This window comes from Pygocentrus nattereri, chromosome 8 (genome assembly GCF_015220715.1).
Source record: "Pygocentrus nattereri isolate fPygNat1 chromosome 8, fPygNat1.pri, whole genome shotgun sequence".
NCBI lineage: Eukaryota > Metazoa > Chordata > Actinopteri > Characiformes > Serrasalmidae > Pygocentrus > Pygocentrus nattereri.
This window is the reverse complement of record NC_051218.1, coordinates 39,439,840-39,728,197: the sequence shown is the minus strand read 5'-3', so window position 1 is coordinate 39,728,197 and position 288,358 is coordinate 39,439,840. Positions and strand designations below refer to the sequence as shown.

The 288,358-nt window shown below is 39.1% G+C and overlaps 15 protein-coding genes across 33 annotated transcripts; 5 read left to right on the top strand and 10 right to left on the bottom strand.

Moving 5' to 3' along the window:
• Positions 1-4,341: 4,341 nt before the first annotated feature.
• On the bottom strand, positions 4,342-7,700 carry mif (macrophage migration inhibitory factor). The gene is made up of 3 exons (XM_017691968.2): positions 7,458-7,700; positions 5,941-6,113; positions 4,342-4,948 (listed from the first exon to the last, which is right to left on the bottom strand). Exons 1-3 carry the CDS (start codon positions 7,563-7,565, stop codon positions 4,882-4,884), a joined length of 348 nt encoding a protein of 115 aa, XP_017547457.1. The 5' UTR covers positions 7,566-7,700; the 3' UTR covers positions 4,342-4,881.
• A 3,119-nt stretch (positions 7,701-10,819) lies between these two features.
• si:dkeyp-121d2.7 (zinc finger and SCAN domain-containing protein 22) lies at positions 10,820-16,881 on the top strand. Its single transcript, XM_017692073.2, has 4 exons — positions 10,820-11,767; positions 12,026-12,216; positions 12,812-12,893; positions 13,825-16,881. The coding sequence occupies exons 1-4, from the start codon at positions 11,476-11,478 to the stop codon at positions 14,688-14,690; spliced, it is 1,431 nt and encodes a 476-aa protein (XP_017547562.1). The 5' UTR covers positions 10,820-11,475; the 3' UTR covers positions 14,691-16,881.
• Positions 16,882-20,562: 3,681 nt separating this feature from the next.
• LOC108424126 (von Willebrand factor A domain-containing protein 7-like) lies at positions 20,563-35,561 on the bottom strand. The gene is made up of 17 exons (XM_037540783.1): positions 35,489-35,561; positions 33,110-33,291; positions 32,675-32,959; positions 32,005-32,098; positions 31,814-31,930; positions 31,549-31,723; positions 28,874-29,043; positions 28,370-28,482; positions 28,151-28,267; positions 25,723-25,911; positions 25,194-25,320; positions 24,276-24,428; positions 24,080-24,172; positions 23,664-23,920; positions 23,436-23,569; positions 22,818-22,977; positions 20,563-21,351 (listed from the first exon to the last, which is right to left on the bottom strand). The coding sequence occupies exons 2-17, from the start codon at positions 33,284-33,286 to the stop codon at positions 20,920-20,922; spliced, it is 2,793 nt and encodes a 930-aa protein (XP_037396680.1). The 5' UTR covers positions 33,287-33,291; positions 35,489-35,561; the 3' UTR covers positions 20,563-20,919.
• Positions 35,562-49,889: 14,328 nt separating this feature from the next.
• On the top strand, positions 49,890-68,905 carry cabp2b (calcium binding protein 2b). Its single transcript, XM_017691967.2, has 7 exons — positions 49,890-49,976; positions 53,571-53,813; positions 63,403-63,433; positions 64,449-64,580; positions 66,199-66,308; positions 67,485-67,632; positions 68,688-68,905. Exons 1-7 carry the CDS (start codon positions 49,890-49,892, stop codon positions 68,711-68,713), a joined length of 777 nt encoding a protein of 258 aa, XP_017547456.2. The 3' UTR covers positions 68,714-68,905.
• A 3,264-nt stretch (positions 68,906-72,169) lies between these two features.
• On the bottom strand, positions 72,170-78,272 carry LOC108424203 (zinc finger and SCAN domain-containing protein 10-like). Of its 3 annotated transcripts, none has more exons than XM_017692069.2 (4): positions 78,156-78,272; positions 76,984-77,082; positions 75,907-76,073; positions 72,170-74,757 (listed from the first exon to the last, which is right to left on the bottom strand). In XM_017692069.2, exon 4 carries the CDS (start codon positions 74,755-74,757, stop codon positions 73,756-73,758), a length of 1,002 nt encoding a protein of 333 aa, XP_017547558.1. In that variant the 5' UTR covers positions 75,907-76,073; positions 76,984-77,082; positions 78,156-78,272; the 3' UTR covers positions 72,170-73,755. The 3 variants fall into 3 exon arrangements, with proteins under 3 accessions (XP_017547558.1, XP_017547559.1, XP_017547561.1); XM_017692070.2 differs by having other exon boundaries at positions 75,907-76,070; XM_017692072.2 differs by having other exon boundaries at positions 75,907-75,970.
• Positions 78,273-84,475: 6,203 nt separating this feature from the next.
• On the bottom strand, positions 84,476-87,274 carry crybb1l1 (crystallin, beta B1, like 1). The gene is made up of 6 exons (XM_017691966.1): positions 87,236-87,274; positions 86,889-86,991; positions 86,130-86,248; positions 85,811-85,943; positions 85,488-85,630; positions 84,476-85,200 (listed from the first exon to the last, which is right to left on the bottom strand). Exons 2-6 carry the CDS (start codon positions 86,985-86,987, stop codon positions 85,029-85,031), a joined length of 666 nt encoding a protein of 221 aa, XP_017547455.1. The 5' UTR covers positions 86,988-86,991; positions 87,236-87,274; the 3' UTR covers positions 84,476-85,028.
• A 3,551-nt stretch (positions 87,275-90,825) lies between these two features.
• Positions 90,826-95,714, top strand: cryba1l1 (crystallin, beta A1, like 1). The gene is made up of 6 exons (XM_017691965.2): positions 90,826-90,908; positions 91,321-91,403; positions 91,650-91,768; positions 93,534-93,675; positions 94,332-94,474; positions 95,213-95,714. The coding sequence occupies exons 2-6, from the start codon at positions 91,329-91,331 to the stop codon at positions 95,358-95,360; spliced, it is 627 nt and encodes a 208-aa protein (XP_017547454.1). The 5' UTR covers positions 90,826-90,908; positions 91,321-91,328; the 3' UTR covers positions 95,361-95,714.
• Positions 95,715-97,563: 1,849 nt separating this feature from the next.
• On the bottom strand, positions 97,564-107,141 carry LOC108424149. 2 transcript variants are annotated; one of them, XM_037540781.1, is made up of 4 exons: positions 107,045-107,141; positions 101,195-102,770; positions 99,593-99,967; positions 97,564-98,037 (listed from the first exon to the last, which is right to left on the bottom strand). In XM_037540781.1, exons 1-3 carry the CDS (start codon positions 107,114-107,116, stop codon positions 99,618-99,620), a joined length of 1,998 nt encoding a protein of 665 aa, XP_037396678.1. In that variant the 5' UTR covers positions 107,117-107,141; the 3' UTR covers positions 97,564-98,037; positions 99,593-99,617. The 2 variants fall into 2 exon arrangements, with proteins under 2 accessions (XP_037396678.1, XP_017547453.2); XM_017691964.2 differs by having other exon boundaries at positions 107,031-107,102.
• Positions 107,142-112,621: 5,480 nt separating this feature from the next.
• Positions 112,622-116,556, top strand: tmem33 (transmembrane protein 33). Its single transcript, XM_017691963.2, has 8 exons — positions 112,622-112,756; positions 113,805-113,877; positions 114,057-114,151; positions 114,328-114,515; positions 114,626-114,693; positions 114,858-114,991; positions 115,334-115,417; positions 115,566-116,556. Exons 2-8 carry the CDS (start codon positions 113,833-113,835, stop codon positions 115,693-115,695), a joined length of 744 nt encoding a protein of 247 aa, XP_017547452.1. The 5' UTR covers positions 112,622-112,756; positions 113,805-113,832; the 3' UTR covers positions 115,696-116,556.
• Positions 116,557-117,112: 556 nt separating this feature from the next.
• On the bottom strand, positions 117,113-120,339 carry ccna2 (cyclin A2). 2 transcript variants are annotated; one of them, XM_017691962.2, is made up of 9 exons: positions 120,285-120,339; positions 119,755-119,985; positions 118,766-119,009; positions 118,582-118,688; positions 118,285-118,508; positions 117,997-118,201; positions 117,810-117,923; positions 117,587-117,720; positions 117,113-117,506 (listed from the first exon to the last, which is right to left on the bottom strand). In XM_017691962.2, exons 2-9 carry the CDS (start codon positions 119,953-119,955, stop codon positions 117,455-117,457), a joined length of 1,281 nt encoding a protein of 426 aa, XP_017547451.1. In that variant the 5' UTR covers positions 119,956-119,985; positions 120,285-120,339; the 3' UTR covers positions 117,113-117,454. The 2 variants fall into 2 exon arrangements, with proteins under 2 accessions (XP_017547451.1, XP_017547449.1); XM_017691960.2 differs by having other exon boundaries at positions 120,123-120,335.
• Positions 120,340-123,630: 3,291 nt separating this feature from the next.
• Positions 123,631-132,321, bottom strand: bbs7 (Bardet-Biedl syndrome 7). The gene is made up of 19 exons (XM_017691959.2): positions 131,829-132,321; positions 131,218-131,283; positions 130,645-130,707; positions 130,332-130,507; positions 130,063-130,249; positions 129,804-129,876; positions 129,557-129,673; positions 129,262-129,392; positions 129,061-129,145; positions 128,713-128,815; positions 128,194-128,386; positions 128,008-128,082; positions 127,810-127,875; positions 126,280-126,419; positions 126,032-126,196; positions 125,151-125,260; positions 124,427-124,530; positions 124,196-124,319; positions 123,631-124,011 (listed from the first exon to the last, which is right to left on the bottom strand). Exons 1-19 carry the CDS (start codon positions 131,862-131,864, stop codon positions 123,878-123,880), a joined length of 2,148 nt encoding a protein of 715 aa, XP_017547448.1. The 5' UTR covers positions 131,865-132,321; the 3' UTR covers positions 123,631-123,877.
• An 11,186-nt stretch (positions 132,322-143,507) lies between these two features.
• On the top strand, positions 143,508-156,611 carry anxa5a (annexin A5a). The gene is made up of 13 exons (XM_017691958.2): positions 143,508-143,548; positions 143,671-143,714; positions 147,226-147,310; positions 148,245-148,339; positions 149,074-149,187; positions 150,773-150,863; positions 151,320-151,396; positions 152,574-152,624; positions 153,360-153,453; positions 154,638-154,733; positions 154,927-154,985; positions 155,129-155,251; positions 155,831-156,611. The coding sequence occupies exons 2-13, from the start codon at positions 143,712-143,714 to the stop codon at positions 155,888-155,890; spliced, it is 948 nt and encodes a 315-aa protein (XP_017547447.1). The 5' UTR covers positions 143,508-143,548; positions 143,671-143,711; the 3' UTR covers positions 155,891-156,611.
• Positions 156,612-166,539: 9,928 nt separating this feature from the next.
• On the bottom strand, positions 166,540-167,855 carry fgfbp1a (fibroblast growth factor binding protein 1a). Its single transcript, XM_017691957.2, has one exon. The coding sequence runs from the start codon at positions 167,646-167,648 to the stop codon at positions 167,016-167,018; it is 633 nt and encodes a 210-aa protein (XP_017547446.1). The 5' UTR covers positions 167,649-167,855; the 3' UTR covers positions 166,540-167,015.
• A 1,337-nt stretch (positions 167,856-169,192) lies between these two features.
• Positions 169,193-170,017, bottom strand: fgfbp2a (fibroblast growth factor binding protein 2a). The gene has a single exon (XM_017691956.2). It carries the CDS (start codon positions 170,015-170,017, stop codon positions 169,199-169,201), a length of 819 nt encoding a protein of 272 aa, XP_017547445.2. The 3' UTR covers positions 169,193-169,198.
• Positions 170,018-173,960: 3,943 nt separating this feature from the next.
• Positions 173,961-283,800, bottom strand: prom1a (prominin 1a). 15 transcript variants are annotated; one of them, XM_017692057.2, is made up of 30 exons: positions 283,662-283,800; positions 283,312-283,559; positions 231,498-231,556; positions 229,080-229,106; positions 222,157-222,362; positions 206,765-206,885; positions 206,070-206,133; positions 205,036-205,125; positions 204,173-204,196; positions 203,399-203,622; positions 202,046-202,120; positions 201,838-201,901; positions 201,563-201,722; positions 200,825-200,977; positions 200,589-200,712; positions 200,258-200,361; positions 198,874-198,958; positions 192,875-193,021; positions 190,764-190,835; positions 189,840-189,932; positions 189,704-189,721; positions 189,082-189,135; positions 188,892-188,972; positions 188,735-188,803; positions 188,487-188,576; positions 184,088-184,203; positions 183,509-183,532; positions 178,214-178,326; positions 176,972-177,006; positions 173,961-176,026 (listed from the first exon to the last, which is right to left on the bottom strand). In XM_017692057.2, the coding sequence occupies exons 2-28, from the start codon at positions 283,505-283,507 to the stop codon at positions 178,257-178,259; spliced, it is 2,610 nt and encodes an 869-aa protein (XP_017547546.1). In that variant the 5' UTR covers positions 283,508-283,559; positions 283,662-283,800; the 3' UTR covers positions 173,961-176,026; positions 176,972-177,006; positions 178,214-178,256. The 15 variants fall into 15 exon arrangements, with proteins under 15 accessions (XP_017547546.1, XP_037396499.1, XP_017547549.1 ...); XM_037540602.1 differs by having other exon boundaries at positions 283,312-283,800; XM_017692060.2 differs by lacking the exon at positions 183,509-183,532 and having other exon boundaries at positions 283,312-283,800.
• Positions 283,801-288,358: the final 4,558 nt, after the last annotated feature.

Here is a 288,358-nt window from a genome sequence, read left to right as displayed (position 1 = left end):
AACAGCTGTCATTAACAACAAAATGCAGATGCCTTGTTCTGTCACTCTGACATCACATACACCATGCAAAATAATGCACATTTCCTCTTTTGAAGAAATTAATAAAGTAAAATAAAAGCTTGTGCTTTAATCACAATGCACAATTGTGATGCACAATTTTAATGCACAATAATCTCACAATAATAATAGACTCACAATAATCCCCAGACTCACCTTTGTAGATTTTTTCTCTCCTCTCAAAGAGGACCTTGACTTAAGTGACCTTTAAAATTGTATTTAAACATGTAGTCAAAGAAACGGGTTATTTATCTTTTGTCAAAACCTTGACTATATAATCAAGTTTAGAATGTACAGTCATCACCGTCATTGTGGTTAATTAGTTCAAAATGTAAGAGAAATCTAACATTTAATTGAAGTAAACGTGATCTACAACCCCAATTCCAATGAAGTTGGGACGTTGTGTAAAACATAAATAAAAACAGAATACGATGATTTGCAAATCCTTTTCAATCTATATTCAATTGAATACACTACAAAAACAAGATATTATAAACATGAATATTGTAAATATTCACTCATTTTGAATTTGATGCCTGCAACACGTTCCAAAGAAGTTGGGACAGGGGCAACAAAAGACTGGGAAAGTTGAGGAATGCTCAAAAAACACCTGTTTGGAACGTTCCACAGGTGAACAGGTTAATTAGAAACAGGTGAGTGTCATGACTGGGTATAAAGGGAGCATCCCTGAAAGGCTCAGTCGTTCACAAGCAAGGATGAAAACAATGTCTCTCAACGTGCAATTGCAAGGAATTTAGGGATTTCATCATCTACAGTTTATAATATCATCAAAAGATTCAGAGAATCTGGAGAAATCTCTGCAAGTAAGCGGCAAGGCAGAAAACCATCATTGAATGCCCGTGACCCTCGATCCCTTAGGCGTCACTGCATTAAAAAGTGACATCATTCTGTAATGGATGTTACCACATGGGCTCAGGAACACTTCAGAAAACCATTGTCAGTGAACACAGTTCATCATTCCATCTACAAGTGCAAGTTAAAACTCTGCCAAGCAAAACGAAAGCCATATATCAACAAGACCCAGAAACGCCGTCGGCCTCTCTGGGCCCGAGCTCATCTGAGATGGACTGACGTCCTGTGGTCTGACAAGTCCAGATTGTTTTTGGAAATCATGGACGTTGTGTCCTCTGGGCCAAAGAGGAAAAGGCCTGTCCGGATTGTTTTCAGCGCAAAGTTCAAAAGCCAGCTGATGGTATGGGGGTGTATTAGTGCCCATGGCATGGGTAACTACATATCTGTGACCATACCAATAAACACCATTAATGCTGAAAGGTACAGGTTTTGGAGCAACACATACTGCCATCCAAGCAACGTCTTTTTCAGGGACGTCACTGCTTATTTCAGCAAGACAATGCCAAGCCACATTCTGCATGTGTCACAACAGCATGGCTTCGTAGTAAAAGAGTGCGGGCACTAGACTGGCCTGCCTGCAGTCCAGACCTGTCTCCCATTGAAAATGTGTGGCGCATTGTGACGCGCAAAATACGACAACAGAGACCCCGGACTGTTGAACAACTGAAGTTGAACATCAAGCAAGAATGGGAAAGAATTCCACCTTCAAAGCTTCAACAATTAGTGTCCTCAGTTGCCAAACGCTCATTGAGTGTTGTTAAAAGGAAAGGTGATGTAACACAGTGGTAAAAATGCCCCTGTCCCAACTTCTTTGGAACGTGTTGCAGACATCAAATTCAAAATTAGTGAATATTTGCAAAAAACAATGAAGTTTATCCGTTTGAACATTAAATATCTTGTCTTTGTAGTATATTCAATTGAATATAGATTGAAAAGGATTTGCAAATCATCGTATTCTGTTTTTATTTATGTTTTACACAACGTCCCAACTTCATTGGAATTGGGCTTGTAAAAAAACAAAAACTTTCAGCATTTTTTTAACAAATCACATTTCACAATTACTGGCACCCCTTCATTTAGCACTTTGAGCTGCCTCTATTTGCCAATATAATAGCCAGCCTTGACCCAATTTTAGCTTTTTGGAAGAGGCAGCAGGGTTTTGTTTAAACACTCCTGGTACTTCATGTGGTTGATGATGTCATTTATCATAACAAGGTTCCCACAGACTTCCAGTCCCAAAATATCAAAGATACTCCACCTCATTGATCAGTGTGTACAAGTTTCCTGTCCGTGTACACATTACTCTCTTTATACCAAACAATTTGAATATTTGCTGCCAGAAAGTTGTTTTTGTCTCATCTGAATCTGGTTCCAGTCAAAGTTCCTGTAGTGTCTCCTGAATTTCAGGTGCGTATATTTGAGGTTACATAAAAAAGAAAAGGCTTCTTCTGGCACACATCCTGAAAAGTTTCCTGGCATGTAGGTGGTGTCTAATTGTAGCTTATGGAGACTTGGTGACCTGAAAATGCTGCTGTTGTATCCAAAAGTCCAACTGTGAAATTTCTGTCACTCTAACCATCTTCCTACTGTCCGTGAGGGCTACATGCATGTAAATCCTCTTCTAGGCAGGTTCACTACAGCTCTGGTAGTTTAAACTTCCTACTTATTGGCCTATTCGTGTATATATGCATTTATAGGCATGTAGCCAGATTTATAACAATAATAATAAATATAATACATTTTATTTCAAGAACCTTTCAGAGCGGCCAAGGACACTTTAAATGTTTACAAATATTACTTGTGTTGTGTACTAATATAAATTGACAGCAAATGTACAAATTAATTATCAGTCTGCATGAAAACAATCTTAGTTTTAAAAAAAAGATTTTAGTTTTAGATTTAAAAACACTGTGAGAGCCTATGGTGGATCAACACCACACCCTGGCTGCTGAATTTTATATTTACTGCAGTCTATAAAATTATCTGAAAGTCTAAACAGGATCCCACTGCAGGCGAAAAAAAAAAACATTCATGTAAAAGCATTTCAGCTGCTGATACAGTGAGTTTAAGACAGAGGCAGACTGTGTTCTTAAGGTGGGAAAGTACTATTTGTGTGTGGTTGAAAGAGAAAGCAGATTCATATAAAACCTCAAAGTTTGAAACCAAAATAGCTGCATGTTGAGTGGACCCTACACTGATGTTCTCATAGACTCCTAGCTATTCCTAATATCAATATTACTGCTATTAATATTAGTAGTATAATCACTTGTAGGTAGTTTGATCAGAGGCGGATGGGTCCCCCCTGGTGAGCCTGGTTCCTCCCAAGGTTTCTTCCTCAGTTCTGAGGGAGTTTTTCCTTGCCACTGTTGCCCCTGGCTTGCCCACCAGGGGGGGTTTGTACATTCTTACAGTCCTGTTAAAACTTTGTCTTTTCCGAAATTCTGTAAAGCTGCTTTGTGACAACATCCGTTGTAAAAAGCGCTATACAAATAAATTTGATTTGGATCCATTTTGAAAGGGAAGCAGGAAAAGCCAGAAGCATAACCTGTCTTTCTGCTATAACAAAACTGCAAAAAGTCTGTATTCATGGAACAGTTGTCCATGTGATGATGAATAAACAGAAAAAAGTACATGTCCTAATCAAAGTCAACATTGTTATCTCATTTAATTTGTGTATTCTCCAATTTTCTTCATGTTGATAAATAACTAAGGGAATTTGGCCTTGGTTTCACCTCATATGACACCATCATGGGTGACCGCTTAAGTGTGCTCGAACTATAGTACTTAAATGAAAAATAAACATGCTACAACTACATTTTGTTTATAAGGTTAGTTGTCACATGAGTTGGTTTAAATACTTGGATTCAATTTCTCATATTTTCAGTGCAAGACTGAGCTAATTAACAACAGACATTTGTTAATGACCTTTCTACTCCGTTACCAGGGATGCTAGTAATTATAGGGCTAACTGTGAGCCATACATATTCACAATACCCAATACTTTCGTCCGTTTATTCCTTCTGATTATTTACAACCTCATGAGGAATTTCTTTTCTTACACTGGTAGTTGTTTATTCCTCATATCTGACAGCACCTGTATAAACAAAGCCTCCAGTTAAGACTTGCTGTTTGCAGGCGCCTGAAAAGAACTACTGTCCAGATATTTTTGCTTAACCTACATACTTTCAAAAGAATACCTAGAATACCTAGTATGCTTACTCATGCACCGTATGTTCTCTACCATCTTAATTTTTGAGTAAACATGCAATCCTGTCATATATGCTTATTTGTCATGACTAATTAATTTTTTACTACTGTAATTCTCAACAGAAGAAAATGCTTCATACTTTTGTTGTGTTCCAACAAAAAAGGCTCTGTATGTTCATACTGAAAACTAACTGAACACAAAAACACGAACAAATCGTTTTATTGCCTTATCAAAGCATGTACAATTTGTTGCATGTAACATATAACATAGTGGCTACAAACAGCATTGTTTATTTTCCTGCTATGACTTAACTGGCTACACACAACCGATAACAAATGTTTCTGATATCCTTTTGATCTAGTCTTAAAGGTGCAAGTTTTATCCATATTTGCTTCAAGTCATAGACGTTTGGTATATTACTTTTCAAGGACGTAGTTAAAACCCTGTAAAGCAGCTTAGTCTCCATTATTATACACAGTTTGTAAATATGAATCTCATGGCGTCCAAACATTTGATTTACATTAAACATTTATTTAGTTTCAAGATTTGTGACGTCCACTGCCAGCAGATAAATCGTCATAGGAAAACACGCTTATCTGCTTATAGCCACTATGAAAGAAGTTTTAAAGCAAATCTACATTAAGTGCTGTGTAGGAACCATTGTTTAGTGCTCTACTGCCTATTAGTTCTGCAGCTGAAGGAATGAGTGCTTGAGCAATAGATGGGAAAAAAATCGATTCTCTTTAGCCAAAGGTGGAGTTGTTCCAGGCAACGTTCGCCGCCTCCATGTCAAAAAAGTTAATGTAGATCCTGAAACACAACCACAGAGAAGAGTTTGTAAAAAACATGTGGCATAAAGGCATTGTTTAAAAAGATAAATGAACAGTATAAGACAAGTATAAGCTAGGCATTTACCTAGTTAACAAGACACTGGCTTAACAAATGCTCAAAATGCAAAACAAACATTTACATAGTTTATAATTAATTCAGTCCTTAATGAGACCAGCTCTGAGGGTTTTTAGTATTAAAGACAGGATGCATGGATATGAGAAATGTGGGCGATGCACATATTTTTCTAGGTTTTTTTTTTGTATAATCTCTAGTAGCAACAAAACATTTATTACTATAGGGTTACTAATGTAACAAAAAAGTTTCATATTTTAGCCCAGGATCGCTTTCCTTGGGTACAATTAATAAGTCATCAAAAATCTCAGTCAGGGGCTCCTGAGTGGAGCAAGTGTTGGCCATGTCATCAGGAGATCGTGAGTTCGATCCCCGGTGACGCTACATCCGTAGCCGGGAGTCCAAGAGAGCACAATTGGCCTCGCTCTCTCTGGGTGGGTTGAATGGCCCCTTTCTCCTCCCATCACTCAACACGATGCTAGTCAGTGCAAGCATCTGTTTTCCAACATAACAGATCTGGCGGTTGGCGCTTTCCTCCGAGCGTGTTTGGCTGTCCCGTGACATTGCATGAGCAGCAGTTCGAAAAGAAGCGGTGGCTGGTTTCACAGGTCTCGGAGAAAGCCTGTGCTAGCCTTCGCCCTCCTAGCGTTGGTAATATCGTGTGATTGGGGGAGTCCTGACTAGTGGGTGGAATTGGAGAAAACCAAATCGGGGAGAAAATTGGATAAAAATTGAGGAGAAAAAAAATCTCAGTCAAATCCTAACATCTGTGTGATGCTGATATTTGCTCAGAACATCTCCTGATAGCGATTTGATTCCAATATCATTGTGCATCCCTATTAACAACGGTCTAACTAAGATTGATGAATTTAAAAAAGGAATGTGTAAGAGGCAAATACCTGTCTGGTGAAATGCCAAGGTGTTTCTTGAGGATGCCCATCAGTAGTTTGGAATACTGCTTGTTTTGTGATCCTCCGATCTTTCCGATGCTGTGGAGCGAGCAGAGAGCGCAGGGATCTGATTTGCCTCCAAACATCATCATCTGATCTGGGATGATGTGCACAGCGATGTACTAATGTGTGCACACACAAACAGATAATATACACTTCGATTAATACAGGACAACATTCATAAGTTGACCGAGAACATAACTACTATCGGTGGGCAATAGGACTACATTTCTGATATATATTTCAGAATTATAACACAATGTACTTTTCTGAGCCTATTGTGGATGTTGTCGGTACACTGACTACATGTTTTATTATAAAGAGAGATGCTTAGCTCGGTTTATGTGAATTTAATGCAACATTATTTCTGCACCAAATACAATTTGGGGTTGATTATGAACATGTAGTTACACACATTTAAATTGTGTGTGTGTGTGTGTGTGTGTGTGTGTGTATGTATATATATATATATATATATATATATATATATATATAATATTATACACACACACACACACACACTTTAAAAGATGGTTCTTCGTGGGTTCCTCAGTAAATACAGTGGTGCTTAAACAATTCTTTGCATGGTAAAATGGTTCTTCAGATTAACTGATAATGTGTTTTATATAGAACCTTTTTTTAAAAAGGTATACAGCACCAAACAGGGATACACAACACATTCTCCATCAATCTGAAGAACCATATCACCATGCAAAGAACCATTTAAGCATGAAATGGAGCTCATGGTTCTAAACATAATCACTGACTTTACTAAAGAACCTTTGCAGAACCATCTTTTTAAAAAGTGTGTATTGTGTTGGGATGTATTTTTTTCCCACCCTTAATTACCACTGACTGCAAAAGAAAAAAACTGGGAATGAGGCTAAAAACATCATCTGTACCATCTGTATCATCCTACACTGCTCTCAGCTAGAACGTGACAGAGATGAGTAGGTCAATGGTGGAGATGCCTCGTAATTCTGTCCCATTCAAATGATTTCAGTCCCAGCACCAATCCTGCTCCTCGGCTGCATATTTTAGATATTTTAGTGTCCATCACCCACATCTTAACTCCATGGAGGGCTTGGAAACGAGCGGATTAATCTCAGGTCTGCTACAGCAGGGATTAGACATTACAGTCTCAGAGATGAATAGCGAGGTGTGTTCAAGATTATATAACAATCCAGTTTGTCTGGAAACACCGCTAACGTTACAGTCACTGCTCACTCACCAGGCCTACATACGACCAGGCTGAAGTTGGCTGGCTATTCACCGGCTTCTTGTTCGAATTTTCTCGGTCCGCCTTAAATGGTGCAGCAGCTGCACTCTGGAGCCTCTGTAATTATTCTCAACGTAGCTGCTGCACCATTTAAGGTGGAACGGGAAAATTCGAACAAGAAGCTGGCGAATAAGAACCTAACTTAAGCTTCGTCTGCAGGCATGTACATCCGCTCATCCATACTCACGTTGGCGGGTTTCCCCGTCGCCTTGGCGAGCTCCTCGGTGAGCTGAGACAGCAGATCTGCAGGAACCGCATCTTTCGACACGTTTGTGTTCACCACGAACATCGGCATGGCGGCGAATTCAGTGTTAAAACCGTACAAGGTTAAAAGGGGTTTTAAATAAAGTGCAGAACCGTCGACTTCACTCTCCTCCTCTGGTGGACTTCTGACAGAACGCTTGAACCCTACTTCTGTCCTCAAAGTCACGTGAGAAAATGCGAGAACGCTAGAAAAGTAGCGCTCGCCCCCTTGCGCCCCGAGAGCAAACTGCACACCTGAGGGTGCAGGTGAAAGGGGAATTCCACTCACTTAACAAAATTTCCGCACAGTTAAATGGTGAAGATGTAGTCATCTAGAGAAATCCGATGTAAAATGCTTCATTCTAGAGAAGCATACTGGGTCACAGTTGTTCACAGTGGTGGTGGTAGGAACCAGACGTCTGACATATTTAGAGGGGGTTTACACTGTTTTTTTTTTCAAAATTGTCTATATACTTCAGTGGTTGAGATGTAATCAGAGTCATTCAGAGTGGGTTGGTGTAAAGTTCTTCATGTGTAGAGAAACATTACGACTCTGATTTCTATACAGTGGTGGTGATAGGAACCAGGGGTCCTGATGTCTATAACATAAATACACACATTTTACTTACTATGCAAACACAACAGTGAACCCAGATATGTCTTCTTTTTATAGCCTATTTAATGTTGATGATAGTATAATAGAGTTAAATCAAAAAAAGGGGGGGGACTATTTGCCTTAGAACGCCCTTCATATATCTTTCCACAAGGAAAGAATGAAAAGAAATGGATTTAATGTTCTAAAAAACAGAAAAACTACTGTATATACTTTCTCAACATCAGGCTGAGTATTTATAACCTTTACATCTAAAAACTATGAGGGAGATTTTAGAGGAGGACTTTAGTGGTTCCTATCACCACCACTGTAAACAATTCTGACACCAAACTGCTCTTAAACAACTTTGTTTACCATTTAATTATGCAGAAATTTGGATAATCAGTGGAGTTTCCCTTTAAAACTTGTCCCTCACAGAAAGTTATTACATGAAATGGTTACAAATACACTGTCTGATATCTGGAGGGACATGCAGGGCGCTTGGAGACAAAACAATTCCCAAATCCTCTTTTTTCAGCTTTACCACTGTTTTACCATCAATAATATTACATATAAGTCTCAGAAGACATGTGTAGGTTCACTAGAGGTTTTGGAAAGTATATAAATATCATATTTTTTGCTGTAGACATCAGATCCTTTGGTTCCTGTCTCTACCAATGTAAACAAATTTGAATTGGTGAGTTTCTTTGTAATGAAGTATTTCAAAACACGCTTCAACAACATAATTATACATGGGTATAAATTTGGTGGAAGTGGTTCCTCTTCAAACCCAATTCTAGGACTACACAGCATTCTGTGAGGAAATTCCGTGTTGAAAGGAAAATGAAGGTGTCCAGGACTGTAGGCTTAATCCCTGTCTGGGAATGTGACCCTATGTGTCCAAAGGTTTGCAGACAACTGTTCAACCCCTTGGCTGCATCCTCTACTCTTCTGGAAAGGCTTCACACTAGATGTTGGAATACTGGAATATTGTTGTATTCATTCATTCAAATTTTATTTAGACTTTAAAATATACTGAGAAAGAAATCTTGTTTTTAATATCTCTGTGTGAATAAATAAATAAGCAAATAAATAAAACCAAAAAAGTCACATGAATAAACTGAGCTAAAATTAATTATGGCAAATGATACGTGCAATGACTATGATGAAAATATTAAAGTAAGAAAACTTTAAAATAACAATAATAAAAAATTTAAATGAAAATAATTTGAAATTCTACATTTAAAGTAACGTGAGCTTTAGATAGTTCTGAATGGCATTCCAAGTTGTTGGTGCACAATAAATCTTGGATTTTCCAAGCTTAGAAAAAAAAAAAGCATTCAACTACAAAGCAGGTCCAGATGGTGCATGATTAGTTGTGGACCACAAACACCTCTCCATTTTATCTCAATGGTTTTGGAAGGAGCACTACAGGGGTCTTATTTTATTGGCAATGCTTTTCCATTGAGATACAATGTGCACGAGCATGGCAGCAAAGAGTGCACTTTAAGGGAGCAAAGGGAACAACCATGTCAGCAAAGGGAGCTTCCCTCAAGCTTCAGCCAGATGAGGTTCAGGACATCCAGGCTACAAAGGAGCTTCTTCCCACCAGCCATCACTCTGTTGAACAGTTAAAATATTAAACAACAATATTCCAGCTTCAATCTGCACTTCTACATATACTGGTATATAGTATCAAGTTCAACTCCATCCTCTGGAACCGCCGTCTCAAACCCGTGCTTGTTTGTTCTAGCATCTTACTTACCAGCTGTATTACCCCACCTATCTGACTGTCACCTCACTGATCCCTTTCTCTGCCACTGTACACCCTCTAACTGCTGCTGCACTCAGCACTTTAACTTTAGACCCATACTTTGCACATTGTAAGGTTTACAGTTATGACTGTGAGTGAGTGAGGGAGTGAGTGATGGTAGGAATGCATGTTCTATTTTTTATTTTATTTTATTTTGTTATATTTTATATTTATTTGATCTTATTCCCTATATGTGAATGTCTGTCTGATACTGTGCACTGTGAGCTCCTGTAACCAAAACCAAATTCCTTGTGTGCGTAGCATACCTGGCCAATAAAGCTTGATTCTCATCTGATTCTGATTCTTTAAAGCTTAATCCACTAATTAGAGGGGATTTCTGTTCACTTTTAGACATATTTCTGATATTTTTCTTTTCAATATCTGACATGCCAAACAGTTTAAGTGTAGCAAACCGACTAACATGTTACAAATATAGCTGAAGTGTAGTATAGAACAGCATAGTATAGTATGGAACCCTGTTTCCTGCACCGGAGAAAAGTATATAGCCATTTAATAAGTCACAATAATTTTCATAATAGCATCTCATAATATCTTATTGTCGCATAATTATGATTCAGTGTTTCATAATAATGACAACATTTCTAATAATTACAACTTAATATCTCTTAATTACAATACTCTTAAATACTCATCTGGCTGAAGATATATATATATATATATATATATATATATATATATATATATATATATATATATATATATATATATATATTTTTTTTTTTTTTTTTTTCAGTGGCGGAAATTTAAATAGTATAGCATAGATTATTATAGACCTCTTCTCTGTTCTTTACGGTAAATAAATAAATAAATAAACAAATATAAATAAATAAATACATAAGTAAAGACCGCGCATGCGCACAAGCTGACGTCCGGAAACAATATTGTAGGCGAGAATGAAGAGCGCTTGAGTTGAGGAGGTGAACCCGACGCGTAGCGGTGTGGCACATTATTTTTTTCTACATTTGTGCTTCAACCAAGAGCTTTAAGCGTTTGTGTTTTTAAGCGGTAGGTCGTTTGGTAGCCGCCGAGAGAAGCGGAGCCGCCGTGTGTTGGGTTTTTGTCTTGTTTTTGTGCTGAAAGCTGAGGAGCAGCTGTTTGTGTGTGTGTGTTTTATGCTCAGGGCTGGGAGGCTAAGTTACTTTACTTGCTCATTTGGAGTGACAGCGCTTTGTAAACGTCTAGCAGTGAGGTTAGGAGGCTAAATTACACCCGCAGACTGGACTGAAGTGCTGTAGCCTGTGCTCGGAGCAGATAGCCTTCCGCACAGTAATGCTAAAATGGACTTATCGCGTAAATATGAGAAATGTGAGTGACAGATTGAGAGATAAGGGTGATGGATTGAGAGATTGGGAGTGACTGAGTGTCACTTTGTGTGAGGAAGCTTCAACTTTCAGGCTCCCGCTTCACTCAGGCTCTGACATTGAAGGGTGTTTTTTGGGGGGGGGAATTTGTGTTTTTCCCTCGTTAAGCTAATGTAGGTTAGGTTATATGTGCAAACAGTGAGTTAGTCTGACCGAGAGACTTGAGTGTGGAACGATGGCGGATTCTGTGAAAACCTTTCAAGCCCACCTCACCGCAGTCATGGACAGCTTGGTCCGCGCGTCGGTGTGCGAGATCACCAAACTCTTCCAGGACACGGTCAACGACTACTTGGTGGAGATCTCGCTGAACAGGAAAGAGAACGAGGCCCTCAAGTTGCGTCTGCGGCTGACCGAGAACAAACTGAGGAACGAGAGGAAATATGGCATGGCCTGGGCTACGAACCGCCGAGCCGCTGGGCTGCTGGCCTCGGAGGACCCGGGGGCCAAAAAACGCAAAGTGGACACGAGTAAGGCCAACTCAGCTCAGTGGCATGGCTTTAAGCTTACTGTCCCGTTCACTTCTGCCTCCTGCCTTTGCTCTTCTAGCTTTCTGACAGCCAACATGGAGTGAGAAGCTGTAATGGCGACCCACTCCTCACTCAGTTCTCAGCTTTTCTTTTCTCTCTCCTCCCTCTCCTCCTTTGCTCTCACTGTCTCCCTCCCCCTCCTGATCTCCTCTCGTTTCTCTCTTCCCCTTTTCTTCCCCTCCCCTCTCTCCCTCTCAGGAGCCAAGCAGGGGAAGGAGTGGAGCGGTGGCGGTGCTGCTGCGTGGGAGGAGGGGGCCGGAGGAGCGAGGGAGGAGAGGAGGGACGTGTTCCGAGTCCATCTGCCAACTGCGAGAGAGGGAGAGGAGGAGGAGGAGGAGAGGAGACGTGTCTCCGGGGAGAGGAAGGAGGTGGCTGGCATTAAAGAGGAGGTGAGCAGCCAATCGGAGGAGAGGAAGCAGCTCACGAGGAGAGATAAGAGGGAGAGACAGAAGGAAGGAAGGAGGGAGGGGAGGGAGCATGAGAGTGCAAGACATCCAGAAAGAGGGAGATGGAGTAAGGATTGAGAGGTGCGAAACAAAGCAGGAGCAGCCGAAAAGACAGATCAAGAGTTTACACCATGCAACCAAGTGCAACTTTAAAAAAAATAAATAAAAAAAAGACTCACCTACTCCAGTGTTTTTCAGGTGCATTTGCAACATATGTTTAATTATCATGGGAAATGATTTCAACATGTCTTTCGGGACTTGATAATTATAATATACTTATAATGGAAGGCAATGGGCAAGTGCTTCAGCATGTGTATTGTAACTTGGTGGGTATTCTTTTTCCCTCATTTGCTTCTTATTTGCTGTGGTAATCAGCCATATACAGATACAAGAGAAAGCTTTGGTTGAAAAATGCTGAAGTATATCTTTTAAGACTGCGATTCATGGTGCATAACAAAAACTAGGCTGAAACGTTATTGCCTCATATGTATTGTCATGCGCTCTGTTGCTCTCTCTCTCTGCTGGTCGGTGTGAGCAGGAGGAGGGCTACAGGTCAGATTCTCTGAGGCTGCTGCAGGAGGCGCTCCAGATGAGCCAGACTGAGACCAGCTCTACCCACGGTGAGCACCACGAGGCTGTGTGTGGGAGAGAAGGCAGGCAAGGCATTATGAAGCTGTATGAGTGGTTTGTGCACAGTGGGGGAAGCAGGCTCTTGCAGCTTTGTGCTGAACAGTGGAAATGGTGTGCTATAGGACTCCTTCTGGGGTATTTTATTCCCAACCAGACATGGAACTTTAGATCTGATTTCACACTGTCAATTATACAATGTCTGTATGTCAGATTTTTAAGGAGAAAAATGAAATATTTGTATGGCAGATTTGAACAACATTATGACATGTTTTTGTATTCCTGCCAGATCCTTGTTCAGATTGGAAAATTTTGATTTTATGCACTATACCTGTGGTGTCTATTTTCACTTGTAGACGGATGGAGTCCAGCACAGTTTTCTGATTAAACTTTTCCAAACACACACTAAAACACTAATGCTGGTTCGTAGCTGCTGTATTTTTGACAAGGTGTGTTTTGGCTCAAGACACACCAAGCCATCTATTGGATGCTTTTAGGCTGTTGGTGGGCATCCTTGGTCAATCATGCCTGTAGTTGTGTATGACATTGTTAATTCTAGCTGGTCCTTATCAGTGCTTTTATTGACCAGTTGAGCTTGTTGAACAGGTTGAAAACCACATGCACAGATAATAACCTCATTTTCATCACTAGTGTAATTAGCAAAGTTTTAGCAATATGAATAGGAATTTTAACTACTTCTGCTATTCAGCTGTTTACCTCCTACTGTAGAGAGCTGTCTTAATGGTGAACTGACGGAAAGTGATCATCATTCACACATAGTTGGCCTGAGTTTTTAAGTTGGCTTGGTGTGTCCCGGTCCTTTGACCAGGAAAATCGGCAAACTGTGCTGGGCTAATCTAGGTCCAGAGCTGAACTCTTCTTGGTTGTGCAATGTAACATGCATGTTTTTGTTGGATTGTTCAGGGGAGCTGGATCCTGCCTCTGTTGGTTCTGGATCAGTTGCGGGCGAAGCGTGGGAGGAGCCGCCTGCTCTGTCAGCAGAACCTATGAACAGTGAGGATGAGCTCAGTGGACTCGAGACTGCTCTGAAGGCAGAGCGTGAGCGGGAGAAGACAGGTTCTCCTGTAGACAGTCCCGCGCAAGTCAGGGGCGGAGCTGAAGGTGTGGAATTTATCGGCCTGGACGGTTTGTGCAGCTCTCAACAGGACGTTCCCCCATCAACACACAAAGCAGAACCCCCTGAAATCCCGTCAGCCACTGGGAGCCAGAACGACGATGATGAGGCAGAGGAGTCAGGTCAAGAAGGCGCCGACCCTTTGCATTTTTGTCCACAGTGCGGTGGAGGCTTTAACTCTGCTGCAGACCTCGCAGACCACACATGCCCACTGGCTGATGAGCGGCCCTTTCAGTGTTCGGTCTGTGGCCGGGCATTCAGTCACGCCTGGAGCTTGAAAAGCCATGAGTGCGTGCAGGTGGGTGAACAGCCACACCGCTGCGAACTCTGCGGCAAGCGCTTCACGCACTCGCGCTCTCTGGAGCGCCACCAGCTGGTGCACACGGGCGAACGCCCCCACAGGTGCCCCCAGTGTGGACGCAGCTTCAGCCGCCTAGGCAACCTGGAGCGCCATCAGCGCATCCACACAGGCGAGAGGCCGTATGAGTGCGGCGCCTGCGGCAAGCGCTTCAGCCGCGTGGAGTACCTGAAGCGGCACCAGCAGATTCACAGCGGAGAGAGGGGCGAGAGGAACCCACTGCAGTGTGGCCACTGCAGCCAGACGTTCAGTGACACGGAGCACCTCAAACGGCATCAGTGCTTCTCCAGTGCCTGACGACAACAGCATGTGACCATAGCCCTAATGCTCCATTCAGTCTTTAACCTCTTAACCTTTATTTGTGAGTGCTTCCACGCTTCCTTTCCTCACTCCTTTTAACTTGATGATACCTTATTCATTTTGCATTGTTTTTCATATAGTTACTGAATAATAAGTCTTAGGAGAAGCTTAAGGGGTTAACCATAAGGGGCTAGTTTCTCAGACATGTATCAGCCTTTAATATTTGACATTTGGTAGATGCTCTTATTCAGTGATTTATTTTCCTAATATAAACTATTTAGACAGGATTAATTCTCATGGGGAGGTGGTATGATGGCACTTTACCACAGGTCGCCTGTTTACGACCAATTCATATGGGATAAAAATTTGCAGTATAAATGAGAGATGTGAGTAACTACTTAATTTATAAGCTGCCTTTACTCCTGGAACAAGTAGAAATGTCAAAAGGTTTAGCTGTCATTCAGTTTACCCTTACCATCTGTCTTACTGTCTTAAGTAAATGCGCTCATTAGCATTGTTAATAGCTTGGAAATTCATGGCCAGCAGTCAACATAACAGCATAAAAACAAAAAATGTTTTTTTTTGGAATTTGTATATGTTTTAATGTTCTGAGTTGTTCATTTGAGGTAGGACAGTACAGATTGGCTTGATTTTATTCGCAGAGTCAACAATTCATAGACCCTCCATACTTAAAAACTCCTATTCCACAGAATATTGTAGCATTTTTACCAACATGTTTATTGGCTAAAGATTAATATAACCTATTTATACGATTGGTTTTAGAATAGATAAAAGGTGCTGGAATCTTTACTGGCACAGGAGCATAGTGTCTGTAAGAATGACTGACATGGCACATTTGGTTAGGAGTAAAATCACTGAAAAACATGTAAAATTTTTTCTGTAAAAATGGCAATTTCTCTCCATCCTCATGTAAATCTAGCCCCATGTTGATCGTGCTATAGAGAAGCAGGTGAATGGGGTCTTGGCCAAAAATTTTTATTAATGTACCATACTGTTTTTGCCCAGGTGGGGAATGGAAACCCTGGTCTGCCATGTGGCAGGTTTAAGACTTACTCACTGTGCTTTACTGACTGCTACATTAAATCTGGTCCACATTGCAGTGCCAGCAGTGTATCACTGTTGGAAATTCTTTTATGATCAGACTTGCTAATCTAGACTTGGGAGACTGACCCTAGGTTTATTAGTGGTGAACCTTAATCAATCTCGCTTCACCTTAAGGCTTATTATCCGTTACCTATTATGAATTACTAAGTAACTACTAAAAAATTACTATGTAATTGATGTAGTTGCAAAAGTGAGGAGTGGAAGTCTGGACCCACTAAAGGATTCCTACAGTTCAAGAGGTCAAAGAATATGTTAAACATCTCAATTAAAACATCACGCAGGAGCCAATGAAGAACAGTATTTGACTTGGCACAGCCACCATTTGTCATCGACAGACTGCACTGTCTTATGCATTATGATTCATAAAGGGATCTTAAGTACATCAGTGCCATTTCTCATTCAGTCTGTTTCTCATTTTCTTTCTTCAGCAGAACTCGCCAGTTAGAGCATTTGCAGCCTACACTTTTCATACCTATGGACATAATACAAATTGCAGGTGATCTTCAACCATGAATGATCTAAGTTTTTTTTTGTAGTAGAAATATTTCAAAAATAACTGAAACTCATGCTCATTCCATAAAACAAAACTAGGGCCTCATCTGTGCTTCCATCATCATATCAATGTAGAACTACCAACATGCATCTATGTTAAATATTTTATCCATGTAAAGCATTTCATTAGATTGTGTTTCAAACAAGATCCTGCAGGTTTTCAAGAAAGGACAATTGCATGTATACAAAGTTCTCAGATTTTTTTTATTTTGAACCAAACTGTGACCTGAGTTTTGCATACAGAACCTAAACGTGTCTGGTTGTGTTTTTTTTTTTTTGTCATTTGTCATTCTTTGAACAGTGACAAATTGTCTTCTGCTTTAGAAATTTACATCAAGCTTAACAGTTGTCTGGGCTCTTTCCGTAGTACTGTGTCCATATTTCATATTTTTTTCTGGTTTCTGAAAAACAGAAGTGGTTCTGTAGGCCAGGTTTATGGAAGTATCAGTTTTTTCTTTTTGTCTCATTTTTCCTTTCATTGTATTGAAAATAAATGATTTATTGCAGAACATTTTTTGCATACAACATTTGATTTTAGCTTGCATAAAAGTATAACTTTTTAAAAATTATTTCACACACAAGTCAGTCTAAGGTCATACTTAACCCCTTAAATGTCCATGGCTTACGGGGGGGTGGGGCAGTCATATTCTGCAACAAAATTTTTTAATGCATATTTCTGCACCAATGTTAGTGGTTAGAAACCAGCACTAAACATATAATAGAGCATTAGAGCTGTGAGGGCTAGCAGTGGTACAGCAGTCCATAGTGATGCACTTATTCTAGGGCTGTTGGAGGGGTTGTTTGAGGGCCTGCTGGTGGTTTGAGGAGCCCCTATGGTGCTGGACCATCTGATACTGAAGTCGCTCCGGCCCACATTGCCCTCGTTGTCCACAGCAGAAATCTCATTGGTCTCACAGCAGGACGCTCTGTAGGTCAGCAAAATCGCAATGCAACCATTTTCATCCTCAAACAGCAAGACCTTAGAGTAGAATGTCTAGTTGTTGGGCTTGTCTGCGGTGACTAATACATGGGGATACTTTCTTCCAGTTCCATGAGTGTCCATCATGAGAACTGTCACCTCCCACTTAGCACCCCAACACTGGACAGAGCAGTCCAAACTTTCGTTCAGCACACAGCACAGTGGCAGAGTGACATCCATGACCTGCAGAATTTGCACACACATTATAACTTTTTCAAGCTTTTCAACTGGATAAATAATGAAAATGTCCAAGCTGGATTTCTCATCATCTGCTAGTGAATGAAAACAGGAGAGAAAGAAAAAATAGTTATCACTAATGTGAGATACCAGGAGAATGGACAGTTTAACATTTTTGGGATTCTTGCAAGTCATAGTATTTTCAACTGCTCTGGCTCAGCTAGAAATCAGAAGGAATGTTTTATAATTATGAATTTGCATTTGTGAGTGATGTTTTGCTAGAAAAGCAAAGCAATAGTATTATACAGTAAAGGACTTTATTTGACAGGCAAAAATCAGGACAAATGTTAAGAGCCATTCAAGTACATTATATCAATAAAATAGCTCAACCTTGAACAGAATCACCTGTTATACTTATTCAGAAAAAAAATTAGACACCACAGTGTTTTTTAAAATAGTATACTTTATTATTATATACTTTATTATAATGTAATTAGTGCAATAATCCAGTGGAAAATGCCATTATTAAACAATACAGTTTACTCATAATCACAGTATGAGGGATGGGAAAATAAATTGTACTTCACAAATCAGAAAGTTTTCAATTATTTTCCAAAATGTTGTAATCAGATTTTTATACAGGCCCTGTGTTTCCCTTACTGTAGACTTTCCCTACATCCAGAGACTTTCTAAATTAAGACACATAGACTGTTTTTGTCTATTTTATCAGTACCCAACATTTCTGATGCAAAAGAAACCTGAGATCAACTGGCACAATGAACAGAAAGATCAAATCAAAAGATAAAACTTTCTTTTCTTTTTTTCTTTTTAGGTTGTAATTTAAAACAGTTAAATGCTGATACAAGCCTATAGAACTCAGAGTGTAGGCTACATTCTAATTCACCGTTCAGGACCCCCACAGAACCACCACAGTGCAGGTATTATTTGGGTGGTGCATCATTCTCAGCACTGCAGTGACACTGTGTTGTGTTAGTGTGTGTTGTGCTGGTCCGAGTGGATCAGACACAGCAGTGCTGCTGGAGTTTTAAACACTGTGTCCACTCACTATCCACTCTATTAGCCACTCCTACCTTGTCAATCCACCTTGGAGATGTAAAGTCAGAGACGACAGCTCATCTGCTGCTGCATAGTTTGTGTTGGTCAACCTCTAGTCCTTCATCAGTGGTCACAGGACGCTGCCCACAGGACGATATTGGCTGGATATTTTTGGTCAGTGGACTATTCCCAGTCCAGCAGTGACACTGATGTGTTTAAAAACTCCAGCAGCGCTGCTGTGTCTGATCCACTCAGACCAGTGCAACACACAGTAACACACCACCACCACGTCAGTGTCACTGCAGTGCTGAGAAAGATGCACCATCATCCCTGTGGGGGCCCATTGATGAACAGGGTAAAAGGGGGGTAACAAGGTATGCAGAGAAACAGATTTTGAACAGCCTCTAATATCATTCACAGTAAAAATGTATTAAAAATTGCATAAATCTAGAAGGGAGATGTTAATGTTAATGTTAATTAAAAACAAACTGAATGAAGCCTGTGACAGAAGTTTTCGGTTTCCTGTTAGAATTCACATCAGTAAACCACATTACTTGCCTTAAAAGAGGATTTCATAAATTTTTCAAAATGTTTACATAATTCATGTTCAAAGCATTATAAAGCTTATAAAGGTACCTCACAGAAGGTTTTTACATGAAGTTGTTAAAAATATGCTGCCTGATGCCTAAAACACTGTGTTATGATAGTTTTGAGAGAAATCTTTGCGTATTTCTTTAATTTATTCTTGGTGTTATTCTTGAAGGTACCTGCAGAGTATTGTGAGGCAAAATAGCTCCCAGATAAAACCTTTTTTTTTAAGTGTACCACTGTTTTATAAGCATTATCATCATGACATAAAACTGTAGGTTTGTGTAGGTTTAACTCATTAGATAGTAAAAAATGGCTATATTTTTGTGACTCCTGTCACTAAGAAGTTCATGAGAAGTTCATTTCTTAAACGCAGTTAAAAAAAAAAAAGAGTTCTCAAACATTCTCTTCAGAGGTTCGTAACTATTTCCTTATGATTAAAGAAAATTCTCATTTTCTTATGTAGCCCATAAATTACCATAAATTACCATTACCATAAATAAGACAAGATGCATTTTGAATTAGTAGTGTTATTTTTGTTATGTAGTGTAATTAATATAGTTAATAGGAGGAAAAAAGCTTTAAACCAAGCTTTTAAAAAAATAGCAAACAAGACTTGCAGATGATTGCGGAAGAAATAGCTAGCAGGAAAAAAATTCTCCTTGAAAAACTTGATATTTGTGGGTGTCGGTAGATAGCAATAGATGAGGAAGGGCAGGAGTAGCAGTGGCAATGTCTGTGTTTAATAAATTTAGATGCTCACCTTGCCAACTCTTTATATTGTAAGGTATTTTAGAAGTATTCTTAAGAAAACAGTTTATATATATATATATATATATATATATATATATATATATATATATATATATATTTTCATAACTTTTAAAGAAGAAAACACGTAAGATTTTATTTCTTAAGACACTTCCGTGAATATGGTTTCTATCACCACCCCAAAAAAGCTGAGCCAGTAAATTTCTCTGCAAGGAACCGTTAAGAACGGGTCTGTTTACATCCCAGTGATTGAATCATACAAAATTTGTTAAAAAAAAAAAGATCTGTAAAATTGTTGTAAGTGACTCTTACAGGGAAACTTGGAGCGGCCAGCAGAGGTCACTGTGGGTCTACAAAAAGGGAAATACCCACCACTGGTGACCAAACATGCCAGAGACATAAAGGTTTTTCAAACATGCTTCTTTGCATGCTTTAATGTGTGCACAAGTTAAGAATAGCACATCGTTATTTATCATAATTATTTCAATAATAGACAAATAATATATTTTTTTCCTTTTATCAGCAAATAATATGTTGGGCACTGACATATATTGTGCATACCTAATTATTACTGATTTGAAGTACACAATTACAGCTGCATTCTATTAGATTTTGGGGATTAGATTTTAATTGCCCACAAAGTGCAGAAGAATATTGGTTGTGCAAAACATTTGCTGTATATAGGTAGTATAAATTCCAAATTGGACTCAGTTAATGTAAGAACAAAAATAATAACCTGACCTTAATTACAATTAGGTGTTCTACCTCTTCGGAAAAACAAAACACACAGAATGTTATGAACATACAGTAAAAGTACTACATTATACTCCAGTTTTAGCAGGAAAGTGCATTGAATGAGTATATAAGCTGACATGGCTTAAATAGCATTGGAGGGTTCAGTTTGTATGTGTAATTCTCTTGTATGTAATGAAACAAGTGTATAAAGTGCTGGTATCTGTATAGAACACTAAATGTATACTAGTGCATTAGAGATGTGAGGCCTAGCAGTAGTAACATAGTCCAGAGTGATACAGTTATTTTAAGGCTGCTTGAGGGGCTGCTGGTGGTCTGGGGAGGCCCTGTAGTGCTGGGCCGTCTGATGCTGAAGTCGCACCGGCCCACATTGCCCTTGTCGTCCACAGCAGAAATCTCCACTTTGGTCACACAGCACGACGCTCTGTAGGTAAGTAAAGTTGCGTTGTAGCCGTTTTCATCCTTAACCTGATCGATGATCGCAGTGGGCGGTCCGGGTGAGTCCGGGATGATGATGGATATGTGAGGATACCGGAGTCCAGTGCCGTTACCATCCGTCATGAGTAACGTCACCTCCCATGTAGCGTTCCCACACAGGACAGGACAGTCCAAACTTTCATTCACCACACGACACACTGGTGGAGTGACATCCATGTCCTGCAGAACATACACACATTAATGCATTCATAAAGCAGCAGAATAAGCATTTGCATGCAGACTTGTATGGAAAATTATGGAATTAATGTTATAAATTCAGAAACTGTAGCACTTGTTACAAAACAAATCTTTTTAATCTCACTTTTTGTCTTTATGAATATTATTGTTCCTTCATTTTATTCAGATATTGATTATCTTTTATTCAATCTTAGTTCTTTTATTATTTATTTATTTATTATTATTTAAACCTTAAACATTTAAACCTTAAGTTTCATACATTTGTGTTCAGAGGCTTGAAATCACAGTTTAAAGTTTTGGACTCAGATTTTCAACAATATAATACCAAAAGGGTTGCAGACAGATGTAGGTATTGATTGTAATATGTCTTGCACAACTTCAAGGGCTTCAAAAATAATTAGCAGGTCATAAGAAAGGGTGCTTATTTTCACTTAGAAAGTCAACAAAACATGGAACAGGGGTGTTCGAACATTTGCATATGACTGTATTTCAAAAATGGATTTGAAAAACTTGAAAATGTTATTGAAAATTACAGTGTTTTATTATTTTTTAATAAATAAAACTCACCTCATGTTCACAGAATTCTTGAATTATAGAATAAAACATCTAATTTATACAATTTGTTTAATTGTTTGCCATATTTAAATCCATACTGAAAAAGCTATTGTATATAAAAAAATTAGTAGAGTGAATCATCATGGCCATGTCGAAACATACTGTATCTTTTTTTGTTGTATTTATTTTTTCAGTTGGAAATGCCATCTGCCCTTTATTATGTGAATGATGAGTGGACAAATGGAATTGCCTTGGAATGGCATCTCATTATATTAACATTAACAAGTTAAGAATGTGTTTTTCCTCCCATATGAACAATGCCAGAGATATAAGGTTTTCGTCACAGTGTATTTTTCATTTTATTGTACTCTTTCCTCTATTGACTGTATTTTGTTTATTTACTATATTATACTGTGTAAAGCTGCTGTTTGTGACAAATGAGCTGTTTATTGATTAAGGCTACACTATGTAAGTTATGGGGATTTGGAGACCTCGCTGGTGGAAATGTGTAAATACACACAAACATCGGTTATGCTTCAGACCCCTTTCCCGAGCGGAAGAATCTGTTGACTGCGTGTTGAGGGAGTATTCAAAGAGAACTCAGTCAAAACATAGTCTTCCGTGGATGTGAGTTTGACCTAAACATCGAGCCAGATCTTCTTTTTGACCCTGTGCGTTTTGTATACCTAAAGATGTGTGACATGGTCCAAAAAATCCCCTCCGAAATCCAACCCTTGAAATTTTTTGGAAATTATTATTTTAGGCTTTACAGTGTGACCCGCAGCAGGGCATGCTGACTCAGTAATGCTGGTTTGTTCAATTGTAACTTAAAAAAAATTCCTCTCTTTTATTATAAGTAGTATTTTATATAGAGAGTTTGTCATATTATTTACCTTTTGCGTGACCAATACACGGAGGAGGGCGAAGTTTGATTGACGAGTTGCAGTTGATTCAGCTTCTATGGTCACGACTGAGGTGATCCCTGATAGAGTTCCAGTGGGAATGAAAAGACTCACTACGCCAGTAGTGTTACCTGCTGCACTTACATTTAAACTGTAATAAAAAGATACACAGTTAGCTCTAAACATATGCATATTTATCCTAGGACTTTCAATTAAAAAACAACAACTAGTAAAATCATATTTATAATTTGTATTTACATGTGTGTATATGTTTACTCTAGTTCCTCCATACTCTAGAGCTTTTCAGTCTAATGTGTATATGTTGCGTATGTAAGATACAGTTGATTATAACAGACAACAATTTTAATGCAACCCCCTTTACTTAGAAAAAAACAGAAAACATGTTCACACAAAACACATACAACAGAAGCAAATGGGCAGGTGCCAATATGCTTTCACATTGGCTTCTATTATACATGTTATAAAAAGTGGGGCAAAGTTTTGTCTATGGTTATCATATGCTACAGATGCAGAACACAAAGACTAGTTGAAAAACATTCCTTTAAGAGACAAAATAATGGTCTGTTTTGTTTTAGCTAAACTATTTACCTGTTATTAACCGTGGCCACAAATCTTTGATCATCCCGGGCACTTATAGCAATGATGCCTTCGATTTCACGAGTTTCCACAGTGAAAGGGACAGATATGGACTCACCTGGTGCCAAGATAACCATCCTCTGGATCTGTCAGATTCAAACAAGACAGGAACATAAGTAAATAATATATGATGATTTACACCATGTATGCTTTTTCCTTTACACTGCTGTAGCTCCAGACCTGCACTGTGATCTGTGATGCCTGGATCTGAGTGCTCGACTGCCTTTGGAAGCGCCGTCCATCTGCCTCCTGTCCCATCAGCACAAGAGTGAAAGGAACATCAGGGAGGTGAGGCGCTCTGACAAGATATCTCCCATCTCTCAGTCTTGTTACACCAGTGTTCCTCAGAAGCTCTCCGTCTGCGCTGACCAGGCCGACTTCCAGTCCAAAGAGCATATCAACACCTGATACTGTTATCAGGAGAGTTGCATTCTGACCTGAAACACAAGCACAGAAAGTCTTAAGAGAATGATATAATCATTTTCTTCACTAAAGAACCCTTGAAGAACCTTCTTTTAAAGAGCATAGTATAGAGTCCACAGAGTTATCAGAATGATGACCACAGGGCGTTTCATATGGAGTGTAGGCAGGCTTACCTGCAGGGGGCCTGGTTGATATTGGAGCAAATCCAGGATGTGGTCCACCAAACTCTTCAATAAACTGGGACATAAAATTCAGAGCACTGCGTCCTGCAGATGAACATGTTTGACCATTATCCCACAATGCTGCATAATAACATACCCATAATACCAAAATCAATCACAGTCTTCAGGAACTTATTTCAGTATATACCTGTGACTCTGAGAGAGTAAGCCTGAGGAGATCTTATAGTGATCTGCCATCTGCCTGTTAGGTTCCCTTCATTCAGAGACACCCTATATAGATTCCCCACTAGAGACACTGAAGCCAGAGGGCCTGATCCAGCTGTATTATCCTGAGACACACCTGAAACACAGCACATATTGAAGCAGAGTTTGGTAAGAATGCATTTTTGTGAATATAAGGTACTGTGCAAGAGACCACCTTCATTTGGCCATTTCTGAGACAAAGAAAGAAGAAAGTTTGCAAATAAAACAAGGAAGCTTCTGGTGTTCTCAGAACAATGGACTGACCACCTCTAAGTACAGACCTCAGTATCACTGAGTGTGTTTGGGATTACATGGAGAAGCACAAAGTGCAACCAATGTCTAAAACTGAACTTTGGAGGTGTGGAAAAATATCCCTGCAGTTTTCTTTGAAAAGTTGAAAACAAGTGCCCTGAAATTAATGAAACCCACAATAAACGTAAACAGTGAACACAGTAAATACTGAATAGATTTCATATTATATTTGGTTGTTGGGGCTTCTGTGTAATATTCTGTTAAATGTATGTTTTCTGCTTTTTCTAGATGCTGAATGAGAGAGTCTTTTGCACAGAACTCAAGTACACTTGACACATCAGTCAATTGTTTGATTAAATGTATGTTTAGAATAATCTTAAAGACACTTTAATCTATAGGCTTATGATAGAATGGTTAGAAATAGTTTCTAAGACAAACATACACAGTGAAGCTGATATCTATATATGAATTTTTCCTGAAACAAGCATTTTAAATAAAAATAAGCCATTTTAAATTAGAACTAGTAGATCAAATTACTATGTGAGCCTCATTAAAAGGTAATCTTCTGGCTATAGCTGTGTAGCTGTGTCTGTGTAAATGTGTGTGTTACCTGCAGGGTTCTGCAGTGTGAAGTTGGTCGACAGCCCTGTGATATATAAGGTTACATTCTGAAGCCTTCGATCCATCAAGAAGATAAAAGTATCAGGCTGTGTGGATTCAACCTGGAGCAGAGTCACCTGAAGAAAACAGAGCCAGGAGGAAAAAATTGACGATGCAGTGATGATGCAACTGAAAAATATGTACCGTATCACTGCTGTCCGAAGAAAATCAAAATTTTTTATGTTTTTCAGTTTTTGACATAATGTGAAAATGCCTGTTGCCCTTTACATTGTTAAAAAATTTCATGAAGATTGGACCAAAGAAATGGCCCAAAATGACTTGGAATAAATTCTGGTTCCATTGACTTACATTAAAGTAAAGTAGGTTTTTTCCTTTTCCTGTAAAGTTATTATTTTGTAAATACAAGGTTTTCTTTCGTCAGCAGTGATATACTCTTGCATACATATATATGCAGAGAGAGAGAGAGAGAGAAAGAGAGATTAATAGAAGGGGTACATGAAAGATTACAAGTTCCTCACCATTAAAGATGTAATTGAGTCTTCAATGACCGTAGTGGCCAGTGGAAATGTATCTTTGGTGACCTCGATGGCCTGTCCACCTGAGAGTTGAGCCAGCTGCTGGTAAATAGAGTTGGTTGGGTTTGTCAGTGCACTCCTCCTCCTCCTCATCCTTCTTCTGCTTAGACCATTAGTCAGCAAGAGCATTACCTGTCCCACACAGACAGACAGACACACAGTCAGACAAACAAACCATCACATGCAAACACACAACATGCTGTTAGCTCAAGTTCAGTTATTATAATAAACTACTTATAATAAACTAAAAAAATGATCAATTAGTAATTCATTTCTTACACTGAAAGAAGTGTTCAAAATGCTTTGAAGTTACTGGATTCAAATATTTAAATTGACTGATCAATGGATTCATCGCTTGTTCTACCTATGTACCAATCTATCTAGAGTGATGAGAAAAAGAAAGCACACCTTCCTTCAATTACCTGTTTTTATTTATTACGACTTAAATAACAATTGCATGGTCCTCTTTGAACTTAAGATCTGGACTTTGACTTGGCGTATCCAAAACCTTGAGTTCTTTCTTCTTTAGACACTCAGATGCCAATTTGCTGCCATTCTTGAAATCATTGTCCTGTTGCCATACTTGTTCAGTCTTTTTCTAATTGTGCTACCATGAACATAAACATAGCATGACAAAGATTAATGTGCTTACAGAGGCCTGTAGATCATGTGATGCAGCTCTTTTTATCTTTAGCATTAAATGTTCTGACCTTGGACTGAATTTGCTGGAAGGTTCACTCCTGGGAAGACTGGTAACCCTCTTCAAGACTTTCCCTTTGCAAACAGTCTTTCCCATTGTAGAATGGTGAATTTCAAATTGTTTGGAGATGATCTTATAATCCTTGCCAGATTGAGCAGCAACAGTGGCTTCATGTCATGAGGTCATGGCTGATGTCCTTTCTTATTGGCCAGATGTGGACACACACTTGAAGAAGACCAAACTGCCAAAAGTTCTGCTTTTATAGAGAGAGTCACACTTCCTGATGATTAACTGATCTCATGCATTTGATAGGTAACACCTAGCAGCTAATAAGTCTCATTGTGGAAGTATGCTTATTTTTTCTCATCTGGTTTCTGAGTCAGTTTCCTTTTTGGAAAAAAGAGTAAATATTGAGATCTGCTGTTGTTTTGTAACCTGAGTTAATTTATTTATTTATAGAAGTTGGTGACGACTGCATAATTGTTATTTAGGCCCTGTTAAATAAAAAACATAGAATTGAAGGAGTGTGTGCTTTCTTTTTTCCATGACTTTGTGTTAGCTAACTGGCGAAAAGCTGGAGGACTAAATTAACTAAAGATTACACAGTTGCTCCTCAAGGCAGATCTGTCAGCCCTATTACTGTGGTAGTTCTGCTTAAGAGAAGTGGTGGGCCTCAACCATACAAACAAGACAAACATATGCAAAGTTAATAATACTATCTCAGCTCATTAGGCTGTGTTTGATGAGAGTCTTCCAGTGATGGCAGTTACTTTTTCTGCCTAGCACATTTACAGCCTGTTTATATGCATGGGAAATGAATCTGAATTCTTTGGTAAAAGCAATGAGTCTCATTTACTAATCATTGTTAAGAAGAAATTTCGGTAACACTTTACTTGGATGGTTCACTGTGGATGCTTTATTAATGCTCAGTATATCTTTAAGTAACATTCAACTAAATATCTATTAACTGTGACTTGATGTTTTGTAAATGCTCAGTCAGTCTTAAACAAACATTCAACTAAATATCTATCAAATGTAACTGAACTTCAAGTTCAGCATGAAACATTTTATCAAATCTGTACCTAGCCCTAAACCTAACTCTAACCTTAACCTCAAGGCAAAACCTACACCTACTCCTAACTCTGACCATAACCATACTACTGTTGATAATCTACTGAATATCACCAGAAAGTTTGTTAGTGATTTAGGTGTCTGTAGAGCATCTATAGGGGACCCACCAAATAAAGTGTGACTGAAATTCTTCATAAAAACCCACTTACAAAGTTTTTATGAAGATTCTGATATTCACTAATGTTTTCTTATATGGAATTTGATCTTAGGTAAGAACAGAATCTACACTCACTTAAGAACGCAAAGGTGTCAACAGGTCTGTGGTTTAAGAACACATCATGAATCTGACAGACTTTTTACCTTAAGACCTTTCTCAAGGCCCATTGTTTCTATTTAAGTTCTAAATACAACCATTTGCATGCTTAAGTGGTTCTTTGCATGGTGAAATGATTCTTCACATTGGTAGAGAATGTGTTGTACATGGTCCTATATAAAACCTTTTTTGAAAATGGTTTTATATAGCACCAAAAATGTTTTTTTCTGTTGTTACAAACTTGACATTGTAGCAAAAGCAGATGTCAGAGTGGTTGATAGACTCACCGTAGATCTGGTGCTTTCGATGAGTGAGATCAAAGTGTCTTGTAGTTCTGTGTCTTTAGGAAAGGCACTTGTGAACACAAAGATGTCTGATGAAGGAGGGGCAGTTATGAGGGCCAGCTGGTTGGGGGTAAATAAAAAACATTCATGAAATTAATAAAATTTGCAATTACAGACCGATAAAATTAACACATCATCATGCACACGGCTCCACTCTCTTACACGCATTGCAGAAAAAAATAAAGTTGGAATGTTTCTGCTTCTATCAACTGTAAGAATGTTGACAGTCCGCTTCATTTCCTCTGGATCTTTGGTACCGGTCACTGGTCCCACCTCTACAAACACACACACACACACACACACACACACACACACACACACACACACACACACACACACACACTATTTTAAATGCTGTATGTGTAACACATACTTTAAGTTGAAACAAGTATTGAGATTTTTTGTTATTTAATATACTTCCAGCACATATAGCCTCTTCAAATTTACACACAGTCTCTTTTGGCTTTATACTTACTGTATAAAAAGGTATGTATTCATGAGAACAAACAAAGACAAAACTGATAGGAAAAAATTTTCAGATATCACATATGAATAACTTCAGCAAAGGCCATCGTTGACTGTTACAGCTATGAAATGTCTCCATTTTTGATGTTTTTCTGTTTTTGACATAATTTGAAAGTATCTGTTACAAATATTCCCACTAACCAAGGTCATTGAATTCAATTAAGATGTACAGGAAAGGCTCGTTTGGAGTTCCTCTGGTATCATCTATGATTTTCACGATGAGTCTCTGTACCTCTGCGAAGTCATCAGACGAACTGCTAGTAGTATCAATGACGAAGCAGAGTGCTTTTGAACGAGTAATACCCAACATACTGTAAAAGACGTAAAGAGACAGAAAGGGAGAGAGAGAGAGAGAGAGAGAGAGAGAGTTATTGCCAGAATCATTGGTTTAGTGATTAACTGCAATGTTCTTTTGAATTGTTTAGATTACCAGTTTAGACTATGTAGATCAACAGACCTTTCAACCAGTCTTGTCTGGTTCAGCCCTTAACCCATCTTATCTCTTATCCCCATCTTAGCCCTTATCTCACACTGTCTTTTTTCACTGGCCACCAGTTGCATGATCACTTTATTCTAAGATGCTGGAACAACGTTTTTGGCAGAAGGAATTTATAAAATTAAAAACATATATTTGAAACAATATTCATAGCCTCTTTACTGTTTTCTTTACTTTGCAGAACTGTTCTATTAAAACCAACAGAATGTTCAAGGTCATATGTTACTATGAATAACATCATAACTGGGATAGTCGGCACCTGTGATAGTGTCTGTGATAACACACTCTGTCTAATGCTATGTCGCTTAAGTAAATAAGCAGACATATGCAGATACCATGCTTCCAAGATTAAGTAAAACAAAACAAACTGTGTTTTCCATTTCCTCAATATTAAACCTTACAATTTCAACATACATATTCACATGCATATGCACTTGAGTGACATCCCATTCTTGATCCATAAGGTTTAATATGATGTCAGTCAACCCTTTGCTGCTATAACAGCTTCATCTCTTCTGGGAAGGCTTTCCACAAGGTTTAGGAGGATGTTTATGGGAATTTTTCACCATTCTTCCAGAAGCACATTTGTGAGATCAGACACTGATGTTTGACCTGGCTTGCAGTCTCCACTCTAATTCATCCCAAAGGTGTTCTATCAGGTTGAGGTCAGGACTCTGTGCAGGCCAGTCAAGTTCTTCCACACCAAACTCATTCATCCATATCTTTATGGACCTTGCTTTATCATGTTGGAACAGGAAGGGGTTATCCCCAAACTCTTCCCACACAGCTGGGAGCATGAAATTGTTCAAAATCTCTTGGTCTGCTGAAGCATTAACAGCCTCTTTCACTGGAACTAAGGGGCCGAGCCCAACTCCTGAAAAACAACCCCACACCATAATCCCCCCTCCACCAAACTTTACACTTGGCACAAAGCAGTCAGACAAGTACTGTTCTCCTGGCAACCGCCAAACCCAGACTGGACCATTGAATTGGCAGATGGAGAAGCGCGATTCGTCACTCCAGAGGACACGTCTCCACTACTCTAGAGTCCAGTGGCGGTGCTTTACACACTTTGCTCTTGGTGATGTAAGGCTTGGATACAGCTGCTTGGCTATGGAAACCCATTCCATGAAGCTCTCTACGCTGCTCTTGAGCTAACCTGAAGGCCACATGAAGTTTGGAGGTCTGTAGTGATTGACTCTGCAAAAAGTTGGTGACCTCTGCACACTATGTGTCTCAGCATCCGCTGACCCTGCTCTGTCATTTTACGTGGCCTACGCCAGATGACAACTCCCTCCAGCTCATTCCCAGAGACCCCAAGCTACACCCATGCCATCTTGGAGATGTAATCCCTTCAGCAGGTCCTAGGACGACCCCAGGGCCTTATTCCGGCAGGCCGTGCCTGGTACACCCCTACCGGGAGGCGTCCAGGGGGCATCCAAATCAGATGCCTGAACCACCTCAGCTGGCTCCTCTCAATACGGAGGAGTAGCAGCCCTACTCCGGGCTCCTCCCAGATGGCCGAGCTAATCACCCTATCAAATAGAGCGTAGTCCGCCACCCTGCGAAGAAAGCTAATTTCTACCACTTGTATTCGCAATCTCATTCTTTCGATCATTACCCACAGCTCATGACCATAGGTGAGGGTCGGGATGTAGACCGACCGGTAAACAGAGAGCTTTGCCTTATGGCTCAGCTCCCTCTTCACTACTACAGTCCAATACAGTGACCACATTACTGCTACTGCCTGTCCCAGCCTGCGGCCGATCTCACAATCCCTCTTCCCATCACTCGTGAACAAGACCCTGAAATACTTAAACTCCTCCACCTGGGGCAAGTCCTTTCCCTTTACCTGGAGTGGGCTTTTCCGGGCTACGATCATGGATTTGGAGGTGCTGATCTGCATACCAACCGCTTCACACTCAGCTGCAAACTGCTCCAGTGAGCGCTGGAGGCATCCATGTGATTCCATGTGAATATTTAGTAGTGAGGAAATTTCATGACTGGAATTCACTGAGCTCCTTAGATCGACCCGTTCTTTCACAAATGTTTGTAGAAGCAGTCTGTATGCCTTGATTTTATACACCTGTGGCCATGGAATTGATTGTAACACCTGAATTCAACGAGTTGGATGGGTGAGTGAATTCTTTTGGCAATATACTGTACATTTTACATTTGTACACTTGTACATTTGTATATTTGTATTTTTTTGTAAAAAAAAGTTTTTTTTCTTCACTATCTGTATGTGTGAGCATGTGATTGTATGTTGTTGTATGTTTTGTAAGTTTTTAATGTATCTACAGGACAGAGAAGTGTATACCGTAAGAACACTATGTTTCCGAATGCGATACGGATGTCCTGCAGAATGTCTGTAGTGGCTTGAATTGCAGTGCTAGAAGCAGCCAGGTGAGGGTCAGTCCCATCTGGGGTCAGATCATCACCGAAAAAGTCCTTGCTGATCCCACCCCTGGTCCTGTCACCATGGTTACATTTACCTAAACAGAGAGAGAGAATACAAAATAACTCCAAACTTGCTCCACCAGTGAAGCTGTAAACAGTGTTTGTGTGTGTTTTGTGGGTCGTACCTTGTGGTGTAGAGATCAGGTATCCTGAGGTCAGTGTGTTTTTACTGAGTATCTCTGGTAGAATAACATTAGGACACACCCTCTCCTGACAGTCATTACAGGTTGGGGTATTTGCATCTAAACAGAAATAGAACTTTCTCAGACTATGTGGTAACATACACATATATTCACATATGGTCTCATACACACACCTGCAAGGTTCTGGAGTGGAAGGTCAGGGCGCAGTAAGTTTGGGTAAGGGTCCAGATTTCCCAGCTCAAACCAGTTACTGTGACTGTAGAAATCCTGCAGACAACAAAACATGAAGCCAGAGAGTGTTCAGCACACTGAGAAACAGAAGGAGCAAAAATATAATAAATACACTACAATTATGTGGACATACAAACATTGTATCTACATTTGTTTGCAGAACATCTTTTCCCAAACCATGGCCATTAATACTGTCCTTCTCCTTTAGCTGTTACAGCCCCCTCTCTTTTGGGAAGTCTGAGTTCTTCAGTATGCCTTATTGTACTGCCAGTGTTTGTCTATGGAGATTGCATAGTTGTATGTGTGGTTTTACATACTTATTAGCAGTGGCTGTGGCTAAAATAGCCAAGACCACTAATTTGAAGGGGTGTTGACGAACATTTGGCCATACACTTGGGGCAGTCATAGGCTGGAGGTTAGGGAACCATAAGGTTGCCATGGATAGGCCTGGAAGTGTGCTTACTGCCCCCTAGTGTGTGTTCACTCGGTCTTGCGTTGTTTATCTCTAGGTTGTGTGTGGAACATCTGAGAATGAAGAAATCAGTTACAGCTACTCACAAATTCTTCTTGATACAGTTTCTTCAATCATGAAGACCAGACATTACTTCTCACCTGGAGAGTATGGGTGACTGCCCCAAGTGCCCGTCTAGCTGCCTCCAGGTTGCCTTGCTGTAGGTTGGCTTTGACGACGGAAACGCCCTGAGTAATGATATCCCGCCCTTTTTCAATTGCTTCATCATTGAAGTGGTGGACAGAACTGAAGGCCTGGTCTCTGTCAATTAAAATGTTCTCAGTAATGATCTCATTTAGCAGCTCCTGGAACTTTGAGGATGACAGATCTGCATCTTCCGACACACCTAAACAGGCATGCAGCAGGCTGTCCGGGTTCAGGAGGGCCTACCACACACACACACACACACACACACACACACACACACACACACACACACACACACACACACACACACACCAAAGAAATCAAATACACATTAGCCTTTTTCACAACTGCTATAGGCTGTCATATATAAATGAACTATATGATCTCACTGGTGGATTAAAGGTCTGTCCGTCTTTCTGTGCTTCCTCTCTACAAGCATCCATTGCTACTTCGAGCAGTGCCTGCTTTGTGATGTCCTCATGAGTTAGGCTTTCAATGTCCAGCGAGGGCAGAAATGCCTGGGACCAGCCAATCAGGGCACAAAGGAAGAGCAATGAGTATGCCATCTGTCCTGTTAGTAAAAACAAGAACATAGAATCAAAAATAGAATCATGCAGTCCTGATTTTGCTGGGTGTGACATAATGGAGCTCAGCAAAGCAAGACACAATGCCTAAATGCAAATGCTAAAATCTTTGGAACATGGACAGGATAATCATTCTCGCAGCAGTTAAGAGGTAAACCCAAAAATAAACCAGCACACAATATCACAAAACTACTACAAAAACCAAAAGTGAATACAGGATAATAGCTGTAGGCTATGGGCCATGATGATCTGTCTTTCTGTACACACACAAAAATGTATGTATTAAAAAAATATCAAGTTCATATTTATTGAACTGACCCTAAACCTTTTAAAATCTACTCGAAGCATTAGCATTGAAAAAATGCAACCATATCAAACGTTAAATTAGCCAGTCTACCAAGTCAAATAAAAGAGAATGAATTGTGTTTTTCTAGGCTTCATGGGATTTTCACCTGAAGGTATATTAAGTCTGCTGTACTTAAAATATCTCACATTACTCAGCTATTTTGAGTTATGGGAAATCTTCTTGATAATTTTATGTAATCAAATGCAATCTTTGAGGTGAATCATCATACTGACCTTTAGATTAGTCTGTTGTCATTATGAGTTGGAGAGATTGGCGCAGGAGTCAAGATTTTATTGGCTACTCGCTCCATCATTTGCATATTGGGCATGGCTGTCCCTTTCTCATTCTATCTGTCTTCCCTTGCTTACATTCTTTATTTTGCTTAATGCACTTAACAGACCACTTTTAAATCAAATCAAGTAAGATATGTTGGACTATAATATATTAAATTAACACTAGTTAATCAAGGTGACTGAACTTCAGTGAGTTGTGCTGTGAATGTGGTAGCAGATTTAAGTTTGGCCAATTTTAATTTTATATCAACAGAAGTGCTTTTTTTTGCTATTTATCTTTAGTGTTATTTTTCTTAATGTTTCTGAGTTTTATTCAACACTATTGTTTATATTGTTCAACAGTTGAATAAAACAGTTGGGAAAACAGCACTAAAGATAAATAGTAGTGATTAAATATTCAATGTTCTCAAAGCTAAGCATTTCCTGTAAGCATCCTTCAGTTCCTGCTTCGTGTCTTTTAGTCAGAGTTTCCTTGTTTGCTAATGGTAAGTCTGTGGCCTTGAAGCTCAGCCTATTTCTAAACACAGTGCTTCCTCAATTAGGCACTCAACCTAATCAAATGAACAGCCCCTTTACAATAATATGAGATGACACTGATCTGATACAGGTATCGGTATCCGGTCTGTATCCACAGAAACATCTGATATCAGATGAGAAAAATAATAAATCTGATCCAATAGCACTCTCTCATGCCGTTTGCTGTGATGTTGTTAGCTGTGTAATTCTTACTGTATGGTAGTAGACTGTTTGAATAGTTTGAACATGATAGCCAACTTTTTAATGGTCATCTTAAGTGAATTGTTTCAATACAGGCAGTACTTTAAATATAGCCAGTATTCAAGGTTTCAGTATCAGTATCAATACTGGAGAAGAAAAACTGGCATCCCTAATACTAACAAATGATCAGATAAGAAAACGATTAGACATAAATGAAAATAATCCTTTTTTACACAGTGCCATTGGCAGGTCTTTCATTTAAATGAGTGAAGATATGTTTGTACACGTAAATGAATACATATCTTCAGGAAAAGGCATCTTTGCTTTATTAGTAAAGACAGTCTCATCTCAATTAAGAGTTAATTAAGTAACAATTACTTTCACTATCTCTCTGTATCTCCATAAGATAATGGTGACAGAACCAAAACATAACTTCAGAATCTGATGACAATTACTGTAATTCTAATATAGATGTACTAAAATCTATTAGGTTATAACAGTTATAATCAATTAACCTATGACTATAACAGTGTTACTATACTGTATTACCTCATAACATATTGTACTATAATCTACTACACTATAAAAGTTTTGTTGTGATGTTTTAGTCTATAGCAGTTTTACTATAATCTATTAGCCTAAAACAGTTCTACTGCAATATTTTAGTCTATAACTGTTTTTAGTTCAATTTAGAGGAACAAAATACACAATACATCCGTTTTAATATACATTTAACATATTCACAGGTATAATGATATATGCTCATATTCATGTGTGACCGCACACCACTAACTATAACACATCACTGTTGCCTTTATGCAGTCCTACCTTTAGGAAGATGAAGATGAAGGTCTGACGATCAGGGGCTTTGAAGTTGTCGTGATGATGCTCAGAAGTTCTTTCAGACTATGAAGTGGCACATGATGCAGTCCTGCACACAGGGGCATAATTGAGCGTGCACTGTTAGCAATAAAAAAGTCAATGCACATGTCCAGTTAATGAGTAGCTGTGATCCATGTCACACACACACACACATTTAAGCAGGAAACAAATGCTGAAAAATGAAATAGCATGGGATTATGTGGGACTATGACCTCTTTATACACATTTACACAAAATACATACTTTACATACAGGCATACAGTAAATCTATGTCAGATATATTACTGGCCTTTCTTTTTTCTCCTTTTAATTAGATTAATATCTTTCTGTATTAATTATCATCCATATTTATTTACTGTCTCGCTGTGATTGTAGTTAATTTGTCATTGTTGGTGTTGCTTTGTTTGATAACACCAACAATGACAAATTAACTTCAACTTACTAGTTTGTGATTTGTTTGAGGGTCTAAACGTGTAAATGTTGCTACATTTGTTTCAGCATAGGTTTATGTGATTGAACAGGAAATAATATAATCTCTTTGGCCCACTGAATTATATTGCTTAATTGTACTTACTGACATCGGTCGTCCAGATATGGTGACAAACCTCAGGCATGCAGGCGTGTTCCATTTTGAGGCAGAATGATGTATCATCATACCCGTGATTTCTAGGAATCCACACATAAAGAGTGTTTTCTTTTGAGCTGCACAATTGCTTTCTGTTCAATTTACAACAAAGCTCAAAAACACTTAAAATAATTATATTATTTTTATACCATCACACTTCTTTTGATTATATCCCCATTTCATATTACAAAGATGACTGGTTTGGATCTCTTAAAGGATAATATTGCTGCTCTCTGAACAAAACCTTGCATCTGCATTTTTGTCGTGTTTCAGGTGTTGACATAATTTAAAAATGTTCTTGTTTAATGTTCCTGTTGTTCTTTACATTGCACGTAAATGTCATGATGGATGGACCAAAAGAAACGACCCAAAATGACTTGGAAAAAAGTCTGGTTCCATTGACTTACATTAAAAGTAAAGTAGGTTTTCTCCTCATCCTGTAAAGTTACCATTTTGAAGATATGAGATTTCAAAAACAGTGATATATTTATTTAATATATACTGCATTCTTATGTAATGTAATTACAGTAATGTGCAAATGTTAGACCACACCTTCTTGTTTTTAAATTAATGCACTTAATTAAGAAAATGAAAATTAAAGTGTCTCCAAGTTTCCAAATCTAGAGTTCATAACATTATTCAAACATACAGAGAAAAACCTCCTAACAACAATGCTAGACCTAGTAGACCATCAAATCGGTCCCCATCAGATAAACAGTACTTCAAAGCTTTCATCTTTTGCGAGAAAAAAGCTCTTCAGACCTGAAAACATCCACAGGTGTTTCTGTCCATTCTTCATCTGTGAGATGACAGCTCAGTGCTATGGGTCTGAAAGGATATGTTGCTGCTGGTTAACTCAGAACAATGGACTGACCTGTCGAGAGTGCAGACCTCAAAAACCATTGAGCGTGTTTGGGATTACTTTTATCATGAGAAGCAGAACATGCAACCAAGGATGAACTTTGGAGGTGTGGAAAAATATTCCGACAGATTTCTTTGAAAGCAAGTATCCTGAAAAGAATGGAAGCTGTAATAAAGATAAAGAGTGGACTAACTAAATACTGAAAAATCTGGTATGTTTAGTTTTCCTGACACTGAAAGATGAATAACTTGTCCTGAATGACCCTTTGACTGTTAATTTAATTAACTGAAGGGTGGTTTCAGACTTTTACACAGTGCTCTATATTACAGGGATGCTGGGAATCATAACATTGATAGCAGCCGGCATATGATTGACTAATGATTCCAGCTATGCCACACATCTTCCAAACATTCAGTGTGTCACTGAGTAAGAGCCTACATTTATTGCCGTAGATTTATTGTAATAGTTCCTACTTCCTAGTTCTTCATCGTTAAAATCTCCAAAAGCACCTGGATAAAGTTTATTAGTCCAAAAGGCAATTGGCCAACAATGTAAATGTTTAACCCTTTAAAATATGAGGTTTATTACGTACTAATCTTATTACTCAGTAACTACAAGGACTTTAATGCAAACTGGTTGGGCTATTCTAAGGTTACAAAAGTGTATAATAAAACTTTGGCCTGGCCATTTAAGAGGTTAAATACAAATGCTTTTGCAGTCCATATGTTTAATTATTCTTACATGTTCTGAATTACCTTTTATCACAAGGTCTTACATTTTTTTAATTCTATACTTTCCTATATTTGAAAGAGAGCAAGAGAGAGTGAGAGTAAACCACACCTGGATGAACCACAATAAGAACTTAGGTTGATCATTTCAAGAAAACAAAGATTTGCTCTGCATAGCAATGCTGTAAATGTGTGTGTGTTAAAGTGGAGTCAGGTACAACTCCACAATACCACAAATATGACTGAGATGACCAGACAAATACCATTTATTAATGGAAAAAAAAATTTGGGACAATGTGAAATGGCAATAAAGAGCTAACCGATAGACCACAATGTTTCACCTCTTGTTTTAGTAGGAAAGTTCATTGAATGAGCATTAAAACTGAAGGGGATTAAAACTGAAAGAAGCAGCATTACTGGGTCAATACAGAAGTAATTAGGTTTTGTAGCATTGCGGTTCAGTTATGGCCAATTCCTCTTGGCAAACAGTGTTCAGTTCCCCATGGTTTCAAATATCTCTTCTGATAGACTCACAATTTCAAAATCTTCCAAATCTTCTTTAAATGGGAGTCAAGTCATATGCATGCATACATATATACAGCTTCTTTTAAAAACACTCTATAAGTGTTTGGGATCTAAGGAGACCAATTGCTGTATGTTTGAAAGTGAAATGTTTTCTCATTTTTTCTTGATCTAGGATTTCAGCTGCTCAACATTTCAGATTCTGCAGGCATGCCAGTTTAGCTCCAATCTTTTACTATAGAACCATGCTGCTGTAATACATGCAGATTGTGATTTGACATTGTCTTGCTGAAATAAAAAAGGCCTTCCCTGAAAAAGACGTTTGAATGACAGCATGTGTTGCCAAAACCTGGATATATCATTCACCATTAATGTATATAATTTACCATTGATTCACACATGTGCAAGTCACCCATGCCATGTGCATTAAATACACCTCTATTCTGTCCTGGATGCTGGCTTTTGAACTATGCACTGATAACAAGCTGGAGTGTCCATGATTTTCAAAAAGAATTTAAAATTCTAATTTGTACGAACAGGATACTTTTCCACTTCAACTCGGTCCATCTTAGGTGAGCTTGGGCCCAGGGAAGATGGCAGCATTTCTGGATTGTTCTTATATATGTTTTTTCTTTGCATGGCAAGGTTTTAACATGCATTTGTGATGAACTATGTTCACAGTCGTTTTCAGACATGTTCCTGAGCCCATGCAATGATTTCCATTGTCTTCCATGATGGCTAGCCAATTTTTGGTTTTTGGCCTTGTCTCTTACATACAGAGATTTCTCTGGATTCTCTGAATCTTTTAATGATATAATGTACCACGGACGATGAAATCCCCAACTGCTATTTCGAGAAATGTTATTCTTGAATTGGTGCACCGTGCCGTCTTTCACAGAGTGGTAAACCCCTCCCCACTCAGCCTCTCTGGGATGCTCTTTATATAGCCAATCTTGTACTGACCTGTTCTCAATTGACCACCATTTTTTTTAACATTATATATTTTTTGCAAAAAGCAATAACAGTTTGATATGTTGTCTTTACACTATTTTCAATTAAATAAAAGGTTTTAATGAGCACATCATTGGATTCAATTGAATAGATGTACAAGGAAGGCCAAGTTCCTCTGGTCTCGTCAATGATTTTAATGGTGAGTCTTCGCACTTCTGCAACATCAGTCATACTAGCAGTGGTGTCAATGACAAAACACAACACTGTAGAACGAGTAATACTCAACATACTGTAAGAGAGAGACAGAGACAGGGAGAGAGAGAGAGAGTTATTGCCAGGATCATTGTTTTGCTGATGCATTGGTTATTTTGAGTCAGTTTAGATAATGTAGATTAGCAGATCTTCCAACCAATCTCGTTTAATTCAGCACTCTACCCATGTTATTATATCTGATACTGTCTCATTTTTCACCTAACTGCAACAATGATCTGATTCATGGCTTCTTTACTTTGCAAAACTGTTCTAAAAAAATATAGAACATTCAAGGTGAAATGTTATCATAAAGAACGTCCCAGCTGTGATAATCACACACTTTCAGCAGCTATGACAGTAACTGCAAAAAGAAACCCCCTGTCATTTTGTTTATAGTTTATAAAGTTCATAGGCAGACATAATTTGTATACACTCATTGAAAATCATTTAAGAGCTGCTATATTTAGTTTTACTGGCAATAAACCAGATAAATTAGCTGTATACACTATTTCCAGATATTTCACTTCATGGTCAGGCATAAAACTACCTCCACCATGCTTCCAAAATAAAGGAAAGCACAGACTGAACTGTTTTTCCCTGTGCTATTAAACCTTAACATTACCACATATACCTTTTAAACCCGAACCTTTACTGACTAGTGCACTTTATATCAACCTGTAAACTGTCATTTTGTTTTGTAGTGATTTGCAGGGTCAGTCCCATCTGGGGTCAGAGCATCACCACCAAAGTCCTTATTGATCCCACCTCTGATGCTGTCACCATGGTTACATTTACCTAAACAGAGAGAGAGAGAGAATACAAAATAAGTCTAAACTTGCTCCATCAGTGAAGCTGTAAGCAGTGTTTGTGTGTGTATTGTGGGTCGTACCTTCAGTGTCTAACCACAAAAAAGTTCTTCTGGATGAATGAGCAAAAATTCCCAAAGATACTCTCCAAAATCTTATAGAAAGTTGCCCAGAAGTGTGGAAGCTGTTAGATGCTTTATGAGCAACTTTATTTAAATTAAAACATATTTTCAGAACTGCATATTTATGCTTAATGTAACTATGCAATATCTGTAACAAAATGATAAATCTAAATCTAAATGTCTGTGTAAATGAAATGTCAATTTTAGGATCCCAAATGGCGAATTAAAATTGCAGCAGCGAATCAGAATTTTCATTTTGAACTCAACATTGCATATAGCTGTTGTCTGAACAAAACCTCAGTTCTCCAAAATGAAAACTTTACAGGAGAAGGAAATAACCTTCTTTAATTTTAATGTAGGTCAATGGAACCAGACTTTCTGGGACATTCTGGGACATTTCCTTTGGTCCATTCATTGTAAAATGGATGAGGGGGAAATAAAAATTTCACATATTACATTTTCATTTTGATACTGAAACCCTTCCACAATATTGTCCCTGAGACACAATAAACCTTGTATCTGTTTATTTTTTTTGCAAAAATTTACTTTGAATTCAGTTCAAATTGCAAAACAAAATCATTCAATAGGCATTTAGCTTGCCTCAAATTAATTAGGTTATAATTATGTAGTAAATATAATTACAGTACATAATAACAACTGTTAACTAGTGCTTTTGATAGAATAAGCATTTTTGGTAACTTTACATGATAGGCCACAAGTTAGCTGCTAAGTGTTAGCATTATTCTGGTTGCTCTGTGGTTGACTGGTTGCCATTACAGACATACACTTATGGATCATTCTATCAAATTAGTTCATTCTGCCATCCCACAAAAATAATTTAAGAAAAAAAAGTATTCAGGCCATATATATTTACAAGGATTATGTTATGATCTATTCAAACCCAATAAAGGGAAACTGAAATATTTAGATTTGAGTTTGATTTTAAATGATCCCACTATCCCACTTTTTCATTTCATTACAGAAACACAGAGTTTTAGTCTCTGTGGGCAGAGCCTTAGTTTAGCGCAGGAAGTGAGACTGCATACCTGTTCTTCATGGCCACATGGTGAACAGTCAGGTTCCATTGTTTTGAAGTAAATGTGTTCCAACCTCTGAAAATCAGAACAGTCAATACCGAAACACATATGTTCTGTAATCAAGCTTGTGTTTTGTATTGAAAAATATTCTGATTTTATGTGTGTGCAACTGTTCAAAGCTGTGTTTGCTAGTCAGGTGCTGGCTAGTGTTTTTGAGTTCTGCCAACAAAATTGTAGTGACAAAATGGAATTGAATAAAATACACAGTCATTCAAAGCTCAAGTCCCAGCCAGTTAAGAGTCTTACAGACATCCATCAAACATGGTAGCTCAATTTGAGGACATGAGTGGTTTGTGTCTGACGTGAGAAAGAGAAACTAGCAGAAATGGAGAGATTTCCTTTTTTGACCAAATTCCACCAGGGGGCGCAAGAACCTAGCAAACAAATTCTTCTGGAGACTGAAATATCCGTAAAGCTGAGGAGCAGATTCTCAGCGGACACTCAACTAACCCCATCTGCTGGCTTTGTGAAAGCATTTCAGCTGGAAGGTAAAAATTAGCATCAGAACCAACACAAGACATACCAGTGGGAGAACACGAGGCTCAAAGAGAACTTGGAAAAGAGATGCAGAATGAAGAAAGCCCAAAAGCAGGAAGAGATGCAATGCCATCACTGAGGACGATGATGATGGTTCTCAAGGGCCTGATGTTGCTCCCTCAGTAAATGAGCCACAAATCATCTGCTTCCTGTGTGTCTCCCCATCTTCCCGAGCCTGTCAGGGAAGAGGAGGATGAAGAACAGAGAGAGCTGCAGATTTGAGACTCAAAGGATGGAGATCATATTCTAGAGAAGACTTTGAAACAATAAGCATCAAAATACAGGGTACCACCTCCCACCATGATGCCCAAGACCGGGCCTTTTCATTCCACAGTAAAAGAAGTCAATAAATAAATGCATTGTATTCAGGGGCCTTTTACCGTTTGTTATATGTTAATTGTTATTGTTCAGTTTTCTTTTCTGAAGCAGTTTTTTTCTATATAGCACCAAAAAGCGTTTTTATATTGTTACAATGTCAATCTTGTAACAACAGAAGAATCCTTGTGGGGGCTACATAGAACCCTTTTCAAAACAATTCTATGTAGAACCACATACATACAGCATATTCTTCACCAATCTGAAGAACCATTTCATGATGCAAAGGGTTCTTTGAATGTTAATAGTTCAATATAGTTATATTTCTATACTAAATATATATATAAATATATATAATAAATATATAGTATAGTTATATATATATATATATATATATATATATATATATATAGTTAGTTTCTATACTAAAGAACCCTTGAATAACCATTTTAATTGTGTATGCACACAATTTTTTAGTGGTTATGAAGAGAATGAAATAAAATCTGGATGTGTTCTATATACAATATCTTACATCCATTTACATTCATGGCATTTGGCAGACGCTCTTATCCAGAGCAACTTACAGTTTGATCATTTTACACAAGTAGGTGAAGGTAGTGTTGGGAGTCTTGCCCAAGGTCTCTTATTGGTGTAGTGTAGGGTGTTTACCCAGGTAGGGGACTGAACCCCAGTCTACAGCGTAGAAGGCAGAGGTGTTACCCACAACACTATACCAACCGCAATATCTTGAAAAAGGTTATGATGTGTTCTCCATACAATGTTTTGAAAAAGGTTTTGCCATGAATTCGATCTTTTTTTTTACCCTGAAAATCATTCACAATTGAATGAGTCTTTTCATCTGCTCTTTGGAGATGAGACATTTTGTACATCATTTTAGCTTTTTGGTAGAGATGATGAAAAACTAGCTCCTGCACTTTGAATGAATGTTTCAACTGAAGTAAAATAATGTATGCAGTAAAATATTGAACCTATTTTTCTTCATTTCATTTCGTTTCATTGACAGTATTTACTTGTGTTGAACAATACCAGATAAATTATGTATGACCTTTTTCAGTGTATAAGATGCAGGTGCATTTTAAAATGTTATGGCATAAAATATGTCAGTAAGACACACTTGAATTAAATTCTAAACAACACTGAAGTTAAGTTTCTTCTTCTCATTCCTGTTGCTGACTGTAATCTGTGTTTGGAGAGCAGGATTAAGTGGCAGGTCATGGTCTGAATTTAGAGAAGCAGTACAGATTATAATCTGTGTATGTGGGTGGCAGCAGCCCAACAACCAGACAACGAGGCCAATCAGAAACCCTGGCCATTGCTCAAGAGGTTACAAGCTTTGCCGCAGTGCACGATTAAAGGATGTTGTGAGATGCCTGATATATGTATATATATATATGTATATATATATATATATATATATATATACATACATACATACACACTTAACCTCCTTTGAACAAATGAATTCTGTATTAATGATCCAAGTTTTTAAAAAATGTGACATTCATGGGATAACCTTTGACTGTTATGTTGCCATCATGTAATGCTTTCAAGAAATGCTTTTGCGTTTTTTGTGAATGCTACAGTGATATTAATAGGGGCTTTTAACATGCACATAGTAAACAGTTCAAACCAGTACTAATCATACCCTAAGTAATCCTATATCCCAATTTCATTTAAATCAAGTAGCCATCATCTTATTTCTAGAACTTGACTGGTTCTTTGGTAAATATATCAGGCTCCTCCATTAACATTCTGTGTTTGCCTGTAAAAGAAAATATTTACTGAAAGATGTTAACCTGCATCATAACATAGGAAATATCTAATGATTTTATTGTATATCTTTGTTGTTGTTTTATGAAAGTAATAAGTCACAAGAGGCTGTGAGTTGCAGTGATTTTACTATGATTAACAAAGTATTTATGCCCCTTTACTTTTATTTAGGTCAGGTGACTCAACACTGCAGCAAACTGTTTTAGGCAGAATGTGAAACGGCTCCCTTCTCCAGACAAAGTGCACTACATAGATCTTAACATAAAAGCTACTGCTTCTAAACAGAGCTCAGTGTGTCTAACAAAGAACCACTGGAATCAGCCATGTGTGCACAATTTATAGTGGACAGTATTTTACAATATTTGTGCAATATTTGGATGGAAAAGCCAAAACTTCGTAACTCACATGGTGCACTGAGCCTTTTGAGATTCAGCCTTAGGATTTTCTAAGGTCTGATCTTATAGATGTTTAATATTGCCCATTGATGGACTGTTTTTTTTGCAATTTTCAGTACTTTACCTACCTGCTTTATAATAAAAAAATGCTAAATATTGCACTTAAAAGAAACTTGTATCCACTAAATGGCTTTGCTTAACTTTGAAACATGAAACATCTGCTTCTGCCACAAAAAAATTGAAATTTTATTTATGAAAATAAATAAAATACAAACTTTAATTTTGTGAGTTACCTATATTTTGTTCTCAGTGGTGGTGGAACCAGACATTCAAAGAGTTTAATGCCTCTAAAAGTTCCCTCACAGAAATGTGTTACATGAAATGGTGATGAATACATGGCCTGAGACATTTTTTAGTTTTTAGCTGAGGTTTTGGCATGTTTTTCTGCCATACGTTCATGGCGGAAGGGTACATGCAAGGTGCTGTGTGGCAAAAATAGACCCAAATAAAAAACTCTTAATTTCCAGATTCACTATTACTTTATTATGATCAACATTAGGTATAAAACTCAGAAGGCATGCATAGTTTCACTGGTCATTTTGGATGCAAACTCTGGTTCCTATCACCACCACTATAAAGAAATCTGTTATATTTTATTAATCTGTTATATTCATTCACTCATTAATGTTTTAGAGCATTAAGTTTTTACGAACCTGAACATTTTTATAATGCAGAGATGTTCCATGGACGTCTCTCGTGCAATTCAAGTAAGTAACTTTGGCCAAAAAGTCAACAAAATGGATAATCGTAATGTATACAATAGCGTCTGCACAGCTCTCAGTGAGAGCAAACTCACTGAGCTTTTGTGAAGGGCAGACAGATTGCTTTCATGAGATGTTTAATTCATCCAAACGAGACAGTTCACCTGTCAGGGATGCCTGGGTCGTGATATAATCTCGCTGCCCTTAACCTGGCACAGGAAATAATCCCATCAGTAACTTAATCCATTTTACTGCTGCTTTAAGGTGCCGTTCAACACAGTGACTTCAATGAAACAAGCGTATGCCAAAAAAACAGGTTTGATTATATCATATCTCATTGTCAGCTTTCTAGAAAGTGTCTGTGTTCTATATTGAGGCCACAAAACTATGCTTTTGGTTCAAAAACTGTGTATAACTGGTGACCACACATTAGCATATCTGTCCATATCTAACTGCCCAGTCCAAGATTGTCTATTTGACAACAAGGTCTTTAACATTAGCTGCTTCGATCCAATCCCAGCCAAGTGCAATGCGGACATTTACCCGCACGCACCATTCTCACTCAAATCATGAACACAATCAATTAACAATAGACCCTGTCTACATTACAAGCTCCAATTTCTGTCGGTTAGCATTCATGCCTTTCTACCATCTCCTTTATTCCCAGGCTCTCTTTCTCCCATTACCTTCCTCTGTCCCCCCTCTCCTTCTCCTTTTCTCCTTCTCTTAATGCACAGTAATTCAATAGCATTGTGAAGTGAGCAACATGCAGTTACGCTGTTCTTCAGACTTCACTGATCTGTCGTCCAGTTTCTTTAAGTAAACTAGAATAAGTTACTATTCCACCTCAAACAAAAGCATAAAGAGCATAAAGTGAATCTTTTTCTCTTCCCACTTGACATGCATTCTCCACATAAACGTTAAGTCTTTAATTTGTTTTTTATTGCTATTCTATTTCTACTGCTTTTTACACTGTTAGAAATAAAGGTTCTGTCCAGATATACTTTTCAAGATGCAAAGGTTGTACTCAAAGGTACAACAGTGGTATATACCAAGTGTATACCCTGAATAGGTTTGTCCAAGGTGAAAAATACATATTTGCACCTTTTCATAATCTAATGTTTTAAAACAGAACAATAAAATAAAAAGCCTGGAGACGAGACGGGTGTGTGGAGCTAATACAACTTGTAGATTAATATCAATTGGATAATGGTACAGTTATGTTCCCTGACTAAAGGTACTGAGATGTACCCTTGAGGGTACCACCCCAGAGACAAGAGGAAGTAGTAGTACTCTCCTTCCATTAACCCACTGAACCCTAAGCTTAATATTCATTTATTAGGCTTAGCACTTGTTGTTCAGTAACTATTCCTATTATGAAACTAATATGTTTGTTATTTTGAGAGTAAAATTCAGTCAAATGTATGTGTTTAGAGTTGAAGAGGTTAATTATATAAGAGAAAGAAACACATCATTCGTGCCCATTATTAAAAAGTCAGGGTGAGTTGGAAATCATAACACATTTTCATTTCATATCATGACATACAGTCATATGTGAAAGTTAGAACAACCCTGGTCGAATGACATTTTGCTGATTTTCTAAGTGAAAATAAGGTAACACATCCTTTACAGAGGACACACTTAAATATGGCATTTTCTGAATGTTTTATTTGAATTTTTTCTAATTATTTATTGAGTTTAACAAGTTGGAAAACATAAAATATAAAATGTGCCATAACTTTTGCACAAGACACATGTTTCCCTCCAATATGTTAAATTCAGTAAATAAACGGGCAGGAATGTGTTCTCTGTAGAGGATGTTTTAACTTATTTTCTCTTAGAATTTGACCTCATTGATTCTTATTATTACTTAAATTACGTTTCTTTTTTTGCCATAATGGGTGCACAATTCATAGTTTCTGAATAATAAGCTTGCAGTTTAAGTGGAAGTGAGTCCTTGGTAGAGGATGTGTTTACATATTTTCGATTATAAAGACAACTTTTGCGTACAACTGTATTTCAGAGTTTAACTCAGTATCAGGGAGGGTCTCTGAGCTAGTGGAGCATGTTCTCTTGGTGTTTCCTGCCTGCTGGTGCATTGTGATGTAATCAAAACTCATAAGACATTTTAGAGGCAGGTACGTCACGCAATTCGATCAAAGATTACAGAAAAACTAGAATTTGATGATATTTAATAAGACCAGAATCATGAAGAACAATGTATAAAAGGTCCATTTCAATTCCAGGTTGAGCGTAATAAATTTTTATAGATTAGTGACTAGAGTGTTGTGATACAGTGATAAGAGGGGTTAAGAAGTTCACCAGTTAAAACTGAATGTATGCAGGTTATTATGTGCTATGCTGCAGTGTTTTGACGTTGCTTCAGCGCTGACTGAAAGACCTCAACATATCCCACCTTCCTTACACGCAGATGACTGTGGTGTGCTTAATGAACAGACCAGAGTCAAGGTCAATAGCAATAATTAGTGATTAGTACTAATTAGTAACAATGTTGCTGCTAATTAATGACAATCTCCGTCATTAACCCTGGCATGCTTTATGTCCACAATTAAATGCACTTTAGCAGCAACCACAATGTGGAAAAGGTACATAAGTAGTGCACGCACTGTATAGTTTTATAGATAAAACAATTTTTTAAATATACTGCAACGTTATGCGACTGTATGAGACTGAAACACGAGACTATATAGTAAGGCCTGACCGATATATTTTTAGACAACAAAATTGGGTGATATTAAGTGTCCAACCACTTTTCCAAATCAGGGTCTTACTGATGAAGATCTTTTAATGTATTACTCCCTCTTACCACAAAAGTTGTAGATTAGCCAAGGCATGTTTCCTTCTTCAGGTTTGCTATAAGGCTAATGTAGCTAACAAATAATGGAAGTTTGCAGCTCCAATGCAAAACTAATGAAATGTCAGACACCAAACATGTCTTGGCTGATTGGCTATGGTAGTGGTAAAGGGGATTATTGTGTAAATTTGTTTAAGTTATACACTTATTTATAAGAGCGAGAATGTGAATTTCCTCAGCTTGAGTTTAAAACTGACTGTAATAACTTTGCCAATTAAGAAATATTTGACAGCAGACAGTCAGATCAGAGAGTACTGCTTAATACACTAACTTAGGTTGAACCACCCAGCAGGAGTTGTTCTGTCTTACTGAGTGACTGACTGACTGAGTAACTGACTGATCTGTCCATGAATGTCAGCCATTGTTTCAGGCAAATCAGTGGTGGTTGAAACATATGAGCAGTTCTATCTGAGCATTTTCTTGATCATTCAGATCTTGCCTTGACTTCCACAGTTCCCCTTGTAGGTATGATTTTGATTTGTTTTTAGATCTTCATGATGACATTTCTTAATCCTAATAAGTCAATTAAGACCTACCAAGTTAATTCAGACCCTTTTACAACTACAACTAGTGTTTTGCAGAAAGATGTTTTTTTTTTAAAGTTGCTGTACGGTTGAAAAAATCAACAGGAATTTGATGATTATGATGATGATGATGATGATAATAATAATAATAATAAAAATTATAATAATAAAGCAACATTAATAAAGTGCCCACACTTTTGCACCTGTAAGAAAAACAAACTATAAAAGTGCATCGTAGTGACTGTGCAGCTTTAGCTAGCTAAGATGGTATGCAGTTGCAATGGTATCCCAGGTGGTTCCTAGGGTCTTGCAAGGCCATTGCTATGGTATCACAGGTAGCTGCTTTCACAAGACTAACTGGCCCAGCTGTTGTTTGCACAGCAGAACAGAAAACAATGTGCACAGGCCACATTTTTATGTGCCTAATACTAGGCTACACTATATCCACTTCACTGATGCAGCAGCTCCTCACCTCACCTGGCCTGAAGGTCATTCTGAGTACAAAGTGTCTGACCACCTCCTGCACCTCCATTCTTATAGGTGAGGTGGAGAAAGACAGAGAGAAGGAGAGTAAAAGATAAGGAAAGTGAGAAGGAGGTATCTGATGGATACAATGTCACCAGAGAGAAGTAAAGAGCTTAAGGAACGGACACCATATCCTTCAGTCTCTCTGCCCAGCGGGATAAAACACACGCACTTGCACGGACACAACGAGATGGAGACAGAGAGAGAGAGAGAGAGAGAGAGACACAGAGGCTGAGAGAATGGCAGCAGACTGAAGAGAAGAGTGGTAAATAGACTAACGTTAGAGAGCCATTGCAGAAAGGGAAACAGAAACATGGCAAAGAAAGATAGAGTTTTCATTTATTGATTAATTTCAGGTCAGGACAGCAAAAGAAGGCGAGAGCATTTGTGAAGGAACAAAAATGATGAATTGTTTTAGATTATGAAGTTTAGTGATTAGTTTTCTGATTTGTGAAGAACAGCACGATTACTTAAACTAATCACCTTTATCTAAAGGAATTCAGCTGAAATTTGGCTGAAACTTTAGAGAGGATCACAGAGGGAGGGGTAAGACAGGTGTTAGCTTACAGGGAGAGAGAGATAGAGAGAGAGAGAGAGAGAGGAAGAGAGAGAGAGTGAGCGCATGAGAGGACGAGCAAGAGCGTCAGATAGTTACAGTGATGTTCATGATCATTCGAGAGGGATCAGCAGCAGGGGGAGGCAGTGCTGCCGGAATGAGCGCTCCACCAGAAAGGACCGCAAAACAGGTGTGTGTATGTGCGTGTACTCTCTATAGGTGTGTGTCAGAGGCTTATACATCTTTACTGTGTTCTGTGGTACAATCACTTTTACTCATTTTTACCAAATGTCTTTTATTTAACCTCTTTTTTTATAAACCACTTAAAGAGTGGGAGGCATTTTAATTTTCCATTGTTGTCCAGTCTGTGTCTGCTGTTTTTTTTGTTGCCTGAATTTTGAATGGGAGATCTGGGAGACGCTTAATAGGCACATTGATAATTGTTATATACTAATGTTCATATTTATAGTGAACATTTACAAATTAAAATATCCCCCCCAGAATGGAGGAAGAGGGGGTGGGGAAAGGTGGACTGGGGTGGTGAAACCAGAATGGTCCAGGATTTTACTGTTGTCAGAGCAAAACCTTGCATCTCCAAAATGGTAACTTTACAAGAGAATGAAAAAGCATGCTTTCTTTTTAATGTAAGTCAGTGCAACCAGATTTTTTTCCAAGTCATTTTGGGTCATTTACTTTGGTCCATTCATCATGAAACACAGTACACACACTGTAAAGGGCAACAGGCATTTTCAAATGATGTCAAAAACTAAAAAACTACAAAAGAGACAGAAGATTTTATTCTGACAGCAGCGATATATAAAATCCTATGCTAAAGTCTGGACATGTTTTGTTGATTTTCTAAATGGAAATAAGTTAACACATCCTGTACGGAGAACACAATGAAATATGTCATTTTATATAACTTTTAACTTTAACATAACTTTTCCATGACACATTTTATGTTTTATTTTTTGCCCAATGTGTTCTATTCAACAAATAAACAGTGATTGCATTAAATTATTTCCCTTACAGCATCAAAGAACATGTAATTCAACCTCATTAACTAGTACTTAGTACTTAAATTACATATCTTCCCAGTAATTAATGCACAGTAAATAGTTTCTGAATAATAAGCACACTATAAGGGGTTAATTATTAAGTTTAACATTTAATTAGATTTTCTCAAAATATGAAGAAGGTTATGTGAAATTGCTCTGATGATACTGGCCATTCAAAACGATATGCTATCTGTCTAAACAAAAGATGTGTGTCACTGTTTCATTAGTTCTGGATGACATAAGTTTTTTTTTCATTCTGGTGTCCAGAGATATGCAGGCTACACAGCCATTTTCAGTATAATTGTCTGAGTTCAGTAGTGTAATTCAAGTGTGTGGGGACATGGGCACAGGGTTGGGTCATCCAAGCTAAAACAGTTTGGTCCAATCTGACATAACTGAGCTGAAATCTACATCTCTGTCAGAGAAAATGGCAGCAGTCTAAACAAAATTTTGGGCAGTTATATTTGAGTTATATATTGCAGTTATATTTGAGCACATTGAAGTAGATATAATTTGCAAGCCTTCAACTCCAGTCTCTGCATTTGTCTAGAGCTGCACTTTCAGATCTATCAGATGTTATTTATCAGTTCCTTAGATATACTGAGACTTTAGTTCATTTGCAAACAACCTGGTGTTTTGAGCTGCTTTAAGTCTACAGTGAGCAGCAAGCTAATCTGACACTATTCAGTGTGACTTTAGTTGTAGCATTACAGGAGGCTCGTTTATCACCAGAGCTTGGGCTCTACCAACATTAGATAGGCCTGCTCATGTTCTGTCAATACTGAGTGCTCAAGTTCTAGCCGTACCCCAAACTCCTAGACTATCAGTTCCAAGTGCTCACGTTGTTTTAATAGAATTAACTTGATTTCAATGAGAAAGGCTTGTGTTTTGCCACTACTGAGCACCCATTTTGTGTCAATATTGACATATTTAGTTCTACCTTATATTCTGCCAATCCCAGGAGCATTACTTCTATTCATTTTATTGCCACTGTTGTTATTATTATTACAGGGCCTGCCAAAGTTAGTCCTCACACCATGTTCTACCAATACTGAGAGTACATTTATTACCAGGATGAAATCTATCAGAAGATCAGATTGTGTAAAAATTTCATGATGAATGGACTGATAGAAATTCTCCAAAACTGATTGAAATAAAATCTCTTTACATTAACTTACATTAAACGTAAAGAACATTTTTGCCTTTTCCTGTAGTTACCATTTTGGAGATAAATTTTTTTGGACTGGGATGATAAGCAAAGCATGAAAATCACTGTTCCATACACTGTAAACAACTGCTGTCATTTTAATTATGTTTTCTTGAATGAAAGTATGTTACTGTGTTGTGCTATGAAATTTGGGAGCTGATGTCCATTCTTAGCATTTAGAGCCTACGTAAAGTTATGCAAAATAGAAAACAGAGATAATTAGCATAAAATAAATGAGGTTTTGATCTATAGAGCAGTGGAGTCAGTAGGATGTTGTCGTAGGTAGTTCTATACTTATTCTATACTTGTCCCTATAAGTTGGGCACAGTATAACCTGGCCTCTCTGGGCTTTGGGTTTTATACAACAGTTATGCAACTGCTGTAATTTGTTGTCATTTTGACTTTATGTCCCACTTACTGTAGTTTTACACTTTCTGTACCCTTTAGCTATGAAAACAATTAGGCTGAGTCTAACATTGTATTGATATATGGAGGTTCACTTCCAGACATGACAGTAAAATCTTAGAAATAAAGAGATCCTGGACACTTTAAACTAAATATCTATTAAAAGCAAATGAATGCTAAGTTTAATTCTACTTCTGTTGAATTCCATACAGATTTGACTAAATCTAACCAGAAATCTAACCCATTAAACTTTAACCCTGACTCTAACTCTAATGCCAAACCCAACCTTTACCTTAACGATGTTGCTGTAGTTAATGAACAGAGATTCACCAGATAGACTGCTAACAGTGAAAGCATCTATAGATGATCCATTTAAAATGTAGTATGACTAACAGTATTTTACCAAAAAGGTAAATATTGGACAGCAGTATAACAACTGAAGCAGGAGAAAGCTTGGAGAAATGGCACTGAATGCTGCCATTGAATGCTGCTTTAGCTAACAGTGCTAGCAAGCTAGCTAGCTTTCTCATAACAAACAGGAGATTTTTGTTGTAGCTTCACCATATTCATGAGCGAGTTTCAGTCAACCACCGCACAATGAAGAACTGAAGTGCAGCAATCAAAGTCAAAAGCTGTGAAGCTTAGCTTTCAAGGTCATGTTCAATATGCTAGTGACTTATGTGTAGCAACCAATACGCCCACAACCTACTCTCATATTTCACCCCTCAAAACGAGTATCGAGATGAATATTCTCTTTCATTCAATGCTGCTTATTGCATCAATTGATGGATGACATATGCTGTGTGCTATGCTATTCTATAATATATGACGCCTTCATTGTGCCAAAACGTGGCAGTACTGTATTCTACCACAACTTATGGGTAGAAATTTACCAAAAACAGATCTTTATGTACTAAGAATTCTAAAGACTCATCCTCAATGACTGCTTAGTTTTCAGTATAAAAAATATGAAAAAGAATAAAATATCTGTGTATAATTCCAGCAGACGTCACTAAAGGATCCGTGACAGATCAGGTGTTTGAATGTGGATAAAAGTTGTGGTAACTCTGCTCTCTCATATGGCTAAACAGCTTCTGCTTCCTGATGCTGATAGGTTCAGGCTGCCATCAAGAAGAAGGTGGAGAAGCAGAGGAGGCAGCTTGAAATGGGCGTGGTGGAGGCATTCAGCAGCAGCGCTAAGCCTAAAAGACGACAGAGACAGAGTCAGACTGCACCACTCGAACAAAGGGGGGGTGAGGATGAGGAGGAAGATGAAGATGCTGCAAATGAGACGGAGGAACAGCGAGAGAAAGAGGACGCTGACCTAGTGCCCATTGTGGACTCAGTTTTTGGTCAAGTAAGAACACATAATATTCACGTCCACACAAACAAAAAGAGGAGACAGTACGTCCAAAAGTTTGTGGACACTTGCCTATCATGCTTTTATTCTGAAGTCCAAGGGTTTTAATAGGGAGTTTGTTCTCCCTTTGCTGCAGTAACAGCCTTTACTCTTCTGAGAAGGCTTTATTCTAGATGTTGGAACATTTCTGTGAGGATTTGATTATATCCAGCCACAAGAGCATTAGTGAGTGCAGGTACTGATGTTGAATGATTAGTTCTGGATCACAAAGTGCACACCAACCCATCTCAAAGGTAGAGAACACAGAGTCCCATTCTATTCTATTGGCAATGCTTCTCTATGGAGATTATATAAGTTGTGCACAATTGTGTTAGCAATAAGAGCACCTTAAAGTAGCTGACTTTACTGATAAGGAAGGTTGTCCAGATACTTTTGGACATGTAGTGTATAGTCATATACAAAAGTGTGGGCACCCCTGAGAAATTATGTTTTGTTGATATTCTAAGTGAAAATCTGTAAAGAGAACACACTGCTGCACATTTTAATTACTTTTTTTTACTTTGTTTTACTATTTATTTGCTGGATTTAACAAATTGGAAATAAAGCATAAAATATGGACGCTGCATTTTATATGTTGAACTCATTAAATACCTTTTGCAGTAAAATTTTCAGATATATTTATTGTGTTTAAAATAATATTTAATTCATTTTATTCTATGTGGAGGGGATGTTAACTTATTTTCACTTAGGAAGTCAACAAAACATGCAATGTGACCAGAAAGTATTTTTAGTTTACTTTATTGTTTATTTCCCGCTGTTGTGTAAATAGTTCCTCCAGTCACATTTGGATATTCGATAAATACAACTTTTATTTGCACTGAATTACTTCCCGACATGTCATAATCGAAGCGTGGCATTGTGCATCACCCTCAATCCTGATTAGATGGAATCGCAGATGTGCTGTGCAACTGGGCCTCAAACCTTGAGTCTTTTTTCCTGCTTCTGGCAGTCGTGGGCTGGAGGTTAGCGAACCAGCCCTGTGAAGGTTGCCGGTTTGATCCCCTCGACTGACAGTCCATGACTGAAGTGCCCTTGAGCAAGGCACCTCACCCCCAATTGCTCCCCAGGCGCTGTGGATAGGGCTGCCCAACGCTCCGGGCAAGTGTGTTCTCTGCCCCCTAGTGTGTGTGCTCACTAGCATGCATGTATGTGAGTGTTTCACTGCACGGATGGCTTAAATGCAGAGGTCTAATTTCACAGTGTGCATACACAGCGACTTCATTTACATACACATTCGTATTAATGTATAGCGTGCCTATAGATTTGGTCCAACACAAACAGGACTTGATGTTCAGGCCAGCCAATAACTGAATACCATAAGTGAGTTTCAGTCAACCACCACACAATGAAGAACTGAAGTGCAGCAATCAAGGTCAAAAGCTGTGAAGGTTAGCTTTCAAGCTCATGTTCAATATTCCAGTGACTTATGTGTAGCGTTTCATCATGGTGATTAGGTAACAGCAACCAATACGCCCACAACCTACTCTCATATTTCACCCCTCAAAACACTCAGTAATCGAGATGTGACCTGTGTTTTTTGTTTGTTATTTATTTATTTATTTATTTAAATATTTCTATACTCTTGACTAAAATAGCACCTTTTCCTTGAAAGCAAAGGCATTAGTGATCAGAATGAATGGCCTTAATGGCTCCCATTACACAAAAGCTGGCCCAACTCCTCTCTTATTCACATAGATTAAGTAATTCCCTTGAGAAACAGTAGCAACAAAGCAGTTCATGTTTGGCCGTGATGTGACATACTAGAGTACAAAACCTGAAGGTCAGCACCTAGTTCACCTCTGTTTCCTACTCAAAATGATGAGTGACTATCTAAAGGGCCCACATCATAGACTTTTTGTGTATACTATTTTATTTAATAGGTCCTGAGGTCTATTATTGACACATTTGTATGGGTTCATGTACACAAGACAGCAGACACAATTCCTTTTTACATGACCACATTCCATCCTCTCGTTGTCCCTTAGAATTAAACAGGCAGTTTTTGTTATTATGCTTTGTTCTGTTTGCTGTCTCATACTGTACACTGTAAAAAGTGGCTTGTCAGGTCTACTTAAAAAAGAAACTTCATGTGATAACAAGCAGTTTTATTCAACTCAAAAAATTACTTTGATGGAAAAATTGTTCATTCAAAGTATTTATTTAGGTTGAATAAAACGAGTTAATTTACTTGTTATCACATGAAGTCATTTTTAAGTGGATCTGATGAGCCACTTTTTTACAGTGTACCTCAAATTCAGAAAGCAGTCCAGGGTGAAAGTCCAAAAGTTCAGTGTGTATGGGCAGATATGGGCAGTTTCTGTGACATCACAGAAATTATGAATTCAAAACAGGCTGTTTTCACAGTTTTGTTTCCATATACAGGCTGTATAGACTGCAAAGTAAACACCTAGCTCCTTTACTTCAAAAACTAGTTAGTTAATTAGAAAATTAGTTAGTTAGAAAATTATAAACTACAATATGCAACTGACAACTAATCTGAACAATACAAAAGTAATGCATGTACTGTTGTTAAAAACATCTTATTCATTACGTTTCCTTCGGAAGCCACACTTCAGATTTTGACCTGCTATAGTACTGCACACAGGTACTGAGGTCCACTCATAACATTTATTTGAATATTTAATTAATTTTATTTGGACATACTAATATCTCTGAAGATCTATGTTGGCAAGTAGTTCAATTCACTTCCAGTCAGGTGGTGAGGTGACTGACTGACATGAGATCAGAGATAAAAGGAGCTGCCCTAACACAAGCAGGCCTGTCCTGTCGCGCTCAGCCGGGCAGCCATGTTTGGCTCATAGTATTATGTTTCTGTGCTAGGATTGTCTTACACGGTGCTGTAATCACTCAATATTGCCATTTTATCACCAGCAAGATGGGAAACCCAACCTCAAACAGTCACCTTCCTGGAAGAGGCATGATTATTTAATTGCTTCAGGGACAAGCTACTCCTATTTTTAGCCCATAGCAACATCAAATTATAGCCTAATCAGAACTGATCCAATCCACTCAATCGAAATGGATTCCTTCAGTGAGGGATGAAAAACACGGTTATCCGATCAGTTGAAACAAAATAGCAACTGACTGACATACCAGCAGGTGATGCCACAGCCTAAATGCCCACATACACAGGTCAAATATGACTCTGCTTTGCATATTTGGCTGCCTTTGTGTCACATAAATGCTGAAACCAAAGAAAATTCAGTCTTCCCAAAGCACTGTACTGGTAAATTGTGGATTAAGAAGGGACAATGAGAGTATATTAAACTCCTCGCTCTACCATTTAGTAAGCTTTGTGCTACTGTCTCGCATCCTAGCTAATATTATGCTAAACAATAAAGAAGGCATCTTGAACTATAAGGCCTGTTCACACCTTGGATTTATATGCGTGTCTGGTGATCAGATCAGGTCTAGATTTCACTTGATTGCAGGAAAAAGTGTAAACGTCCCCAAGACGCATTATAAGCAGATTACAATCAGACCACTCAAACCACATTTGGAGGTGGTCAGAGGCCCTGACAGAGGTCAGATCATGACCACATTTAACTCAAGTGCAAACAGAATGTGTTTTCGTTTTCCGTTTACAGTTACATGAGAGGAAATGCGCCTGCCAATCTTGATTAGCATGTGAGAGAATAAACAATGAACCAAAATTTGGAGGACATGAAGTTAAAGTCATCCCAGAACAAAGAGTCTTCATGCACGCAAGGCCAATGGAAGTGTCCAGGCGGAGCGTAACTATTCTTACATTAACAGGGAAAAGAGAAAACAAAAGTAAAACAAAAACATGCGGGAAAAGTACAATTGTATCTCATCTGCACACACTGGGGACACATTTTAGTGAACAGTGTAAACGGAATCTGGCCAAAGCTTAACCAGATATAATCTGAACACAAAGCTCATGTTAATGCAAGGTGTAAACAGGCCACTGGAGGCCTGTTCAAGAATTTCATCCAAAACTTCTCATCAGTTGTTGGTTAAGGAAAGAAAATGAAGTACCAGACTGACTAGTTAGGAAATGGGTTGGGTGACTTTGGTTAGAGAAAATGGGAGTGACCACAATGGCTTTACATGTCAAACCTGGGACCTTCTGGGCCGAAGTGCTGCGAATATTAGTGTTTACCCTCACCTATCTCTCTGAATTCAGTCCAAAAAGGCCTTGCTAATTAACTGAATCAGGTGTGTTTAATGAGGCAGTGTACTGAAGTCTGCAGCGCTTTGGCCCACAAGGGCCAGGGCCTGACACATGAGCTTTACAGTAACACAGAATATACCAAAGATTATACTACAGTGCAGGATATGTAATTTAACCCAATACCTAATTTCTCATGCTCATAATTACATAAACCATATATTAGTTTCACAGTCAGGGCCATCTCTTGCTGTCCAGTGTGGACACATGCCTCCACCTAAAGTTACTTTGATGCTACTGCGCACACATGCTTTGTGAGACCACCCAGTTGCTCCTGTGAAGCTGAGGCTCCACCCTTCTGATTATGCAATCTTAAGACAAGCTGTTGCAGGAGTGACCTCATCTAACCAGATATGCCCGCACACAGCACACAGACCCTCAATTGATCCTCAGACTGTTTGATGCAGCATTTATCTGTATGTAATACATCATAAAAAGAACAATATTTCATTACATAGAACTTTTAAGTTTAATTGCAGACTCTCAAAGTGATTTTCACAGGAAATGAACATTTTACAGTAATTAAATGTATGTAACCCTTTACTAATTCACCCTTTACCTCAGTGTTTCCTAACAGCTCTGTGCTTTTTATTGTTTTCCCTGCTTACAACACACCTGATCCAACTAAGCAGACCTGGGTTACCCAAAAGCATCTTAATACAGAGTTGATTCTTAAATGGTAGAGGAAGCATCACTCTGAATGCTCTCTCTATCTGTTAACACTAAGATGCTTTTAGGAAACCAAGCCCAGCTCATGCACACACCATGGATGAATGTGTATATGTGTGTATGTGTGTGTGTAGTTGGGGAGTGGGGGAGTGGGGGTGGATTAATATGGATTACAGCCCAGACTGGCTTGTAAGACAAAGTAATAAAAGGTGGGTTTCACTAAAATAAAAAGCATTGACTGCAGGTCAGGTTTCATACATTACTGTGTGGTAGGGTGTGATTACATTAGGATTAACGCATGCAAAATGGAAGTGGAGGCAGCCACACAAATACACTCCTACAAAACAAGCTGCTTGCTCCAACACTGAAAAAAGGAACAGACTGAGGTAACTTTGTTCAAATCAAAGTGTACATAATTTCCAAAAAAAAAAAAATAATAGTAATGTATTTTGTTTATACAGCATCTTTTCAAAAGCTCAAGGTCACTTCACAGAGCATCGAAAATAGGAAAACCAAAACAGGGAGAATAGAAGATAAAGAAGAACACAACAACACAGATGTGCAGTATTACCAAAAGAACTAAACGAAAAGAACAAGAATGGTTATGACAAGGTGATCATGAGAAAGAGCAAAATGAAGGCACAATATAAACCAAAAGAAACAAGATGCGGGACAACATACACTAAAAGCTATGAGGTTGAGGCAGAAGTGTCACACTGGGTGAAGAGATTAGTGTTCAATTCAGTTTTATAAGAGGAAATGAATGAACAGTCACAAATGTATTGAGGCAAGGAGTTCCAGAGCTTAGATGCTATAGCACTAAAAGACCCAAACCACCCCCCACCGCCCCTGGAAAAAAGTTATAATCTGAGGAATATACTGTCATGGTATGGTTAATTTTTACTATTCCTTTTACATAATTTGAAACTTTTTACACTACATGGAAAGTCTATAAAAATACACCATACAGTATTTTTTTGTTCTCCTGTGAAATTGCTATTTTGTAGATATGAGGTTTTGTCAAAATCACTGGCAAAAGAAAGTGAACTGATCGACAAAACTGTGTTAATGTAATTGCATATTTCAGTCATATAAAATTATATACACGTATAAATCAAGTATGTTCAGTGTGTCGAACTCATTCGCTCTCTCACAAAACCTTTTACTATTTTTCCCCCATCTCTCTCTCTCATTCTACACTTTTCTCATCATTTCTCTTTCTCACACATCTTACTTTCTCTTTTCCTCCCTCTCCGTCCATCAATCCGCGTCTTTAATCTGAAATGTGGGATTAAAAAAGGCTCCGATTTCTCTAATACTCACTTGCCCCACCCTGCTGTCTCTCCCCATCTCTCTCTCCTTCTCACTCTCTATTTACCTCACTTTCTCTCTCTCTCTCTCTCTCTCTCTCTCTCTCGCTCATCCAGCTTGTAATTTGCATGGGTCAGCAATCTATCACAACAGTGCTAGCATTAGTAAATGGGTGTGTAGGATGAAGGATGACACGGGAAGTGATGGAAAGCACGTTAAACAAGTGAGCGTTGAGGAAGAAGAAAGAAGTGTGAGGCTTGGCTTAAAAACAAAATGCAGGCTGTTTTAGGGCTCTTAAAGTTTGCTTTATCTCTCTCTAACTCCAGTGTGTTTAAAGGTGAGAAAAGTCCATAGAAAATATAGCTGGACTTTGATTCAAAACAGTCAGTAATGATGACTGTGCTCATTGCTGTCTGTGGGATTAATTAAGAGGAAAATGTAGATACTTTGGTTGTAAGGACTTTATTTTTTTAAATATGTGGAATATGAGTGCCGCAGGATCACACATTCTGTAAACTCAACACAGAAAGAAAGAAAGAGAAAAGTAAAAGAGACAAAGCAAGAAAGAGCAGCAGATCTCTGAGGAGCTACAGTGATGGGAAACTGCACCAATCCAGCAATGAGACACAAGATGAAGAAGGTAAGGATTTATCTTATAATTGTGCTCTTGTCTTTAGTAAACAAACGTACCTATACAGTACAAGTCTTTCCACAGTTATGAATAATAGTGAAGATGTCAAAACTAAAAAAGCACTTTACGAATTATGCAGTGACCAAAGGAAAGTGTTAAATCAAAACGTTTGAAAAAGTAGGACCTTCATTCCACTTTATGTACTTTTGCACACTGTTGGCCTCAGGAGGGGCCACTTTCCAACAGTTCCATCTGTTCAGAGCAAATGAATTCATAAACATACACCTTCGATGTTTGTCCTCCTATATTTAGATAAGGGGTCATCAAACCGGGTCCTGGAAAGGCCAGTGTCCAAATCAACTAAAGTACCTGATAAATAACTGATAAGTTAAATCAGATGCATTTGAGTAGGAAAGCCACTAATTTTTGCTGGACTTTGGCCCTCTAGGTCCAGAACTGATGACCCCAGCAGGCTTTAACTAAAAAGTGTAGAAAGACTGTAAAAAACATACATTTACATTCAAAAGATTGGAATCACTTTTGGACAGTAATGAAAACTTGAATAATATAATATACTATATGAATAATATACTACTTGAATAATATAATATACTATATGCTGTCAGAAGAAAACCTAATATCTCCACTTCATTCAGTTTTTAGCAAAACCTTTTGGCTGGTTTTGGTTAAATATTTCTGTTTGCTTGTTTAATTTTACATACTGGAATAAAATGTAAAATATATCATATAAAATACACCATAACTTTTGCACAGGCCACATTTTATTTGTATATATAACATTTTAAAATGAGAACTGAGAGATCTGTATAACATTAAGGCTTAAAATGAATAATTATATCCAAAATGTCATTCAAATAGTGAACAATTCCTGTGGGCAAATATATATTTTGAGATTTAAAAAATATTACAGTAATTTACTTTTGAATTTTACTTTTAATAACTCAGAAAACTCCACTTGACATACTGAATAAAGCATCTAAAACCTTTTGGAATCTAGGTTGTGACATTTAAATCTACTTTGTACAGTGTATTACTGTACATAACAAGAGAATGTATACGACAAGTGATTCTGAACATTTGAACAACAGTGTTTATTCAGTCACATGTCCGAATAATTTTGACTGGTACTGTATTTGTAAATAGCTCTCTGAATCGCAAAATGAGTGTCTACTTTACGATCAGATATTTGTTCAATATTCAAAATGATTGAATAGCTTCAGCCCTGTAGACCAAACCCCAGACTGACCAACATCTCAGTTTGGGCAGAAGTTAGTCAGCTAGCTAGCTTAAGTGTTAGTGAAGTAGCGAACATAAACATTTGGCTCAAACAAAACGGCAATACACATATTTTCTTGTCAAAAGCTCAACAGTGTACACACCCACACTGTCTCGAACACACCCACAAGAGACAAACTTAAAGTTACATTAGCGACTTATGGCTTCCTGAAGTGACCGTATGATAAGGCTTCATTTTGTTGGTCTACAGCTTCAGAGTACTGATTTAAAACAGGCTGTACTTGTTTCATATGTCTTAATTGATCTGTAGCCCTGCCCTAAGGATGTGGCTGAGGGGAATGAGGCAAGGTCATTGCCCCAGGAGGCCAGTGAGGATGAGGATTTAAACTCTGAGTTTAAGCAGCCTTTCAGTGCGCTGGTCCAAAACTGCACTATGCTGCACAACATCGTTGGCCCTGCATGCATCTTCCTGAGGCAGGGCTTCGTCCGGGCACAACTTGTATGTACACAGAAACCATTTTCCCCTGAACACTGCTGTGTGAACACTTCAGCCATCTGCATCATCATTATGGCAAACCATTGTGGAAACGTCTGTCACGCCATGAGCAATCATCGTCATCAACTTAACCATTCAGTGGAGCACATTCAGTCCCTTCATTTTTGACAAGAACTTTCTTCCATATTGGTCAAATAGTTTGAGCGAGAATTCCTTCATCCGAGTCCACACTAGCCCACAATCGGAAGGTTTGAGAGTAGAACAAGATCAGAGTCCTGGTTCTGAATGGTTAATAGTGGACAGACTTTAACCGCAATATTTAACCACAGTTGGTGGGCCCGGGGTCAATCCACAGTAATCCACTGGGGGCAGTATGGATGAGAGCGTGAGAGTGTGGGTCCAGTATGAAATATATCGTGTTGGGTATTATAAATAAAGCTGTAAATGGAAGAACAGAATCAGCTCTGGGATTTTTTTTTCTCGTGACACTCAGTTCAGTGACGTCACAGTGCTGCGATCACAGTGTGGACAGTGTGCTTGGTGTGTGTGTGTGTGTGTGTGTGTGTGTGTTGAAGGGTCTTCCTCAAGCTAAACCTCCTAAATCTCCTTATCTGTGCCCGTTGCCATGCAACACTTTCCCCAGTAATCTAGTCATGGTGGTGAACTGTGCACTAATGCTTATGTTGCGTATGTAGATGATGGTGGAATATGGGTTGTCCTGTTCTATACAGGACCCTAACTCCTCCATATGTTCATGTTCTGTCCTTTTTAACATCCTTGACCTACTCACCCCTTGCACATTTACAAGCTTTATCTGTAGTGGGATGCTCAGCCATTATGGGTCTGGGATTGAGATATGAAGAGGGGGAGGGAGAGAAAGAGGAGGAGAGAATTTATGTTTGTGTGTCTAAATTTGATGTTTTCGTGTCATTTTGCTCGCATGCTACAGGACAGGGATCTACGGCCTGAGGAGATTGAAGGTACTTGCAGAAACTGCTCACTGAGGAATTCATTTTGTTACAGCATACTGGTCCTCAAATTAAAGTAATAGTTCTTTAAAAATGTATTCACACAGAAATATGGATGTCACTAAACTAAACATGCTTCCTTTCCAAAATTTGATTTTTTATGATACTACAATGTAGCTAACAAGTAATGGACTCTTATGTCCCACCAATTAGTATAAGTGCATGACCTAGACTTGGTTATGCGATTTCCAACCCTGACATCCTGTTACATATGAAAACAGAGCTTAATTTCCCAAATATAGGGAAGTTCATTCAATCGTGCCCTGCTCTTTGTATTGAAGTCCTGTAGTTAGTCAGTAATAAACCTTAATATTTAATAAGCCTGGGATTTTAATTGGTTAATGCCAGTTTTGACTGAAAATTACATAAATGAAGCAGGAATCTCTGACATGAACATTACTGGTTGTAGAACATAACTTACTGTGTCGCCCCATAATCAGTTGTATTTGACACTGTGTCATTGTCCCAAACAATTTAATGATGATAATACAGAAATACAGTTTTTACAAACATTTTCCCAAAACAGGCAGCAAGTCTGTAACTTTTAACCCACAAAGCACGGCCATAGGTTTTTGTAGTTTAATTTATTGTACTCTTTGCAGTTGTAGCTGTTGTTTGTATGACTGCAAAATAGCTGTTTCACAAGTTTCAGCTTAGTGAAAACGTTCTGAATGCTGCCAACAGATGACGTAGGTGCCAGCTGCCTCTTACACACTATTGTAGGAGAGTGCTAACAGCCCAGTCCTGTCACAGACTTGCATGGATGCAATGACAAAGGAAAGGAGAGAGCACAAAGTTGATCTCTTGGATTCCAAGTCACAGATGGCTGTGGCATCACTAGGATTCAGACAAGCATTGCACCCCTTAAAGAGGCAAAAATGTGCAGACATTAAACCTACCTGGGCTATTTAGGCTAAGGGGAAAGTAATCTGTCTCTTTAAGTGTGTAACTTTCTTGATGTGTGTAGAGCTGCGGGAGGCCTTCAAAGAGTTTGACCGGAACAAAGGCTACATCAACTGTAAGGATCTGGGAGAGTGCATGAGGACTATGGGATACATGCCTACAGAGATGGAGCTCATCGAGCTAAGTCAGCAAATCTGTGAGTGATGTCACTAACCAGAAACACACAGATAAAAATCACACTGCTTTACAGGGACGCGCTTCCCAGTCCTGAGGTCAGAATCACAAAAGCATCTTGTTGTTTTCCTTTGCGCTTAACTACCCACAACTAATGCTTAAAAAAACATTATTCTTCAAAAAAATCTTTTAAGAACATCATTCCTTTCTTAACTTTTCTCTTAAAAACACAAAATAATAAAGATATGCTTATATAATTATAACTGCCTAACAGTTGTCTTAGACTGAGTTGCTAAGATAATTCACTAAACCTGTAACTTCTAAAGATTTTTACAAAATCTAATTGTTTAAAAAGGTCAATGAGGATTTTTCCAGTATTTCATCCTCTATCACTTGTAGTTCTTGTTTGCTAAAATATTAAGTGTAATATTTTGCTGTCTTCAAACACCAAGCAGATTAAACTGCATGACCATGAAGTGCAAATTACATCTAATCAAAATATATTCTTCCACTTGTGGTAAGCTGTAAAATATATCACGATACTGAAGGCTATATCACAAATAGCTATTAGCCCAAATAAGAAACCGATTGTGAAGAATTTATTGAGCAAATGTTTGTTTTTTTATTACATTTAAGAACAATGGGGCTCATTCACCAAAGAAATTTCTTCTTAAAACCCACTTGTGCAGGTTTTAGGAAGATTCTGGCATGTTTTATTATTTGGGAATTCTTCTTAGGTCAGAACAGAATCTACACACAGTCAACAGCACAAAGGTTTGATCAATTCTGTGGTTTAAAAACACAACAAACGACTCTGACGTAGACTTTTTATAAGGACCTTTCTCAAGAACACATGTAAAAACAAAATTAGGAAGATATTGATGAATAAGGCCCATTCTTATGAACATTTTGTGTTCATCTTATAATCCTTCTTAAGCTTTTATTTGGGAATACCTTATAAGTCTAGTCCCTGATCCAACTAATCAGCTATTAACAAGCCATTCCTGTGTCGAAATAGGTTTTTTAGAGCAAAGTAAGTTAATAAGGCTAATCACCACTTATATTCAAGGACGAGACTCTAAGCCTTGTGATGGATGGATGGATGGATGGATGGATGGATGGATGGATAGATAGATAGATAGATAGATAGATAGATAGATAGATAGATAGATAGATAGATAGATAGATAGATACTTTATCTATTGTGGCGAACCTTTACTGATTTTTCAAAATTTCGGCTGATGTGAAATGGGTCCTTGTAGGGAAACTTACCAACTCTTTCTTTACAGTGGAGGTGATGGGAACCAGGAGTCACAATATCTACAACACAAATATATAAATAAATCATTTTATTCATTTATACCAGTGGACCTACATGAGTTGTTCTATGTAATGTTAATCACAGTAAAATAGTAAATCTGAAAGAAAAATAAGTTTTGGGCCAAAACCTTGACAAAATAATCACAAATCATCATTAACACTATCACCACCACCGTGAACAATTCTAAGTCCACAAGTTTCTCTAGAACTAGTATTTACCTCAAATCACTCTGACAGACTTTGTTCATTATTTATGCAGAAATATTTGAGAAATCAGTGGAATTCCCCATTAAGTAATTCCTGTCGTGTGTACTTTGTAGGTGGGGGTAAAATCGACTTTGAAGACTTTGTGGAGCTGATGGGGCCTAAAATGCTAGCAGAAACTGCAGACATGATTGGCGTCAAAGAGTTAAGAGATGCCTTCAAAGAGGTACCCAGCCACAAACACACCCACACACAAGAGTTCAGATATGATGTGCTCATTCGCCCAGAACAATGATTGACCAATTGACCAATAGTTGTTTTTCCTGCTCTAATGAGTTGAATCAGGCATGTTAGGACAGGGAAATGCTAAACTGCACTGTTCAGAGTACTTAAATGTGAAAATTGGCTGTGATACAATTGGCTTTGATACAAACGGATGTGTTTTAAATGTGAGTGTAAGTTCACAACAAAAGTTGCATACAGAAAAGTCCCTAACAGCACCATGCGGCAAGAAAAATGAAATAATCCACTGAAATAAAGCTTGTGGGGCTGTGAACAGTTAGGAATAAATATTAAAGATATCAAATCATGGAAAACTGAATTTCCCTTGCTTTTTTGAAACAAGAGTCCTCTTTTAAAACAACCCATTCACTCTTGAGTCCATGTATAGTAACTAAGCTGCAGAAACAGCCCGTTTTGAATTTACTGTTTTTGTGATGTCACAAAAACTAGTTCATTTACATATAGCTATCTAATCAGCTGACAGCAGTTTAGTCCCACCCACTGATGCTGAAAAAATAGAAGTGTTTCAGTATAGGCTGCTTTTCAATGAGGCACACTACAGGGCAGCCAATGAGAACAGAGCTCATTTACACATCAGTCTTAAAGGCACAGTAGCAAAAACAGCCTGTTTTATTGTAATGCATATAAATGTAAGTTAGAAATGAACTATTAATATTTTTAGGACAAAAAAAACCATAAATATCATAAGTTGGCCTCTGGGAAAATATATAAAAATACAAGAAAATTTATGCTATTTTGCTGTTGTTAAGTTAATGGCTCACTTAAGTTAATACACTTTTTCCCTAAAGAACATGGCATGCAGGAATATTTTTCTATACAACCTTAGTCTCATTCTCTCACCACAAGGCAGGATGGCATAAGGCATTCATTCCAACTAAGCAAGAGCACACATGACACAGTTGTTTGGAGACTGACCAACTGATGAAACATGTGGAAGCAGGCGTATTCCTGTTTGTTTGGAAGGAAAACCTGCAGCAATGCCAGCCCTGTGCAGATAAGACTGGACACCCCTGCTCTAAAGTTCTGTATACTGTATGTGTGGCATATCTAACTCTATATTTACTCACAGCAGACTTGCTTGTGTTGTGTTCCCATGCAGTTTGACTCGAATGGTGATGGGCAGATCAGTATTATTGAACTAAAGGAAGCCATGAAGAAACTCCTGGGCGAACAGTTGAACCCCAGAGAGATTGATGAGATCCTCCAGGACGTGGACCTCAATGGAGATGGCCAAGTGGACTTTGAAGGTCTGAAATTTTTGAAAAAAGATAGAGTCTCAGCAGTTCATCAGTTCACACTGCTACTTGTGGGCACTTACTGCTATGCTTGGTTTAATGCTGTGTACAAATTATCCAATGACATTTGGGAGGGGCTGTGAGTGGTGTAATGGTATACAGTGGAGTATAAGGATTCACCATTCCAACACATAACATCGTCATGTATAGCCAAACTACCATATAATTAATAGATAGAGAGATAATAATTAAAAATCTTAGGAACAATTAAATTTTGTTGAATTTAAGTGACAATATGTTTATACATCCTCTACAAAGAACACATTTCTGTACATTTTTATTCGCTGAGTTTGACATAAATAAAAGATAAATCGCAGCTTGTGCAAAAGTTATGGCACATTATATCATATGTAATATGTTAAATATAATATTTAATATGTTAAACTTAAATAAACAGAAAGTGTGCATGAAAATGTCCAGAAAACTGGTATATGTAAGTGTGTTCTGTAGACTGTGTTAACTTTTCACTTTAAAAAGTCAACAAAATATGTTCTAATTTTTGCATAACTGTATATGATGACATCTTTCTGTCACAGATAGGAAATCATTAGCATGTGTCATTTTTAAGGGCACACCCCCCTCAATTCTCAATTTATGTTTTCCTGCTTTTTTAAGTATGATTTAACTGATAAAATTGGTAATTGTTTCAAGTTTCATTTGTCATTTGCACAGCATGTCAGGACATTTATGCACTGGTACTCAGGTAAACTCAGGTAATCACTACAGAAAGAAAATAAGCAAAAGTAAAATATAAAAAACGAATTGAAATGTATTAAATATACAGAAAATATAGAGAAATATGCACAAAATATGAAATTGGATTATGGAGTTGGATTATCAAATTCAATTATGAGTTGGATCAAGTGTGTTGGAACAAAAATAACTCTAAACTGCTTAGGGCATTAGTGAACATCCATGACCGACACTGGAAACCACAAGTGACCACTTTCTCTATCCACTATGTTTCATCTGAAATTCTTATCTCTTTCTCATTATTTCTCCTTTAGAGTTTGTGAGGATGATGTCACGCTGACAGCTCACCACAGATGATCTTCACAGAAGAATCTGTTTAATATATATATATATATAAAACTGGACGTACATAAGTGCAGTATTTGGTAATGCTTTTTTTTCTAAGGCAGTGGAAGACAAATCAGATTTGTACAGTTTTATTTTTCAGTTGAGGTGTATGTAATAAAGGACTTTGGTTAATGTGCTTTACTAATTAATGTGGCTTTAATCTGTCTGAAGGAAATATGATTGTGGGAGGCCATGCACAAGAGTTTTTTCACCTTAATCCAGCGTTTCACAATAAAGTCTGCAGTGTATAAAGTCAGTTATCCCCACCATGTTGTGTTAGCCTTGTGCAAGTTATAATAATAGCAAGCAGGCTGTGACAATGTCAAGCAAAAGCAGAAAAATAATACTAATGTTTCATTGACTATGTGAAAATAGGTTAAAACCTCCTCTACAGAAAACTAACTTAAATACTAAATTTTAGTGCACAAGTTCTACATACACTGAACAAATATATAAACGCAACACTTGTTTTTGCTCCCATTTTTCATGAGCTGAACTCAAAGATCTAAGACTTTTTCTATGTAAACAAAAGGCCTTTTGTGAACAATATTTGAGAGAAACTGTGTCTAAATCTGTGTTAGTGAGCACTTCTCCTTTACCGAGATAATCTGTCCACCTCAGAGGTGTGGCATATCAAGATGCTGATTAGACAGCATGATTATTGCACAGGTGTGCCTTAGGCTGGCCACAATAAAAGGCCACTCTAAAATGTGTAGTTTTATCACAGCACGATCCCACAGATGTCGCAAGTTTTGAGGGAGTGTGCAATTGGCATGCTGATTGCAGGAATGTCCACCAGAGCGGTTGCCCGTGAACTGAATGCTCATTTCTCTACCATAAGCCGCCTCCAAAGGCGTTTCAGAGAATTTGGCAGTACATCCAACTGGCCTCACAACCACAGACCACATGTAACCACACATCCAGCAGCTTCACCTCCAAGACTGTCTGAGACCAGTTACCCGGACAGCTTCTGCAACAATCCGCTTGCATAACCAACAAATTTCTGCACAAACTGTCAGAAATCTCAGGGAAGCTCATCTGCATGCTCGTCGTCCTCATCGCGGTCTCCACCTGACTGCAGTTCGTCGCCGTAACTGACTTGAGTGGGTAAATGCTCACATTAGATGGCATCTGTCTCTTCATGGATGAATTCCCGGTTTTCACTAGATGAGTTATGGACAGCGAACACAGGTGCATTTTATTGATAGCATTCTGAATGCAGAGATACCGTGACGAGATCCTGAGGCCCATTGTTGTGCCATTCATCCATGACCATCACCTCATGTTGTAGCATGATCATGCATGGCCCCACGTTGCAAGGATCTTTACCCAATTCCTGGAAGCTGATAACATCCCAGTTCTTGCATGGCCAGCATTCTCACTGGGCATATCACCCATTGAGCATGTTTGGGATGCTCTGGATCGGCGTATACGACAGCGTGTTCCAGTTACTGCCAATATCCAGCAACTTCGCACAGCCATTGAAGAGGACTGGACCAACATTCCACAGGCCACAATCAACAACCTATGCGAAGGAGAGGTGTTGCACTGCGTGAGGTAAATGGGTCACACAAGATACTGACTTTTTTTTACTATATACTGACTATATTCTTGTTCAGTGTACTTAAATTCGGCAAATTAAGTCATTGTGCATTAAAATGTGCAGAAATGTGTTCTCTGTAGTAGATGTGTTTACTTATGTCCACATGACATTTGACCAGAAGCGCCAGAATATTCGCATATGACTTGTATTTTGAAACACTTACCCGTTTGAAACACTAGAGGGCAGCGTTTACCATGAATTCATTGAACATAGTTACAGTGCCTTCCTATCATAAAATTCCAGTAGCGCACAGTCTCAAGTGGCTTGTTGCTTTTATAACGACAGCCAACACAAAATATGATAAAATATATGACTTTTCAGAAAATATTAACTTATAGCTAACAATAATCGACATAATATATTCAGCCAGAAATGTTGTTAGCTGAATGAAAAAGTCGAGCGGCCATCGCTGTAGTTTGTGGTCATAAAATTAACTTTTTTTTTTTTTTTTTACATTTGTCGTATAACAATAAACATATCACAACACAGCACTGTTTAACGCAAAATCTTTCACTTTATCACCAAATTACCACCGCGCGTCTTATTTAGCACCAATAGGGCGGCGCCCAACTTCTCGTGCTGTGGCTGAATCTCAAATGGCTCCCTGCTCCCTACATAGTGCGCTATATAGGAGTACTGGATCGTGCAGCCCAGCAGGGTAAAATACAGCGATGAAATGGACATTCAGGACATTAGGGACCACATGCATACACGAAAAATGATGCACAATTTGCCTGCAGAGGCTAAAATGTCTAAACTTTCATAGTTGGCAAATACGGAGCTGTTTGGGATTTTTACATTTAAGTGACATTTTTAGATTTTTATACTGCTATTTTACAGTTAATCATACCGTAAGTACTTTAATTCAAGCCTGTGATATTAATGATGGAGTAGTTTAGGCTGTTGGCTGTGTTAGCTTGTTAGCTAGCCTCACCAGCCCAGTTCTAGTGAAGAACATAAGCTGCCAAGCCCCTCAGTTTAAAACGGGCTCTTACTCCACTGTATACTCGGTGGTCAGTGCGAACAGCATGAGAGTCAATTATCATTTATTCGCAGCATAAGGGTTTTTTTCGTGACTTGCCGTAGTAATACAGTTAAGTTGTTGTGAGGAGGTTATAAGTGTGGGCAAGTTATATCGTGGATTTTACTACGACCTCGACCGCGGCTCAGCCAATCAGATTTCAGAACTGGCACTCGTTTTACATAAACAGCTTCTATAACACATCTAAACCTTGTGGTTCATAAAGACTACTCTGTACGCCCGTATTCAGGCATCCCTTCAAATGGGTAATTCAGCCGCACCCACTGGCTACATGCAGCTTGTATAACCTCCATAGAAAAGGACTGACACGAGAAACATCTTATCACAGAAAATGCTCGACGGCTTCTGACTGATAAAACAAAGGCATGTTAAGACCCAGAACACAAAATCTAGACCATAAAACCTCCATGTAGCTCTTACCCCAAAGACCAGGGTAAAAGGGAAGCAGGTCATGAAAACAAAAGCAAGAGGAATCAAAAGGTAGTTGTAGGGTACAATAATATAACGGGTTTTATTTTGGGTTTAACATTCCGTTTTAAGCAAAAACAAAATGTCTATGTATTATAGACACACCCTCACAACTTCAGTACAATTAAAATAAACACTTTGTTCCCTTTTTCAAAAAAGGATCATTGCTTTTCAACAGACTAGAGGAAATTTCACATCACTACTGTTGGAAAAAAAACCTCGCAGCTCCATTTTTTTTTTACTTTAGTTTTTGATATAATTTGAAAATGCCTGTCATTTTTTAGATTGTGTGTAAATGTCATAAGGAATGCACCAAAAGAAACAGCCCAAAATGGCTTGGAAAAAGTCTGATTCCATTGACTTGCATTAAAAGTACTGCAAGTTTTTTTCCTACTCCTGTAAAGTTACTATTTTGGAGATAAGGACTAGCCTTAAGCCTGGCTGGAGCTGGATTAGTTTTACCTGGGAAGGTGCTGTAATCTGAGTGATTACTAAGGATGTGTGAGTTTAATCCACTACCCATCTGCCATGTCCATAATTTTCACAAGTCTGCTGAGTAATAACAAATTCTAGTAAAAGCCATCAGCACTGCTGTTTATTGGTGACCAAAAAAGTAGGTTCATCAGAAGATCATCAGAAGATGAACTTCCTGCAAAATGGAGCTCTTGGTGGATTTTCATTGTCCTCATATTCAAACAGGACTACCGTAATATACGTAAACACATACGTAAGTCACAATGCAGAGCACTTTTAAGTTGGGTGATATTTGTTGAGTTAAATGAGCCCACTTTACTAACCTGATGCTGTTCTACAGTCTGTATTGGTGGCTTGTTTGGATGCAATTAATTCTAGTCTTAACTCTGAAGTGAACATCGAGGCAATGCTGTTGCGATCCAGGCTATCTGAAGTAACTTGAGGAAAATTACAAAGACGCTCATGACACACATACATCCTGTATGAAGTGGGTAACCTCCTCCGCTAGAACTCATCCAGCTCAAGTAGAGGTTTATGGCCAGTACTATGAAGACCATACATGCAATCAGGTCCAAACATTTGACAATTACTGCAGTGTAGATCTGCAGTTTAAAACATCAGAATTGTAAAGTGGAATGGCCACTCTGTCAGCTTCACAGACCAAACAGGTGCAATCTGTCACTTCACAATCAGATCATAGCCTTCTGCTTCATATTTGCATAATTTGTTAGTCTTTCTTGATATTGTTCATCAATGGACCCCTCAGTGTCACTGCTGGACTGGGAACGGCCCATCAACCAAAATGCATCCAGCCAACAGCATCCTGTGGTCAGATAACGCCCACTGATGAAGGTCTAGAGGATGACTAATGCAAACTGTGCAGCAAAAGATGTTCTACTGTCTCTAACTTCACATCTACAAGGTGGACCAACATGGTAAGAGTGTCTGATAGAGTGGACAGTGTTTGAAAACTCAATCAGCACTGCTGGATCTGATACATTATACCAGTGCAACACACACTACCACCACAGTGTCACTGCAATGCTGAGAATGATCCACCAACCAAATAATACCTGCTCTGCTTTGTTCCGGTAGTGCTCTTGATTATTGTTAGCCTTTCTTTCGCCCATTCATCAAATTAGGTGTAGCTAATGAAGTGGTCATTGTAAGTTGGTGATGCTCCAGCAGAACAGGTAGAGGAATGGTTCATTCAATAAAGCTCACGTTGCTAAATAATTAACAAAAGTAAACAGCCTTCTGAGAATGACATTATGCTGACAGTTGGCTTATAGCTTCCTTTCACTGTTAACATTAGCATGTATGGTATCTTTTGTGATCGCCACAAATTTCAGCACTCATTGTTCTCCACTTGTTTTGCGTTCCCTTCGCTCTCCATATCTTTTTGTCTTCATCTGTCCTCCTTTCTATGACACCACAACCTCATGTGCCGGCTTAGGCTTTTTTGGTATTTGAATGTCCGGCGGCAGGCCACGCACTGGTGCCAGAGAGGCTCCCACTGGCGGTGGTCTTTACCTCTGATCTTATGAACGTAAAACTTGTGGCGCCGGAGGTTCCCATTTTCTGAAAAGGCCCTTCCACAGAGGCTACAGCTGTAGGGCTGGGCCCCAGTATGAACTACCATGTGCTTGCGCATGTTCCCGTGGTCGTTGAATTTGCGCTCACATACGCTGCAGGTGAATGGCTTGGCTCCTGTGTGGGTGTGCTCATGGCGTTTCAGGTCCCGTTTGGAGAGGAAAGCCTTACCGCAAGTTTCACATGCATGCTTGCGTGGATTACTCGATTTTTCTGTAGGTGTGCTCTGCTTAGCTTTCTTCTCTCGGTTTTGCTTCATATCTGAGCCTGTGGGTATATATGGAGAGCGTGCATCAGGCTTTTTCTTGACTGCTTTAGCATCATTGGAATTTCTGGTCTGGAAACGAGGTCTCCTTAAGACGTGCATATCGGAGGCTTGAACCTTGTGTGGTCTCCAGTTTGGATCACTTGTATCATCTTCTTCTGATTCAGACTGGCAGGGAGATGATGTTATTGAAGGATTAAGCAAATTTTTTTTCCTCCTGCTTCTCTGTCGAAGCGGCATCCTCTGTGTGGGCAAACCATCTCGGATGCACTCAACGGAAGAAACATGATTCAAATTCTCTGTTTCTGGAATCTGACTGGTGAACTCCGGGAGAGGTGTAACTATAAGTTCTGAAGGTTCCTCTTTTTTGGCTGTTAAGTTGAAAAACTCTTCCTTTACTACATCAGGCTTGACATCCAACTCCTCTTCCTGCTTAAAGATGAAGTCTATAAAGGAAGGACACAGTTCTGATTCCACATGCTCTTCTTTAACAGGCTGAAGGAATATAGCGTCCTCTTCCTTCTTGATATGTGCCAAGCAACTCATCGCCATCTGTATAGTCGGGAAAAGAAAACATAGCCTTAACTTACAGTTTCTTTATAGCACCCACATAAAATCACTTCAACAAGGACAAACAATGCCCCACAAACGTAATTCATGATGTTGTGCTACTATAGGCTGGTAAGCATATTGCTTTAGAGTAGGCTTGTCTAAACCAAAGTACCATCTGTGAAACAGCACTGGAAATTCATAGTCTAGTTTTAGACTTAATCTAGAGTGCCTTCACTGGCTCTTTCTAACATGTACACTAATACATACCACTCATAATTAAGAACAATACCAAGAACAAGTTTTGTCTCAAAAAACGACTGCAAATCTTGCGTTACTACAAAGCTTTTGTTAATATGAATACAACAGCTTGAGTAAAACCATCAATAAAACATCTCCAAAGTATAATTTAATTAATCAGCGCTAGGCACTAAGGACAGATCACTATTTCAACCTTTAGGCCAAAGTGATGTGTCTATTTTCCTCATCCCTATAAGATCCTATTCAAATCTCCTTGGTAGCTTAGAGAGTCAGTGAAGAGGCACTGTGCTTGTGGTTACAGCAAAACTAATCACAGCAAGTGTTCCAGCTGTTACCTGTTACTGCCACAGCATGACAGACCCCATAAATACATTCTTGCACTGGTACATCCTGCACGAGTCCATGACTTACCATAGGCTAGTACCAAAGGAGACACAATCAGCAGATAAGCAGGTCACAACGTCACTTACACCTTTTTGAGACCTTTCCCAGGTTGCTTTTTAAACTTTCTAACCCTTTTTGCTCCTTAATACACTGTTCACTGTGAAGCTAAGAGAACTCATCAGGCAGTGATCTTTATCATCCCCACGATCACAAATAAAGAAGAATAAGTTCTTTAAGTATTTGTCTACTTAAAAATTAGTTTACAGCTTTCCTGTCTTAACAAAATATGGCCTCACTAATATCTAAACCTCAGAATTTCACTCAATGTTTCTATCTGATTAGAATATGGTGTCATGAATATTATAAACAACCTAAGCCCTGGTCACAATTTTCCTGACTTCATCAGAATTATGATCTCACAGGTGCTTATGTTACTCAACTTTTACACAACAAAAACACAAAAGAAAGACCCCTTCCAAAATCAAGTTAACCTCAGGAATTACACACATTGTCATTCTTGTCCTGTCGTTCACCAGTGAGTTCCGTATCCTTCCGCAGGTGGGATCCAGTCCTGTGTTTGAAGAACAGAGATTCTCTAGATTCAACTGATCCCTCTTTGGCCCGCTGGGACCCAGGGCTTGAACAAAATTCGCCAGGCAAATATTAGCATCCTGCTAAAAAAAAGTAAAATGTGAGGTAAAAATATTCAAGGAAATAAAAGATGGGATGCAGCTGAGTTCCACTGAAAAGCTTCCATTACTCCCTTTCTGGTAGAATTCTGTCTTACGACAGAAAGCCTCAAGCAATCATCTGACAATTGTTCATACAGCTATCTCAAGACAGACAGTATAAAGCTTATGACTGGCTACATGGAAATACCTTACCAAAAATGTCATTTCTAGAAAAGAAAGTAATGACTTCTTTTAAATTAATGGGCATAAACTGCAGAGACAGATGCTGTCTCAGTTCTCTTTTTGCTTACATGAATGTCAGCATGTGAGGTTCGCTGTCTTTTTTTCCTCTCAAGACACTGAACTTGTGATTACAGTAAACTTAACCATCACTTGTGTTCAGATATTGAAAAATATCCTTGCACAGCGTAACCTTGTCTTACTATACACTAATGCAGATGGAGATTTTTTTCACTGTGTGTAAACCTAGCAAACCAGGCGCCTGTTGTCATCGTCCCCACAGTCAGGCACCGCGTAGATGAAAATGGCTTGGTCCTGCTCTGTGGAACACACTGCCTAACAGCCTGCAATCTGCCCCTTCTGCAAACTTAAGATTTTCCTTGGACCTTTAGTCAGCTAGGAACGTTTATTTTATTGTTTATTAAATTAGTTGGTGGTTGTATTTGGGCAAGTTATTTAATTTGTTTTTGATAATGCCACTTCTTTTGTTTAGACCGAATTTTATTCATTTTCACTGCCTCATCATGTAGTTTTGTTTTACTTCAGTGACGCACATCTAATGTCTTGTTTGCATTGTGATGTGGTGAGTTTTACACCCCATCACTGATGCATGCTAGAGACTGGCATAACCATTAGAAGTGTGGACATTTAAGTGAAGTAAAATGTTTCTTACCTTTTCCTTTGATGTGCGTCCTTTAGGGGATGCCAGCGAGAGCTGGGGCTCCTCTTATCCTAGTCGGACGATCCACCAGGGGGTCCACTCGTGCGGGTCCTGTAAAGGAAAGGAAATATCTTAGAGGAATTATGATCTTTGTATTTAATATTTGTACAGGCTGGTAATGACATGGGTTGCAACCAGGTGTGTGTTACTGTACAGTGTGTGTGTATGTATGTATTAGTTATGTACTCCGGGGTTGCCTGGGGTTGTTGGGTTTGGTGTAGGCTAGGGCGGAGCTTAGAGTACAAGACCTCCGGGCCAGCCATTCAGAGGGAGGTCTCACCTGTGCTCGTGTGAAGGTGTGTATGGAGTTCCAGCTTCACTGCTGTTACTCAAACCTAGCGATAAATAGTGTATATATATTATTGCGTTTTCTACAGTGTTTTGTTTTGTTTGTTTGGTCTTGTCGTTTAATGAACTCACTTCTTGCACCTATTTGGAGTAAGCACGTTAGTAAGCGCCGGCCCACCCACACAGACCTTAACCGTAAAGCCCACGAAATCCTCCATCCGGGGGTATCACCATCTAACAAGCATGAATTACATACGGATCTAAGCTGGTTTAGCTGGTCACCTTACATAGTCATGTTGGTTGACCATTATACCAGCTTCCAAAACACAACATATCCTGGTCCTGCTGGTGACCAATCTGTGCTGTTTGTTTTCTAGCCGGGAATTTGAGTCTTTTTTACTTTCGAGAATATGTTTACTTTTCCTGAAGTCTTGAAACACTCCTACTCCTCTGAGTCTCTGAAACCCAACCAAATCCCCACGCTATCTTTTACTGTACTGCACTCAAGTGCTAAATGAAATGCTAATTGTGCGCCGTGTCCACAAGGAATTTCATACCGGGGCCAAAACATGTTTTTAGGGAAAATATACAGGAAAAGGCTCATTTAAAAATGCTTTGGTTTAAATTACTGCTGTCTGTCAAACTCATCAAACTTGTGTGCCAGTAATAACTTGAAGTTAGCTTGTTAGTCGCCAGCTGCTTGTTCGAATTTTCCCGTTCCACCTTAAAATCGAAGAAGCTGGAAAAGGAGGCAAACTTCAGCCTCGCGATTTGTAAACAGTTTGCAAGCTAACCCAACTCTGTTCTTGTGAAGAGCGATTCTAGCTGATACTTACAGGACGCCGTCGGGATGATTAAAACGATTTTAACCCTGAAAGACAGCGTACATTCGAGTTAAGACGCTTTTCGTTAAACACCTTGTTTACATTGTTGGGACAGTCCAGAGCAGCCTGATGCGGGATGTTGAGGCGCAGCGCCACCTACGGTGAGGGAGTCACACTTCACTCAAGGGCAGGGTGAAATGTAGCTCAATGTTCTATGGGGTCGGGTTCCTGGAGAGAAATTAATCCCACACAGCTTGTGTAACATCCATAAAAGCAAGCCTCTTTAAACCAGAATGGGACGTTCTGAAAGAGCTGTACATGGTCCAAAGGTCACCCTGATCAGTGCCAAGTGTCAACTAGAGGGCAAAGCCCCTCTGGACTGGTGTACTTTGGAGTGATGGAGCACAACCCCAGTATGTTGGAGACGAGTACTGTTTGTGATCAAATCCGCACAGCGGTGTGACAATAGCTAGTATAAAGCCTTGTCCAAACAGAGGCTGTTACTTCAGCAAACAGGGCTAAACTTCCTGTTAAGACCCTTTACTTTGAAAGAGGCAATGGATGTCTTGAAAACTTTTTACACATAAAGTATTTCAGACATTCACAACTGACTACAAAAGCTTTCACAGCCCACAAGAAGATTTAAAGGCCCATGTATTAAATTTCTCTTGTATTTTATTACTTCCCCCTGAGGTTTATGTGGCTTTACGTACTTACACCAGCAGTAATTAATTTTTACACAATTCATTTCCAACCTGCCCAACCTGCCATACTGTGGCTCATTCAGAAAACATTCCTTATAACTTCAGTATGAATGGGTAGAACTTAACTGCTGCAGGCTGAATAAGTGGATGTATAGTCAATTCAATTCAATTCAATTCAAGTTTATTTGTATAGCGCTTTTTACAACAATGTTGTCACAAAGCAGCTTTAAAGAAGTCTGAAATACACAGTTACAACATATATCCCCCAGTGAGCAAGCCAGAGGTGACAGTGGCAAGGAACAACTCCCTCAGACTGGAGGAAGAAACCTTGGGAGGAACCAAGACTCACAAGTGGAGACCCATCCTCCTCTGGTCAAACAGTATTTACAATTTAATAAGCTAAATACCAAATAAAAGCTAAGAGGGTCTCTGTCTGAATACTGGATGGTAAAGCTTTAGAAACTGCACTGGTAGAGGCAGTCTCTGACTGAGGCGGTCTCTGACTGAGGCGGTCTCTGACTGAGTCTTTATGAAAAGTGGGAGTGAGCTGAAACGGTCCCATCCTATCTCAATGCTGATACATCTGAATGGTGTTGCTGTTGGCACAAATGAACAGGAGTGCAGGTTGGTGATGGTGAGGAGGAGGCCCTGATGGTCAGTCTTCAGCAGGTCGGGAGGGCAGTCATTATCTCAGGAAGAGTAAAGAGACAAAATGAGTTCTGCTCAGGAGTATGACTAATAAATATGATTTCCTCCAGAGTGTATCTGGTGACTCCGGCAGATCTAACTACAACAGCATAAACTAAAAGGAGAGAACCAGAAGGTAACATAGATATGAGAGTACCCTGAGACACTGGGATCCCCCCACTCCACTGTCAAACAAATCTGTGTGATCGCATGAAGTGGTGGGTCAACAGCACCAACATCTCAGTTTACCATAAGCCTCTGGGTCCATGAACCCCTGGATCTCCTGCCTTTATCTAAAGGGGAAGGCTAATTAGCAAAAGCTAAACTAAATTTGTCTAGACTTAAAGGTTGAGACTATGTCAGAGTCCCAAACATTAACTGGGAGATTATTCCACAATTTGGGGGCTTTGTAAGAAAAAGCTCTTCCCCCCATTGAAGTCTTCTGAATTTTAGGAACCAACAGAAAACCAGCATCCTGGGATCTGAGTAAATGAGGCGGTTCATAATGGGAAATGTGATCTTGCAGGTACTCCGGTGAGAGACCATGCAGGGCTTTATATGTCAATAAGAGAATTTTATAGTCAATACGGAATTTGACAGGAAGCCAGTGTAATGCTGATAAAACTGGGCTGATGTGATCAAATTTCCTGGTTTTAGTGAGAATTCTAGCTGCAGCATTCTAAACTAATTGAAGTTTATTTAGGTTCCTGTTGGAGCATCCTGACAACAATGCATTACAGTAGTCTAGTCTTGAAGTTATAAAGGCATGTACCAATTTTTCAGCGTCACGTAGGAATAACGCATTTCTTAACTTTGAAATGTTTCGGAGGTGAAGAAACGCTGTCCTTGTAATATTACCCATGTGTTGCTTAAACGTTAGATCTGAATCAATCTTCACACCAAGATTTTTAGCTACTGAACCAGGTATTACAGAGAAGTCTGCGAGATTTAACATTAAATCTGAGAATTTATTCCGAGCAGCCTTTGGACCAAGAATGAGAACTTCTGTTTTAGTTGGGTTTAAACGAAGGAAATTCTGCAGCATCCAGTGTCATATCTTTTATACAATCTTTTATTTTATTTAATCTGTATTTATCATCTGGTTTGGCTGATATGTACAGCTGTGCATCATAAGCATAGCAGTGGAAACCAATTCCATGTCTATTTATAACTAAGCCTAATGGTAACATGTATAATGTGAATAACAGAGGACCTAAAACAGAACCTTGTGGAACTCCATATTTCACTTTTGTATAATTAGATGATATATTATTTAATTGTATGATTTGAAACCCATCAGTGAGGTAGGATGTGAACCAGGATAACGCTATTCCTCTAATTCCAACCATGTTTTGTAGTCTGTCTAAGAGAATACAATGATCTATAGTGTCAAAAGCTGCACTTAGATCGAGTAGTACCAGCAGAGATATGTGGCCTTGATCAGAGGCAAGAAGATTATTTGTTATCTTAACTAGAGCCGTCTCTGTGCTATGGTGGGGCCTAAAACCAGATTGGAATCTTTCATATATGTTGTTCTTATGTCAATGTCAAATTTATTTATAAAGCACATTTAAAAACAACGTCAGTTGGGCAAAGTGCTGTACAAAGTGCAATGATAACATTGAATAATATAAATAAAATATAAAACAATAAAATCACACAATAAATACAGACTAATGTAAAAAAGAGTAATTAAAAACAATTCAGTAAAAAAATGTATGTAGATAGGAACAGAGTTGCTGGGCTACAGCTTTTTCTAAAATCTTTGAAATAAATGATGAGTTGGAAATGGGTCTGTAGCTTGACAATTCGCTGGGGTTAAGATTTGGCATCTTTATCAAAGGTTTAATCACTGCTAGTTTGCATGATTTGAGCACATGACCTAGGCTAAGAGAAAAATTAATTATTGTTAAAATGGGTTTAATTACAATTAATTACAAGCTGGTAATACTTGTTTAAATAGGTTTGTTGGAATCATGTCAAGTGTGCATGTTGCAGAATTTGAGGAAGATATTATTTTTTTCTAGTTCTGACTGCTGACGTGGACAAAATGTTTCCAGTCTCTCTTTTATAACCACATTTTGTGTTGTTTCAGCCAAACCAGATGATGGGTAGGTTACTGGTATCGGTTGACTAATATTCTCGATTTTGTTATTAAAAAAGTCAATGAAATCATTGCTGCCATAGTTGGCGGGTATTTGAGGTTCAGATCCTGCCTGGTTTTTGGTAAGTTTTGTGATTGCGCTAAATAAAACTCTAGGACTGTTTTTGTCGATTTCGATAAGTGAGGACAGGTATGCTGAGCGTGTTTTGATAAGTGCCTTTCTGTACCTGCTAAGGCTGTCCTTCCAAGCAGAGCGAAATACTTCCAGCTTGGTTAGTCGCCATTTGTGCTCTAATTTCCGTACTGTCTGTCTTAAGGTGCGCATTTTATTGTTGTACCATGGAGCGAGCCTTTTCTGTTTCATCATTTTAATTTTCATAGGTGCAATGTTATCTAAGGTTGATCAAAACAAAAGCTACGGTTGATAAGTCTGGAATGATTTCAATAAAGTGTTGAGCTGTATCTGGCGTTATTGAACTCTTCATGCAATAACGGGGTGATGTATATACATTTTCACTAAGACCTAGTTCATATGAGATTAGGTAATGATCTGAAACTACTGAAGTTTGTGGAAGAACAGTCAGATTATGTATGTCAACACCTAGAGTTAAAACTAAATCTAAAGTGTGATTACAGTAATGTGTAGGCCCATTTACATTTTGAGTAAGGCCTACAGAGTCTAAGATAGATGAGAATGCCTTTTTAATGGATCTGCTGGGTTCTCAAAGTGAATATTAAAATCTCCTGCGATTATTACTTTCTCTGTGCTCACTGCTAGGTCTGCAACAAAGTCACTGAATTCTTTTAAGAAGGTCCTGGTGGCCTATAAATACTAATTAGGTTAAGTACGCTATTATTTGTGGTTGGATTGGTTATGTTTATGAAAATAATTTCAAAAGAATTGAAAGTGAGACTATGTTTCTGATTTATGTCTAATGAATTTTTATAAATGACACATATACCACCTCCTTTGCCAGATAGTCTAGGGCTGTGTACATAATTATAACCTACAGGGGTGCCTTCATTTAATGAGAAATATTCATCAGGTTTAATCCACGTTTCTGTGAGACATAATACATCAACTTTATGATAAATTATTGTATCGTTTACAACCGGAGCCTTATAGTTGAGTGATCTTACATTAAACAAACCAAACCTTGGTTCAGAGATGCTGCAGTTAGACACTGGATCTGATATTTCTATATTAATTAAGTTTTTTAAACAAACTGATGGAGATTTTCTAAGTTTGTGTTTAATTGGGGGCAGTGAAACAGTCTCGATACAGTCATACCCAGGTGACGTCTCAAGGCAGCGAGCACATAGTATTTAGTATTTGTGGAGGTGGACTTATTCTTTGCTGTGACATTAGCATGATTGGCTGTAGCGTTTCTATATTTTGCTCCTTCAGGACTTCACTGCGTCGGTCGGAGATGTCGTTGGTCCCGACCTGGATAACCACGGTCCCGAAGGCGTCGCGTCTGCGGAGGGCTGAGGGGAGACGCTTGGCTACATCTAAAACACGAGCACCTGGAAAACAGGAGACAGCGGCGCGGCTGTTTATACCTCTTACTCTAACCTGGCGGGCAAAAGAACTACCAATAACATAAACCGAGTCCTGTGTAGAGCGCGGAGGCGCTGGGACAGGCGACGGGGCCTGTGAAGGCGGAGGCGGTGAACTGAGGTGCGGCGAAGCGTTTGCAGGAGGTGAAGACCGGCTGGGTTGGCGGTGAAGGTCTGGTGGGCCCTCTGCGGCGCTGGCGTTCCCAGGGACCAGGTGGGGCTGGGGCTGGCGTGAGAACGGCGTCTCCCGGTGTACGAAGAGGTGAAGCTGGCGCGACCACCGAGTGGGAAACTTCCCGGGCGGCTTCGAGCTGCGACTTCTGCTGGAGGTGATCTGCCGGTCCAGGAGGGCCAACTCTGAGCTCAGGGCCTGGAGAGCTCGGTCTTGGGAAGATGCCGTGTTGAGTGGGCTGAGGAAATATCTGTGCAAGAGAAAAGGAAAGAAAAAGAGAAAGAGAGGGAGAGAACAAGATAAGGGAGTTAGTGGATTGGTAAATGCTAATTATTTAAGTGAAGGTTGAACGCTGCTCAATCTGAAGTTCTAAGCTGTGGTGCTCTCTGTCGCTCGCAGCGATGATCTAAATGTGTTGGTTTTTGTGACATCACAAAAAGGTGAATTCAAAACGTTTTTGTAGCTTAGTTGCGATTTATGGATGGTATGGACTTAGTTTCAAACTTTAACAGTGTTTACACACTACATAAACTTTTTCTACAAAAAATTTTTTTTAAGGAAATTTCAGTGATATGTGCCAGTTTGTTTCAAACGCTAGCAAATATAACACAGTAACTGAGGTAGTCTATCAAATTTCACTTGACTGCATAACCCTGCAACTTGATAAACACCAAAAAGAGCCCCACATTCTCTGTTTGTGGCCACATATTCAAGATAAATGAATTCTGTTCAATTAAAAAGAGAGACATTCTACACTGACTTGCACAAAAAGGGAAAACGTATCATCTAGCTGGATGTTGGTTACAGTACAAAGCTAGGCCTAAATGTTATTTTCGATATCTTATTAGTACCAATGATATTTGACATTATTGGTTTTGTTAAATGTGTACATATTATAATTACATTTTTGCGGTTGAAACATAAATAAACAAACAAATCAGTAAATACAAGACTGCCATCAGCCCCCTAGTTTGACCACCACGGTCAACTGATGGGCTGCAGCCCACAGTTTGAAAGCCACTGGTGCATTTAAGTGAATACTGCAGTGTTTATTGATGTATGCACTTGTAATCCACATATAAATAAATTCACAAAGAGAAAGAGGTTTGGTATCAATCTTTTGGGTTTTTATTGAAAAGGTGCCCAGGATTCTGTACATTAGACAAAGGGAGATATCCAAGGATCAGGAGCTATAACCTTTCCTCATCTCTTCATCTCTCCTTCTCTCTTTCCATCCTCCTGGTAGGGTAAGGGATGAGGAGTAGGGGTTTGGGGCGGATGAAAGATAAAAATTAAAAGATGGAAGGAAAACAAAAGGCCATGACACAGGAGAGAAAGAGAGGAGATGAAGCGGGAGGAAGAGGGAAGGCGCATGTTTGTTTTTGTTTTTTTTCTTGGCGCTCCACAAACAGACATGTAGAGGCCCGGGAGCTTAAAAAGGCTCCAGTAGAAACGTACAGCGGGATGTCCCGTGTGAGCCTGAGAGTCTGTCACCCCTAAGCACCCTCTCCCCTATTTTATCTGTGCAGGAGCGTGGTGTGGTATGGTCCGTCCCGGTCAGAGAGGCACGTTTGGCCTCAGACGTCTCTCCTCCTCTCCTTCCTCCGGCGCCCCTCTGCTTCTCCTCCGGTCCGTCTCTTCCGCTCCTGGCCTAGCCCTCACTTGGTGGCCATGGTGTAGCAGCCGTGTGGGTGCCACTGCATGTCGCGGATGCGCCTCATGGACTGCATCTGAGGGCAGCGAGCGCCGTACTCGTTAAAGTGTCTGTAGTCGCCCTTCTCCAGCAGGTACTGGCTGCCACGGTAACCGGGGTACTGGTAGCCCACCCAGCTGGAAAACAGAAAGGTACATTTTGTCAGTTGGTGCTGTTCGCATTTTATACTTGTATGTACTTGCTATCTACACATTACTCTCAGGCAAGTGTAGAGAGTAGGCCAAACCAAATAGCATCACTGGGCCTCACTGTAGTTCAGAGCCTAGGAACCATTAGTGTACCCCTGTCCAAGTAATCAGCTAATTAACAAGCCCTGTCTGAGTTAAAGTGTGTGAGTTAGACTAGAATGGCCAGAACAGGGATACTCCAGAACTACCGGCATAGCTGATGGCACCCCACTTACGTTCCACAGCTGACAATGATGCTGCCCACTCTGTCGGTGAAGCCGTAGGAGTACAGGCTGGGAACGTCATCGTCCATGATCTCCATCTTACGGCCCTTGAAGTCACCCACCTCGTACAAGCAGATCTTGTGCTTCTCGGGGTCCTGGGAGCAGGGAAGAGATCATTGAGTGACCAAGCAACACTGATTCACAAACTGAAAATGTTCACATTAAAAAAACTGTATTTGATGCTCTGAATGATGTCTTTATGGAAATATGTGCGATGTTGAAATTAAGTTTGTATAAGAAGTTCTATTTTTGAAGAGAGAAAAGTGTCTCCACACCATTCTGACGGGTCTGAAGGACAGCAGGTAGTCGTTCTTCTGGCAGTTGCTCCAGGAGTCCCAGCGGGGGTAGTCACCCTTCTCCAGGATGTACATCTCTCCACAGAAGTTCATCTGTTCCCAGCCCACGAAGCTGCACAGAGGACAGACACACTGAGTGAGAGATGCACAAGTGTAGGCTATCCATTCATATCAGTCTCTCCTTCTCTCCATACATCCATTCCTACATCCATCCATATAATCATTTGTCCCATCATCAATCCCTCTATCCATCCACCAATCCTTCCATTCATGCCTTCAGTGTATGGGTCAAACTTACGGGCCGCACTCCACACGCAGAGAGCGAACTCTGTCCATTCCCATTTCACACACATTCATGCACTCGGCATTGATCTCAATCATGCGACCCTGGAAATTCTCCTGGTCGAACACGTACATCTAAAAGAGAAAGAGAGACAGAGGTGTGATACAGGGGTCAACATTGCCTATTGCTTTTGCCCCTGGCCACTATCTTTGGAGATTTTTTTTCTTTTTTAAAAACCCATCAGACTATTCTTAAAAAAGGCACTTCAGATGTTCCTCAGTAAAGGCAATGGACCTATATACAATAATGAACACTCAAAGAACCACTTATGCATAAATGGTTCTTTGTATGGTCAAATGGTTACTCTCCATGATGGAAAACCAGTTGTATATGTGTTTTTTAAATAATGGATCTATATAGCATCTATGCATGTTTCTAAAGAAATTCATTTTCCTAAGAAACCACTACTTTTCACCTCGCATGTGAGCTTGTTTGGTTGGACACTGAACAGCATCAAACCAGATTTTGTCAGAATTCGCTGACTTTTTTCAAAGCAGTCTCTGACTAGTGTTTGGTGGAAAAGCCTGTTGGTTCAGTGTAAATAAAATGTATATATGATAAACATATTTATATTATTCTGGCCACAAATTACTGCAGAGATTCTCTGGCTTGCTGGCGAATGCAAATGTTTGTCTGTTCACTGCTGGTATATGAGGTCATGACAAGTGACCAGATCGATTTTTTTGCTTGTATGTCTGTGAGTATGTGTTTTACCTTATAGGCCATCATGCCCATGCCCATGTCGGACTTCTTGGTCTGGGCGGCCTTGCCGTCGGTCTGAGAGGCGGCCTTCTTATCTCCACCGGAAGACATGATGCTTGGAGAAAGAAACAGAGAGGCAGAGGTTACCTTTACTTTACAAACACTTTAGCCATTTAACTTAACAAGCTAAGTGGCTGAGCAGAGCCTAAAAACCTGAAATGACAAAATTACCCAGAACAAGTTCTTTTATTTCCTTCGTATACTTTACAATTTTTTTATTAGCTGTAATAGCAATATGTGCCAATATATATGCCATATATATATGGGTGTATGCATATGCGCATGCGTGTGTGTCTTACCTGTGTGTTCAGTGCGTGTGTGGCTGTGCCCAAGTTCACTGTGGGAGTGTGTGTGTCAGTCCATGCCTCCGGCTCTTATACCCTGGCGCTGAGTGAGTGGGGATTAACCCTGGACAATGGGGCTCGCTGAGCTCAGCACACACACAGAAAAGAAGCCCCTCATCATCACCACAGAGGGCGAGAGACACAGAGAGACTTAAACAGAGAGATACATACACAGCAACATAGAGAGAGTATGGGACCTCCACATAACAATTCCACTGCAAACACTGAGGTGACTATTAGCAGTCATCACAGTGAGCTCCAATGTCTCTTCTCTCATCTTTAGAATAAATATCAATATACCAAACAGAAAAAGTATGACACTAGCCCAGTTTAATGAGGTATAGTATCTGATAAGATCAACACTTTCATCTGTGGAAACAAATTGTGTAAAACTAATTATCTGCTGAAGAAGTGTGTTTTAAAAATACACAGAAACATAAATATTGTCACTGTCAAAAAACGACGTAAAAATGTATCTTCATTGATTTTTCCAATGGTATTTGGCTGATTTTGTTCTACATCATCTGAACACTGTCCTTCACAATGTGTAAAAGTTTCAGGATGAACAGACCAATAGTAATGCTCCAAAATCCCATGAAATAAAATCTCTTTACATTAGCTTCCATTTAAAGAAGGTTGCTATTTTAATACTATTACTATTACTATACTGTTGTTATTACTATTTTTTGGACTGTGGCAACTAGTAAAAACTATCAAGAACTTCATGTTTTATTCTTCTTGAATACATGTTTTATAACTACTCTTCTGAAGTAGTTAAAAGAACAATATATGATTCCAGATTTCTTCTTGATGCCTCCAGTCATTGCTTTGATTTAGTGAAGTAATGTAATGAAGTACTGAGGAGCCTAACCAGATATTGAATGATAACTACAAATAATACTTGGTTGACCTAAGAGGAGATTTGGAAATGGTTAAAAAAAAAAAACACACATTGGCGGACATAAAACCGCTACTTAATTTATTATTGTTATTAATATTAAGGATTTTCTAAGCAAATAAATGCTCATTGCACAGAAGAAAGATTTTAAATACATTAAGTGCCTAGTGATAAGTCTGAGGAGTGGTTTGATGCGTTCAAAGAAAGTCACAAATGGACTGTATCAACATAAGAACAGGAGTGAACTGGGCCGTGATTTAGGCCAACACTTGACACTTCCGTTATATTAGCTGCCAAACAAACAGCTCTAACAATATTCTTACACTGATGAATTCAGTCAGTGAGTAAGTAAACACATCTGAATAAAATTCTGAATAACCTCACTTTAGCGCATAGCGCATAAGAGAAATGCTGTGATACCATTCATAGTGATTCTAGGCTATTTCTGTTCACAGGTTAACTGAGTCGGGTGGGAGTGCGGTCACTTTATTCCTTAAATCAATGACATACTGTCTGGACGTGGCATCACTCCAGTCTAGATTTCAATGCTTAGTTGTTCACTTAACCATGTAGGATGCTGTCAGATATTCTGTGTGATATTGTTATAAAACAAAGCTTCTTCAGACTTTAATCATCATGCAGTTACTGACCAGATAATGGCTAAATCCAAATTAGTTTGTACACTGGACATATAGTGCCCTAATTGGGTGCAGAATCTGTCATTTCATGGTCTTTGTGCACTATATAGGGAGCATGGAACAATATGAGATTTGAGACAGCCACTAAAAGCTTTTGTTTTCAATATATCGCAACGGTTTAATTGTTATTGTATAGAATGTAAGTCTTATAATATCAGTATCACTGGTGTATAGGCTGGGAGGGGGGAGTGATTCAGGAACTTGTGTAAATGTGTAAATGATTGGGAGTGAAATCAGTGGTGGTGAGAACAATTAAGCATGGCTTATGTCCAAACTTCTCATTTTGGACTGACATAGCCATTAGAGTCTATGGCCAGAAAGGTCCGCCTGTGCAAAGTTCATTTAGTTACTCATCAGTATCAGTTCATTTATTTTACAGCAGAAAAATGAGGCATTTGGCACATTTACATGAAATAAATATATTTATCAGTTTGTACTATTTCTGTTAATAAACACAGTAAAAACAGTGCATCATTCCCTCCATCCATTCAATTGTCCATCTGATTTTCAGCTCATCTATTCATCCATCCCTCCATCGTTACACCCATCCAATTACTCATCTGTCCACTTATATTTCCATCAAACTACCAATCGATCCCCCTCCCTTTTACCTATCCATGCATCCACCCATTCCTTATCCATCAATTCATCCATTCCTCCTTCCCTTTGTTCATCAATCCATTCATTCCTCCATCCCTTAATTTAGTCACCCATCCACCTATCCCTTCAATCATCCACCCATCAATCCATCCATTCCTCCTTCCATTTATTCATCCATTCATCAATCCATTCATTCCTCCACCCCTTAATTTAGTCACCCATCCACCTATCCCTTCATTTATCCACACATCAGTCCATTCATTTCTCCATCCATTCATTCATCTTCCCCTCAATCCATTTCTCCATCCTTTTATTCATCCATCCATTATTACATCCAGTCCTTCATCCCTTTTATTTATCCATCAATCTATCCATTCCTCCATCCCTTTATTCATCTATACATCGATCCATCCATTCCCCTATCCCTTTATTATCCATTCCTTCATTCATTCACCCATCCCTCCTTTCATCTATCCACACATCCATCCATTTCTCCATCCTTTTATTCATCCAGCCATTATTACATCCAGTCCTTCATCCCTTCGTTTATCCATCAATCTGTCCATTCCTCCATCCCTTTATTCATATATACATCAAGCCATCCATTACCCTATCCCTTTATTATCCATTCCTCCATTGATCCACACATCAGTCCATCCATTCTTCCATTCCTCCAATCCATCAATGCATCCATCCATGCCTCCAAATATTTACTCATCTACCCATCACTCCATCCTTTCCTACATCCCTTTATTCATCCACCAATCATTCAATCTAATTGCTTTGTCCATCAATCCATCCATTTCCCCATCCCTTAACTCATTCACCCACCCATCCATCCCTTCAATCCTACATCCCTTCATTTACCCACCAATCAATCCATCCAGTTATTTCATCCCTTCATTTATCCATCAATCCATTCATTTCTCCTTCTCTTCATTCATCCATACATCATTCCATCCACTCTGCCAGTTATCATCCATCAACACATCCATCCATCCATGCCTGGTCAAACTCTGACAGTCTGTACACGGACACAAGTTTTCACCTCCATGCATCGCGCACTCTTACGCACTCTCGCGCTCCCCCATAGGCACCTACGCGCTTAATCCCCGTCATTTTGCTCTCTTTGTGCGGACTGCTGACCTGCGCGAACATACCGGTCACATCCCCTTTGTGTGTCCGTTTGCACGCGCCCCTCTCAACTCCTATTCACACGAGGCACAAAGCCACGCTGCGTGCAGCCGCTCTATAGTATGTGCTGAGCTGGCGAGCACGAGAGAGAGAGAGAGAGAGGGAGAGAGAGAGAGATGCGGTCTGCGTGCGCATCTCGCTCGCTCTCTCCCTCACGCCGGTATAAAACCGAGGCGCCAGGTTCCCTCCAGGCTCCACGCGAGACAGGCGTTACAGAAGCGAGTCAGTGACTAAAACGGTAAGGCGCGCTCACGCGCTGAAATTCACCGGCTAATCCACAAATCAGCACCACTGACAACCAGGGACACATCACAAACTCCTAAACTGTCTGCGTTACACGTGATCGAACTTATAGCTCACCTTTAATAACCTTCACTCTTACGCTTCTGTCAGGTGATGAGTGATGTTTAATTAATGCATTTATTATTAATTGTTTAAAACTTGATTTTTCTTATTGATAAAGATCAATGAAATTACCCTTAAAAACGTGGCAACAGTGTAAAACTTAGTCGTACTGAATCTCACTTTACAGTATAATTACTGTAGATGCACATTAACCTCAGCCGTGTGTGTCTGAGCTAAAGCAAGCAAAGTGTTTCTTGCTCGCAGTTTTGTGTAACACTGTGTTGTCACTCCTTCTCTATCCTCAGGAATAAGGATGTATCGATTCAGCCGATCCGCCATGATGCACCCTATGGTGAACTCTGGCATGGGAATGGCCCCCTTCTGGAAGGTAAACCCATAAAGCCTGTTATGTCAGAAGTTCCCAAATCCCAGACCTGAGGACCCCAGTCTCCACTCTCACACCTGCCCTAGCACAAGAGGAACCTGTGTATTAGTCAATAGGGTGATTCAGGTGTGGGAAAGCACAAAAATGTGCGTACTGTGAGGTCCCCAGGACTGAGACTGGGAACCCATGACTTCTGTAGACCTCACAGATACCGCTAACCTCTAAACCTCTGCTTGGGGTGGGTTTCAGGTGACCGTGTTCGAGCAGGAGCATTTCCAGGGCAAGTGTCAGGAGTTCACCTCCGAGTGCTGCAACATCCAGCAGTGCGGCTTCGACAACATCCGCTCCATCCGCGTGGAGAGTGGCGCGTGAGTCTGCCTTGTGTGTGTGTGTGTGTGTTAGCGTTCAGATATTAATGGTCAGTTGTAGTGTACTCTGTTTTAATTCACCCAAGCTTAAAGAAAAAGAGAGAACTCAGACTTAATGTGCTGTTTAAATAAAAATAATTCCCGTTTCTAATAACCTTTAATCATACAGAGCTTTTCATTTGGGTTATAAAATCTCAAAGCACTTCATGTAACGTGTTAAAAAGCTGAAAATCAAAAACAAAACTAAGGAAACAGCATAATGTCAAATTATCCTGTTTTATTACTTGAGAAACGTACAAAATGAGACACATGCTACACTTACAAGATGGTGAGAAATTATGCTTTCCTAACTAGTTCAGAGCGCAGCAGCTCAAATGTTTGAGCACATTACATCAGTCTTTTTCAGTTTACACTGGCTTCTTGTTGAGTTCTGCACTACATTTACATTTACGGCATTTGGCTGACGCTCTTATCCAGAGCGACTTACAGTTTGATCATTTTATGCAGGTAGGCGAAGGTGGTGTTCGGAGTCTTGCCCAAGGACTCTTATTGGTGTAGTGTAGGGCGCTTGTCCAAGCAGGGGATTGAACCCTAGTCTACAGCGTAGAAGGCACTGATCAACAAGGCCTTGCTTATGACATTCAAAGCCCATATAGTCCACTTCAGTCAGCAGAGGAGGAACTACTACAATCTGAGAGTCTCTTACAGCTCTCTTACATTTTTCTGAACTGGTTCGAAGTGAGTTTCAAACGCATTTTGAACTTTATTTGACTTGGGCTTTTGCTTTGAGGACCTAAATGATTGACCATTTTGTCACTAATAACACCACCGAAACTTTGAAATATTTCAGTAGTGACAATTTCAGCTAATTTTCTGCAGAACTCAAAAGCACTAGCCAGTATACGACTGGCAAACAGCTTTGAACAGCTGTACACACATAAAATTCTAATATTTTTATAATATTTCTCAACACAAGTTTACTTAATTGCAGAAAATGTGGTCAGTGGTGGCAATTCTTACTGTTGCACACTGATTTTCAGACTTTGTGACACGTTTACTTCAAAACAATGAGGTCTAACCGCTCATCATGTGGCCATGAGGGACAAGGATGCAGTCTCACTTCTTGCTCTAAAATGCAGAGGCGTGGCTAAATAAGGCTCCGCCTATGGACTAAGACTGTGTTTCATGAGTGACATGAAAACATGGGACACCACTTTTTAAATTATTATTGAAAAAATTAAACTCATGATAAATCTTACTAAATCTTTCAGCTTCACTTTAAAAACATCTTTTAAAAATTATGTTAAATATGTTAAGTATTATTTTAAGTAAGTTGAATTTAAGGGGTCAGGCTCTGGGACAGCCACCTCCCTATAGAAAGTACTCTATAAATTATGGTTTTGTATACATTTATTACTTTTTTAATGCCTTGGATTTATAACATAATAACATGGGGTCTGAATACTTAACCAGTTATTTTTGTGGGACCACAGTTAACACAAAGAACTAATTCAGCAGAATGGTCCGTGTATAATTCCTAAACTCCAGAAAGGCATTCCTGTTAGCATTCCTGTTGGTAATTGTGTTTTATTCCTGCACTTTGAGATTTTGCAACTGACATGAAACTCTATATAAATGACTAAAAATAATACCTGTTTATATAGAGTTATGATTATTATCATCATCATGATAATCACCATCATTATCATTATTATTATTGATTATGTGTGTATTTGAGTGTTTAACCCCCTCTTGCTCTTCCCAGCTGGGTGGGTTATGAGCACAATGACTTCCAGGGGCAGCAGTTTGTCCTGGAGAGAGGAGAGTACCCCCACTGGGACTCTTACTGTGGAAACCTGGCCTACCATGTGGAGAGATTCATGTCCTTCAGGCCCATCTACTGTGCTGTGAGTTTTTCAGTCTCTGCCTGTTTACATATACATGAGATATAATTGAACAGTGTACATTAATCAGGAGCACTTACCGGAGTTGCAAAATATATTGATGCATCATAATACATCAATCTAAAGGTGCTGATTCAACCGCACCAATTTTGCAAAGTTAGAATTATAATCATAAACAGCGAAGTACACTATACTTCAAAAGTCTCTTGTCATTTTAATGTTATTCAATAGCAGATTAAACAGTGTAGACAAACTATAAATATATATTCATAATTTAAGGTATTCTGAGAACAATATGAGGGATTCTGGATATTAATTTTTTAATACAATTACTTTTGATGCCATACCGCATTTTCAGTTATTTTAGGAATCATTTGCAGTTATTTTGTTATCATTGCAATTCGTATGGCTTTACAGCATCCTACAAATTGTTGGAAACTTCTAGAACAAAAGCCTCGTTAGTCACTTTATTCATGTACCTGCAACATTAGTTTTATTTAATTGAAACCCTGTGTATTCATAGTATTTGTGAAATTATTGATTGACATTTTATAATGCATTTCATCATTTCCTAAAAATCAGAATAAAACGAATTGTTTACCTTATGCTTAACTGCCTACACTCTCCTGAAGTCATCTCCTGTCTCCTCTTCCTCTCAGGCTCACCAGAGCAGTCGTATGATGATCTTCGAGAAGGAGTACTTCATGGGCCGCAGTGTAGAGCTGTGCGATGACTACCCCTCTCTGCAGGCCATGGGCTGGTGCGGCATGGAAGTGGGCTCCATGCATGTGCAGTGTGGCGCGTGAGTACCCTCATGAACAACCATGTTAAAGAGTGGGAGATATGGCAAAAATATAATAGTGACCAAAATATAATAGTGATAAAATGCTCACAATATTTAGGTTTGCAGCAAAATTTTAAAAAGGCTTTGAAGGCCTTATTTGAGTGCTGTGACTTTTTTATATTCAATATTTGAAACATGATATAAAAGAAACAATAAAACAATTGTTCACAAAAAAAAATATTTGAAACATGATCTAAGAAGAAATAGGGTGGTAACGGTAAATAAATTGGTAACAATAAATAAATGAAATAAGTAGCAACAGGTAGGCTGGCTGTGAGCCCAGTATTTGATGTCATAATGGGCTGTTATCCAATCAGCTATGTGATCCAAGGCAGTTTATACTGGCTGTTGTATTAAGGATTCTATATAACTGCCCTTTTCCTATAATACCTTTATATGTAAAATCACCTTCTACAGTGGACATACTTCTGTATATTTTAATGCATAATTAATGTTGATATGTTGAATGTAGTACATTGGTACAAAAAACGTGCCACAGGTAAACAAAAGTTATGGCACATTTGATATTTTACATACTTTTTTCAATAAAATATATGGATGGATGGATGTAAATACAGTTGTCCGTTGTTCTGAAGAAAACCACAGCTCAAAAGGTAGTGACAATTTATTGCAATAATGATAACATCATATTACCCAGGTAATCACTCTCTTTTTCTCTCTGTGTGTGCATGTCAGTTTTGTGTGTTATGAGTTCCCAGGCTACAGGGGCAGGCAGTACATCATGGAGTGTGAAAGGCACAGTGGAGACTATCAGCACTGGAGATACTGGGGCTCCCACAGTCAGACTCCTCAGATCCAGTCCATCCGTAGGATCCAGCACTAACAGGGCAGCCTCTACAAGAGACACACCACGGACCGCCCAGCCGCCCGGCACTCACATCTCACACACACTGTTTTTCCTCACCAGTGTCTTTTTAATCGCCAACACCACACACAACCACACGCCATACAGCCATCCTGTCCCACACATGGGTGTCAATCACAGATTTTTTGTCAGGTGCTAAGCCACACCCCCTGAGGTGCTCCTACCTAACCAGTGCACATTCAACTTAGCAAGGCCACGCCCCCTGCAAGGTGAGGCGAATGGTCAGGAGCAGCTCAGGTGTGATGTGTAGGAGGGGTATGAAGTATCATGAAGCAATAAATGCATAATAAACGCATGTTCACTTCAGAGAGTGTGTCAAATTATTGTGTCTGTGCGTGAAAAAATAATAAATACATTTTCAGACCTGGACAGTAGGATTGGTTCCCATACAGATTCAGGACATGCTGTTTTAACGCTGTGCATTGTTTAGATGTAATAAAAACAGATTGCAGTAAATGTATTTGATATTCTAAATAATTAAATGGGAAATTCAATATATTTTGCTAATAAAATAATAATTCAATAATAATTCAAGGCTGTAAAGATAACTACAATGAAGGTCTGTACTTCTGTCTTCACCAAAGTTAATTAATTCTAATGTTTATTTACACAGATTAATCCAATTATTTAACAAAAATATATAATAATATATAAATAATTTAACAAAAATATATATAAATATATAAAGACAGCCCTTGTATAATTATTTTAATAAAACCAGAATCACAGTTAATATGAGCCATAATCAGCCATAACATTAAAGCCACCTTTTTTTGATCAACCACACAAATAATACCTGCTCTGTGGTGGTCCTATGGAGGTCCAGACCATTAAAGGAACTGGGTGAAAGATGACAAAGGATAGAGTAAAGAAAAAAAAAAAAAAGGACTACACAGAACTGGTTTTAATGGCTGTACTGTGCACATGATATATAGTATTATCAATAATTTCAATAATTTTAATTATCAATATATAAATAATTTATTACACCTGGCTCTATTAGTTACTCACATACACCTTGATTACCACAAGCAGGTATATCCAAACTCCTAGAGCAGGAGTGGTCATGTATGTGCATTAAGGAAAAAAAAATCCTGTTTTTTAAATTAATTTATTTTAAAAAAGTGTTATGTGCTTTCTTTGATTAAATTTTGTATGACATAGACCCTTTAAAGTGTTCTTATTGTGGAACATATGAATTTAAAGGAAGATGCCTCCCTAAAAAAAAATCCTAAAGACTTTCAAGTTGAACCGCTTGCATAAAAACAGTTCAAATACATCAAGTCTTCATCTTATGGAATAAAATATTCTGAATACACATGTTAATATTTTTTTCTTGTTTAGTATCAAATATTATTTGCCTGTTATTTTGCTAGTTGTATTAGCTTCAGTTCCCTTTGTTCCTCCACCCAAGGGAGATGAGGCAGAAGTTGCAATTAATCTAAATAAATCAAAGACAATTGTATTAATAAAATACAAGCCTAAAGTGGCCAATCATGACACAGTCTGAGCTCAAATAAACAAACATTACTCACCGTTGCCCTCTAAAGGTGCTATTGCACCAGTCAGAAGTAACTTTTGCTGCATTTGTATGATGTGTCTCTGCTTTCTTTATGTGCCTTTGTGCAATTCAACTGCTAAAAACATACCAAACTCATATTATGTTTGTTGCAATGTTTGATTGCAAACTTTAAACACTGTGGAAGATAATTTCACTCAGTTTAAAAATCTTCATTGGCTACAAATACTGTGTATTAGTGGTATATAAGCTCAAAAATCAAAAATCAAAAAGCTGCTCTCTCATTCTGTGCCCTAATTTTTGCACTTTAGAAGCATTTCTAAAATTGCTAAATACAACGTTTTTGATTTTTAAGAAAACACCCATTTTAATTTAAATATAGGCCTTTTAACTAGGGAGGTTATATGCATAACAGAAAAAATGGATTTATATACTTGTTAGATATTGTGCCACTCTTGTATTGTACTCTTGTATAACTATATGTTTAATGGACTGTCAGTTTGGGAATACAAAGACTGATGCTATCAGACCTCTCTTTACTGACCAGTCATACTATATGAATGAACTTTGTATCCTGACTAAACTGCAAATATGTGTACAACTACAAACATCTTTTCATAGTGTATTGTTCATTCTCCCCATACACTAACACACACAGCAGAATTACAAATCAACTGTTTAATCCTGAACACAACAAAAACTCTCGACAGAGGAAGAGTAAATAACTGAAAACATTAGAAAATATGGCTTAGGATTATACAAACAAACACCAACAGTAAGACAGAAAGCTTGATTTAAAGCATGTTGCACTAAACTAAACTGGCTCCTCTCTTTCTCTGAATTTCCGAAATTAAAACAGCCATAAGCATCTTGTATACTATCCATATTAATCCTGCTACTACTTAACAGCAAACAAGGTGGAATCATGAAACTGAGTCAGCATCTCTGACTTTACAAACCAAATCAAGCGGCCATAGACATACTGCAAAGTGGATCGTCTGACCTCATGAGTGGAGACTCTGACTGACATGTAGAGAAGGCCAAGTTTAATTCTATCAGAATCTCCAGTAGCTCCAATCATTATCCAGGCACGAGTGATGACCAAAAGGCACGTTACTAAAAAGAGTGGGAGGAAACAAATTAAGTGCATTGCATACAGAGCTGACAAAGTTACCTTCAGAATGTTTTTCATTACATATAATTACATACCAGCTGAAAATTCAAGTGACTAATATCGTTATGAAATAAGAATAATTTCAGTGAGGGTTTTTTTTTCTCCTGGTACCTTTGAACTTTTTTTAGCTAGAAGTCACGATTACCATCAGTGTATTACACCTTTCTTGATTTTTTTCAGGATTCCTTATAATTTTAATCTTATAATTTGATCACTGTACCAACTCGAATTTCTTAACAGCTTTGTTTGCTTAACAGCTGCTTTCGTAGTCATCCTTGCCAAGTTTAATTTGAGTAACCTACAAATATTTCTTTGTTCATCCAATGATAAGAAAACTCAGCTTTAGGAGTCTTGCTCAGCAGGGAATCAGTCCACAATGTGCTGGGTGGAGGGCAGAGGTGTTAGCTTCTATGCTATACTAAAACCAATAGTGTTAGTTTCATTGCCATTTCTATTGAATACACTTGTCTCAAAAGGCATTTCATTCATAAACTTTTTTAGCTTACAGCTGGTGTGGTGTAGTGGGTAACACTGCTGCCCTCCACCTAGCAGACTGACGTGAGCGACATGGCAGCGTTAATGCTACAATTTCAATGCGCTGGCCTTTTAAACTTATTGTTTGTGCTGAGGAGTGAGAATTGCGAAAGTTCTACAGACGTTCCTTTACCCAGATGGATAAATGGTCAAATCAGTCACTCTGCTTAACAAAAACATAATTTTTACAGGATAAGTACATGGTATATTTGTTTATCCTAAACAGCATGTGAATAGGATAAAGTTTCAAGCCTGGTGGACCAACTGGGAAATCTGTTTGCAGCACGGAATGTTATAGTATTTTTTTCATGAGGCAGATGATCCGCTGTGGCGACCCCTAAAGGGAGAAGCCGAAAGAAGAAGAAGAAGAAGAAGAAGAAGAAGAAGAAGAAGAAGAAGAAGAAGAAGAAGAAGAAGAAGAAGAATTAAATACGAAAAATAGCACTTTTAAAGTTTGTATACAGTGTTCTGTTAAATATTCACTGAATTTCATGGCTTATTTTAGTGTATTTTGCTGGGTGATGCTTCAGTGCTGTGTCTAGGATGCCACTTTCGATGCGCAGCTTGTGTGAAAGCGCTGACCACTTAACATGGGCACCGAAATGAAATAAAGACTTTCCATGACGCTCTCGTCTAAAATTTCCCTGCTCGAGTCCCTGGGCAAGACTCCTAATGCTAGGTTAACACGAATAGACCACAAGCCATTCTGGATGATGGTGTCCTCCAATGGCCATAAATGTAATGTAGGCTATTTCCCCTTTTAAATTTTTTATGTTTTATTTGCAGCCTTACGTTGGAAGAACAATCTGCTAGCTTCACAAATCAACCTTAGTAAAGATGACTACATGAGCAGCTGCTCAGAAGAGAACAACTATTATCTTATTACAGTACCTTTAAATATGAAACACTCTTACTTAAATTGCATACAGCATAGATGTATAGTACAACTAAAACATAGCTTACCAGCATGGCAAGAATAAGCGAGAGGCTAATCCGATTCCGAACCAATCACATCTACATCTACGTCCTCCTCCACATCCTCATCCTCTGTGTTAAGCCCCATCTCCAGGATGACAGTTGGCATAGCGATGGGCTCAGAGGCGGCGCTAGACACCTCCAACACATCCACGTCCTCTTCCTCCTCTGAACATTGGCCTGATACTTGAATGTCTTTCTCTGGCAAGTGAGAGAGGAGGAGCTTGCGGCCGGGGGGTGAATGCAAGAGAAGTCTGAGTTTTGATTCAAAAGTGGTTTGGGATGATACTGCAGTTCTGCGCATAGGCTTGTTGTTGTTGTTGCAGTCACTTTCTTCTCTTATTTGGGTTGATTTGACAGGGTCTGCAAAAAATGCAAATCAATACAAATAATAAAAAACAGTCAGTCATTCTACATTAAGCTTGTGCTTGCTGATTTGGTCATGTGTGCAAAATTAATTTTTGTGCCAGTGAGCTAGTGTACTTCCAACTTCTCTGGGCTCAAGCTCATTTGAAATAGACAAGAGGCACACAAGTTAATCTTTCAGATTGTTTATGGAAATAATGGATGTAATGTTCGCTGATCCAAAGTGGAAAAAAGCCAAGCCAGCATAAATTTCATGACAAGATGTCATGGTGTGGGCACCATTAACGGTGCAAAAACAAACACATTTTGGAGCAACATCTGCTGCCTTCTACACAAGAAAGTATGAGGGTTAGACTGGCCTGTCTGTAGTCCAGACTTTTAAAACATGCCACATCACAAAGCCTAGAAGACACTGAAGGGCCCTGTAGAGTTATGCAGCTAAAGAGTTGTACAATGGAAGTATGGCCAAAAAATGTGCTTAGTGTTCAGGTCCTAACCTTTTTGGAATGTACTGCAGGCATTAATTTTAGAAGCATATATTTAAAAATACTGTAACATTCATAAGGCAAAACATTAAATATAGTGTGTTTGTATTGTTTTCACTGTAATGCAGATCAAACAAAGTTTAGAAATAACTTTTTTGGTTTGTTGCTGCATCATGCGTTAGGGGACGGAAATATGATCATTTATCAAAATAACAAGAAAATGTCACAACACATTTTTCTGAGCATATCGTGGTCATCACAGTACTCAAAGAACACTGACCACCAGCATAATTAGGCCTGTTTAATTGGGTTTAGCTCAGTGCAGTTTGCAAAACACTGAATAAAAATTTGACTAAAAAAAAAAAAAACTAATAAAAACTAAAATGCATATTGTGCATCATGAATGTCTTGAAGTAGTGCGTTATACTACTTTTTACCATATGTCCCTACCTTGTACGTGCTTTTGGGTTGTATGTAATCAATCATCCCAAATTTTGAACAAGAAATCAAGAAAAAAAAACTATTTTGCTACATTCAAGTCTCTAACACTATATTTTGACCACTCCAATCTTCAACTGAACACTAACTTTTGCCAGAAATGCTGGACCACCTGATGTATACCACACGCCACAATCAGGTAACGTATGACATGCTTGAATGTCCAATTTATTTACCTCATTTGTATTTATACCAAATAAAGTGGCAAATCTTTGTATGAGGCATTCATTTGACCTCTTACCTGCATCTGGAAGCAGATCCATTTGGGACGTGTTATGTTCATTGGTCATCATTTGCTCAATTCCAGTGGTCATGCTTTCCTCATTTTCCTGCCTGCATCCCAGTTTTCCACTTGTCAATGCAGAGACTGAGGTACTGAAGCCTGTTCTATCTTCATCTTCTGCTACCACACTGCTTCCCCCTGTTTTCTCTGCTCTGCTGTTTTCCAAATTATGTAACGTGTTTTCAGCTGGGAGTCCTTTAGCTCCAGATGCACTTTCCTGAACTTCCACAGTTCCTATAATGTCATCCTCTTTGCCTGTTTTCATGCTGTTCTCTGTTCTTGAGTGCTCTTCCTTTCTTTTACTTTGCTTCTCCAGGAGCATTCTCATCTTCTCAAAAGCTGAGGATGCCATCTCAACATAGGTTCCACTGACTGTTTTCTTTACTGGCGTCCAGGAACTTGCATTTACAAGTTCTTTCTCTACTTTGCTTCCTTCTGTATGACCATTTGCTGTGCTTCTTTTTTCTTCTGTGATCGTCTCCAAGGGCCTTTCTTTGCTGGCTCTACTTTTTTTGCTTTTGGTTGACCATGTCTGTGTGGTTTTGCTTTTGCCCACTCCAGCCTTACTCATCGAACCTTCTTCACTTATGCACATGTCAACTGTGCATTGGACACGTTTATGTTGTCCGTGGAGGCGTCTGACTTGTGGTCTTTCAGCGTCACTGCTTCGTTTTCTTCTGCACCTCTTTACTGGAGATGATGTCTGGAGGCTACTTAAGCTTGTTCCTAGCTTTCTCTTCATGCTCTGGCTTCTGGTCACCATCTGAGTTTCAGGCTCCTTCTCATTGTTCTCCAACTTGCCCTCAGACCCTCTAGAGCTAGATGAATCCAGCCGTCCCAGGGCTGTTGAGAGTTGTAGTTGTGTTTGGCTGACTGACGTGTCAGCAGGAGATGACCTGATTGCCTGAGGTTGAGCACTGGAGGTGAATGTGCTTGAAGCATGCATGCAGTGTGAGGAACCGTTTGCATGTGGTGCACGACAATGAATGGAGTGTGAGTTTAATTGCGTATGTAAATTGCTCCACGTCTCTGTGCCGGGGTCTCTATTGACCTGAGCTCCGTCCATGCTGCTGGCTGCTGTGTAATGGTTATTTGGCATCTCCGCCACGTCTAAATCACACCGACCGACATGTTGCTCAAATGTGTTCAGGAAGTGATCAAGAATGTCACAAAGCTCTCCTTCAGGCTGCTGTTGAGACACACCTACGGGCTTCACTGGGGAATGCATGCTGGGATACACTGCCTTAGAAACAGATGGAATGCTGGAAGCCATGGTGTTCAGAAACCCATGTTGGTTGGTCTGATTTTCTGTATGAATGGGATGTAGAAAATCGAGTCCTATCATGAGGTCATCCAGAAACAAGTCCATGGGCTGGGTGGACGTCCGAGGAGCTGGCGGTAGGGAAACGTTGTGCAACAGAGGAGGGTCGGGAGTGCCCATGGTATTCTGACAGAAACTAGAGGAACAAGGAGGAAGTGGAAAAGGGCATACACGAGGATGACTTCTTTGGCTGCTCAAACATGAAGGGCCATCCTGAGAGAAGAGAGACAGGTCAGTTAAAAGTGTGTAATAGCACAAACAAAATTATGTCCAACTAGCTAAACGTATGGACACCAAACAATAAGGAAGACAGAAGTCCTGAAGTATCCAGACACCCCTTCGAATTACTGAATGCATATACTTTAAGGTGCTGCCATTGTGGACACAGGTGTTTAATTGTGCTCAAACAGCTCATATAATCGTCATAGTAAGGCACTGCCAATAGAATTGATTGCACTGGTCACCACGTGCAAAGCAGAATGTGAGCTAAAGGGGTATAATTCTTGCCAGCATTGTGCTGTGTAGCAGTTTTAGAGTGGCATTTGTGACCCATAACTCATGGTCCAAAATCAGAAACCAAACTCACTAATGCTCTTGTGGCTGAATGCAATCAAATCCACACAATTTTATAACATCTTCTATAAAGTTTTATCAGAAGACTAGAGGTGATTACTGCAGCAAAGGGGGACAAATTCCCTAGCAATACACTTAATTTTGGAAGAAACATTGGATGATCAGGTGTCTATAAACTTCTGGATGAATAGTGACTATACCACCAGAGTATTAAAGGGCTTATTTTTACAGCAATGGTTGTAAATCCTGGTCCTGAAGGTCCCCTGCTCTGCACATTTTATTTTCTCTTGCTGTAATGCATCAATGTCAACAGGAAGAGCTTGTTAACACACTTACAAATTACTCCTATATTTTTCTTGCAACTGATTAAAATGTAAAATAAAAATGAAATAAAATGTAAAAATAAAATGTAAATGTAAAAGTGTATATTTACATTCTACATTCAAAATGTGAATTGCCTTGTCTTTAGGACTGATTTATGTACATCCTCAAGGACCTCAGAAATAAACAAGAATAGTTTTTTCCTGAAGAAAAATATTATCTACGCAGTTGAAGCTTGTTGCTAGGTGATTGCAAAGGTGTTTCTGGGCAGTTGTTATGGCATGAGGGGGGTGTGTACAGAGTGGTTGTTAGGGGGTTGCCAAGTGGTTGCTAGTTGTTGTTAAAAATTAAAGGGAGTCTATGGGAGTAACGAGGGATGACAAAACGACAAACAGAGCAGTGTGGGACCATATGGCTGTTCATTAGTGCTTGGAGGACTGCCATGAGTGAGTACATGCAGGAAAGGTTAGAGCTCATGTGGGGGCAAAAATGAATGGGAGGGCATAAGAAGAACAAGGGATGAAAAAAAAAAAAGACAAAAGAGTGTGGGTCAGTATTGCTGGTGATGAGAGCTTGGGGACCTTCCCCGAGTAAGTACATATATTTTGGTAGCTGGCTGGCAAAAGAAATAATAGGGATTGTGAGGGGGCAAAAATGAACGGCAGTCTATGGGAGAAACAGATGAGTGCAGATCAGAACAATGCTGAATTTGTGCTCAGGGGCCTGTCCTCAAATGTTATAAGCAAAAGGGTGACTTTTAGTCAAATATTCAGTAGAAGGGCGTGCCACTTTTGCACCCCATACATTCCTATGGGGAAAAAAAACATAATTAAATGAACACTGTACAAAATCTGTACATCAGATCAAAAAGCTGTATACAAGCACACCATTTCTGATCAGATTGAATACTTTGGAGTTGGAACAGTGCCGATATCTCGAAAGCTGTGGGACGGACAAAATCCGGGAGAAAATTAGAAAACGAAATAGAAGAAGATACAAGCTGGATAAAAACAGCGTCCCTAATAAACTTCAGACATTCCTTGGGGATGTCTGGATCCTTTGGAAGACACACTAATACACTTTTCTTCAACAGTCAGGAACAGAACAATGTTTAATTGTTTTCCACTATATCTTCCTCTCATCTGCAGCAACAACACTCCTTATCACAATGGGCACACGTCTTATTCACATATCATTTACAATGAACACTCCCTAATTAGCCTAACATACATATTATTTTTATAAAGCACTAATTCAAGCCTAATTCATGCAGATGTTTTGATATTGAGCCAATAAAAGATGGTGTTCTGCTCCCTCTACTGGCCCATGGTTAAATACCTGTACAGTGTTAAAACGACAATAATTGGAAAAAAAATAAAACGTGAAACTGCAGTATGTGAGCTTCTACTGTATTAAGTAAGTGATGCTGTGTAATTTTAGGTAAGAGGTTATGTAATGTGTCAGTACTAATGCAAATATCTTTAAATTTTTAAATAAACAGTCACAATACATCAATGCACACAAAAAATAAGTATATCCACTTTCATACAAGGATTGCGGTGTACAAAGTTATTATCACTGTTGATATTATTGAAGTTACTGACAATATGGTTTAAAAATATATAACATATTTAACCATTAATCAGGTATTCTCCTCCTTTATGATCTGAGTCCTAATATTGAGTATCAGCCAATACCAACTCCTGCCATTTGTATTTTATAATATAGCTGCACAATTTCGAAAAGATTATGGTACTTTTCTAAATAACATTACTGCAAAATCAGTTCATTTTAATGCATGCAAAATGTAACATTCTGCACTGATGTATTTTGTTTTAAGTTTGCTTCTTCAAAATGACCTTCTATTAAAAGGTTATATAAATTATTTTTATAATATCCATAACATCCATGATAATTTTGTTTTTAACTGGTCACAAATTGTGAGTGAAACACATTGTGGGTGTGTATTTAGTATTGGTTTTGGTGTTATGTTTCTCACAGCACGATACAGAAAACAGGCTACAGTCACAAGCTCACATTTTACATGATTATCTTTGGATAAAAGGCAGCTAGTTTATACACAGTGGAAACACTAAAGCTGTAGATATACAGTTTAAGCTTTCTCATTAAAGCTGCTCAATGGTGCAGCTATCTGAATCTGTTGTTTTTTCTGAAAACACTCTGCACTGCTGTAGGTTGTGAAATAATGTCAGTTTATGGCGCCTCTACAACAGTGAAGTAATCAGTGCCAAAACAAAACATTGGAACTGGAGCTTATTTTTGCTGATACCTGATCACTTAAAATATGCCTGACATCCCAAAATGTCATATCTAGCACAAAATAAGATAACATTTATGACCTGTAATGTTCAATAACTTTTTTTTTTTTTTTTATACCCAATTATCTCCCCAGTTTAGTTGTCTCCAATTCCACCCAGTAGGTAGGACTATCAACACTAGGAGGGCGAAGGCTAGCACAGGCTTCCTCCGAGACCTGTGAAGTCAGACACCGCAGCTTTTCAAACTGCTGCTTATGCAACGTTACTGGACAGCCAAACGCGCTGGGAGGAAAGCGTCAACTGCCAGATCTGTTATGTCAGCTAACAGATGCCTTCATTGACTAGTATCTCATGGAATGATGGAGAGAAGGGGGGACATCCTACCCACCCAGAGAGAGCAAGACAATTGTGCTCTCTAGAACTCCTGGCCACGAATAGCTGTAGCATCACCAGGGATCAAACTCACGATCTCCTGATGATTGGGCCAGTGCTTAGACGGTTGTGCAATTCTGGAGCTTTCAATACCTATTTTAAGACTTTTAAGACAGGTAGTTTCGCAGCTTAGCTTTCAAAAGTTTTTTAAAACTTATATAATTACACCATTTTATTTACAAAAAAGAAGGAAAATTCTGTTTCTGGTGATGTGGGCCCTTTAAAATCTGTGGGATGTGCTGACAAACCTACCTGTCCCTCACTGCCTGCATGTGTGTCTCTCCTGCTTCTCTGCCTCCCTTTGCCTCTCCCCTCTCCCACCTCCAGCAATGCCCCTCTGCCTCGCCGTCTTCTGGTCAGTATGAATGGTTGTGTCCCTGTTGGCCTGGTGTCCAGCTTCCTGCCAACTCTACCCCCACCCTGCCCCCTCCACACCAGCCTTGGTGCCCATCCCCACCTTTCAGTGTGGCTGTGCCTCCTCCCTCCTCTCCCTCTCCCTCTCCCTCTCCCTCTCCCTCTCCCTCGTGCTCTGACTGTTCCTTCACCTCCAGACCTAGCTCTAGGCCTCCTTGCCGGTCTTTCTCCTCTAACTCCTCCCCTCCCCCTTGGACGGCCCCTCCCCCTTCTCCCTGCACTCTGAGAGTGAGCAGGATCCAGGAAGAAGCTGATGAAACCAGGGATATTTCCCTCAAACTGCTCAAATCCCTCCACAACGTCATGCCCACCCCCTGATGCACACCCTTCTCCTGACTGCATGGGTCCAATCTCCAAGTAGGTGTTGTTGGAAGCTGGAGGATGGTGAGTGACAGGAATAGAGGGTAGGTGGTATGAGGGTTCTGGGGGGTATAAGCAGACTTGGGATACATACTCAGGCTCACTCACTATGTGATAGACTCCCGTCTCAGGAGCCACGGGCCGCACAGCACAACTGGAAGACGTCTTATCTGGAGGCATGTGGGCTCCCTGTAGTGTCACTGTGGCAGGAGCACTGGTATGAGAGCCTTGTTCCTGGCTGATGGAGGAGCATTCTGCATGGTCAATCACATGGAAGTTCTGCTGACGGTCTGAGCATATAAAATCCGTCTGGGTCTCTCGCTCATCCATCTCTCTCTCATGTTCTGTCTGTGTACCGCACTGTCTTATCTTCTGCTTCGCTCTTCCACTCTTTTCCAAACTTTCACCTTTCTGACCCAATGCTCCTTGTGGATTATCCTCTTCTTGCTGTTCTTCTCTTCTCCTCTTTTTGCCTCCATGTGTCTCTTCACTGTGCTCCTGAGGTAGATCGATGCCGAGCAACTTTGCTGCTGAAAGGACATCTTTTCTGTTCCCATCTATCTGACCTGAGTACAGCAGGCTGACCAAGCTGATCAGCGTGCAGGCGTTTACACGCTGGAGCTTGATTAGCCGTCTCTGCCCGGCCACCGGTGCTGGCATAGAGGACAGTGCTCCACAAAGCCAGGGACTGAAAGCAGACAGCACACAACTGTGAACTGGCACTGATACACCTGGAGAAGAGGAAGAGCACGAGAGAGAGAGAGAGAGAGAGATATAAAGTGCATAAAGTGAGATGTATTATATATTTAATAGAGCTTTTTTGACAGACAGTGTGGTAGGGCATGGTGCCATCCATCCATCCATTTTCTAAGCCGCTTCTCCGTCAGGGTCGCGGGGGGATGCTGGAGCCTATCCCAGCAGTCTTCGGGTGGAAGGCAGGATACACCCTGGACAGGTTGCCAGTCCATCGCAGGGCAGACAGACAGACACAGACAGTCACTCACACACTCAAACCTAGGGCCAATTTAGCATGTCCAATTAGCCTGACTGCATGTTTTTGGACTGTGGGAGGAAACCGGAGAACCCGGAGGAAACCCACGCAGACACGGGGAGAACATGCAAACTCCACACAGAGAGGACCCTGGTCGCCCGGCCGGGGAATTGAACCCAGGCCCTCCTTGCTGTGAGGCGACAGCGCTACCCACCACGCCACCGTGCCGCCCGGCATGGTGCCATGCTGTATTTAATTTCTCTGTGGAAAAGCGCTATTATAACACTGAATCTAAAACATCTTAAAAACGTAATTACATGTAAAAATGATTAAACAAATACACCAAACACTACAAAAAATATCTAGGCTACAAATACAGTACAAACAATAAAATGACCTCATATACTGAGCATTCAAAAATCTGCATATTAATATCCATATGTTTTCATACTCAACCATAATATAATTTTTGCTTTATATTTTTGTATACTTCTATAAGGACCAACACCAATCACAGACAGGAGATGTTGCACAAAGATACATAGTTTCTAAGAGTTTTTAAGACAGAAAAGTCAACAACCTTAGCTGACAAAAATGGAGATATCTTCAGTGCCTAAACGGAGAACTACAGTGATAAGGCATCACTGCTGCTTTGTGTAATTTAACTAATTGAATTAACAAAAAATCAATTAATTTTATCCATTCTAAGATCTAACAAATTCATAATAATACAAATGTACTGTATGTTGCTTATATTTGATCATAACAGATAAAGGTACAGTACTCTGCGAAAGTCTTAGGCACTCAAAACACATTTTCAAAATCTGTTTATTTGTGTAGTTCGTGTTTATTTGCTGAGAAAAGTGTTAATATTTGAATTAACAAAATTTAAAGAATATTAATTAATAATGACTATGTATGTATGTGTGTGTGTATATATATAATTATATAATCATATAAATAATAAATAGTGATTTTATGGATGTTAGTGTGTTTGTTTAGCCATTTCCAAGCCTCTCCTCGAGGAAGCCCAGTATTATATGTAGTTAAAAAGCAGCTCCTGGTTTGACCAATCAGTGCATTAGTAAATAGTGCTCATGATGTAATTGATGATATTAACAAGTCTCTGTGAAGGTGTTAAGGAAAAATATGGACCCAAGATATTCTTAATTCTTGTTACTGTTTCTTGTTTTTGTGTTTATTTTAATTATGAATGACTTTATTCTAATGTATATTGTGATAAACTCACTGCTGAGGTAAACCGTTTAAAACCTTGCTTAGATGCCTAAAACTTTTGCACTGTACTGTATATGATATCATTATCAGTTCACATCATATGCATCTCCAACAATACATTACAAAAGTTATACACTCTATTTAAAGTTTAAACACATCAAAGAAAGAGTTACAGTCTATGCATTTGCTTCATTAGCTCCCATTCAAATTCAACTTTTATGGGTAGGAATTTATTTATATTCCTTTTTATTACACTTTTAATTTCTAGATTTTTTTACAGAACCAAAAACTTTTGCATTAATATTATAAATAGCAATGGTTTAATTAGTAGCCATTAATTAGTAAGCAGTAATTAATAGTAGACAATCGATTTGAACATGTCATAGTTAATGTTTACAACGTCAAAGTTTGATTTTTACTTGTGAAAACTGAATTACAAACCTAAGATAAAAGCAGTAGTTCTCAAACCACTGGCAGTCAATCAACACACAGGGTTAAAGCAAATATGTGAACCAGTCTGAGAACTACTGGATTATGATTTGAATAGAAACCATACTCTAGTCTGTAGGAGCTCATTCCAGAGTGTTTAGTGTCCTATATTCCCAAACAATCAGGCTGTACATCTCCATTTAAAAAAAAAAAAAACTCTGCATAAGTAAATAGTTCACACTCATTTACAGTGAAATGCTCTGTTCTAGAGTTCTACAGTGCTGGGGAAAGGAACCAGACGTCCACCTCTAAAAGCTCCCTCACAGAAAGTTATTACGTGAAATGGTTATGAATGCTCGGCCTGATGTCTGAGACACTGTTTTGCGGATGTTTTGTAATGAGCTTTTGGCCTAAAACACATTTTAATCCATCTACTTTCATCTATTCATAGTAGATGTACACATTAAAAGATGTGAGACAAAATAGTTACCAAAGAAAACTTATTTTTTCAGATTGACCGCTATTTTACCATCATCAACATTACATATAAAAACTCAGAAGACACGTGCAGGTTCACTGTTGGTTTTGGACAGTAAATAAAGTGGCTATATTTGTGTTTTAGACATTAGGACCCCTGGTTCCTAACACCAGCACTGTAAGTCGGTAAGCTTCTATACAATGAACCATAAACCACTCTGAATTACTCTGTACATCTCAAGACATTCTGAAAAATTAGTGGAACGCTTTTAACACAAGGCTCTGGGACCCTGGACCTTGGCAACATAGGTACACTCCCAATTGCAGTTTCCCTACAGGACAGGCCTACACTCCCTAGTAATCACCTGCCAGCAAGGAGACAACTGAATTCAGCTGTTCTGAGAGGTGGAGGCTGGAAACAGGATTTTGTGCCAGTCTAGTCTGTAAGTCACAGGTCTCACCTTGACTTTGTAGAACAGCGTCACAAAACTCTGCCCTGCTCTGCTGCCTCTGCAGCTGCTTCAACAGCAACGTCTCAAACTGCAGCATCTCTGATAAGACACATAAACACCACATCAGTTCAGAAGGAGTCAACGAGTCTGGAGCTGGCTTCCTATTCGAATTTTCCCGGTCCACCTTAAATGGCGCAGCAGTAACTGTCTGGACCCAGACACCTCAGAATGCAACTACTGCACCATTTAAGGTGGACCAAGCAAATTCGCAAAAGAAGCTGAGGAGCTCAGAAATCTAACCTATCAGTCAAGGCTGTGATGGTCCCTCTGCTCAGCACAACTTGTGAATTTCTACCTGTTACACAATTGTGAGTTTGAGAATTACACTTTTGGCGCCATTTAAGATATTTTAATGTACATTTCGCCTTTAGTAGTTAGATTAAGGCGGCTGTGATTACCAACCGAGCTAATTTGCTAATCAAAAATCCCGGTGTAGTTATTAGTTTAGCCTGTCAGCTAGCTGGAAGCCTCGCACACGTGCTTACTAAACACACTCACCTCTGCTGCTTTTCTGTGGCCCCTGCAAAAAAGTGAGTTTCTACTTCATTCACACACACCGTGACTCCCCCCGCTTCCTCCCTCTCCGCTGGGCTGAATCTGCCGCGACTGTGCATCTCTGCAGCTGCAGGGGTCTCACGCTGCCTGGCCGGAGTCGCAGCATCCTCACATAGACGCACACACGGGGTCATTCACGGCGTCGTTAAAACAATAAATCGATAAATCACATTTTTATTCTCAGTAGTGTTAATTACATATTGTTTTTTAACAAACAAACAATAAATAAATAAATAAACATATAAATACCAGTAATCATCTTTTTAGTGTCGCATAACACTGAGAAGCTGAGCCGCTAAGAAGCTGTTATTAAATGAGACCTTCTGCCCTCACAGTTCTTTTACACGCACAAAAATCCATTTAAAAGCGATTTCACTTTGTGTGTCGCGGTGGACGTGACATGCTTGATGATTCAATTAATGCAGGGGAAAAAATGTTAATAGTACAATTTTTTTCCTTATTAAATATACTGAGTTTTTGTATTATTATGATTATTATTTCTAAACGTGTTGTAGAGGATGCAGACTATTTTTCTGCATAAATTTACTTATTTATTTACTTACTTATTTATTTTTAAAACATGCATGCTTATGTGGATTTAAAGACTCAATTTTATCGCGAGTTCACGGCAGCCTGTGTAATATCGCAGGTACTCCAGCAGATGGCGGTGCGCCCACTGCAGCACCTTACATCGTTTAAAGTTTATACAAAACTACCCGAACACATCTTTTAACTAAGTACTGAACACATTATTGCCAACAGAATGACTCTCTAGAGCAGTCATTTCGAAGTGTGTAAATTCCCCAAAGTAGGAATTCTGATCTATGGTCAGGCCTCATCGGTCTATGTAGTCTATCAGTGGAGTTTTGCTGCTACGGGGTCACATTTGGGTCAAATGCTTCCTCACGCTGTACAATTGCACATATATGGGACAATGTTACTAAGGCACACCTGTTTACACGGGCTATTTCAATGCATCCCTGCATAAGGTTTTGTATGTTATTGTTAATGCATTTATATTTGCACACTACGTGTACGCCACGTGTGTATATAGTGTTTGCATACTAACTTCTAGTCTGGGAGGTAGTGCAGAGTAAGAATTTCATTGTGCGGTTTTACTGTCTGTTTCTCTGCACATATAACAATAAACTATTGAATCTATATTAAATGTTGGAAATGGTTGTGAAAATTTGATTGCAATTAGCCCCAAAAGCACTAGTGAAGTCAGGTTCAGTGTTGAATGATTAGCTCTGGATCACTCCAACAGGTTAGACAGCTGCACTAGTCAGGGCCCCAGAGCTTGACTACTAATTTCAGAGATCCCAGTGGCCCCTTTTCTGTCGGTCACCGAGGGCCCTAAATCACTAAATTCACCTCTGTGGATCAGCAAAGGGAGCACTTTAAAGTACCTGAAAGGAACCCTTTGGTCATGAACGGAGCAGATATACAGTGTGATTGAATGTATTTCCAGTAGGAAGCAGTAATGCTCCTCAGAGTGAGTTACCGCCATTAGCGAACAAGAAAAAGAAGAAGCTGCAAGGTCAGCTGATCAGACTCGTTAGCAGCGCTGGACTCGACTGAAGTCTCTGACCGGCAAAGACCATCAAGAAAACACCACAGGTATTGATTAAAATGCATATTTCTCACAAAGCTCGGCCATGTGGGTCTCATTCGCTTCCAGTGTTTTGTGCCGTTGAGAAAGCTTCGTTAACGGTTAGCTACTGTGTCAGCAGTTGGGTGGCTAGCGTTAGCAAAATTGCTTCTTTCTAGATGTTTCCATTATCACCAGCCACCTGCCTCTGACTTTTTTTGTTTCTGTTTATTGGCTTTGGGGCCAAATAAATGGGTATTGGTGAGCTTTCTTAATGGTAAACATGGAATATATACAGCAGAAATATGCATTTGTGGTTTAGAGTGTCAAGCCTCTCTGAAAACCAAGTTGTTAGTTAGCTTAGCCAACGTTAGCCAGCGCTGCTAACTTGCCGGTCACACTAGTTAGCTAGCTAGCTAGATACACCATCATCTTTGTTAGCTTTTTGGCTTAAACTAAAGCTCTTATCTGAAACATACAGGCGTAAAAATATATATTTTTTTATGTGTGCTGTGTTAATTCTCACTTAGTTGTATCGTCTGTTTAATGGGCGAGAAAACCGAAGACTAAATGACAAGCATGACGCTAAACCAGCTTCCTATTAGCCAGCTTCTTGTTCAATTTTCCCGTTCCACCTTAAATGGTGTAGCACGCTGGGAAATTCATACAAGAGGCTGGCGAATAGGAAGCCAACAATAAGCCTTGTTAAACAAGCTGTCAGTTCATGAGCTGGACGTGTGCTGACAGCTTTGTGTTTAGCCATCGGCTATTGTACGACTGTTAATGTGTGAGGTTTTTTTTGTTTATCACCATAATAAATATGACTAGTCTCTGAAGTTAGAATTTTTCCAAGAACAGCTAAAGACCTGTTCAATTGAAAACACCACTGCAGTGTCTCAGGTTAAAATAATTTATTTGTTTGATTACATTGTAGATTACATTGGTAGATTTTTTTTTTTTTTAGACATCATCTAAGTTTATCTCCATTGTGTCACTTTAGCTACATATGTGTTAAATTCTTTGGCCAAGACTGGATTTAATATTTTTGTTAATATTTAATGTTTATAATTTCTTCAGAGTGAAGATCAAAACTGTTTCTTGAAAGATGGCTGACACAGAGCAGCGGACGCCGCCGCAAACCGGGCCTGCGGTAAGTGGCACAAAATACTTGTCTGGCCTTATATTTTTGCTCATCTTGGTCCTTGGAAGTAGTCTTTGATTCTTTTAAAATCCTGATTTATCAGATGAAAAAGCCTAGTGATAGCCTAAATAACAAATCCTGTCTCCTTCTAAGAATGCAATATTAACATTGAGTTTTTTGTCTTGCAGCAATTCTTATTGAGTAACAAACTGGAGACAGCTATGTGGCTCTCACGTCTCTTTACAGTCTACTGCTCCATCATGTTTATTCTTCCTCTGCTTGGGTTAGTAATCTTGTCTAAACGTCGCCTTACTAAATATATCTGTTACCAGTGTTTAACAGCTTAAGAGAATGTTGAGGCAGTAGCAATAAAGCTTGATTACCTAATCCAATATTGAACTAATCCTATAATTGGTGAAAGCTGAAAGCTTGCTAAGTTACTCCTCATGTTTCTTGCAGACCCTTAGCAGCTGCAAATTTCTACCAGAGGGCACTCTTGGCCAATGCTTTGACCAGCGCTCTGCGTCTGCACCAAAGGTTGCCTCGTTTCCAGCTGAGCCGAGCATTTCTGGCCCAGGCTTTGCAGGAAGACAGCTGCCACTACCTCCTCTACTCACTCATCCTAGTCAATTCCTACCCCATCACCAGTATCCTTTTTTTGGAAAAGGCACATTATAAGCTCTAGCAGCAAAGAGAAGTAAATTGTGAAATATCTGTGAGTCGGTGTGAAAAGTCTGTCCTTAACTGAAATTTTCAGTGAGCATATTCCCTGTGTTCCTCTTCTCTCTGCTTCATGCCACAGCTTACACTAAGAAGGTTCTTGATGTAAGTGTCTTTAGTCATCACCTAGCCTACAAAAGGAGCTTTTGATCTTAGTATTGTAACATGCACACTGGTATGGTGGGAATAGATCTGTGGAAAACAATCATCATGATGTAATGAATTTTTTTTTATATATCTACTTTTTTTTTTTTTTTTTTTTACTTCAGACAATGGGGCCAAACAGTCTTCTGTTTGTGAGGAACTTCCTGAACAAGCTCACAGCCAATCAGCAAAACATCCTCAAGTTCATTGCCTGCAATGAGATTTTCCTGATGCCAGCCACTGTCTTCATGCTCTTCAGGTAAAGAGAAGATATGCATTTGTCTTGTTAATAGCACTGAGCTACAAATAAAACATCTGCTTGTGTCTATATTCTATGAAAAATGTCAAACATTTACTCAGATATACAGATAAATGAGCATATTTTTGTGTTAAACAGAATGTAAACAACCATGTGTTCCCTTTGTCAGTTAAGTAGTTAACCGTTACAATGTGATGCATATTAAACTATGTTTGATGTTTTTGTGGGAACTCTTGTTTGTGTTGACCTTGTTAATTATATTTGTATTCTGTTTGACACGCACAATTCAGTTGCGTGCGTTTTAGTATGATCTTACAAATGAGCTTTGCTTGATCGTTACAGTGGACAGGGCAGTCTGCTGCAGCCTTTTATTTACTACCGGTTCCTCACTTTGCGTTACTCCTCCAGACGAAATCCCTACTGTCGGTAAGTGTTCCCTTTTCTCACTCCCATTTTTATTCAATGTTTTGTTGCCCAGGAAATTAGAGGGCTGATTAATTGAAAATACAATAGCATTTATAAATGTCACAGTTACATAGTAGCATCATAAAATGTTTGCGGTCTTTTTTGTTAGGACCTTGTTCACAGAGTTGAGGATTTTGTTAGAGCATTTTGTGATGAAGCCTGCCTGCCCTGCCTTCTTCAGAAGAATGTGCCTCAACAGCATTGCCTTAATTAGCCGCCTGGCCCCGACGGGAGTCTAACCAGCCTGTTTCTGTATCAGCACCCACAGTCACACACTGGTGTATATACAAACACTCATACATACATGCACACACAGATACATACAAATACAAGCTCCTACAAAATGAGTAGGTAGGAGGGAGTTGCTCCAGGATAGAAGCAGGCTGAGAAAGTCTCTGAATAGTCAGAGATGGATCCCCTGCCATTGTCTTCTTCTGCATGGAATGCAGTTACAATTTTTGGAAAGACTCCACTAATAAGAGTGACTCTAAGACACAGGAAAGAAAGAGCGGAAACATCACACTAGATGACTTGCTGTTGCACCCAGCGCATGGTAAAGTCAGTACTGCTTTTTGGATAGTGGTTTTGAAAGATAATTTATAAACAGCTACTATGTATGTATGTTTTTCTTATGAGGTTGAATGAAAATATTTAAGCTTAACCTAGAGTAAATAATTGCTGAGTAGATATTGGTTATTAGATATCCCCATGGAGGGAAAGAGATTGTCATTATACATGTATTTGTTTGTTTCAGTGAACCATTTTTATGATTGTATAGTATGTTTGTCTTGAGCTGGTTTACCTCAATCTAAACGGTAACCTTTCATTTTAAAAGATCAGATCAAGATTGAGAACAATGCATAACTATTGCTTTAGACCCCCCCCCACTCAAGTTAATGGACCATCTCTCAGCATTTAAAGGTGATTAACCCTTTACCACCAAACCTGATCTTTAGTAGAACATTGCTTGCCTTGAATGTAATTTGTTCAAAGAGCATTTTTCATTTGTTCCCAGTTTAAAAATTGGCTATTCCCTTGCTTGTTTTGTTAACTACCATGTTTGTGTATGTGAATTCAATAAATGTAATTTAATTCAAGTAGGTTGTGTACTGTACCTTACTAGACAACTATTTATGTAGGTTTAGAAATAAGGGAAAGACGGTAGCATTGACACAGGCAACTTGAAGCATATGCAATTCTATAACCATTACAAGAAACATGGAAAATCCCTGCAGGCTTTTCACTCCCAAATTAAGTGACACTCAATGAATCAATTTCAATGGGCTGACTCGCATTAGAAGAGCCATACTGTGGACATATCCCAGTACAGCAGTTCAAGTATTAATGATCAATCAATAGTCAAGTAAATCTTGGACCCTGAAAACAGACAGTTGTAATAGATAGAGTACAGAAAGCACAAGTCCACTTATTATTCAGGGTTTAAGGCAAGTGCTCTCATGCCATTCAGAAGATCTTAATTGGCACTACATGCTTCCATTGTTGGCTAAATCACATCTCTGCTTCACAATTTTTGTCTGACCTTTTAGAATTAGAAAGAGTTGTAAATTTGCATTACTTGTGTATGCAAGTGTAAAGTGTACCACTAGAACCATAATCAAGTCAACCTTCAAAAGACTTCACACTCATGAGACAGCATTATGCACACCAGTGGCAGGGTTTATTTGTCATCTTGGGGGGCAAATCTTTAGATTGTAACGTGTAAAGACACCACTGGAGTCAGTTTCATTAAAAAAAAAAAAAAAAAAATTCAAAAACAGCTCAATTACCTTCTGTACAGAATCAAGGTACATCAAGCATAAAAACAGCAACCCTACAGGACTGCACAAAAATATACACGAAGCACTAATCTCACCACATACCCAATACAAAGGCTATGGTGTCCATTATTGGAGTTAAGGGCATGGGCAACATTTCAAGAATGTATACACAATTCCTGTTAGAGTCTGTAATCCAATAGTATAAAACCAAGCAGGGGCGTTAGTTCAATACCAGCTTCTTTGGGGGTTCGATGAGTGAAACTTCATGGTACCTTAGAAGAGAAAGTCACAGGTTAGACCAAAAATTCTTATTTCACAAGACAACACTGAGCAATGTGCATATCAGGCTTACTTTGAGCCTTTGTATTTCTCCCTGACTGACTGCTGTGCATGCTGGGCAGCATTGAGGTAGGTCTGATGTAGATCTTGGACACATGGCACCAGGTCTTCCAATGTATAGCCAGTCATCTCAATGAGAGCCTTTGACTGGGACATTGAACACAAAAAGCATGATTAGTGATGAGAATACATCCAAGTTACTGAATAAGTGTTACACTCGCATTTGTGCGACTTACCCATGAACCACCTGTGATTGTGTAATTTGCCAAAATAAAGGCTGCAGCAGCCGTTTGAGATGGAAGATACTTCAAGAACGGGTCAGAATCCACTAAACTCAACTCCCCAAGAAACTGAAAGAAAAGGACATGCATTTAGAAAACTAGGGGTAGAAAAGACAAAAAAGCTCCAAGTGACTTCACTCACCATTGACAAGCTCTCCACCTTATTTCCAACACGCTGCCGTAGGAAGTACTGGGTGAGAAACTGGTTGATCGTCGGTGCTGCCAGATCAAAAGAGAGGACTTTTAGCACCAGATGCTCCATTTTTAACACTTGTTTCTTTGTATAGGTGTCGTCAGTGATGTAAACGAATTCTGCCACCTCTGGAGGGTAGATCTCCTCAAATTTCCTGTAGTAAGATTGAAAGACCGTTAATGGCTGAAAACGGAGGGGGGGGGCGGCAAGAGAAGAGTAGAAAGAAGCTAAACTTACGATGCCAACAGCATCGCTGCTGTGCCAACAAGTTGCAGCTTTCCTCTCAGGACAGACATTGAGGACAGGAAGCGGTCAATGTAGTTCACTGCCAAATGTAGAGTCTCATTCTGGAGCTTGTATTCCTCGCCGACCTCCACCAGCCAGTCAACCAGGATGGCACGCATACTGTTTGTGATGTCTGGCTGTTTCCTCATATATCCCGCTTTTGGCCTACATTTAAGCTGAAGACACCAGAATTACTACAGACACCAGACACATACCACAAGTGCATGCTTCTGTATTCAAGACCCTTACCTCCATCTCCTTCAAATGTGCATGAATTTCACCAGCATAGTCAGCAACTTCATTTGCGTTCACTGGCCTCTCCTCACCCTCAATTACTGACATTTCCATTGGAGAATCTAAAAGAGACGCATCACCACAATATTCAAGACATTCCCAGAAGAGTACAGTACATGCTGGAAGTCACTTCACATACCAAAACTGAGGTCCATAGGTAGGTCAAGAGCAGCGAGGGGCTGCCTTAACCGTGTAACTGTGGGATTTAGTGTTAGTGGAGAGAAAGCCATAGTAGCTTTTTTAGTGGAGGCTTGTTTCTTTGTGCAGGCACCATCAGGTTCATCCACATGAATCTGAAAAGCAGGTTGCTTGACTGGGGGCTTCTCAGCATAGCTTTTGCCTTGGTCTTCTGATCTGCATGGCAGCGAATGGGATACATTGGCCTGGAAATGAGAACGAGGAAGATGAGTCTAGAATAGGAAGACAACAGTAACAGGCTGCATTAAAGCAACTAAGTTAAGTCACAACGAGGTAGATGACCAATTTATGCAGTCTAAAAGTCACTCACTCTAGCTTGTGTGCTAAACAGGTCATGTAACCTAGCTCGGTAGCCAACAAGTTGGCCAACTAGTAGGGAGAGATGGAAGCCCAGTGTAGCTGCTAAAATGGCGGTCTGGGACAATAAGGCAGGAAACCCGGGATATTTGAGAGGTAACTCACTAAACATAGTTGATGAAGGTCTGTAAGGTTAAGCTGCAAAAGAAAGCGATTAGTCTTCAAATAGCATCTAAATTTAAGCGTAAATTTAAGCCCAACACCGTCTAGCTGGCCGGTGCTAAGGAACCCTAACCTACTTGACAAATGTAGCTAGCTAGGTCAAGTTAGCCAAAAACAGCTAGCCAACACTGGATAACTAAAGTTTAAAAGTTTAAACTAAGTTAGCCAAGAGGTAAAACACGTCACTGACTTCAGCACCAAGAGGGAAACGTGACTTTAGAAATGCACCGTTAGTCAGTCCAAGATCGCAAGCTTTCCCTTGCTAAGTGTCTACGTTTTCCCGATCCACCTTAAATGGTGCAGCAGTTGCATTACTGAGCCTCAGGCGTGAGAATATAACTGCTGCACTATTTAAGGTGGAACGTTGAAGCTCAAAGAAGCCGATTTCAACCTCTTAAGTTAGCAACCGACCTGTTTATTGCCGCGCAGGGCGGGCTGCCGCCGTGGGTTGTTCTCCAGAACCCCCAACACAGTCCTGCCGGACGGCCTGGGGTTTATATTCTCCTGGTTCTCCAGCCTGTTTTTGGCGGCACCTCGCAGAGCGACCCGGTTCTCCTGGTTCCGAACTGAATCAGCTTCGCTGGTGTCGACCGCGCTTCCGTGCGAGGACATAGTGCAACGAGCTGGTCAAAAAAACTCGGCCTGCAAGCGATAAAGACAAAATTGCTGTTTTCTGATAAACTGATCTTCACGCAGCGTTATACCCGGCAGCTCTACGCGATGACCATAAGACACAGTTAACCTACATTAAGCGTCTGAATAAGAGCAGCCTAACCTACCGAGAGCGAAACAGAGCAGATTCGTTACTAAGCCAGGCAAAAACAACAGTCTGTAAAGCAGCGACGGCGTCTTACGAATGTGCCAAATGTAAACAACGCGCAACAAAGCCCAGAATGTGACTTAATTTAGAGAAAAGGCGCCATAATCTAGCGCAGCACCACCTAACACGCTTCACCCGGACCCCGTAAACCTCACCGCCGCTGCTCTGGGTTTGTTTCTCTCTCAGTTCAAGTAGCCCGCGACTATTGAAACCGACCAATCAGGAGGCGGCTCGGCGTAGCGTCACTAATCTACGGTAACCGGGAAGGACGAATCGCGAACCGTTGAGAACTCGGAGCAAGCGATTCATTGGCTCAGAGGAAATTTAAAAAAAGAGGAGAGATGGAGATGTGGACAAAGAGCATGTCTCAGACATTTCAAGTTCATAATGAGTATTATTGTTATTTTTATGATTATTAATATTTATCTATTTGTAAAAGAGGAGAGATGGAGATGTGGACAAAGAGCATGTCTCAGACATTTCAAGTTCATAATGAGTATTATTGTTATTTTTATAATTATTAATATTTATCTATTTGAAAAAGAGGAGAGATGGAGATGTGGACAAAGAGCATGTCTCAGACATTTCAAGTTCATAATGAGTATTATTGTTATTTTTATTATTTTTAATATTTATTTATTTGAAAAAGAGGAGAGATGGAGATGTGGACAAAGAGCATGTCTCAGACATTTCAAGTTCATAATGAGTATTATTGTTATTTTTATGATTATTAATATTTATTTATATAGCACACTTTCATGACAACTCAAGGTGCTTTACAGAAAACAAACCAAATGTAATTGATAAAAATACATCTAAAAAGTCTGAAGATTCCTCTTAAACAGAGAAAGACCGAGATATCCAATAGGCCTGAAGTTTAAATCAGAAAAATTAAATGCTTTTAAAAACCTTTTGAAGCGCTCAGCATAACAAAACTAATGGTATTTGTATATCACATATATATATATATATATAAGGTCCTATATATTGTGTGTAAATTTCATGATGAATGGATCAACAGAAATTATCTAAAATTACTTGGAAAAACGTCTGGTTCCATTGACTTACATTAACAGTAGAGTAAGTTTTTACTCGTTTTTAAATTTTGGAGATACAAGGTTTTGTTCTGATGACAGCGATATATGAGTGGTTATTTCTAAACCACTATATATATATATATATATGGTCCATTTATCATGACATTTACACACAATATATAGGACCTTATATATACTTTCAAGTCATGTCAAAATCTGAAAAACAAAAATAGAGATACAAGGTTTTGTTCCGACAACAGCGATATGTGTGTGTGTGTGTTTATATATATATATATATATATATATATATATATATATATATATATATATATATATATATGTATGTATACACACACACACATATATACAAATATATACACACACACGCATATATATATATATACACACACATATATACAAATATATATATATATAAATATATATCTTATATATATATATATATATATATATATATATATATATATATATATATATATATATTTCTCTGTTTAAGAGGAATCAAATGGTGAAGAATGGTGGAGAAATTTGATGCCAGCAACACAATTGAAAAAAGTTGTGACAGCGACATGTTTACCACTGTGTTGCATAACCTCTTCATTTAACAGCACTCTGTAAGCATTTGGCAACTGAGGAGACACTGCTGTATTTTTTTAAAGTTAAATGTTTTTAATTTAAATGTTTTAATTGCTGATTCTTGCTTGATATAGGATTTCAGCTGTTCAACAATTCAGGGTCTCCTTTGTTGTATATTTAGTTTCACAATGCACCAAATGTTTTCAATGCTGACAGGTCTGGAGTGCAGGCAGGCTAGTGTAGTGCCCAGACTCTTATACTAATGAGCTAGCATGAGTCAGTATATGTTGCTCTAAACCTTGCCATGTGCACTCCTGCACCCCTATACTATCACAGATGATGGCTGGGCTGATAACAATCCAAGGGCCTTCTCCTCCGTAGCCTGGAGGATGCGGCGTCTGTGATTTCTAAAAAGAATTTAAAATTTTGACTCATTGGACCACAGGACACTCCTCTGCCTTAGTCCATTTTAAATGAGCTCAGGCCCAGAGAAGGCGACAGTGTTTCTGGATCCTGTTTATATATGTTTTTTTCTTTGCATGGTAGAGTTTTAACTTGCATTTGTAGATGTAGTTATGAACTGAATTCACAGACAGTGTTTTTTATAAGTGTTCTTGAACCCATGCAGTGATTTCCACTACAGAATCGTGCCAGCCAATATTGGTTCTTGGCCTTGTCCCTTGATATTATGTACCATAGATCATGAAAAGCAAAAGTTCTTTATTTTAGGAGAAAAGTTGTTCTTCAATTGTTGCACTATTTGCTCATGCAGCCTTTCAGAGTGGTGAACCCCTCCTCATCTCTACTTCTGAAAGACTCAGCCTCTCTGGAATGTTCTTTTATACCAAGTCATATTACTGTATAGTCTTTTCTTACCCTGTTCCAACTTTTCTTTAACATTTTGCTAGCATTAAAATCAAAATGGATGCATACTTTTTAAAACACAGTACAACGTTTCAGTTTCAACTTTTTTTTCAATTAAATATAGGGTTTAAATGATTTGCACATCATTGCATTCTGTTTTTATTTACATTTTGCACAGCGTCCCAACTTTTTGGAAATGGGGTTGTAGCGTAGTCTTCAATTCTTTATTCTAAATGCACTCTCTCTAAAAGAGAAAAAGGAAATATAGTAAATTGGTGTATTATGTTGCAAAAGTAAAGAAAGCCCAATGGACAATAGAGCAATCCACAAATGGGCAGGGCAGGGCAGGAGACAGGGTGGATTTAGATATTATGGGAGATAGGAAGAGGAGACACTTAGAAAATGTCTTTTTCCATTTTCTTCAGTGCTTACTGGTGGATCTTTTGTAAGTTAACAAAATTTTAACTTTAATTTAAAATAAAAACGATGAGATGTACATTCAAAACATATGGTTTGCATGTCCCACATGACCTAATACTGTTCCATAACACTAGAGTCCATCCTACATAACATGCATGTTTTTTAATCACCTTCTCCTTCAGATCCCAGACTGAAATGAAATCTAAAACATGATAAATGATACTTTCATGAATATTCTTTTGTATGTTGCATGTTGTTGGGAATTTGTTTTACACATACAATTTCAAGCCTGTATTATGATTAAGAACATTTTTATTAGAGAAATAAACGTGTTTTTCCAACAAGGTATTTAATATCGCATCTGTTACTGTCTTCAGTTCTCTTTATATCTAAAATTGTTACAAATAGATATACAGTATTTTCGAATCCAACTTTTCAAATGTAGATTTTTAAAAATAATTTTGTCATTTTTGTATTTACAATTAATATTCTCTTAAATTTTCTTAAATATTTCTCTTAAATACGATTGAATGACACAGAAAAACTATAAAATAATGACTTGAAAAATTTATTGGACACAAATATGACCTTAGAGGAAAAGACAAAACTTAACAAATATGTCCAAGAAGATGGCACAGTACTCTCATCTCACTATCAATACATGATACAACACATCATCTATCTCAGTATAGCACTGATACTTTTGTACATGGAAAAGTTCTACAGCAAATAAATATCTGAGAAAACTATTTACAATAAAACAATTACAAGTAACCAACTGACTCTGACTTTTCTTTCCTTAAGCATCATTGAAAAAATCCATGAGAGAATTCAGGTCATAGTTGTCTAATATTTCAAGAAGCTGTGAAACCTTTGTTTTGACATTCTGTCCTTTAAATTTGAACTTGTCAATGAAGAGGTCGGTTATCATGCCTGCAGGAAGACCACAATAAATTCATTCGTTAGTTACATCTCTTCAAAAGATTTGAAGTCCACAAAAGTAAAAACATATAATTCATGCAAGAGTCATGGAAATAGCGTTACTATGTGTTTGATATTTTACATTTGATATAAATCCTATAAGATTAATCTCACATAACATACAGATGTTGCTCACCATACAGTCGTTCCAGGTGGGCTGGCTGTTTCTTGTATTCTTCTAAAAGACAGGCAGACTCATCGAGTATACTACGATACTCTGGAATCAGGAAATCTGCATTCCCTTCATGCACCTGCAGCTCCTAATCAACACATATACACAATACTGTGCATCAAACAAGCTTTAAATTTCATTTATAAAAAATGAAAAGCTTCAAAAGTTCATTTATAAATCCACATTGCAGGTTACCTTTAAAGCATCAATAAGCTGAACCTTCTTGGCCAACAAGAGCTGATATTCAAGCTTAGGATGAATCATCTTCAGCGTATGGCTTACAGAATCTTCGTTCACTTCTAAGGCAACAAATGAGAAAAAGAACACTATAGTAAAACTTTACATGTGAAATCAAATTACTTGAATAAAGTGATGTGCAAGATTTTGTGCACCCCTGATGAAATAATGTTTTATTGATTTTCTAATTCAATATAAGTTAACATTCTATATAGAGAACACACTTCTGCACATTTTATTGCAAAAATGATCCACACTAAAATGTGCACAAAAAGCATCTAAGTTGACTAGAGATATTCAAACATTTACATCACTGCTGTCGGGAAGAAAACCTTGTATCTCCATTTTTGTCGTTTTTCAGTTTTTGAAAATGCCTGTTGCCCTTTACATTGTACATAAATTTCATGAAGAATGGAACAAAAGAAACAGCTCAAAATGACTTGAATGAAAAATCTGGTTCCATTGACTTACATTAAAAGAGTATGTTTTCTCCTTCTCCTGTAAAGTTATCATTTTGGAGATATGAGGTTTAGTTCTGACAACAGCGATATATTAGTGGTTATTTCTAAACCTCTTCTAATCACAATATATTAGAATCACGTTCTTTAAAAAAATGTTTTTGTAAACTTCCCTAAACTGGGACAAATCTGTTGAAGAGCTTTTTGTCAGCAGTTAAACTTACCATAGGAAATGTTCAGGTTGATTTTGCGCTTGGTGGCCTCCTTAGAGAGGACATCTTTGAGGATGGATATAGTGGAAATGTTATCTGACTTAAAGTTCCCTTCACCTTTACTGAGAAGAAAAAAAAAACAGCCAAGTAAAATTAAAACTACATACAGCATAAAGTTGAAAGTAAACACATAAATTCATCAACCGCATACTTTTTTACCGATTTAATTGTACCAAAACAATCATATCAGATCATGGAAATCTGAAATTACAGAAGAATAGTAATCTAAATTAATAATAATAACAATACTAACAACAATGATAATACAATTTTACTTATATAGCACCATGAGCACTTTACAAATCAACAACAGAATGAATGGGACAAAAACAGGAGAATACAGGTGTTATTATAAAGCAATGAAAAAAATTCTACCATTAAGCTGAAAGGAAAATAAGAACACATCTTTGAGAAAACAGGGAACATAACATGTACCATACGGGAATGGCAGGCACAGCATTATGATTTGGATAGACTAAAGCAGAATGAGATGGATAGGACAGAAAAACTGGGATTTAACTGGGATTTGAAGGTGCCATAACACTGAAAGATCTGGCACCCATGGAAGAGAGATGAAACTTTGGAGCTGTGTGTGTGTATATATATATATATATATCTTTTTACTGAATTTCATATCAACAGAAAGTATTTGTAGTTCTGTAGCCATTAGCCATAGCAACTTTCACCATATTTTGACTGTTCTGTATGCTTTACACCAATGTTTCTTTTACACGCTTCAACTCAATAATAAGTTATTAATGTGCTGATTGGTTGGATCAGGTGTGTTGGAAGTGGAGAAAACATCTGGCCTTACCAGAAACACCTGGCCTTACCAGTAGCTGGCTTCAAGTTGTGTTCCCAGAAAAGTGTTTTGAAAGTAGAAGGTAATGTTTTCTCCTGCTGGGGTTTTCTCTGGCACCTCAGGCAGGCAGAACACAACCCATGAATGGATCTCCGCAAAGCTGAACTGGCCCACCAACCGCAGAGTGTTCATGGGTCTATAGACAGAACCAGACAAGAGCAATTTGATGTAATTCAGGTAATAAAACTGATGTCTGTGGTAACTGCAAGTGATGCTCACCTGTCCTGATCGATGCTGTGGGTCCTCTGATGGAGGGACAGTGGTTTGATTTGATACTGTCGGACCTGGCAGGTTTTGGGCTGCAGCCGTGGGGTTACGTAGGCCTGAAGAGTGCCATACTGACCCTCAATTGACCTCACCTGCAAATTAATGGAAAATATGCGGTAGCAGTCTTCACGCTAGGTTGTGCAGGAATGAATGCAAACTTGTTTAAATGTTCTATCTGCCAGTATCTAAATGGTGCTATCACTATCAGAGCTTTATATATTTGTCTGATCCTGACAGACTTAATTCATTAACTTTATTCTTCCTCCCTTGATTTATCACTTTATTTTTCTTTTCTCTACTTTTTTTCCACTTTAAAACTATTTTTAATGTGGCTTACTGGAGTCACCTACATGTGTCCAGGACAGTACAGTTTAGTGCAGCCAAATAGATGTTTATATTGAATTTGTTTGGCCAAAATATTTTGAGTTTATAATATATTGTATATATTGTTGAGCTAGGGTCATATATCGTTTGGCTCATGTTGGGTTTCAGGTCAAATCTTGAAGCATTAAAGCTTTAATCATTATTCACATATTTGTTATACTGCATTAAGAGAAGTCAGGGGAAAAATATGCAAGTGAAAAAGAATAATTTGGCAAAACTTTGACAGATAAGGCAAAAACCTATTTAGTTTTTAGTTAAGGTACATAATAAATGCTTATTCAGTAGCCTAAGTAATGCATCAGTTTACTATATTAGTGCATTATGAGAATAAATGACATATGACCTGTAACAAGACTGTGTTTACATTCAATAAAACTTTTACTGTACATTCAATATTTCTTCCTGACTTGACCACCATTGAGCTTCTTGATGTACAACGCTGTGCAATCCTCACCCTCAGATGCTGCTGCTGCCGCTGTATAATCATAAACTAATCAAATTAACCACTTTGTTTTTTCCCAACTTTGTACTATAATACTTTATACTAACAATGTTTGCTATCCGCTGTCGACCAGAGGCAGATGGGTTCCCCTTCTGAGTCTTGGTTCCTCTCAAAGTTTCTTCCTCTTTTAGGGAGTTTTTCCTTGCCACTGTTGCCACTGACTTGCTCATGGGGGCTTGGACCCGGATTTTTCTTTTTGTAATGCTGATTGTTCTGTAAAGCTACTTTGTGACAACACCTGTTGTAAAAAGTGCTATATAAATAAACTTTGCTTGCTTGCTTGCTTTCTTTATTACTGTAGCAAACACAAACATGTGTCCATGTAATTGAAGGAAAGTTTAATTAAAGTGGGGAAATAAAGATGATATTTGTTATGCTATGTTGACACCCCCCCCCCTTTCCTGTGCTTAACCAAATATCCATTTATTAACTCTTACAAAATACCCATTTCATATACATTAAAGCTGACCTTCACCATTTCAGTCTAATGGACACATCACCAGAGAGATCTCTTCCACTTCAGCAGAAAGCTCTACTACACTTAATTCCATGTACCATTTTCAATATTAAGAAGAATGTGCACTTTTTAAATTTACCTTAAGTTCCAGCCTTGTTGTGTTAGCCTGGCATCTGTAGGTGGCAAGCAGGAAATTTCCATTTGGCTATTGAGGAAAATGTGCAAACAGAAATCTTGTTGTAAACACATGTTAGAAAGCCCAAAGCCCAATTTCCTCATTACAGTACTGCTTGATTTGTGATGCATCATAAATGATGAAGACATAGTAGTACATTACCTCTGAATCACATTCGCTGAAGCTAACCACTGCTGAGTTTTTATCCACATCTAGGAGGTCTATTGGAACATCACTCTGTTAAAAAAAGAAACAATCACAAGGTTACAGCACAAAACAATGCAAATAATCTGTAAATGTTTAAAATTAAGATACTCAGAGATATTTAAAATGTTAACTTATGCTGACCTGTAGCAGCAGGTTGTCAATTGCGGTCTGAACCTCCAGCGTGAGGCTATAACTGGCATCGTCCTGGCACAGTGTGAACCTGTCATTGATGCTGAAGACGGGCACTGCAGACACGGCTGTGTTGGACTGAGAGCTCTGCTGGTACTTCTCCCGACCCTGCATTACCTTCACCTGTAACTGCTCCAACTCTGCCCTGCAAAGACACAACATGACACAACATTAGATATGAGGAGTGTAAATATGCATGCAAGGTGGTTCAAATGCATGGATTTTGTAAGAATTGATTTGAACTGACTATAATAATATTTAAGAAAGTATGAACTCACTCATTGTTGGCAAAAATTTAAATCATTGTATTTGCCTATATTCCACTGTCACTAAATTTGTAACATTTCAATAACACCAGGTTGCCCCTGTAAGTCCTTGCTGTTTGAATCCACCATACTGAATAGCACTGTGTAACAGCTGTAAAAAGCCTGACTGTGAAATTGCTTAAGATGGCACGTTGTCTCTCTGTACCTGAGAGCAGCCACTTTGGCCTGGGTCTCTCGGCTCATCTTCACCTCATCCCCTGGCCCTGCCTCCATCTGCTGCGGCTCTGTGGTGAGACCTGACACCCAACCTAGAAATGTCAGATCAAGAACAAGAAGAAGGCTCTTAGCTAAATTAACATAAATGACCTAAATGAGCTTACATGGTCAATAAGAACAAATGAACATATAAGGCAGAAAGTACAGTGTGTTCTAACAGTCAAAATGCCCAGTTGTGCAGCTAAAAGCTTTAGAAACACAACTGTACTATATACAGCTACACAAATAAATCATTTCTGTGAATTTGTATCTAAGGCGAAAACATGGAGTCTCTGACCTGTGTAGGTTGTTGTTAGAACCTCATCATATGACTCCTTTCCTACGCAACCCCCCTGGATTGATGTGACACTCTCAGACAAAACCTTGTGAACACAAAACAGTGATCATACAAAATCAAGCAGCAAGATTTGAATCACCAGGCAGCATTAATATGTTGCAAACACAGATTTCAATGTTTCCATTTCCTCGTCACACATACATTCTCAAAACGGAGTGTGGGTTCACCGGAGCTGTCCAATCCGTACACCTCTACTGTCCCGTCATCCCTGCCAACCAGAATGTCTTTCACACCATCACCCAGAATGTCAAATGTATCTATGCACAGCACCCCTTGAAAAGACAGGGATAAGAAAACAGTCAAGTCCTGGCTGCAAACCACCTACGGCTATTGAAACGTGTCCATGAGTTTTAGGCATTAAAAGGATCATTTTTGCATCTGCCTCAAGATCAAGACATAAGTAAGATTGAAAAATGTACGCAAGATCATTTCCCACCTCCTTTTTTCTTCTCATTGTCCACCTCCCATTTGGAGACTGGAGCTGAACTGGTTAACTGGACAAGTCCCAATTTTCCATCAGCTGTTCCATAAAGCACCTCTTCCCCATTCTTACCTAGACATAAAAGAGATATTGACAAAATATCATGTGTTTAAACTTTAGAGACATCTCCAACACTAATATTTAGGCATGATTTTGTAAATTTTTTCATTTTTCTACTTCAGACATAGAATTCATTACTTACCTCCATCTCTGTTGTGAAGCTCCAGCACAGATGGAGGTCCAGGGACTTCAAAATCATACAACAGCTCAGAGCCCTTTTGAGAATATGATGTATTAGGCAGAGTGAATGACTTTACAGAGCTAAAATACCAAAACAAGGTACTAATCTACTAATGAATTTACAAATACAGCAATTTGGCCCTTCTCAAAGTAGAGAAGTTGACAAATAATATAATATATCCTTGACCATGACCTATACATGATAAATGTAGCATTATTACCTGTAATATGCGAAGGACTCTGTCCTGACAGGCAAGAATAGGCACCGTACGACCCACTGTTTCCACAGGTAAACAAACAATGTCGTTGATTTTGTCTCCTGACAGGTAATAGTCCTGGTCTTTGCAGTCACAGTAGTGGTTGTAAATGTAGCTGGCACACACAAAAAGGTCTGCCCCAGAAACATGCCTGCCAACAGTATTTTAATGTTAACATTCAAGTCATATGATTCATTAACAATCGGCATAGGATGTAGAAATAATAACCTCACATGGCATTGATGCTTTCAGTCAGATTGGCCTCAAAAGAGAGAAACTGTTTTCCTTTTTTGGTGTAGCCCCTGACCTCAGAGCCAGAACACACAAAGATCTTCTCCTGTGGTGTGCCCAAAGCGCCTCCCAGCTCCAGCCTGGAGATCTTCTGCCCAGGGAGACTTTTGAAAACAGGCTGGACAAAGAAAAATACATGCAGGTCCATCTGCTTTCATCTCAGCTCAACAGTGGTGGATGGTGAAAAGAATTATCATCATAACTGCATATTTAGAAGGAGAAAGTGCATGAAATATGCATATTTTTAATACGCACAACTGCCTCGCCCTTTTTCATCCCAAAACAGTTTACTACGCCATCATGATCTGCAACAGCAACCTGAATGGAAGAACACAGGCAAATAAAACACAGCAGTTAAGAGGGAATTCAAACTGAAAAGTCTGCAACATTAGTCATTCGGAGTGGTTTATGTGTGAAGCATCGTTGCAGAGAAAGCCAGTAATTGGAACCAATCGCCTGCCTCTAAAAGCTATCTCACAGAAAATTATTACGTGAAATGGTTACAAATTCGCTGTCGAATGCCCGAGGCACTGTTTTATGATGGCTTTGTCCTTATCATATTTTCCCCTATTCCCATATCCCCATATATTTTTTTAATCTGTTCGTGGTGGAGGGGTACATGCAAGGTGTTGTAAGGTAAAATAGTCCACAAAGAAAAAACATTTTTCTAGATTTATTACTATTTTACCATCACCAATGTTCACATATAAAAACCTGTTGCAACCCCAGGTTCCTATCACCACCATTGTTAAAAAAACAATAAAACAAGCTAGGAAGCTTCTCTACAATGAACTATTTCATCTTAATAAAACCGCTGAATAAACCCACCTTTTGTGTTGCTTTTCGTCCCACTGCAGGAAGAAGTTTCATTGTTTTCTGAGACGTCACTCCAACCTTGAAAGACAAAAAGGAAAAGCAACTTAGGTTCAGCATTCCTGTTAATGTACCAGTCTGTTTATTTCATTACTGGCTTTGTATTCTGCACTATTCAAAAATATGGTTCTTCAAGAAGTAAGTAAAAGGAATGAGTTCTATATACAACCATTGCATGCTTAAATAGTTCTTTGCATAGAGAATGTGTTGTATATGGTCCTATCTAAAGCCTTTTTGTAAACTGTTCTATAAAGCACCAAAAAGGGTTCTGCTGTTGTTGCAATGTCAGGTTTGTTAACAGCCAGAGGAACTCTTTGGTGCTATACAGAACCATATACAACACATTTGAATTAATCTGAAGAACCAGTGCGCCACGCACAGAGACATTTAACTAAGCATGCAAATCATTCTACACAAAACTCAAATAGAACCATTCCCTTTACTGAAGAACCATCTTTTTTAAGTGTGTAAACGAACGGAATGTACTTGTTATCAGCACAGAAGCATTACAAAAAGGTACAAACCAAAGCATATACTAGTTTTGTGCAGCGAAAGAGTATTCTTACCTGGAGGTAATCAACATGGTTTAAACTGAGCTCCATCTTCTCTGCTCTGATCACAGTTCGTGAATAAATCACTAGCTTTTTGACCTGCGACTTCACAACGCTGTTTTACTGCTGCTCGATGCTAAATTCATGTACTTGTTGTTTCCAAGACCATAAACGACGGCGTTTTTGACGGTGTAAGATGGAAAGTCTCTCGCCACGGTGAGTGGATTAGCTCAGGGATTAACTGCTGCGGCTGACTCCTCGTCTTTTAGCCAGCTGGCGTTAGCTGAGATAGCTAAGCTAACTAACTACCTTCACATGCTAACGGGGTTCTCCCTTAAAAGAGAGCCAAAGTGACTAGCTAGATTTAATTAGGATTTATTAAAGACGGCATTCGTTTGTACGTGGCCTTTCGAGGCCACAAACCAGGAAAGAATGTCGACTTCTTAAAAAATAAATGCACTTCTAGCAATGCTAGCTAGCTAACTTGTTTTCTCAGATGCACCATGTTTGGAGCCACTGACGCACCCGGGGTTTCCATGGAGACGCCTTGCACGCGCTTCTTCAAATGAATGAATGAATGAATGAATTAATTAATTAATTAATACATAAACAATAAAAAGTATGAAAAATAAACGATTGTAACGCATTTTTGTACTATACATATTTTATTACAGGTTTAATAAAAATACACATACTACGAGTTTAAAGGGGTAAGTCCACCAAATTTTCTAAATTTCTGATCAACCAGTGGTTGTGATGTGACAGTCATTCGGACTGGTTTGACGTGAAATGCTTCAGTATAGAGAAACGTACAGTCTCAGATTTTTTTCCAGCAGAAATGCTGATAGAAACCAGGGGTCTCGATGTCTACAACACTGATACATAACCATTTTTCTCTATCCAAAACCACCAGTGAACCTACATGAGAATTTACATGTAATGTTGATGACAGTAGTGTTTTAGGCCAAAAATAAGTCATAAATCTGAAAAAAATATATTTTTTATAGGGACTCTTTTGCCCTGCATGTATCTCTCTGTATTGATTGGATTAAAATAAATTTATTTAAATACCCCTCAAGTTAACATTTTCTCGCAAAAATAAATAAAATAGTGTCTCAGAAATCAGGCTGAATATTTAGAGTCATTCTATGTTATCATTTTCTGTGAGGGAGCTTATAAGGAGGGAGCAATAAAGACTTCAGATGTCTGGGTCTTATCACCACCACTGTGAACAATTCCGACTCAGTAGGTTTCCCTAAAATAAAGCATTCCACATCAAACCACTCTGTATGTTATTGTTAACATGTAAAGCATTTAATTATGTAGAAATTTGGAAAAATCAATGGAGTTCCCCTTTTATGACTTTTATAGTGATATTTAGCCTAATTATAGGCAAATTTATGCAACAGAGCAGACAAAGGCAATATGCAATTATCATGCATATTAGCATCAATAAGGACAAAAAGCCTTTATCTGGCCTTGATGGTGCCGGGAACATTTTGTCAGTTCTGATATTGCACCAAACTCATGCGTGACGAAAGAGTCTATCAGATTCGGCTGAGCTCAGTGGCTCTCTAATAAAGCACTAAGATAGCTGTTTTGATATTCATTATGTTCTCCCTCTGCAAGCTGAGGCTTGATCTGATGGAGAATAAACATGTGCATGTGCGCACGTGTGTGTGTGCTCACTTTCCCCGGCTGAGAAGTCAGGGCAATGAATGTCCTTCAGCACCAGGGGAGGGGTCAGCACTCAGCAGCTGCAGAGAGAGCTTTGGAAAAGCAGTCTCATTCTGGTAGCAGCAGAGGAGACGCAAGACGTGCCTCCTCAAGGAGAAGAAGAGAAGAAGTCAGCGAGAAATTCACACAAGGAGGACGAATATGGAGATATCTCAGATGTTTCCAGATACTAAAACCTAAAATGGCTCTCTTTGGAGAAACCTCCTGAAGAACCAGGGCTTCTGCGTTCAAGTCTGTGGAACCTGATGCCTGCCCCAAAGAGGTTCCTGGTGGCTTCCACCTCTATGCCTCTTATGGTGGGATGGGGCTGGAACTTGAGTGTGTATCTCGGGATTCTTATGCTCCTACTGCTGATGATGGGGCTCCTGCTGTGGATGGTGCTGAAGCAGCTGAGGAACTCGGTGGGTAACAGTGCCCTGCACCCCTGTCGATCTTTCAGAGAGCCACACTTCGGACCCTGCAGGAGTCGTGATTTCTGAGACGCAGAAAAAGCTGTGGATTATTATTATTACGGAAATAAACTGGCTTCCTCATGGAGTTCTCTTCAGTTACTGTCCAGGAAGTGGACAGCCAGAGTGGATTGTGGCCCTGAGACTGAAACCCAAGAGTGGGCAAGACTTTGACACTGACTATCAGGCATTTCCTTCAGTTTGTGAGGGTTTAATAATTCAGTAACTTCTTAAGTTAACATGTTTATGTAACAGCGTATTCCTTTTTATATCTCTAAAGAAACAGAATAGAGCTTTAAATGGGCTTTTATTTGGTAGCCTTTGCTTTTTACATGCTTTAATTCATTGCTTAAGCATTCATACATAGTTGTTAATTAAATGGGTTTTCCACCAGTTTTTCAAAACGTCTAAATAATTCAGGCCTTGAGATGTTAACAGAGTCATCCCAAGGGGATTGACATAAAATGATTCATTGTAGAAAACGTAGAGACTCTGGTTTCTTTACAGTGGTGGTGATAGGAACTAGGGGTCATAATATCAAAACAAAAAACAAAACAAATATAAATCCATAAATCTAAATCCACCAGTCAAACCAACCTTTTCTGAGTTTTTATATGTAGTGTTGATGATGGTAAAATCATAAATCTAAAAAAAATAAGTCATAAATCTGGAAAAAAAAGTTTTTTTTTGTGAGGGGATTTCAGAGGCATTAAACTCTTCAGACATCTGGTTTCTCTCACCAGCACTGTGAGCAGTTATGAATCTGCATGTTTCTCCAGAACAGAGCATTTCGCATCGAATCCCTCTGAGTGGCTTTGTTTACATCTCAATCACTTAATTTTGTAGAATTTTTGAAAAATCGGTGGAGTCCCCCTTTACCAGTTTGTCCGCCCTAATGAACCTCATAATTAAATATGCTCTCTTTACTGACTTGGAAATGAAAGTTCCCTTAGAAATAGCCAAAACAAAAAAATCTATACTTGTGTTAATAATTAGGTAAGAATGGACTTTTCTCTACTGTGTTGGACATATGATTTAATCTATTTCTGAGGCTGTAAACATCCTGCAATCCTGCTTAAAACCAATAAAGAAAGCAAAAAACCTTTTTATTATACTGTACCACATGGTAAACAGCAGAAACATGATACAATGACAACAGACTGGATCCATTGACAGGACATTATAGATTTACAGTTCTACCTCTTTGCCAGTAAATATTTACCTGTGATAATGAATTATCTTCAATTATAAGTTCAAATTTCAATTTATGGAATGTAATCCATATTGTAACGCATGTTAATAACCCTGTATAATAAAACAGCAGTGTTTACACTCTCTGCTTGTCCTCCTGGTAATACTGGGAATCCTGCAGATCTGGTAGCTCACAATAACAACAAAGCACCTAAACTTGATTTCTTCTCATCTAATTAAGTCAAAGATGTCAGAATATCATTCATTTCAAAGGCAGATGTTCCTGGAAGATCAATGGATGGCTGTGCCAAGAGGCCAAAGGTTAATGAGTCTTCATTTGTCTAGGCCTCTCTGCCTTGGCTACCCATGACCAAAGACAGGCTCTTTTCCCCTGTTCAACACGGACAGGCCATTAAATGGCCTCCACACAATCAGACCTATGATGTTACGTATTAGCAAAATGCTTTTTTAGCCTCCTCAGTCTTGAAACTGGACCCTTTAAAAACAAATAAACTTTTGTCATGAAGCAGGTTCTCTACTGTGTACTAAATGGCATAATATGTAAGTTGTTATTATTATTATTTTTTTTTTTGTATTACTTTTTTCTGGGAAACTTAATATTCAGTGTCCAGTAAACTGGAAAATTACAACTTTGTGGCTATGTGTATTTTTTAACCCCTTAAAATCCCAGGTTTATTTTATACTAAGGCTTATTGTTCAGTAACTAAAATACAGCTTCAATACAAACTGGCTGAGCTATTTGTACGTACTAGAAGTGTGCAATAAAATTTTGGGCCTACCGGTGGGCTCTGGCCATTTAAGGGGTGAATGAAAATATTTATTATTATTACATTGCATTTCTGAAACACGGGAAATGTTTTTTTATTTGGGTCTTTTATGCTGATGAGGCCTAATTGCAATGTTCAGCATCCTGGACAGTGAAACCCACTGAAATCTAAAATAAAAAAACCAAATTCATAGAACATCATTTACTGTCACTCCTTAATAAACACAATATTCTACTTTTAACACAATAAACAATAGTGAATAATTGCATTTTTAATGCATGAGTCTATTAAACTAATAATATCAAAACATTCCAGATTACTGGACATTAAACGTAATCTCAAAATTTGTCTGTGTAGATATAAATATCTACTATTTCTTTTTTACCTTTCACTTCTAGAAGGACATAAAGAAATAAACACAGGATCATTCACAAACAGTGTTTCACTTGGCTTTGGTGGCAGTGAGTGTCTGTCTTGCCAGCTGATGTGTTTGTTTTGTTTATGACAAGATTAGAAAAGAAAACTCTCTTAAAAGATCAACCAAAACAAAGACTGAAGTCTACAGAAACACTTACAAGTGAGTGCGCTGTCATAACTGCTTCTGTAGAGCTGGAATGCCTGTGAAAAAGCATCCAGTATACTGAGCATTGGGAGTGATGAGGTTAAACCTCTTCATAATCCTACGTCCTAGTCCACAAAAAGGAGCACTCAGGCCAGGACCGCAGGCTACAATGAAAATCCACATAACAAATCAATGAAATTCTCATTCTTTAATTAGTTGCATTCACAATTCATAATTCCATTATTCTAAGGTGCCTTAAGGCCTTCTGGGTGGGTTGGGCTGCCATTTATTTTTATATCCATAACATTTAAAAAATAAACTTTAACTTTAAAAATAAACATTTTTCAACACTGAATCTAAGTAAACATACATTTAACCTTTTAATCGTGTGTCAACCAATCTCAGAAACAATATTCCCTTTCTTTTATAAGCGTTCTTTGCTGATAATAGCTTAAATATGTCACAGCGTTTACAGTAACGTAGTGAGCATAGAATTAGCAACTGCACAATGTTGGTAACTAGCATCTATGCTAATGGAATGATGAAATTAGGGATATAATATGAGCAATGACTAACCTAACTTAAAATCAATTTTAAAATTAATAATTTACTTTCCATTTACAGTGCCAAGGTTTGGATGCCCCTGGTCAAATTACATGTTTTGCTGATTTTCTAAGTGAAAATAAGTTAAACATCATCTACAGAGAACACACTTCTGCACACTTTAATGCACAATTACAAAATGAAATTTTTTTCCACACTGGGGAAAAACTAAAACATAAAATGTGGCCTATATAAAGTTATGGCATATGTTAAACTCAGCAAATAAATAGAAATTATGCATTAAAATGAGTAAAAAGTCTGTGTTTTCTTACCTGTAAAGAATGTGTAAAGTTATTTTCCTGTAAAATTTGAAAAATAAAACTTAGAATTTGACTAGGGGTGCCCAAACTTTTGCATATGACGTATAATAAAACATATAATTTGGGCAATGGGGTTGAACTTTCAGGGTGACTTCATCAGGCGACATCACAATATACCCGAAAATAAATAAAAAAAAAACCTTTCTCTTGTTCTTCACATGATCTTCAAGAAATTCAGATGATGCCGATTCCTGTTGAACCTGATTTGTGGAAAATTTCACGTATTTTATGGGGGTGAATGTGTTCAGGTGACAGGTCTAAGTGAATATTAAGAGACACTAAATTGTACATTTTTAGTAACCTGTAATGGACGACTAATGACAGCAGAGGATGTTTCAAGCATGGCATGTTGAATAGACTTGCACCTTAATGCAAAATGTGTAGGATTTTTGTAGTTTTTTAATAATTACTTGTCAAGGTAAAGTGTGGTTGTATAGTGGGCACATTTTAAATGCTGTAGGCAAGGTTTTTTAAAGGGCCTATGTCCTGTGCTTTGCTTGTATCCCACCAGTATATCTATGTATGTCATTAAAGTGGTCATAATCCATTTTACACGATATATTTACATTACATAATCTTCCTGCTCATTTTTTACTTCTATGGTACTTTTTACAAAATTATCTCACCATGTTAGCAGGTCATTTTGCTTCTTTCTTAAAACAGCCACATTAACCTGCAAGTGTAGTGATATAATTACACTCAATAAAAGACCTAAAATAAGTCGAAAGTGTCTAGAAATAAGTTAAATTATCTTGTAATATTCTTAAAGCAATCTCAAAATGAGAAATATTAGACATATCCACAATATTTACAATGATTTTACTTATTTTACTTTTACTTATTTTTTAAAAATATCTTTTTGCGGAGTATGGGCATCCAGAAGTACTTTGTTTAATTTCAAGGACAACTGCAGTGGAGAAATTTCACATTTGGCTGAAATGAAAATCACCTGAAGTGATAGCTTACTGATCCAAAGCGGATGGAAAAAGAAAGATTGTTTCACAAGTCGGATCATTTCTGTTCTTTTTTTTACCATGAGGATGGCATCCCCTCGCATTCCCCCTCAAATGAATCGCTGTGTGTATGTGTTTGTGTGGAGGGAGAGGACAAAGAGAGTGTGAACATGACCACACACCACACTGTGAACTGGTTGCAACAATTTAACTAACAGTTTATTGTATGTCTGACACCTAAACTGTGAATTTACATTCACCGCACTGTGAATACAGCCAACAGTGCTTTGAATACAGTACTGGAATCAGATGCTGGTGTCGAAAAGGTAATCCAGTTGAATAAATTGACAATATTCTGTGTTATGATGTTAACTGTGAGCCTTTAAAAGGCCTAAATTTTAATAAATTACAATAAATTATAATATAAACAACACTACATCTACCCCCTAACTGACTGAAAGGTAATGTCCTGTATGCTATTAAAACTAAAGGGCAAAAAGGCTTCTTTGAAGTGATGCCATAGAACAATCCCTCTTAGTTCCTTAAAGAACCTTTGGGGTTTTTTAAAGAAGCATTCACTGAGAATCCACTGCACCTCCCCTAAGAGCTCATTCGTCACCTTTATTTTTTAAGAGTGTTGTAAATATATCCAGGTCTCTTCTTAGTTAATATGATATGTACATTAGTTATGCCCCCAATATATGCTATACAATCAAACCTTAATGTGTAGAGTTTCATGCCATCAAAACCTAATCTCACCAATCAAGCTCCATCTGCCTCATCTGGCACTCCCATTATTCCTGATGAAATAGCTCTATTGTATTCCATAGTGATTCCCAAAGGAGAACTCCATAAATTCTGCTGGGAGGGCCCAGCCAATGAATTACGACTATTAATCACAACCTGCTGAATACAAGGGTCAGTGATTATTATTTCTGTCCTGGCTGATGAATCACAGTAGACTTGTAGACTTGATGAATCACAGTCCAGATATTGATGAGTAGTCAATGCTGAGAAGGAAGGAAAATGCTGACCTGTGTTAAATTTGCCCTCAAATCAGTTTTAACTTTTATCACAGAACATTTTGGGCCAGAGGACTGGCAATAACGCAACACAAAGGGAGGCAGGGATTTGAACTTTCACCACAGAGAACTCCCACTGAAGTGTCTCTTCAGGGCTAATTTAGCTTTTTTCATCATTTCTTTTCATCCATTATCTACAAATGGAAAGAGGCACTTTCACTAGATAAAATGACAGAAATAGACTAAGTAATCCTTGAATAATCAAAGTTATTTGTCTGTCTATCAGTCTATTTATTTTATTTCATTTCATTTTTATTTATTTTATTTATTTATTTATTTGCCAGTGTAGGCTAGAAAATGAGCAGGGGGGCTGTGGAGCTTTAGTGCTAAATTTGTAAATGGTAATTATACTTTTTAAACGGACAAATGCCGTCTTTTTCTCAACACAGAACAGCATAAAATGCTTTAACGGTGCTTTCATGTTTTTAAACGTTATTTAACTCCAGTTACAGGATTTTACAACGGACTCTTAACTTATATCGGTGACGTCAATGACCGTGAATAGCTCACTAACCAATCAGTAGCGGCCTTTCTCACTGCGCGAAATCCGTGTAGAAAATCTGTCGATTTTCTGCAGTATCTGTTAGATTTTTTAAAACTTACCTTTTATTTATCCGAAATTAAAACAAGCTCCTCTGTGAATGACAGGAAACATATTTCATTGACTGTTTAACTGCATTCGCTCCCACTCATTTAGGGCTCTCTCACGCCCTCTAGCGGTTTGCTGTGACATTTTTGGTATAACGACAATAATGTGATATTTTTGGTATAAGGCCCTTTCTGTCTAGGTGAGAAACACTGATATATATATAGATATATATTTTTTCCAGGATTTTTTTTTTTAGGAATAAAAATTTAGGAATTTTTTCCCCCCCTATATGTTCACTATTCATACAATGTAACACCAAAAGCATTGTTTATACAGTATAAACTCAGTGGCCAAACATGCTACGAATATGTATTCATTAAAATGAATAACTGTTTTCTAATTCTGGGAGTCTCAACTCTCACCTTTTCACTTCATTGTGGAAAATGTTTGCTGTTGTAAAAGTGTACTGTCGCTAATCTGGCCGGAAATGAATGAAAAGGGTCAGCCCACAGCAGCTCACATAGGGTCAGTCAGTCTGCATAATTTATGCAGCCTCCAGCTGAATATATGAAGCTCGTTCTGGTGGTCAGGAAGACAGGCTATGTGTTAGATGCCTGTTAGAGATTTTGAGCCTAACAGGTCCCAACAACGAAATAAAAAAACGTTCCTTGGTAGCATGTGAGCGTATTACCTGTTCACAAAGTAAACTGCATTTCTGGAGCATTATAAATATTATTAGGTTATAAAGGTTATTTTGACATCAAGAACTCCCATAATGTCATAGAGTCATAGCACATATGTTAATCAGGCGTAACTGTTTTTATTCAGGAAAAGTTTGAAGTAAATAGAAATAGTTACTTTTTAGAAAATTTAGGGTCAAAAAATCCTTTAAAATGGATTTTAAATGAGTGGTATAGCTTTGTGTATTGCAAGTACATGATGCAAAAAATGAACATGTGGGTGTTTATGTATACAAAATTAGTTGTGAAATATTGTTGTTAATTTTTTATTCATGCTTTTTATTTATACTATTAAAATTTCAGTTCAGTCTTCTGTGAGTTCAATATTTAAGAATGTCATGGGGAACCTTTATTTGGAACCACATGGGGCCTAAATGTATTACTTAAGAGCAAATTGCACAGTTTTGACTTTTTGCAGGGTTGTATAAATTGAATTGTTGTTTTTACATGAGTTGGCTGAACAGGGCCTGGAGAAAACATAAAGGAATGAACCAAAATCAAGTAGGAAAAGGCCAGCATGAGCTGTCTATCTCAGTGTCACTCAATTTCAGAGATTTTTGGAGATACACCAAAGCGGCAGTTTCCGCAAACGATTGTAAGTGACTGAACAAAATTTGTTATGACAACACATAACACCATATGACATCTGCCATGACATTTTAATAGCATAATTTTGTCATTGTTATGTAGATAATTAGAGAATCAACAAATATCAGACTGGAATTTGACCAGGGGTGCCCAGACTTTTTCATATAGAGTGGTTGGAATCAGTGGTTTAAATTGATCAAGTGCCAGTAAAGCAACTTAGCAGTCTATGATGCTCTATTGTAAGAGGTGTGTGTTAATACTCACACAGACAATTGAATCCTCGACAGTCTGCAACTTAATCTACCTGGGTCACACATGTTCAATCACATCTTTACTGATGCCCTATTATGTGTCCCTTGTCTTGTTTATTGGCCCCTGCTTGCACCGCACTGGCCTGCCTACTGCAGAACTGGGTTAAAATGAAGCTAAGTAATCTGATAAGAGTCGTCTTGCCTCGCTTCCATTTCCTCAGCAGTGCTCTGCTTAATTAAAGCTTTGTGTTTTTGCACAGTGCCAATCAGACCGAGCTGGGATGTGTGTGATATGAGCGTCTGCATCCAGGCCTCACTGCTGCATGCAGGCTTTGCTGCTGCATCCAGGCCTCTCTCATCCTTCAAGCCTCCCTTATATTTTTTCTCTCCACTCATGTGCAAGATTTCCTGTGGGGTTTTTCATCTTTATTTAATCACCTTTTTCAAGAAAAGTAACTAAAACTTCAAATATGTAGTTAAAGAAGCTTGTATAGCAAAAACCTAACAGCCATAAATTTGCTTGTTTTTACATATAACAACGTCATACAGTGCCAGAATCCACATAACCAAGTCTACATGAGTGTATGATAGCATCAGTGTGGTCTGAGGCAAGTTTGTGATGTCTTAGGCATGACGTTTGCACATGAAGTGTTAGCTTCCATCACTTGTTAGCTACATTAGCCTCTTGGCTGCCATGCAAAACTAGACATTTGACATGGAACACCATGTCTTTACTGATCAACTGTTCCTTTAAACTGTATTCCTTCATCAGAAAACCTTTTAGAAAACCAGCTTTAGCTTTAGTAATAGCTAAAGTTGTAGCACTTTTGGAGCTAAAGCTCATTTTTTGTTCAAAATTGGCATTTCTCAGTACCAGTTCTGTGCAAATGTGACCAGACAGATGAGCAAGAGGCCAAGAACAAAGTGTCCAAGTGTCATTTTATGAAGTGTAAAGCTACTGTGCATGAACACAAATAGCCTTTAGTGCTTAAAATAATGACTGACACACCATATATAATTTATGTTAAGGCAGTTAAAGTGTTATGTGGCTGCCTGTTCTTTTAAAAGCAGGTAATGACAGTAATTATAGTTATTTCCAACATGTGCCTGTAATCTTTCATCAGCTTTTGACAATGGGCTACTGATAATGCATTTTAAATGTTGAAGCACTTTATCTCTGAAACTGCCCCACTTAAGCTGAACAAGATGAGAGGAGACTGCGTTGAGCACAAATTGCAACATATTTCAGTACAGATAGTGGAGATTTAAATCAAAATAATAGCATTTGAGTTTAGAGTGAGTGTTTTTTCTTATGTCGTGGTTTTCTGATGAGTGATGATTCTGGTGTTTGACAAAAACTGTCCAATTTTTCCTGAATTCATGCTTTAAACACCAAAAAGTCTTTTTTATTGAAGTAGCAATTACAGATTGTGGGTGCCTGAACTGTAGATGCATTTATTATATATATATATATATATATATATATATATATATATATATATATATATATATATATATAATTACATATATATAATTAATTATGTAGTATCAGGTAGTATATCGTCATACCGTATCTGACACATACATTTCTTGCATATTGGCTTTTTATGCAATATATTACATTCATTCTATGATCAGTTCTATTAATAATTACATAATTGTTTTTGTTTTATGTTTCTTTTTATCTGGCATCTTTTCTTGGAGTCAGTTTTCTAAGAAAACAATGCAAAAATAAATAATTCAGCCTGCTTGAAATGTTGACTTCTGACGTCATCATGAATGGGCGTAACCTAAAGCCTTGAGGAAAAGCCGTGTGGAGCTCTTCTCTCACACACAGGTGAGGCAGGTGAGAGCTGACAGGTAGCTGTGTCTGATTGGACAGGTAACACCCCAGAGTGGTCTATTTTACATTGGACAAATTTCAATTTGGATTCATATAAAAGCTAAACTTGCATTTGCTTAATTGTCTTATGTGTGTGACTAACTACTATTTTTCATTTTCAGACTGTAGCACGTGGACTGGAGCAGCACACATTACTGCACACATGGTAAGGACAGCAATATCATCCCCAAAACAACATAAGAAACAGAAAATATTTGAGCTGTAGAAAGATAGATAGATAGATAGATAGATAGATAGATAGATAGATAGATAGATAGATAGATAGATAGATAGATAGAAAACAATAAAATGAATAATTGAAAGTCATAGAGTCATAAAAGTCGTAGAAGATTTCATAACGATTTGACTTGATGCAGTCCTTTTCTAAGCTTTTAAAATAATTAAAAAAAAAACTTTTCTGAATGCACAGATTTGCCTGGAGGAACTATTTAGACAATAATTAAATTATAGACACTTCATACCAAATTTTTCTTTCTTTTTTTTGTAGATTTTATATTTGAAAACAAACTGTTTTTTCGGTAAACCCTTCTAAATAACACTGACTTAACCATGCCATAAACATGCCTTGGCTGATGTCATATGCTGTCCTGAGTTGTCAGGACAGATAATATCTAGCAATATGCAGTCATATACAAAGTTTTCTTGGTTTTGTAAGGGAAAACAAGTGAACACATCTCTGACATATTGGAAAAAGTATCACATAACATGGATCCTGTGCAAAAGTTATGGCACATTTTCTTTTTTCCCCCAATATGTTAAACTATAGACTTTAATATGTTAAAAAATAGAAATTGTGCATTAAAAATGCCACATCGGTTCTCTGTAGAGGATGTGTTGACTTTAAATCTGTCACTTTAAATCTGACCAGCTCAAACTTTTGCATACATTGGTAAGAGTGACATGTTACTATCACTGTTAATTGTCATGACAGATGTTATAGTGTTTGATGTCATGACGGCTAACTGGAACAGAAATTAGGATGTGACATCAAGCATTATGGCATCTGTTAAAACAATTAATGGTAATGATAGCATGATACTGTTATATTACTAAACAAAATATGGCACCTTCCATGACATGTTTCTGGATTGGTTATGTCAATGTTATTCAGCAGGGTTCAAGTAAAGGATTGCCTATGATATTTGGGAAAAGTGCACGCTTTATTGAATATTATATCAGTTATAATAGATTCTGACTTTCCAAAGCTCATGCAGTTGTCCAACTTCAGGCTGATGCATCAAGGCATTTTTATACCCTCCCCATTCTGTACTGTTGAAATGGGCTTTGAATTGTCTCTCAGTGACTCATGAAAATCTCTCATTCTCAGTTTGAAAGGAAAAGCAAAGGGCCCTGTCAGAATAATAACATTTGTGAGATAAATTAATCATTCTCAGTGAAGCTTGTACATTATTATGTGTGATGTTTTTGACAGATGACCACGTTCAGCACATTAAAAGAAAGACAATCATTTGTGCTGCCACAGATAATAGTGACAATTTGATAGAATAAGTGAGCAATCTATTGAGCAACTTTTAAAAAATGATTAATACAACCATGTACTTATATTACTCATTTGAAGTCACTTGTTCTTTGTGTGGTGATTGTAGCATAATGTAAATCAGACCATTCGAGAAGTTCACTTCACACTATGAGAATGTGAATTAATAAAGATGGTCTGTTTAAACGGAGATGGTGCCTTAAGATAGTTTGCGATTTCTCTCATGTAGCTGGTGTCACTTGCTGAAGGTAACAGATCTGTGTCGGCCTGGACGCAGCTGTCATGAAGTTTCCAGTTAATGGTTGATTGGATTACAGTAGTTTGGACACGTAGTGGTCAGACCATGGTACAGCACCGCTGAGGTCAGCAGTTTGGCATCAGCCTCACGGAGATAAAGCAACACGCCTATCATTTAATCTCTGCATCTACAAGGATTAGCCATGCTTGGCCTGTCACTGCAGTCACGTCATGCCTTAAACTGGTTGTTAATGCTCCGATACACTGAGCAGTCTGCATGGCTTATAAAATATGATGCAGTTCTTTTCAGTGGAATGGAGTTTTTCAAATCAGACTGATTGGATACACACTTGTTTTGGAAAATGCATCATAAACACACTCGTTTTGGAAAATGCATCATAAAACAGACCAATTAAAGGTGTATCGTGGCTAATAGGTGCATTTAAAGCTCAACTTGACACCTGAACATGATCCTAATACTTAAAGCCAGAAAACAAAGAGCTAAGCCCATCACTGGCATTTCAGAAATGCTAAGAAAACTGACCTCAACTCAAATTAATTTCATTTCCTTTCCTAATTTGCATTTCTGAAGGTGCACTGAAGAAGAAGTGTATTTATTTTGCTGCTGAGAATCGCTTCCGTGCCTTTTAAGCCAGTACCGATCACCTTTGATCAGTATTGGCTATCAGCTAGCAGTGCTGAACGGTGGTCAGCAATTTGTATCAGCCCCAGAAGCACTGATCTGTCCATCTCTACACATGACTGATATTTACTTCATTTTTATTCATACACAAAAGCCTAAATATGATGACTAAATATGATATAAAATGTTTCAGCATTCAGTGTGTCCACTCTTTATCTTTATTACAGCTTTCATTTTTCATTTTTTATGGGTTACTTTGCCCCTTTTAACTAAGCTACTAGGAGTAATGATTGAAAACTCCTATGAAATGGGACACTCAAATAAAAAAGAACATTACTTTGTTGGACTAAGCGGTTAATGATGATGATGGTGATTATTTCATTAGCACGGTGCTCTGTAGGCGACCCTGCCAGTCTGCAGTCTGCGGTAAAGTTCAGCTCCTCACTGCTCTTTAGTTATATATTAAATTTAGGGCATCATACGCTTTCAAAGGGGGGTGGGAGGGTATGCAACAGTTATTTATTATTGCCCACTGCTAATTCTTCGGTGATATGAAACTGAAGTCAGCTTTTAGATCCCACTGTAAGTCGCTGTTGTCGCAACAAAACCTTGTATTTCGTATTTTTCAGTTTCTCACATAAAGTTGTTCTTGACATTGTGTATAAATTTCACGATGAATGGGACAAAAAGATATGAAGCAAAATTACTTGGAATTAAAATTACTTACATTCAAATAAATCTACCAGCTACCATTTTGGAGACACAAAGTTTTGTTTCAACAGCAATGGTATGTAGTGTATACAGACTTACAGATATGTAAAATCTGGAAAACCAGACCTTTTATGCTTCTTCAAAGCTTTGAAACCTATGAAAGGGTTGTTTACTTTCTGTCTTGGTTCCTATCGCATGCCCATGATATTGAGAAATAGGTCTCACGGTCATAAAGACGGTATGACAGCGGGAGACATAAGTAGCTGGAGGCAGAGCATGCTAATGTTGCTCATATCTACCAACACCTGCACTAGTCTGGGCAGTACAGGCCCAGCAGTGTGATGATGATACAGCCCACAATCAGAGTTTCTACTTTAGCTTCCACTAGTGCAAATGAAAATGGAGTAGACATGTAGAAGTTAAGTAAAATGAGAACATCTGCTTATCATTTTGCATTGCATGCTCTATAGTCCACGTCCACCACATTATTCAGAGAGGAAAAGGTTGCAGTCTGCAGTTGTACTGATTCTTCTGCTGTCCCAGATCAGTCTGTGCTCTCTCCTACAGGCTAGCAGAGGCAGTGTGAAACCCTTCGTGAACTTCAATGCCAAGCAGGATGCTGACCTCTTACGCAAAGCCATGAAAGGGATCGGTGAGTCAGTGTTAGTTATTTTGGCTGTGCAGCTGCATGTAAAAGTTTAGGCACCTCTGGTCAACTTACATGTGAAAATAAGTACGTCTTCTCTACAGTGAACATACTTAACTGCCCAGAACTCCAGCCCAAGTTCTCAGAGTTCTCTCCCTGCCTTCAATCAGTCTTCCCTCATACTTCCACCACCATGTTGAAGCCACAGTCCAAACTCGCAAACAACTATTAACGAGCAAGTGAAAAATGTTTGAACATTAGCGTAGCCTGTTGTTGAAGTCCTAACAAAACTCTCCAAAACGGTAACTTAAAGGAGAAAACAAAAATATTGTTTGAACTAGAGCTGGATATTATTACAAATGCATAATATTGCAATATTTCAAGAAGTTTGAAACACAACAGATATTATGATTTTTTTTCTACCGTATGATAAGTTGAAACAGACAAAGTAGAGACATGTTAAAAATGAAATTAAGGATTGATTGGCAGTTAACATTTTACATGAAATCTAATGGAACAGGAATAATTATGCTCTCTTTTAAATCTAATTTGCAGTTGGTCATTGCTCTTTATGCAATGTTGATAGCAATTATATGCTCAGAAAAGCATACGTGATGTAATTTATCACAATAACGATAAATATTTTCATTGTCGTTGCCCAGCCCTGTTTGAGCTCTTTGTTACTTGATTACCAGAATTACATGAGGATATTATAGACCTTTTGCATTATAGACAGTTGTTTGTCTTGTTGTCTATGAGATCATCCATGGGTTCTGAATGATGAGGAATTAATTGATTAATTAATCTAGGATCAACCATGCTTGGATAAAACTTTGTTTTGCGATTATGATGATGAATTCACAGCTCTACTGTAATGTGTTCTATGTTTTGAGATGGTCTAGGTCATCTTTAAGCACCGTGTATGGTTTTATATGTACAGGCACAGATGAAGATGCCATCCTCATGCTCCTAACTGCCCGCAGCAAAGAGCAAAGACAAGAGATCAAAGCAGCCTACAAGAAAGCTCATGGCAAGGTGAGAAACACGCATATCTTCATACCTTAGTATTTGAGTAAGTGTATATCTTTAAATCATCCATATCATACTTTTTCCACTTATTACATTTGTACGGTTTTATGTACCAAAAACGATTAAACGTAATTTATATTCAAGCGACCTTTTCTGTTTTCTTTTCCTTAAAAGTAAACAGACATGCGTATGTAAATGACCTCTGTTCTGATTAGCTGACTTTTATTCTGCCTTATTTAAAAAGCAAAGCAATACAAGCTGAAACAACTTTAGCATGAATAACATAAATGGAGTCATCACAAAAATAAGCAAAATTCTGTTGCTATATTTTGTTCATGTGGAAATGATGTACACCTTTGAATCAGCAAATTCAATGCAATTACCATTGAATACCTCATTTACCAGAGAATATGATGAATGGCAAATGAAGTGAATTCCAGCCTTTTGCTCTGTACATGTTAGTGACTGATGATGCTGATGGGATTTCTGTTATCGTGGCAGTCAGACCAAGATTATTCCATAATGAGCCAATAGCTATAAATCCTGAACCTCTGCACTCCTTCGCATCTCTCTCTCTCTCTCTCTCTCTCTCTCTCTCTCTCTCTCTCTGTCTTTCTCTCTTGCTCTCTCTCTCTCTCTCTCTCTCTCTCTGTCTTTCTCTCTTGCTCTCTCTTTCTCTCTCTCTCTCTCTCTCTCTCTCTCTGTCTCTCTCTCTTGCTCTCTTTTCTCTTTCTCTCTAGGACCTGGTGAAGGATTTAAAGTCAGAGCTGGGAGGGAAATTAGAAGATCTGATTGTGGCTTTGATGTCTCCTCCTCGTGTGTATGATGCAGATCAACTTCACAAGGCCATCAAGGTAAAATGAAACTTCTACAGTCTTACAAATAAAGGTTGAGAAGAACTACTTCTGGTTCTCTGAAAAGCCTTCCAATGGATGGTTCATTAAATAACATTTTTATTGTGAAGGACCTTTACAAGCATCTATACCATTATAAAGGTTCTGATGGTTCATTAAATAACTTTTTTATTGTGAAGGACCTTTACAAGCATCTATACCATTGTAAATGTTCTACCCTTGTTAAAGTTTTAACCTAGAGCTGTGGTTTTGACTTATTAGTTTAAGGCTTTTAACCGCTTAACTTTCATGGATCTTACACTGAATCCAGAATTCTGTTCCTCACTCTTTGAGCTTAAACAGAGTTCTTATAGGAATGTCGGTTCACTTACTGGCCACTGAGCAGTTATTTCCAGCCATATGAGACCGGGCTCCTATCTATAAATGATGAAAAGGGTGATACTTTGCTCGTAAACAGACGCCATGTTGAGCGTTATGAGCTTTCCCATTGCATTTCAACCAGTGATCATTCTCCTCCTTAATAACATCTGTGGTTTAATACAGTGCTGTGAAAAGTATTTGCCACCTCCTGATTTGTTCTGTTTTTGCACATTTGTCATGCTACTTTGGTTTAGATCTCGAAACTAGACAAAGGCAACCTGAATAAGCACAGAATGTAACAATTTTTTTTTATATTGGATGAAAAACATTGTCCAGCACCAACAATTAAACTAGATGCCCTCAGGCTTGATTACTGTCAGACCTGTTGAATCTAAACATCCCTTAAATGGAATGTTTCCAGTAATGTGAAGTGGACATTCAACAATCAGCACACTATGCCACAATCTGAAGACTCTCTACCAGAAAATCCTGCAGGATAATGTCTGGTAACCTGAAGCTCAAGTGCTGCAAGAAATGATCCGAAACACAACAGCAAGTCCAGCTCTGAATGAAACAACAGAAACAAACAGGTTTTAAGATTAAGAGACCCTTATTAGTCCCACAACAGGGAAATTTCACCTCCGCATTTAACCCATCTGTGAAGCGAAACATCACATACACACTAGTGAGCACACACACACACTAGGGGGCAGTGAGCACACTTGCCCGGAGCGGTGGGCAGCCCAATCCACAGCGCCCAGGGAGCAGTTGGGGGTTAGGTGTCTGGGGATCAAACCGGCGACCTTCCGGTCACGGGGCTGGTTCCCTAACCTCCAGCCCATGCCTGCCCCACAAAGTGACCCAGTCAAAGTTCTGCTTTGAATCCCTTTGAGATGCTGTGGCAGGACCTTAAATAGATCGAGTTCGAGTTTCAAAGCCCACCCAGTTTGGCTGAATTAAAGCAGTTCTGCAAAGAAGAGTGGACTGTCGAAGTGATGTGAAAGACTGATTTCCATTTATAGGAAGCTGCACAGGATCTGAATCCGTTGGGCAAAAAAAGGTGAAATCAAGAGGGGGCAAATATTTTCTCACAGCACCGTGATTAAATGTTTTGCAATGTATTCAATGTAACAACTGAATAAAAAAAAATAAAGGATGTGGACAAAGGAGTTTAAGGGCTTTAGAATGGACAAAGAAGCTCAAATGGTCATCTCTTGTAATACAGGGCGCAGGCACCAATGATAAAGTTCTGATTGAAATTCTGGCCTCCAGGACATCTGAGCAGCTAAAGGAGATCGTCAAGGCATACAAGAAAGGTAATCATTACTCCGCCTGTGAAAAAAAAAGCTGGGCTGGTCCTATTGCTAACATGGCTCCAGTTTCTTATAAATGAGTTTAAGCTACGAGGGTCAGATGATGGCCTGCACTGCCACATTTTACTCAAATGAACATCACTATCAAATGAAGCTCTAACCATGACCTTTCACATCTATATTTGTGTAATTGTGTTCGTTATCATAATCTAGTAGCTGTTGTTTTGTGTCCAGTACTGAAAAGAATCCATAGTATCATTCATAGGTACTGGCCATATGCACAGTATGGTGCTTGGAGAAAGAGAAGCTATCCTACACAAAGGACAATGGAATCTATGATGAGAAACAAATGTTCTTAGAACTCGAACACTTCCATGATTGGGGCAATTAAGCCATTAAGACTTTTGTTTGAGCTAACTGTTAGCAATCAGCCGTTCCTCTCTCATGTTTCAAATTTAGAGCATGGCAAGCTGGAGAAGGACATCATGGGAGACACTAATGGACATTACCAGAGGATGCTGATTATCCTTCTACAGGTAATGGATGGAACATAAGCTTGTGGTGGTTGTTGGAGGGGTTCAGTTGGGCCAGGGTACACTGGAGTGGACCTACAGGAACTCTGGTTTATGTGAACTACAAATGAACTATAATTTGATGGAAATATAAATTGATGGAAATGATAAAGTTCAGAGCAAAATTATTGTTGCCAACTGGGGCCCATTTCGTCTTTTTTACCCCTACCCCTTGTTTTCGAACGTCACCCTAACCCCTTGGAACTGAGTTAAAAGAAAGGGGTGGTCGAAATCTTGGCCACGAAATGGAACCCACAAATAAAAAAAAAAAAAAAAGGCTTAATTATCAGGCTACTAGCGGTGCTCTGTAGACGACCCTGCCAGTCTTCAGTGATAGCAGAGGAATGTAAAGTTCAGCAACCTCACTGCTGGGCTTTAGTTACATTTAAGGCATCATATGCTTACAAAGAGGGAGCTGAGACAATTATCTGTTATCTCCCACCGCTCTTTTTTTTTTAAAAACACTCTGTTTGGAGCCTCTGAAAAACCTCCATTTGGAGGGCCATATAGCACTAACACTACACCCTACCCCTCTATTTCAACAAAAATTAGGACACCCCAACCCTAGACGGGAATGTACAGAACAGAGGGCTAAGGGCTCAGTGGTAGGGGCAAGGGGTGAAATGGGATCGGGCTTTAGTCATACGGTCAGGGGTTTCATCCTAACTGATACCTTGAGCAAGGTATCAAGCCCACAGTTGGTTTGATGCAAGCAAAACGTTGGCTAAACATAATGCAAGATACATGAGTGTAATAGAGAGGGCGTAGAAACGTAGAAAGGATGTCCATTAAACAACATGGAACTTGTGACCAAAAGGTCACATTTAAAGGAGACTCGATAAAGAGATGGTGAGCATGGAAAAATAGGAGATGATAGCTGAAGCCACGGAAAGAGCAAGAGATGTCTACTGTGGATTGATATCATGAGCAGCTGTGATGTCACCACTAAGTGATTAAAGCTGCTGTTAAGGTGGCAGTGAAGTGAGGATTAAATGCACCTGAGGCGTTAAACTATAGTAACTCAATATCAGAGGTTGCCAGGTTGGGGAAAACTCATCATGCCTGTCTCAGGAAATGGTAGGCTCATATCAGTCCTCTGCTGACATGCTGACCTTTAATGTGCCTCTGTCCCTTCATGCAGGGAGAAAGGGAGGAGGGAGTGGATGAAAGCAGAGTGGAGAAAGATGCTAAGGTAAACAGATGAGGTCCCATCTTTACATCCATTTTGTTTTTCACAGTGTAATGAATATTATAATTGTGTATTATATCAGTGTAATTATTACATTATATAATCAGAGCATGGGGGAACTAATGCAGGCCAGTCATCCTTATTTTGGTAAACAATTGTATAAATATCTTGCCAGCATCTTTATTGCAAAAATATAGTACCAGCACCCTAACTGTGGTTAACAATTTGGCAAAAATGATTTTGGTATGTAATTGTAAAAATATGGTAAAAGCATTCTTATTTTGATAAATAATTGAATAAATATGATTTGCTAAACAACTGGGCAAATACGGCATTTACATCCTTACTTTGGTAAATAGGTATAGTACCAGATTGTTTTGGCGAGGAAAGTCAAACTTAATTACACAAAGTTTGTTAGGTAACCTACACTCCCACTGAATCTATGTTCATTAGTCTTTTAAAGGAGCACTTTCTAGGTTTACGTTTGTTGCTGAACAATTTATTACCCATCATCTACCAAAGGATCAAAGGAAAGGTGATTGTGATAGGACCACTGTTGGCCAAATATTATGTGTGATGAAGAGTGATGGTGTGTTTGGTCTAAGTCAGATTTCCTTCTTTAGTTTGTAACTTAACTGAGGGGTGCCAAGCTTAAGCTGAACTGATAGGAGTAACATGATGCCTAGGTGTAAGTTTCAGACGTAAGACGTGTGTGTTTTTTTGTTGATCACCTTTCAGGAGTTGTTTGCTGCGGGAGAGGGGAAGTTCGGCACAGACGAAGACAAGTTCATCAACATCCTTGGTAACAGGAGCGCCGAGCACCTGTGTAAAGGTAAATGTGTGTGTGTGTATATATATATATATATATATAAGTAGTTTTTTTCCTTTGCCTGTAAAGTTATAATTCTGGAGATACAAGGTTTTCCTCTGACAACAATGATATGGACACAGGTATTGGGACATACCACTTAAACATTGAATTTAGGTATGTTATTCGGTTCCATTGCCACAGACAATTAAAAATCAAGCATACGAAGCCATACAGTTTGGCTTTACAACCCTTTGTGAAAAAATGGCTCTCACTGAATTCACTTACATATTCTACTATCAACTGTGTCAGAGTGGTGTAAAGCACACCACCACCGGACTCTGGAGCAGTGGAAATGCATTCTGTGGAGTCATTAATCACACTTCTCCATCAGGCAGTCTGATGGATGAGTCTGGGTTTGGTGAATGCCAGAAGAACATTATCTGCCTGAGTGCACTGTGCCAACTCTGAAGTTTGGTGGAGGAGGACTAATGCAATGGCATTGTTTTTTAGGGGCTGGCCTAGACCAGTGAAGAGAAATCTTAATGTTTCAACAAACAAAACATTTTGGACAGTTGTATGCTTAAAACATGGTGGGAACAGTTTGGGGAAGGCCCTTTTCTGATTTAGCATGACTGAGCCCCAGTGCACAGAGCAAGGTCCATAAAAGCATGACTGGGTGAGTCTGGTGTGGAAGAACCCTGACCTGCACACCGTCAAACACCTTTGGGATGAACTAGAACAAAGATTATGAGGCAGACCATCTCGTCCAACATCAGTGCACAACATCAACACAAATGCTCTTCTGGATGAATGGGCAAAGATTCCCACAGACACACTACAAAATCTTGTGGAAGCTTCCCAGAAGAGGGGAAGCTGTTATAGCTGCAAAGGGGGAACCAACTCCATATTAATGCCTATGGATTTAGATTGGAATGTTAGCTCCTGTAAGTGTAATGTGTTGGTGTCCCAATACTTTTGTCAACATTGTGTTTATTACATACCAGACATTTTAGAATTAGATACTTACATACACACATACACAACACACACATGTGTGTGTATGTGTGTGTATATGTGTATGTATATCTGTGTGTATATGTTCGTGTGTATATGTGTGTGTATATGTGCTTGTATGTATGTATTACATGCGGGACATTTTATTTTGATTTTATTGTTTCTGAACTTTTTTTTGTTTTTTTCTTTAGTATTTGAAGCATATAAAAAGATAGCTGGCTGTGACATTGAAGAGAGCATTCAGGGCGAGTGCACTGGCAACCTCGAGGAAGTGCTTTTAGCAGTAGGTAAGAAAGAAAGGAAAAAATAAATCTATCTACAGGCACAAAAGAAAATGTAACGTTGAAGTCACAAATAATTATTGGCATCGTTATAACAAATAATGTTTGATACATTAACACTTCATTTCAGTCACATCAGATGCATCAGTTTGCATTGACCTGAAATGAACTGTGGGTAACATGCTTTGTCTCTCCTCAGTGAAATGTGCTAAAAGCGTGCCGGGCTATTTTGCTGAAAGCCTCCGGGAGTCTATGAGGGTATGAATAATCAAAGTCCATAAGTTCCCATTTTAGTTAATGGTAGCACACTGGAACAGTATACGATAGTTTGTTATTTGAAAGGTCCTCATTGCCACTTCATTTTATGTCTCTATTTTATTTGGTGGTTTGCATTTGTCCAGCGTGCTGGCACTGATGATGAGACGCTGATCAGAATCATGGTATCAAGGAGTGAGGAGGACATGCTGGACATCAGAGCAAAATACAAGAAGATGTATGGAGAGTCACTGTACCGCACCATACAGGCAGGTGTAACACATTCACAAAGTTTTCCCTTTCAATCTAGTTGATCAGCTAAGGCATGTTTGGTGACTGAAGTTTGCTTTTTTAGTGTAGGCTAATATAGCTAACATGTAATGGAAGCCTGTGTACATTAATTAGTGCAGGTTAGAGATGGTATATCAGCTTTTATTGGTATCGATATCTGCAAACCACATTGGCCATGGCATGTTTATAGCATGATTATGTAGTGTTATGTAGCAGATTTTAAGAAAAATATTACTGTGGTTTCTGACACTGTGGAACATAGTTATCTCAACAAGGACACACTGTGTCACTGTTCTTGTGTTAAAATATATTCGACTGCTAATGGTGCCCCCTTGTGGAGAATTTTCAACCTGCTAAATATGAGTGAGTGAGTTACAAACCAGTTCCGTGAGGTGCTTCATGTCTAAAAATGGACAAAAATGCTTTGCAAAACAAGCAGTAGTAGCAGGCATCTTGAAGCCTTAATTTATCCTGTTTTATAGAGAACAGTCAAGTGTAGTAAGAACTGTTTGTTTAGCTTTTATGTCTGAGTTTTATGTTTTTCTTTCAATTTTTAGGAGGACACTGAGGGAGATTATGGAAAGGCCTTGCTGTACCTTTGTGGTGGAGATGATTAAGTGTTACTTTTAATCACTCTCTTATTGCTTTGCTTACATCAGCTGATGGTTCATATTTATTCAAGCCTGGCCTAGCACTTATTTTATATGTTTTATACTAGTGAGTGTCACATTCCAGTTTTTTTCCATTCCAGTCAAATTCAAAAAGCTTAGGCACGAGGGTCTACTTTTTATTTGATTCTTTCATTGCTCTTAATGTATTTAATAACTGTGTTAATTGTGAAGCATAAGCAGAAGTGTAGAGTAGCCTAAACCTAAAACGATAAAATATTGTTACTGCATTGGAATATTGACTTTAGGAAAAGTACCTTTCCAAAAACCAACCAAACCATACCTACTATATTTAGTAGATATACCAAAGTAGCAGGTCACAGGCTACTTAGAAACATGCAGTGGAACTTTTTGGAACATCCATCACTTATCAGCAAAAGAACTGAAGATGCTGCGCTTCTCTTTTGGGATCCTTTCGGTCTCAAATATAATCATAAGCCTCTTTCAGAAGTTTGACTAATCACAAAGCAGTACAGTTGCTGTCACCTGTGCAACTATGTGTTATGACTGAAATGCAATGGAGAAAAAAAGTTAGCAATTACTCAGAAATATACTTAAGTAGAACTGAAAGTATCATAATTTGAAACTACTCAGAAAAGTAAAAATGCATCCAACTGTTACATGTAACTAAATAAATGTAACTAGTTGTTATTGACCTCAGCCTGTGGCATCAAGGAGACTTCATCTTATTTCATAAGTGGATTTTGTGTGATGTATTCATTTCCTTTGAAATAAACTTTTTTCACTCATTACATTTTTCACTTGTAGTGTCAGAAGAAGATTTGCAATTTACATCAGATGGGCCTTCACTCATTTGTAAAGGCACTTGCTTGCCAGTAGGTGGCATAACTATATTGACATGTCCAGTTTGGTAAAATGATGAAAGTGTACTTACTCACTGAACATTATCTCCAAGATTTGGCTGTTTTAGCAAAAGGATACAACATTGTACCTCAGTGTAAACTAACCACTGGTTAAAACTGATAACACATAACATTCAGAGAAAAATTATCATTGCCCATAAGGAAATTTTTTTTTTTTTAAATATTTGAGATATGTTTCAAATGCATTGCAATCTATCCTGAAATACATTCCAAAAGCTAAAATGTATTTCAAAATATATCATTCAGAATATCTTTATTTTATAATGTATGGGGAAATATTACACATAGAAATCTACCATACAAAAATAAATGTATGCAAATGTATTTCATCAAATGCATTTGAAAATGTGTAAAAACAGTCAAAATTCTTATGCACTTTACTGAAATAAATTTGTATTCAAGTATGCTCATTTTGAGTTTTAGCACTTGAACCTTTAACATGGCAAAAGCAAACGCTGTAGGTATCGATACGCTGTAAAAATGCAGTTATTTATTTATTTATTTTTTATAAATTTGATATTTATTTGAAATACACTTTGTGTGAGTGTCTTACTGCATACGTACAACAGTTAATGCAAAGTTCAGTGCAAAACACAGAAGTCAGTCCCATTCTTTCAGTTGATGTATATTGTCAGATCTGTAAACTTTGCTTAAACTGTATGATTATAAAAATGTAGTAACAAATACAAATAAATGCATTTAAAAATTATTTCTAACAAATACATTTTTTGTGCATTTTCATACACTGCAAACAGACATTTCATAATTACATTTGGAACATGTTTTTCTTCATTATGTGTGGGTATACGACAAGTAGACTTACAGTGCAGTAACTTGATAATGAACTACTTCTATGAACATTTGTATTCCAAAGACATCTGACGCAGTTTAAAGCCTTATTACACTAACAGGCCCAGCTGTTAAATAGTTCTCAGACTAAAATGATTAACATAGAAGTCCATTCCATTAAAATCTTTTGTTGAGTAAACCTCTTTATCTCGCCAGCCCTGATTTTTTATTTATTTATAGAGATTTCAGTGTTCAGCTACTGATTGAACTGCTGAGAACTGGCTGAGAAAATTTGCATTTGGGCAGGCGTTGAACTGAAGAGGTGTATATGTGTGTGTGTATGTGTGTGTGTGTGTGTGTGTGTGTGTGTGTGTGTGTGTGCTTCTAATTCTGCTCACTAAGCTCTTTTCTTATAATCCTTTCTCTCAAAATTGCTATGGTTATGATTTGTGTAAAAAAAAAAAAAAAAAAAGGGTCAGTCCCTTGGCCAATCAGAAAACAGTGGAGCAGGGTGGGACATCAGACCACCTCAGTCCACTCGGAAACAATACAATACTCTCCACCCACCTGGAACTACCAGGAAGTAAAAAATTCCTGGAGTGCAACATGTGATAGCGATGAGGGGGGGCTTGAGTTCCCCCCCGGATTAGAGGTGAGGTTGTGACTTGTTTGATGCATCCCAGTCTGATGAAATCTAAAAGCTGAAGCACTAGATTAGCTTGTATACCTTCACTTTTTTGGCACTTGCTGGCATGCAGAACTTTTTGCACGCCTTCTTAAATGAATTATGACAGCAGACAGTTAAAGAGATGATCAAAAATAAGTGATGTTTACAGTTGGGACACCATACAGGTACAGAAACCACTCAGCATTCTCTGCACTCCACTATCAGATTTCTATTCTCTTTTATTTCTCGCTGTGGTGTTTTACAGAGCAGGGAGTGTCCACTACTTTCTGTAAGATTGAATGAATGACCTATAAATGCTGCAAAAGGCCTTCAAGAAGGATGTGCATTGAAAATGTTACACTGTCACTTGTGACATCAAGGAAATGTGAGATAGTAGCTTATGGCTTAAAGCTTAATAGTATGGAGGTACGTCTGCAAATGAGTGTGGCCTGTGAATGAACGAACAGTTTGATTAATGAATGAAGGATTAGACGCGTACAGCTGAATTAAAACAAAGCGCATGTGTGACGTGTGGCCTGCTTCCTTAATACTACTGGCAGCTGAATAATAGCTTTATTTCAGCCTTATCCCAGGAGGAGCTATGCAGCCTTTGGCACACTCAAATCACACTGGCATTAATCACTGCCATTCTCTTCCAGCCAATTGCATTTCGCTCTCTCTCTGAGGGCATTTTTGCTCAGAACACACCCAGCTGTACTGTATGAAAGCAGTGAGAATGGACACAAAGCAGCACAAGCAGATATATTCATTATGATTGGTTTGGAGACCAGTGTGGATTGGAGTCTCCAAATCAAACAGCAATTTAACAATATACAGAAATCACTGCTGAGAGTGGAATATAATAGTTCAGGGTACCATTCCAGAGCTGCTGGTTCAAATCCAAAATGGGGCATTAGCAGATTTGGGCTTCTGGTATTAACCTTTCTGCTCTCATGTTGCGTTGTTGGAAAACTATTATAAAAAAATGAATAAACGTGGAACCATACTGAGCCAGCTATTGAACACATTTTTCTTGTTTTTAATCTTTTTCCTTCAGTTTTGTGGAATTTTATGCACCAACACCAGTCATAATTCATTTTTGCACAGATTTTCAACATCTCACCAGTTGTCCAATCTCTCAGAATCAAATAAGATCAAGCTTTTCTTTCAGTTCTGTTTGCCTGCCCTGTATTAAGCCACTTTCAAATAGCAGTCTGGTGATAAAGGACCCCTTACTTGGAAGTCAGGCCCACTCATATTTCAGTCTCTTAAGAAGTCCCCTGACGCCCATGAAAATGTTACAAAATGAAATTCTTCATGTGTTCTTATAATAAAATATGAACCCAAAGAAGCTCTTACATCCACAAGGCTTAAAGAAATAAATGATACTGACAAGCTCTCCTTAGGATCGAGCACATCAAACTAGGGACCTTTCTGGCCAAAGTGCTGCTGAGATTAGCCTTTACCTTCATCTAACGCTCTGAATTCAGACCTTGCTAATTAGATGATGAGCTGAATCAGGTGGGTTTTATGAGGCAGTGTGCTGAAATCTGCAGTGTTGTGGCCCACGAAGATTGAATCCTGACACATGTGCCTTAGGTCACCCCCTATTTTCAGCTGATATTATAACCATGGCATCATTTAGACAGCTGCATGTTGCCATTGGTCCCATAACTGTTTAACACAAATTCAGCAATAAGGCACAGAGGAACACATTTTTCAACACAGCTTTAAGCTTCTACATTTTAGCTCAGCTAAATTGTGCCAGCACCCAGCATAAGCTATTGCTTACTTGAGTAATGAGTTCGATAGTGAAGTTGCCTGTGATAAGGAAAGTTCGGTACTGAAACAATTATATTTTCAACGATTCACTCCAGACTACTAGTGCGGTATAATGTAGGCCTGTGTGTTAATTAGCTGATACCAGCTGCTGTAAGCTGTCAGCTTGGCAGTTAATGTGGGATCAGCAATTGTGTATTGTGTTAAATGTTTCTTTTTCTCCTCTGGTTATGCTAGCTACAACGAAGAAGGCCAATTGGTGGTTATCATCCTTGGTATAGTGATGCCCCTGGGACATAACGCTTTCTAGGTAGCCTCACAACCTGTAACCAGAGCCCCCTATCAATGGAATTCTGGATACATCACTGGTTCCGACCAAAATCCTCAGGAGTAATAAACTCTTGACATGTGCAGATCTTCTGGAACCTGCACTAATACAGTTGCATCGCACCAGGAACAGCACAACACTTAATTGTCTTCCACTTCAATAACTAGACTGTCCGCAGTAACGACGCTCTACATCACTTCAGAGTGAATGTGTGGCTAAACTGCTCATAGGTAAATATGTTCATGGTTGTGACATCACAATTCTAAAAGGGTTGATTTTGCATCTTAGTTGACTGTACGGACTGGTGAACAAATTGTATGTTCTGTCGCAAATAATGTTTAGTATATCAACTTATTTTATTTGTAAAAAATGAACAAGAATGTTTAACAGTTAGATAAGAAGCAAATATAGACATTTTAGTTTTATGTCTGGTCTCAACACGTTGGGTTCTATACACAGTTAATTGTTATGTGCCTGAGGGAAATGCCTCTCTTTTCCTTCACAATCTACATTCCAAAAATAATGTTTATATCCTCCAGTCATCATATAATGGCTATAGGATCATTAAGAACCTTGACACAACGCCAGCAAACTTCACTCTCTACCTGCCTTTTCCACGCTTTTCAGTTGAGAATAGATCATCTCTTAGCTTCTCTCATTGTATAAGACAGCATCATAGTTCATGGACTTCTGTCACTTGACCAGATCTGGAAAGTGTTAAGAACCATTTGTTGTTCTCAGAAAGGAGCAGCCACAGCATGTGTGTGAGCTTCGTTTCATAATCACAGGCTGGTTTTTACACATAGATTTTTCCCAAAACCCACAAGCGGCTTCTCGTCATGCTAGAGTGCGTTTTACTTCTCAGTGTTAAAAACAATAGTTACTGCATTATGAAAGTTTATTAAAACCTCCATGTGGTTGGCTGAGTGCACAGAAATAACAAAAACACATTCTTTTCAAGCAAAACTAACTTTGAGGCGGTCATCAGAAGACTTGGCCTATTCTAATGACTAAATCCTAATAGTAGATCATTTGGCAACTAACTTCTGGACCTCTTATCTCTAGAATTTCCTGCTGTAGTAATGTATATCTTTATAATCTGCAGGCTAAAATCATGGTAAACTGAATTTTCCTCATTAAAAAAGCTTGCTACAGTATGTAAACACAGTTAATCCACAGTCCATCCTGTCAATAAATGTAAACTTACCTGCAAAACCAGCCCAATTTAAATCCACTGATTTCCAAAGTCACAAAAGTCAGTGTATTTGCATAAATGCACTTATTCAGCCTACAGCAGTTTAGCTCCACCCACTCACACTGAAGTTATAGGCAGTGTTTCAGTCTGATCTGCTTTTTGAATGAGGTGCAATACAGGACAGCCAGTCCAAACAGGGCCTTTGCATATAAGGGTTTTAAAGACACAGTCAGGGTTATAACTGCTTCTGGCACATCAAACCATACAAATGTCATAAGTGGATGTCAAATGAAAAAAATATATAAGCCCAGGTTAAATGTTCTAAGGCTATGTTGACATTACAAGCCTCATTTCTCAATTTTAATTTTTTTTGCTCAGATCTGATCTTTCAAACTTGAATGAGTAAATTTTTGTAGGTAAGTGACTCAAATTGTCATTTTTTTAATCTGTCAAGTTTTATTACACACTTCTATAACCTAGGAACAGCTTAATTAGTTAGCATTAAATCCATGTAGTAACTGAGTAATAAGCCTTAGTATGTAAAAAAAATAGTATGGAATTTTAAAGGGTTTAATCTGAACAGCCTTGCATACCTTTTCTTGTGTAGCAAGAAAAAAATGAAAAAGGATCAGATTTTTGCTTTTGCACAATATATTGGCACTAATTTTAGGTTTTGAGCTGCTACCTCATGAACTATAAATGACGGCACATGCATAGTTTCTAGTATGCTTGACCTTGAATCAGATATGTACCAAATCTAGGACTTAGATTTGAAAAGATCAGATTTGTGTGTCCACAAAACTCTGAAAACATCAGATCTGAGTCTCATTCAGGCAAAACATTTGATTTGTGCCACTTCAGCCTAGTAATATGAATGCAGCCTAAGTAAACAACTCTAAATCAGTTTCTAGTTTAATTTTATTTGTTAATTCTATGCAAATTGTAAATGAAATGCTAAAATAGAGAGCATTGTGACTGACCAGGAACTCTTTGTACTTAACTCCTTTTCGCAGTAACCATTAAATTTAATTTCTGCTGTTTTATCTTAGCACAGTTCTCTTTCTCGGTTGGTGTTTTTCACTCCTCCCCTTTTACCCACCATTGCTCACTAGCAGCTCAACACAGAGTCACAACATTTTACACACAGAGAGCCAACAGTGTCCTAGTTATCACGATAACAAGTTACGGGGAAAAATATATTATTTGATTAAACTATTGAAACATATCTGAGTCCATTTCCATTCCACTGACCACTGCTGGGCCTGCAGAAAGTGGTTAACATCAGCAAGTTGGAGAGAAAGTCACTGATTTCTACACTCTCTCTCTCCCTCTCTCTCTCTCTCACCCAAACACAATGTTGGAATGTTAGAGCTGCTATTAGACCTATTTTAAGCCGAGGGGTGAATTAAGGCTTGCTTCTGTTACTAAAATGCACCATCGCTCATACGTTTTCCCCTCTTCATCTAATATGAAAAGCAATTCAGAGACGATGTACTGAAAGATTAAAGTATGAAAACAAAGAATTATACAGTACATTCCAACAGTTTATGAGCTGTAGTTCATTCCTCAGTTCAACCAGTCGAGTGTTTTGCAATTTAATAACACCTCATGATCATTATATACTGTAGTAGGAATTACCTGCCAGCATCAGATGTTTTACTCAACCATCAAAGACGTGTAAATATACAACTAAATATAATACAAAAAGTTTCAATATGTCAATTCTTTTCCTTTTCCAGCTCTTTTAAGTTCTGTTTATCTGATGGGGACAGTTTTGGTGTCTGCCAGGTCTTCCAGGTGATTGTTACGAGTCTCATTTTCTCTGTAGCTTTTAATCAATTTTAAACTCTAGTTTAAACTCCTGCTTTTTCATCTGTTTTTCTTTGTCTTTGACTTTACAAGTGGATATTTTTATATCTAATCTCCTGAAAAACGAATAACTTAAACTCAATGGCCATTTTGATCAGAAATTAAATCATTGAAGGGAGATCTCTCCTAGAAAATAAGAGTGATAGAAGTTTAGTTCAGCGTCTGTGTGATTTCTAGACCTATACAAAGCAATATTAACATTATTTTTCAAAAGAAGGCTAATGGGAAAACACTATCTTGAGGCAACAAAGGTGTGTTTCGTTGCGTAACAGTGAAAAATTTAGATTAGATTAGATTAGCTTTGTCTCAGACACTAACCTGACACTGAGAACTGATGTGTTTCTTTATGAATCTGTTTTCTAAACCCCTTAAATTGCCACACTTGCTGAATCCCAGGGCTTATTAATAAGTAATACACCTTAGAAAAAAGATACAAACTGGTTGAGTTGTTCTTTAATTATAGGAGTGAGGATTAGGGGTGTGCAAGTGTATTAGACTACTCGGTTAATCATTAGAAAAGCCAATAATCAAATGAAATGAAATGAAATGAAATTTATTTGTATAGCGCTTTTTACAATGGATGTTGTCACAAAGCAGCTTTACAGAATTTCGGAAAAGACAAAGTTTCAACAGGACTGTAAGAATGTACAGAAACCCCCTGGTGGGCAAGCTAGGGGCAACAGTGGCAAGGAAAAACTCCCTCAGAACTGAGGAAGAAACCTTGGGAGGAACCAGGCTCCAGAACCCATCCTCCTCTGGTCAAACTACCTACAAGTGATTATACTACTAATATTAATAGCAGTAATATTGGTATTAGGAATAACTAGGAGTCTATGAGAACATCAGCGTAGGGTGGGCAGCTCGTCCAAGGCAGGTGGTGGCAGCTGGGGCATGGGCAGCTGGTCTGAAGTGAGTAGCAGAAGGGCTCAGCAGTCGGTCGTCCTTCAGTGTCCAGCCGGACATATGGGTGATTGTATACTCGGAAAGAAAGCAGCGAGATGGAATTAGTTTTACTCTATCCGTTTGTACATAAACAGGGAATGTAAACATTTCCAGAGTGTGGCTAATGACTCCGGCAGGTCTGACTATGACAGCTTAACTTAAAGGAGAGAACCAGAAGGACACACAGACACGGCAGCACTCTGAAACAGTTCGGCATCCCTCCACTCCACCGTCCACAAACTTGAGTGACCGCGTGCGAGCAGCGGGACGACAGCACCAGCGTCTCAGTTTACTATAATTCCCTGTGTCCATGGACCCCTGGATCTGCTGCCTTTATCTAAGGTGGAAAATTAGCTAAGAAAAAAGCTAAACTGAACAAGTGAGTTTTCAGCCTAGTCTTAAAGATTGAGACTGTGTCTGAGTCCCGAACAGTTTCTGGAAGATCATTCCAGAGTTTGGGGGCTTTATAAGAAAAAGCTCTTCCCCCAGCTGAAACCTTCTGAATTCTGGGGACTATTAATAAGCCAGCACTCAGCATTTTTTAAGTGTGATGCAAATGTACAAATGCTTCTTGAGGTCACTGATAAAGGGAAAATGCAATAAGCAGTGTATTTTTACAGCTAATTTTTTCCACAAATCTTGCTTCGTCTTCACATCCTATCGTGTGTGGAGTTTAATATTATATCAGGTTTCTTTCTACTGTGTGGGTGGGATGGTGATGAAATGTGCAGGTACATGTCAGACTGTTTACTCAGTTCCCTTCAATAAGAGAGAGAGGAGGAAGTCCGCCCTTTTGTGGTTTGCAGCACTTTGTACTCATAGTTCAGCTTGGGGACTTGAATAAATGTTTAGATGTAGTACTGGAGTCTGAGATTACATGTACATTAATCATTACATTTCCTCTGAATTTATCTGTTATCAGAGCAAGTACATGGACCTGGACGTTAGAGTCAATATCAGAATGAACAAAGCCTATTCATACACTTCATATAGCCAAAAGTATTTAGACACCCCTTTAGTTAGCCGGTTTGGTTACTTTAAGGTACACCCATTCTTGACAAAGGTGTTCAGTTGCACCCACACAACTTGCATCATTTGCATAGAAAAGCACTGTGAATAAAATGGGACACTGGAGCAGATGCATGTGAGCTTAAGGTTCAACATGCCCACCACCAAGCATCTGTACATGTGTGTGATAAGTACCACTGGGATGAGTTGGAGTGACATTTGTGCTTCAGAACTAATCATCCATCAGTAATACGTGACCTTACTAATGCTCTCGTGGCTGAGTGCAATCAAATCCATACAAAAGTTCTTTCAGAAAAGTAAAGGCTGTTAGTGCAGCAAACTCTCTATAAATTGCACTGATTTTAGAAGAAACTGCTGTCTACAAATCTTGGACATATTATGTATGGTTGCATGGTATCAATGGAAAGCCATGAAAGAAGTCAATTGAACAATTTATACCAATCAAAAAGCATGACGGCATATAAAGATAGGAGGCTTCATCAGTTTCAGTGAGTTCAGGCTGAGTGTCCAAAGCTTTAAAATGTTAGCATGATGTTTTGAATGGCCAAAGCTAGTTTGTTAAAAACAGCCAAATACAGCCATAATGTATGTAAAAATGCCAGATTTTTAAAGTATCTCAAGTGGCCACTGTAGGGTTCTCATTTAGCAGCTGTAGCCAGTCAGCAGCCTGTCCATGTTATCCACCCTCACACACACACACACACACACACACACACACACACACACACACACACACACACACACACACACACACACACACACACACTAACAGCAGGCCATGTAGGAGGGGACCAGAGTGAAAGACACAGCACCTCCACACTTTTATTCCCTGTAGGTTCAACCAACACCACATGTTCAATATAAATGTGTGGGGGGTGTACAGTGTGAAGGCACTGAAAATGTGTTATTTTAGATGTTCTTCACAGAAAAAGATCAAGTGCTGAGAAATCTGAGGTTGAAACAATAATACATTGCATAATTGTTTCTTTTGGTAAATGTTGAAAATAGGTCCCAAAGACCCCAACACCACAGAAGGGTTAAAAGGCCCAATTATAGCCTTCTCTGCAAAAATATTCCAAGAACTGCTGTGAAACTCAGCTGCTGGAGTCGACTAAGAAATGTAGCAAGGAATTTATTTCAGGTAGTGTCAGTCTACCAGATGTATTACAGATGAGGTGAGACATACAGAAAAAAAGTTACACAACTTAAATTTTATATATACATAGCATTACTTTAGATCAATAGGAGCAGAACATAAAACTAAAAGTTCCCTTGCAGAAGAGCAACCAGTCGTCTTTAAAAGAATGGGACTTCCACTAACATAGTTGGGAATGTTAGCAGCCTAGCACTAATAGTAACAAAATAGTAAAATATATTTAGTTAGATTTTGATGAGATGGACAAGGTAAATCCTCTATAGGGATGATATCAATTGTTTCTGGTATATTCCAAAATATAAATAGAAAATATTATATATTATATTAGAATATAATACATTATAATGTAATATTGTAATTCTAAGTACATTACATTGTTATTTGCTGAGGAAATGATGTCACAGCCAAACACTATAACTGCTTCCAAACATCACACTCAACAATCCTCATTCTGAACCATGGCAAAGAAAAAGGAGCAAATTGAAGACCAAGTGCTACTGCAGTGTTCCTTAGCAAGCTTGTTTGAATGAGAAAGTCCCTTGCAGTCCTGGTTGCTGAGCTGGGGTGGATGCTCGGCCTTGGCGGGGGTCCTGAGGCTGAAATGCGCCTCCTTGCTCGCGTTTTTGCACACAGTTGCCTTGACCAGTGCTTTAGGGTCATGGCACAGTTTCTTCTGCTTCTTCAAGGAGCGAGCAATCTGCTTCCAGAACTTTCCGGAGTTGGACTCATACTGAGGACACAGTCTTGGATTTGCAATGTACTCACAGTGGAAGCTCTCATTTCCCTTGGTGCAGCTGATGCTAAGGACAAGTGAATGGTCTCCTGTGGCCTCCCAGCTGCACTGTGTCTTGTCTTTGGTGGAAAACCGGCCTTTGGATGGAACCTTTCCACCGGACTTCTTCTCATTTTCTCGGTGGCTAGGTGAGGTCGGCTTTGGAGCGAAAGTGTTCTGCTTCACTCGTCCTCGTCCCTTCCTCTCCTGCTGTTCCTTTCTGCCCTCGGCCTGCAGAATGTGTTGCGCCATGCAGACCAGGATGAGCACCACAAATGTGGCCTTTAAGCACAACATTCCTTAGGAATGGTTTCACAAAGACTGCAGAGAAAAGCTGAAACCCTGCAAAGATACAGTTAGCTTTTCATCTGATCAAATCGAAAAACCAGAGTGGTGGTGTAGCTCCTTTCACAGTTGAAATCCAGCTGAAATGTGTCTCGGTTAAGCAGCCCAAAGCAAGCATGCCTAGCCTGCAGCATGGAGCTGGAATGCAGGCTGACACCTGAGGTGCTCGTGCATGGTCTTTATAGGCCTCCTTCCGGGCACACACCTTTATTTGAGCCGCCTGACTCACACACACACACACACACACACACACACACACATATACACACGCACGCACGCACGCACACACACACACCCTACACACACGTACACTCACACACAAGTTTGTATTCCCGTCTTTGAGGGGTATTTCCTTTGTTATATCTCTTAATTTAGCAAAATGATGCTGTGCTACATTCATAAATCCTGTGCTAAAGCAGATTTAAATAAATGATGCTATTTTTTAATGTAAATGTCCCCACAATGTCTTAAAAAGATCATGTTTTCTAATCATCATTGATCATCTTGGGAAGACTTGGTTCCCAGGAAATGTAATATACAAAGCCACACGTACCTATACACCCACACACCAAAACTTGGATAATCTCTTACAGGAATGTGATCTTCATAGGAGAGAAACTATATAATAATATATATATATATATATATATATATATATATATATATATATATATATATATATCCACACATGTATATCTGTTAGAAAATTTACAAAATGTGCAATTTCACTAGGGATGCAAAACTTTTACATATGACAGTATATGAAGTCTGTATCTGGACTAACGACAATAGACATTAGTCCAGATAGACATAATTCTGCTTCATTTCCCACCACTGGAGTCTGACAGCTGGCCAGTTTGTTCACATATAGCTGTTATGCTTCTCTCTCTCTCTCTCTCTCTCTCTCTCTCGTGCTCTGTCTAACACACTAACACGCCAGCTCCCCCTGCTGTACATTACACTGCCAAATCAGAGGCAAAGGTATAATAAACATTTATTCATTATATGTACAATCGTACACTGATTGATCACTGTATAAGACAGTTACTGAGACAGCTGAGTACTTTCTAATGTAGTTAAAGTACATCGCAAATCATAATTTGGATTGTTACCTGTCCAGAAATGGCCTAATTCCCACAAACCTCTGGACAGGATTTTTATTAGTGTACATACATAAAAAATACAGATTTTAAAAGTCTCCATGACAATGCCCATATACTGTTCAGTACACATGAAGCTTAGAGGACAAAGAAGATACATGAAGCTTCTGTCTCAACACTACACACCTGAAGAGTAAATTTGGTGGTGTCTCATAGTGATCCAAAGGTAGACCAAGTCACATGGTTAATCATGGTCAGCTTAGTCCATTCACTCCTTCACATCTTGTATAGCTGACGACTGTATATGACAATATACTTAGGAAAACTGCAAGAACAACTTTAAATTCAATTAACATTCAGTTAACATTCAATAACAAAATGATTTACTTAGCACACCTTTCCTCAGTATGTAAACCAGCCAATGACAAAGGCACAGACGCCGTGTAAGGAAGGCCAGCAGTGCTGCTGAGCCATCCTCTTAGCTGTACTCAAGGCAGCTGGAATGGTTGGTGGTGGTGCTGTTGTTGCTGGTGTAGTCATCTTTGGTTTCAGTACTGTCATCGATCTTGCTGATTTGGTTCCTGATGTTCCTCTACGCTGCTCTGCTCTGGCTTGATCTGGTTTCACTGCTTGAGATCTGGAAGGGGTTTTCGGTGATTTTGTTCTTTGCTTTGCTCCACTTGACCTAACTTGTTCTGGCCTGACTTGATCGGATTTTGGATAGTCAGGCCTGGCCTGCCTTGGCCTGATCTCTTCCCTGGTGGTTGGAGTTTCCGTAGTATCTCTTCTAGTCCAGTTTGGCTGGACTGGTGCATCATAGGATGAGGAGGAGGTAGCGAAGACCATTTGGGCCTCGTCAGATGCTTTTTTGCACATGAAAGGTTTGAATGTGCTCTTTCCCTGGCAGGCATTCCTCAATTTGCGCAGGTCCCACATGATCTGCGTGAAGAAGTGGCGTGGGTTGTTGTTGTAGGGATGGCAAATGTATGGCTTGCCTTGGTACTCGCACCAGTAGGATCTGTCCCGGGATTGGCAGGAGATGCGCAGTTTGGTCAGCTCACCCTGTCCCGTTACCATCATAGAGCATTGATCCTTGGCTTTGGTAGAAAACTGAATGGGGTCTTCCCAAACACTTCTTCTCTGTTCTTCTCCATCATGGCTCTGGGCAAGGGATGCCCAGATGCAGCAGGACAGCAGAAGTGCACTGGCCAGGCTGTGCATATTGAAAGCTGAGCTGTTGGAGGCTGAGACTGAGAGGCAGTTAGACGCCCACTGCTATTTATGACCACTGCTCACAAAGAGGGCGTTTAAGCTACAATAAGGGCAAGGCAACATGTCTTCTGGCCTTGAGAGAGGGGGAGCTCAGCCCCCTTACACTGCTGGCATGGTCATCTGGGCACTATCAATTAGAAGCAGGCACATGTGAAACCAATTGAGAGCAACACATACGGCTTAACATAGAGGGTGCACACCCAAACCCAAAATGCATGTGGTGCTTTAAGCAATTGGTGGGAGAACACCACAGCTATATATGTGCGCTATTCTCTATGTGAATTCTTATGAACGGAATTTTTTTACAAGTGGCCGTATTTTAAAAATAAACTGTTGACAATGGTCAAGAAGTGGCATTCCCATTTTTATAAGGCCCAACCACTAAAAACATGACACTCAACAACATACATACTGTTCAAGACATGCGCAATCTGGAAATCAGAACATTCAGCAGAGCGTTTTATTACTACGCAAAGAGAATCCATTCAAATGCAAACTATGGGCACTGATATAAAAGCTGATTGTGATGTGAAACTGGGGTGGGTGTGTAGGGCCAGGGTCAGGACCCACTGAGGTAGGCTATTGACACTTAACTCCCATTTTTAAGCAATCTGGCCTTCATGGAACAAGGGGACCCAAAATGTATAAATGCACAATAGTTCTGCTTCACTGCAGCCACTCAAAACCTTTGGTCCTAGATTAAGCCAGGGAGCCAAGCATCTCTGTTAGCAATTTAATGCTGAGAATTGAATAGATGAAGCATATTTAAAGGGGCAGTGTGTAAGATTTAGGGGGATATATTAGCAGAAATGGAATATATCATAAAAATACATGTTTTCATTAGTGTATAATCACATATAACTATGAATCATTGTGTTTCCGTTTGCTTATAATGAGGCCTTCATATCTACATAGAGACTTACTTTTGCATCAGAGGCCGTCATGTTGAGCACGTTTCTAGAGTAGCCCTGACTACATACTCTTGAGAGTGCCTTTCACAGTTTTATGTTGAAGTGGCAGCTTGAATTTGGTGGTGCTATAGCTGAGGTTGGAAGACATAGAAAGAGGAAGAATCAGTGGCTGCTGTGGTGCTGGTTAAACCTTTTGTGTTGAGAAAAACTGGGGACTCAAAAAAGCAAAAACATGAAGAAGCAAAATGAAATCGGGACGGGAGAAGCTGAAAGTTCTACTGCATGCTTGGAAAGGGAGGGGTGAGGAAGAGATATTCAGTTGGTTGCAGTCTTCAACCTCACCACTAGATGCCACAAAATCTTACATGCAGTACCTTTAAAACACAAACATTTAGTGTGGTAATTCTTTGAACGTGATCACTGTTGTGTATTTACATCTACAATGAAAGCTGTTATACAGTGAGTATATATACAGTATAAATACAGTGTATAAATACACTGTATAAATACAGTGAGTAACATGCTAATCATATTTGGAAATGGGATTTTCTGGGTTTTGAAACAAGAAATCTCTTAATCTCATAATCTTCTTTAATGAATTTCACCATTGTTATTAATTTATGATGCATATAATAAAATCAAAAGCAGGCTGTACTCATCTCAAGTCAAAGAAGCTGCAATAGTGCATAATCAAGCAAGTCAATATGTTGCAAATAGAGCAGTTCATTTGAGTCTAAAAAGAACTTTACCAATTTTAAATGACTAATATTGTCGCTAATAAGTGACCACCATTCCTTAATCAAACATCCAAAGCCAGAAAAGTGAAAGTGGTCATATAGACAAACTGGTGACTGAACGTTTGTAAAGTTGACCGTCTAAAAAAAAGGAATGCTCACAAAGGATGGACCATAGGGCTCATCATATAATAAGCAAGTGCTTATTTATACATAGAGGATATGATGCCATGAGAACATGGTCAAATGATAGAGATCAGGCAGAGGAAGCATCTACAATGTCTGTGACGTACATTATTTTCTTTGCCAGATAATCTAAAGCACTGTATTATTTTTAGTTTATATTACTTAATTTTAGAGCTGGCCAAAAATATTATCATGATAAACAAAATTCATATTGTTTGATATTGATACATATTGCAATAAATGTTAAATCATTATTTCTTTCAAGTTTGAAGGCAGATTTTTGCTACAGAGTGGTTAATTGTGGTTTTAAACTATCCTTTATGGTCGGATCATGACTGAACACTCAAACATCTGTCATGGGAGAGTGGGAGAAACAGCTGCTGAGCTGTTTTTACCAGCTGGGAAGGCACGGCTACAATTTTTTAGCAGTCATAATTTAAGAAAGAAAAGATTATTTTTAGCTGTCTGGTGACGAGCGCTCAGCTATCCTATTACAAATGCTAAACAAGCAGCCAACAACAGTGCTAAACATCGCAGTACTCGCAGTGGATTTCTCTATACTGTCGTAGTGAACCGCAATATATCTGACACTCGCTGTTTAAAAGCATTAACTGCAGTGCGAATCTCTCACACCAGACAAATGGAGTCCTGCTTTTAGCTACATTTAAACTGAAAGTGGTGCTTGAGTGTCGTGTTTGATCTACAGTATCATCAGTTCATCGTGTTGTGCGAGTGATGGAGTGCTGCTTCAAGTTAGCCAGCTGCTAAAAAAAGCTAGCTTGGAAAGATAGCGTTCTCTCGCTTTCCAATGCCTCACAACTTCCTCAGTTTTCTTTCATTTAAATCAGGGCTGTAACTAACATGAACCCACTTTTGAATGCACTAATACTAAAATATGACAGAGCATTGTAACACAGTGATTGAATTGTGTGGAGCGGACGTGATTTAACACTGCTAAAGCTTGTTATGATGTACACAAAGAGGTGAGCTCACTTTAGGACAGTTATGCCACTTATCTCTTCATTCAGGTCACAGGAGAGCAGATAGCTGGTCGCTCCACCCAAACAAGGAATGTATAATTTAAAGTATATTTGGCGACCCTTTTTTACTCCTCTCCCCCTCCCTCCCTATTCATGTTGAAAAACATGGAAATATGCCCTCTTCTGGTGACAGCAGAGTAGTGTTGCTTTTCTTGCAGTAGAAAACGTCACCAAGGCTGTCGCTTGAGTATGAGAGTGTTGCATTATATCAAAAATTTTTCGAACATGGCTTATCACTCTATCAAGGAAAAGTTATATCATGATAATTATCGGTTTTATTGCCCAGCTCTTTTCTTCCTATACAATAAACACATAACATTCTGTCTTGTAATCACTACTTTATGTAGTGATTTTTCTCATTTACTCAGTCAACTAAAATAAATACTTTCAGTGATACATTGCAAAGCTAAATATTTGCTTAGATAGAAAAACTTCAAAAACACTTCTGCACTCTTCCATTTTTTACTGTTGTTTATGTGAGCAGACAGAATAATAAACTAACTACAGTGCGAAACAAAACTATAAAGCAAACAGTTTTAGATTTACATAAAATTGTGCATCCAACACTTCATCACGTTTCTTAGGTGACTGTGTGGTGACTGACAAAGTATTCCTCTATTAAGAACACTAGTGTTGAGAGTGTTTTGAGTGGTTTGGTAGATGTGGGGTATTTAGGGTATGAAATTAAGTGCTGAGCAGCAGATTTCTGCCAAGAGGGGTGTAAAGAGTTTTGAAAAAAAAAAAGCACTGAAAAATGCCATTGCCATTAGCCATTGTAAATAACAGTGTTAAAGATGGCATATCAGTCTCTAATATGTTCATGCTTCAATTGTGGCTTATTTTAAAGCTTAGTAGTTTTAAAAGAAAGAACATTGGATCAATATCAGCCGACACACAGGATTTTAATATCAATATCAGTATCAGAAAATAAAGTGGTATAAGTGGACTAAGAAACATGGCACCTGCATCATGTCACCCCAAATGACGGAATTTAAACAGAAATAAGCAGAAACTGAAGATGTTAATTCAGTTTAAATTTTATTCACAATATTTTACAGTATAGCCAGCCTAACCACTTGGACTTGAAAACCAGCTGCGTTAACAACCAGCCCCCACGACTGCTAAATGCCACAGAACGTCAGCAGAACGTCTTTGAGCAAGCTTAACACACCACCAGGCGTACTACCACTGCACCTGGTGGGGAAAAACAGTGCATGATAAATCAAGACCACAGCCAACAGCAGAATGGAGGTGCCTAAGGTGCCTTGGGGAACTGAAATGAAGAAGAGTAAAATTCAGGTAGAACACTTTATCTGAGGCCTGCGTAACACTGCCATATACTCATATACTCAAGTGATTTAAACGTTATGATAAAAAACATCTAGCACCTGACATGATTATTAACATCAGACAGAAATATTATCAAAGTCATAGTGATGAACTAGAGATATTTGGTGATGTAACTGGTGATATTAGACTATGACAGTATTAAGTAGGCATTGTTATAGTCTTCAAGTAAAGTGTCAAGACAAAATGCATTTTGTAAATTTGCTCCTAGGTTGTCACTTATCCAAAAACATACAAGCATTTTTGAGATATATTACATTCACCCTTTTGATAGCTTGTCAGTGAAAGTAATTGTAAATACCCCAAAACAAAACAAAACAAAACAAAACAAAACAAAACAAAACAAAACAAAACAAAACAAAACAAAAAAGAAACCCTACTAAGACCTGAGATCTACATTAAAAATAGATTTTGGTGTCAAAAAGCAATTTTTCTTGGAGAGTTGTAAGACTATGCCTACTGTGATGAGCTCTCCTGGTTAGTATCATAAGAAGGGCAGTGTAAAAAACCCTGGCTATTAATTAATGTAAACTAAATTACACAACTGCCACATTCCTATTTGCCCAAACAGTTAGCAATGTTATTGCTACAAGTTAAAATCATATCTTGAACATCTCAAGACATGCAACAGTGATCTGACACCCACAGAAGAATTTTCTGGCAGCACTTGACTTTATAGTCCGGTAATAAAAGGGTAATAACGTAAAACTAATTATTAACTATATATTAACAACTAAATTATGTATTTTTTTATTAATGTAATTAACTGTAATTTATAACTTGTATGTATTTTTTTTTATTTTATTAACTACATGTTACTGCTACATTATATTTTTCTTTAGTAACAACCTGAAAATTAGCATGTAATTTACTACGACTTGTTACCATAGTATTACCATGTCATTACCAGCTTATTACCCATCTGTAAAGTGCTACCAAATTTTCTCCCATTGTTATCCAGGCCTTTGCTAAATTTGTATGTAGGATGAACACCGGCTTGCATTTACAGTTGTCCTTTTTCACTGTGCACAGGTACCATGGACTAAAGAAAAAAAATTTAAAAGGCAACAATTCATTCAGCCTCAGAATGGCTTGACAAATATTCCACACTTGGAGTGTATATTCATACATATGTTGCATATAATGTTGGTGGCTCATAGGCCATTGGCCTTAGATGGCATTGTCACTCTATTCAAGAGTGTGGTCTGCAGATAGGTTTACGTCACCTTACACATGAATAAAAATCATCTAGTCTCTCAGACAGGCCCCTAACAAAGTTCAAGAGGTTCGTATACTGACAAACTTGAACTCCAGACAGTGTAGTCTCCACAAACATAAAAAAGCAGACTAAATAAAAAACAATAGTGATGAGAAAAAAGAAACTGTTTTGAGAGTAATGCAGCAGTTGTTATGTCTGCCAAAAGTGACCTCTCAGTGACTGTAAACAAAGACACATACATACAGTAGCTAAACATTGAGGCCTCCCTGACTCCATGACTGATATAACAGTGCTGTAACAATGAAGCAATCTCTTCATGTGATGTGAAAAAGTGAAAGGCGTCAGAGGGAAACGTCCATGAGGCAGCGTCATCGTAGCAGGACAAGGATCTGAAAAAAGTGTCATAGTTTCATCATAGGAGAATATACAGTATAACATGAAGATGGACTCCATTTCTTGGCCCTCTTCTGATGGCATCCCCCCTCTGAACTGGGCCAGCTGTTCATCAGGTGGGCAATAGTCTGAAATAAAAAATGAATATAGCAAAGAGTAATGCATCATAAGATTATCAAGACTGGAATACATTTATGCTGAAAAAGTAATGCATTTCCAATTTAATAAACTGTTGCCATAAGTATGTAAATCGAAAGACAAAATTATATTGATGCAATATACAGTATAGTGCAAAGGTCAGAGACTGACCATGTATTCATTTATTTAATTTCCAGTCAGAATGGCCTTTGTTGTCAGAAAACAGACGTAAGAGAAAACAGAATAAAACCAAACATATATTTTTTTCATTGGATACACTCTTTGACCTTTTTACAGTTCCATTCTTTTTAGGCGGCTTGTTTCCAGTTCTAGAAGTTGGTTGCATTTTCTGCTGCTCACCATTTGAATACCTCAAACACAATCAGTGATGCTGAGATCTGGACTCTGAGGTGGTCAGTCCCTTGGCCTGAGAACATTAGCAGCTTCTTTGATTGATTCTGTAAATGCACTTTTCTGTTTCCTTTTCTCAGTGAGGCTTCTTGGCAGCTACACATCCTTCCAGACCCATAGTGCTGAGTCGTCTTCTCACAGTGGAAGGATGGACAGAAACACTTGTGGATGTTTTCAAATCTGAAGCAGATCTTCAAAAATGAAAGCTTTAAGTGCTGTTTGTCTGATGGGGACAGTTTTTGTGTCTACCAGGCCTTGCAGGTTGTTGTTAAGGGAGTCCATTTTCTCTGCAGCTTTTAATCTTTTGTGGATCTCCAGTTTTGGAAACTGCTGTTTTTTCCCCACTTATTTTTCCTTTCACTGTCCTCTTTCTTATGCAAGTATATTTTTATATATAGTGTAGATATTATATGAAATAACTCAATACCGTGTATTTAATGGCCATTTTGACTTGAAATTAAATAAATGAAGGGCATTTTTTACCAGTACATCCTATATTCACAAATGAGTCAAAAGAGACTTACAGTCCAGTTAATTTCAGTTCCATGTCCCAATAGAGCTAGAAGAACAGGAAAAAAGATGAATGACTTTAAGGAAGTGCATTAAAAGGCCAACCAAAGTGTGAATGAGCCAAAAGAAGAAAGTGGTTTGAAAAGGCAGAGCAACAAAATAAACATGAAGCTCAGAGATAATGTCTGTTTGCAGAGTTCTTAAACATGTTTGCAGTCAAACATCGGCAAGCAATGGTCAGTAATTCACACAGTACAGACCTTCACACAGCACAAAGTCTTGCAGACACACAATTCTAAAATGTGGAAAGATTGTTGATAAACATGGCACCGGACAGCACTGAAAAAATGTGATGCGTTTCCTCATTGATTCAAATATTCACATATCCACATGAATGAAATACATTAAATCAACATGATTTTCAAAAAAAGGATACACTGAAAGGCTAAATTGTCTTATGGTCATATGTATATTTTATTTAATTGGGAATTTCAACATTTTTCTAAAGGTCTTCATGATTAAATAGTATGTCAACAAGGTCATTTAGAGTGGTTTGGTGTGAAATGTTCACTTCTAGAGAATCTTACTGAGTCAGAATTGTTCACAGTGGTGGTGATAGGAACCAGATATCCAAAGAGTTTAATCCCTTCCAAGGTTCCCTCACAGAAAGATTAAATTGTTATGAATATTCTGCCTGATTCCTGAGATATTGTTTTTTAAAAACCAAGTCAGGTAAATGCAAGGTTTTTGCAAAACAGTCCTACAATAAAAACTTACTATTTTCAGATTTACTACTATTTTACCAACATTATCAATATTAGATATGAAAAGACATATGTAGGTTAACTGGTAGCTTTGGATAGTAAAATAAAATAGCAATGCTTGCATTGTAGACAATGAGACCCCTGGTTCCTATCAACACCAATGTTAAGAAGTCTCTTTCATTTAAAACTCAGTGATCAAACTTCACAGAAATCTTTTAAAAACTGGTGCAGTTCTCCTTTAAGTGGAAATGGTATGAATATTTGAATGACGTTAATTTAATGCATCACTTTTTTCAGAGAGGAAGAAGAAGTCAATGGCAGTCAGTGGAAAACAAAACATAAGTTGACAAGCAATTAAGCAGAAAACAAAGCACTATCAGTGGTTATTTGTACAAATCATGCAACAGTGACAGTAGCTAATTTGTGAGGTCATGCCAGCTGGCAAGGTGGAATAACAGTGACCATCTCCTTTCATCCAGTGACCATCAGTACCTTTCTGGAGTTTTGGGAAAAAAACAAAAGCTCCTCCTTCATGTCACCAGTCGGCATGGCGAGGGGGCGCGGAGGCCCGTGGGAATCGAGTCATAGTGTCATAGGCAGGGATGCTTGGGGCACAAAGGAAGAGATGGTCAGCGCTCGGCCAGCCTGTATTCAACATCCCCCCACCCACCTCTTTCTCTAAAGGACCCCTTTACTCTCTCATACCCCTCCAGTGTGCGAGAAGAGCAGGACGCAAGCCTTCCCATGCCACACAGAGCACTCCAGTGGGGCCTCAAATGTCGCTACAAATATGTATTCTGACTTTAAAGGGCTCATATTTTACATTTTACTGTAATGTAAAATGTGCCTCATGGAGATGTGGAGAATGGATGTTCTACTAATTCTAGCATAGAATGCAAATGCATTGCTTGTGCACCAAAGTTCATAAACAACCAGCATCAATCAGACAACTCATATGTGCATTAGGCCTTGCAACAGCATGAATACATTCATGACTTTTATTCATTTGACTTTTGTTCAAAATAAAAAGCATATTGAATCGTGAACCCAGTATGTATAATTAAATCAAATCGTGGTCTGATTTGGCCCCTGCTTTCTTGTATTCTATTTACACTTATAATATATATGTGAGTTTTGCTAGCAAAAATGATCATACTTCATCTTTACATGTCCAATAACTTTGTATCCATTCAAATTAAACAGGCTCTTTTACGGAGCCTTTAAGACTGACACATATACAAGATGTGTTCTGATTAGCCATTGTGACAAGCGCCCTAGTGATATCATAACCATGATGAATTCAAAACAAGCTGTTTAGGGCCTGGATTTGATTCCTACATATTTGACTGGAAAGAAAAGAGTTACAGCTTTCATATAACACCAACCTTTTAAGTGTAGCTCATGAATTATGAAAGTTCTGAGTAAAGAATTGTGAAGTGTGTTCTGGAACCCCCAGTTTTGAAGAGTTTTCAAAGAGCATGACTTTTTTTAATTTAAAAGGACATAGATTAATTAATATTCTAACGCTTCTCAATCAGCTTGCAAATTAAAATACATATTAATATTTTACATATTAAATAAAGATAGTAGAGAATGTTGGGTTTTAACAGTAGTGTTGCCATGAAATATCTTTGAAAAATAAATAATCATTGATAAGTAATGTGAATGTTTCCCACAAAGAAAACTAGTTGATGTAGTTTTTACACTGCCAAAGTTTAAAACATATATTTTATTTGGACCACACAAATGCAATCTAAGCTGCAAAAACAGCTCATTTTTAATAGTTTTTATGATGTCATAAATCCACCTATTCATACAGTAGTTTAGTGTAAATGGCTGGGGATAAAGTTAAAGGGACGTTTCAGTCAGAACTGCTTTTTTGAGGCACAATACAGGGTGACCAATCAGCTCTGTTATATTTACATGTATCAGTCTTAAAGGCACAGTAACAAAATCAGTCTGTGTAACTCTCAGGGATAAACAGAGGTTTGAAAATGGTCATTGTAAAAATGAATCCTGACCTCAAGGAAAACAATAAAATGTCAAAAATGTAGAATATGAGCCCTTTAACATACTGACCTCTCTACAGCTGAAAGCCTCTTTTATATTGAGCATTGTGGGACTTGTAGCTATGCACTCTGTGTGCCAGCCTGGCACTGCGTCCTGCCCTGAATTGCACGACCATATCTCATTATGTCCTGAACAGAGATGACTTGGGCAGGCATGCAGTTAGTGATGAAGAGCAGGCAGTGAAAGAACCACCAATAACGGTAGATTTAGTCTTGTCAGCGTCACATGCAAGAAAACAGGCAATGCAAAAAACAGACCAAAAATCAACCAGTGAGTGCTTATGGTTGCAGTACACTGTGGTCATACTTTCTGGAGCATGCAGTGTTAATATGAGGTCATACGCATTCAGCCACAGTGTGTACAGGCATCACAGCCGCCATCACTGCTGTTGAGCTAGCCATCACGCTAACACCGAGTAAGAGACGAGAACCGAAAACAGCAACGTGGGTGACTCCCATGCTTGTGCTAGGAAAGGGCAATTTTTCACCCCACATGCACTGCACCTCCTACAAACCCAATTCTAAAACAGCTGGGATGGAACATGAAATGCTAAAAAAATCACAGAAAGCAGTCATTAATAAATTCTGGTTTTACACCATATTTTATGTTTTACCTTATGGACAATATTGTGTTTTACGAAACATATGCTCATTCTGAATTTAATGTCTTCAGCATATTCCAAAAAAATGGGACAAGAGCATGTATATCACTGTGCTACACCTTTCCTTTCAAAAATATTTATTAATTGCTTATGGATTGAAGACACAAACTGACCTAGTTTTGACAGCATACATCTTCTGCCATTCTTCTTTTATACAAGCCTTTGTGTAAGTACAGCTACGTATCCATACAGGGCCTTTGTTATCATATTTAGGGCTTAATAAGAAACCCGTTTTCCACATTAGTCAGACAGGCCAGTCTAGCACCTGAATTCTGATTACACAGCCATGATGTTCTAACACCAGCAGAAAGTGACCTGGTGTTGTCATGCTGAAATAAGCCTGGATGTTCCTGACAAAAGACGTCTAGAAGGCAGCATATGTTGCTCCAAAAAATAAATGGTACATTCATAGATGAGCAGGTTACCCACTAATGCCCCCCATACCATAACAGACACTGTTTTTAAACTTGATGCTTTTTACTTGATTGAGTAAAAATCTGGATGGTCCATTTGTTCTTTGGCCCAGAGAACATTATTTCCATGAATAATCTGAAAGGTTGACTCATCAGACCATAAAACACTTTTCTGCAGTGCATCAGTCCATTTCAGATGAGCTTGAGCCCAACGGACCAGCTTTTCACCCTCTCATGGATTGTTGAGGGGGCATGGGAGTTTGCCAACCCATGTGTTTTGTGGATTTGGAGAAGGCTTACAACCGTGTTCCCTGAGATATCCTGTGGGAGGTTCTCCAGGAGTATGGGGTGCTGGGACTACTACTTTGGGCCATTCAATCTCTGTACCTCTGGAGTGAGCGCTGGGTTCGTATACTCAGCATTAAGTCGGACCTTTTCAGCTTTAGTGTTGGACTACGGCAAGGTTGTGCCCTGTCTCCACTCCTGTTAGTGATCTCTTAATGGACAGGGTGTCAAGGCGTAGCTGTGGCATTATGTGTGGAGACCGGAGGGCGCCGTCTCTGCTATTTGCAGACCATGTTGTTCTTTTGGCTGGATCACATGGATGCCTATAGCGCTCACTGGAGTGTTTTGCAGCGAATTTTGAAATGGGTACTTTGCGGATCAGCACCTCCAAGTCTGAGTCCAGGTGGAGGAGTTTAAGCACCTCGGGGTCTTGTTCACGAGTGATGGGAAGAGGGATCATGAGATTGTCCGCAGGCTGGGACAGGCGGCAGCAGTAATGTGGTCACCGTACTGGACTGTGGTGGTGAAGAGGGAGCTGAGCCATAAAGCGAAGTTCTCTGTTTACCGGTCAGTCTACATCCCAACCCTCACCTATAGTCATGAGCTGTGGGTAATGACCGAAAGAGTGAGATTGCGAATACAAGTGGCAGAAATGAACTTTCTTCACAGGGTGGCGGGCTACACTCTATTTGATAGGGTGAGGAGCTCGGCCATCTGGGAGGAGCTCGGAGTAGAGCAGCTACTCCTCCGCATTGAGAGGAGCCAGCTGAGGTGGTTCGGGCATCTGATTTGGATGCCCCCTGGACGCTTCCCGGTGGGAGTGTACCAGGCACAGTCTACCGGGATAAGACCCCAGGTTTGTCCTAGGACCCGCTGGAGGGATTACATCTCCAAGTTGGCCTGGGAGCGGCTTGGGGTCCCTGGGAATGCGTTGGAGGAAGTTGCTGGGGACAGGGTCGTCTGGGATTCTCTGCTCTCCCAACTACCCTATCTGGACTAAGTGGTTAACGACGACGACGATGATGATTGAGCCCAAGGAAATCAAGCCTATGTGGTGATATCCATCACAGAAGCATGATGGTTTTTAACCTCTTAAAATCCCAGGCTTATTACATGTTTAGGCTTATTATTCAGCAACTACAGGGACTTCAGTGCAAACTGGCTGATCTATTCTTAGATTAAAAAAAATATGTAATAAAACGTTGGGCCTGGTGTTGGGCACTGGCCATTTCAGGGGTTAATGCAGTGCCATCTGAGGGGTTGAAAGCCATGGGAATTAATTTGTAGTTTTCTGCCTTTTACTTTACGCACAGAGATTTTTTTAGATTTCCTAAATCTTTTGATGTTATTTTGTACTACAGAGGGTAAAATCCTTGCAATCCCTGGCTGAAGAACAGTATTTTTAATTTCAGATTTTTTCCTAATACGTTTTTTTAACAGTGGCCAAACTCGACCCATCCCTGCCCATAAACAACTAGGCCTTTCCTGGATGTTCCTATTATATCCAACCATTGCATCATCATTTCTTTTGTACATTTCACAATGTTTATAGTCTGAAATTGCTCCTACTCAAACTTTTTTTGAGCATCTATTTGAGAAAGAATGTATATTTACATGAAACAATGAAGTTGAACTTCTCTTTCAGATGCTTTTTTTCAAATACAGATGAAGGTAGATGTATAAATGACTGCTTTCTGTTTTTACATGCATTTTACCTACTGTCCCAACAGTTTTGGCATTGGGTTTGAACATCTTATTATACTGTCTTTGGACCCACCACCCCAAACCTTGCATGCAAGTCATTAAGATTCCATCCACTCAGTGCAAGGGGGTTTGGTTCTTTTTACCTTGTCATTACAGGGTTTTGGATACCTTGTAAACGTTCATTATAATAACCATTATTACCAATTTCCATACTGAAACAAAACATTAAATACAAACAAATCATAAACAAAATATGGCGTGAGACAAATGACATGCGATTGGGCAACTGGGGTTGGGCTTAGTCTCAAACGTCAGCATGTTCATGTGAATATAAAATAAGTTTAAGTACAAATTGTAATAGTTTTTCACAAAATGTAACAATGTAAAATATACAGAAATCGTGAAATTGATTTTTTTTATAAGGTGATGAGTTCAACAGCCCTTTATGTTAAACAAGGGAGCTTTTTTTTAAAGAAGACAACACACAAAGACAAGCAAGACCCTTCACCGGAGAAGCATTCCAAGGCTAAAAGCTTAAACCAGCACCAAATATTTAGCAGAGAGATTTCTGTACAAAACAGGTAGAGATGTCTTATTAATGAGTTTCTCAAAAGAAGAGAGCAGGAGGAAAAATGGGGAATAAAAACAGCTTACGTTTTCATGGGAATTGTCTCAATGCTAAAAAGATACAAGACAAGCAAGATCATTAAACCAACTGTGAAAGAAAATGCACCAGAGAGCTTTGCGTACAGCGACATCGCTTCAGATGTCAAAACCGTCTCCGGTCAAGACACTTGGTGAGTTGTCTATAGCAATGTTTCATTACTGTAAGTGCATGTGAATGACTGAAATTACTAAAAAGAAAACATTTAATATATACAGTATATATACAGTTTTAGATAAAGTGCAGAGTGCTGGACTGAGAGAAATCAAAAAATGGACATAGATGGAAATAGCAAGAACTGGTTATCATAATGTGAAATGCCAAGTCCCTGAGACAGAAGAACTGGAAATAGTGAGGGAAACAGAGGGAAAAGAGGAAGAACAAAGAGAGAGAGAAAAAAAGAGCCTGGTTACTCTTTCTACCATTTACTGAAAAAGACAAAGAATAGTGATGAGATGAAGATTCTCTCTTTAGTACCACTGCACTGTTTCTATCAGTTGAAATTCCTTGTCCCATGGGTTAACATTGATACAGTAGTTGGTCTGAAACAGACCGGAATGGCTACTCACTCATCATAGACGTCCTCTGTGTCCATTCTGCGGTAGAACTTAGCCAGTCTCACAGACAGGATGATGCTGGGGAGCAGAAACAGAGTGGAGCATCCCAGCCCGAACCAGAAGGTGTTCTGCAATATACACAAGAGAACAATTTTTCAGTGGTTCAGGTACATACAATTGATCAAAGCATCACACTAAACAAAAACGAATGGATGAAGCTAAGGAGATGTTTCATCTCATTAGCACAAAAGCAAGTTGCAATTTCATATTATATTATATTCTCACTGAAGCAATTGTGAAAATCTTTCAAAGGTGTGGATTCTAAAATTTCAGTAATAGCTCAATTTTGTTTATTAAAATATTTTATGATGCAAATTTGCCATCTGAATTTTGTCATTTTTGTCATTGGTACAAATGTAATTCATTCAATAAATGTAACTCATTACAAAACTCTTATTAATTATGTAGTTATGCATAAATGTAATTACATGATGCAAATGAAATGTGTAGAAAAAGGCAATTCTAAGTAATTTAAGATAACATAATCCTTTATAAGTTTCAACAAAGAGGAAATTCACAGTACTACAGCAGCAAAGGTATATAAAGGTAGATAAAGGCATATTAAGGCACTCAAAAAGTAAAAAAAAAAGAAAGAAAAGGTAAAAACAGCATAACACAGCAATTACCAACATTAATTTAAAGCACATACATTAAAAGCAAAACACTGAGAATTTAGGTTTTCAAAAGGCCACATCAGACGTGTTGCACTGTGTACTACTGTGTAGTAGCACATGGCAGGTACTGTACACAGGGCTGCTATACTACATATAACATGTTGCAGTGCACATTTGGCCTTTACTACCTCTTCACAAACTGTGCTTTAGAGCTGAAAGACAAAGTTAAAAAAAAAACAAACACTAGGATAACAATATTTTCTCATGTAACTTCTATTAGCATCTAAAAGACTGACTTCCTTTCTCTGGGCAAATTTAAAACTTTCTGATATGACCTTCATTTACTGTAGTATTGGCAAAATTCTGAGTGGCGTGTTGTGATGGCTTGAGAAACTGAACAGTGCTCATAGTCACTGAGCTCTACTGCTCCACCATCATTTACCTCTTTCTGCAGTCTCCCTAGTGGGCTATTGTACCAGTGGAATGGAAATCCCCTTGATATATTTAATTAATCTGATCAATAAATACTTTTCCTCCATATCTCTGTTACTGGATTAACTAGGACACTGTTGGTTGTGTGTGAAATGCTGTGACTGCTCAAATGCTGTTTCGCTTCAACTTTATTGAAGAACAAATGCACAGTGCAAAAGCTGAGTGACCGCTATAATGTGCACTGACCTAAAAAAATTAATTGCATTTTAAGGCTACTGTGTAAAAGGCTTAAACTGTTTTGTAGGACTATATATCTATATACGTAGGACTGGTAGACTAGTTTTGATATCCATATTTGTACTTTACTGGTGAAAGAGACCTCAGAGTTCCCAAAGTGTGCACAGACCTAAAAAGGTACAGTATGTGATTTTAGAGCATCTGAGACAACAATGGCACATCATTTACTACGAAACTGGCCCCCTTAAATGCAAACTATTCTACATGTTTAACTAGCCTTGCTTGGTTTACATTCTATCTAATAATTTAAAGTCTATGTAATTAAGGGAGCCCAAAGTCATGTACTTAGTTAAACACTTCAGTCTTAACATGCTGCATCAGTCACAGGGAATTATGAGTGCTCTGACCTGCTACTGGGCTTCTGGAATGAAGGCATCTAGAAGCTAATTACTACTTGTAGTAAGGGGCTTCCAGCCATTGGGAGGTTGTGTAACACGTGTGGGTATTAACAATGCATCAACAAACTAGCCGGGGCATGTGTAAGCATGGTTTTCACTCTTGTCTCTCCTTCTGGCTCACTGAAGGCAGTTTCTGCTGCATTTGGATTTATCTTAATCATACTGTAGATTAAATGTAATATGTTTGACTTTTCTGCATCCAAAGTGATGTGCAGAGTAAAAAAACACACAACCATCAACAAGCTATATATGGGATTTTGTTAAAGGTCAAATACAGTGACCTTGCAACACCACCCCCACCCCCATTGCCCAAAACACACACACTTTTACTGCCTAGCAGTTTGAACATGCATATAGCTGGGCCTGCCCATCCCACACTGCATGAAAGCACACACCTTATTTATGCCATGAATATGATTTTACTGCAGCCATATGAGCTGCACACAGGAGCAATAATGATTCAACCATCCCTGAACTCGACCAAGGTTTAACCCTGTCTTACTGACTGCAGGCAAAATATTGAGGAACAGTCTTTGTACCCCTGGACGCATTGAAATCTGCAACCAGAGGTTTTGTGCATGTTTACATTGGTCATACAAAAATATCTCAGCATGTGGATGTTTTCTTTATCACCACATTAAACGATGCACTGTGATATTTTCTGAAAGAGTGTGCAAACTGATTCATAACGCAATGGCAGTGGAAACCCTTATTACTGATTCGACTGATCTGAGTGATCTGAGGAGGAATTTAGATTAAATGACCCTTATTAGTTCCACAACGGGGAAATTTCACCTCCACATTTAACCCATCCGTGAAGTGAAACACCACATCTCTAGTGAGCACACACACACTAGGGGCAGTGAGCACACTTGCCCGGAGCGGTGGGCAGCCCAATCTCCAGCGCCCGGGGAGCAGTTGGTGGTTAGGTGTCTTGCGACCTTCCGGTCATGAGGCTGGTTCCCCCATGACTGCCCCCAGCAAGAGTGCTTGCTCACAGAAGTAGTTTGTGATACAAAATCTACAAACTTTCAGCTTATATGTAAATATTATTTCGGATAATATGTAAATATGAATGGTGTAAATCGATTACAAAATCGATTGAATTAATCACAATTATAGGTTGTGACTAATGAGGATTCATCAGTTTAGATAGTATTTACTACTGTATGTTTGGGAGAGATAAAGCAAATAAAACAATGTATGAATTGTATGGCAGTGAAAAGGCATGGCTAAATTTTGCTGTGCCAGTGTTGCCTTCAGTTTGTCTTTGTTGTGTTGGACCTGCTTAATCACTTTGAGAGCTGAATTCCAGTGCGTGGGTACATCCTGGATGAGTCTCTCTTCTTGACCATGAGAAGCTGAACTTTCAGCTCTGCTTTGTTTGTAGGACTATGTTTGAAATGTCTGCCTATTTTACAGTGCTTGGCTAAAACATCGATAAACCTGCTGTCATGGAGAGCCACTGTGACGACCCTTTGTATACTGTGTGCTGCACAAGGAATATGCTTGAATGGTAGATTCTTTGCTGCCATAATTATATTGCGAGCGCTATCTGTTCCTACAGTGGTGACCTTCATTCATATTGAGTTTTATCCAAACTTCCACATCTGGAAGCTTTTTAAAATGACTTTTTAAAAAGGACTTGCTGTTCAGCCCACCAGGGGATGCTTCCTCAGTCATCATGTTGTCTATGTTTATGTCTGTCAGTAAATCTGTGCCGGAATTATGTGAGGAAGTTGGGATCAAACTTGACTTGGTAATAAGATTAACTGCGTTAAAAAAAATATAATGCATTAAAGTTTCCAGATTAATAGTGAGTGTCAACACGTTAATGCTGGCAACCCTAGTAAATATCAAAATAAGCATGACAACAGCTTCTAGAATCAAAAGTTGAAAGATGGTGAAAAATAGATTCAAAGGCAGAAATTTCTGTTTCACATTATTATCTATTGCTTTTTGCCAACAGTGTTAAAAATGGCACATTTTTGTGATTACATTTTACATTTACATAATTTTGTTGATTTGCTATGTGATAGTAAGTCCACATCCTCTACATTAAACTCACCTCTGGACATTTTATTGCACAGTTTTTATTTATTTGCTGAATTTAAAATATTGGGAAACAAACTAGCAAATAAATAGCAAATAAATAGCAATCATGCACTAAAATTAGCAGAAAATGCATATTTAAGGATGTTCTATTCTAAAATGTGGAAAACAGAAGGATTACTTCTCAATAGAAGTGCATGTCTGCTGTACAGGGTTCCATTAAGAGAGCGCATCGAACTGAGAACCTTTGCATGACATGGAGTCATGAAATAACATGCAGCTCCACCTCCTTCCAATCTAACATCCTATCTCTTTGTTCTAAAGTTTTCACACCCCACCTCCTCTCTGTCTGAACATGAGAAAAGTGAGAAAAGTATACTACATCAACACAATTACTGCCAAAAGTAGGCAAAGATAAGGATAAAACTGTGCTGATGTAGCAGATTTTATTCACCTGACAAACATTTGCATCAGTGCATCACTTTTTCAGAGTAATTCCTTCTGTCTCTCTCTGTATTGACTGGATGATTTTAAGAGAAAGCTCTGTGATTCTCTCACCATCGAGTCCAGGAGGAAGCTGCAGGCCAGAATGTCCGCAGTGTCCATGATGTTACTGAGGGGCTTGCAGGTGGCCACCTCCATTTCCAGCTATGAACAAGCATAAATTGGCAGAAATCACAAGCTAGATTTGCAACATGACACCAGCACAATTTTACATGAGTTTTATATGACCTTCATAAAAAGTCCTGAAATACTAGATTTTGATTTCATGACTTTAAATAAACAGTAATAATTACAAAACTCACAGAGGTCTTGACCCAGTCTATGTACTGTTTGAAGTATCCAATGATGGTCTGCTTGTATTTCTCAGTTTCCTGCAGATGACGTACACATAGATGAATCCTCTTTTAAATAGATAACACTACTAAAGGCAGGTAGGATTGCATGAACTTATCTCATTACCTGATTGACAATAAATGTTGCATTCTGGGAGATGAGGTACTGTGCAGCATTAACGGCTGTGAGCACTTCTGAAACTTTGTTCTGAAAGATAAGACCATGATGAAAGGTGCGTCGTGTGTGCTTAAATCAGTGTAGCTGTATGATGCTGTGGGCAGCAAGGCCACATTATATGAAGATGTAGGGCACTTACGGATAGATCTGATGATGTTCTCTCCAGAAACCTGATGCTCTGGTTCAGGGTGTTCTTTAATAAAGAACAAAGCAGAGGCACATTACAAATCATCTATGATCTAAACCCCAAATGCATAGATTATATGGAGGTGAGGGTCCATACTTGAAGCTTACATCATGAATAAAAAAATAAGTAAAAAAAAAAAGAAAATTAGACATTTATGCTCTATGATGTTATAACATGCTCATAATAGGTATGTATACAACAACATTTACATGCATGATTGGACATGCTAAAACAAGAAGACAGAAGTTGATATTACAATGTAGTGCATATTGAGAACAGTACATTTGAAGTAAGCATGCTGGCAAACTTCAACTGGATAATCCAACAAAAAAATCTTGCTTATCCATGAAGCCTGATGATCACTTTTGTCACAAACAGTTAAGCAAGTATTTCTGTTCAGTTCTTATTATCTCTGCATACAAATGTAAGGGTTTGATATTCTGATCATCAGAATATCATCCAGAACCACATTATGGCAACAGGTACAGTCAATTTCATTTGCTGTATTATTAGGATCAAGCAAAATGACACGGTGAAGGTATGAGGCTGGGTTCAGCCAGACACACAAGCTTACCCTTGCTCTAACATATTTCTTGGGTTTGGAGAATGGTTTAAAGAAAATTGAGAGAGAAAGAGGTAAGAAACACCCCTAAAACAATTCTAGCTATAAAAGCATGTCATGTAAGGGCCACTGAGAGTGAATTGATTACCATGGACTGCTGGATGGAGACGACTTGATGGGAGTAGATCTGTCGCAGTGTGTTGGCATGGCCTTTTATTGAAGTCTGTAATGATCCTTTAGACTGGGAAACAGACAAAAGGTTACCATGGAAAGGAATGTGGATATATGTTTATACCACTGAACCCTTTTGCAAAACAACATCAAAAGCATGTCTAAAGTACAATTATGCAACATGTGTTTTCTGCCCTATTGTTATGCCGCTCACCTGTATCTTGTCTGTAGCTTGTAGATTCTTATTCTATGTCAGAGGTGCTCAATCTTGGTTCTAGAGATGTGCCACCCTGCAGTTTTTCTCCAGGCCTTCAGAGTCATCTGAACATTATTGCCAGGTGTGTTGGATCTGAACCTTCCAGGGTGTTAGATCTCCAGAATCAGGAACGGGCACCCCTGTTCTAAGTGTTTGCTAGCTCTGATATGTTATCTTGTTCTTTCCTTATTTTGCATTCTATCTGTCTCCTTAGTTAGGTTCTGTAGCTTATTTTTTTCCCTTTGCTGTGTTTATGCATCCCCTCTTATCTACAACATTGCTTGCATTTTCTCATGCAGTTTCAATAAATTGCAATAAAACCTCACACTTGCATCTTGCTTCCTCTCCTGCTCATTCAGTGTCAGAAATGTGTTGCAAAAACATGATTACTGGCAAAAAGAAAGGACAAAACTACACTGATATAGTTGATCCACACATACATAGATGAATAAAGTAAATTCAGTGCACTGGTTTTTATCAGTGTTACGGAACATTCTTGAGGAGCTAGGACCCTGAGGAGGGGATGCTCCTTCGACAGCTGGTCAGAGGACTGAACATGTACACACACTGCAAGCCAAATTACATCTTTCACACTCAGCTTCATTTCAATGAGACATTTTTGTTGCACAGTAAAACATGACATACCAGTTGTTCAGCTTGAGTGTCCAGGTTGCTGGCAAATGACAGCAAATCAACACGGGTCACTCCTTTATTTAGCTGCAAATAAGACATAAACAGATAAGTATAAGACAGTCCACTAGTGATATCCTATCGGTGTACATTATTGTACAATAATAATGCAAAGCTCTCTAGCTGAATAGATTATATCAGTATGTAAACGTTTGGGCAACCCTGGTTAAAATATACTCTGATGGAGCAACTTATTAGGAACACTATACTAACACTGGCCATGACCTCCCATTGCTCTCAAATAATCTTTATTTATATAGCACTTTAATACCAGTGGCAGCTCAAGGTGATTTACACAAAGACATGATCAGTATTAATTTAAAATCATAGCCTCAAATCTTTGTGGCATGGATTCCACAAGATGTTGGAAACATTCCTTTGAGATTCTGGTCCATGTTGACAAGACTGCTTCATGCAGTTCCTGCTGATTTTTCAGGTACATGTTCTTACTGTGAATCTCCTGTTCTAACACATTCCAATGGCGTTCTACTGGATTCAAATCCAGTGAGTGAAGAGGCCCCTGAAGAACACTGAACTCATTTGCATGTTCATGAAACCAGTTTGAGATGACCTTTGCTTTGAAACATGGTGAATTATCATGCTAGAAGTAGCCATTAGAAGATGGATAAATTATGACCAGGAACAGATAGACATGGTCAGCAACAATACTCTAATTGGCTGTGCTATTTAAGGGATGATTGATTTGCATTAAAACAGGCCCATAGTGTGCCAGGAAAACATTTCCCATACCATTACACCACCTCCAACAGCCTGGACCGTTGACACATAGCAGATTGGGTTCATGGATTTATGCTGTTGTGCCAAATTCTGACCCTACCATCTGTGTCTCAGCTGATATCAAGATTCATCATACCAGGCTTTTTTTTCCCAGTCTTTAACTGGACAGCTTTGGTCAGCCTGTGCTCACTGCACCCTCAGCTTTCTGAACGTTTTTCTGTATTGCACCATTCTGAGTAAACTGTAGAAACTCTTGTACATGAAAATCCCAAGAGATCAGCAGATGTAGAAATACTTAAACCAGCCCATCTGGCACCAACAATCAGGCCATGGTCAAAATCAGTAAGATCGTTTTCATTCCCATTCTCATGGTTAATGTGAACAACTTGCCACACAATTGGCTGATTAGATAACTGCATACATGAATAGGTGAACAGGTATCCTAATAAAGTGCTTGGTGAGTGTATGTTTAGTTGATTTTCTAATTGAAAATGAGTTAAAACCTCTACATCCTCTGCAGAGAACACACCCCTGCACATTTTAACCTTTTAAAATCCTAGGCTTATTACATCCCATGGCTATTTATTCACTAACTATAGACTAGAATACAAACTAGCGGAGCTGTAAATAGGTAATAAGTGTGTAGTAAAACTTTGGGCCTGCCGGTGGACATTTCAGGGGTTAATGCACAATTACTGCTGATTTGCTGAATTTATTTTACCAATATCATTAAAAAAATTGAAATGCACTAAAATTTGCAGGAAAATAATCATACATTTGTTTCCTGTAAAAGATGTAAATGTAATTTGACTAGGAGTATTTCAACTTTAGCAGAAATGAATGCAAACATCAACTGAAATGCACCAGTGGAAAACAACTCAAAATGTTTGATGGTTGCTTGGCAACAATAGCCTGCTGTCAACAAACTGGCAGAAGCACTGTTCATTGCAATTATAATCAATAATAACTTAAACTATTTGTTGAACATTTGTCTATTATTTGTATTGCATATGACTGTATTGTGTACACTGCATTTAACAAAAACAGCCTTTGCAATACTGATGCAAAGTCTGTGATACATGAATAAGCCTTTAGCTAATCATTGAATGTTTTGTGGTTTCAGCTAAGCATCCTGACCAATAACAGACTTTTCTGATGTTTGGGTGAATCAAAGCCTTCAAATGGTTCACAAAATGCAAATCATTTTGGTCAAAATAATGCAAGTCAATCTTTCACCAAATTCCATAAAAGATTATTTAATTATTTTTGAAAGTATTGCAAGGCATACCAATGTCCTAGTAGGCACTGGAATCCATGTGAGAGCGTACCTCCTCCAGATATGCAGCAAAGTTGATCTCTCCAATCCCAGTTTCTGTGAAGCTGATGAGGTTCTCTTTGCCCTCTGAGTCCAGCAGGATGATTGACCTCAGATCCACCTTCACGCCTTCAAACTTCTGGGCCATGTCCTTAGTGTACTAGTGAAGGAGAACAACAAACCACAGCAGTGTTAAGGTGCCTTAAAGAACTAAATGGAAGAAAACATATGATAGTTGTGGATTAGAGTCATTTTTGAGAAATTAATCTGTTAAAATAGAGTAGCACATTTCAAGCACCCACACTTCTAAAGTCTACTCTGGGAACAGTGCCACTTTGTTCCACAACTAGAGCTGCTAGGCTGGGAAAGCTTTACAAAAATCCCATTCAACCCAATGAGAAATTGTAACAAGCTTTGTTTAGAGCAGCAATGTAACACAACTAGACAGGTTGAAAGCAATGAATTTGCTACTATGCTAACATCAGCTCACTTACATACACAAAAACACTTTCCTTCAATCTAGCATTCACTTGCATACAAAGCCAATATCACTGGTTGACATTTTTGTCAACAAAATTAAAACATGCTATGGAAAGGTTAAAATCCAAAGGCAAGTGTTCCAAATACAACCCCAATTCCAATGAAGTTGGGACGTTGTGTAAACATAAAAACAACATACAATGAATTGCAAATCCTTTTCAACCTATATTCAACTGAATACACTACAAAGACAAGATATTTAATGTTCAAACGGATAAACTTTGTTTTTTTGCAAATATTCACTCATTTTGAATTTGATGCCTGCAACACGTTCCAAAGAAGTTGGGACAGGGGCAACGAAAGACTGGGAAAGTTGAGGAATGCTCAAAAAACACCTGTTTTGAACATTCCACAGGTGAACAGGTTAATTAGAAACAGGTGAGTGTCATGATTGGGTATAAAGGGAGCATCCCTGAAAGGCTCAGTCGTTCACAAGCAAGGATGGGGCGAGGTTCACCACAATAGTCCAACAGTTTAAGAACAATGTTTCTCAACATGCAATTGCAAGGAATTTAGGGATTTCATCATCTACAGTCCATAATATCATCAAAAAGATTCGGAGAATCTGGAGAAATCTCTGCAAGTAAGCGGCAAGGCAGAAAACCAACATTGAATGCCCGTGACCTTCGATCCCTCAGGCAGCACTGCATTAAAAACCGACATCATTCTGTAATGGATATTACCACATGGGCTCAGGAACACTTCAGAAAACCACTGTCAGTGAACACAGTTTGTCGCTCCATCTACAGGTGCAAGTTAAAACTCTGCCATGCAAAGTGAAAGCCACATATCAACACCACCCAGAAACGCCGCTGGCTTCTCTGGGACTGAGCTCATCTGAGATGGACTGACGCAAAGTGGAAAAGTGTCCTGTGGTCTAACGAGTCCACATTTCAAATTGTTTTTGGAAATCATGGACGCCGTGTCCTCCGGGCCAAAGAAGAAAAGGACTGTTCGGATTGTCATCAGCACAAAGTTCTAAAGCCAGCATCTCTGATGGTATGGGGGTGTGTTAGTGCCCATGGCATGGGTAACTTGCACATCTGTGAAGGCCCCATTAATGCTGAAAGGTACATACAGGTTTTGGAGCAACATATGCTGCCATCCAAGCAACGTCTTTCTCAGGGACGTCCCTGCTTATTTCAGCAAGACAATGCCAAGCCACATTCTGCACGTGTTACAACAGCGTGGCTTCGTAGTAAAAGAGTGCGGGCACTAGACTGGCCTGCCTGCAGTCCAGACCTGTCGCCCATTGAAAATATGTGGCACATTATGAAGCACAAAATACGACATTCCACCTTCAAAGCTTCAACAATTAGTGTCCTCAGTTCCCAAACGCTTACTGAGTGTTGTTAAAAGGACAGGTGATGTAACACAGTGGTAAACATGCCCCTGTCCCAACTTCTTTGGAACGTGTTGCAGGCATCAAATTCAAAATAAGTGAACAATTGCAAACAACAATGAAGTTTATCCGTTTGAACATTAAATATCTTGTCTTTGTAGTGTATTCAACTGAATATAGGTTGAAAAGGATTTGCAAATCATTGTATTCTGTTTTTATTTATGTTTTACACAACGTCCCAACTTCATTGGAATTGGGGTTGTACACATTAAGCTTACTCTTCAAATGAAAGCAGTTTATATGCAACATTTCTATCGCCATTGCAATTTAGTCAAAGAATATAATTAATATTTAGCCATAAAAACAGTAAAAAGAGTTGTCTGGGACTGTAATTCAGCAGAGATATAGTTTATGGTATGAACACCCTCTAAATTATATTCATACATGGCCAGAGGGAAAAAAAACAGCAATTACATAACCATGAGAGAAAAACAAACTGTTTACATCCAGTTAAAAAGCATTATGCAATGCAGAAGAGAAAGACCCTTGTAACCTAACAGAGACAGGCTCCATCCACAGTAAGCTGTTGCCCTGAGCAACTGAAATGTTCACACTGAAGCTCCTTCACAATAACGTTTAGCAAGACAGATACCATGCCAGCCAGGAAAGCTAACATTATGTGTCTCTGTGGGTAGTAAAAGCATGAGGAAACAAATCTACAGCTATCCACCGCTAATAACTAAAGTCAACAGCACATAATTAAGTTTATTAACCATCAAACATGTTTGATGGGTAATAAAAATTTGAAAGTTAGGGTGTGAAGTACAGCATAACTGCCATCTGACAAGGCACGCAGCCATGCCTGCCTAAGGAAATGAGTTATTTGCATTGTGTTGGCTGGCTCTCTCCATCAACAGCAGAAGAAGCTGCTAAGCTTGCCAGCTGGCTGCAGACTCGCAGGATGAAGTAAAAGGAAATCAAGGGGTATAATGTGCTTGCAGTTAGGTAAGACTGGCATGGATTCAAGATGTAAGATAACACGGGGTGAGTGCAGGCTAATTCTGCCAGACGTGGCTCTGGCCTTGCTCAGTGTCAGAGCTGTTTTCTTATCCTGACTGTCTACCATATTTAATGTTTATTGAGCAGTAAAATTGGATTATAGACAATTTCCGATAACAGTGGTATAATACACTCTATCTCTTGTTATTTGCTTCTAAACAGCAGCGGAGAAACAGCCAGAGCTGGGCAATATGGCCAAAAATGTTATCACGATAAACACAGTAAAATGTAAACACAGATAAACACTTTCCAGTTTGAAGGCTGATTTTTGCTCCTGGGTTGTTCATTGCTGTTTTAAACTATCCTTTATAGTCATAACATCACACACACTCACCAAACAGTGGTGAGTTTCACAAATCTGTCATGGGAAAGTGGGAGAAAGTGTCTGGTGAGCTGTTTTTATCAGCTGGAAAAGAACGCAGTTTTTGTAATAGTCATAATTTAAGAGAGAAAAGATTATTTTTAGCTGTCTGGTGACGAGCGCTCGGCTGTCCCATTACAAATGCTAAACAAGTGGCCAACAACAGTGCTAAACCATTTAGTTTCTCAACAACATCAACTTAGTACACACAGCAAACATTAGCTGGCTCGGTAGGCCAGTGATGGATCACAATACGTTACTACCTTACTATCACTCCTACCACATCCATGCCAGAGCACATCACAGTATTCAAACACCAGCTAGTGGACACTTCTTTCTTTCACTTTCACTGCTTGGGAATGACTAATCCTTAAATGTGACTGAGCACTGTAACAGCACTTTAGCTCAGAGGAGCAGACGTAATTTAACGCTGCTAAAGCTTGTTAGGATGTAAGGAAAGAGGTGAGTTCACTGTAGGTCAGTACAGTTACGCCACTTATCTCATCACTCACACTTGGTCACAGGAGAACAGATCACCGGTCGCTCCACTCAAACAGGGAATGTATAACTCCACATTTCAGACACTGCTAAAGACTCATTTCACTCTTCATCTCTAATCATGTCGAAAAACTCAGAAGTGCGCCTTCACCTCACGACAGCAGAGTAGTGTTGCCTTCCTTGCAGTAGAAAATGCCAACAGGGCTTTCACTAGAACGTGTGAGAATGGTGAGATTTTCTTAAACCTTTCTTATCACTCTATCGAGGAAAAGTTATATCGCAATAATTATTGTTATCATTTTATCGCCGAGCCCAGGGTAGAGCACAGTAGTTAAAGTTTGGCCACCCCTGGTTAATTACACATTTTGTTGATTTCTTTAAGTGAAAAGACGTTAATGTCACCTCTGGGTGGAACAAACTATGTAAACTAAATATGATATATTTCAGCATTTAATGCACAATAATAATATTTAATTGATGAATTTAACACATTGGGAAAAAAAGACAAAAAAGTGGCTTCAACATACGTTTAACCAACATTTCAGTCAATACTTAGATCCTCTTTGGCTGAAATCACAGCCTACGAATAATTCTTGTAGTCTTTCACTTCTTGAATTAGTTTTTTTTAATTTTCTGATTTTATTTTCTTTAGTTTAGAAATATGAATAGGTCGTCTTTTATGCATGTTTAGGATCTAATCAGAGATTTTTAGTAATATTCAAGTCTGGGGATGGGTGAACATCATTTCAATCCTTAATTAAGAAGTATTTTGAAGTTGATTTTGATGTATGTTTTGGATCATTGTCTTGTTGTAATATCCAACCTCTTTTCTTCATCACTGACAGTGGGACAATGTCTTCTGGGATTTATGAATTCTTTCTGCCCTCTTTCCCAACAACGTTTTCTGTGCCACTGGCCGCCATATACAACCCCAATTCCAATGAAGTTGGGACATTGTGTAAAACATAAATAAAAACAGAATATGATAATTTGCAAATCCTTTTCAACCTATATTCAATTGAATACACTACAAAGACAAGATATTTAATGTTCAAACAGATAGATTTTATTGTTTTTTGCAAATATTCACTAATTTTGAAACCCATTGGAATTGGGGTTGTAATCCCAAAGCGAAATAGATGCACTCCCATTGAGAGATTTCACTTTCTGTTTCTTCAGAATGTGGCTCCATGCATTTTTCATACTTTTGTATTCAGTTAAGGCATCCTTATGATAACCATTCTGTGTCGTATGTGTGCAACAACACTGCAGTGTTCTAGTGCATCACTATTAACGTGCCTGTGCTAGCCAAATATTTAGGTAGATTTGTGGTAGTGATATGGGGGTTTTGCTCTGCATACCTCACAATTCAAAGCGCAGTTTCAAAGATTTTGTCTTGACTTCCATTTCTTAATATTTCAGACAGTGGAGATTACAAGCAAGCAGCTTGGAAAGAGTCAGTTTTCGTTAGTTTCAGATCCTTAGTTAGATGCGTTGATGAGTTCATGGCTGTTGAGTGTAAGCATAACACCTTGAGGGGTTTGATGCATTACATAATTTATAATGAACTGGAATGGTTTACTTGAGTCAAAATACATTCTGAGACCTTCCAAAAAAAATAACACTACTGCATTAACTAAAGGTTTGCTCATGCTGCACTTTTTTAGGTTTCAATTTATTAAATTTGGTTCATAATATATTATTTAATATGCTATATTATATTTACATATTTTACATTCAGCAAATAAATTGTAATTGTTTCTTAGATTTGGAAGAAATGTTTACTCCAGATGTTGTACTAACTTCTTTTTACTTTAAAAACAAACAAAAAAAAATATCATGTAATTTGACCAAGGCTATCCAATATTTACAGCTGTCTATCAGCAGTGTAATAAAAGTATACACATCCCTGGCAATATAGAAGACACTTCTGGAAATATAAATAATTAATACATGATAGGTTGAAGTGCTTCATGAATCACAGCAATGTAAGCAGAGCCACTGGCTCATAGTGGTGTTAACGTTAATTCTTTGTGGTATTTACAAGGTGCTTTCTACAACAGCCAGACCATATACTGTAAGTAAAAGTGCCTTTCAACAATATGGAGATGGGGTTTAATTAACAAAGAAACTGGACACAACACATCTGTATATTTTTATGGAATTTAATTATACCTAAGATGTAGCACCTTTAATCCATTAATCTACTCACCACACTGGTATTGAGCAAGGCTGAGATGTTGAACAGTTTATCCAGGTGAAGGGCAGAATAAATCCCCCTGTTCTCCTTACAGTTACTGGAATAAAGAAGGAGGGGCAGTTAAGACAGAAATCTAATTAGCAACTACAGTTCAGTTATCTGATAAAAAAACACTGTTTTTGCTCTGAATGGTGTATTTATTATTGTTATTCTTTGCTGCCCTCTTTTGGAATGAAGAAATGTTTACATGAGTGTAGAGCTGCAGTGATAAAGCGCCCATAAAATGAAATATGTAATATTGGAAATCACAACAGTTGAAACTTTGTACTTATGCCTCTGAGTTTCATCTGATGGGCAGACACAATGGCACATAAATGAATATGGCATCAGACTTGTATTGATTGAAATGTAAACTGTTTAGCCTGATTTTAACCACAACAACTTTGGTTTCTCTCCAAATTGTTATGTTTTTGACATATTTGACAACAGATGTGATCGGAAATTTCGTTAAAGGACTCATATCCTACATTTATATTTGTTTCATGAGGTTCACTTAAAAAAATTAAATGGCAAAACTTTTTACATGATTGTTTTCCCATTTTCCAACCTCTCAGAATTAAACAGTCTGTTTTTCTTCCTGTGCATTTAAGACTGATATATGAAAATAACCACTGTTCTGACTGGCTACCCTGCAATCTGCTTCAGTCTGGACTGAAAGACTCCTTATAGCTTCAGAGTGGTCTAAACTGCTCCAGACTGAATAGGTGCACATTAAATTGGTATATAAGTGTTGGCTTTCATGACTTTACAGGACCATGTATGGGCCATTTTTGCAGCCCATTTCCCACATATTCCCACTGTACACTGTTAGAAATAAAGGTTCTGTGCAGGTTTACTTTTATTCATCAAGGTACAAACCATGTAAATGTTCCCTGAAAGGTGCAACAGTGCTTTTAAGGCCCAATTGTGTACCTTAAATAGGTTTTTCAGGGTAAATAATCCAGGTAGGTACATATTTGTACCTTTTTCATAACCAAATGTATTAAAACAGAACAGTAAAAAGAAAATCCTGGAGAAAAGACGGGGTGTGTGGAGTCAATTCAACTTATAAAATATAATTTCAATAGATTATGGTACAATTATGTTCCCTGATTAAAGATACTGAGACGTACCCTAGAGGGCCCCACCCCAGTGACAAGAGGGGTACTGCCCCAGTGACAGTTTACTACCTTTATTTCTAACAGTGTATGGAGTAAATGATTTTGAAACTTTAAAAGTGTTTACATACATTTAACCACCTCAAAAATGTTATTAAAAGTGAGAGATTCAGTTTCCTATGACATGACTTTGAAAGCTTCAATGCTAATCTTATTCAGATGACAGCTAGAACGTTCACCTGTACACATTTTCCACAGTGAGGTCCATATCAGGATCATTATATAGATAGCCAGGGATGAAGTTCCTCCATGTAGGGTTCACCAGGTGTGGGGTGTCCAGCACCTAAACAACATAACAGTTTAAAATCCATTCTAAAGTAGAGAATTTGACACATCATCTTAGGATCTGCTGTTCAAAATAATTATATATTATATTCTTTTATATTATATTAATCATAAGGAGCCATATGCAACATTTTCTTGTGATATACGCCCGTACGATAATAATTTATCTTCAGCACCTAGTATCCTGAAGTCGATGGAATATAGTGTTGGTGTATAGCGTCTTGCCTTGAAAAGCTGCCTAGAGTTGAAAGGCTCGCACACCAGCTTCTCCAGATTGCCCCCCACCACAAACGTGGCTGTCACCACTCCCATGAGCACCCAGGAGAACAGGAAGCTGAACCCCACCCCACTGAGAGATGCAAAAATAGTGTAAGTTATAGATACAATGGCTTAGATAAAACCCTGAAAACTCTGACAGAGCACACTTCCAGCATAAGTCTGAATGTATCATCTGCACTTACGCCATGAGCAGGTTCCCTCCGGTGTTCGACACGCAGCCACGGGTTGTAGGAGAGGCATGTCGGTCAAATCCCAGAATTCCACACAGCAGACCAAGGAAATTGAAGGATAAGATGAGCACCACCATGCAGCAGAGGGTGATGCAACAGATCCATCTGCAGGTGTTAAAATATAAAAAGGTAGGACATAAATCAAGAATATTACAATGGATGTAAAGAAATGTGAAAACAAGATGAACAATCAATGCATACGACTTTGAAAATTAAGCCAAGTAAGCCAATCAAACCTAACTTCTCATTGGTAAAACATCAAGAGGCTTTGTCTTTATCTTTTTCAACTCTGCTGCCAGAGTAGTTGGACTACTTGTATATCCAAGTTTGCCATAGTAAAATGACCAGGTTTCTCGCTTGCAACAGTGTTTTCTATCACTGTATTAAAAAGCACCATGCTGTCCTTATTATTGGATGCACAGCAGTATTTTCTGAATGGGCACATGCACACTTTCAGAATGGAGTTCACAATGCTATGGGCTTATTATTGATTTTTTTCATCATGGGAACACAAATGAATTGTATTTCTATTAAATGCCAGTGTCAAAATAAAATCACATTATTAAATGAGAAAAGCAGATAAAAAAAAAGAAAGTCATTTTTTGTGCCTTAGCATTAAAGGGTTGTCAAGTACTAAAAGATATGCTACTACATCTCTTCTGAATTCTATCAGTCACATAGCTAAAATACCTGTAGAAGTCTATTTGGTCAATCTCTGGGTAGATATCTTCAATACGTGAGTGTGTGTGACTGATAAAAACGGTGAAGTTGTTCAGGGAGCTCTGGATTGGAAACAGCCTGGAGAAACTGGTAATGTTGCTGCCGATACCATCCAATATACCTCTGACTCCTAGAAACATTCAGAAAATATGAGACAAGAAGGATTTTGTTTTAAGCATATTGACGCATAGCAGATTGCATATGGCATATACTGGGTGGAAGGAACATGCATTCATGTGCCTGACCTTCTGCAACATTTCTGGTCTGGTCTGTAACCATGGTTGGGGTATCATTAAAGGCCAAAAGCCCCTGCAGGACCAGAGATAAAAGTATTAGTGAAAGAATAGCTTTTCAAATCCATGAGTCTAATAACCATAAAAAAAAGTACACTACCCAAAGAAAGAGATTACAGTAACCCAAGCATACAGTAGATAAATAACGTGGTACATTTACCCTCTGAACAGTGAGGCTGAGATCAGTCTTCAAAACTTCGTTCACTTTGTTCAACTGGTCAGTCACGTCAGGCAGCTGAAAGACACAATATCTTGCTCAGTTTTTCAAGGATGAGGGAATTTGTGAAAGGAAGCCAAGACAGCTGTTAACAGGGCTAGATTCTAAGCATTTCTCACATTTTTCCATAAAGTTTATTCATAACACCATCATAATTCAATTTCACCCTACATTTCTTTCAACCATATTAAACTGCTTCAAAAAGCAACCCAAGCTTAAAGCTACACTATGTAAGATTTGGGAATTTGGTGACCTCTCTGGTGGGAATATGTAATTGCATGCAACATGAGGAAGAACATCTTGCAATGCTTGTTGCACTTATTCAAATTGTGATTTTGATATAAAAACAATTCCGACACCTTCCCAGAGTGGATGATTCTGATGAGTCCGATCATGTTAAAAGTAGAGAATTCACAGAGAACTGATGGATGTGTTTTATGAAGATGTGAGTGAACTATCTACTATTGTCATTGGAATAATGTTGATTTTGCATTTAAGGCCTAAACACTGAGCCGGATCTTATTCAATTTGGATCTTATTTTGAGCCTGTGCGTGACGTTAATTTGTAAAGATGCATGACGTTGCCTGAAAAACTGATCCAACAGGTCTGACTTTCAAATTATTTTTCCAGGCGTTACACAGCAGATTCATTTTAGTTTTTTTTCTCTTCTGACTCTGTAATACAGGGAGATTCGATTGAAAGAGGCCCCAAATATTCTGTTGTAATTCCTGTTAGATGAAGCAATCTAAACCAAAAATACACTACATACCTTGACATGTGATCAATTGCATTACATGCGATGCTGGAAGTGATCTTCATTTTTCTGCCAGACACATGAAGGGGTATTGGGGTCCGTCCCCGGAAATTGCAAACGAAGGTTAAATATCGTGATGGCTGTCCTGCACTTACCACATCGCTGTGATGCATGGGAATCTTGGCTTGTTCGAAGCTCCATATACTGAGAGGCACATTGCATGTTGTTTCGTTTAGATTGCTTCGCCCTAGCAAGAGGTACTAAACAATATTTGGGGCCTCTTTCGAGTGAATCTCCCTGTACTACTTCCTTCAATTTCAACAAAAAATCTTACATAGTGCAACTTTAAATGTGGATCAGAACTACGATATGTTGGCTTAATTTTCTTATATGGTATTGAGGGATTGAGCTGTATGTTTTGAATCTTTACGAATGTTTATGCTGTACACCAAAAAAAAACAGCTAAAATTAGAATAAATCGATAAATATTAGCTTTTTCATGATATAACTCCTTTAAAAAGAGAGACAAGCTGAACTGCACCCCAGAGTAGTTGGCGCTGATCTCAAGCTGGGCGAGAGAGCTCCGAATACTGCGGCAGATTTGAGCTGTGGGCGAGAGGGTATCTGCACAGGCCGGGTCACTGAGAGCGTTGCTGAGTCCCGCTCGCACCACGCTCAGGTTAAACTGCAGCTTCCCTGTGCCCTCCTGTAGAGTCTCCAACGTCACACTCACGTTCTCCAAAGCTTCCTTGGTGTCCCGCATCACTGTGAGGGTGACACACAGTTACTCAGACTGACTGTTACACACATTAGCAGGCCTTCGGTATAATTTTTTTCAATTTTTAAGAACATCATTGACATGCAGTAACAGCAGTAACAACACTAAGTAAGGAGATCAGGGGATGATGCCATCACACTTCACACTTTAATTTGAAATAAAAAGATCTCAAAATGATAACACTGCTAACACTGAATTGCAACTAGTTTGGACCAATAGCACGCTTTAACTAGCATAAAGCTATTCAGCTCCTTCTAACTTTCATTCATTGTTTGCGTAATGCTAATCAGCCTCTTCTAGCTTTCATTCATAATTAGCAGTGTTAGCATTCTGAGTTCCTTAAAGTAAAGATATCCTTTCGATTTTTCACAAACACAACTTAATAAATATCTTGAGGACAGCACTCAGGTTGGGCAGGTTCCACTGGGCAAAGGTATTGAGGGGGGAATAAGACTGAGGGGGGAATAAGAAAGGAACCAAGCACGTTCACTGGGATGAGGCCATAGGGAGAACCAGTCAGGGTTTAGCAGTGGTTACCTTTCATAGCTTTCTCCACTTTGACTAATTGGCCAAAGACAAGAGAGAATTTTTAAGACACTGACAAGTGAACTAACAAGAGAAGAACCTATTGGTGTTATAACAATTTATAATCTACAGAGTTATTGTGGGGATTGTAATGCAAGAGAAATAAGATAATAGTGTAACCCTCAGAAGTCACAGTTATCACTGGCATGTTATAATTTTATGTCAATTATTTCTCACTTACAGCGAGGCCCGGGCAATATGACAACATTTACTGTTATTGTGATAAACTACATTACAAAAAGAGCATAATTAGATCATATGGCATGCGGCAGTCCCCTGGGCTCTGAAGATGGCAGCGAGGGCCATCAGGAAGGCAGGGCCCAAGCTCTGGGCCCAGACGAAGGCCTGCAAAGACAGTGGGGAGAGAATGAAATCCGCAAAGGAATGGGGGACACTGGTCCCACGGCGAAGCCACTTTAATTTGCCTCATGTTCGATCCCAGTGGCAAACATCGGGGCCCAGGGGATGGTTGCATGCCACAGATCTGTTTAATTAGATTTAGTGCATTATGTGAAACACTGAATGACTGTATTCGGTTGTTTTTACTGTGCCAACACTGGTTCTTTTTTGTTCCACCTTCAGATGTCAGAAAAAATAAACATTGTAGTACATCATGTATTGTGAAATTTTCTTGAAGTATCGTGATTTTTTCCTTATAATATTTTTTTATTTTTAAATTATACACTTATGTTAACACTTTTTAGTAGTACAGCACAATAGCAATATTAACTGTAGGCTTCTAAGGGTTAAAAAAATAGGATTGAAAGAAAAGAAAGAAATATAAAGCAGGAGTGACTGGAGAGGGCGCGTACTACCTCCAGCCATATTCAGTACTCCGTCCAGAGCAGGTTGCACCTCTTTCCCCAGCTCCTCATGTATCCTTCCGCCCAACAACACACCTACATCTGTGCGCACACAAACCTAATTTCAGAACAAATGCATAGGAAACCACAGACAGTCTTAAAGATAAATGTTCCTATGTGGTACTGTTCTCTTTAATGCATGTACACATTATATTAATATTAAATCTGGGTTCTTCATGTCTGGTCCTGGGGGGTGGATGTCCAGTACAGTTGGATGATTTCCCTGCTAAAACACACAAGCTAAACCCAGTAATTAACAATTAAGGTATGTCTGAGCAGGGAAACCACCAAACTGTGCTAGACACCAGACCTCAAGGACCACAATTATACAATCTTTGTTTATATTATGTGGAGATTCTTAACACTTCAAAAAACTTTTCACATTTACAGTGTCTCATATTCAAAAACAGTTATTTAACCCTTTCACCGTAGCTATAAAATGTATTTTGCCCCAATTTGGAGTTCAATTGAACATTGATGTACGATATTTGACATTGATGTACGATTTTCAATGGAAATGTGTATGATTGACAAAACTGGAAATGAACTGGATTTTTGTCTTAATAGGTGACCGAGCAAATCAACATTCATAAGAATGTCAACATTTATAAGCATGCAATTTTATTTAATATCAAGAAACCTGCAGTTGTGGTGTTTTATCTCAGCACAGCGGTCTTTGTGGTTGTGGTGTGAACTGTTTTCAGAGTGGAGGGTTCTCACCCCCCCTTACAGCTCTCATTGCTCGCTAGCAGCTCAAAACAGTGTCCTACTTAATCTGACAACTGAGCTACATATATGCTATTTGATTATATTCATTTTAAAATATCCAAGATTTTTTCCGCCTGGCAGCCGGATTGGCCACTAGGGGGCATGCAGAAAAAAGTTGAAGAACTATTTATTGAAAAGTTCTTAAAGCAGTTCTTAACACCACAGCATCCCTTTTGACATCTTTATTTAAGCATGTATGACACAACAGCTGTACTTACTGTCTAGGTCACAGAGCACTTGGTCCTTTGCAGTATCATACTGATTTATTAGATAGTCGATTTGCTGTGTGAGAGATGAAGAAAAGATTGTTAATGTAATTCACCCTACAATTTGGAAAAAAAATCCCCTTATCCCATTTTTCCTGCATAAATACATTTATAATGCTGTTATTCACCCTCCTATTCCACCTTCCTGAATGAATCCATCCATGTTAAATGAACTTTTAGTCGCTGAATGCTATGTTAAAATCAATATATTAATAAGGAGTGTCTGCAGTAAGAGCCTCTACTCTTTTTGGAAGGCTTTACACTAGCTGTTGGAACATTGCACTGAGAATTTGATTGCATTTAGAGCACAATACCGATATTGAATGATCAGTTCTGGATCACACCAACTCATCCCAAAGATGCTGGATGGAGCTCCATCACTCTAGAGAACTCAGTTCTACTGCTCTACAGCTCAGTGCTGGGGGCTTCATACCCTTCTAGATGACGCTTAACATTAGGCATGACGATCTTGTGTGTGGCTGTTCCAGAGCTTCCCATTCTATTGCTAATGCCTTTCTATGAAAATAAGTAGCCTAATGGACTCATTAGAAGGAGAATCTGGAAACGTTTGGACATAATAGCATATATCCACTCATGCATCAATCACAGTTCATGAATATGGTGAAGTTAAAGTCTTGACTCTTTACCACTGGCGTGTCATTGGCGAAGGTATGTAAATCCCTCAGGTTATTGTTTACCAGCCTCCTCATGGTCTTTAGCTGAGAACTCAGGTGCTGATTGGCTGCATATGCACAGAGGACGCCAGCTCTGTAACCAGGGTAAGAGAATAAGACAAAAAAAAATAAAAATAATTAGAAATCCCCAAAGTTCTTTTTCACATGATGTTCTCCAGAGGACTCATTATAAGACTTAAAGTAATTAGACTGGTAATGACACAGAGCACCTGTAGGTGGCAGCTCTCACACATCACAAGAACTCCACAAGAATGCACGTTTTCTGCACTACGTTCACTAAAGTCATCAGCATGAATGCCAACCTTCTGATGTTCTTACACTGCTGTGTGTCTGGCATGATCTTCATTCCACACTAATAATAAGCCTTCTGAGAATCAAGTTCATCATGATGTTGCGGCAGGTTAGTGTGCAGATGAGGAGCGAAGGCGTAGATGCCTTTTGTAGCTCAACCTGCCAATTAACACAAACAGAACCTTCATCTCATGAAGCCAACAGAACACTTCAAACAGAGAGCGGTGGCTGCGATTCTGCTAATTAGATCAGAGCAGCTTCGAGGGACAACTGCTCTTATATACTACTTAACAGCAACTCATTCAGCTTAATTCCACCCAGTGGATGTAGTATGGTATGACAAATTTACCACTGCCACAGGATGCAGTGGGAGGCATGGGTATGAGAAACCAAGCGGAGAACAGGTTTGGATGCACCTCTGATCAGGCTGGATTTTCATTGCCGTGCTTTGGGCTTATGTAACAATGTGAAAAACCACAGGGCTCTTTGCGAGAACCGTGTCAACCACATGAATCATTCACAGTGCTAGCAGAACACAACTCTATAATTGGCTCCTTTAGCAGCAATCATGTACCACAAATGCACAGGAAAATGAACACACTGGCGTATGATAAGATTGGCCTCTGTTTCCTGTCTGAGGAGGATGTGAGCAAAACAAGGTTCCCTTCTTCCCCAACTTTAGGGAAAAAGCATGATCACTACCCTCTGCTCATGTTAGTCAGTAATCTGGATGTATTATTTCCTTTGAAAAGATGATAGAACCATTGTAGCCATATGAAAAAGCTTGGGCCACCCTTTTCAACTTACCTGTTTGATTGATTATCTTGTGCCAAAGGCACATGTTGAGGTCGGAGATGTATTAGATGCTAAACGGATGGTCATTTTTTTGTGTTGGACGAAAGGGAAATGCAGTAGTATCCAATTGCAGACCGGCACTTTCAGACCCTCATTTTCAGCTCCTTACCAGTACGCTTCTAGTGGCTCGTTTCAGAATTGCAGTCACATTTTCCTGCCCTTCTGAGAGAATTTCAACATGACATTTTGTTTTTTCATGACCAACATGTATGCTGTACATATGGCCAGATGACTGGGTTAGAGCATGTCTGAAACGGCAAGGCTCACTCCGATTAAGCATCTGTGAGATGTGCTGTAGCGAGTCCTCCACCTCACAACTTACAGGACTTGTAGGATTTTCCGCTAACGAGGTACAACAAGGCACCTTCAGAGGCCTTGTAAAGTCCCTGCCGCGGTGGGCTGGAACTCTTTTGGTGGCACACGGAGTTTAGTAGGCATAATGTTTTGGCTTGCTGGTGAGTATAGTCGGCAAAGCTGAACCATAGGAGACTGAGAATAGTAGTAGATTAACACACTTATTGCATGTTGCACTGCAATGAATAAAATTATGTATAAGCAAATACTAGGCCAAATTCTGAGACAATTCTATATGGGATATAATTTATGGTCACAGGTTCTGCACTGCACATTGTACAATAAAAACAATCTGACAAAAGCCCTACAATGCAAGAAAGCAGAGGGCCTCATTCACCAACTGTTCTTAAGGACAAATTTCTTCTTAAAACCCACCTACGCAGTTTTCTCAAAGATTTTGACATTCAACAAGGTTTTCTTAGTTGGGATGTGTCCTTATGTAAGAACAGAATCTACACAAGCTCCAGGGCACAATGGTGCAAAGAACGCGTCACAGCTCTGTTGTACACTTTTTCTTAGACCCTATCTCAAGAACAAGATTAAGAAAAAAGGAAAATATTGGTGAATGAGGCTTTACTTACATTGTAAATCACCACCAACATCAGTGGATGTCACTATTAGCACTACCTTTGACTTGCAGTGCATTTGGTGAAACCATTTTACTAGCCTAATGCTAGTCTATTTGCCATTTGCCACCGCCATGTTATTGTTCGGAAGTGGGGCACCTGATGCATAAAACGGATGCAAACACCTGTGTGATCATTCGATTTGGCCTATTTTAGGTAAATTGGGGAACTTACAGAGATCCTTTATCCCATACAAGTCAGCCAGTCTAATAACGCGCAAATTACTTTACAGGACCTTCACTGCTAAAACTAATCCAACTCAAAACAGACTTCAGACCACCGATTTTAACCCACAACCAAAGAATCCTGGACATATGCCTTTGTGAATATGGCAGAAATGATATAGTCCTGTCTTTAAAGTCAGCTTTGATGTTTGGAGATCCCTGTGCACCATCCTTTTTGAAAAACACCACACTACAAACCAAGGGGCCTCAAAATGGCCACCTCACAACAAAGAAGCTTTGTTATCCCTCTCCCTCCCCCTCATGTTTGCTCTCCTTCTCTGTCTCACTGTCAGTAAACACGCTATCTGCTGAGCCCAGTAGGGCCAGGAGAATCAAGACAGGCGAAGAACAAAGTAGCATTAAAGATGAGACAGAACTTGCAAATTCATGCCACAGAGTCTCTGAGACACCTTGTCAGGAGACAGAACCTGGGAAAAATACAGTGTGAACCCATCACAATTCAGGCTCACAATCTCAAGAGATTGAACTTTCCAATTTGCCTGAAACAATCTTGAGACAGCACCACCATCCAGGCATGACAGCACCAAAATAAACATGTAAACGAGAAGTGACACCTTATTAAGATGAAATTGCCAGGGCAGGAGGATTGTTATTTCCCGTCATTTTTGGACAAAGCAGCTAATTTTGTTTGCGGGTGGGAGAACATATCAAAGCAACGTCAGATTTGAAAATTAAACATCCTCAGCAAGACGCCTAGAGGGAACAGCGAGATCTCAGCACACACTGTGCATATATTAAACCTTTCTAGCTTTACACTCGTCTACTTTGCATATGCATTTCTTATCCGGATATGTGCCTTTTTGAAAGCTACTCCCACAAAAGTCCTGTTTTGCAAGTGCAAAATTGAATTCATACAGTGTTGCTCTTACAAACAGTTTATCAGCAAACACTTTAGTGGATTAAACTTGTAAATTCAGTTTTGCACTGGAGCTAATGTAACTAAGAAGCAATGGAAACTTTCAGCTATGAATTAGCATCGCACAAGCTGCATCATCCCAAATTTGCCTCAGATCACACCAAACTATCAAACAGACTTGCTTATGGAGTTTATTACACTGCTTGAAACAATCTTAATGCTTGAATTGTGATCATATACGGTCAGAAACTAAGCAAGTGCTATTTGACTTTAATTAACAACGCAACACAATTTGAGGCATAATGATTTACTCACTTTCTATGATTTTCTTCTACTATCTATAATGATTTTTGGTCTTTTTAGGATAAACTGGCAGAGAAAGATATCAAGATATAATCTTAATGTTAATAAGCATTCAAGTGTTTGACATGACATGTCCACGGTCCACCCATCATAAGATAAAAGCCTGAAGATGAAGAGTTTTTGAACATTAACTGCAAAACGTAATCTAAATTTAAATCTATAAACATACAGAGAGCTTGTTCAATGTTTTGCACATTTTACTCTGTATTCAGAAAGAGAACAGTCAAGGAGAGTGAAGTGATCTATTTCCTTGTAGGGGACATTAATGTGTAGGGCTGAACCACATCTTGTCTGCTGCGTGTTCCATCTAGCACTGCTGGCAGTGTTGCGCACCACTGCCACTGACGCTCGGCTGTTTATATTGCCAGGAAGACGCCACTGTCAATTGTTATGCGTTCTGATATGCTCTAGCAGTTCTAAGCAGGATTTTTTGCAGCATTTGTCTACAATTAAATTGTGTTAACATATATACAATATATGGACAAACGTACTGGGACACACCTCCTCATCACTGAATTCAGATGTTTCATTCAGTCCACTGCCCAAACACTTGTAAAAGTATGGGTTCTAAAGAGCTCACTGAATTCGAGTGTGGTGCTGTAATAACATGCCAACATTAGAATAAGTCCGTTTATTAGATTTTTTAGTAAATTTCCTCTCTCCTAGATATTCCATGATCAAATGTGAGTGGTATTATTGAAAAGTGGAAGCGTTTAGGAACAACAGCAACTCAGCCTTAAAGTGTCAGACCATGTAAATTTACAGAGTGGGCCACCAAGTGCTGAGGAGCACCAACACTCTGCTGAATCAGAGTTCTAAACCTACTCTGGCATCAACATAAACACAATGGAGCGGTTTAAAGCTGCCACAGCTGAACTCTGGAGCAGTGGAAATGCATTCTGTGGAGTGACGAATTACATTTTTCTGTCTGACACTCTAATAGATGAGTCTGAGTTTGGCAAATGCCAGGAAAACATTACCTGCCTGACTGCACTGTGCCAGCTATAAAGTTTGGTGGAGGAGGGATAATGATATGGGGTTGTTCTTTAGGGGTTAGCCTAGAACTCTTAGTTCTAGTGAAGGGAAATCTTAATGCCAGACCAAGACCTTTTGGACAAATGTATGCATTCAACTTTGTGGGAACAGTTTGGGGAAGAACCATTTCTGTTCCAGCATGGATGAACCACAGTGCACAAAACAAGGTCCATAAAGGCATGGCTGGGTGAGTTTGGTGTGGAAGAACTTAATTGGTCCACACGGAAATCTGACCTCAACCTTATCAAATACCTTCGGGATTAACTAGAGCAGAGATTGTGAGCCAGACCCTCTCGTCCAACATCAGTTGTCTGACCACACAAATACTCTTCTGGATGAATCTGTGAAAATTCCCACAGACACATCTAGTAGAAAGTGTCCCAGAAGAGTGGAAGCTGTTATAGCTGCAATGGGGGACCAGCTCCACATTAATGCCTATAGATTTAGAATGGGATGTCATGAAAGTTCCTGTGGGTGTGATGTGTAGGTGTCCCAATTCTTTTGTCCATATAGTGCATTTCTTGAATTAACACCACTTATGGTGTTATGGTACCACTTATGGCAACACTGGTAACACTTATTCCATGGTATGTCTTTCAATTAAAACAAAATTTTAAACTTTTGAAACCAGGAGCTTTAAACATGCAGTCTGCATAATGCTAACTGGTAGCCATACGCCTGTGTTACTTTGTCAGCTACATCAGCCTCACAGCTCCAGCACAAAGCTCAAGAAGCTTTAAAAAAACATGCCTTGACTGATTCGCTACTTTTAAAGAGAGGGTGGAAACTGTGTAAATATATAATTTGACGGATCCACCACTTTAAAACTTGATATGGCATTCCAATGAAAAAAAGCTTCTTCATTTACATCGCTCCAGTGCACTGGAGAATGTGGCATGGCTTGGCGGGCATGAGGCTTGTGTTTCCTCTGCACAATGTCCCGCTGTATCCATGCGGCCTGGGGCCAGTGGTCAGAGCCATTCCTAGTTGACTCTCTGGGGGGTTAAGGCTCTGGGTGGGGGTGAGAACCCCATTAACTGCCTCTCTAAACATGGGCTGACCCGCTGGCTCCAGTTTCGCCCAACAATGTGCCTGTTCCAGATCTACCTGCTGGCTTCCCCGCGGTACAGCTGCAATGCGATCTGCCAACAATAAAGCAGCCTGGCATCTGACCCAGACAAAGACAGCCACTGTGGATGGGACTCGAAGAGGCACGGAGGGTGGACAGTGATACCTAGTGAAGATGAGACACAGTCAGGCATCCCTGATCCACTTTTAGTGAACAATATGCAACAACAGCAATCACTTACAGGTTGCTATGGTTTTGAGAACTGTTTGCTGCTGTAAAGCAGACAGAAGGTGGACAAATGGGCTCTGATGTTTCTTTCTACTCCAAAGGAAGCGGAAGTGTTTGTTCCATTCCGTGGCTTTATGCTGGATCTGTTTGTGGAGGACGGAACACCAAGCCCCATGTGTGAGAGAAAGTAGGCCAGAGCAGGCTAGTAATTGAAGTATAAGACAATAATTTCCCTTTTCTGTTCACATGCAAGTCAGAAGGAGGACACAACACATGCCTAGTAGGGCAGAGAGAGAGAGAGAGAGAGAGAGAGAGAGAGAGCATGTTTTTCTTTTTCTCTCCTTTAAAGGGCCTATAACATGTAAAACTGTACTTTCCTCGCTTTTTTAAAATAAAGACCTAAGAAGTATCGTTCAGTCCCCACATGAGAAACACGTACAGTCCACATGAGAAAACTAAGCAGCAAAAATGATTAAGTTTGAGTTTATTGTTTCTATGATGTCATAAGAACTAACTCATTTAGATATAGCTAGACAAATGTTCAGCTTATAGCTGTTTATATTGAGCATTTACGTTCTAAGGATTGCTTTAGCCTTGAGTGCTCTTTGAATGAGGCACAATACAGGGCAGCCAATAGGAACAAAGCTCATTTACATGCATTAGTCTTAAAGGCATAGTAACAAAAACAGTCTGTTTATTTCTAAGCGATGAAAAGAAGCTGGAAAACTGTACATTTGTTTCGTGCAATGGAATTCAATGTAACAACACTTTTTTCCAAGTAATTTTGCAACTATTGCTCCACTCATTTTCACAAAATGCAAAAGGGCAACTGGACTTATGTCAAAATATTCAAAAAAGTAAAAACCTAACAAAAATCTACATATAAGACAGAGACTATATCAAAGGAACAGTAAAAAACAACCTATTTAGTTGTACACAGAGTAAACAAACCTTCTTTATGATGGACCATGCAAAGTGTTTGAAGTGCATCACTTTTAAAGTGAAAAATGACTCTTTCAAGATCTTTGCACATTGGCAGAGGCCCAGCATTACACGGCATTGATGAAAATGATGATATCTGATGATGCATGTAAGTTTGGATGATGTTAACCCAACCAAACACATACACAGTTGTGGTTCCATTTAGTCACGCATTCTGATAGAGCAGTCGGTTCTAGAGGGCCTGAGTAGAGCACCTTGTGAAACACAGGCACACGCAAAGATGGAAACTAATAAAAAACAGGAAGCCAAAGGCAGAGTCACATCAGGACATACTGTCAGCACACTGTACCCTCAGTCTCTGTCTCTCTCACACACACACACACACACACACACACACACACACACACACACACACACACACACACACACACACACACACACACACAAAAACTCTTCCTTACAATCCCCCGGCACTAGGCATCTTCCATTACTGAAGAATACAGCTTCAAACCAGCTAAGCCACTGTGACCTGCTTATCTTCTGTCTATCTTATTACGAGTTTCATATGCAAAATTTTCAGCTTTGACCTCTTTAACTCATTAAACTCTTTCCCCTCAGAAGCTGAGCTGCATGCATGTCCACAAAGTGGTGGGCAATATGACAATATTTTATCATTGTTGTGATAAACTATGTCACAATACACTTTTTGAGCATATTGTGGATATCATCAGTATTTAAGAACACTGACCACTTGTATATTTCATTGCAAATGGTGCATAAATAGGCTTGTTTCATTGGATTTAGTGCAGTGCATTTGTAAAACATTCAACATTCATTTTCTCGTTTTTCAGTTTTTGACAATTTGAAAATACCTGTTGCCCTTTACATTATATCTAGATTTCATCTAGGCCCTGAATGAGTTTGAAAAATTTTTGGTTCCATTGACTTACATCGAAAGTAAAGTATGTTTTTTTCTTCTCCTGTAAAGTTACCATTTTGGAGGAAGCTAGTGAGCGAAAAGCTGACTTCAGCCTCGTAAGAAGTCAAATGTTGAGAGACATTTTATAGAAAAACTGTTCTACTTTTGAGAAAACGTTTCCTGCCGGAGATGTGAGAAAAGTGGCTATAGCTGAATTAAAGTGTAAAGCAGAGCTAAGTAAGTCTGCGTTTTTGTTCATATTATATTTTAGCCTATACTAGTACATCAGCACATACTGAGACATATTTACTGCCAAAATGGACATAAAATGTTGTGGTTTGTCTTTTGTTGAAAGAACAAAATTACTCTTCTTAACCTTTGGGTTGCAAAAAGATTAGAAAAAGATTAGAAAGGAAATTAAATCAGCGCCTGTAAAAGATTCATTAGGATATTTTATTATGATTTGAATTTGATGAACATTTAAAAGTAATGTGTACAGAATTGTTTTGCTAAAAGGAAAATCATTCTTTACATTTTTCCTGTTGTCATCATTTTTTGACATCAAACCAAATAGAAGCAGTTGAACTAAACCTGTTGGTACAAAATAATATAACTAATTACATAATTAATGAATTATTTAATTGCACTTAAATGTTATATCAGAATGATAATAATAACTAGGCTTTTAAGGGTCACCAAATAAGCAACATTACATGATTGCCCCACTCCCCCTAGTGTCTCTGTGGATGTTATGTGGGTTAATGTATTCTACGGTACATCCGGGTTGACAGGTTGCTGCTTCCAGCTAAGCTGCCGGGCTGGCAGAGGGAGCAGGGGCCAAAAGAGGCTCACTTTGCCTAAGGCAGAACACTCTCTGGGCCACAGACAACAGCCTGGGTCCCTGCGCTGCAGCCATGGCTGAACATCAGACATCCAAGCCAGTGATGGGGATGATGGGTTACTGTCTGCATTTTATTAATTTTACTGCAACCCTCTAAAAATTATCCCTAAAAATAATTTTTATTTCAAAATGCTAACCCAGCTAGATGTTGTCCTAATTCTACATTTTATAAATGTTTTGTATCAACATCAGAATTGGAAGATATGCAAATGGATACATACAAAATCTGAATATTGATATTGGCCCATAACTTCCATATCAGTGTAACCCTAATAACAGTAGATGAGCACATATGTATCGTTCTAGTGAATTGGTTCAAAGTTACAGTTTAAAACCCACTTAGGGCTTTTAACTGACTTGCACTTTAGACTTAAATCCTACTGTTTTTAAATGACCCTGCATTCTATTTATTTTTGTTATATTGAAACAAATGATTTAACATTCCATTTTGGCACCGTCAAAACAATCATATTCATAACAGTACCAAAACTATGATGTTCCGGTAGTGACTATCTTAGGAAATTTTGAGTAGAATTTAAAAATGATAGCAAGTACATGACTAGCAAACCCAGCTCTGAACAGCTATGGCCACTTAAATGATAAGATTTTACATTAAAACACAGAAAATGACTTAACTGCTATAAATGTGTGTCATTAGTAACATTTCTTAATGTTACACATTGATTTTCATGCAAAAGCAGACTGCTGTACTGAAAATAAGCGAGCAGCATTGCAGCAAAATGCAGCAAAACACTTTTGGGGCAACACTGAAACCAAACGCATGCTTGACAAAATGAAAGATTTAAATATTCTTCATCTTCTGGATGATGTATGCCCATATCTTCAGGTAAAGTGGTGCAAAGTTTAAACAAAAAAAAAGCCGCAGCATGAAGTTTGTGTTACATTTACATTGTATCATTTCCGTGATTTTATTGGCTGGCTGCAAAGTAAAATCTGGTTGCTGCCTGACTCGTGTAGACCTTGAGTTTCCCATTATCTGATTACTCAAGTTCATGTAAACGCATTGACTAGATTACTGACTGAAAGTCTGATTTTCTGCAGCTATCATTATTAAGTGCATGCAAATGCATTTATTGTTTTTGTTTGGTTTTGGGACTGCAGTTTAAACTAATTCAGTACAGTGGTCCATGCAGAATACATAGTACTGTAAATATATCATCACATTATATTCATACTGAATGAAGACGACAACATTTTGGAAATAGCATGTTGAATGTAAATAACAACAGTCACTTTTTTCAAATTTAGAGTCATAGCTAAGCTAGAAAAGACAACTAAGCAGAGAAAGCATGAAAACACTCTTGGATGGCTGTACTCAGTGTGGGTGTATACTGACATTCTGGCTTTCGAAACATGTTTTTTAGCATACGTTTGACATTTGGAGTGTTGGTGTGTAATGTGATTCGCTGATATGTACGCTAACATGACATTTACCTTCCAAATCTTCATTACATCAAGATCACCGCTATCTTTGCACTGCTTGCAACACAACACAGTGAACAGCGACTCTGCCTTTATTCAAATTAATGCATTAAGCACACAACGCAAAATCAAATTACACTCTATTGCTTGCGGCGAGCTGCCAAATAATGGATTAAATGAGGGAAACATGCAGATAGTCTCTGGTGAGTCTCTGGACGCTGATATTTCATGCTGTGTTGGAAGAAAAAGCTAAAAATAAAAGCAACGGTGCCTAAAGCCTCTTGTAATGTCTGACCATCAGACCATCATGTGTCACTGTGTGCTGACAGTGTCCCTGAGAAATACTCCTTTTCTATTACAAGCATGAAGGTGCTAATAAGAAATCATTTGTGGATGCTAATTGGTCTGCATCTTTATTTATTGAGCTCTTCCCACTATTTCTAAGGAGAGCAGCAGAGTCAGGGCTGCCCTAGAGTCTGCAAAAATAGCAAAGGGAAGGAGAATGAGGACGCAGCCAAGAAAGAAAGAAGGTGCCCATGAGACTAAAAAAGAGACAAGCAAGCACACAAAAGGATGAAAGATAGGCAGAAAAAAACTGGCATAGCCAAGCAGACGTTGCTCAGCAAAACAAATACAGCAAAGCTCAGGAAAATCACTCAGTCCACAGCCTTTTAATGTTGAGCCAAAAAGTGTCTGTTTTTGCCTTTAAATCTTCTCTTCTTCTTCTCAACACTGTTGTCATTTATTTGATAACGTCATAGAATATTTACTTGTTTTTGTCACAAACTGCCATTCTTAGCCAGAAAAAAACTGCATTGAAATATAATGTACACTTCACCACTTATTGTTATGGCTGTGACACAAATGTGACACTAAAATATAAAGTGGACAGATTTTTTTTGGTCATGCAACAAAACAAAAAAAATTAAATGCAAAAAGATCTATTTTGCTCCTGTGTGGCTAAACGGCACATTAGGTAGCTTACTTTTCATTTTGGAAAAGTGAAAGGAGGATGAAGGTTTTCGTAGCTTTATTCGTGAGTTGAAACTACATCAGTGCTTTCACACACAGCTCATATGTGTAACTTATTTCGAGCAAACTACTTTAGGACATGCCAGCACCACCAGTGCCAAAGCTAAAAACAAACTAATCCTTTTGACATTTGTCAAAAAGTTGTAGTTGTTCACACAGTCAACTGGACATCTTGGTTGTTGCCATGCCAACACAAAAGACAACAGTGAGTTGTCATACGCATACGCATGTTTGTCATACACATGTTTGAATTTATTTACTGCATGAATAAGGCTTCTTCACACAAAGTGCAGTTTTTTTGGGCAAAATGGATGTGATTTTTAACATACTGGAACCTTTACATCAAGTTTGATGCACTTTGAGAATGCAGGAAAAAGATGAATGTCATGCCTCTAGCTGGCTCAACAGAGACCATCACCCCTCACTCTGTGCAGCACTCCAACTCTCAAAATCTTCTCGGGGACCACATGACCATAGACTCTCAGCTATCTACCTATCCACACTCCAGTTCACCCGATTATTGATTGCTGTCACCCATTTGTGTCCACATAACCTGTTTGTTTCCAAAATATTGTATCAGTCTCCTGTGCATTACTGAGCCTTTTGTTCCAGTGTTTGACTTCCCAGTTTGTTTCTTGCTTGTTTTTCTCATTTACCTTTCTAGCCTGACTCCTCTTTCATGCTGTGACCTCTACCCGTGTCTTGCACTCTGATTTAGCGTGTATTACCCCGTTTGTCTGTTTTTGTACTTGATGCAATGAATTTATAATTTTTCTTTTTAGCTGCAACTAAATGGCACACACTGTACACCCCATTCTACCAAAGAGACAGTGGGAGTCATTTTCATGTTTCTTATTTTGTGAATATGAGGCAGTGCTTCTGCTCGTAGATCTTTAAAAAGGAGTGAACAGTGAACTGCATGTGCTTGGGCTGCAGCCATGAGAAGGCAACCCTGATTGGTCAGCCAGACTCTTTAAGCACAAAATCAAGCTGGCCCTGATTAAATATTTTATGCAGTATCGCAGTCTGTCAGTTCTGGACTTCATGCGCTGTAAACAAATGGTGCTTTGAACTGACTAGATTAAAATGTATTAAGTGGTTACTCATGAATAAAATGTATCACACAAGCACAATTATGCCAAAAAAACGAGTAAAGCTAAAGAAAATCACTGTGTTCATGTAATACACACAAACCGGCAACATTATTAAGACCACCTTGTTTCTACGCTCATTGTCCATTTTATCAGCTCCACTTACTATACAGGTGTGTGAGAATGATCCACCATCCAAATAGTTCCTGCTCTGTCGTGGTCCTGACCATTGAAGAAAAGGGTGACAGGGGGCTAAGAAAGTATCAGAGAAACAGATGGACTACAGTCTGTAATTGTAGAACTAAAAAGTGCACCTTTATGGTAAGCTGGAGCTGATAAAACGGATAAAAAATGATAAAAAGGAGGTGCTTAAAAAAGTGCCCGGTTAGTGTATTTTCTCTGTATACTTGATTCAATTGAATTGTAAACCATTTTCTTTCAGTGTGCATAAGATGCTATCAATATCACGCACATGTTTCTGTGTTGCTTTGTCCTTTGTAAACATACGGTTTGGTGTAAAAAGGCCTTTATAATAAGCCTCAAATAATAAGAATTTTCATAGCAACAATAATTCCATGAACACGCTTAATTGGAAACTACTGCAGTACATCCAATAACAAAGGCAGCTTGGAGATTCTTTAGAAAGTGATAGGAAGCACAAAGAAACACAAGGAAAGCTTAAATTCCACAAAGTGATCCAGTTAACTATGACCAGGGTGGTCATGCTTTTGCACAGAGGCAGAGTCAAAGTCAAAAGTCTCTGAACGTGTTCCTGAAGATGGGGTTTAAACTTAATAACAATCTATTCTTTCGAGTGCATATCAGTGGGTGAAGCTCATTCCTGGAACTGCTTGAAGCCAAGAACTCATCCATGACCATCCAAATGGACTACACTTTCAACAATGGCCTTTTGAGCTCCTGTGTTGCTGCTGTGCCATTTTCAGCCTCCACTGCTGAGAGCTAGCAGGTGCTTGACATTCTCTAACCACTGTTGAGTCTTTTTTCCCTCTTTCTGTAATGTAGCTCTGATGAGGGGAGCGCACCGGGTAGCCTCTCTGTCCCTGCCACTGTAATAGCTTCATTAGAGCTGGAGTGTTGTGGTGCCTCTTGGCTCTGGAGATTTAATATGTGAGGCGGTGGAGCTCCTCTTCTCCAGGCAGCCAGGCATGTGCTGTGGAATCTCTAATAAAGAGGCAGCCAGCTGAAGTCATAAAGCAAAAGAACATCAAACACATACTGTTCTGTCTTCTGCCACTGTCCCAAAACCCTCCATATGCACAGCCCTTGAGGGCTGTGGGCTTCACTATACTGGACTATAATACACAGTAGTGCCACTGAGCTGGACTATGTAACTGTGGGATCAGGTTCTGTGAACCTCTGTGAAGGAGAAGGTGACCTTTCAGTTATTGCTGGTGACAACAAAAGCATGCCGTAATCTGATATGCGTAAACCTAATATGTGTATATGTATGTACCTATGTGCAATAATAATATGTCCCATATGTATTAAATTCATGTATCTTTATGGAAAAACAGTAATGCGTCCTAGATGTACTACATCTACATGAATACAGTCATATTCAAAAGTTTGAATACACCCAGTCAAATTACAGGTCTTGTTGAATTTCTAACGGAGACAAAACTTCTAGACACAATGTCTATTTATTGGGTGCCTTTAACATATTGGAAAAACCATAAAATACTAAATGTGTCATAACTTTTGCACTGACCACATTTTCCATTTTATTTTTTTCCAATGTGCCTAACAAACATGTCACATTACAAACATTTGCATACGACTGTATGTAATAAGAATTTTCTAAGCAAAACCCTAAACTTACAGTAAATGAATAAATGCATAATTCAATCACTGAGACATTCAAAATGTTTTGATCTGAAAAGTTAATTGCTTTTATATCAAAGGGATCTATCAAAGTCTGCTATTCACAACACATGTTTATGGAAGTGTATCATGGCCTGAACAAAGGAGATTTATGAGGACCTCAGAAAAGGAGTTGTTTGTGCTCATCAGGCTAGAAAAGGTTCCAAAACCATCACTAAAGAGTTTGGTCTCCACCAATCCACAGTCAGACAGATTGTGTACAAATGGAGGAAATTGGATGGTCACAAAGGACCCCAGGGTAACTTCTAACCAACTGAAGGCCCTTCTCACATTGGCTAATGTTAATATTCATGAGTCCACCATCAGGAGAACACTGAACAACAATGGTGTGCATGGCAGGGTTGCAAGGAGAGAGAGCCACCGTTCTCCAAAGAGAACATTGCTGCTCATTTGCAGTTTGCTAAATATCACGTGGACAAGCCAGACGGCTATTGGAAGAATGTTTTGTGGATGGACGAGACCAAAATAGAACTTTTTGGTTTAAATGAAAAGTGTTATATTTATAGAAAGGAAAACACTGCATTCCTGCATAAGAAGCTTATCCCGTCTATAAGTATAAGTATAATATAAGTTACTATAAGTTTAAGTATAATACTTTTTGTGTCATTTGTTTAACTGGGTTCTCTACTTTTAGGACTTGTGTGAAAATCTGATGATGTTTTATGTCATATTTATGCAGAAATATAGAAAATTCTAAAGGGTTCACAAACTTTCAAGCACCACTGTATGTCATACCAAGTGGTTGCTTAGGTGTTGCTAGCATACTTGTATTATGGTGACATAAGAGGAGCATCTGGAAATGTTTGGATCTAGACTTTGGTGGAATAAGATGTATAGATATAAGTATTAAATGTTATGTAAGTGGGATAACTTATGTTTCAGGAAGTAGAGAATTCCACCATTTATTCCTAGAGAAATAAACTGTGTTTGAATGAGCGTTGTACGAACACGAAGTTCAATCAGTTAAAAAAGCGCAAGCAACCAATTCAGGTACAGTCTCCACAATCATGCTTTGTGGATCTAGCTTGAAAACTGTATGAAGAGAAGCATGGCAATTGTTTTACCCTAGAATAGGTTACAATGTCATGACAGTTTTGTAGTTTGTACCAATTATTCTTGACTTCCCTGCCAAGTCAAGATATGATTATCATAAAAGTGTATGAAAAAAGAGTTTGCACACACAAACACTTACGTGATGATGAAGGTGGTGGTGAGGAGGAGTGTGGTGAGCAGTCCTCTCTGGCAGTCGGCGTTCTTTCTCTGTCTCTGGTGCATCTCCCCTCCACAGTTATCGCAGCAGCGGCACATGCAGAAGAGCAGGCCCACCAGCGGCAGCAGCACGACGAACAGGAGCCCCAGCGCCGCACACACCACAAAACCGATCTCATAGTAAATCACCTGCACACACCACACCCAGCAGCCGGACACTCCACGTTATACTTTACGTTTACATCGCAGACTATGTTTCGGGTGATTTTAAAACATCCTCCATTGCTATACATAGGAAGGGATGAAGGGCCACTGGGGATAGAGCTAGACTTGATATGGACAGAACTAATGACAGAAGAGGAAGAGGTAGGATTTTAGGGGTCAGTCCAATGATAAAATCATAAGAGGCACCAGAAAGATTTGTAACTTTATTTTCAAATTGTTCTTATCAGGGATGCACCGATAGGGAATTCCGGGGCCGATAATAATGACTGATCATTCAAATCTTTTTGCATTTTTCACAATGTAATATATATATATATATATAAAGTGCAGTGAACATACTGTAAAGATGGGTTAGCCAATTTATCACTCAGCTAAATGTATTATAATGCTAGGTCAAGGTAGAGTTAGCAGCTTTGCCTGAAGACTCTTAAAGCTAATGCAGTATAAGGAATAAAACCTGTGATATTCTGTGTGTTGGGGTGGTGGTGTTATCCACTATGCTGTCCATTCTATCAAATCTCTATACATGACTTGAACAAATCTAACCTAGAGAAGGTGAATATAAGTGCACCAGTACATATGAGCCCCATTTTAATATTTTTTTTACCCATGTTACACAAGTGGTCACTCAAACTGAAAAGGGAGGAAGGGACAATGAGGAGCGGATTCTCCAAACGGAATGCAGGTTAGCCTAGCTGGCTAGCTGTGCAAACGTTACAATGCAAAACTCTTAAGATGCATGAGTGTGACGCACAGATTGTGTGTGAATATGAGCTTTGTCTATCTATAAACTTGGAATTGTGATGTAATGCTTTTGCTCTTGTTAGCCGTGAAGCCTTTAGCTTGCTAACGAGCCAGCTAGCAGAGCAAAGTGATGTATCAGCATTCATGTATAACAGATGGAGTAATGTATAACCTAAAATCCAGCAAAGTAAATATCATGGTTTGGAAATGAAAGCATTTTAACGTACACTATTAAAAAAGATGGTCCTTCAAGAGTTCTTTCATAAAGAAAATGGTTCTACATAGAACCAGGAACACTCAAAGAACCCTCTGCATGATTAAAGGGTTCTTTGCATAATGAAATGGTTCTTCAGATTGATGGAGAATGTGCTGTAGACAGTTCTATATTAGGAGTGCAACTGACAATTATTTTCAATGTTAATTAATCAATTGATTATTTTCTCAATTAATCGATTAGTTGTTTGGTGTATAAAACAGCAGGAAATGGTGAAAAATGTTGGTTGGTGTTTTCCAAAGCCCAAGACGATGTCCTCAAATGTCTTTTTTTTGTCCCCACCTCAAAAATACTAAGTTTGGTGTCACAGAGGAGTAAAGAAACCACACAATATTCAAATTTAAGAAGCAGGAATCAGATAAATTTTACTTTTGTTTGTAATCACTCAACAGTTGGCAATAAATGTAACAGTCAACAACTACTTGACTAATCGATTAATTGCTGCAATTGAGTTATATATAGCAATGAAAAGGGTAGAAGAACCCTGTTGGGTGCTATACAGAGCACCTTTCCAAAAAGGTTATATACAGAACCATCTACAGCACTTTCTATAGAACCCATTCTTTTCCTACAGAAATCTTGAATAGCTGTAGTTTGCTTTTGTTTGTTTGCTGTTATTTTTGGGTTTGAAAAGGGAAATGTGTTGGGTAACAATGATTTCTGGGCAAGTTCTGCTGCTGCTGTCAACTCTGGTGTTCTTGTGATCCCTCAACCCTCTGAAGACTCATTTAACTCTCTTCACTTGAACTAATAAAGTAATGGAACAGCTCTTAAGATGTCGCTGCTGAGGATTCCCCCTCAGGGTAATGATGAGGCCAAGTGGATGAGGGCTTGTTAAAATCAGTAGTGAAATGGGGGACTGCTACTTTCCCTGCATCTGTTTTATATCCTCTTATTGATTTTAAAAATGAGAGTTCTGAGAGTACAGTGGCCTCCCACTTGTCTCCTTGTCTTCACCATATTGTAAATACACTCCATACACTGTCTACACTCCATAGACTACTGTCCCAAGTAAATGTTCAAGGTACAAACAGTGTAAATGCACTCTCAAAGGTAGAATATGGCCCTTAAGCTCCAAGTGTGTACCTTAAAAGAGTTTTAAAGGTACACTGCAGTCACTTTCCCCAAAGAAAAGGGCACTTTTGTCAATTTTCCTAATTAAATGTAAGAAATGCCTGCCACAGTATATGATGTACACTCACCGTCCACTTTAATAAGTACATTAAATTGCTTGTAACACAAATGGCTAATCAGCCATTCACATGGCCACAACTCAATGCCTTTAGGCATGTACAGGTGGTCAAGACAACTTGCTGCAGTGCAGAATGAGCATCAGAATGGGGAAGAAAGGGGATTTAAGTGACTTTGAACGTGGCGTGGTTGTTGGGGCCAGACGGACTGGTCTGAGTATTTCAGAAACTGCTGATCTCCTGGGATTTCCACGCAGAACCATCTCTAGGGTTTACAGAGAACGGGCCGAAAAAGAGGAAATATCCAGTGAGCGGCAGTTGTGTGGACGAAAATGCCTTGTTGATGTGAGAGGTCAGAGGAGAATGGGCAGACTGGTTCCAGATGATAGAAAGGCAACAGTAACTCAAATAACCAACCAAAATCTCTGAGGAACGTTTCCAACACCTTGTTGAAAGTATGCCACGGAAAATTAAGGCAGTTCTGAAGGCAAAAGGGGGTCCAACCTTTTACTAGCAATACCTAATAAAGTGGCCAGTGAGTGTATATTCCCTAAGTAAAGGTACTAATGACATATCCTCGAATGTACCACCCCAGTGGCAGTGTTGGTACCCTGAAAGACACAGTTTATTTTTTGAGTTTAAGAAGACTCTGCAAACATTTTTACACTGTATGTAAAATGTCACAGTGCTGTTAAATGGATTCTCCATATGTAATGGTCCAAAGCTAGCTGCTTACCCATGCACTATAATCTGCTGTTGTGAATAAGCTGACCATCAGCAGACACCATTCTCCAGGCTGGTCTCTCGGCTCCAGTCTGGGTTTAAGCTGTATTATAAAAGCCAGCTTTCTGTTGAACCCAGTGTATCCCTGCTTCTGCTCCTAGAAACTTATTTGTATGTTTCATGCCCTCATAAAGCCCCATTGCCCTTGGGGCTGTAGCATTTGGAAGCTCACTTGTGGAGTCTGAGTAAACAAACTCACAAGATGTTTAACAGAGAATCTGGCATTCCTGCTACTCTGACAGCAATGCTGCAGTTTTTTTTTAACTGTACACTTACTGGGCCCTTTATTAGGCACCTTGCTGGTACATCTTGTAAGTGTACAGTCAGAGACTATAACAGCTCATCTTTCCCCAGCACAACTTGTGTCAGTTACCCTCTAGCCCTCCATTAGTGGTCTCCAAAGGGCGACTGTAAACTGGATATTTTCTATTCTCAACCCAGATGTCACAATACCGTGGTACCCTAACTTCGTACAGCAAATGTTAGGGTCAGTGCAGTGCCGAGACTGGTCCAGCATCCAAATAATATCAGGTCAGTGGTGGTTCTATGATGGTCACTTTCCATTCATGAACAGGATAGATGTTAAGCCTGGGGAATATCTTGGTCTGAAGAATTACTGCGATAAACAATGTGAGCGTTACAGAGACTTGCACTGTAGCCTGCATTTCCCTGATGGTAATATAATTGCCACATAATTACTAAGCAGCCTGCTGTAATATTACTTCATTATTTATAATAATAACTATATTCTCCAACATGTAACTGTTACTATACATTTAAGGTTTAAAGGTTTTAACTATTTGCATATTTCCCAGCAGTCCTTAACAGTTGGAAAATGTACTTTATAATTATACGACTTGGTGTTTTAAGTATGTATAAGGGTAATAATTAATTAATTAGTTAGTAATTAGTTAATTCATTAATTGATGATGGTTTGTTTGTATAGCCAGTAATGAATTGGGTTGCATTGACTTTTCTAATGATTTAATAAAGGTGAAGCAATAAAAAACATCATACGGCACATAAAATATTTAATATAATATTTAAATTATTGCAATATTCAGTTAATCAATTATGGCCAAAGACTAACTTATATGATAAGTAAGTGTACCTGATTAAATTGAACAATGAGTATAGGTGCTTAGTAGATGTACCTAATAAAGTGGCAACACAGTGTGACTCAATAATATGAATGATGAACAACAAATAATCAGCCTACTGAGATTCTTCCACAAACTGGACTGTCCACTCTTGTCATATTTGATTTGATATGGTTTCTGAGAATACTGACCTTGGCCAACAACCTGTTATGTTTAATTTATGTACTCACAAGGGAGGCTGGTTATTTTTCTATGAAACTATGTTCAGTCTGGGAACAGCACAGCACTGCAAGCAGAGCAGCATCCCCTGAGGCAGTGAGGACTAAGTGTCTTGCCCAAGGGAACAACTAAGAATACCGATATATTCTGGGATTTGAACTCACAATCACTCAGTTGCTGGCTGACCTCTAGGTCACCAAGTCACCAATTACCTGAAGGCCACTTTCTTGTAACCAATGATCTACATTCAAAGAATTGCAGGGCAGATCTCAGAGTAAACGATAGTTTCAAGCTCTTTAAACTTCTAAATCTTCCCCAAATCATAAAACTAAATCTGTAGCTCTCACTTGCAACCTCAATCCAGTCTCTAGCCAGAGAGTATTACCTGAGCCTTTCAGCTCTCATCAGCACAGACCGGCTTTAGTCGGTCTGTGAGCTTGACTGGCTTGGATTACAGCGAGAAGTGCTGAGGGAACTCAATGCAGTGATTGAGCTGTCTCCTCTGAAACTCCCTATAATTCAATAGATTTGGTGGGCATTTTCAGGTCAGAGGCTCTGGAATGGCTGAGCTAAATATAGCAATGGGAAATCTCAGGAGCATCTGAATTACAAACATGTATTTACTTTTTATAACACAGATGTTTTCTAGGCCCACATCCAGAAAGTGTAACTGTAAATTTCTGGCACAAATGTAGTATTCATAATGGTTTCTGACTGTATTTATGGCTTGTATGTGACTATGTATAATCGCAAGAACACAGGCATTATTACATAATTGCATTGTCTTGCATTGTCAGAATTATTACATAATTGAACATTGTCTTGTATTGAAGAAATGGAAACATAAAAAACACTCCAGTGTTTTTCAGCCTAATCACTGACTGAGGTATCTGTAGCATATGATAGAGTCAAAAACACCAATAGCACTTGCACATTGGCTTCTATTGTACACATATTTTGAATCAACAGGTTTTGACTAAACTCATGTAACTAACTATAGGAAAACATTTCAAAATGACTCTACATGCTAATGGACCATATGCTACAGATACAACAGTTAGACTAAAAAAACAGTGATGTCTCCCTTTAAAGCAATACTTTGGCGAAAAATCAAATGAATAGCTTCTTTAGTTGAGCTGCTAGGCTAATGGTTCTAACAAGCACTGGAAGTCAGTAGTCACCCAAACTGTGACAACAAAATCTTCATATTCTAATTAAAAGCTTCAGTTCATGCTGATGAGCTACATAAACCTGTTTAAAAAGGCCACTTTCCAGTCATAGTAACTCCTAAAGCTTTCTTACTATGGGAGCTGTACACTCACCGGCCACTATATTTCCGTGGCACACTTTCAACAAGGTGTTGGAAAAACAAAAAGAGATTTTGGTTGGTTATTTGAGTTACTGTTGCCTTTCTGACCTGTGAGAGGTCTCCTCTGACCTCTCACATCAACCAGGCATTTTTGTGCACACAACTGCCGCTCACTGGATATTTTCTCTTTTTCTGACCGTTCTCTGTAAACCCTAGAGATGGTTGTGTGTGAAAATCCCAGTAGATCAGCAGTTTCTGAAATACTCAGACCAGCCCGTCTGGCACCGACAACCACGCCACGTTCAAAGCCACTTAAATCCCCTTTCTCCCCCATTTTGATGCTCTTTTTGCACTTCAGCAAGTTGTCTTGACCACCTCTACATGCCTAAATGCATTGAGTTGTGGCCATGTGATTGGCTGATTAGCTATTTGTGTTAACAAGCAACTGAACCTAATAAAGTGGCCGGTGAGTGTATATCAAAGAATGATAAACTTACAAAAAATGACGTGTTGCGCTCCATTTTACAAAAACAGAACAAAGAAATTTGGCCCCTTGCATAGATTCTTTGGTCGTCTGGTGCGGAATGATAAATTGTGCTAAGGAAAGAGGAGATTCCGGTTATCCAAAATGACTGAGTCTTCTTTTAGCTACACAGAAAAGTTTATTTTTTCATTTTTATAGTTCATAGTAAGGCATCCTGTCTTCTAAACCACATCAACCTCTCTGTGCAGCCTGAACTATGACCGGGCTGTGATTTGACTGGTTGAGAGCCGTTTTTGGGCATGCATTTACGGAAACGATTGACTTCCAGTGTTTGTTAGCAGTGTTAGCCTTACAGCTCCAACACTAAACGTGTCTTGGCTGATGATCTGCTTTCACAATAAGTGGAATATAATGCAAATGTGATTTTTTTGCCAAAGTATTCCTTTCAGAAAAGGCCTTACAAGGAGAACTGCATGAGGAGCTATAGGGCAGGCCATGTTGACTGAGGAAGAAAGTGGGGTTATAAAGTTAGGGTCAGTTGAAGGATGATAAAGGAGCCAGCTCAGTGCACACTTTACCTGCAGTGTCAGAACAATGTTCTCTGGCTGGGGATAGCCAGGTGATGAGAAGCATGCAGAAAAAGCAAAAAAGACAAAAAGAACACAGGGAGGGGAGAAGAGCACAACAGATGGTCAGAAAAAAGCAACAGGCAAATAAAAGGCATCAACGCACTTAAGAACTAGGAACAATACATTGTATTCCTTTGCTGGGCTCAGAACCAACAATCTGGTAAGATCTCATTAGATCTGGCTGGCATATCCAGCACTCCACATTCTTAAGTGTATCAAGGCAATGAAAAACCAAAGAGAATGAGTGAATGGTTACAGAGGAATCTCTTCATTAAACAGAACTAGGGCTGCAATTGTGGAATATTTTCACATGTGGCACAATCATGGAATGTTTACTTTTTCCAACTGGAATACTCTATAAAAATCAGAACAAAATGAAGTTTCATTTTAATGACTAACAAAATCATATAATCCATTATTGCTGTTGTCAATTTGCATTTCTTTTTCGTTGCAACATACTAATTACATTCAATCATTCGGTTTTTATTAATTATTCTGAATACATTTTAACTGAACTTCTGACACACTTGTCACCAGGAATAACATTTATATTTTCATGAACTTTTCCAAAACATTTGCTGTCCAAACCGTACAATTTAAGATGTGAGAAATTGAGATTAGATGGGTTATTAGTGAAACTAATAGAAGGTAAACAACTATTTGCTAAAGGCAAATTTTCTTGGAACACCGAACAAAGTTTTGCTATTTAAAGCATCAGCGATTATCTGGGTGTCAGAGCAGAAGAAATAGTATCTTTCTAACAATCATTTTAATAAAAACAGAAACTATTTAGCTCTTGTAAATGAGCGAGTGGAGTGATATGTTTCAGATTCTGCTCAATCGACACGAAGATGTTCACAAATCACGAGTTGAGTAGAGTTTAGTTAAGCCTCATTATTATCTACAGGCACTGTAGTTTACAGATTTAAGCCCTAATAAACACCTGTCAGGATTAACACAGCTTCAAATAATGAGCCTTTTATTATAGACAAGCTTTTAGTTTAAAGGACATAACTCAGGCCCTACACGTAGTAAACTCAGCGCTTAAAGGAAAGAGGCAAAACTGCTTGAAACAGTTGTTTATCCTGTAGTTTGTATAATAACTAGGCTAGATACTGTAGCTAGCATAATCGATAACCCAGCTAAAGATTTGTAAGAGTTAGTAAGTTTTAAAGAAATGTGATCAGTAATTAGCACAAACTTTAGCTAGCTTAGCTTAGCTGTCGTGCTAGCCATTATACTGAAACCAAGCAACATGCTAAACACTGCTTTCCCTCTTTCCTTCATTCTGTCTGTCAGAGTGAAGGTTTTTCTGGAATGAAAGGCTCATTATTTGAAGCCATATCCAACTTAACGCTGCTGCAAAAGAGAACGGTGTCACAATCTCACATCCCCATCCTGATTTCACCTCACAAGGACCCTCAGGATAGTGTTAGCAAGTTAGCATGTTCTCATTACCATGGAAGCCATCACAGTTAACAGCAAAACCTTTCACTGATCTTAATTCAGTTGTGTGCTAGCTTTATTGCGTTTATTTACGAATATACACAAAAAAAAGTCAGGCACATATGTATCTACCTATGTATGTACCTTTGCCTTTTGAGGTTTTTCTCAGAATTGTTCGCTAACGGTCGTGAACTGCTTTCTACCAGAGGGCCCACTAAATTCAGTGATCCTAACACCGCAATCAGCTTGAAGATGAGGTCTGCTGCTCAACTTGCTATCAAACCTCATTGGCATTGTATCTGGTGTTAAGACAGATGTTGCCATTTCAAAGAAAAGCTGTAAATCAGCTAGAAATTAGTAACACATACTTTGTTGCTGTCTGGTTTCCTAAAAGTGGCACAAAACCAAATTATTTCACTATTTTTTTTTTATAATTTGATTAAATGATGCATCAGATTTTTGAATATTTGTTGCAGCCCTAGCCAGAATGGGACAAAATGAAGGTGTACAGACAAGTTCGCACATCTTCAAGGCAACGTTCAGCCTGAGGCTCAACATTGGCCCTATGCAGCCTGAGTCATGTTTGGTTCATTAGCAAGGGGTTTTCTCCAACACCTCTCATCTCTTCCATAAAAGGAGACCCCCAACTTCAAAAGAAGAGATGCTGCTTAATTAAATTCTGTTACTAACATATAACAAATGGCTGCTTCCTGGGCTTGGAATGGGATGCCAACAGCAATTAGCAGCTCTTCCGCCACAATGGTATAATAGAGGGGGAAAGCCGCTCTCCTCGGCTTTCACAAGCAATTAATGGCTAGTTGGAGAACAGATACAGGCAGACAATGTCTTCTCCACTTAACTATGCTGGTGGATCACCAGGAGTCACCTGTATGGTCACAAGCAGGCTCAACACCCTCTTACCTTCTGGTACTCTGACTTGATGGCTCCGAATTTATCTTTCGCCACCCGGATGACGAGATCTGCAATGACAGGGGAAAAAACAGAGTCAGTGTGAGGAGGTCGCAGAATATTATGTAACCAGCTTCATCGGCTTGCATGAAAACAGCAACAATGCATCCACTGTGGACAAGCCTGCTCCTTCACTGAGCGTCTAGCAGGAGCGGTAAACGCCCTGAGCTGCTCCCACTGCTACAACAGTGCAGGCCTCATAGTAAACACAGGCTTCCATACAGAAAGGTTTTGCAACTGTTTGTCTAGAACAGGGTTCGGCAACATGCGGATCCAGATCAACACTGTTACTGCCCTGTTGTGGCTCCACAGCAGAATCAGATTTGCAAGTAAACATAAAATAATCCTCCTTTGCAGTAAAAAAAAAGCTTGAACCCTGAAGGTTGGTGCGCAGACTGCTGGTCACCATAGCAATGCAGATAATCTTGCGTAGGTAGTAGCTAACGAAAAAGGCAATGAGAAAGATTTTAGATGAACATTTGTAATTTGTACACAATTGGACTTTTTTTACATTCATAATCACTCCAGCTGGTTTCCTGATACATTTCATCTGAGCAAGGAACTGTCACACACTAAAAAAGTCCCAGAGCTGAAGTCAGCTTCCCATTGGCCAGCTTCTTGTTAGAATTTTCCCATTCCACCTTAAATAGGGCAGCCGTTATATACTGGTGCCTCAGAGCAAATTCAAACAAGAAACTGGGGAATGAGAAGCTGACTTCAGCCTCATAAAACGTTAAGCATTGAATTTTCCTGCTGGAGACACGAGAAAAGCTATCGCTGAGGAAAAGCTAAAAGAAAAGTAAGTCTGCATTTTCATTTATGTTATATATTTTTATCCTATACTAGAACATCAGCACATACTGAGACATGTTTACAGCCAAGATGGTAAAATGGATGATAAAATGTTGTGGCTCCCAAGGTGGTTTGATTTTTGTTGAAAGGACAAAATGACTTTTCTTAACATTTGGGTCACCGACCCCGGGTCTAGAGAGCTCTAGCCCAGATGCTTTGCGATTGTTAGCCTGTGAACTCAGACACACATACAGTGTGATTGGGACCACATAAATGGTGCATATCCAAAATATTTCTTGATTTTTTTTTTCAGTGATTCCACTTATAATATTTGTGCAGTTTTCTATACCAAAAACACTTAAAATTAATTTTTACATGACCATTTCACAAGCTTTATTTATCCCTTTGAATTAAACACCTTTTTGTTACTGTACATTTAAGACCTATATATGTAAATGGATTCTGCTGAAACACTCTGTATAACTTCAGTGAGAATGGGCGGGGCTAAAGGCTCAATAGGCTAATATGTGTGAACTGGTGAGGAAGTGGCAAATTTTTTTAACAGTGTTTACAAAAATTATACAGGCCCTTTAATCACTGCTTTCTACAATGAAAAACCAGAGGCACTAAATAGGGCTAGGGATGCAACAATTAACACAATTCAAGTATCGATACAATATGCTACAATACAGTGTTGTCCTAATAAACCATTTATCGATACAGCAAAAAAAGGACTGGCTCAAAATATAATACAATATTTGAAACAAAAGTCCCTATTTAATGCTTTAGCCATAGGCTAACTGCAATGCTAGTGTTAGAAAAACTGAACTTTATACTCTATGCTGTAGCAGAAGATTATATTCTATGCTGCGACCTGTGCTCTGCAAGACCATATAAGGAAAGATGTGCAGGCATTAATGCTCTATGAGATCATGTAAGGATAAAAATATGAATAACCATTAAAGTACATGTAGGGGACTTTACTGCTTAACTATAAGAACCATGTTCCTATATCTATTTTTGAGAATTTGCACCTAGACTATGTTCTGTGTGTAACTGCTCCCTTGCTGCAAGAACAAAAGACTTCAAAAACAACCAGTGATCCCAGGCTGGTTTTCTGACAGCTGGGTTTGAAAATCAGACACGTGTGGATAAAAATGAACTTGGAGAGTTTATTTGAAAGGAGGTGAACAGAACTAACCCCAGACCAGGTCAATAACCAGAAGAGCCAGATAGAATACACAGGAATCGGCGAAAACGAAGTAAAAAAACAGGCAAGGGTCAAAACCATAGAAGAATCGTACAAACAGCAAAGCCAAAAACAGGAGCGGGAATCATAAACCGGAGAATGCAAAGCGAGGTCAAAACACGGAATAACAATCAGGAAAATGAACAGCTTGGTAGGCACTGACTGAACAACACCAATACTTCACAAAGATCAGGATCCAACAGACAGGTATATATACAGAGCTAAACAGGTGGCGGTGATTAGAATTCAGGTGACTGTGATCTAATGGGTGGTTTGTGATTGGCTGGAAGAGTCTCATGACAGACTGAAGGACTCTGGGAAGTGGAGTCCTTGATGGTATGAGTCTCTGACTGAGAACCAGGAAGAGTGACACTAACATGTTAGCCCCAAGCTTAGCTCTAGCCACAAGCCAACATACTAGTCAGGATACGACAATACGACACAATATGACACTCTTTAAAACAATAGTTTTCATTGTTATATTCCTTTATAGAACAAAAATTCAATGTAATATTATATTATTCTAGGGAACAGAAATGTTCCACTATCACTTTTATCTACAATGGAACACTATAAAATAATACTTAAATGTTTACAATCCTAAAAATAAATTTTTTCTGCAAGATTGTGATAAATTCAAATATCAGAAATGGTACTGGGGAAAAGAGATGCGGAGTCTTTAGTACATAGATCATACATTACCTATTGTGGTCCACTTAGGAATAATTTACATTTGGATACTTCAAATTTCATTTGCAACTTCAAATGTCACACTGGACCCAAAATAACACACTATTTTGTGAATAGGCAGTTTCAGTGCGCAGGTTGCAGTGCTATATTTGTAAAGCGGTTGCTATTGTTGAAGTCCAGATGCACAGGAAACACTTGAGCTGACAGCTGACATGGAAATTCATGTTTGATATGCTACGGTTCACTGGTTACCCTGCAACAGTTCATCCTCTCTACACTCTGAGATCATGTGCGCGCATCTGGGCCGGTCGACCGAGCTAATCACAACTGCGGCTCTCCTCGCTGCTGTTCACAATGAGTGACTGAACTCATTATTGAACTAATCTGCCAGATGGAAACCACAAAGAATAGCCAGCCTGAAGACAACGAATGCAAATAGTGTGAGGAACAAACAATTAAAGAACTTCTCTCATCTTTAGTAAACAATATGCTTGCAACATTCACAGCTTGACCACTTCCATCACTGTTTCCTCTGCAAAGTCATTACCATAGTCCAGGGTGCGGTCTTCTTTAGCAGGAATATTACATAGGAATATTAAAAAAATTACACAATTTTCTTCTTACCTCAAAGGCAGTCAGTCAACCAAGACAAGTTTGAAGGAAATGAGTTTTAGGGCACTGTTATGTACACAGATCAGGCATAACATCATGACCACCTCCTTGTTTCTACGCTTATTGTCCATTTTCTCAGCTCCACTTACTATATAGGTGCACTTTGTAGTTCTACAGTTACAGACTGTAGTCCACCTGTTTCTCTGATACTTTGTTAGCCCCCTTTTACCTTGTCCTTCAGAGGTCAGGACCCTCATGGACCCTCACAGAGCAGGTCCTATTTGGTGGATCATTCTCAGCGCTGCAGTAACACTGATGTTGTGGTAGTGTGTTAGTGTGTGTTGTGCTGGTCTGAGAGGATCAGACACAGCAGTGCTGCTGGAGTTTTATATATGCTACCACTGGACACCATTATCAGTAAACAGGGCATACATTTCTACTGCTATGCTGATGAAACTGTTTGATAAACTGGATGATAGAACTGGATGATAAAATTAAACTTAGCAAGATTGAGGACTGTATAAAAGACATAAAAGACTGGATGTCGAGTAACTTTTGCCTATTTAACTCAGACCAAACAGCTTCTGCTTCTTGGTCTAAAAGCAGCTAGAAAAAACGGTCTAACTTAACACTTAAACTCACAAGAACTAGAAAGTTTGACCATATGAGCCCAGTTTTACCAACCTACACTGGTCGCCAGTTAAATTTCACATTGATTATAAAATTCTATTACTGACCTATAAAGCTCTAAATGGACTCTCTCCTCAGTACCTGAGTGAACCTCTCTCCTACTATGAACCATCACGCCTACTTAGATCACAAGGTGCTGCCTTACTACTGGTACCTAGAATTAATAAAGTTACATCAGGGGGAAAAGCCTTCTCATACAAAGCCCCCCACCTTTGGAATAATCTTCCTGTTAATGTTCGGGACTCAGACACAGCCTCAGTCTTTAAGTCTAGGCTTAAAACTTACTTGTATAGTCAAGCCTTTGGTAATTAGTTTTCCATGTCAGATCTAGACTTGCTGGAGTCTCTGCTGCTCTGTTAACACTGTAATCAGTCACTCATTACAGAACTAACTCTGTGTTTTTTTTCCTCTCTTTGCCGAGTTGAACAGCTGCCCATCCTGTGTGACTGATGCTGTCGCCTTTTCTGCCTTGATTGGGTGCCCACGGCTCGCCAGCCTTCTGGACCGGCTTGACCACCACTGAGCTTCTTGCTGTACAACGCTATGGAATCCTTACCCTCAGATGCTGCTGCTGCATATTCATAAACTAATCAAATTAACCACTGCCCACCTGTTTTTCCCACTTCTGATTCTTGGATCCTCTCAAGGTTTCTTCCTCTTGCTCTTAGGCAGTTTTTCCTCACCACTGTCAGGACTGGCTTGCTCGTGGGGGCTTGGACCCGGATTTTCTATCTGTAATACTGATTGTTCTATAAAGCTGCTTTGTGACAACACCTGTTGTAAAAAGCGTTATATAAACAAACTTTGCACTGCATGAAATGGCATCTTGACAAGTGAATTTGTCTTACATTGTCAAATTATTTCACTATATTCACAAAACAAAATTATCTGCCAATACAGTGAGAATTTGATGTACTAAAATCACTTAAAACAAGCAAAAATGTCTAGAGATAGAGGAAATAATCTTATTATAATCTTACAACAGTCTTAAAATGAGAAATATTGACTAGATTTAAGACCATTTCACTTGCTAAGACATTATTTTTCCAGTGCAGCTACCACCAGAGTAATTAACCTTAGAGCTCTGTATGGTTTAAACTGTGTATTCCTGCCTCAGCAATGTAAACTTTATCCAATCTACCATCTTCCCACCAAATTTCACCATAAACAGGTATGTATAAAATCAAATATTTTCATAATTGTGGTAGTGAGGTTATGAAGAGAATTATAGCAATTGTTTCCCCACTTTACCTTTGGAGAGGTCAGATTGGTGTTACAAACAGAACCTTATAGAACAAAGTTAACAAAGGTTTTTGTTTTGTAGGAGCCCTGCGATGGACTGGTGACCTGTCCAGGGTGTATCCTGCCTTCCACCCAATGACTGCTGGGATAGGCTCCAACTACCCCTGTGACCCAGAAGGATAAGTGGCTTAGAAAATATGTGTGTGTTTTGTAGGAAAAGTCTAAAAATGCACAACTTAAAAAACACCTCAAATAACGTAGTCACAGAATAAGAATATGTGAAAACAAAAATGGGACGATTTGTCAGATTTCCATTCATGAAAAATGGACAAAAGTAGAGACAAAACTTTTCTTTCAAGATGGCTGCTGTCTGGTATTAGCCATGCAAAATTCAGACACAAAATGTCTTGGCATGAAAATCCTGCAAAATAGACTTTTTCCCCCGAAAAACGACTGTGACTGCACCCCGTGCATGTGCAATATGGAAAAAGTGGATGAAATTTGTCAACAAAAGGCAACAGTTTGCTTGGTCTAACAGATAGTTAGAAGGGATGGAGGAGAAAAGAGGCACAGCCAGTGTTACACAGCAGGAATTTTCCCCTCCACTTGGTGCAATGCAGGGGTTTTCAGTCCAAAAGAAGTAGAGCTGGGGGAGAAAGAAATGCTAATGCGCAATGCCGCTAACAAGTGCGTTTTTGACAGGCACATGCTCTTTCGTCTTCCTCTTTTATTCTCTTTCAGAGATGTTCACTTTATTATTCACCAGCAGCACCACTGCCGTGTGAAAAGCAGGTCGCTCAAGGCTCTGCTTTAAACCAATTAGGTGTTTCTATTCATCATAACTGCGTCTACACATTACAGAGAGGAAAATGGAGTTTTGTCTCCTGGAGGACGGCCTCCAAAAGACACTGGGGTGGTCCCTCACATACCCTCTACCAAGGTTTCCAATGACAGCTGCTGTTTTCATTCTTATAACAGTAATGACTAAACGTAATGGTGATGACTAATTTCTACTGTGGCTCAAAGTAGCCAAAAAATCCAAAGGACTTTCTGCCTCACAATTCCTCACAAGTCTTTTTGAGTTTGCATGACCTCAATGCAAAGTAATTAACATAGCAATTTTACACAGAGGGATTGGAACCCCTTTACATCATACTAAAAAGAAAGATGTGGTGACGTGAATATAAAGGCTGTTAGAAAGAGGACAGACACACTAAATGTTACACCGGAGGATTGATGAGAGATGTTCTCTGCTTGAGCATTTACCAAAGACTTTAAAAAATGGCTCACAAAACATGAGCAAAATATTAAATATGTACACTCGATAAAAGCAAAATTATGTACTAGTGGTAAAAGGCTTAAGAATTTTATCTTAAGAAAACTGACAGCACCAATTCACACTGACTTTCACTGATGTTAACCATATCAAACTTTATTGTTCTATGTGAATATGCACTCTTAAAGAGTATGTGCTCCAAAAGATGTGACAGAGGCAATTTAAGACTAGAAATATTACAAAATGTTCAAGAAACTTATTTAACAGGCAATTCATGTTTCAATACAAAAAGAACATCCAGGTGAGGCCTAGTCCTTTGTGAGCAAGGAGGCTCATTTCTTGTGAAACAAATGTGTCAGTGAGTAATCCAACGTTCCTCAACAAGCGACAGCAAGAATTTTAGCACAGTGCACAGTGTAAATGTGTATTGGGGTCTGACAAACCAACATTTTAGATACCAGTATAAAGTTCATTGGGGTTGTATTAGTGTACATGGGATGGACAACTTGCACTTCTGTAAAGGCACTATTAACTAGATATATAGATATATACACACTTTGGAGCAACATGTGCTGCCTTCTAGATGATGTCTTTTTCAGGGAAGTCACTGCTTGCTTTGATCCAGGGCACATGTTGTCGGAAGAAAAACTCGTATCTCCATTTTTCAGTTTATGACTCGTATCTCTGTTTTTCAGTTCATGATGAATGAACCAAAATAAACAGCCCAAAATTACTGTTAATCTCTGGCTCCATTGACTTGCATTAAAGGTGGGGTTAAAGGTAGAAGGTTTTTCCTTCAACTATAAAGTTACCATTTTGAAGATTCAAAGTTTTGTTCTGACAACAGCCATATGTATGTTTGTTTAGAATAGCACGGCTGCTTTATCAGAGAGCTCAAGTGCTAGACTGGCCTGCCTACAGTCCAGACATATATCCCACACACAAGTGTGTGGTGCATTATGTAGCACAGAATAGAGACCCCATACGGTTGTGCAGTGGTTGTGCAGTTGGGGACTCTGCTTTCAAAAATGGTTTATATGGTGCCTTCAGTCCCTAAACGATTATTAAATGCAGTTAAAAGGAAAGGTGACTGAGCATGCTCCTGTCCCAACTTTTACTGGAATGTACTGCGGTTATCAAATTTACAATGAACATATATTTACAGACGTTCATAAAGCAGAACATCAAATATTGTGCTTTGGAACTCAGATTTTCTGATTTTATTTGCATTTCACATACTGTCCCAACTTTTTTGGAAATGAGGTTTGTAAACACAGTCAAATCAGATTAACAGTTGTAATCAAACGCCCTGAGCCAAATCAGTTCCGCTTTCCAACCTAATCAAACTTAATGAGATTTTAATATTATTCATGCCTCTGATTTAAACACTGAAGACTGGCTTGGATTTAAACTAATTACAGTTCAAATTGACAGAAATATTCATATCACTACGACTGATGTTTTGAAACTGAGTGTGTGTGTGTGGTGGGGGGATGGGCGGGGGTGTGGGGGTTAAGAAGAGCAGTGGTGTGTGTGAGCAGTGCTATCGTGTTTAAGGAGTCAGTGGGGCATACTGTCCCAGCTGTCTCTCCTTCCGAAAACTCATTTCTCAGCACAGTGTGAGGAGAAGTGAGGAGCAGAGAGAAGAGAGAAACGGAGCCCTGAAAGAACAGAAGAAAGTGTGTGGATGAGTGAAGACTTGATTAGAAGAGAAAGGTGAGGAGAAACCTGTCTCTCCCTATCCTTCACATATTGATCTAGCTTGTAGCTCTCATGCTGTCTCTCCCACACACATACAGAACCTGTCTATAAATGATTGTAGTTAATAAGCCAAGATGCGTTTGATGTCCAAATGAGGCCAACGTTGCTAACACTAGACGTCAATAGTCACCCAAATCCTTTCTGTAAAAAACTTCTCTGAACATGCTCAAACCAGAAAGACTTCTTGATGTGATTTAGAGCACAGTATGATTCATTATCAGGCATCTACATTGATTCAAATTTGCGTTTGCACAGAATTATATGACAATACTGATTTGGCTCCAATATCACTGCACATGCGTGGGTTTCCTCCGGGTTCTCCGGTTTCCTCCCACAGTCCAAAGACATGCAGTCAGGCCAATTGGACATGCTAAATTGCCCCTAGGTGTGAGTGTGTGAGTGACTGTCTGTGTCTGTCTGTCTGCCCTGCGATGGACTGGCGACCTGTCCAGGGTGTATCCTGCCTTCCGCCCGATGACTGCTGGGATAGGCTCCAGCATCCCCCCGCGACCCTTACGGAGAAGCGGCTTAGAAAATGGATGGATGGATCACTGCACATCCCTACTATAAATAGCAAGGGTGTGATGATATACATGTTAATATTGTTTTCTGTTTTTCAATATGGGGCATACAAGACAGTATGCACTGTAAACTGAATCCTGTTAGCTTTAAGGCTATACAATGTATGGTAATAATTTCTTTAGTTCTATTTAACATATTTCATGATATTCCTAAAGTAATAATCATCAATATATAAACACTGTGCTGCACAGTTCTCATAACTGGAAAAAACAGTTTGGTTAGCCAACTTTGGATGAGGCTTCTCATTCGCCAGCTGTTTATTCATATCTTCCATTCCACCTTAAATGCTGCAGCTGTGTAAGTATCAAGTCCTGCTAAGACTTGCTCATTCCTCAACTATGCTAACTCATTTGTGAAGACATCACCCAAATGTTACCAGAGTGAGGAGAAAACGCAAGTCGCAGCAATGATTCAAGCAGCCGCTAAGTGCAGGTTCTGAACGGGTCAAACAAATAAACAGGGATGTTCAAAGCTTCCAACTGGGGCGTAGAGATTCCTGGGTTCCCCAGTTTATTGGAACAGACTGGGCCCAGAAGGTAAGAGCCACACTTTATACACAAACACAATATTTGATTGTTGATGAACCTGCAAAGCTCTGTTCAATTTGGAGATGCAGTTAATGTCCACAATTTTTGTATAATAGCATAACGTGTTTGCCAAAATCACACATGCAACATGAAATGCATATTTTGCACTTGTGTTTACTTTTTTATTGTTACTTTATGCTTTCTAAGAAATCAGTTATCCCTGCAGCAAGCACGGATCTCCTTTTGGGAAAATGAATTTGGGAATTAACAAAAAGTTAAAGTCATCTTTGCTGACATTCCTTCTCATCATCATCACAAAGAATAAAGAAATACAAAAAACAAATGTTAATACTTCTGTATCAAAAATGTATCATAATGCAAAAATGGCAATATGTACTATATTCCTGCATCATAACTCGTCCAATAAACAGCAGTGACAGTAATAAGAAGAAAACAGAATTTTTTTTTGTTTCATGATATGATATGGGGCGGCACGGTGGCGTGGTGGGTAGCGCTGTCACCTCACAGCAAGGAGGGCCTGGGTTCGATTCCCCGGCCGGGTGACCGCGGTCCTCTCTGTATGGAGTTTGCATGTTCTCCCCGTGTCTGCGTGGGTTTCCTACGGGTTCCTCCCAAAGACATGCAGTCAGGCCAATTGGACATGCTAAATTGCCCCTAGGTGTGAGTGTATGTGTGACTGTCTGTGTCTGTCTGTCTGCCCTGCGATGGACTGGCGACATGTCCAGGGTGTATCCTGCCTTCCGCCCGAAGACTGCTGGGATAGGCTCCAGCACCCCCCGCGACCCTGACGGAGAAGTGGCTTAGAAAATGGATGGATGGATGATAATATATGATGTATTATGTTTAAATGCCAGAGACATAAACTTCCACGGCAAAAAAAGTTTGACTTCAATATAAAGTTAGCATTAGCATCAGCATCTCGCTCTCCTCTCTTAATAGTAGGGACGCAATGAAATGAAAAGACTTGACCAAAACCGAAAGGTGTGTAGTTTCCCATTTCATTTATAGTTTTGAATTAATGTAAAAATGTTGATCAGAGAAAGAGAATTGAGAGACCTAAAGAACCAATAAATGGCATACAGTATAATATTAGTTGTAATATGAAACTATAACACTAAAGATTGTTGAGATACTATTGAGGTTGTGCCCTAATGATGGAAAACATTTTGTTCTTTAATAGGGGGGTTTACGCACCATTCACCTTCGTGCCTGTGTAAAAGTGATGTGACAGTAAACAAGATTGATTTGATTTGATGTAAAATGTGGACATGGCTTTGGAACTCCCACCTAGCAGGCTGAAGATGCTCCAGCAGACAGTTGCTTTAGTATTCGTCACTTAGAGAAGAAAAAGTCAAAATTCTCTGTAGAATCTAAAGAACGTGATCTTTCAGATCAAAATAATTGCAGTGCATCCCTAATTGATAATACAAATAATTTACTGGTCAGTTTATAACCGTAAGGTCAGAGTGACACAGCGGCAGACTTTCATTAAGACAAACCAAACTCTGCTGCCTGTTGCTGAGTCCTGTCCTCTTTTCCCATGCTCCTCCATGAATACCCACCGCCTAGAGCTCCTCACACACATTCTGTTTAATTCTCTCCTAGTCTCTTAAAAACTCTCTCATGTTATTGAGTCTCTGTCTGTCTCTCTCTCTCTCTCTCTCTCTCTGACCTGGTTTGATTGCATGTGATCCCATTCATCGAGCAGGAAGTAAACAGACCCTGGGGCTCAGCAGTAAACAAAGGAGAGGTTGAAGGGCCCAGTGACTCAGGGTTGGCTGCTACGCTAACACACACACACACACACACACCTTTGTGCCAACACACAGTGGGAGTCAGTGTCATTCTTACAGTTTTCTTAGCAGCTTAAGCGCCCCTCAAGGGAGTTTCTGTTTTCTGTAAAACAATGCATTTGGCTTCATATCCAACAAGCTAAACCCAGTGTCTCAAAGCAAATTATGAAGTCAATCAACAGAGAAAAGAAAGCCTGCTTTGTCATGCAACAAAAACACAGCTCTGCTGGATTTGATAAACTATAGGAAATCATATTCAATCTGGAATAGCGTGAAAGAATTTTACAACACCGTTTCTAACTTTCTGTCCAGTACCAGAGTAAGGAATAGATTTTGTGCATGAGAAAACAGAACCTTACCTACACTGTTGTGCAGAAAAAACACTTAGAGGTTATAGCTGATAACATTTCATAATTTTCTATGAATTATTCCTCACTTTTAGCTCAGAGTTTAAGTAAAAAATCGTTGTTGAGCGTAAAGTTTTACTAAGCATTTTCCCTGAAAAGAGCTGTTGAAAGGATGAAAAGCGTTCTGCTGATACAGAATGTAAATGAAATTGTGTACAGAAAGTGCTACACGCTCATAAATAAAAGTGCGTTTCATTTGAGTGATTAGACAGAAGAATAAATTTTAGCTCTCTAAAAGTAACTTTTGGTGGATGGTTCTTTACAGCACTGAAATGAAAGGTTCTTTAGGGAACCAAAAGTGGTTCTATAGAACCCTTTTTGGCAGTTTTATGAGTGTAACTATGTGACAAAACCTGTGTGGTGTTGATGCGTTTGTTACTTGGTGGTCTGGTGAACCCACCGCATTATTGTTTTTTTTAAATCAATACACCACAAGTGTAATGTAAATGTCTAGGGGGTGTACACTGTGAAGTCAAATGTGTTATTTTATATGTTCTTCACCGAAAATGAGTAAAAGCCAAGAAATCTGAGGTTGAAATAATAATGAATCACATGATTTTTTCCTCTGGTAAACTTTGAAAATGGGTCCCACAGACCCGAACACCACACAAGGGATAAATATGTTAATATACTCATAGTAAAATCATGATAATAACTCCAGACTTCTAAGGGTGCCGTTACATTTTTGTGCTTTTATGTTCAAGCAACTGAGAAACCCAGTAAGAGATGCTCATGAGATTCTCTGGCTGGATGGTTTCCAGCTCGGTGATATGTTTGAATGATGTGTTTTTGAGTTGTGCTGATGAGCTTCTCATTGGGAAGCAGCAGGCTGGTAGTGACACTGAGTTTTGTTTTAAAGCTCCCGCAGGGCTACCCACCGACGTCTGATATGTTTGTGAGAGTGCTCAGTGAAGTTGGTGGAGGAAGCTTGTGTTAGGGTGGGTGTAGTTGCTGTTTATATCGTGCTCTGTACGAGGACGGTGTTGGCTATTTGACAGGAGTGGGTGCAGCGGAGTTGTGTGTTAGAGCTTAAGCAGGGAGAATACGTGACAGCTCTGCTGTGTTGTGCCACTAAGCCCTGCTGATCACCATTATGCTTAGTGTGCCATCACTGAGCTGTCAGCTCTCGCGTTATCATTCTCTGATTAAATCATCGTGGGGTATTAACACATTGCATAATTTGTCAATTAGGCTGAAGAATCACTGGCTGCACTGTGCAGCCTGTTCACAATATTTTGAGTAAAAAAGCTTTATTTACAGAATTTTCTTCTTCTATGCAAAGTACTTTCTCCTCAGTGGACAACATGCCAGCATGTTACTTGTAAGAGAAATATATTTGCATTATATCTGGATCTGCATTGTTGGAAAGAAAGGTTCTGTGCAGGCACATTTTTTGTTTATCAAGGTACAAACAACGGAAATGTTCCCTCAAAGGTACAACAGAGGTTTTAAGGTCCAGTTCTGAACCTTAAATAAGTTGTTTTTCCAAGTGAAAAGTGTATATTTGTATCTTTTCATAACCTAATGTTTTCAAACAATAAAATGAAAAGCCTGGAGATGAGACGGGGTGTGTGGAGTCAGTACAACCTAGAAAATATCATTTCAGTGAATTATGGTAACAATAATAATAATAATAATAATAGGTTACATTTATATAGCTCCTTTCACATAGCATGTGCAAAAACACACAAAAAAACTAGTGGAGGAGGAAGAAAAATGCACTTTAAAGAAAAAAGTCTTTAAGTTAGATTTGAAGGAGGAAAAAGAAGAGCAGTCCTGGAGGGACTGAGGAAGAGATTCCAGAGTTTGGGGGCCATGGCACTGAAGGACCTCCCTCCCAAAGTGGAAAGTCTGGTGCGTGAGACAACAAGTAAGTTATTACAAGAAGACCTGAGAGCGAGAGGGAGTGTAAGAGGTCAGCAGTTCTCTGAGATGGGGGGAGCAATGCTATGCAAGGTTTTGAAAGGGAGTAGTAAAATTTGAAACATTACACGTGACGGGACTGGTAGCCGGTGTAGCTGAGACAGAACGGGGGTGATATGAGTTGAACGCTTAGTATGGGTGAGAACTCCAGCTGCAGAGTTCTGAATGTACTGTAAGCTTTTGTGTAGACTTTACAGGGAGACCAAGAAAGAGGGACTTATAGTAGTCAATACGGGACATAATGAAGGCATGAACCAAAGCTTTTGCGTCTTTGTCGGTCAGGAATGGGTGAAGATGAGCAATGTTATGTAAATGAAAGAATGCAGTCTTAGTGAGATCAAAATTAAGTGATGGGTCGAGTAAAAAAGATTTCTAACAACAGGTGCAGGCTTAACGATCAGGCCATCAATACTAACTAAAAAATTGGATGATTTTGATAGTAAAGGTTTAGGGCCAACCAATAAGACTTCAGTTTTATCAGTGTTTAGCATGAGAAAGTTATTGTGCATCCAGAGCTTTAGATCAGAAATACAATCAATTAATATATTGGGAGGGGAATTTGAGGGTATGTGTGTACTGAGATTGAACTAAATATCATCAGCATAACAGTATAAGTTCAGTCCATGGTTACGAATGATCTGGCGATATATACGAATGTATATTAAGAAAAATAGGGGGTCCAAGAGCTAAGCCCTGCGGGACACCACATGTGACAGGAGAGGTGGAGGACTTCTGTGGACCTAGTGTGATAAACTGCTGTCTCTCTGTAAGATACGACCTGAACCACTGTACGGCTGTGTCAGTGATACCAATAGAGAAAAGATGAGAAATGAGAACATCATGATTAACAGTATCAAACGCTGCACTTAAGTCGAGGAGACGGAGAATACTGAGAGTTGTACAGTTATGGTACAGTTATTTATATTACCTGACTAAAGGTACTGAGATGTACCCTTGAGGGTACTACCCCAGTGACAAGAGGGGTACTGCCCCAGTGACAGTTTCATAGAGTAGCTAACATCAGCCAGCTAGCCTAGGTGATGATACAGCCTCTTTCACAGCTATGCCCCTAACAATGTGTCCTTGTTAACATGCTCACGTTCAGGCACTACTGCTTCACTGAATGGTCAGCCTGTATATTTTCTCTGCCTTCTCACAATGAAATGCAGTGAGTACCCAAATAGTGTGTACAGTGTTCAAATACTGGCACCTCAAGTACTGGAGTACCAACTGCATGCCTAAATTATTACACACTTTTCTCAATCCCCCATTCACATTTGGCATTAACACAAGTCCTGGGCAATCTGATCATACATGGACAGTGTACAATGGGGTAGGCATTGTGATCGGATGATCAGGGACATATATGGCCTCATATAAAATTTGTAGTGTGAACACTAAACTATTAGTATTTTTTTAGTTTTAAAAAACAATATTAGGCTGTGTTTACATGCAAAGAAAGGTGTTTATCTGCTCACTGTACTCAACAGTCTGATGGACAATCACCTTTTACATGGTCACTATAAGTAATCCAATCCAAAATGACACACATGTGTACAGCACACTTTGGATGGATGGACGTTACCATGACAACCAGCACAAATGGCATCAACGGGACTTGTGTGTTCCAATTGAGCTGTGTACATGGACATATTGTATTCCGATTGATCTATTAGTCAAATTATAAACGGATTATTAGCCTGCATGTAAACTTCGCTACTGTAATGAAAATCTCTTGAACTGTTGCATGGCATTGTTTGATCGTGCCGTCTTTCAGAGAGTGGTGAACCCCTCCTCATCTTTACTTCTGAAAACTCTCTGGAATGCTTTTTCATACCCACTCATGTTATTGACCTGTTGTCATTTAACCACCAGGTGGTTTTTTAGCATTACACAACTTACTAGCCTTTTGTTGGCCCCACCCCAACTTTTTTGGAATGTGTTGTTGGCATCAAATCCCAAATGGGCAAATATTTTTCAAAATACTATAAAATTTCTCTGTGTCAACATTTGATATGTTGTATTTGTACTATTTTCAATTGAATATATGGTTTAAATGATCTGCACATTATTGTATTTTATTTGTTATTTACATTTTGCACAGCATCCCAACTTTTTTGTAAACGGGGTTGTAATATTTTTCCTAGATTACCAGTTTATTCACTTATCATTTGTTTGGCAGTGGTTAGTGCCTACTGTGTGACAGTGCTGTTTGACCATTTGCACTCTTGTCTTGTCAACAAGAGTCTGTGTTTTCACTGTTATCGAAAAGCCCATTATTTTTCTTAAAAATTCTCATTCAATAGTCATTAAATGATGAAGTCATTACTTTTTATTTTAGCTCAAACCATAAGTGACACTTTTTAATCCCACAAACAGGGAAATTTCACCTCCGCATTTAACCCATCCGTGAAGTGAAACACCACACTTGCCCAGAGCGGTAGGCAGCCCTATCCACGGCACCCAGGGAGTAATCGGGGGTTAGGTGTCTTGCTCAAGGACACCTCATGGACTGTCGGCGCTGGGATCAAACCAGCAACCTGCCGGTCACAAGGCCAGTTCCCTAACCTCCAGCCCACGACTGCCCCATACATCAATACCATGACATTACAACATTCAAACATTATATAATTTCCTCCTCCGACAACAATGTCTTTTGTTATATGTACCACCCGGTTTTACAGTGTATTGGATTAAGCAGCAGGTAACTGACCATGCAAATCCATTATAATCGCAATGATCATGAAGATACCAGCTAACTTTGAAGAAGCACATTATTGTTCCATCAAACTGTGAAAAAGAATTCATCCCTTGGGTTTCACTTATTGCTTGGCTGCCAAGAATATGAAGAAAAAACAAAACAAAACTTTAATAAAATACATAAAAGAACAGCAAGATGTCTTGGGCAAAGCAAACTTAAATAAAGCTTCCATCTGAAGAATATAACTCTCTCCCTCTCACTCATTATATCTGTTATTTATGCCTGAGACGCTCCTCTGGGCGTCAGTGTAAAACATGGAGATTAGCAGTGCTGTTTAATTGATTGGATTGAATGACTGGGCCATTAGCCATGCTGTGTAATTGATTTGATTCTGTCTAGGACAGCATACACTGGAGGCACTGGCACTTCTGTTAAAGCTCCCCATAAGGAAAGATAGATAAGAAGTGTACTGTCTCTCCCCTAAATGGAAAAAACACAACAGTTTTAATCTACTATATGGTGTCAGATTCTTATACAATGTAATATAAGACCAGATGAATATGAGAAAACAAGACCGTCTTTAATCATTTTACAACTGTGTTAACCATGTGATGAAATTAATCTCTGATGACTACACATTATCTCGCAGAATTTTCTGGTTCATAACAAAATTCATTGCATAGCCAGTAATGGCAACTCAGACCCTGAAGCTGCAAATCATCTCCACAGCATCACACTACCACCACCATGTTTTACTGTTGGTTTGATGTTCTTATTGTGGAATGCTGCATTAGCTTCACACCAGATGTAATGAGACCCCAAAAACCTCCACTTTCAACTCATCAGTCCACTGAACACTATTCTAAAAGGCTTGAGGTCATCACGATGTTTTTAGCAAAGGTGAGAGAAGCCTTTATGTTCCTTTTGGTTATCAGTAATTTTCACCTTCCTACTCTACCATGGATTCCGTTTTTGCCCACTCTCTTTCTAATGGTGCAATCATCTGAGGCTGGGATGAGGATCAAAATTTTAGTGAGGTCAATTTTCAGAATAATGACATATAATCTCATAGAATAATGAATAATCTCATTGTAAAAAACAGTAACTGACAAACTCCTTTTTAACCACCGATAACTGTTATGCACCATTTTTACCTTCCTGATTTGACTCCAGTTACCCTGTTTTAATGCATTTGATTAATCTGCTTAATTAATTAATTCAAGAATTTATTTACATGCTTATTTTAAGCTGGAAATACATGTGGGAACATTAATTAGCCATATTACAGTCACACATAGACTCATAAATCAAATTTCATAATAAAAAAAATATACAATAAATATTCTATTCTATCTAGGTCTGGTTGGCATGGTTTCTACATTTAATGAATAAAGATATGTAAAAAAATACCTTTTTTAAATACCCTGAGGTCTGGACGTCAGTGTCCTCATAACTAGTTATGGCCATGACCTGAGGCAAGCAAGGTCTATAGTTGTAGTTTAGAAATTCATGAAAAACCAAAACCTAAAGCCTGTCTCTGAATATTATCACTGAAACGTTTTGGCCTGTTAGCTGTCTGCTGAGCTGGCTATCCTCACAGAGCAGGTAATATCTGGGAGTACACCCAAATAGTACCTGCTCTGTGAGGGTCCATGGGGGTCCGGACCACTAAAGAACAGGGTAAAAGGGGGTTAACAAAGTATTAGAGAAACAGATGGACTACAGTCTGTAATTGTAGAGCCACAAAGTGCAGCTATATTGTAAGTGGAGCTGATAAAATCGACAATGAGCGTAGAAACAAGGAGGTGGTCATAACTTTAGGCCTGATCAGTGTATACCACCAAAATCAAATGCAAATGTGACGCAATCAAAAATTTAAAACTGAATAAAGTCTTCCACAATAGGACAATAATCCAAACCATACCTTAAAATCTACCATGAACTACTTTAAAAATGCAAGTTGAATTTATTGGAATGCACGTCACAGACCCCTGACAGACCCCTGACTTGAACATTATTAAAAATCTGTGAGTAGATTTTAAACATGCTCTAACTGCATACAACTCTCAGTGGCCTAACATACAACATACTTACACTAGTTTACTTACATGTGAACAGCCATGACCAGCTGCCTCTATGCCTTTAGCAGAACATAGCCAATGGTGTGTGGTTCGTGAATAGTTGAGAAATGTGACGATTTTTTACTATATTGTGATAAATTATGTCAACATATACCGCAATAAGGGCACGTTGATGATATTATGAGCACTCAAACACTGACAAACTACATGTTTAATCAAAAATAGGGCACCTTAAGTATAACATTTCTCACCTCTACTTGAGGACACGGGTTCTGCCAATAACTCTGTAGTTAGCTGCAGCCATAGAAGTTGTTTTAAATATTCTTGCGAAGGTGGATACCCTGATCCAATTACATTCCGCTCCGTTAATAATCCGAAGTGAGATATCTCTACACCCAAACACCAGGAACTCATGACTAAGACTAGGATTATTAGGCTAGTTAAGATTCAAACTGTGCTGAATCACGAAAAAAGGCGTTTTCTAAAGACCTGCATGACGATGAAGGAGGTTTACCGAGTCACGGTTTTTGGGTTGGAAGATTGCAAGGAAATGCATGGAAACTCCTGAGTGAGTCAAACAAAAAGTTGACTGGGAGGTTTGCTTGAGTGGTGGGCTGAGCATCACTGATGGAAAGAAAGAGCAGATAACACGTCTGCAGAGTCACCATAACATTTCCAGCACTCCTATTATTACCGTGACTTAAAGAAGAGCTACAGACATCTGAGAGACATGCAGGAATAATGGGATTACTCTTCTGAAGCGACGTGCATCGGCCAGATCCGTTTGTACAGCAGCGTTCAGCTCTGCTCACATATGTATATCCTGCTCGCTGTGCCAAAAGCCTCGGGGAGACACACGGTTCCGGTGCAGAGCTCGTGCTGCCAGCTGTCTCTACAAACAAAGTTATCTATATCCAGCAACCAGTGCAGGAGATACAACAGCTAGCTAAAGCTGCTGCCGCTACTGTGCATGAGGGCCAAATTAACTCTTTCAGCGAGCCGGGTGGATGCAGGCCGAGCGATCCATAGGAAATGAAAGTCCGAGCAAAATCCTCAAGTTCACAACTGTGAGATTAGAGTATGACCAGCAAATTAACCTTAGTAGAGCTTAATACAGCTCTCTGTCTGTCTCTCTGTCAGTCTGTCTACCTACCTACTTACCTGGGCTGGGACAGTAAACCAATGAGAAATCAATAAATCTGGACAAATTGACCTAGTTACCAACCTTAGCAGCTCCTGTGAATGGATGGGCCTTCTTGTTTTTGAGCTTTCACAGCAGAATGGATCCATGTACCACATCTTCTTAAATACGAAGCACATTGTGACTTGATGTGAAGGCTTCAGTGTGTTAAATCTGTAAAGATCTACTTAGTAGTGACGAGATCTCATGAGGACTAAACATTTAACTAAAACCCTATTTCCCAACAAACTTGGGACGCTCTGCAAAATGTAAATGAACAACAGAATGCGCAGATCATTTAAACATAAATTGAAATTGCCTGTTGTGCTTTACATTGCGTGTAAATTTCATGATGAACGGACGCAAAGAAACAGCCCAAAATGACTTGGAAAAAAGCCTGGTTGCATTGACTTGTATTAAAAGTAAAGTAGGTTTTTATCTTCTCCTGTAAAGTTATTTTGGAGATTGAAAACAGTGATATATTTCTATATTTATATAACATAAAAATCTATTTAATTGAAAATAGAACAAAGACAACACATCAGATGTTGAAGCTGAGAAATTGTATTGTTTTTTGCAAAATATATTGCCCATTCTGAAGTTGATGAGAGCAACACGTTTTAAAAAAACATTGGGACAGGGGCAATAAAAGACTTGTAAAGTTGTGTAGTGAAAAAACACCAGGTGGAACATCTCACAACTAATTAGGCTAATTGGCAACAGGTCAGTAACATGACTGGGTTTGAAAAGAACATCCCAGAGAGGCTGAGTCTGTCAGAAGTAAAGATGGGAGGAGTTCACCACTCTGTGAAAGAGTATGCAGGCAAATACAATTCAAGAATAATGTTTCTCAGCGTAAAATAGAAAATAACTTGGGGATTTCATCATCTATGGTACATGACATCACTGAAAGCTTCAGATAATCTGGAGAAATCTCTGTATGCAAGGAGCTGCATGTATATGTAAAGTAAAAGTAGGATTAGAGCTTCAGAAAATGGATTAAAACGCTGAATGGCCATGCTTACAAAAAAAAATTAATAAAAAAAGATAGATAGATAGATAGATAGATAGATAGATAGATAGATCACGACTGTTTATCAAGTTTGACATGAATATTGATATTGTCTGCCTTCGCATGCATATGAACTTGAGTGACATCCCATTCTTAATCCATAGGGTTTAATATGATGTCAGCTCACCCTTTGCAGCTATAACAGCTTCCCCTCTTCTGGGAAGGCTTAGTTTATGAAGGTTTAGGAGTATGTTTATGGGAATTTTTGACCATTCTTCCAGAAGCGCATTTGTGAAGTCAGACAATGATGTTGGACGAGAAGGCCAGTCAGACAAGTACTGTTGTCCTGGCAACTGCCAAACCCAGACTCATCCATCGGATTGCCAGATGGAGACGCGTGATTCATCACTCCAGAGAACACGTTTCCACTGCTCCACAGTCCAGTGGCGGCGCTTTACACCGTGGCATTCGCTGCTTTGCATTGTGCTTGGTTATGTAAGGCTTTGATGCAGCTGTTCAGCCATGGAAACCCATTCCATGAAGCTCTCTACGCACTGCTAATCTGAAAGGCACATGAAGTTTGGAGGTCTGTAGCGATTGACTCTGCAGAAAGTTGGTGACCTCTGCGCACCATGCGCCTCAGCATCCGCTGACCCCGCTCTGTCATCTTCCATGGCCTACCACTTTGTGGCTGAGTTGCTGTCATTCCCAATCATTTCCACTTTGTTAGAATACCACTGACAGTTGACTGTGGAATATTTAGTAGTGAGGAATTTTTACGACTGGATTTGTTGCACAGGTGGTGTCCAATCACAGTACCAGATTCACTGAGCTCCTGAGAGCGACCCATTCTTTTGCTAATGTTTGTAGAAGCAGTCTGCAGGCCTAGGGGCTTGGTTTTATACATCTGTGGCCATGGAAGTGATTGGAACACCTGAATTAAATGATTTAGATGTGTCAGTGAATATTTTTGGCAATATAGTGTATCTATGTAGTATTTAGTAAAAAGTGTTTACATATACTGCAATGTTTACTGTATTTCCTTTCATGTAATTCCACTGGGAATGCTCTCACGACACAGAGACAACGATCTCAACATGTGCCAAACAACACAAACGATCTGGGCAATAATAACCTGCACAAGCTCACACAAGGCAGAGCAGGCTCTACTGTAACCACGCAACCAGTTACCAAGGTGAGGAGAATGCTCTTCCCTCGCACAGACAGAGAGAGAGAGGACAAGGCTGAGAGAGAGAATGAAGAGAGATGGATGATGTGGGGAAAGAAGTGCAATCCTCTCTTTCATGTGAGAAGTGGTAATAAAAAAGGAATTAAGTGCTTGAGTAGGTTTTAACCCAAAGCTAGAGAGGAGTCTATTCAAGGAAGTAGCAGGCTACTTAAAATACAAATGATAGTGAAACTCTAAGCTTAATATTTAGATTAGAGTCCGAAAGATTAGAGTCATGTGCGTGTGTGTTTCTGAACCACAGTAAGGACATGCTCACTTTTTACAAATAAAAAGATAATGATGTGCGAGCCTTTCCGTGCACATCCTGCAAGCTGCAACACAAGCGGACAGTGTGAGGAGAGACGAGAAATGTTTAGCATTAGGAGTGACCTCGGGGAACAAAGCGCACAGTGAACGAATCTGTTTGCTCTGAGCAGAACAAATATTTTAATGTTTGCAACTCTAACATTACACTTGTACTCTGGTTTTGGCTAAACGTAAAAACTGGCTTATTCTGTTCCTTTTAAATAGTATATACACCAATCAGGCATAACATTATGACCACCTCCTTGTTTCTACACTCATTGTCCATTTTATCAGCTCCAATTACTATATAGGTGCACTTTGTAGTTCTACAGTTACTGTAGTCCATCTGTTTCTCTGCATACTTTGTTACCCCCTTTTACCCTGTTCTTCAGTGGTCAGGACCCCCACGGACCCTCACTGAGCAGGCACCATTTGGGTGGTGGAACATTCTCAGCACTCCAGTAACACTGATGTGGTGGTGGTGTGTTAGTGTGTGTTGCCCTGGTCTGAGTGGATCAGACACAGCAGAGCTGCTGGAGTTTTTAAACATCTCAGTGTGACTGCTGGACTGAGAAAAGTCCACGTCCTGTGGGCAGTGTGCTGTGACCACTGATGCAGGACTAAAGGAGGACAAACAGCAGCAGGTGAGCTATTGTCTCTGACTTTACATCTATAAGGTGGACTGACAAGGTAGGAGTGTCTAATAGAGTGGACAGTGAGTGGACACAGTGTTTAAAAACTCTAGCAGCACTGCTGTGTGTGATCCACTTGTACCAGCACAACACACACTAACACACCACCACCACGTCAGTGTTACTGCCGTGCCGAGAATGATCCACAACCCAAATAGTACCTGCTCTGTGAGGGGCCACGAGGGTCCTGACCACTGAAGAACAGGGTAAAAGGAGGGCAGTTGTGGGCTGGAGGTTAGGGAATCAGCCCTGTGACCAGAAGGTTGCTGGTTTGATCCCCTTGGCTGGAAGTACTCTAGAGCACGGCACCTAACCTCCAATTGCTCCCTGGGCGCCGTGGATAGGGCTGCCCTCTGCTCCAGGGAAGTGTGCTCACTGCCCCCTAGTGTGTGTGTTCACTAGTGTGCATGTATGTGGGTGTTTCACTGCACATATGGGTTAAATACAGAGGTCTAATTTCACAGTGTGCAAACACAGTGACAAATGGTTGTAAATTCTAATTCTAACAAATTATCAGAGAAACAGATGGACTACAGTCTGTAATTGTAGAACTACAAACTCCACCTATGTAGTAAGTGGAGCTGATAAAATGGACAATGAGTGTAGAAACAAGGAGGAGGTCATAATGTTATGCCTGATTGGTGTATATGGTCCCTCAGGTAGTCAGAACCATTCAATACTATGCTGCCTTCTCTCCACTCACTACATACACATCCTTCACATACACACTCTATAGACTGGAGGTGAATACTTGGAAATGATCTCATCTAAGTGATTTACCTACCTCATATATACTAAATGGCCAAAGCTGCACTCTCAGAAATAAAGGAAATAAACAGTCACTGGTTCAGTATCCCTCTCGCACTGGCGCGGGACCCTCAAGGTTACATCTCAGTACCTTTAGTCAGGGAACATAACTGTACCATAATCTTCTGAAATTATATTTTCTAAGATGTACTGACTCCACACACCCGTCTCATCTCCAGGCTTTTTATGCTACTCTTCTGTATTAAAACATTTGGTTATGAAAATGAAACATACCTTTCATCTGGAAAAACCTATTTAAGGTACAAAGTTGGACCTTAAAACCACTGTTGTACCTTTGAGGGAACATTTACATTGTTTGTACCTTGATGAACAAAAAATGTACCTGCACAGAACCTTTATTTCTAGCTGTGTATGTGGACACCAGCTCACACCTGTATGAACTTGTTGTTGGCATTAATATGGAGTTCCTCCCCTTGTGAATATAACAGCTTCCACTTTTCTGGGAATCCTTTCCACAAGACTTTGTGTCTGTGGGAATTTGTGCCCATTCAGTCAAAAGAGGATTTGTGAGGTCAGGCATTGGCTGAGAAGGATGAGAAGACCTGGCTCACACATTCCAATTCATCCCAAATGTGTTCAGTGGGGATGAGGTCTGGCCACTGGAGTTGCTCCACACCAAACTTGTCAAACCAAGTCTTTATGGGGCACAGTCAAGGCAGAACAGGAAAGGGCTTTCCCCAAACCGCTGCCACAAAGTCAGAAGCACATAATTGTCTAAAATGTCTTTGTATTCTATAACATTAACATTACCCTTCACTGGAACTAAGAGGCCCTAACCCTGAAAAAAAGGCCCAGCCCATTATCCCTCCTCCACCAAACTTTACTGTTGGCACGGTTCATTCTGGTAGGTAACATTCTCCAGGCATCTGCCAAACCAAACTCTATCGGGCTGCCAGGTACTGAGCTGTGACTCCAGAGATTTTCTGTAGGTATGAGTGTGTGTGTGGGTGTGTATGTGTGTCTGTCTGTCTGCCCTGCGATAGACTGGAGACCTGTCCAGGATGTGTATTGCTTTCCACCCAGGGACCGCTAGGATAGGCTGCAGTCATGCAGTTCATTTATGAATTGTGCTGTTTGTGCCGAAAAAAGCTACATCCTCCGTTCTCGACAGGCAGCTCAACATGCTGATGATCCAAAGACATCTGGGAGTTTGGAGGTAGGACATGAAGTCAGTTCAATTTCTTTTCAAGCAGTGGGTGACGGAACAGAAAATCATTACATTATTAACTGGTAACACAGATTTAAAATGAACCAGAGCAGTAAGTTACGATGACGTTTTTGGTTTAATTTTTGTTCCTAGAAGAATTCCGTTTGCATTCATTTCCATTCCTCAAACCCATCTGGAGGTCTCGGGAACAGGCAGTGATGTATGCAGAAGCGTGAGCGATCATCAGACTAAGGAAGCTCCTGGTCATATTTGAAATAAAACTGCAGGGACACGTTAAGGGGGATATGACCAAATCACTGACCACCACAGGCGTGCACAGTTCACATTCCAACTTCCCAAACAGTCAAGCGTCACTCTCGGCCCCTTGGGGCAGATGTGATTCTTCCAAATATAATACGGCTCCTTTCCCCCACTGATTAATTTAGCTTTTGCCTGCTTGTTTGGTTCATTCCATTGATTCTCCTCACCCCCTCTGCAGGCCTCCCCGGAGACAGCATCTGCATAATTTTCCAGCTCCACATCCTTTTTTAATAATTATCGTTACAGGGCTTGTGGGCGGATAGGAAGCACAACAAAACACGCTTGTACATGAAAGGTCACTGCCAGCAATAATCCGAATTTGAGACAAAAGAGATCTTCTAAAAAGATTTAAAAACAGAAGACATCCGTTCTATTGTCTCTCTTCCTCCGTGCATCCCAAAATCCTTTCCCGTAGGCATGAGACAAAAGCCATATCTAACTGAGCAGCACTGCTTATTTCCAAGAAGCCTTTTGACAGGATTTTAGAGCAGCCTTGATTGTCCACTCTTAAAGATTTCCAAACAATTATTGGCTTGGAAGTCCAGGAGAAACCTTTAACTTTAAGTCTGGAGGTGAATACTTGGAAATGATCTCATCTAAGTGATTTACCTACCTCATATATACTAAATGGCCAAAGCTGCACTCTCAGAAATAAAGGAAATAAACTGTCACTGGTTCAGTATCCCTCTCGCACTGGCGTGGGACCCTCAAGGGGTTCTATCCACTTCCAAAAAAGGTTCTTTAGGGAATCAAAGTGATTCTTCTATAGCATTGCTTCAAAGAGTTCTTTCAGGCACTACATTATTTGTATGCAGCCAAGCAAACAAACAGTGTACATTAATCTAAATCACACCAATACAGCACAGGCTTAAATTTTGTGTTCTAGCAGTCAAAATTTGCATTGTGCTCCAAGTTTCAGTGTTTTGTTTACAAGCATGAAGCCAGTCTGCAAAGTGGAGTTTAACAGTAACACATCTGAGACGTAAAAGAAAAATGAATCTCAAACAAATGTTTTGGCAATTTGAGTGCATACTTAATCTCTATAATACAGTAGAATGGGGCTATTTCATTCTCTGTCTAGATTCCCTATTTAAAATATATCAAAATGACTATGAAATTTACAGGCTGACCTACTATAAACTGTGTGGCCTACATAGCTGCTGAATTTAAATCAAACATCTTTTATTTTTAGGTCCACATACAAGGTTAATGAAGTGGGTGGCAGAATCTGTGTTAGTTATCAAATGTGATTATTTTTGTGTACCCATGACATCCATAGCTCAAACGAAGCTTCTCTGAGGCCAGATCAACTGGATAGCAGGACAAACTTTTCTGAGAAGAATGATGAAATGTCAGAACAGTTTTAAGACTGAACTCTTGAAGGGCATCAATTGTTTTATGTATTATATGTATTTTGATGTATTACAGCTGTCACTGCAAAGGAATCAGACGTAAGTCAAGGAGAGCATGTCCATGGTGGACAATCTTCATGGGCTGATTGATACAGGTCCACCTGAAATTGACCATCAGTGAACCACATACATTTCCACTGTTACCTTATGCCCATTTTCATGGCTACTACGGATGCACTGATTGTTGCAAACATGCTTAACTGCATACTTGTGCTGCTGTGCTGTACTAGTGTCTAAAGCAAGGTTTTGTGGTGTAGGAAAACCCACTTCTGATGTATTTTGAAGGTGGGCTGAACTTGAAAAACTACTGCTCTGGGGTGGATTTTGAGGTGGACCGTTTTTTGAGGGTGGGCATATTTAACATTTAGCATGTTAAAATGTTATTACAAACGTGTGGTGCCTGTCGACTAAGGCTGAGGTAAACATCTGCATGATAATACATTGATCTGGGCCATTTGGAGCAATTTGGAGAAATTACCCAGATCCTTTATGCTGTACACACTGGCCAGTCAAATCACGCGCGGTAATACTAATCCAGCTCGAATAGGGCCAAACTACTGGCTACAGTAGTGACAGAAATGACTCATCAAATGAAGCGCACAACAAGCTTAAAGCTAATGTTAGCAAATTAGCTGGCCATCTAGATTCTTTTCATCAGTTTGGCTTCTTTTCTCTCAAATTGTCTCTGAAATTTTGTGCCTGGTTAAGACAGAATCAAATTTTGTCTGATTTTGTTCGTCGACTGAGGTAAGAATTACGCTAATGTTAGCTTGGTTGTATTTATTACCCTACAGATTAGCACAGTAGTAGACCATAGTGGAATAGTAGTGGAACAGTGGTCACTTTTTCAGCTTGTGACCAGTTTTAGATTTCTGTTGTTCTCAAAGATTTATAGAACTGCATGGTTCATTTTGTAACAGCTATGACTAAGACTGTATATTGAATGCTATCGTATGCTATCGCTATCCAGTTCCTTTAATAGCATTGTGTCCTTGCCAATAACTATCACATCAGTAATAAAATGCAAGTAACGAGTGCTCGCACCATTAGTGGCTGAATGCTATCACAGTGAAGTAGGAAAGAAAGTCTAAAAATACTCAGAACTCTGGAAATGTTCAAAACTATCAGGGAGAAAATGAAGAAAGGTGCAAGTCTTAGCTCTGAAGCTTAAGCGAAGCCTAATCCTCTATGAAGAGTTGAAACATGGTCCCTCACTGCTACTTATTCTCTCAGATTTGTTATTCAGGCTCATCAACGGGTAAACACAATCCTAGATTAACGCTAGCTTGCAGCAACTGACACGTGGTCACCCTAGCAACACTGACAGAGAGATAAATGAAGGGAAATAAACTGTTAATGCTGACCACACCACCACTAGATCCCAAAGAATTACAACCTCACAACAGCCTTTACTCGAGAACTACACTTTCCAATCCGTGTACAGTGCAGGGACATCTTACTTGCATTAGTAAAGGGTAATAACACGATGAAAATAGCAATAAAAAGCTGAAATGAATCAGTTGCAGAAGATTTTTAATGTCTAAATATCTTATGTACTATTTGATCTTAGTATTACCGTCAAAGATGGCAACGGCTTACTCGATTTTCACATTGCCATTACTCCAAAACGGTTCCATATGCAATAATTTCAGGTGTTGACAAGTAGAAAACATGTCCACATGCCTAGTCATGGACTATACTTTCCATTCAACGGAAAATCTCCACTCAAAATTCCACATCATGGAAAATATCACACATTCGGCTCCCTCTCATGCGACTTCGAACTCACACAAGCGCTCCTATCAGCGCTCATAATCTCCTGAGTATTAAATGTTTTCACCTGTGAATCTGGTCATATGACAGGTAGTTTAGACTTTATAAGCCTGGGCTTTAGTCAGACTCATTGCGAGGTATTGGTTCCCGGAAACTACTGAGCGGTCTCTTCTTGTTCTGATTGTCGTGTTATTTGACATTTTTGCTTCGTTTGTTCCGTTTTCGTCTTTTGCCTTTTCCCTTGGTACTTTCGCTTGTTGGTTTGATCTGTGTTTTGAGTTTTGGTCTAGACTTTGACTACGCTTTGTGTTTTGCCCCTTTTTTGACTACGGTTGGTTTGTTTTCATTAAACCACCTTCAACTAGCATCTGGTTTTCCATCAGCACGTTCCAGAAAACTGAATTCCTTTCTTTTGATGAGACTTTAGCATGGTATGAAAGCATTGATTAAGGTGTGAAAACATGCTGTTCTCTCCCTAGTTCATTTAGTCTATATGCGGAAGCTAATCTAAAAAAAAAAAAAAACAGTTTTAACTGATTGTTTTTGTGATGTCATGAAAATCAAAGCGCTTATATACCACCTACTCAGCAGTTCAGCCCCGCCCATTCACACTGAAGCTATAAGGAGTGTTTCAGTCCAGATTGCTTTCTGAATGTGGCACAATGCAGGGCTGCCAATCAGAACACAAGTCCATTTATCTGTCTTAAAGACACAGCAACAAAAACATGTACAAATAAATTATGTTTTTTGTATGTAAATCTACACAAATGTAATGAAAGGACCACTTCCACACTTCCACAGAATATGATACAATGTTATCAACATGGAACTTTCCATGGCATTTATTACAGCACATTTTATAGCAGGTAAAAGCCCCCAAGAGCTAAAAAAAAGGGAAAAGCTCACAGTCTGTAAAAATGGCTAATGTGGCAGATTCGTACAGGACTAAAGTTAGTCAAAAACTCCAGCAATAATTCCATCCCCCACCTCCTCATGTGAAGCTAATCCAGTCCTTACAGTACTTTAGCGAGTACTGTTTCAGGTTTGCCTGTGTGGTCCTATAATCTACAACACAGCACATCACCTGGCCTAAAATCTGTGTTACTCAGACCCATATACTGAATTAAAAACAATGGTTCTTCACAGAACCCTTTGCATGATTTAAGGGTTCACTGCATCATTAAAAGGTTCTTCAAATCGACGAGGAATGTGATACTGATGGTTCTATATAGTACCTTTTTGAAAGGGATTCTGTATAGCACCAAAAGTGTTCTATTGTTATTATGTCAAGCCTGTAAGAACCCTTTTTGGTGCAATATAGAACCCCTTTCAAAAGCGTTCCACACAGAACCACACACAACGCATTTTCTTCAATCTTTAATCATGGAAAGAGTTGTTTGAGTGTTCATAGATCTATATAGAACCATTTTCTTTACTAAAGAACCCTTGAAGAACCCTTCTAAGTATGTAGTGCCACTTTGGACCCCCGTTTCCTCACTTGTTTCCTACTATTCCCTTATTCATTATAAGCATTCTAAACATTTTCATTAAGCTGCACTGCAATGGTAATGAAACATTTCTCAGGGGACTGTTTTCTGAGGACAGAAAAATGCTGGAAGAGAAAACTGGCTGTACAGAGGAGCGAACTGGGGAGCATGCTGAGGAGATGTGTTATTGATGTTCTCCAGTGGGACACTGCTCTGACGTTAGAGACATCCATGTGCCTCTTAGCAAGGTTTACTGATGCTATAAACAGACTAAATTCAACTGGGAATGATGGTGAATCATAATCTGACATTAAAATTAATTGCAATCTGCCACAAGAAATACCAATTTAGACAGGACGGCATCCCAAGCGGGCTGCGATGCCACTGTCGGCTGTGTCTTTTTGATCAAGGCAACATGCGCGAGTGTTTTTTAGCCCAGGTCAGGTTTAACGTTCTGAAAAAGCACAGGTATCACAGTCAGAACAAAGCTGACCTCCAAAACGGCAATTCTTTAGAATGAAAACTTTCAATGAAATGTTAATGTAACAAGATTTTATTCCAAGTAATTTGGAACAGACTATTTCTACTGATGCATTCATCATGAAATTTCTCACATAATGTAAATAGCAGCTGGTGTAAAGAAACAGTTCACGAGGTTTTTATTTGACAGCAGTAAGATTCAAAATATGTCCTGCATTGTGGAATCAAATGATATAACTAGGTTAAGTAGCACCCAGATAGGCAAGATGACTGAGTGTAAAGGAGGGGTTGTGTGTGTGTGTGTGTGTGTGTGTGTGACTGAAGGGGCCGGGGATGTGAATCTGCATTTACAACTGACTGGGCTGCATCTGCGATTACGGCCGAGCGCTGTCTCGCTCGCGGCAGCCGACGCAGCACGTGCCTTCTGAGCAGAGGGAAAAAGACCAGAGAGTGGGAGAGAAAGCTGCACTACAAGCCCTCCATTCAACAGTCCAGCTCCGCACAGCCTCTGCTCTTCTGTCTCTCATATCATCTCTGGCTATGCCCATTTCCCTGTTTGTGCAATATTTTGGTTTACGTCAGCTGAAGTTTATTGCGACATACATAAACAACACTACGAATAATCTTGTCGTGGAATTCTTTGAGTTCCAAAAAATATAATATTAGAAACAACAACACAGACATGCCATGATGTCAGAATATATCACTGTTGTTGGAAAAAATGGTAACTTTACAGTAGAAGGATAAAACCTTCTTTACTTTTAATGCTAGTCAATGGAACCAGACATTTTTCCAAGTAATTTTGGGCCATTTCTTTCGGTCCAGTCTTCATAAAATTGACATATAAAGGGCAACTGTCACGACCGGGCAGGGACGAGACAAGCGCAGCTAGATTACTGAGGCTTTATTAAAAGGGAAAAATTCAAAAGAGTACTGAAAAACAGTCCAGAATCGTAACATTAAACCAATAAACCAAACGCAAAACATACCAGAGAGGTAAGAGTCCAGGGTCAAAGCATGGCAGATCAATATAGGAGAAACGGGCGAAAGAGGTCATACACGGAAACACGGAAAAAACATGAACAGCAAAAAGGAACGCTTTGTAATGAAGGGAATGAACCACATACAATACTCAGCAAGGAAACAATGGAGACAAGGAAGTATAAATACTGAAGAAAACAGGTGTAGGTAATCTAAAACTTAGGTGACTGAGAACTGGTGAGTGTCATGATCGGTGATGCTAGAGTCCGGGGCATTGTGGGAGTTGCTAGGCAGGAGTTCACTGTCAGTAATAGGTGTAGGCCGTCAGTAATAGGTGCAGGCTGTCAGTAATAGGTGCAGGACATTGGCGCCAGAAACGGCAGGCGTGACAAACACAGGCATGTTCAAATTATGTCAAAAACTGAAAAATGACAAAAATGGAGATACAAGGTTTTGTTCCCAACAACAGCGAACTGTTAAAAAAATGATCAGCGAGTAACAGATGATTTGACTGATATGTGAAGACATATTTATTCTAATTGAACATGCTGGACTGTCTGCATTGTACTCATTTTGCTTTATTTTTAACTCTCTATGAAGTGCTGCATGTTTCTAGAATGCTAGTCCAGTGAATTTAGTCCAAATTTGGGGATGGGCTGGAATTTCGGCCAAAAAAATCAAAAAACATATAAGAGCAAGTCAAAATCTAACAGTGATCTAAAACTACAGACAGTTTTTAGTGGTAATGCAACTTGCAAAAAGTGCCGGTCAAGGCAGATGCTCAGTTAAAGCAGCAACAAATCAACAGTTATAATGTTTTATACTTGCAGAATTCAGCAGAACCACATAAAAACAGACAACATAATAGAATTAATGCCTTGGGCAATCAATCGTTTCTTTTGAAAAGATGCAGAATTTTATAAACACATTCTGAACATACTTTAATAACTTTTTGCATGTAATTTTAGCTCAGTTTTGTCCCATTGAAATACTGACTCTATCATTATTAACCCTTGTGTGGTGACCATTTTCAATGTTTACCAAAAGAAAAGATTACGTGATTTATTATTATTTCCACCTCAGATTCCTTGGCCTTTGGTCTTTTTCGGTGAACAACACATAAAATAACACATTTTCATTTAGTTCAATGACTCTGTAGACCCCCTACACATTTATACTACACATGTGGTGTTGGGACAAACCTGTGAGGAATAAAAGTGTGGAGGTGCTGTGTCCTTCACTCTGTCCTCCTCCTACATGGCTTGCTGTGTGTGTGTGTGTGTGTGTGTGTGTGTGTGTGTGTGTGTGTGTGTGTGTGTGTGTGAAGGTGGAAAATACAGACAGGCTGCTGACTGGCTACAGCTGCTAAAGGACAGCCCTACCCTGGCCACTTGTGATATTTTACACATCTGAAATTTTACATAAATCATTGCGGCTGCATTGATTTAAAAATCCAATAATGAGGTTGGTCCACCAGACCACTGAGTAACAAACTCATCAACACCACACCAGGGTTAACTGTTTTTCAAACAGGCTTTCGTTGGCATTTTTAAAAAAAAAAATTTTTAATTTCTAGAATTTTGATTTTAGTGCTTAGTCATCAAATAAAAAATGTAAAATTAAAACAAATAATATATAGAACAGTAAAAATAATATATATGAAGTAATATACAGTAAATAGCTAAAATACTTAAAAAGTCTAATAAAATACAGTGTAAAATGTAAATAATAAAAAATTACTTCTACTGCTCCCTTTAGGGGTCACCACAGCAGATCATCTGCCTCCATCTTGCCCTATACATTGCCTCCTCTACTTTCACACCAACCATCTCCATGTCCACCTTCACTACATCCATAAACCTTCCCTGAGGTCTACCTCTTCTCCTTCTACTCGGCAGCTCCATCTCCAACATTCTTTGACCAATAATATATATATATATATATATATATATATATATATATATATATATATATAAATGCCCAAATAATAAAAAAATACAAAAAAAAAACAAAAAACAAAACCTTACAGTGCCCTCCTGCAATCTCACAATACAGCACAAAAGGTAGCGTTTAAGTGGAGTATCCCAGCGGACATAGAATAGCCACTGTGCCATATACAATGTATGTGACAAACAGCCGAAGAATGATTTCAGTATTCGAATACTGGAACGGATAACCGAGAAAACCTGTGCCCAGCCCTAATTAGAAGAGGGCATAACAATACATTGTGCCACAAATAATGGTGATGAAAAACTATGACAATGTGGAGGTAATTACTCTATTAATACCATCTAATACAACTGCACTGTTTGTATACCAACCTAATCCACATAAACACATTCACTATCACACAATAGGCTCCTCCCACCTCCTAGTTCTAGTCTTATTAGGTCAAAATATTTTTGCTATCAATATCTTTTTGCTCAAAATATTGTGAGAATATCGGCATGTAAATCCAGCGTTCAGCTAACTGAACTATGACCTGAGTGTATTGTTACACCCCAAGTGATTAGGGGACCATCTGGACCTTCATCAACTCCCAGTTGACCCTGACATGACGTGCCAAAGTGTGGAGACTCTGAAGCCTCCTTCCCTCTCCCCGAAACAATTTCGACCCTTTCAGCACACAGGGAACCCCCCACCATCCACCTTCCACAGCCACCCTCAGCTCTGTGACATTACTGAATTACCTGGAGTCAGCCCAGCGCACTCACTATCTTAATGCCAGGCCCTTATCTTAAGGCCACTTTGCTGTGCCGCCGATACGCCACCTCTGGATAAAACCCCATTAGACGGATTTACTGCTGCAGGTTGACTGAAAAGATCATGGCTTGAGAGACACTCTGTACGGAGTGTCTAAAGAGCCCTTTGATGGGTAAAGATTAGGGATGGAATGGTTCCCAAGGAAAAAAGGGAAAAGAAAGCTACCGAACCATTCGGCTTGCTATCCTCAGCTCAGTTCATGCGTGTACCCAGTGACACTGGATCAATCTGTGCAATCGGGTATGCGCCCCATAACTGCAGTATGACTACTAAAGACTCCAAGTCTCCAAACATACTAAGCGTATTAGTTCATAACTATGGTAACACACGTTCAGTGAAGCATCACCAAGTCTAATGACATCAAAGTTAATCCAAAATGCAGATTCTTTCAGTTATAGGCTTGACCCTGTGCTGCTTATTACACAAGGCATTGTTAATGCAAAAACGGCAGGTAAAAAGGACAAACTGCATGTGCAAAACCTTCCAACATCATTCAAGTCTGCTCTTGGAACACTTTGGATTTAGTGTTGCCTATAATAGTGATGAATGCAAAGCAAAGTTAATAGAACTGTGTGTAAGCACTGCTCAGTATTCAGTTTGTGTTATATGCTACTGGCAACATGCCGAGCGTGTTTACTGAACAATGTAATTAATGCATATCGATCATTGTACTGATTTGGTTGAAAGTCAGAGCTGAAAACACATTTTCGACTTTTATCTGATTTCCGAATAAAACCTTTTTGCTTTGAATGACCCCATACCTTAAATTATGTCTATTTTAGTAAAACCAAATGAATGATCATCCCATGTTTAGCTTTATTATTGTCTTACTGTTTACTAATGTGTTAAAATCAGCAAAAAAACAAAAACCACAACCAGTAATTCTGCATTAAATGTGCAGAAGTGTGTTCTATGAAAGTCCAGAGACGCCATAACATAGTTCTAATTTTCTGAATTGCTATCTTCAGACAAGAAGTTAATTATCTTGTTATCTCAAGGCAACAAAGTTTTTATATTGAAATAACAAGTTAATTATCTTGTGATCTCAATATAACAAAGTTGTTACCTTGAAATAACAAAGGAATTATCTTGTTATCTTGAGATAACAAAGTTTTCGAGATAAAGAGATAAAGATAACAACTTTGTTATCTTTGTTACAAGATAATTAACTCGTTATCTCAACATAATAATCCAGAAAACACTGCTGTTCAATTCACATTGAAATGTGCGTGCGTGAAAGCGGCTTATGTCTATCTCTGTTTTTCAATCAACATCATCAATTTCTCTCCACTGGAATCAAACCACCCTACTGACCCTGCACCGCAGCTCTGTTCTGATCTGTTGCAGTTTAAAAAAGCTGTTTTTTTGTGCTGCTTAAAAAAGGGAATTTAAAATCACTTTCATTAATACAGGCTACCTGCTGTATTACAAGCACATCAAACTGAGCTTCAGATCTGTGCAGCATCCCACCCCGAACAAAAATGTGGAGAGAAACGAGGCGATGTGGACATATCTGCCTCCAGATCTGGAGCGCTACAAAGCTGTTTACTCTGAGGTAAAAAGGCTGGGTTGTATAATTGGGTGGGCTGTACGGCGAGCGTTGGCTGTTTCTCCACTGTATCCTCTCACTCGTTCTGAGTTCAGGCCTTTGTTTCATTACTGGGTGAAATCCAACCCACACAGCAGGGAAAACATGCGTGAACGTGTGAGGGACAGATCGGCTAACTCTGCTAAAAATAAGTATTTCATTCAGAGGCAATGCTGCAGTCACCCTCCGCTTTCAAGCGAACAAAATACCTGAAGGCTTTTCTGTCTGATGTCCCGTAATGCCCCGCCAAAGTGAGGCAGCTAGGGGAAAGCATTCGGCAGTGTTTTAAATGTTAATGTGACACAAAAGCGAGAGGAGAGCCACGTTCATGACAGTCTAAATCTGCGCTCCTCTACAGAAGAGGCTTAACTGCGCTTGCAAGGCCTCGCTGATGGGGAAGAGCACAGCTCATCAAAGCCATTTTTAGAACAAAGTTCAGAAACAGGTATTATAGTGTGATGATAAAAAGGTTTTTAACATGTCTTGTGATGAACTGGATACTGAGCCATCTCAGGCCTGAACTTCACCCTCTACTGCACGCATTATCAGAGCAAATTTGATAAAATATTCATTTCACTTTTCTTAGTGAACATAAAATGGACTTGATTATTAAATTCAAAAACTTTGGGAGTATGTTACCTTGAGACGACACTGTGTGACAATGAGAAGAAATAATATAGAGCTGTGTTCCCTGCAGTGGTAAGACCTGGCTTGTAACTAGCTAAATCCATTCCACTTGTCGCAATGTTGTTTCTAGGCAACAAACAAGTTTCTGCAAATTCTTATAACAAAAAATGATACTGAATGTTAAATGAGAGGTTTGAAAGAGCCCACTAAGAGACATGCTTTTAATGACTTACTCAAACTCCTGTAAACCCTGTCATTGGCTTTAAATATGTATAATGCTGTTGTAAAGTGAGGAAAATTAGTTTGTTGCCCTGAGGTAACATTGTGCAATAGAGGGTTATCATTATTTGAAATACAGAAAATGAGTTTACACAGATCTACTCCTTTACCTCTTTAGTAGTAAACCAGCCGAGATGTCTTTGGTTCCTAGGGTTTGCTTCTTTAGGCTACAAAAATGGACAAAATTGTGCAAAAATGGGCAAAATTAGGTCGCACAGCTTAAAACCAGTAGTAGCAGCAGTCTTGAAAAGTGAATTTAGATAACAGGATATCATCCTGAGTCAGATAGGATGTCAGAAACCAGTCAGAAACCGCTTAAGCAAGTCTGTTTGAGATTACTTAACAACTCAGCACAGTTTGAGGCCAGTGTTTGATGTTTCAGGCATGAAATGGTCAATGCGTTTACTGAAAAATGGCAGATTATCTACCGTTTGTGATGCACTGCATGGTTTGCAATAAAAAAAAGATAAATTTCATGATTTGAAATAACAGAAAGATACATTTTTCATATGGATGTGTTCAGCCTGCACTCCCAGCTGGGAGAAACTGGAAGAAAACCTCTCCGCTCACCAGCTTCAAGACACCCCGCAGACCGGCTGATCCTCACATCATATCCACCGCATTCATACATAATCATGCACAAATGAACCAGCGCTTTCGTCAGGCATGACTTAAAGATTAGCTACATCTGTGTGATCTCTTAAAGCTCTTATCTATGACCAGCCATACAGTACTTTGCCTGAGTAAAAACCCCTACAATGCCTATGTTCTTGATACATTTAAAGCAGCACAAGACATGCTAACATGCCACTGCTCCGTCATTATCACCGCTTTGTGGAGAATAATATTACCTCCTCAGTGGTGGTCCTATGGTGGTCCCTTTATACTGATTGGAAACCTACAAAGTGCACCTCTATGCCCAGCTAACACAGAATGGTGTCACTTTGTTAGTATAAAATGTTCCATGGATGGGATGTACCCAACCCTGCTCACAAATCTACATTCTGAAAACATTCCCGCAACATTCCATTTTGGTGGCGGGAGTGTTGATTTGGCATATTACAGAACATTCCAAGACAGTTTTCCTACAAAGTTAAATTGTCACTGCAATAATTTTTAAGTCGTGTTTTGGAGGATGTTCAGCTAACATTGAATACCATTCTGGGAAGAGTAAGAAAACTGGATGCTAAGAAAATCTTGAACATTCATGGAACATTCCAAATCAACATTACTGGAATGTTAAATTGTCACTGTAAATTAAGTGAGGTTAGCTTTCTGGGAAATGTTCTTGGTGCCCACTACCTTTTATTATTTGTTAGCAATGTTAGCCTAGCCGCTCCAGTTTTACACTAAAGAAGCAAAAATTGGACACAAAGCATGTCTTGGCTGTTCGACTGCATTTGAAGGATCAGGGGAAAATCGGTCCATTGACTTGATTATTGATTGATGTTCAGAAAACTATTCCTTTAAGAATAACTTCGTCGGAATATCAAAAAATGACATTTTGGACGTTGAGGGAACATTCCAAATCAACATTCCCACAACTGAAAGGTGTAGAAAGCATGTTTGTTAAAAGGGTTTTAGGTGCACTTGATAAAATAGCCACTGAGTGTAAGCACAAGTTCACCCCTCACCAACTTCTTCTATTTTTCCTAATTTGTCACTTTTAAATGTTTCAGATCATCAAACTGATTTTAATATAAAATAAAGACAATATGAGGAACAGAAGATGTAAGATTAAGAGACCCTTATTAGTCCCACAATGGGGAAATTTCACCTCTGCATTTAAGCCACCCATGAAGTGAAACACCATATATACACTAATGAGCACACTTGCCTGGAGAGGTGGGCAGCCCTATCTGCAGCACCCAGGGAGCAGTTGGGGGTTAGGTGCCTTGCTCAAGGACACCTCAGTCATGCACTGTCAGCTCTGGGGATTGAACCAATGATCTTCTGGTCACAGGTCTGGTTTCCTACCCTCATACCCTCATAACCCATAACTGAGGCAAGCAGGGCCCGCAGTTTTTTAGCTGTTCATCTGGGTCCTTTTGTCACCTCCTGGATGAGTCTATGCACTCTAGGTTAAATTTTGGTAGGCTGGCCACTCCTGGGAAGGTTCACCACTGTTCAAAGTTTTCTCCATTTGTAGCTAATGGCTCTCATTCTGGTTCGCTGGAGTCTCAGAGGCTTTGTAATCCTTTCCAAACTGAAAGATTTCAAGGACTTTGTGTCACATCTGGATTTAAATCTTTGCAGAATATGGCATGATGAGTTTTCTAAGACCTTCTAGCTTCACACTGCCAGACGGGTTCTATTCAAGTTATGTTTAGATTCAACAGGTCTGGAGGTAATCATGCCTGGGTGTGGCTAGTATAATTGAACACAGCAGCCAACTGAAATTGATTAACTGGTTGATTCAGAAGCTAAGAGGGCAATTACTTTTTCACATAGGGCCAGGTAGGGATGAACAGCATTTTTCCTTCAATAAATGAAATCATTATTTAGCATTTTGTGCTTACTTGGGTTATCTTTGTCAAATATCAAAAGTAGGTTGATGATTATTGAATGAAACATTCAAGTGTCACAAATATATAAAAACAGATGAAATTGGGGAGGGGCAAATACTTTTTCACAGCACTGTTAAGTCCACGTACAACCTCACGTTTCTCAATGACCCTAACTCTGCACCTCAGACAGCTTGTAATCTTTTTAAAGTGGTCTTGCTAATTGGCTGCCAACCAGGGCCACAGCTAATGCATATCAAAGGGGTGTGTGTGTGTGTATGTGTGTTGAAGGTGAGATTTAGGGCAGCTCAAAGCACCAGTGCTTAATCATCTCTAGAGTGGAGCAAGTGAACAGCAGTGTCCAGCTCAGAGATAAGAGTGAGAAACTACGTGCTGTAAATGACCCTACAGAGATTACTCACTGCTAACAGCTGGATCAGAGCAGAGCTCAGGGCCCTGAGACACCAGGCTGCCTTAAAAAAAACTGGTGCCAACTAAGGTTGACTGATGAAAGCCGTATGTCAGGTCACCGTAACCTCACGTCTTCTGCAAAAAATATGTACACTATAAAGACTACAGCTGACGGCTGGTATGCACATGCTTTCTGCTCCTATGTCAAAGGAAACAACTTTCTATATCAGGAGTCTGAAGTGATTTCAGACTTGTTAGCAAGGTTTCTTAAAAGGTTTTAAAGGATTACTATGATTTACACCACTTTGCCTAATTTGCTTACATCGTCAACAGTGAACGTAGCGCACTATTTTCAAGCCATCGCTCAGTAAATGGCACACCGTGTATCTAACAATTGCTAAATAAAGCATTAGCTTAGCTAATGTGATAAAAAAAAAAACCCTGCTTACCACAGAAAGCGTTCGATTCTGGTTAACCGAAGCACTGACACTAGTTCAGACAACAATTCAAAACTGAGGGAATGAATTTGAGGAACTGGTGTTAAAGTCACAGAAAGGAGAGATTAAACCTGTTCCGCGGTGTTTGGCTCTGTAGCCTGATCAGCTAACTTAAGGTTAGCTTCATCCAAACAGACTACCTCACTGCTGGAACAAGTGAAGATGAGTGAAGCTGAAAGTCGAGTGACTGTGTTTGGGACCCCGTGACCCTGAGGGAGAAGTGGCTTAGAAAATGGATGGATGGATGTGTTTGGGACTGTAGCATTTTGGCTAAGCTAGGAAGAGATTAGTTAGCAAGCCCAACTTCCACACTCCACAGCTTAGAACTCGTTTTAGCTAACTGATGCTAAAGTTATATATATTTTAAGGCTATTTTAGAGCACAGAGTCCAGTGATGTGTGTTAGTGTGAAAGCTGGAATCGAACATGTTTTGTGGTGTGTGTGTAGCTGTTAGCAGTTGCTGAGCTAGTATGCTTTGTTTCTCCAGGTTTTGTTGGCTCTGATTCTTCCTCTCTTTTAGTCAGTGTCATCTCTCCCTCTAAAATATATGTGAGTGGAATGTGGTTTTTTGAATGTTCAGAAGTGGGGGAAAAAGGACATCATCATTTTGAAATATCATCATTATTTTTTAATACTAGCATCATTTATAAATACTGCAGCAGACCTGATTACCATTATAGCACGCAACCCTAGTCATGGCTCACAATTAGCTTAACAACTTGATGCAGATTAAGGCAAGTGAGATGATTTTGAGTGTGATGAGTTTGTTTGATGCTAGCTGATGGTCTTAGCTTCCATTATTTGCTGGCTACATTAGCCTCAAAGTCCCAGGTCGAAACTAAACAAGAAGAACTAAACTACCACCTTATTACTACCACTTTATCTGACTTCTTCCTTTCGTGTGGTATGCACTGAAACTCTCATTAGAGAGGAGCCTTATGTTCAGTACTCATATAAACCAGCTAACAATGCTCCAGATCCACCACTTTACTCAAACCCATCACTGTGTAAGTCACATATGAATACAGAATTTGAACATGTGGAAACAGCTGTGTGTAAAACACCGTTTTTCTATATTAACAAGTGAGAGAAGGGACGGTCAGTGAAGGCTGTAGAAGGCCTGCAGGCTCTCGGCTGGCATCACATCCAGTTGAAGATGATGCCATGGGAGGAACAGGAGCGCACGCGCCTGCCGCAGGCTTTACAGTCATGAGAGCATGTGACAGGCCATATAGAGACGCAGATCAAAATATGCCATGCTAATGCTGGCCTCATTCTCCAGCCTCTGGAGTGGAACTGATTTAGAAACATCAAAATGTACAGTCTATGGATTTTTATTATGCAATATGAGGTCCATATTGTGTCGTACGTACTGGAAATCAGTGTGTCACAGTTTGCTACAGCATATCTGGGGTTTTATAGCTAACTTGGTGCTAACAGCAGTGACTGGTGTCAATATTTTTTTTCTTGAAAAAAAAATTATTTGTTTTAGGACATTTATTTACCAAAAATGCTGTTCTGTAGCTCATGCTGGTATTAGTAGGAAAGGCTTGAACACTACAAGCGCTGAATCCATGCAGTAGGTGGCAATTTGTTCTTTTTACTTGTGTGACAGGGAGGGAGAGAAAGTCTAGCCATTCACTCACAAACAGCACAGGGAGGATGCAGCAATGAAAGGCTAGGCATGCTCTGCAGTGTGGAACGGGTTTGGTTTTCTTTTAGGATGCATAGAAAGAAAACAGAACACTTCTGTTTTCTTAAGGTTTCTTAATGCTCTATTAGAATAGAATAGAACATTAGGAATGCCTGGGTCAATGAGGCTTTTTGAGGATACTGTCAGTACACAGAGAACACTGACCAACTGCATGGTCAGTTCAGTACAACAACATCATAATTAGGACAGTTTAGCTAAATTTAGTGCAGTACAGTTTGAGAAATTTTGAATAAAAATTAGTGAAATCAATAGTTTTGACTATTTGTAAAAATTTATTAAAATATTTTTTAAACTGTGGCACTCGTGCATTGTGTCTGTTCCATTGTATCAACCCTCATACAGATTGTGTAGTGATAGTCATTTTGCAATGTATATTAATTATCAGTATTGAATGATATGGAAATATACAATGATATGGAAATTGGCAAGCATAAGTTGGGAGTCATCTATTTCAATAGAAAGAATTGCTAAGTGCTACACTTGTGTCTACTATCTTTTCCTGATGCTATTTTTAGAAGGTCACCTTTGAAATGGTTAGGAGCGCAAAGCAAGCCCCTTGAAGTATATCGGATATGAACACCAATGACAGGACTTGGCTGAGAGTGGTGAGAGAGCAGGAAGGGGAGAAGGGGGGGAAAAAAAGGAAGAAATATGCAAGTCGAGCAGATCAACAGAGTGGCATGGTGGTCTCCAGAGACGGTGAGGAGTAAAGGAGGTCAAAGTGCAATGGATGCCCACAGACATGCCACGCAAGCTGCCATCTGCGACGAGTCCTAGTGCCTCTCCTGCTTGGCTAATGCTGCCCAGCTGGCACCCCCTCCCTGCGCCCAACACACAGCCAGTACAGGCCTGCAGTCATAGTAACTAGCTTCGCCCCCATTAGTGCACTGGCAGGACTTCAGACTGGGTGGCGTATGAGAAACGTCCTACTGTGAACTCTGTAACCCGGTGTCTGTAAGTATCCACTGAGGCATGAATGATACAAACTGACAAAATTACCAAAAGAGTGAATAACATGCAATGTATGTATATAGTGTTTCTACATAATCAGACACTTGTCTCAAACCACTTTGTGCTGTAAAGTATCTCAAATAGACTTACTTACACCCAGTGGTCACTATGCCTATCTGGCACTTATACTTACTGTCCATTTGATCAGCTCTGCATACCATATAAGAGCACTTTGTTGTTCTATAGTTATAGACTGTGGTCCATGTGTTTCTCTGCATACTTTGTTCGTCTTTGTTCATCAGCGTTCAGGACCCCTGAAGGACCACCGCTGAGGAGGTATTATTGGGGTGGTGGATCATTCTAGTTAACACAGTAGTTTGTGCAAAGAAACACACTGACTTTATTCTGTAATTGTAGAAGTAAAAAGTGTGTGATACAATATAAAGCACAGCTGCTGTGCTTAAACGATGTATAAAAATAAAGATAAAAATGTGAAAATGTAAATATTATAGTAATATAATATAAAATATATTCTTAACTTTCACGTTTTCAATATGTATTGTGTCCACTCTGGCTTTTTTTACAGCTTCTATTCTGTTTGAGAGACTTGCTTTCAGTTTTTCAAACAAATCGTCAGGGATTTGTTTTCACATCTCCAAAGTTCAGTCTTAGAAGTTGGTTGCATTTCCTGCGTCTTACAATCCAAATAGTCAGACACACATTCCAAAAAACTAGAAATAAGGTAAATAATGCTAAATTAATCATACAACAATCTCAACAGGAAAAATATTAGATTTATTGACTAAATTTAAGATCATTTAACTTTACAAGATACCATGTTTTGCAGTGCAGATACTAGTTAGGTGTATCTGATAAAATGACCAATGAATGTATGTGCTTTATGGTACTACATGATGTACGTTAACCCATTAAGGTATGTTTCAGAGCATAAATCAGTGGTAGTGCCCATCAGAAGTATTCCATGACAATGACCCTGGTCAATTGTGAGATGGGCTGTCTAATTCTACATGTCCATGAATCTTTTCAAAGGGTTCAAACTCATTTTCTTAAGATTGATTGACGCCAGTGCACTGCTCAGACATATGTAGGCCACAGAAATCCAAAGACGCACACTATGATATTGTTCTGTTGCTGTGGCAACAGTTTATCAGAGACATTCCTGCACTTTCCTCGTTCGATGGTGCGCTGCTGTTCAGGACAGGCTTACAGAAGGACTGTAAGTCTTCAGTTCTGTATATTTGTCTGTCACTGCAAGCATCTACAACGGCCAGACGGGCCAAAGTGGACAATCAGGCCAAGACAAAAGGATGCAACACGGCAGTACTGAGCAGCCAATGGGCCGAAAAGATGGCAGGATTTATTCACATCTTGACTGCCTGATGGGTGGTGCTGTCACATTGTATATGATGGAGTATGATGGGAACTGCCTGTAACTGAATTGGAAGAAAATAACAGTTACATCAAAACAACACATGCAGTGTCATTGGTCTGGAAGTGATTTCCAGAAAGAGAACTGAACGATCGAATGGCCATGGCAGTTGTGGGCTGGAGGTTAGGGATCTGGCGCTGTGACCGGAAGGTTGCCGGTGCGATCCCCAGTGCAGACAGTCCATGACTGAGGTGTCCTTGAGCAAGACACCTAACCCCCAACTGCTCCCTGGGCGCTGTGGATAGGGCTGCCCACCGCTCTGGGCAAGTGTGCTCACTGCCCCCTAGTGTGTGTGTTCACTAGTGTGTGTATGTGGTGTTTCACTTCACGGATGGGTTAAAGGCGGAGGTGGAATTTCCCCGTTTGTGGGATCAAAAAAGAATCACTTAATGAAAAGAAAAACGGCAAAGATGAAATGATTTTGTGTTCTCTGATTCTAGCCCCTTGTCTCTCTCTCTCTCTGTCTCTATTCAGGCACTTAGCACTATATTCTTCACGTAGTAGTGGAGCACAGAGCCTCACAAAGGAGTAATAAGTTTAATGTAGTTAAACAGGTTCAAATGTGCAACCAGTCACCTTCTCGAAACACATCTTCTAAACTGCTTATCCTTCTGGGTCACAGGGGGAGCTGGCGTCTATCCCAGCAGTCATTGGGTGGTAGGCAAGATACAGCATGGACAGGTTACCAGTCCATCAGGGACTCACACCTAGGGCCATGTTAGCATGTCTAATTAGCCTGACTGCATGTCTTTGGAAGGAAACCCACGCAGACACGGGGAGAACATGCAAACTCCACACCGAGAGAACCCTGGTTGCCCGGCCGGGGAATCAACCCCTGGCCTTTCTTGCTGTGAGACGACAGTACTACCCACTGCACCGTGCTGCCCTTCTCGCTGTATGGCACAGGCATATTTACACACTTATTTTATCTGCAAATGAAACCAGAGGTGTTTTACAACCAGTTCAGGTAGATGCTAACAAGCTAATCCAGTAGTTTATGAGTTAGGCTTTGAATAGGAATGATTACTGAATTATCAACTATAAAGCTTCAGCATAAGTAAGCTAGGGGTGTCCCAGAGTGTGACATACAGTCTGAGGAAGTTCTCAGCATTTTCCACACAGTTCAAGTGTCCCGCTGGTTCAGAGGAGTTTCAAATAACGACAATATAATACTTTATAGCTTCACACAGGCATTTCTAGCGGTATTCCACAGTATTTATAGCTGTATTACATGACTTTGGAAGTCATGCAGAGAGCATCTAGCAGTCTAGTTTCTCCAGCAGGGGCTACCAATCAGCAAGTAAGTCACTTTTGTGTGCGTCATGTAAAGAGAAGAAACTGCGACGAATGCACATGAGAACTTTCAAAACAACAGGTGAAAGTGTTAAAAAATATTAGTTACTTAACTGCATTACATTATTTAATAAGTCATTTTCATGTAATATTAAAACACATTCATATTCATGTGTTCTTGTTGCTGTCAGGACAAGACCATGTATTTCCTAAACTTTAGAGGAAAAGGAAAGAATGTTCTTAACTTTGAATGGAGGTTAATGGAACAAGATTTCTTTGCAGGTCGTTTTGAGCCATTTTCATTGGTTCATTCATCGTGAAATTTTGATACAACATGAAGGGCAACATAGACACTACTCACAAAAAGTTAGGGATATTTGGCTTTCGGGTGAAATTTATGGAAAACGTAGAAAGTTCACGCTACAGTGATATTATATCATGAAAGTAGGGCATTTAAGCAGAAGCATGCAGTGGTGATTTCCTCATCTCAAACAATTTATTGAAACAAAAGCCAACAACAGTGGTGGGTTTACCCCAACAAAAAATGTCAATGTCTCAATAACTTGTCATGTGCCCTTGAGCATCAATTACAGCTTGACAACGATGTCTCATGCTGTTCACAAGTCAACTCATTGTGTGCTGAGGCATGGTATCCCACTCTTCTTGAAGGGCGGCCCTGAGGTCATTGAGGTTCTGAGGTACAGAGTTATGAGCCTTTACACAGCGACTCAGCTCATCCCATAGGTTTTCTATGGGCTTCAGTTCTGGAGGAAGTGCAGGCCACTCTATTTGAGGTACCCCAGTCTCCAGCAGCCATTCCCTAATGATGTGACCTCGATGAGCTGGAGCATTGTCGTCCATGAAGATGAAATCAGGCCTGAGTTGTTCATACAGAGGCACAATGACTGGATTAATGATGTTATTCAAGTAGTATGGGCTGGTCACTAGACCATTCACAAAGTGTAGGGAAGTTCTGTATTGACTAGACACACCTGCCCACACTGTAACACCCCCACCACCACCTTGCCGTTAAGCTCCTTGTTAGAGAGCAGCAAGATGTGCAAAAAGTACTGAAACACTGAACAGGTGGACATTCAAAAGTTTAGAGAAGGTTACATTAAGGACACCTGTAAAGGTTAGAGTGCATTTTAGGTTCATTCTGAAATTTCACCCAAAAGCCAAATATCCCTGACTTTTTGGGAGTAGTGTATATTTTGAAGATACAAGGTTGGTTATCTATCCTCAGAGATTCCACTTAAGCCATTCTCCTTACTGTGCATTAGGTCAGCATAGACATGCATCCTCTTCATGGCAGATTCGTAACATCTTCAGTTGTTTTAAACTTCTTCTTTATTGCCCTGATAGTGGAAATAGGCATTTAAGCTGTTTAGTTGTTGTCTTGTAGCCATTTCTGATTTGTGCAGCTCAACAACTTTTGTGGCACACCACTGCTGTTTTATCTGACAGAGGGAATTTGGCCTGTGTTTCATCTCATATACGTTCCCCAGTGAAACAGGAAATCATGACTGATCATTTAAGTGTTCCTAATCACTCAGGCTAACTTTAAAACATAAAATAGGAATGAAAATATACTTCACTTACATTTCAGAAATCAAAAAATGGGGGTGTGTCAATGTCTCATGATTCATTTTATAACTGCATCTTGGCACTTTGAATTGAATCATGAGATGCCTACAGGTTTCCACCTCTAACATTAACAGTACGATGCAACCTGTTTCATTTGCCAGTGTGCATTACAAGTGGAGACACAGCATCTTCTAGCTGAAACACAGCAAGCTGTATTTTCAGTGTTCATCTGAGAGCTGTATTGTCCTAATTAATTTGCCAAAATGCTACAGCTGTGGCTGTTTTAGATTGGAGCACTGGAAAGGAAAGGAAAGGAAAGGAAAAGGGGGGGTGGGGGCTGGGGGGGCAATTCAGCATAATTTCAGTGGACAGCCACAATTCCAGTGATGGTGCTTTAGGAGTGGGGGTTGGATGGGTGCGCCTCTAGCACCCAGGAAAGTATGTGTGAGTTAGAAGAGGTGAGAGAAGGACAGAAGGAGAAGGAAAACATACACTGCAGCCTACATGCAGCAATAAGGTGCAAAGATTAAGCAGTATTTTGGAGTTAGCACCAGAATTAAAGCTATTAACACTTCCTAGATTATTAGATAATAGCCCAATCCAAAGTTTCTGACCACCTTCAGAAAGCCTAGCTCAGAAAGACACTGGGGCAGTTCTCATAAACACATCATTAGAACCAACATGTGAACCATTCTTTTCCTAATTGTTCTGGAGATGAGTGCACCTGGCCGAAGCAGGCCGGAAAATAAAAGCGCATCAGCATATGGCATTCCAGATTAGTGGATTAGCTCATTAAAGGGTGAGTCACAGGGCCACAAGGCCTAATCTCCAGACATCCTATTGATGAGCAGAGGAATAAGGCGGTCTAAGAACCGCAGTACCTGTCAGCGTCCACACATTTCTTTCTCGGGCCCCTGGCAGAGCTCTGAGAAAGTGTGCAGACAGTTTCTGACTCCAGAGAGAATCTGCTTTGGGAGAAAAAGCACTGCGCAAAGCAATGAAGCCCTGCAGATATTAACATCCATTAACTTTGGCTTACAACTATTAAATACTGCCTGAAAACATTCAAAACACACTGCACTAAAAAATCTACCTGAGCAAAGAAGTCAAAGTGCCTTTTTTAAACATTCTTGCTGGACATTTAAAGGAGATGAGCTATTTTTCTTTTACTGGGATGACCTGGATTGATGGATGAAGCAACTAAAACAAGGACAAAAGGGCAGCATGCAGGCAAATGAAGTGTAATTATGAAGTCCAAAGCAGAATATATACTTCAGACTGTACTTATCTATAAACACTGACACGGTCAAAGAAATATTTCCCAGTCAAGCCCCATTAAGCCTCATTATCCTAAGGCTACTTGGCTAAAGAAATAAAGAGCAGGCCAATGCATTCTAAACAACAAAACAAAATGCAACACGCTAGTAAAAGACATACGTATAATCCGTTACAGGGCTTTCCCCACTGGAGCAGTCAAGCCTCATGAATACTCAACGTCTCAGATCTACCTGTTGATAACAGGCACAGTGTACAGGGACAAACTGCTGGCGAGCTGGATAATACAGTTCAGACAGAATGGAGCTGGATAACTGAGCAACAGGAGCTCAAGCAGTTTTGGCTCTGTACTGTTACTATAGTGGAACAACAGTGCTGTTACTTTATTTGATTGCATTGATTTGGCACCAAAGTACTGTTCTTGTGACATCACTAGATAGAGTAACAAAGGACTCATAGCAGTTCCTAGTTTACTAATAGAGCTGATGTTTCTGATTATTTAACAAAGACGGCTTTAAAAAGTGACTGGTTTCAACCATTTAAGTCATTTAAAGTGGTTTATGGGAAACGCTGCGTGCCAGAGTCACTTACTGAGTCAGACTTGTACACAGTGCTGGTGATAGGAACCAAATGTCCAAAGCGTTTAATGCCTATATATATATATATATATACAGTGCATCCGGAAAGTATTCACAGCGCTTCACTTTTTCCACATTTTGTTTTGTTACAGCCTTATTCCAAATTTAATTATATTAATCTTTTTCCTCAAAATTCTACACAAAATACCCCATTGTGACCATGTGAAAAAAGTTTTCTCGAGAGTTTTGAAAATGTATTAAAATTAAAAAACAAAGAAATCATATTTACATAAGTATTCACAGCCTTTGCCATGAAGCTCAAAATTGAGCTCAGGTGCATCCTGTTTCCACTGATCATCCTTGAGATGTTTCTACAGCTTAAATGGAGTCCACCTGTGGTTGATTGGACATGATTTGGAAAGGCACACACCTGTCTATATAAGGTCCCACAGTTGACTGCATGTCAGAGCGCAAACACCAAGCATGAAGTCAAAGGAATTGTCTGTAGACCTCCGAGACAAAATTGTCTCGAGGCACAAATCTGGGGAAGGATACAGAAAAATTACTGCTGCGTTGAAGGTCCCAATGAGCACAGTGGCCTCCATCATTCGTAAATGGAAGAAGTTCGGAACCACCAGGACTCTTCCTAGAGCTGGCCGGCCGTCTAAATTGAGCGATCGGGGGAGAAGGGCCTTGGTCAGGGAGGTGACCAAGAACCCAATGATCACTCTGTCAGAGCTCCAGCGTTCCTCCGTGGAGAGAGGAGAACCTTGCAGAAGGACAACCATCTCTGCAGCAATCCACCAATCAGGCCTGTATGGCAGAGTGGCCAGGCGAAAGCCACTCCTTAGTAAAAGGCACAAGGCAGCCCGTCTGGAATTTGCAAAAAGGCACCTGAAGGACTCTCAGACCATGAGAAACAAAATTCTCTGGTCTGATGAGACAAAGATTGAACTCTTTGGTGTGAATGCCAGGCGTCATGTTTGGAGGAAACCAGGCACTGCTCATCACGAGGCCAATACCATCCCTACAGTCAAGCATGGTGGTGGCAGCATCATGCTATGGGGATGTTTCTCAGCAGCAGGAACTGGCAGACTAGTCAGGATAGAGGGAAAGATGAATGCCGCAATGTACAGAGACATCCTGGATAAAAACCTGCTCCAGAGCGCTCTTGACCTCAGACTGGGGCGACGGTTCATTTTTCAGCAGGACAACGATCCGAAGCACACAGCCAAGATCTCAAAGCAGTGGCTTCAGGACCACTCTGTGAATGTCCTGGAGTGGCCCAGCCAGAGCCCAGACTTGAATCCGATTGAACATCTCTGGAGAGATCTGAAAATGGCTGTGCACAGACGTCTCCCATCCAACCTGATGGAGCTTCAGAGGTACTGCAAAGAAGAATGGGCAAAACTGCCTAAAGATAGGTGTGCCAAGCTTGTGGCATCATATTCAAAAAGACTTGAGGCTGTAGTTGCTGCCAAAGGTGGTTCTACAAAGTATTAAGCAAAGGCTGTGAATACTTATGTAAATATGATTTCTTTGTTTTTTAATTTTAATAAATTTTCAAAACTCTCGAGAAAACGTTTTTCACATGGTCACAATGGGGTATTTTGTGTAGAATTTAGAGGAAAAAGATTAATTTAATTCAATTTGGAATAAGGCTGTAACAAAACAAAATGTGGAAAAAGTGAAGCGCTGTGAATACTTTCCGGATGCACTGTATATATATATATATATATATATATATATATGCAAAACTTGTATCCCCACTTTGCCTTTTGCCCAATGGCAGCTGGCATAGGCTCCAGCACCCACTGCGACCCAGAAGGAGAAGCAGCTTAGAAGATGTGTGTGTTTGTGTGTGTGTGTGTGTGTGTATCTCCATTTTTGTTGATTTTCAGTTTTTGACAATTTGAAAAGGCATGTTGGCCTTTATATTGTTGTGTGTACATTTCATGAAGGATGACTTGGAAAAAAGTCTGGCTCCATCGATTTACATTAAAAATAATGTATGTTTTTTCCTTCTCCTGTAAACTTACAATTTTGGAGATACAAGGTTTTGTTCCGACAGCAGTGATATATATATATATATATATATATATATATATATATATATATATATATATATATATATATATATGACGTGCTACAGACACCTGGTTCCTATCACCACCACTGTAAAGAAGTCCATGTTGGTAAGTTTCTCTACAAACAACCATTCCTGCATCATGCAACAAAAATTGGAAAAATTGGTGGCCTTGCCCTTTAACTCAAATTCTAAACCCTAAAGTAAAAATGACTTATTTGAACATAGAACAGTAAATGAGATGGTTTGTCTTTAAAAGCTGAGTTTACTGTAAAATTTCAACAGTGAGTGACACCAACATATAGTCAAAATGTTATATCATGATACTTCAAGGCATTTTCACAATACTGCAATAAAAACACATCACAATATTTAGTTTTTCTGAGAATTGATAAGATGGAATGGACAAAATAGCCTAGTGCTGCATTAATAGTGCTGCATTAAACATACAATACTACTACTACTACTACTAATAATAATAATAGACCTACAATGATCTTTATTTAATGTTTTAAAAATAATACTGCACCAAATCCAGTTAAACAGGCCTAATTATGCTCACTTTGTAAACTGACACGTAGGTGGTCAGGGTTCCTTAAGTACTAATGATATCCACAATATACTATAATTTATCACGATGACGATAATATCGTCATATCGCACCACCCCTAATACCAACACAAACCCAGATTACCATGAACATAAACGACGCTGTGGAATCTAAGCTGAACTGACATAAGATTGAAAGTTAAAAGAACACAAAAAGTTAACATTTTTACAGTGAATGTCTTTAAAAGGTCAAACTAGACACCAGACAGGTGTCCAGACAGGTATCCAGGTGTACCTGTCCGGATCCCCTACTCCCACACTCCCACCCTCCGCCGCAAAATCATCACCTCCATCACTTCCATAACCATAATCACCACCACCACCACCACCACCTCCACCTCGCCCAAATGCAGGACTCACCTTCGGGGAACGGGTTGGGCTGGACCACGTGCAGGAAGGCGTGCACCATGTTGAAGAGGAGCCCGATGGGCCCCGGCTCGTAGTGGGCCACCGTGTCATACACTCCTCCGGGCACCAGACCGAAGTCCAGCGGCGTGCGGGGCTCCGTGTGAGGCAGCAGCAGCAGCGCAAGCGCGAACGCCGCTCTCCACAGCATCGCTACGGAGTGGGGAGAGCAGGTCCACCGTGTGCCGGGCCCGATAACACTGCTGATAAGATAATAACGGCGATAATAAAGTCCTGTTAGAACTGACCACAGGAGAAATAAGACGGCAGCCCGGCGCGAGGAAGAGCGAGAACTACCATCTCACCGGCTCCTTCTGTCTAATGTTCTCTCCCACTCATTCTCTAACTCTCTCTCTCTCTCTCTCTCTCTCTCTCTCTCTCTCTGTCTGTCTGTCTGTCAGTAAGAAGCGGCTTCTCCTCTTCTCCGCGCTCTTTCCACGGTCTCAGCTTCCAAGCGTTGTTTTTTTTACACACATATTCCAACAGGCCCCGCCCCCGTGCGCTAGGATTGGCCAGTTAGGTCCCTTTCCTGTGCTCTCATTGGCTACCATTCCGTATTCACAAGCAGAAAGCGAGAGAGCTGAACGATGCTAGTCAATCCTGCACCAGGGGAGGCGTGACACAAGGAAAACAGGTGGGGGGAAAAGTGGAGAAATGGTGCACCACCTGGTGGAAATTGTGGGGATAGTTCTGGAGTTTCGGACTCCGAGTCCTGTTGTCGCGACGTTTCTATGGAGCTAAAGTCACAGAGACACAAAGCATCAAACATGTGTTTTTATAGTAAACAACAAAATAATAAACAGCATGGAATTCGGCCCTAAAGTCTCTTAAAGCATGTTACATTGCCCCTAGGTGTGAGTGACTGTCTGTGTCTGTCTGTCTGCCCTGCCATGGACTGGCGACCTGTCCAGGGTGTATCCTGCCTTCCGCTGGGGTAGGCTCCAGCACCCACCCCCGCCCCCCCGCGACCCTGAGGGAGAAACGGCTTAGAAAGTGTGTGTATGTGTGTGTGTGTGTGTGTGTATGTGAGTCTCTTAAGCCTTGTTGCAAGTGTTGTTATCAAGGCAACCAAAGCCTCAAGTAGCAGGAAAATAAAATGGGAAGAAATGAAAATCTGTTTATGCAGCAGGATGTGATAAGGAAAAGATAAACAATTATGTTGATAACATTCACGGCCATTTCCCAGATGATTCACATTACTGAACCGACTACTAAAAGGCACCAGTGCGTTCGATTCCACATAATCCACCCATCCAATTTCTAAGCCGCTTCTCCGTGAGGGTCGCGGGGGGTGCTGGAGCCTATCCCAGCAGTCTTCGGGCGGAAGGCAGGATACACCCTGGACAGGTCACCAGTCCATCGCAGAGCAGACACAGACAGTCACTCACACCTAGGGGCAATTTAGCATGTCCAACTGGCCTGACTGCATGTCTTTGGACTGTGGGAGGAAACCCACGCAGACACAGGGAGAACATGCAAACTCCACACAGAGAGGACCCCGGTCACCCAGCTGGGGAATCGAACCCAGGCCCTCCTCGCTGGGAGGTGACAGTGCTACCCACCACGCCAGCGCTACCCACCACGCCACTGTGCAGCCACGCTTCTACATAATAATTTTCTCAATTAAAAAAAAAAAAGTAGAATATGTACACATGATTTCAGATTTGGGCCAATGGGGAGAGCAGAAAGGAACATGTAGAGGTCTCCCCAAATGCCATGCATCTCTTAGCAGTCTTTATTTAGCTCAATTTAATGTGTTGTATTCTTTTATCTTAAAGTCGACTTGGGCCCTGTTCAGCTAATTAGCATGTTATGTTTATCTTTCCCCCAATGAGTTTAGTTTCTCTGAATTTCCTGAACAGTAAATCCCTGCTGAAAAAAACAATGAAACCATTCAGTGTTTCTGTCGGTTCCTCATGGTTTTGTATTGTGTTGGCTTTTTAAATAGCTTGATATCACAATGTAGAGGATACTAATGATTTAACAGGTCACCAAGGACTGATTCTAAATGTATTTGATGGTTTTCTAATGGGATCTAAAGGTACTCTACAGGAAACCGGTGGTCTCTATTGGAAACCAATAAGCTAATTCCTATTAGAAAGCAAAACCATTTGCTTTTAATCCTAATGGTTTAGAATGGTTCTTTTTCAGCAGGATGGTGGACTAGTCATCTTCTGCACCGACACCACATTGGTGTCAGAAGTGGGATACAGCCACTGAAGTGGAAGGAGTTGAGTCTCAACAAACAGAGGTCTTATTCTGTGCGAACACTATGATGTTAAGTACACTAGTAGGATTGATGGTATGAATGAAAGGATCTTGACATATGAACTTCATTTGCTACCACATTGGCTGTTTTTCAGGGACACAAATCAGTTTAATCACATGAATTATTTGACCATAGCAAGACTGTTTGGTGAGCTAACACTCATTTCTGACTCTTCTCTGTCAGCTCTTTTGGGCAGGTGAGTGTTTCAACACTTTTTAAAGTTGATTATAAGCCAGTTTTTTGTTGTTACAATTTTTTTTACTAGTACATTTTACTTTTACTCCCCAAACTGGCCAAAGCAAAATTGTCAATCTATTCAAGCAGTGTTTTGGAATTATGCATTTTTCAGACTAGCTATCTAAACAATAGCAGCAAATTATTTAACTCAAACATTAACATGTCTTTGTGGAATCGAGTCCCAGTTTTGGAGTCAGCTCCTGAACCTCAAGTGTACTAATGACTCAAATGCCTGTAACTAGAGACTCCTTTGGGACTAAACTCCCAAAGAAAAAGTAATATATGGCATGTACAGATTTTCCATATATGCCATACATGTGAACATGTGGAGATTACTGATATCATAACATATCTGGCTGATGTTTGAAGACATATGTGCATATATGGCTGTATATTATATTTCTGTATTGACCTACTGCCCTCTGTGAGGGAAATTTAAATATTAGACAGCCCAGTGACCAATAACTATAGCAAAAATGACTAAAAATGCTTTCAAAACTGACATGTCTGGGCTGTGTAGCAGCAGAAAGGCAGCAGGAGGGCTTTTATTTCAGGAAGATTGTGAAATGATTTAATTAGTACATGTAGGTAATAAGGAAAGAACAATATAAAAACAAGAAAGGAATGGATTGGTGTTTCAAGTAATTAAAAGCTGAAGCATTCCAATGAGATATAATTTAGTAAGTGTGTAAAGTATTATTATGTCTTGGTGAACATACATTAGGCCACATTAGAAAACTCAATTAGGCCTACATGCTGTACAGAAACCGTCTATCAGTGGTGCGGACTGGAAAGGAAGAATTGCCATGGCTAATTTCTGTTGTAACAGTGGATTAAAGGGGGCTATAAAGAATGCAAGTGAAGCAAATTGTTTTGTGGGCCACGGTCAACTCAGCACAAAACCAAAAAAACAACAACATCATAGTTCAGTGACTAATGACCAATACTGTAGCCTACACTATTCCTAGCAAGCCTAATGATGGTGTAAGTATTCATTTACAAAAGTAACCTGTACTGAATGCAAAATGCCAGCAAGCTTTAATGAACTGGCCTATAAAAGTAAATAAATGGTGCACATTATTACTTCAAGAATCAATGCACTACAAAAAAAGAGGAAAAGATATTATTATTACATAATTATATGATATATTATTTATTATATTATGTTATTATAATATTTTCTGCATCACAAATGTACTGCAAAAACATGCAAAATCTGGGTAAAATATGTATCAAAAATATATACTAGTAAAATATGTATCACCCATACCAAAAAATGTCCTTTGTTCCTCCCAGAACGGACGAACTGTGACATTGTGCAGGATGATTTCTTTGTCTAAAAAGCTTATAGTCCAGTTTGTGCTGCTTTCAGAGATTCTGATTCTTATTGCTGGAGCACAGCTGCTCTGCCATCTTGGTTGTCATCATGCCAACATCAGAGATGACCATTATTGATCAGTGAGTTTTTGTCAGAAGTGAAAGTTCAAAGGTCAAATAAAACAATGTCTCTTTTTCATCCGAAAAACTACTGTGCAAGATACTATCACTTATACACATGCTCGAATAATTGACTTTTATCCAGACAAATTGCACTAATGAATAACATTTGGTGTGTAAAGGCCTTTACCTGTAAAATTTGAAATGTGAATGGAATGTGAGAGTCTGCGGGTTTCCCAATGTGATCTTGGAATTGTCTGGGGTGTTTGTGTTCACGGATGCAAGGTGGACATTGTCAGGTTGGCCCTCATTAGGTGGGTCATTGCTAATCCTGCTAGCGTCATTGAGTTGCAACAACACGACCATAAAAAGATGGAAAATGGCGGTAAAGATGATGAAATCGCATAACTGTAGTGGATGGATGGCCGGTGACTTTCTATCACACATATTCCGCCCCCTTTTGAGGGTCTTCCAGAAACATTTCCATTGTGTTGTGACTGGCTTGGCAGTATTTGTGAAGCTGCATGTGTTTCTATATTTAAAGGTCAGGTTTAATGTGATTTCTGAATTTGTATTGCATTTATCAGGTTGCAATACGTTGTGCATTGGGCTGTGTTGGCCACCAACACAGAGACGAGCATCGAAACAAGGCCAAATCAGCACATTTACTGAAGACCACTGAGATTTTACTCTGTTTGATCAGTTAAATGACAGACAGCCTAGACAGGTCAAGGACTGTCTCCACTGTAAGAGCTGTACAAAAGGGCAACACTGCAGGGAGAAAACAAGAGCAAGAGGAGAAACACAGATAGAGAAGTTTTCTGTAAGTAGATTAACCATCTAGCCAGTGAAGGGGTGTGATGGCTGGTGCTACCTTAAGTACCACCTGTCTGGCAGTGGGCTGTATGCGGGCGAAAAGGTCACCGGCAGCCTGAGGGAAGGGCTACTGACAGAGGCTGACAGCCGTGTTCCATACGCTGACAGCGGTCAAACAAAGAAAGCATACAAACCACAGGCTCCCTTCAGTTTGTCAGCAGCATCTAATCGAGCGTTAACACC

Bases quoted from the DNA above. Each gene is read 5' to 3' on its own strand.
- mif (XM_017691968.2), bottom strand. From the start codon at position 7,565: ATGCCGATGTTCGTGGTGAACACAAACGTGTCGAAAGATGCGGTTCCT. The intron at 6,114-7,457 runs GTGAGTATGGAT...TGCACACATTAG, and splicing joins CGACGGGGAAACCCGCCAAC to TACATCGCTGTGCACATCAT. The intron at 4,949-5,940 runs GTATTTGCCTCT...GTTGTGTTTCAG, and splicing joins CTTGGCATTTCACCAGACAG to GATCTACATTAACTTTTTTG.
- si:dkeyp-121d2.7 (XM_017692073.2), top strand. From the start codon at position 11,476: ATGGCGGATTCTGTGAAAACCTTTCAAGCCCACCTCACCGCAGTCATG. The intron at 11,768-12,025 runs GTAAGGCCAACT...TCTCCCTCTCAG, and splicing joins AAAACGCAAAGTGGACACGA to GAGCCAAGCAGGGGAAGGAG. The intron at 12,217-12,811 runs GTGAGCAGCCAA...CGGTGTGAGCAG, and splicing joins TGGCTGGCATTAAAGAGGAG to GAGGAGGGCTACAGGTCAGA.
- LOC108424126 (XM_037540783.1), bottom strand. From the start codon at position 33,286: ATGGCATACTCATTGCTCTTCCTTTGTGCCCTGATTGGCTGGTCCCAG. The intron at 32,960-33,109 runs GTGAGATCATAT...TGTGTGTGGTAG, and splicing joins GACAGACCTTTAATCCACCA to GCCCTCCTGAACCCGGACAG. The intron at 29,044-31,548 runs GTATACACTTCT...CGTCTTTTACAG, and splicing joins GGAAACATAGTGTTCTTACG to TATGTTGGGTATTACTCGTT.
- cabp2b (XM_017691967.2), top strand. From the start codon at position 49,890: ATGTTCATGATCATTCGAGAGGGATCAGCAGCAGGGGGAGGCAGTGCT. The intron at 53,814-63,402 runs GTAAGAACACAT...CGCATGCTACAG, and splicing joins TGGACTCAGTTTTTGGTCAA to GACAGGGATCTACGGCCTGA. The intron at 66,309-67,484 runs GTACCCAGCCAC...GTTCCCATGCAG, and splicing joins TAAGAGATGCCTTCAAAGAG to TTTGACTCGAATGGTGATGG.
- LOC108424203 (XM_017692069.2), bottom strand. From the start codon at position 74,757: ATGGCGATGAGTTGCTTGGCACATATCAAGAAGGAAGAGGACGCTATA.
- crybb1l1 (XM_017691966.1), bottom strand. From the start codon at position 86,987: ATGTCTTCCGGTGGAGATAAGAAGGCCGCCTCTCAGACCGACGGCAAG. The intron at 86,249-86,888 runs GTAAAACACATA...TTTCTCTTTTAG, and splicing joins TGGGCATGATGGCCTATAAG to ATGTACGTGTTCGACCAGGA. The intron at 85,631-85,810 runs GTGTGGAGACAC...CCCTGCTCCCAG, and splicing joins CCTTCAGACCCGTCAGAATG to GACCCCGAGAAGCACAAGAT.
- cryba1l1 (XM_017691965.2), top strand. From the start codon at position 91,329: ATGTATCGATTCAGCCGATCCGCCATGATGCACCCTATGGTGAACTCT. The intron at 91,404-91,649 runs GTAAACCCATAA...GGTGGGTTTCAG, and splicing joins GAATGGCCCCCTTCTGGAAG to GTGACCGTGTTCGAGCAGGA. The intron at 94,475-95,212 runs GTGAGTACCCTC...TGTGCATGTCAG, and splicing joins ATGCATGTGCAGTGTGGCGC to TTTTGTGTGTTATGAGTTCC.
- LOC108424149 (XM_037540781.1), bottom strand. From the start codon at position 107,116: ATGCCTCCAGATAAGACGTCTTCCAGTTGTGCTGTGCGGCCCGTGGCT. The intron at 102,771-107,044 runs GTGAGTGAGCCT...CTCTTCTCTCAG, and splicing joins AGACGGGAGTCTATCACATA to GATGGCCCTTCATGTTTGAG. The intron at 99,968-101,194 runs GTAAGAGGTCAA...CATTTTTTGCAG, and splicing joins GGATCTGCTTCCAGATGCAG to ACCCTGTCAAATCAACCCAA.
- tmem33 (XM_017691963.2), top strand. From the start codon at position 113,833: ATGGCTGACACAGAGCAGCGGACGCCGCCGCAAACCGGGCCTGCG. The intron at 114,694-114,857 runs GTAAGTGTCTTT...TTTTTACTTCAG, and splicing joins ACACTAAGAAGGTTCTTGAT to ACAATGGGGCCAAACAGTCT. The intron at 114,992-115,333 runs GTAAAGAGAAGA...TGATCGTTACAG, and splicing joins ACTGTCTTCATGCTCTTCAG to TGGACAGGGCAGTCTGCTGC.
- ccna2 (XM_017691962.2), bottom strand. From the start codon at position 119,955: ATGTCCTCGCACGGAAGCGCGGTCGACACCAGCGAAGCTGATTCAGTT. The intron at 118,202-118,284 runs GTAAGTTTAGCT...ATCTTACTACAG, and splicing joins GCAGCGATGCTGTTGGCATC to GAAATTTGAGGAGATCTACC. The intron at 117,721-117,809 runs GTAAGTCGCACA...TCAATGTCCCAG, and splicing joins CAATCACAGGTGGTTCATGG to TCAAAGGCTCTCATTGAGAT.
- bbs7 (XM_017691959.2), bottom strand. From the start codon at position 131,864: ATGGAGCTCAGTTTAAACCATGTTGATTACCTCCAG. The intron at 129,674-129,803 runs GTAAGTAATGAA...TTTTATGTCTAG, and splicing joins GCTTCACAACAGAGATGGAG to GTAAGAATGGGGAAGAGGTG. The intron at 124,012-124,195 runs GTGAGCAACATC...GTCTTCCTGCAG, and splicing joins CCACCTGGAACGACTGTATG to GCATGATAACCGACCTCTTC.
- anxa5a (XM_017691958.2), top strand. The intron at 152,625-153,359 runs GTAAACAGATGA...ATCACCTTTCAG, and splicing joins GAGTGGAGAAAGATGCTAAG to GAGTTGTTTGCTGCGGGAGA. The intron at 154,986-155,128 runs GTATGAATAATC...GCATTTGTCCAG, and splicing joins GCCTCCGGGAGTCTATGAGG to CGTGCTGGCACTGATGATGA.
- fgfbp1a (XM_017691957.2), bottom strand. From the start codon at position 167,648: ATGTTGTGCTTAAAGGCCACATTTGTGGTGCTCATCCTGGTCTGCATG.
- fgfbp2a (XM_017691956.2), bottom strand. From the start codon at position 170,017: ATGCACAGCCTGGCCAGTGCACTTCTGCTGTCCTGCTGCATCTGGGCA.
- prom1a (XM_037540602.1), bottom strand. From the start codon at position 283,507: ATGCTGTGGAGAGCGGCGTTCGCGCTTGCGCTGCTGCTGCTGCCTCAC. The intron at 202,121-203,398 runs GTGCAGTTCAGC...TGTGTCTTTCAG, and splicing joins TCAGCGCCAACTACTCTGGG to CTGCCTGACGTGACTGACCA. The intron at 184,204-188,486 runs GTGAGAGAATCA...TGTATATTGCAG, and splicing joins GCTTCCTCCTGGACTCGATG to AACACCTTCTGGTTCGGGCT.